General features: G+C 42.3%; 1 protein-coding gene and 1 long non-coding RNA gene across 20 annotated transcripts; one reads left to right on the forward strand and one right to left on the reverse strand.

Moving 5' to 3' along the window:
- Window positions 1–748: 748 nt before the first annotated feature.
- Window positions 749–232353, reverse strand: DTNA (dystrobrevin alpha). Of its 19 annotated transcripts, none has more exons than XM_054815372.1 (24): window positions 232138–232353; window positions 221623–221680; window positions 101485–101552; window positions 96850–96930; window positions 73554–73767; window positions 65639–65724; window positions 63946–64100; window positions 59404–59509; window positions 56718–56884; window positions 54112–54236; window positions 48753–48833; window positions 46863–46952; window positions 41104–41181; window positions 40358–40450; window positions 33354–33441; window positions 30431–30528; window positions 28960–29073; window positions 25564–25660; window positions 24090–24107; window positions 19290–19449; window positions 16375–16464; window positions 15654–15822; window positions 14807–14939; window positions 749–4196 (listed from the first exon to the last, which is right to left on the reverse strand). In XM_054815372.1, the coding sequence occupies exons 3-24, from the start codon at window positions 101549–101551 to the stop codon at window positions 4041–4043; spliced, it is 2466 nt and encodes an 821-aa protein (XP_054671347.1). In that variant the 5' UTR covers window position 101552; window positions 221623–221680; window positions 232138–232353; the 3' UTR covers window positions 749–4040. The 19 variants fall into 19 exon arrangements, with proteins under 19 accessions (XP_054671347.1, XP_054671348.1, XP_054671349.1 ...); XM_054815373.1 differs by lacking the exons at window positions 221623–221680; window positions 232138–232353 and adding exons at window positions 174762–174835; window positions 186030–186206; XM_054815379.1 differs by lacking the exons at window positions 221623–221680; window positions 232138–232353 and adding exons at window positions 11528–11576; window positions 186030–186232 and having other exon boundaries at window positions 4059–4196.
- Window positions 117901–123672, forward strand: LOC129202501 (uncharacterized). Its single transcript, XR_008575727.1, has 3 exons — window positions 117901–118034; window positions 119006–119238; window positions 123285–123672. It is a non-coding gene; the product is annotated as an uncharacterized LOC129202501 (long non-coding RNA).
- Window positions 232354–288358: the final 56005 nt, after the last annotated feature.

A 288358-nucleotide genomic window follows, 5' to 3' on the forward strand; every position in this document is an offset into this window, starting at 1 on the left:
ACGGGCACAAAAAGCACGGCCGGGTACTGCCGCCCGACTGTCTTTGCCATGCTTGGAGGTACTTCATCAGGACACAGACTTGTTGCTTTAAGTAAGAGCTCTTGCTTTGCAACTCTGTGCTCTTTTAGGTTAGCAAACAGTTGTAATTACCAACACCCGATATGGAAAGACATCTTAAAAGTGTAATTGGAAAACCAAAGACTTTATGTCCTTCTGCAATAAAAGATAACATGTAAAGCCATTACAATGCACCTCTTCCAAGGTTTTGCTCCTTCTACAGACAGACAGAGAGTGAAACACAGTGGGAAAGAAAAATTACGCTATGGCAGATGGTTTAGGTTCCCGAAGACCAGGGTCCCCTCATAGCTCTGTACCAGGCACCTTGTCAGGCCCCTGATGTCTCCACTTATGGTGATTTTTCATTGCTGTTAAGCGGAAGCAGGGGGAGATGTTTTACAGAGAGGGGAACTGCATTTTCAGGTTGTGAAAACGCTAAATATACAGAGAATTAAGAAGGGAAGAAAGAAGCAACTACTTGGGTCACTGAAAGCAGGCGCTGCTCGGTACCATGCTCAAAGCGTGCTTGCTGCTGCACCATGGGGACACATTTTCCTTCCCTACTGAAAAAAATGCTGCTTGGGCTGCATGGAACAGGATTTTCAAAATCAAAATAAGCCAAAACCATGATGCTCCATAAATTACTTTTAAAAATCTTTTTAATGAAGAAATAATTCCATTCCAAAATATAGACACACAATTAAATAGTTTAATCACTTCAAAATATAACATGTCCCCAGTAGGTTCCAACACACACACACAAAACAATACTTAACAGCAATACAAAAAACCCATACAATAGCAGTTCTGTTACAATACCAATGAATATTGTGACATCTTTAGTGTCTCTGTATCCGTCTCAAGTGGTGTCAAGTACAGTAGTTTTAAAAATGTCTTACAGTTAGTAGCCTCAAGATGTAACTCTTCGTACTTTTTTTTTTGGTTCAAAGGTAAAAATGCCCTTCTGTCTTCAGGACACAGTGGAGTGCTTGTTGTTCACAGCTCCGTCTGCTGAATTGAACCAACGCGATTACAGCAACCCGAGGTTGCAATATTTACAATGTCTATCTACAGTAATTGCCGAGAACCAATAAGGATGGGAGAAGATGACTGAAAGTAAAGGCGGACACACTTATGATAAATTATGATGCAACAATTTGGCTCATGCATATAAGAAAATACATATTATATCACAACAAAGGCCACACACCTTTTTATGCAGTTTAGTTAACATTACTACTTACAGACAACCCATTCTCCACCTTCGCTTTGGACATTCAAGGACCCTATACATCTTCACATCCCTGTCTCCTGATTCCAAACCACTGGTTTCCCTCCAGTGACAGTAAAACCACCCGGAGTTTTGACTGCTGTGGTGGGCCATCGGTAGTTAAGAAAAGGCCCTCACCAGGGACCTCTTCTGTAACTGTTTTAATGACCGCAAACCACAACCAAAATAATATTCAACAAGCAGACAAAGACCAGCTGGGCAAAAATGCAGCCAGCTTAACAGTTGGAAAATGCTTAAAATAGATATTTGGAGAGCCAAGTAAGAGGTGGTTCATCTCAGAGCTCCAGGGCGTAAAGGACCCAGAGCTCTGCTGGGGATCACCTTGTTGACACCTGCCTGCGAGAAGGGCGCTTGATCCGTCAACATTTTTTCCTTACTCCTAGTCCGGAAGCCCTTGCAAGGGATTTATTCTATTGCATCTATTTTAAGCATCGTGATAGTGAGCACGCAGACATTAAAGGTGATGGGAGGGATCTGTTAAACATGACATGGGTTGAATTAGTCAGCCACTGCATGTAGCTGTGTTCTAGCTTGTTTTATCTCTGTTCAGGAAATGCTTGCCTGGAATCCTGAGCTGACAGCAACATCTACAGCTTCACTGGAGTAGCTTTAAAAGTGGAGTGCTAGGCACTAGTGGAGGCTCACCCATTCCTGAGAGGAGGTTGGAGGAGGGGGCATCGGAGGATACGGTGCCTGCCTTGCCAGGACGGCACATACCCCAGGAGCAAAGACCAGTGATTGCAAAAATGAAAAGCTCACATGAAGCTATCTGGACGCCTTAGTATGCATTTGGATGTCTGAGACCAAGCCCAGATATGCAAGGAGATGCGGACAAGGGATCTGCATACGCAATAATACAATATGAAAGTGAAAAATGGCAGCAGCTCTTTCATACAGATACTCATTCCCTAACACATAGCGCCCAGGGAAACAGCCACCAGCCTAGCGAGTGCATGCAAACAAGTGGACTCACTGGGTCGAGCTACACAACAATCTCACGTACATACGGCAGCACACATCCACGTCACCATGAAGCGAGGACAGACAAAGCATGTTAACCCGCTTTAGATGGGTATCTCATCACTTGCTGTAGGCAAACAGTGCTGGTGTGAAATATCTGTATGAAACGCTACTGTTTTCAGGGCTATTAGACAGTGTCACTTCAGGTCAGCCAGATACTGGAAGCCGCAGTATTGTATTAGGGCAGTAAAATGACATCAGCGCAGAGGTCGCCCCGAGCTAACACACTGCACTTCTCATGAGGGCTGTACGGCCGGGACGCAGTGTTGCACTGTGTTACTGCCCGGCTTCTGGTCTAGCTGTTCCTGGCCTGGCTCCGATTTCTCTGCACGGCAGCACTACCGGCCGTACAGGTGTCACCGTTATTTCCAAGCAACATGCTGTGGGGAGGACATTACAGCTAGTTTGTGTCAATCCCCGCTCAGGAGTACCTGCAGGTTTGTAGTCACAGCAGAGCAAACAATTTTTAGCTAGCAGTCTCGCTGCCTAATCCCAAACGGCCAGGTAAGTCCTGAAATGCCTTTATACTCGAAAAATACTAAACCGGACAAAACTCCAATTCTGTAACTGTATGCCTGTCCTTCCAAAAAAATCCACCGCTTTTCTTGTGCTTTTCACTGATAACTATTTCTCCATCCAGCTCCGAAAGAGTCTCACTACACATTTCCAAGAGTGCATGCAGAACATCTGGTGGCTGGCTAAGGCAATACACATTTGGAAATAAAAAGAAAACAGTTGCAAGCGCACTTTAAGCCTGTACATTTAAAGCTGAAGGCCTCGAAAATAACATAACGGAGAGGGGGGGAGTAGGAGGGGCAGAGAGATGGAAAGAGCCGGTTTGTTGAACACATGCTTACTAAAGCTAAAACATCAATGAAACGATACCATGGAGGATTATACATAACATCAGTCAGTTCAGGGATCTTATGGCACCTGTGGTTTATAAACAGCTTTAGCAACGAGTATTTCAAAACATAGTTCACAGTTTTAAGAAGATCTGTGCTGATTTAAAAACTAGATTCTATATCATTTGAATGTCACCTTTTGTATATGATATCTATTTGGAAAAAAAATATTTACACTAACTTCTATGGCTGATTTGTTAGATTATTTTGAAAGAAACATTCCTAAGTTACACATTAGCCCTAAATTAGAGAGGTTTTTTATTAATATTATTAATTATATTATTATTATTTTAGTACATTTTGTATAAGTCTTAATTTAAAGACTTGCAATCAAATTGCAGATATAGTCTGGTATTTTGGTTTTTTTTGGGCTACTAGATATATACACTCAGGAGTATAATCATTCAGTGTTAAATGCGTAATTGTAGCTTTTAATTTCTTCTGTGGAAAAAATGTACAGTGTATAGTAAACCGATCTACTAAAATCTCAAAGTATTCAGAAATCAAATTTCTATCTATAAACAGCATTGTCATTGTAAACTGAACAGGTTCAATATCATGTGCAAAGGGTTTATGTGAGTTATTAATACCGCCATCCTTTGTAACAGCAGTACGTACGTCAGTCTGTTTTCTTCACCGGTAATGAGCCATGTTATAGAAGATGTAGCTAATATAAGTTAGCTTTAAACAAAAGTCTTGTTGTCAAAAACACACATCTACGAACTACAACTCTTAGAACAAAAGTACTGTGCTACAGTCCTCAGAACTTAGTTATGTGATTTTTTTGTCAAGAGACGTTGCACCTCTTGGTTCCACTCTTCTGTGAAGTTTGCAGCCGAGTTGTCTTCATCGTCTGTCCGAAAGCAGCTCTCCTCATCGTCAGTTCTTACATAGCTTTCGTTGTCTGTCTGACTGCAGCTTGCCTGTTGAGAAATGTTTTGGGAAGGTTTTTAAAAGGAGTGCTGGTTTAAGAGGCTGCACCCACACAGGCAGAGCAAGTAAAGCCTCTGCCTGCTGCTTTATCGAGAGAAAACAGGAGAAGCTGGCCAATTCCCATGGTTATCTCTGAAAAAGTTAAAAAAGTGAACAAGCCATTCGACCAAGGTGAGCCATAGGTATTTGAGCTGTAAACAGAAACTTAAAGGGCACTTGGGAAGCTGGAACCTCTTCTTACAATGGGTGAGAAGACTGTTGCCTGCTCTGCTGTGGGACCTTGGGGTAACGGGGTCTGCACTGACATAGATTTGCACATGTACCCATTTTCCCTTCCATTTTACCTGCCAGGTTGCTCTATAAATAGATTATTGGTATCAAAACTACAGATTATTCCCCTCATGCACAGTGTTCAGCCACCTAATTAAGAGTTACCATCAGGAGCGCCCCCCTCCCGCTGTAAACGTCTCACCTTTAATTTACATGCTCAAGTATATTTCCCTATGTCTAAAAAGAAATGCAGTTACTTAGAAGGATGAACTATAGCTCGTAAACAGCCTAATCTGCAGGTGTACCAGTTTCTCCTTGGTGCTTCTCCGTATCCTGAAGCACCAATAAGTATCTTAAATTCCCTTATCAGAAGCATCAAAGTTTTAGTTGTTAATGGAAAATGCTTGATAGACAACTGCTGCTTTTTTTCAGAACTACGCCAGGATCTACAGTCAGGTAATACTGCAAACTTCTGCTTTCGGCATATTTATCATAAAGGCACTGTTTACACACTTGACCTTTCAGAGTTAAGGAGCTCATCCTTTTTCTCTTGAACTACCTGAGACAGAAAACCAATTTGCATTGCATGAGATCTGAAATTAAGGGCACAAAAGACCAAATCCTACTGACATGAATCCTTTTCTACTCCTTTCAGGCATAAAGCTGGTCTACAAGATGAGAGATGAAATGCAAATTACTTCAACCCAAAAGAGTTAAATTAAAGCCAATGAATGACACCAGGTGCTCACCAAGCTGCTTGATCACTCCCCTCCTCAGCTGGAGAGGGAGGGGAGAAAATTAAGATGGAAAAAACCTCGTGGGTCAAGATAAAGGCAGTTTAATAAAGCAAAAGGCTGTGCACGGAAGCAAAGGAAAACCAAAAGATTTATTCTTTACTTCCCATCAGCAGGTGATGTCCAGCTACTTCCCAGGAAACAGGGTTTCAGTACACACAGCAGCTGCTCCAGAAGACAAACGTTGTAATAATGAATACCCTCCCTTCCTCCTCCTTTCTCCTAGCTGTTATTGCTGATCAGACGTCATATGGTATGGAACAACCCTTGGTGAGTTGGGGTCAGCTGTCCCGGCTGTGTCCCCTCCCAAGATCTTGCCCAGGCCCCGCGTGCTGCTGAGGGGGAATGTTGGAGAGAGACAGCCTGGGTGCTGTGCCAGCACTGCTCAGCAGCAGCCACAACACCGGGGTGTTACCAACTCCTGGCTGGTACCGATACACAGCACAGCTCTGTGAGGGCTGCTCTGGGGAGAGCTAACTCCGTCCCAGCCAGACCCAATATGGTAAAGAAAGGTCTGGTAGTTAATTTGCTGCTTCTCCTCCCTGACACCATTTGATTGTATTAATTATTCGAGCACAAACACTTTCATCTGATTCCTTAATACCTAAGCATGCCAAATGGTATGACGATCTTAGTTTAGTATCATCTCAGTTGCAAAAGACCTAGCATTAACGTTTTGTTGATAAATGGAAAGGAAACCTGCACTGCCAGGCTAATGAGAGGTTCATAAAAAATTCCTGAGGTACATTTTAAACAAGTATTTTTTAAAAACCAAACATGCATCTGTACTGCTTAAGTCTGCAAACTCATTTGGAAATCTTAGTAAAGAAACATTTGCTCTGCACAATTCAGCCAAAAAATGCAAATGAAAGGCACGGAACAGGTCAGTTCTTGGCTGCCTGAGACTGATTTTTATTGAATCAATTTCAGGATTATGTAAATATAGGTACATCTCATATTTCTCAATCATTATAAACCATGAGAGCAAAGTAAGAGTGGCTTGTGAAACACTGGATGCATTAAGATGCATTGACAGTACTGCTAAGTGTTTGGGTTTGCTTTGAATTTTCTGGAAAAATTACTTCTCTCTGGTGGAGTGCAGAGAGGGTTATTCTAAATTCTCTCAAGGCTTCTCTCAGTTCCACAGCTAGCATTGGGATAGAGAGATTTTTCATACAAGAAATAATGTGTACTAATGAACCTCAGAGTTCTAAATTCATTGCAGCATTTTGGAAATGCCAGAATTAATTCCAAATTAAGACTCATATGATTTTTCATGTTATAAAACTGTTTCTTGACCTTTTGTGTAACTTAATCCGCAGGTTCTTTTCTGTTACTTATTGTTCAGTGATTTTCAAAACCTATCCCTATCGCTTGTGTAATTTTAGAATTAAATTCAAAAAATTAAAGCTGCTTCTTCCCAGTTAACTTGGTCACAGTTCTTCTACTGCTTTTTTATGCCTACATGCTAAGAAGAGGAGGACTTAAGGAGAAAAATAAAGACGAAAACCAAAATATAGCTGAGTGAATGTAGCAGACATTTTTGAAAATTACTGTGCTGTCAGCCTGCTGTTATTTTCAAATGGAATGGTCCACATACCGCTCTTTTTCATGTATTTGTTCAGAAAAAACCCCCAAAAGATACACTGAATCATTTGGTTGTGCTAGTAGAGTATGACTTACAGATGTGAGCAGTTCATCTAGTGCCTGTATCCTGCTGCTTCACCACTGCATCACTGACTTAGGAGGAAGAGGCAGAAGAAACTGGGCTTGCTGAGGCTGGGGCAGAGGTGGCAAGGGGCATCAGTTAGCAGCTATTTCAGGGGCAGTTACAAGGATAACAAAGCCAAAATCTTCTTGGCAGTGCTCAAGCACACAAAAAGGACAAATCACATTTTAGGAGGTTCAGGCTGGACATCAGGAAAAAATAAAACCCATGAGGAGGGTGGCACTGCATTGAGGGGGTATGCCCAGGGCGGTGGTGGAATTTCCATCTGTGGAGGTTTTAAAGTCTTTGCTAGAGAAAGCCATAGCTGACATGGGCTTGTGCTGGAGCTCGACCTGCATCAGGTGGGAGATCAGACCAAATGACCTCCCAAGGGTCCAACCAACCAGCGCACCTACACCTCTGTGATCTCCTGAGCTACTGGCATGAAGTTCACGAGAGGAATGAACCGTAGTGCGTGAGCTTTAAATGCATCCAGTCAGCTCTGCCCAGCAGTTTCTGGGGCCCTACAGGCGAAGAGAGGCCAGGGCACAGCTGGGAAATGTGACCTCAGGCAGTGGGCACAGCAAATCTGAAACCCACACATCCATTAACTGTGGGCTAGTAACCTGCCTTGGACCCTGGGCTACGGATCCTGTGTCCCATCTTTCCCAAACAGTAAATGGCCAGGTCCATGTCGCAAAGGGCTGAAAATGTCAGTGGCCTCACTAGCTCTAAAATCTTATTTCCTTCCCAGAAAAAGGTAGACCTGCAAGGCAGTTGTGTCTTCACTGCACTTAAACAAATCGTCAGTGCCTTTTGGCTTAACCAACAGCCCTTCTCACAGCGGCACACCGGGCAGACTGGACTGACCACACCATCCCCCTTGGCCCCTGGGTTTTATCACCTGACACTTGGCAGTATTCCTGGTGAACGTGAAAACAGAGCTTGGAGAAAAAGGAAAAAGATGAGAAAGACGTGAAAATGTTACTCAGTAGGACTTCTGTCCTGGAAAAACAGTCAAGTTGAATAAATAATAATTTTTTTAACAATGCATTCATATCAAAAAGTTGAAAGGATTTGGGGTTTTTGTGTTTGAAACATTTCCACCTGTTTCAATACAAACCATTCAGTCACTTTTGCAATGGAAAATGTCACCCATAACCCCAGACCTCAGAACAATTTATGTGACAAGGTTTTGAGTGAGTGAAAGTGTTTGGAGTGGGATTGGAATGGAGTCATTAATTGAAATTATTGCATGTTTTTGTCAAGGTAGAGAAAATGTAATCACAGTTAAAAAATCAAAAATGAAACCTCTAATAAAGACTCCTCCCTGTACTCCCTCTCAGTAGATGCTTTAGGTCTGGCTTTTATTAGCTTTTCACATCCCCTTTTCTGTTATAATAATGCATATAAATGAATTAGCCACGACCAACTAAAATGTTGCTATGCCAGCACTAAGAAAGCATTGCTTTAGAAAAATCTAGGAAATCGTAGGTCTTATGGGAACATGTCCACTGCACAATTTGACAGCTTTTAATTGAAAATGACAACTTTTTAACCGCTTTTAGAGATGAAGGCCTTCTGCTCCCATTGGCCATTCTTGGCAAAAAACCAACTGCTATCAGGGGGATAAAGGCAAAATAACGTCAAAGTTGCGCGTTCACCTAATTTCAAGACCTGCCTAGAGACTGCTGAAAACAAGCTCAAATTCACTTGGTTACTCTATTAAAAAAACCCCAAGTGGTACTGAAGTACATTTAACATAAAAAGCAAACTGAAAACATGATTAAATTATCTTTTATATATTAGTGGAACCACTTGCTGTCTTGGGAATTTGTTATACTAGATGTTATTTCAAAATCAATTCTAGTGAATTGTACACAGCATTTTTAAAAATGCAAATGCAAACAGAATGCAGAAAGCCTTAATCAAATGATATCAACATCACTTGTCCATGACTGATGAATGAGGAAATGAACAAAACTCTGTGGCTGGCCATCGGCAGCAATATCACTCATATGAAGCTACAATAAACTGATCTCCTTTTCACCACCTTTTTTTAAGTAAGCACAAGTGCAATACTGTTGCAAGATAAAAAAGTCCGTTGGCTTTCTACCTCATATGGCCATCTAGGAAATATAATACTGACTGTATTTGTATCATCATTCATTGGATATTATCTTAGAAGTAAAAGTCTTGATGCAGTTGCTAAGCTTCAGGCAAGAACCCAATGTAAACAGCAAAAGCACTTCAGGCATTGTGACTGGTATGAACTATTTTGGATTTAATTTTCCAAGGCTATGAAATATTAGTACCAAATAAAATACACAAGATAGGATTGTCTTCCATATACACATGAGAGTGAATCTTGAGAAGACTAAGCCACGCTTATCATGTGTAGACATATTTATCACAATGTACCATAATGCAGAGTTTGTTCTTGTGGATATAGGTGAAGTGCCAAGTTCAACCAGTTTTTGTTGCTAATTTCTATAGCACCAGGCTTTTACGACTGGTGGGAATGTTTCAGTCTTTGGTATGACTGGTGGGAATGTTTCAGTCTTTGGTACCGGCTGAAGGGCTCCTCTGGGAGCCAAAAAGAGTTTCACTATGGAATTAACTGGAGCATAGTGCTTTCAAAAATTTAGTTCTGACAGGGTTTCAAAAGGCTTCAGAAACATCCAGGAGAAGAGACAGAAAGCTAGGCTGTACGGCAGTATGCGCTTCCCCACGTCACTATGTTAACACTGCTTTGTAACAAGAAAGGAAACCTTAAATGGGATTGCCTGAGCTTTATAATTCTAATGAAAAGGATTTTTTTCTCCTTCATATTGTAAATCATTTGTCTGAAAGCTACTATCCTTTAAAGTCATAATTATCCATAACTGTAATTAAACTCATGTATATATAACAACATTTCCACTATATACATAGTTATAAACACATACATTGTTGTTCAAAGATCTGTTTTTCTTTTCAGGTGACCTGATCTATAACTAGCAATGGCAACAAAATGGAAGAAGAAAACTTATTTTTCTGGCTGTCAGTGTTTAGGAAACTCTACATGGCGCATGGTTTTACAAGGCTACTGAGAAAATGAATGTAACCTGAGGGGCAATGTTAGGAGAACTTTTATGAGCAGTTATCTGGTTTTTATAGTACTCTGGGTATTGTTTATTTGCTTTTCACATCCATTTATTCTGCTTTAGCTGCTAGAGACACTGAGACACATGCTTCAGAAATACATAACATCTTTTACCACTGAAGACTGGCAGCTGCTTTCACAAGGTCTGCACTTTAACAACCAAATTCTACCGTCATCAGAAGTTGCAAACCCCTTGAGTCGGGGTCAAATTTTGTCATAAAAATTGCCATATAAACAAGGAGGCTTTCAACCTTTACTGAAATGCTGGCACCTCGACATGACACACGGCATACAGAATGAATTCCTGCTAAAGCTGGCACAGGCTAGTTCACTGGTTTTGTTTATCTGAACGTGACCCTGCTCCCAACTTGAAGTGCCCATTTGATAGTTGACCCTTGGTTGTCTTTAGTTCTGGCTTTGAGGAAGAGACTCAGTTTGCAGACCAGAGTCAGACCCCTGTTTTGATTTCTCCTCCCTTTCTGGTCCTGTTACCCCATGGTTCAGTGTCAGAGTAGGATGGACAGCATCGTCTCACTGCCATCTTAACTGCAGGGCACTGCACTCTCCTAGGAAGTCAGAAATGCAGAGTCCGTGGCTTCAGATGAGGCAAGAAGGAAACGTGTGGTCTCCCAGTTCCTGGGCAAATGTTCAGAGTAACAGGCTACTTCATAAAAATAGCTGTTTTCTGTGTTTCTGAATAAAAACACAATTGTTGAACCGGGCATTAAACTCAGTGCTGCAACTGTGAGGTTGGCACGTGTAAGGAACATGACCTGAATATGGGCCAGCAGGGAATTTATTGACCTTCTTGCCTTATCTCTGAACTGCCAGACTCTGGCTAGTAGCTGAGTACCTTGCACTTTGGATTGGGGCATTTTAAGCTTCCATAACACATTTGAGGACATTTCTGTTGTTAAGCAGCTGGTGGATTGCTTTCTTTAATGTTTGCCTATCTCCTGTTTCACACACTAGAGTAGATGTTCTGGTCTCACCAGAAATGATTTATTTCAGTTATCCTAGAAAGACTAAAGCATCGTAAGGAATTGAACTCAGGTCTCCTGAAATGTAATCTGACCCCTCATCTTCTGGATAAGGTTCCTCTGTACTGGCTAATATATTTGTCAACACCCCCAGAGATGAAAAGCCCACGTTCTCACTCTCACGGTCAACAAAGAAAGAAGATAAGAAGGGTGGTGGCTTAACGGGAATCCTCAGGACTAGGACCACATTTCAAAAAGATTATTAGAAATGATTTAGAGAGATTCCTAGGCATCCTAACAGAGGTTAAAAGAAGAAAGAAACAGCATCATCACATACACTCAGGCAGCATAAGGTGCATTGCAACTGAAATACACATTATAAGGATGAATTCCAAACATTCCTCTAAATTACAATGATACTTACTTGAGAGGAGAGAGAGAGAAGGATATTGCACTCAACTTTGCAAACTGACCTGTAGATAACAAAGGACAGAAAACAAGAAGATGACAAATTAAGCCAGTGAGCAGCCAGGCAGTGTATTATTCTGAAGAAAGCCACGCACAAGCTGGAAATAAAGGGAGCAATTATGGACCCAGAAAATAAACCCAATGAAAAGTGTCTTACACAACACATCCAGCAAAAGACTGCAACAAGAACACAACTGGTAGCAGATGTGGGAGGATAAGCAGTTAGCATTTACACTTGTGCACTAAATGTGTTTTTTTCTGGTACAGATACTTGTTATTTACAACATGCTTCAAAAAAAGAGAGAGAAAGAAGCCTGTTTTGAGGTTCCCTGTCCCAGATTTCCTTCTGTATCTTGAGTTTTCTGCTCATATTTTAATACTAATTCTGAGTTTTGCTTGAAAATCTTGCTTGGAGACAAGGTGACACAAAATAACAAGTGTAGGTTCGGACCAACCATCTTCCATGCTACACTGCATCTACATGTTTTTCTAAATGTGCTGCTTTTACACCAAGTGAGACATTCAATAACACAAAAATGGTTACCATATTGTTACTGAGGTTACCACTCTGTAACATTAGTAGGAGTTCTTTGCGGATTTTTTCAGCTGACAATTGCATTATGATAGCTACAGCCACCAGCTTTTTTCTGGCTATCCAGATGAATGCAGTGTACATGGGAGTACAAATAGTAAAATAGCCTGTAATAAATTCCAGTGGTTTGATGCAAAATGAGAATAGTTGACCTGGTCACTGTTCAATAGGATACCCCAAATAGAAATTTCCCAATTTTCCTTTGTCTTTGCAAGTAGAAAGTTGTGCCTTTATCTTTAGAGACTACTCAGTGATGCTAGTAGAAAAAGGAACAGAACAGCAAAATACCACAAATTAACTGCAAAGTCCTGAGAACAAGCCAAAGCACACGTTTCAGGATCAATACATTACACTATCCAACCAACTCCCAATCATCCTAGTGGTCCCTCCTAACTTAGCATCTATTCTTGCCTGCTTTAAACCTGTTCCCTAATTGAAAGGGCATCAGCCATACTGGGAAGGATTTCTCACACGTGGCATGCTTTGGGTCTGTGGTTATCAACTAAAAATAGTTTTCTATTTACAAGTCACTACTGTCAAATCATTGCCTGACAGGAGCTGACAATCTCACAGACAGTAAAGTGCATAATGAAATTTCTTTGGAAAAATGCTATTAAACAGAACTTGTCTAGAATGAGGACCTTCTGTTCCCTTAGTGAACACATTTTAGAAAGAAAAAACCTTTATCTTCTTCTGATTCTGCCCCCCCCCCAGTGGAAACAAATTGTGTAAAACAATGGGGAACAAAGTTCACTTGGGCATAGTCTTGGCTGACCTAAATTGAAAAGTAGTTTTATTCTGACATGGGTAGGGAGATTTCCTCCTCTTCTTCTGGGAGTGTTGTTGGAAGAGAGTAGAAAAGCTCTATTTTGACTGAAGCAAGAGTAACACCCAGTTCTGTTGAGCAACACGTACAATTTCTACTACACAACGAATGCCTTTATTTTGCAGTGTACATGCATGCTCAATGTTGCTCATGTACAAAATCCCCTTGTAAATTGAGAAATTCATGTACCACTGCTGCCATATAATGCACTTCCATACTGTAATCAAAGTTGAGTCAAATAGGTCTATCATTCTTTCTAGAGAAAATGGAATTTTTACCAGCAATACTAACATTCATTATTTGATGCTTGACAGCTGTCACCATTGAGGTACTCCTTCTTTATAAGTGGGAATTACTTTCCATCACATTAGCAGCAGCTGCTCAACCTGTTCAGAAATTTAAAGGCTATGATTTTTGCCATTTCCTATCTTGGATAAAAAATTGTGACAAAACCCTCCAGTGTTACCCACTGTTGCCTTAGCAAATATTCTATAACAATTCTGCTCTTGTTGTCATGTCCTTAAAGACCTTTGCAATGAAATGACTTTTGGCAGGCTACCGCAGGCATGTGGCAGACCTAGGTAAACAACAATAAAAAAGCTCACATCAACCTCAAAACTACGTGCAATTTTGATAAGAGTCAATGAACTTTTACAAGGCTAACTTATCCTAGCAGCTTTACAGAAAAGAAGACCAAAAGAGCATGCCATTCAGATCATGAGCCTGTCAGTCCCAGATTCTTCTCTCCAAAGTGACCTGCAGTAGACACTAGAGAAAAACTACCAGAAAAAAAGGCTACATTTTGTTAGCTCCCAGCAATCAGTAGGTTAAAGAATTCCTGCCCAGAAGGTGCTTTTGAACCTCATTTCCATACACCTGATCTCTCAGTACCTGCTTAATCTTTTTTTTTAGCCCAATTATACTTTTTGGTCTCTTTTACGCGCTGTAGTGATGAGTTCCAAATTTTAATTGATCACCATGTGGGAAAACAGTTACTTTTGCTTGCTTCAGCTCTGCTCCCAAATAACTGAATTGGGTGTGCCCTCCTACTGACATTACTACCAACATTGTAAGAAGTAATGAATTTTATATAAGGATGATCTGAACCAGAATAACTTAAAAACTGGCGATAGTCCATTACACCAGCCAGAAGCGGAGACCACGCAGACAGGACAGGTGATCTACAGAATTTCAGCTCCCCCTGGCAAATTGGCTTTTCTCAGACTCTTAAACAAATGGCCTTTGAAAACTTCCTCAGGGGGTGTTCAGTGACAAATCCTCAGGCTTCTCTATACCAGATGCTTGTTGAATACTTGGTCCTCTGGGATACAATGCATTCCAGACCCTTTCCTTCCCTTCCAGATTCTGACAATGACACACAGATTCCACTTGAGTGGAGAAACCATAATGAATGTTTTTCACTACTGGAGAAAAGAAAAAAAAAATCAAAAGATAACAAGAGCACAGCTTAATACCACCAACCAGCCTCTATGGTATAGAGTAGTGAGGTCTAAGTGACTTGGTAGGCATGGGCAGAGAACAAGCTCAAAGGCAGCTCTGGACCACCTGATGTCCAAGAAAGCTTAAGGACTACAGTTCTGTGCCTCAGGCAGTGTGGTCTTCCTGGAGATGCACAAAGGCTAGATGCATGTACGTCTGCGGAAAAGAACAGTAGTTTTTGGAATGTGGCTGCTTAGCAACTGAGAAGAGATCATGCCCGAGGGCCCAGGATGGGTTAATAAGGGCACTGGGCAGCTGTGGTGCACTATAATTTCTCACTTATGGAGATGCATTGGCTGCTTGTGTCCTTCTCCCACCTGGTATGCCTCATCCTGCAGCTTCTGCTTCAGGTACTCCTCCATCTTCAGTTCATTCTCCAGCTGGCGGACAGAGTCATTCTCATAATTTTCATCATCTGCTCTGACATAGGGGTCTCCATCTTCTGTAACCCTAAAGACAATTATTAATAAATAGCCTCCTGAGATGAATGACATTCAGAGTCAATAAAACTTCCCTTTATTGTAAGCTATGAGGAGCGCAGGATGCTTTTAGTCCAACCACATGCTCCACTGGTTAGTATTTTCTGGCAGTGGAAAACATTTCTGCTATTTCCTCTCTCCAGTGGTCTGGTATTGATGAAGTAGACCAAAGGGCATATTCTGCTGGAGGCATTTTGGGGGTACAACCCTATGGAAATGAGTAACAAAAGGCCTCAATAACTTCTTTGAGAGTGATACAAAGACTAACAGGTTGAACTAAAAATAACTGGAAAGATTCCTATTGTCTTTGATAGGAAGATTCAGGTTCTAAAAATAAATTGGTTTGTTGATCAATTGAGTTGGTCAATTAAAAGCATGCTGTCTTTTCCAGTTAAAAACTTCTCCCTTTCCAGTGGGCTCCAACAGGCCCCTCAGCATGGCTAAGCAGGGAGTAGGACTGCAGGGTGTACAGGGAGCACAGTTGTCCCACAGCCTCCATGCCGCCCAAGTGTACCGGCCTGCATGTGAGACAGCAGAGCTCACTACTATCTAACCATGAAGCTGTCCTCACTTGGATTTAGGCCTTTTTTTGGTAATCAAAGAGTTGAGAAGGAGAGAAAATATTACATGCTGCATATTGTTTTCAACAGAAAATGCGATCAAGGTGAATTGAGCAGGTACCCACATGTCACTGCGGATGGAGCCGGTGGCAGCAGCGCTGTGGATGTACCCTGGCTTCCGGGCATGGATCTGCGCCAGGAAAGCCTTCTCGGACGTGGGGGACGGAACAAGGTCATCAAAATGAGTCCGTCCAAATTCAGAATCCACATTGCTTTCTGTCTCGCTGCCCACTTCTGTGAAGCAAAAGGTGACACATGGTTCCATTTAACTTACACAAAAGTATACTTGCCGATTTCTCTAAGTCTTTCCCTGCCTTTCCAACTTAGAATGCCACCTCCTCATAGCGAATAACAGTGTATTATTTTACATATATCTGCAGTGCTAGTAGTTTTCTTCTTGTGGTGGACAGAATAGTGAAGCTTTTGCTTATCTCAGTTATTAGGTAGGATATTTCTATAAGAACACTACAGACTGCATTTTACAATAGGTCCTATATGTTCCATACTGAACGACATTTCTGAAGAGAAATTCCACTCCATGTGGAATCACAAACAAACTTCTCACTGTTTTCACTGTATCCAGCTGCACCTCTATGCTCATGGCTTTCAGAACTGTTGTATTCCTAAAGCTGTTATTTAGGTTTGGTTTTTTTCTAAAAGTATAAAAAGCTTTGAAGATACATTGCACTGGTTTTTTGTTGGGTTTATATTTTCCTGCCTCCCAGTTTTTCAAATACACGTGAAATGTCAGTGTGGTGACTATCCGCCCTTGTCAGCCTCACTCACCAGAATTTAGTTCTTTTACCAAAGAAGACATGGTGTTGGTGATTGAATCTGCTGCCACCAGCAAATCGTTTCTTAAGTTTCGTCTTGCACCTGAAGCAAGTGACAGACAAAACACAATGTTAATATTCTTTTCAAGACATATGTTTTCCTGTTGAAAGCAGTTTTAACCCTGCTGAAAGCTGCCATTGTGGTAATTCAGGGTATCAAAGTCCTTATGAGGGACACGTGCAGAAGAGCTCTCTGCAGAATGGCCTTATTTACTTATGCTGTATGCAAGAGCAGGAGCCTGCCCTCATGCTTCATTTAATCACAATGCCAGATATATGGAGATTATTCATTGCCATCAAGCTTGCATTTGTGTGGTGACACCAGCAGACCAGGCCTGGAAGATTAAATCCAGCGTGAACTCATTTAAAATGTCGGTGGGGGAGGAGGGAAGCAATGAAGTGTTTTCTCTAAGTTCCCACCGCTCTGTTTAATGACACTGTTATTGCCAGGTATTTGCCAGATAATTATGGCAAATGTTGAAGAAACACACTTGACCTCATCAAGACTGATACGGATTTTTCTTCTCCACTCCCTCTCAGCCTCTCCTGTAGCTTAAGGACTTTCTTGTATATTCCATAATTTACTTTCTCTCTCTCTCTTTTTTTTTTAAATAAAGGAAGCACTATTGCCTCTCTAAACAGCCCCAGGCTGCTTTTAAACTCTTTCTAATCATGGATCTAGAAGTGCTTCCCTGCTGAACCTGGCAATATTCCCTTAACCATCAATCATGAAAGATTCTTGTGAGCTGCATGAAATACCCTTTCCCTAAGAGCAGGCTGTGGGCAATGTGTGCTTAACTCCCCCAAATCCCAAACATAGCTCCTATTGTAGCTGAATAATCAATATATCCCACAGAATCTCTAATCTTCCAGGCTGGATTATTCACAGGAATTGGCAGGATTTGACTGCTGTAGATTCTTTAAAACTAGCTGAATGTAAAACAATAAATTTTTAAAAAATTCCCCAAATCCTAAAGCGTTTTTTAAAATAACATATCCACTAGCAAACGGTTACTAGAATGTAAATTAGTTAATCTCTCTTACACACACACACACACACGCACACTCAGACAGCCATTCCCTTTCAAAAGTCTTCTCAATTTTGTATCTCTGAACTATTGCAAACACTATGAAAGAGAAAAAAAGAAACCCAAAAGAAACTATGCTTTAACCATGGCTTGTCTGCATTTTGCATATATAGGCAGATCTCTGTGCAGCACAGAATAGAGCTGTAAAAACTCAGCCCACCCCCCCGTCACAAAGTCGTATGTCAAGATGTGACAGAAGGGCTGGCTTCAAGTTCTTTGGGTTTGACCTTCCCATCTAGACAATATGGTAAATAATGACATAAAGATAGATATTTATCAAATGCAGCAGTTTTTAAATGTGATCGCTTACCTTCTTATATTGCTTTTTCGCTTGAACAGAACACATTTATATACTTAAGAAGCCTGAGGCAGCCTTAGTATTATTTATGGATATTTTATTGTGGCCACTACATTATTTCTCTTACTCTTAGCTTTGGAAGAAACTGTCCTATAACAGCATAGGGGTTAGTGGTCTACATTTTTGCCTGTCTCGATTTTTTTTCACAGGAGAAAGAAGAAAAATACGTCTTGCCTGTTTCTTTTGCCACAGAAAATGAGATATCCAGCAACATGTTATGTTGGGACTAGGAATTATGCCTTGGTAAAACCTGTTCAATATATGAATCGACACTTTAGTAGAAAGTTCTTGATCGCATTATAGATTCATCCTTGTTGTATGATACACACAGACACGATTGTCATGAAAGTCAAGGGGAAAGGTGCATGAGAAGGCTGAACTGGGCTCCTGGGAACAAACATGCTTGCACTGTATAGCAGAGGAACTCCAGAGCTCCACTTACATTTGATTTGTACTAGGGGAACAGGGAAAAATTGTATGCAAATAAAAGAACTGAAGTGATGTAAATATTTTAGAAGAGAGCAGATTAGAAAAAGAAGGAATATTTCTTCATTTAGATCACATAGACTATTTACTTTATTTACTATTCAACATAATCATTTAATCTGTGGCCTTAGAAATTCAAAACAGTTTAAAATTTATTGTTACTTGACAAAAGAGTGGAAAGAGGAGCGAGAAACACAGCGCAGCCTATGGCAGTTTTCTGGAAATGAAAGGAAATGTTCACCTAGACTTCCAGACTCGATTCCTGTCTAGTCTAGCTGTACACTTCTCAAGAGGCCCAAAGCAAAAGGCCAAGGGAAAAGAGTCACGAGTTGCATCAAGGGATGTTCCAATCAGATACAAGGACAAAAAATTTACACTGTAAGCATGGTCAAACACTGGAACAGAGGCTGTGGAAAATGCATGCCAGGAGCCATCCAGAACTCAACTAGTTAAGGTTGTGAATGCTCTGATCTCACCTTGAAACCCTTGTTCTTGGAGCAGGAGGACATGGTGACTTACAAGAGCCCTTTCCACCTGAACTAATTCTACGATTGTATCATCTATTCTTAGGAAAGTCTTTATTTAAAAACCCAACACACTGACAACGCCTTGCTGAGGTCAATAGCAATTCTTCTTCTGGTTAACAGAGCACTGGTAACTGGTCTGACCATCTTGCATCAAAATTCCCTCTTCCCACAAAATCCATTAGTTGGCACCATTGTCCAGTTTCTGCTTACCCGCTCACTTTGACAGCAAAGTCTGATGGCTGACAAAGCTGATTGTCAATGGCAAAACAGAGTTGTTGCAGATTTTTTTTTTGTTTTGTCTCATTGCGTGCAACTCATAAGCTCAAGTTCATTTAGTCATTAGCCACAAGAAATAATGATTCTTCAAACAGTCTCCGAGTACCTCAGACAAGCTATTAACAACACTTACTTTGTGCAAAGGCTTCCTGCACATCTCCTCCCACCCCGGTCAGAGAGTCCTGAGGTGCGTGGGTTGGGGTGGAGCAGGCAGAGGCAGACCTGATGGGCATTGGAATCGGTCGACTGATAGTGTGGCTGGGTGAGGAACGTGGGGAGCCTGCCCCTTGGGTCTGCAAAACAATCACAAGGGGTTAAACAGGTCTTTGCAAGAGCCCTCACCTGCTCTTCTTGTCACCCATCCCTCAGCTCAAAGGCATCATACTGTTTGTAGATCAGTTGGGTAATGTTAATTTTGCTAAAAGAAATATACTGAAGTCAGTGGTTAGTGGACAGCAATGCTTCCGTGTAGAAAAATAGTAAGTAGGAAAATATGAGTCAAGATCTGACTTCCTTTAAGCATGGGAAAATGTCAGGCAGCTAAATTAAAAAAAAAATCCAAGTTAATAAACACCAAAGTATAGACTTTCTCTCTGCCCTCTTCCCCCTCTCACTCCCCCAGCTCGCATGCATGCTTGATAAAACATAACCCATTCAGGCTGTGAGAAGGGGAAAGATGCTGGCACTGACGTGGCTTTCAGCCTGGGCAAGGGACTGAAGCAACCCCTTTCACCAGAGCGCTGCCGTGAGAGCCGATCACAGCCCTGCCCTCCGCCTCCCTGCCGCAGAGGTTCACCGCACATGCAACCTCTCCGTCACAAAAAGTCTGACAGTCGCAATAAATAATAGAGCTTTCTGCTTTTTATTCGGAGCTAGAGAACTATTTTAAGCCGCTATTAAATCATACACTATTAAATTGTTCGCTCTACAGGATATACTCAGGCAATCCCAAAACACTGTGGGGATAGGGCAATATAAATTCCTGCTATGGGTTCAGCTGCTGGAAGTGAAAATGTTTTAACACCAGCCATATAAAATGTCATGCTGTTAGCACCTCACAGTTAGTATCACTTAGCTGAAATTCAAGCAGACTTTATAAAATAGTCATTTTTACAAATGCAGCTGGGTGAGTGATACCAAGAGACACAGTGCCCTTCTCATCCACTGTTTCAAACCCCCTGGGAACGTGTATCCATGTAAGGAAAAACAAATTGGACCCTGCACCAAACTGCACACGGCTTTTGACTGAAAACCCGTGTTTGGTAGATGCCAAGGATAGAGGTGGCTTGAGTGCTGTTAAAAGGGAACAGCAACACATATCCCTGGTTGTTTACTGTGAAAAGTAACCTGAGGGCTGGTGTTTCCCTCACCCTGGGTTTATTTTCAGAATTCAGAAGGATTTCTTAACTCTTCCCATGCCGTTTCTTTTGACTCCTGTGGTGGCTGCCACTGCAGCCCTGATAAGGTTTGGCAAATATGTTCTAAAAAGACAATAGCAGCCCACTGCAGGAGGAGTGCAGCACTGCCCTTGAGATTTTTATAAATTCCTGCCCTGGACCATAAATAATGTATCAGAACACTAAGCTATTTGTTCTTTTCTCCTATCACCCCTTTCTAAGAGACATTATCACCAGAGAGACATCAAGGGCAAATTAGTTTTATGAGGAATAAGCACATTACTGATGGGAGAACGGAGGATTTAATACTTATAATTTCTTTAATGATCAGTTTTAGAACATTTAAATGATGGATGAAAGGGAAGTTGAATATAAAAGAGCCAGCTCTCCTGTTTCTGGAATCATCTGTAGCCACTGCAGTGGAAATGCAGATCTCCAGAGGCAGGGCACAGAGCAACCTGGAGATGCTCCAAGGTCCTTGGAGGTCACACCCCCTGCACATCAGGCAGAGGATCTGGGAGCTACAGCTATAGCCTTTCATGCACCGACAGGGAATGTTTCATCCTCTGTGAAACAAATTTGCAAAAGAATTTCTGATTCCCAGCTTCCTCTTTTGCCTGCCCTTTTTCCTCAGCTCCCCTTTGCCTTTGATCCCGGTTCTGGGGAACACCAACAACAGTGGGAACTTTCAGAGAAGATGAGAAAAAATGGGCAACATTTCCTTCCTATAGCCAAGTCACATTTCAGGAATGAACTTCAGAATAGGCATTTTATTTACTAAAAATAACAGATGCCTGCCAGTACTTTTTTTCTGGAATTTTCCCACAAGAGAAATGTAAAAGCTGCTGCACACCAGTGCTTACCCTTGTGTCTGTTTTGCAGCTATGACTGAGATCTTGTGTTTATGATAAACAGTGCGCTCTTATCTGTAGCTTTCAGTGTTGGAACAAACTGGGAAGCACAGGGAAATGAAACATTTGGAGTCCCCTGTCCAGTAAAAAAACCTCCTCTCTTTTTATACTATTTGGGCAGCATCAGACAGAACTGATGAACAGCAAGTTGAAGCAGGAGGATTTAAGGGAATGCCTGATTTCAGAGAGGTGAACACTTTAATCAGATTTTACTCATTGAGATCCACCTCAGCCCACGTTTGTGGGAATAGAGTGCTATTAGGATTGGATTCCTGCTTAGTGGTTATCAGGAGAAACGTGGTTTTCACGGCCTGAAATCTGCTATGACAATCAGTAGTGACTTCTTGGTGATCTCAGCAGAGAAATCAAGCACTGAATTGCTCCCAAACCTCAGCACCCCACCAGCTGAGGACTGAGCCATGCTGAAAGGGGAGCTACCAGAGCCACCACGGATATGTGGACGGCTTCAGCTTTTATGTTGTACTTGGTTGCACCTATCAATGTTCTTCTGCCTTCTAGGAAACTTTCCATCCCTAGTCAACCTGCTATGGATTTTAAGTTAACCCTTGCTAGACAGGGAAAGATTCCCCACTATCAAATGTCATGCATAATGTCCTGGTTTCAGCTGAGAGGGTTAATTTTCTTCATAGTAGCTAGTATGGGGCTATGTTTTGGATTTGTGCTGGAAATAGTGTTGATAATATAGAGATGTTTTTGTTATATGAACCTGTTGTTGTTGAGCAGTGCTTACACAGAGCCAAGGTCTTTGCTGCTTCTCACACCACCCTGCCAGTGGGATGGCTGGAGGTGCACAAGGAGTTGGGAGGGGACACAGCTGACCCCAGTCGGCCAAAGGGATATTCCACACCATATGACGTCATGCTCAGTTTATAAGGAGCTTGGGGAAGAGGAAGGGGTGGGGGGGGCGGTGGTATTCGGAGTGATGATGTTTGTCTTCCCAAGTAACCATTACAGGTGATGGAGCCCTGCTCTCCTGGAGATGGCTGAACACCTGCCTGCCCATGGGAAGTGGTGAATGAATTCCTTGCTTTGCTTTGCTTGTGTGCATGGTTTTTGCTTTACCTGTTAAACTGTTTTATCCCAACCCACGAGTTTTCTCATTTTAACTTTTCCAATTCTCTCCCCCATCCCGATGCGAGGCAGTGAGTGAGCAGCTGCATGGTGCTCAGATGCCGGCTGGGGTTAAACCATGACACATGCTTAGGAAAAAACACTTCAAATGAAAACGGGTTTTAGAGGAGCTGGCGCATTGCTCCCTCTGCCGGAACTGAGCGGGGATGACATATGGGGAAAGACCCTCTCGCAGCTTCATGAAACGACATGGATGTGAAGAACTCGTCCTTTCTCAAGGAAGGGCAGTAGAGAAGTAGAAAGTTCATAAGCATTAGATGAATTGCCAGGCTGCTCATTCCAACTGAATTCCTCCAGAAATTAATTTAATCCTATTTCTCTCAACAGATCATGAAATGGCATAGTGTAATGGGGATCATTTCATGGAAAATGTGAGAGTAATTCCTTAGTGTCACCACCTGGTATTCAGCGAGGCTATTACTCTCAGAAGAAAAAAATCATGTCTCATAATAGCCTGAAAATGTGCTTTCACTTACACTGTCCAGTGAACATTTTATATGGTAGGGAAACTCTCGTCACATTGGAAACTTCTCTTTTGCGAATGGAAGATCTTTTAATACTGTTACGCAGAATCAAAAAGACAGCCCATACACAGAGGTGATGTTTGGTCAGATATTTTTTTTGGTGCAACGGATTGACGCTCTACAAAAATGTTAGTTTTTATGAAGATGAGCATTACCTACAAACTGTGCATGCCCTACTGTAGGCAGAACACATCAGGCTTGTGACTGTGCTTCTGCTGATGAAAGCAAGAGGAAGTGTGTTTTGCTAGAATGAAACATTTTTTTATTGGACTCATAAATCAGACTGCTGTCTGAAAAGTGCTTTTTTTTAAGCCTAATATCTTTCTGAGATCCATTTCAACATGAAAAAGCTCCAAAAACAATTAAATCTTCTAAAATTTACTATTAGTAATATAAATACTTGCCCTTTTTAATCTAGCTTGTAGAAGCTATTTAGAAACGACGTTATTTTCCTGAAGACTCACAGAACTGTTAGTATCATGCCAACTGTAAAAGATATGCATACAATGCCCTGACTTTTTCTGGATAAATTGGGCTTTCAAACTTATTGTCCTGTTCTAATGTAAACTCAGTTATATTTTTCTTAAAGTTCCAAAATTCTCATTACATTTTCAGAATGTTATCTGGTGGGGGAAATATTCTTTAATTCATATTCTAGGTTGGTTTCACTACATTTGGGTGGTGGTTTCCACGTCTTACATGTTCTTATTTAGAGGAGTGAGAAAAAGATCAAGACTCCTTGTAGCCATGACTCATTTTCTAAAGAGCTAAGAGATTTAATTGTGAAAATTGCTCCAAGATACTTGAAAAAAATGTGTGAAAGAACTGCAAACTTAATTTTAGTCAGAAGAACACACACACATTTCAAGCAAAGGAAGTAAAATAAATCACAGGAACACAATCACATTTAGGAGTTAGTGAGGCCTCCAATAAGGAGGTAACTTACTACCTGTTTCAATTCTTCTTCCTAAAGAAAAAGAGGATCAGCACATGAGATTAGCCAGGATGTAAGTGAAGAACAGAAAACAAAGCCACATTTGGCATACAGGGTTCAAGCTATAGTCGAGATAGTTGAAGGTATGTGACCAGGTTATGGTCCCACCTCTGCTCACTTTGAAACACCAGAACAGTGCAAAGCGTGCAGAAAGCTACTATAACTTCCTACCCCAAATTCTCTTTGTCCAGGCAGTGCAATGACAGCAGGCAGTCCTGACTGCTAGTTGTAGCACTGCAGCACTTCATAGGTAGAGCGAAAAGTATCCTGTCTACTCCCAGCTCCCAGAAATCTGCTGGCTACTCGGTTGGCTCTGCTGCTCAGGTGCCACCAATTCCTGCATCATGGCGGCAGAAACCTGTGCCTAAGGAGATGCAAATAACTCATCCTTTGATGCAAATACATGTTGCTAAATGGATTTCAGTGAAATTCTTTCTGCTTTTATCAGAGCCATATTTGACCCAAGTTGCACTGAATTTCCATGCATTCATTTTATCTGGCACAGCCAACAACAAAACAGACAAGCTATTCAGAGCACTTTCTTCCAATGTGAATTTCTGGCATCATCTGTCCTAAGGCACGTCAGGTAAAACAGGGCTGGACTCTGCAAATACAGATACATTTTCTATCTGTCTTAAAAATGGACATGCTTTTTGACATCTTCATTTTTAACTGAGATCTTTTGTTGAGGCATGTTTCATCTGTTTAACAATGGCTTTTTTCTATATTTATGAAAAGGATCAACTGTTGCTGGGGAAGCACCTCTAAGAGCAGAGAGTTAGATGTGGTTGTGAAATGGCATGTGTGACAGAACTAGCAACTGAATGGGCAAGAAACTAGTAAAAACAATTCTGTACTGTCAGCTGGAGTAGGTAATAGTCTACAGTCCTGAGTTGTTTTTCTTACAGTTATTAGCTATCTCATTTTATGTGTTGTTTTGTTCCTTTTCTCATTCTTCTGTTTTGTATTTGATGTCCTCAACAGAGAAAACTCTAAAACCACCTGAAACTGGACCACAAAATATTTTGTGTTTGGACATTGTCGAATGGTTGATCTAGAGGTTGCTAGCCTGAAATCTGGAGATGCAGCCAAGTCCTCCTGCAAATGGCAAAGCAGGACTGTATTGCATCATGCTGCAATATTATTCAAAGGATTGTATTAATTCTTCAATAGTTTGGAGCTGTCTCTACTGTTCCATCCACTTATCAGTAGGTGACAATGATGGTGCAGTGTTATTGCAGGAACAACATTATTTGCAACCCCTGAATTGAAAGACCAAAGTAAAAAAATAGAAAGGGAAGGAAACAAAGCCAAGTTTTATGGGTGGAAATAGTCAAGTTCTGCAGAATTATGTGCTCATCTCTCCTCCCTCTCCTCTCTTGCTTCACTCTGCCTCTTCTCCTTGGTAGTATAAAGTGGAGCTCCTTACCTTCAGCAGTTTCATGAGGCCTTCTAGCTGAACCATAAGCTCCCTCCGGCTTTCCTGGAGAGCAGACATCCTCTGTTCCAGCTCATCCTTCCGCTGTCTGAGAAACAAGCAGATTGGATCAGAGCTTACCCCTCACAGCGTCAGCAGCTTTTAACTGCATTGTTTACCCAGCCCGATGATGTGGTATACACCTACAGACCACAGGAAAGCAAACGTACTGTGTGAATTCAGCATAGTGCTTAGAAATGGGGCTATGTGAAAGCTAGGGAGTTCCCTCATACTGAGAATATTCACGGGACTGAATACAGTGATTAGGAAAAAGACAGACACCCACGCAGACCCTTCTCCAAAGAACAAATGAGGTTCAGACTAATTTGTCTTATATTCCAATGTGGGAATGCCTGGCAGTTTTTGTCTTTGGATGTCTCTAGTGAATAACCTCACTAGCTGTCGGGAGAAATTAAAGCCATGCCCTGAAGGACAGGAAATTACAGCAGGGGCACTGAACAGAGCAAGATATGAGAGAAGCTAAGAGAGTTCAGAAATTCAGCCAGAAAACCACAGCAATCTGTTTCTATTTTTTTCTGAAGGCAAGAGTAAGACTGTCACATAGTGGAGATATAACTGCTTGAAAATAGCTCCTTGGACTTGGAGCCCAGTGCTCTCCCTATGACAGTGTGAATACTGGCCCGCTCCAAAGGTGACAGTCCTTATGTGGGGCAGTTTATGCCCACATAAATGGGAACAGCTTTGATTCTGCACAGCTCCACCGCACAGCATGGGGGTTCAGCACTTGCACGTGTTCAATCACTAAATTGTGTGAGAGGTCCCCATATAAATACAAAATAAAATTGTTGCCTCCTGGAAACTAACACCACTAACTAACAACATTACTGTTGAAAAATATACATATTAGGTATATTTTATACACTAATGTGTTGCAAATAACATAAAATCACTATGTTGTTAGCCTTCTACTACCTGTAAAATACGACAATGTAATCCTAAATGAAAAAGCACCAGAGTCAACAAGACTAAATACATTTCCTATTTTTAGGGAAATATGAAACCCTGATTTTGAGCCTTCTCTGTAAGTGAGCAGTTACTGATACAAACAATGCTGATTTCTACAGGATTGCTCATGTGTGCTGTCTCTCACCTATATAATAGGATCATACAGTAGTACTGCCAGGTTGTATTTACACTTCTGGAGGCTTAATCTATTTTCTGCTACAAATTGCCTGTGCTGGCTTTTCTTTTCCAGGCATGTAATGGCTGAAAATGCTATGAACTGTACAAAGGCAACTGAGTTTAAGAAAACTGCAAATAAAAGTAAGATACCCTGTCCATGTAATTCAACGTGGCAGGTCCTAGCACTGACCTCTGCTGGGTTTTAGATTAATTTTACGGGGAGAGAGGACCTAAGCAGTGTGCAATGTACAGACCGCTCCTCTGACTTGTTTCTCCAGCTATGCTCCAGAGCAAGTTCTGGGAAGTAATGGGCTTTCCAACCTGTCTCTAAGACAGCACTGGTAATGTGAAAGAGTATTGTGTTTAGAACCTCATTTCAGTGAGTCTGCAACACTACAGCAGCTGGGGAAAGATGCTGGGACAGGCACCCACAACATAATTTACAGATTCCAGCATTTAATATTATATGAACTAAATTTGCCCTGCTGCCCTAATTGCTTCAAGTCCCAAGAATCTGTGGGGTAACACATGTAAATCAGTGCTGCTCTTCTGAGTTTTACACATGGTAAGAACAGCTTCGTGAAATCTTAAGTGTATAGGAATTTCAGGTGGTGTTGAAATTCCATAGTAAATCAAAAGCCAATCTTTTGGCTTTCAAATGGTGAACATTTTAGAAGGTATGCAAAGCAGTACAGGCCCACAGATTAACAGTTATTTGCTGACTCTGACACTGCATATTAAATCAGAAAAGATATCATAATTGAGGAACTTAGCATCACTGCCCTAGGGACATCCCGTGTCAGGAAATTCAAATACGGTTATTATTCTTTTAATATGTGTAGCAAAACTGAAAGAGGGAAAAAATAAGTAGTTAGTCTGCTAACACTGCACAATCATTTGATGTTTTTTTAAGGATAATGAATTTTATTTGTCAACTACATAGAAAGCTAATCTCCTAAACCTGCTTAAAATAGACTTTAGGCTTGACGCACAGGAACTATGTTATTGGTATATTTTATGCCGTGTATGCATTTTCACCACAGTTTTATATGTCTCACAGAATGTCACTTGCCCGTATATATCTAGAAGTAATTACATACTAAAATCATTCATAGAAATTTGTCTTCAGATTCGACAGCAAACATAATTATTTGTGAAACAGAAAAATATTTTAGTGTGGAATACTCAATAATAAAACTATACAATATTTGTAAAGAAAAAAATTAGCACCATTTCTTACAGTAATTTCCTTTGGCTATGTATTAGACCACTAAAATATTACTTGTGTGAGGAGTGGCTAAGTGGCCAAAAATCTTCTTTAGTCTTCTCATGACAGAACTGCTCTATGAGGGGGGATAAACTTTAATCTAGCATTGTTTCACTGGAAAGAAAGTGTTTACACTCTATTCTGTATTCACATGAAGTGTTTTGATTAGTACTTATTGGATTCTCCACCTGGCTCTCATAATATGAACTTCAGGACTAGCAGGGAGCCTGCGGATCTGGGAAAATGACAATTGTTCTTCTTCAATGTGATATACATGGCTATTAGTAAATCCATCTAGAGTATCCTAATTAACATGCAGACACATTCATATCAATGTTATTAGCTTGGTGGGATAATTGGAGAAATGATCCTCTAAATCTTCAGCTGCTGCAGATGACATTATTCCTCACTTCCCACGTGACAAGGAGTATCATTCTGCTGCCTGGTTTTGCACCGTGAAGAGAACTGACCTCTCCTTAGAGTTCAACACATGGGGAATTTTCCAAAAATTAACGTCTAATTCTGGCTGTATTTTCATGTAGCTCTGTATTTACTTTAGCATAAATGCGAAGTCTTTGTAGAAGCATTTGTTCTGACAGGACGACATTTTTTCCCATATAATTAATGGCATTTGGACAAGGCTGTGGGGACCTATTCCAAATGACCTAAGGGCCTAACTCTGCAAAGGCTAATGCACATGCTTAATTTAATGTAGATGAGTAATATGTGAGATTCCTTATGCATGCTGTTTAAAGCATAAGCTTAATTACTTTTAGGACTACAGCCTGCACCAAAAATGGAGATAAAATAAACATTGTGCTATTTACTTAAAAAAAGCCCTCAAAACTGTAAGCCAGCCTTATCTCTTATTTCTTCTTTTATTGAGAATGACTGGCTGGCCCCAGTCATTGCCGGAGGTTTTACTGCTGTGGACTTACCTCAGGAGCCGGAGCTCTGCAAGGAGGGTGGGATTTTGTTGTGCCTTCTCTGGCGTGGGTTGAGATGCTTGCTCATGTTCAAGTCGCAGCCTCTGGATCTCCTGTAGGATTTCTCTTGGGGAGGGGAATAAGCAGAAGACTACAAGTCAATAATTTTCCACAAAACCATCTCACTGGACATCACAAGAGGAGAAGATAGTGTGACCGTATGTAGCTCTTCATCAGTGTGAATATAATGACCGGGCTCCAACCAACAAAAGAAGCCCTTGGCACTGGGCAGGTCTCTGGAGATTTTTTTAAATAAACTTTTAGGATTTCACCATAAAGGGAAATATTTCTTCAAGACCCCCAAAATTCAGATATGAAATAGCAGTATGCTTAATTAAATTGCTCCCTTCTTCTTCCCCATGAACATTTCAAGCATCACATGAACTTCACAAAAATTAAAATAATATCTGGCCCCTCTCGAGTATCAGAGAAAATATTTCGCACTTAAAAAAATACTTTTAGTGTAAGTAGAGTTCTGAAAGCGGTCAACAACTCATGGAGAAGCCCTTCAGGAGGACTTGTTATGACTGGCTTGCCACCCCTGAAGCACTGTCAAAAGGCTAACAGAAAGCTTCGCAGCAGAAGGTTGAAACCTTTGTGGACTTCTTCTCTTCTTCACAATGTGCTGGATAGCAGACGGTCAGGAGGCAGCCTCGAACTATGAAAGACAAATTGAGACTGGAGCTGGTGGCTCATTACGTGGTGACAGAAGGCAGTGCAGAGTTTGGAAGAGGAAACCATCTGGTCTGGGCTGGCCTCTGTTTTACAGTCCAGAGCTGTGCTGCCATACATTTCATGGCACCAGGCTGTCTGATACCCAGGGAGGGCCAGATCCTCTGCTCCTAATAAACGGGCATGACTCCTTTTTGGGGCTGGCTGGCTTATTTCTCCTGGATACTCTCTCTCAGTCTTGGTCACATCCATACCTAGTGTCTCATTTCATCAAAAGTCTAACTTGCTGCTAACCTTTCTGCAAACCTTTCCCAGGCAGACTGTCTTCTGGAGAGCTTTAATCATCTTTTTCACAAATAAAAGCAGGGGAACATAACATTACCAGTGTGACTGATTCTTTTATCATTTTGTGTTATAGTGCTACAGAGGATCCAACTCAAAGTTAATCTCGTCTTGAAACAGGACAGGCTTTTTTTTTTTTTAAACTCTTAACAAACAACAGCTGCAAACAGTAAATTATCAATGATTATATCAAGCCATTGAACGGTACACTCATTATACGCAGGGTGATTATGGATTTCAAAGCCTTTGTCATACACTGTGGACATTTTTGTGCCCTGTGCTTTTTGTAGGGGGAGGTGTACGTGCATGTATAAGCACATTGCACAGAAGTAAGTGGTAAAAAATGTCAGGAACCAAACATACACAATATATGGGACTGAATAAAATCACGTACTTTGTGGATGCTTACCGGTTTTTATTTTCAAGCTCTGCAATCAGCTGCCTTTGTTGCTTGTTTGCATCAATGGTGAAGGAGATATCTGATGCTCCTCTCTGCTGCCCCTGCTGCTGTTGTAAAAAAGAGAAGGCTGCATTGAAGGAATAGCCAACATGCACCCATGAGTTCAACACAGATCCGTTCTATCAAATCTGCTTACAGAAAATGCAGTACCAGGCTTGCCTACACTAAAAAAAGAGCATCCATGTTGTGCTCATACCAGTATGGCTCCACTGCTAGTAAAAGCAAGGTAAGTGCTAGAGTAAATAAGACTCAGTGTTTGCCATCCTGTCATTGCTTCCTCAAGGAGCTTCCTCTGAACCAATTGTAAAAGGCAATGGCACTGCTGCAGGCAGTTGCTGTAATATGGCTTCTAATTTTGATACTACAGACAAGAGGAATACTCTGAAGCAAAAACCAGTGTCTCTCTCCAAAAAGAAGGGCATGTGTTTCCAGTCCAGTGATGCTTCCTTCTCTTGAAAGTACGGTTTTACTTTCAGTTTGAAAGCTGTACTCAATTTTCAGTCCGGCTGGGTGGCCCATTTGGCCAAGTCTTCCTATACACTCTGATGATACTTCAGGAAGTCTCTTTCCCCAGTCCTTCAGGTACAGCAGAACCTTTTTCCCCCAATAAAATGAAGCAGGAATTAAACTATTTCTTACCAAACCAGGCAGTGCTCACTACAGCTTCATTGGACTATGCTCTTCTTTCATGCTTATCAGCAATAACCAAATATTGTTGTCCTTGTTCACATCCCTGTATTTCAGTACTGTATCAATGACTATACAGAGCAAGACATTTAAAGTTTCACAGCTATTAAAGATAGCCATTTATTTCTAACTCTAACCTGAAAGAATCAGACATTAAAAAATACTCTGCTGAGTTACTGCTGTGATTCGAGTGTTTCTAACTGTAAGAGCCCTGTGAAGTGTAACTATACGGCCCAATTTTATGTGATGCCAGGCACCTCCTCCTCCAGGAGGTGGCATCTTGCAGGAATGGACCCTCAGAAGGGATGAAGATGCATCTCAGTGCTAACCTTTGTTAGCACTGTCTGTGGGGAAAGGACAGTATCATAGAACCACAGAATGGTTTGGGTTGGAAGGGACCTTAAAGATCATCTAGTTCCAACCCCCCTGCCATGGGCAGGGACACCCTCCACTAGACCAGGTTGCCCAAAGCCCCATCCAACCTGGCCTTGAACACTTCCAGGGATGGGGCATTCACAGCTTCTCTGGGCAACCTGTTCCAGTGCCTCACCACCCTCACCGTAAAAAAATTCTTCCTAATATCTAATCTAAATCTACCCTCTACATGCCCTTGTAAACAGTCCCTCTCCAGTTTTCGAGTACATTACGCCTGTAACCATTTACTGTTTTCTCTGCTGCGGGTACATTTTCCCATTAACAGTCCAACCATAGGGAAGCAGAGCAGTGCATGAAAAAGAACTGATACACACTGATGGATGTCACGACTGATACAGAGGGAACCAGGATCTTTATCCTGAATGCCCAGTGTTATTAATATATTTCATTCTTTAAAAACCAGAATAACCATCAGCAAAGCTTTAGAAACTTCCACTGTGTTCCTAATGTAGTGCCACTCTTGTTCTCAGATTATACAGAAAGATTTCTTTATACAGAAACCTTGTCTTTTCCTTCCATCTCTTTTGTTCAAAGAGCACAGATGGATGGCAACGAGAAATTCAGTATTTTCCTTCAAACCAGCTCTATTTAAAAACTACTTAAGTATTGTTTCCTAAATCTTCCCCCTTATCACAGACACATGTTATCTGCAACTGATTTCTACCAGTTGCTTTGCAGAGACATTATTACTGAGAAATCTTGTTCCCATAAAGAATTACCGCCCTTCAGAAACAGGACCATCACCTATAGGTTGCCTTAAATTTGAAACACTATGTCACACCTCTGGAAGGGATTGATTTGGTGAGGCCAGCAGACCAGGAGCACCCCTGCATCCCTCTCTCCCTGCCGGCAGCTGCAGGTGGTGCGAAATCTTCCACGGCAGATGGCTGCACGGGGCGGCAGATTCGTCTTCACTGCCTGCACTGGGGGCGAACGTGTCGCGGTGGTTTTACACGAAGCGGTTTTACACGAAGCACGGTGCCTGATTTCGCCCTTTCACTTGACCCCGCAGCGTAAATCTTAGTGTGAAAATATGCTTCCTGGCACTCTGGACCGGCTGCTTTTCACTTAACCATCATTTATGGTCCCTTGTTCTATCAAATGTGCTGAGATAGGAAAAAAGTAACTAGGCTGACCTTATTTGTGCCATTTAAGATGTTACATACTTCGATTAGGTTCCTGCTTCATTCTCTCTTATTCCTGAATACAGTTAGTGAAGTTTTAGCCTGTCATCACCTTCTAACTTGGGATACATAGAGCAGAATAATCATTGTTCTGAAATGAAAATGGGAGCCAGGGCTAATGCAGGGGGTCATTACAGTCATCCTGCTGAAGATCATTCTTTAAAATCCTCAGCACTTAAGGCCCCAGTGGCCGTGATATTTGAACTAAAGAGTAAAATGGATTCACTGCCCCATTTTTCCACTGCAGTAAATCATTAACCTTTAACCAGAGCTAGTCCAGACAATATTTTCTAGTCTTTCCTGAGTTCAAGATGTCAGATTCCCTTTGCTGTAATTGTTTAAATACCATTGCATTAGTATATAGATTATATGCATTAGTATGTGGATTCTTCAGTTTAAATGGACTGCATAAAAGTCTTATTACTAAAGCATAACAGCGTCTGATCAAAAGGATAGGGAAAAATACTCCATTAATCATTAACACTGTCAGATGTAATTTCCTTGATCTTGCCAAGCCCCTGGAACATGACAGAAAGAAAGTACCTTCCTTTAATTAAAACACTTACTGATGAAGAAGTTTCTGCTGCCAGCCTTGCTGCATACCTGGCGATCAGCTTATGCTCTTCATCCAGGCGACTTGCGCTGTCGAGCACGCTGCTCAGGATTGGAAGGAAAGGAGGGAAGACATGTTAATACACGGTAAAAAAGGCCATTGTTCTGTCACACTGTCCACTCACACACCCTCATTACAGAATTTAGAAGCAACATGTCACCAAATTAACAACTGCAGATGTTAATTGAGCAAAGGGGAGAAGTGGAAGGGTAATTTCCCTGGAAGGATCAGCTCTCGGGGCCAGGCAGCACCTTCCCTTAGGGGGAAACAGCAGTGGTCTGCAAGTCCTGGCCAAGGTCATGCAAGATGCAACTCGCAGACTACTCTGTCCAAAGAGGGGTGGGAGGTGGATAGGACCACCAGTCACCATTTGTTTTTACTTCACAGCTTTGTCATATCACCTGGAAGAGCGATTATTTTTTGGACAATGGATTAGTGGGAACCTCAGTGTTGACTGAGGTCAATTTCAGAAGCTTTGTCAGATTTGCAAAAGAAAACACTACTTAGGACAGTTTTGCAGGGCACTTACCAAGGCCTCGTGGACCACAGTTTGGAACCACTGATCTAGGAATTTATAATTAGACTCTTTTACTCTTGGTTTCTTGATATTTGGGAGTAAGATTTTAAAGAATCCCATAATGGTGCACCACCGATCCCAGACCTGGACTGACTTTAACCTGGAGCCAACTCCTGCTGCCAGGATGCAGGAGGCTACTAGCACCGACTATGAGGAGCATCTGCTTTGGTCATGTGGGCAGAATCTCCCTAACAATTACTCAGAAAGCGTAAGAACTTACTGCAAATATGCTGAATTCCTTTAAATTTTTGCAATTTATTACCTTCTTTTTTTTCCTAACAATATCAAATATTTCTCTCAGGTTAATCCCTTGCTGGCTGTCCTTATTTTAAATGGAGGCTATTATTTAGTCAGATGAGCAGGAAAAAGGCAATATAGTGAGAACCTTTACTATTTCTAAATATCTAGAAGTTTGCAGAGAACCACCAAAACTAATAAATCGACAAAAAATGATATATGAAGAGGACTTAGTTGACCTTGGATAATCCTGGGATTTAGAATCCTATATTGCATTACCCATAGCATACACAAGAGAAAAAAACTGAAGCCCCTAAGAAGAGGTGAGAAGAATGCTTTGCTGTGTGGAATATAAGACAGCCTGCAGACTATCCCAGACAGAGGTAAGTCTGACCTCTTTTCTCACGCCTTGGTAACTGCCGGGTGTTTTGGCTGAAGGGACACAGGCACAAGCCTCCCAACCCACGGGCTCTTCAGGGCATGCAACTGGTCACTGGAAAATGAGCTTCACGTTTCAAAAGAGTGCGCAAAACAAGGGTTATTTTGAGCATGGGCATCTTATTCTGATTTTTGCCAGAAATGGTATCTTGAACTTGAAAAGCCTTTCAGATGAAAACAGCACTCGTGCAAGAAGTTCTGCTTTTGAAGAATCGGCATCTTTAAAAGAAAAAGGAAATATTTCTCCAGAATTTCTCTGTGAGTTCATATACCCAGGTACCTCAGGGAACTGCAATGTGCCTCTTTCAGTTGGCTTGATTAAGTCCACTGGGATTTAGAAGTTATGTTTGAAAGATGAGTAGTGGTTGATATTCATTGATCATTAAACTAAAGCTGGGAGTCATGTGGATTTGTTATAGCTTGCTGAAGTAAGGGAGAAGAGACAAACATAATCCTTTTCTCATTCTGACAATAACCTGTGAGACCACAAACATCAAGTTTGGAAAAACATTAAAGCTACGAAAAGTCAGACCCAGAGGGGTTCTGTGGAAGCTAAGCTTGTGCAGCAGACTGCACATAAGACTTCTGGTGGTAGATGAACACTGACTTTTTGGTTTTGTTTATGTTCAATTTATTTTGTGACATATATAGCTTAATTCTATGCTTACTCAGACTTTTGTGGAATAACCGATTTGCTTTCTGAAAAGACCCAAGCTAAAGGTATTTTTCTAAATTTATACAGTTCTGCTTCTTACATACTCATGCTTACTGTCCTGATATGTCATCCAGACAAAGAAAGGGGCAAGCAGCTCTTGCAGACACATAAAATTATGCAATCCAGGTAATAATGGTTACTTTCTTGACAGTATAATTCATTTTTAATTTCTCCATCACGACCACAACATCACATCCTAACAGATGGCTGTGAAAACAGCAAACATTCAGCATCAATTCTCCTTTTTACAGCAATGTGCAACCATATTATCCATCCTGGAAAAAGAATGGATTATGGTTCCACTTGTTGGCATTACACAATCTGCAACATAGTTCTGAGGTGTGAATTAACCCCTGAGACAATGACTTTACTGAGTGAACCAAGCCACTGCAGCTTTTTGATTCTTACTTGCTATTTAATGTCTTTGCTATATATTTATATGTAGGTGGATGTCATAAAATAGATGTAGCAGGGTGTCAAATTTGGTCTATGAATGCCACAAATTATTGGCCCCAAAGCTTTGTAAATTAAATTTCAATGTCTGAGATAAATTTCATTCTGGAATATACCTATTCTATGTGATCATTAAGCACAGAGGTATGCACAGCAGCATTAGCCTCGAATGCCAAGACTTTTATGTCTCAGAGTTCTGGTTTGCCATAATTCACTTCCGTTCTACTTCAGCAACTTCACGGACAATGATACAGTGAAATACACACAAGCTTTAAAATATTATGAAGATGCGTGCAGAATTTAGGACCCTCAAGAGAATGATTCAGGCATCCTTTCGAAAGAAATTGAATGTTTCGCATACAAATACCCTGCTGATGATCCTTCTTTTCTAAAAAAGTTAAACAATGCTTTAACACTGCTTCTCCATTAGTGACCACTTCTTTAAAGACTTTATTAGCAATAATTGGTCAGGCAGAACTACTATCATTCAGATGTAGACTGAATATCCAATATTATCATCTGTACAACAGGACTTCTTTTAGGCTTTAGCTGATCTGTGCAATATTCTACGGTCTAAAGGAGATCCATAAGAAAAGGATCTCAAAACTGCAGGCAAAGGATGAAAAATATGACAGCCTGTGAACACAGGAGTGACACTGGAGGATCTGGAGGCTATTTCTCAGGCTTTAGAGGTGTCAAATCAGCCTGTTCTGCAGTAGGCACCCTGCAATAGGTAATATGGATGTCCCCTGACGGTCTTAAAATTATGTCACCGCTGGTTACAAAAGTCTCAGAAATCCCAGTCTCTCGTGAAAATTTTGCAGTACAGGTATCAGTGTGGACTTCATGACATGCTCTTATTCTACAAACCTTCACTTAATAAATAATTCACTATAGAAACTACCAACAAATTAAAGGGTATGTTTCTAAGCCTCAGGGCTATATGAACAATATATCCTAACAGCAACCCACCAAATGTATTCTGAGGATTGTTTATCTGTGACACTTTGAAAATTGTCCTGGTTTTAAGGCACTTTAAACTGAGACGCAGCATCTGAGCCCTCTGCTATTGTTAATTTGCCATTTACTTTACAATCACCAAGATTTTACCATCAAAAGATCAACAACGCTCAGGTATGTGAGTATACTCATAAAAACTAATTCCGTTCAAGGGAGCCAAGTGTCTATACATTTCCTCTGTAATCAGGGGGTCTCTGAATGTTTTTCCTCTTTCAAGGGAAGATTCAACCAGCCTTCCCAGCTAGACTTAGCTGTTGTGCACACCCCCTTAATAAACATTTTTAAAAATACTATAGAACAGCACAGCACTTTTATAGTACAGAAAGATGACTTACCACAGTACTACACAGTATAACGTAAAAAAATCAGAAAGTAGCTTCCTATGGAACAAAAATAACCTCCTACTTATAGTATATTTTATCTTATTTTCTTCTGCACCTGAAAAGACTGAAATATGTGGAATTAATATTCAAAGCTAGGTAATGTCTCTAACTTACATGAACAAAAAGGAAAACCATTTGCAGTTAAAAGTTGTTTTTCAGAATCAGACACTAAAGATGAACTAAAGTAAACATCAAGTATTGGTTTTACATGCTAAAACACACTTTACTATTAAACTAAGCAAGACATCTGGCTAAGGGATACTTTTTCTACCCATACAGTTACTATAAACAATAAATTAAGTCTTTGTCTTGTTTCTTAATTTGCCCTGGAGTACTGGATTCTAAAAAAACCACTCAGGTAGCTTATTAGCCTATGAGGGATGGAAAGGAAAACTTGTACTTCTAGTTGTGGTATCAAATAACTGCAGATGAAAAATAAAGATAAGCAGTGAAAATTAATTAAAACCCCCCAAAATATAAATACTAGCTACTTAAAACTGAAGGTATACTGGGTTGTATTGGGCTGAACATTTGCTACTATAAGTTAGCCTGACTCAATACCTAAAAAAACCCCTCATCTTGTTTTGAAATGCTACTTTATAGCTCTTAAGATAATTTTATGTATGATGCTCACAAGTATTTCTGTAGGTTTTTCTTGCAGATGAAGGTCCAGCTACAAGCATTCATTCCTCTTTTCATCTTTGGCCACCAGTAGCACTTGAAAATATGTGATGGCACGTATGGGTACATACACGGGGTATTTTGCAGGCAGACACAACAGCTGAGCTGGCTAGCTGCAGCCTCCCCTAAATCAGAACCTACCTGATCATGGCTAACTACATGCTTTACTCAGGTTACCAAATCTTGTTAAGCTGCAGGGTGAAATAACTTGAACCCAGCACCATCCTAACACAGCTGTGTGGGCTTTGAGCAAGCTGCATCCAGCCACTTCGGGGCATGGGCAGGAGGGGTTCACATTTCTTGAAGATGCCCACCCAGGCTATGAGAGATGCAGCAGCTGAGCCTCCCTCAGAGGAGGGAGGACCTACCTCTCCTGGAAATTGGCTTCACACAGGAGTTTTTGGGATGGCAATGTTCTGTTTGTTCTTCTTCTCTTTCCCAAAATACAACCATTCACTTTCTCTACTACCAGTCTCATTGCCGCAAAGCAGAAAATGGCAATGCAGCATGGTTTGATGCATGACTAAGACTGCTGTCCCTCTCGGTTACGTTTCTGTCAAAATCTAATTGGTATCTTATATAAATAACTGAGATTGTTCCTCATTGAAGATGCTGTGACTGCAGTGATTTAATGTCAGTAATCAGATGTTATGTATTATGCTCTGCATCGGTTATTTAAACAATTAAGGCCATTATCAGTCACCCTCCATTCATCCCTCAAAATTAAATTTGAAGGATGTTATGGCACGTAATTTCTATGTGCATTTTAGGATACAAATGTACTATGACTTGGTGAGGTTGGCCTAAAAGCTTGAAGGAACAGCTTGAAATATACTGGATAAAATTTAGAGGACGAAGATGGTAGAGGTGAGGCTAAGTGCTCACAGCGGGATCTAACTGGTGGTCCCCACCGAAGCTAAATGTATCACAGACATGGCATCCAAAATGCCATGCCTGAAAAACCAGCCTAGCACCAAAAATTACTCTAAACCATGTCCAGTCTTTGCTGGCCTCTTGAACAGCTGTATCAAGCAAGTCACTTGTGGTAGGCAGGGCCACAGTTCCTTCTCCTTGTAATACGAGGTAGTGTACTCTTGTCCTCAATCATGGCTGGGCGATGACTGGTCCGCCACATGCCCCCAACAGCTTGTTTTCACAGCCACGGTGTAAATATTGCTCAGTAAGCCTGTTTTCTGGAAGTGCTTCTCCAGGAATGAAATTCCCCTTCAAAATGTTTTTGTTTTGAAGAAATGTTTTTCATTTTTCTCACTAAAAACTAGTTTGCCTTTTTTTTTTCCCCACTGGCACATTCCAGTGGGCTACAGAGTAGAGAAGCAGGTCCAGAACAATGAAGGCAAACTTTTTTTTCTACTGGGCATGGCAAATGACCCCCATTTTCAGTTGGAGCTGCACACAGAAGCGAATTTTGTAAGACTGTAGAGAACCATTGCATTCACCCTCCCAAACGAAGTTGCTTATTGCCTTCCCTACATATGAGAGTAAATGGAAAGTTTCTCCTAACCTGAGAAATATTCTGCAATAGCAGGATGGGAAACCGAGGGGTTCGTTATGAGAACAAAAACCCCTCATGAGTGTAGTTTTGTTAGAAACACTGTACAGCTTTCTGTTCAGCATCACCTTTTCTAGGGCCATACACTACACTGCTCACCACCTTGCTGGTACAGGGCTGCAAAGTTGAGTTTTGTGGTACTTGGAGAGGCGAGCCAGAGCCAACGTTGCCACTCCTGGAGTAGCCTGGTGCGATGCCAACATCCGCAAGTGCTACGACAGCAGGTGGGTTTAGCAGGCAAAGCTCCGTATTCACTCCAGTAGAAATGATGAACTGTCTTCAAGACACCCATTTAGAAATCTGTCATACTTGAGTCTGAATGAGCTAAGGGCAAATTTATATCCAAGATTCAAACAACGCAGAAACTGGGCAGATTTAAAAACAATGCCTGATGCATGTTCAATTGAAATGAACTCTTTCCTTCACTAGGTTAATAAGCAAATTCCTATTATTACTATTATCATTACTTACATGCTATTACCATTCCTTACTTTCAAGGCAAGGTGAAGCTACAAATTATATATCACCCCCAAAATTATTACCTTGAAAACGTGGACTCGTTAGTCATCGTTGTATGGAGATTTCTGTACTATCACCAAGTCCTGCACTGACTAAAGCATGGCGTTCCAAATCAATTTGTATAGCCATTCTCAGCTAAGCAGTTATTTGCAATACCTTGCTACTTAACATCACTAGAGAGAATAACAGCAATTGCCACAATCCACCAACTTTGGGAGGACGTACCCCGTGTTCATACGCATTCCCTTTAGGTTAGCGCTCATAAAAAGCTGCTTCAGCCTGCAGCCAGGAGGAAACAGTGGGAGCATTTGTCCGACCAACATCCCTTTCCTGGGTTCCCCAAAGGTGCCAAACCTGCACTAACCGTGCGGGGTTGCTCTGCAGCATGTTGACATACAACCCGATGAGTACATGTTCATCGGCCAGCCTGTCTGCAACATCGAGGCTGTACTGTAACCTGAAACGGGGTCGGGGGGAGAGAGGGTGCGGTCCGGACAGACAGAGGGAAATAAACAGAGAAAGCAGGAGCAAGTGAGATTGTGAAATGGGAATTTAGGAACGAATAGTTAAGTGTTCTTAGAAAAAAAAACAAACCAACAAAAAAAAAAAAACCCAAACAAACAAACAAGTGCAGAAATTATTTTGTTATTATTGTAATTTATATGTTAAGTATTTAATGGCTCAGGATAGTAGAATCCCACTCAGTTACAGAGCCAGGCTTGGAAATCAGTGAGATGCCAGATCTGGCCAGGGACCGGAGCTGTACAGTTCCATTTATTTCAAGATACAGCAGATTGTGAGGTCAGCACTCTTTGTTTTAATATACTATGTATTGTATGTATACATTGAATACACATATGTTACACACATGATTAACATACTGAAATCACAAGTTGGATTTCCTTGGAAGTGTCTGATCAAGACCTCATGCATCCAGGTGTACATGAATATATTTAAACATGCCCTACTTAGCTCACTGGGTTAATTGGTTATCACAATTTTCTCAGGAAAGATGTTTATAGAATACATTAAAAGCAGGAGGAATAGAGGAAAAGGTTTTGATTTAGCGGAGTTAGTGCAAGCTACGAACATACTCTCTCTTTAACTTACCCTTTGCCTTTCAAGAAAGCTGGAGCAGCCCTAGCCAGCAGTTTGCTCTGCTCTACTTCAGTATTCTTGGAAGGAGAGCTAGTTAATAAGACAGGAAAACTAAGAAGAGGGTGAACAGCGATGTCTGAAATTCATTAGAGAACTGAGTTTGGAGAAACTATTTGAGTCCCCTGGACTGAATAAAAGTAAAAATAGAAGCTTTAAAGGAATTTTAGAAAACTTCAGGGAATGTCAAGCCAGGAATTAACAGTTTTCCCTCCTGTTCTCCAAAAGCAAACTATAAAGCCTTCACTACAGAAAAGACAAACAGAATGTGCTTCTCTCACAAATGCAGAGCTGACGGCTTGTGTAGTTTACAGGTGGAGACCGAGATAAACATCACCTTAAATGCAGCTTTAAAACTGGCAAAGCTTCACCATAACAGCTAAATTGCTTTTCTCCACATTTGCCATAAGACAGTTTCAATAATCTAGGGAAATGTGCTTATTTAGAGCCAGTGATGGGATACATCAGTTTAATTTTCAGAAGTACTGTTCTTCTGTTGATTTAAAAAAATATGTAGTTCATCAAACCCACTTTTTTCCCCTCCTAATTACCGTGTTTAATGGATTGCAGTAACTGCACCTTTCCCAATGCTAAAATAGCCATGTTAATAAGATAATACTGACTAGAAATGGAAAGATTGAAATGTTAGTTTTTCTTTCATGCTGCAGCATTTTTGGTTTAAAAAACAACAAAGCAAAACAAAAATATATTTTACTTTCTTCTTTATAAAAATTATTCACCTTTATATTTTGGTTTGGCTACTGATACTGTAAATGTCTTTGATCAAAAGACCGGTGCGTGAGCATGCACGTACCCGTGCATCCGGGGGGTGTCTGTGTGTGGTATATAGGCAGATGATGTTGCACAAATGTGATGCTCGATAAATCCGCACAGATGTGGTTCCAATGGACTGAAGATCAAAAATGTTACTACTAGGACAAAGAAGGAATTCAGTAAGACGAGGTGCGTGCCATTCCCTCCTTTTGGGAGGTCAGGGTTGGCAGCGGGGTTCTGAAAAGGATGGTACCAAAGGGTGTCCTGAGAACGCAAGCCCTGTCCAGTTATAATAAATCTGGAAGATAGCTGAATGAAATGCAGTGCTGCACAGCAAGAAAAAATGCTTGCTTCACATTTCTATGCCCATCAGCATGCTACTTATGTGCATTGCGCTTCCGCTGAAGCGATATCCACGCAGATAAACATGCTCCATGCCATCTAGAAAGATACGTTTTCTACCCATGTTTTCTTCCCAGTCACAGAAGGAAAATGCATTCAAGGGGTAACGCAGTGTGCCATTTCAGCCAAAAATGCAGCGTTCGGTTCTTAAATCACAATGGGATACTAAAGACACCAGGGCAGATTTTGTGCTTTGCTTTCTAATGGTGCAGTGTGATCTACCAACCATAAGTTCTCCTCTCCTGTGCTCCAGAAGTAACATCATTAGGGTGGTGGGACAGGCAAGCAAACGTTACTCATTGAGCAATTGATATAATGTCTATCAATGTCCTCTTCCTTCTTAGCTGATTAAGCAAACTTACATCTTCCAACCTCTTCTTATGAGTTGTTTTCTAAGTTTTTCTGATGTTTGTGTGTCTCCTCTGGACTCTGTCATACTGTTTAGCATATTTGTCCTGTGCTGTGGCCCTACACTGGGTGCAAACCTCCAGGCAGATGTCTCCTCCTCCAGGGAATGAGCTTTAATGGCTTTCCACATGATGCCCCAGGGTCAGATACAATCTAACAATCATATTGCTGACTTCGATTAGTTTGTGGTTCACTGCAACTGCTAGGTCCTCTGTTAAAATATTTCTGTCCATCCAATTATGCTCCATTTTTTATTTGATTATTTGCTTCCTTGCTACAGCACTTTTCACTTATAATTACTGAGTTTCCACTAACTGATTTCAGATCATTGGACATCAATTACTACCATTGCAACTGAGCTCATTTTTTAATTTAGAAACTGCTCTCCAAGCACTCCTTCCCATAACTATTTCAACCTTTGTACCATCTACAAATTGCATACACTCACTCTATTGCTCCCACTAGGTCATTACAAGAAATAGTGCACAGTGCCTGACTTAGGATAGCCTTCAAGAATCCCAGCTGATATGTCCTCCTCCTAGAATGACAGCAAACTTTTGAAAATGTAATTACTGGTTTTCAGTGTTGCTCTCATACTAATTTCCCCCAGTCCATATTTCCTTTGGGTACTTCTGTGTCATCTGGGACTATGCCAAAAGTCCTTTTAAGGTCAACCTGTATCATATCTGGTGCTTCTTTTTTACCCACTGGACCAGTTATCCTGTCAATGAAATAAATTAGTCTGGTTTGACATAATTTGTTCTTGACAAATCCATGCTGGTTATTTCTCATTGGTTTATTATCTTCCAGGTGCTTACTAATTCTTTCATAATTTCAGTATCTTTGGATACCAAGGTTAGGCTGTCTCTTGTATAATCCCTTCAATCTTTGTCCCTGTTCCTGCCTTCCACTTTCCTTCATTTGGAAGGGCTGACATTTGTCCTTCTTGTTCTCCCACATCCTCCTACATCCTCCGCATATTCCCCAAAATACGGCTAATACCTCAGAGCTTGTTTTGGCCACAGTGAGTTTCTCTGGGTCCTACCAATTGGAACATATATTTTAAAGATATATCCCTGTTAAAATGGAACATTTTGTAAGATGCTAAAGAATGCTTCCCCATCCAAATTAAGCGAAAAAACCTCCAACTCTGAGCAGATGTCTAACAAAGATGTAGACCTAACAATACTGGTGTAAATGTTATACCCGCCATAGTGTCTACCTGGCTACTACTACTACTACTACTACTGGGCAACTTGGTCTAGTGGAGGATGTCCCTGCCCATGGCAGGGGGGTTGGAAGTAGATGATCTTTGAGGTCCCTTCCAATCCAAACCAGTCTGTGATTCTATGATTCTAAAGAATCAGGCATAGAAACCTTTCCTTCAGCAGGTAGAATATTACCAATGAAATAAGGATTCTCATCTTGTTCTGAAAACAACATACAAAGGCAACATGCATCTCAAGTCTACCACACTCCTTAGAGACGGAAACATAGACAACCACAGCAACCAGTATGTTTTGCTCTAAAGTTAGCTGTTGCCCAGAAATTTGGCCTAATCTCCCACTATGCCCAGCACAACAACCAATTCTTTTTAGCTTTTATGTGGAATTAAAAAAGGCACCAGCTACTCTGACTCAGCATTGAATAAGACTCAATTTCTCCTTGGCTACAGGCATTTGATACCATACTGCATTCTTTCTGCCTACCACAAAATTGCCAAGTAATTTCAACTTCATCAGAATGTGCTCCATCACTCCATTTATTCCAGTTTATTGCATCTTTAGAAGAACGAAATGTATTAGCTGTGAGGAGGGGCTGAGAAAAAAGCAAGAAAAAACATTCTGTTTCATCTTATCCCACCATAGCCCTACAATTCAATAGCTTAAAGAAGACATTTATTAAGAAAGAGGAAGAGATTGTATCCATTACTATGGTAGCCCCGTACTTTAAGGCAGCACTGACAGACTGCAGCTGGGGAACAAAAGAATCCAAATAAAGAAGAAAACATTAATTCAGGGTATAGAGTTACTCCTCTTGACTGGACAGAAGTTTCTACAATGCTCTCAATTGACCTGTTTTGACATAACATATCCAATTCATTGGGTTTGCAAGGGCACTACCTACTCTGCAGCAATATTCCCTTGTTCTGCTGCCCTCTAGGTAATGAGAGATCACAAAAACAAATGTGAGAGTAAAACCTGAATATTAGCTATAGTAAAAAATTACAGGACTCGTGGTTTTAATCACATATTAGCTGTCATCGCAGCAAATGACTGTGATTTGGTGTTTGGGAGAAGATCACATATTAGAAAAGAAGAAGCAAAAAAAATCTAGGTGCTTTAAAGATGTTCTTGAGGTGTACAGAGCATATTGCTGATGTCAATTTGCATGCTGTATATATTTAGAAGCAAGGTGCTTGTAATTTTTGTACCTCCTCATGAAAGCTCTCTTATGGACATGTGGCTCAAACTAAGCAAAGCAAAGCAGAGAAATTTTAAAGGGATTTTGATTCTGAAGTGGTTTGAAGAAACTAAGTACCTCAGGGAAAGCCTGAATCTGACCTCCTTTGAGCTTTGGAATAATTGGGTACCCACCCAAAATCAGTGCTTCGGACTCAATTAAATTACAAAAAACATACAATGTTCTCACTTCACAGCTGTTCCTCACAGTTTGTCATTGTATTTACTAGTTATCAAAGATCTTTCCTCCAGTAAAACCCTTCTTCTTCCCAGTTAATTTCCCTTTTTCACCTATGAACCCAGAAATGAAGATGATATTTTGCTGAACTTATGATACCATATCCATTTCCAGTAGCAGAATGACTTGGTGTGCTGAATTCAGCATTTCCTGCTACAGGGAGAAACCAGTTGCGAATGGTAATGTTTTTACGTGAACACAACTAGCTGAAATAAATACCATAGGAATGCTACAAATGACAGTCTGTGCCAATTCTCCTTTGCATAAACATTCTAATTACATAAAAACTTTCTTTAAAGCTATCTGAAACCTCTGGACTGGATTGCAACACAAATTTAAGGAACCATAAGTTGTCTGTAGTGAAAACACAGCTAGCAGAGCTTTTAGCATTGATTGCATTCAGCTAAAAATTTCACCCTGAGTTTGTACAATTTTTGTTATAATATGAATCACGGAGCATTTCATATAAAATCAGCACAATTGCAAACAGAGCTGTCAAAGTCTGTTTTCCTGATGTATGGGAGCATGAGCTTCCACTAATGAGGCCTGATTTTCCCAGTGCAATAATAATAGTAAAACCTAAAAGAATGAATGAAGATACTGTTATTAGTCTAATACAGATTGAAGAACTTGGTATTTAGCAGAAAAGTACCTTGGTCTCAGTACTTGCTTACTAAATTATAGCTAATGCTCATGGATTAATCAAAAAAGAAAAAAGAAAGATCGTTACACTCCACAGTAAAAAAAAATGGGGAAGTTGTTCTTATCCAAGTGAAAATTTCTTTTACGCAGAGTGAAATAGGCTCTTCCTTAAGGTCACTAAGATGAGAGGTAATGCTGGAAAAAGGGTGCAGCAACCAAATCCAACGCTCACTAAGTAAATGGGAAGTCTTCATCAGCTTTAGATCCGCCTTTTCTGTGGCCATTTTGAAAAGCAAAGCAAAGGGGTCTGGGGAAGGTTATTGGCAAGCAGCGCTAACTGCAGAACAGTAACTACCAGCAGCGAGAGCTGTGGAAGAGGGAGAGGAGGCTGGCTGCGAAACCTGGATTCGTTTCCAGGCTCTCACGCGAGCCTCTTCCACTCCTTGGTCAAGAATGCAACAGGCAAGTCATACACTGATGATGAAACCATAAAGGTGTATTTTTTTAGTTTGCAAAAACAATGTTTCCAACTTCTTCTAGATACGTTAATATTAATCCTACATGAAAGGGTGAAGTGAAAGATTTGTGCTGTGCAGAAGCAAGAGAAGTTGGCAAAGCCCACAGCCAGCAGGAAGTCTATTCAAAAGACTAATTAGAGCTGCAGAAACCCTGTAGCCCACCAGAGCCTTCTTTGAAGAGTATCTTTAGTAGTTTAGCAGAATCGCTAATGATTTAGTGCATGAGCTACAGAGCTACGGCGATTAGTGAGTTAGTGCTCTCATACTGACCGTGAATTGATGTGAAGCTGATTTACATACAGCTTTATAAGAGAATGCTCATCAGCCACAGGACTGGCTACATTTATACCCTCAAGTAACCTGAATGATTCAAACAATGAAACCTTGTTAATACCTCAAAAAACATTCACAAAGAGCAGCGTGTTCAGAGCGGGTTCATTACAATAAATGCAATTTGCAACCATTTAGAAAGGATACTGACTTGACAGTTTGTAGGGTGCTTTTTCTTTTGAATAAAAAGATGCAAATTAAATTTATAAGAGATGATAATAAAAATATTGAGAAGAAGCTGTCAAACACTTAAAATCTTGCTAGGTCAATAAAACAAAAGTTAGAAAACTTTTAGTATACAAGCTATATAATTGCTTTGCGTAACAGGGTACTGTTAACTCTAAAAAAGAGCCAGAACTGACTGCTGCATCATGGACGTGTTCTAATTTTAATGGCTCAGCAATCAGGTACGTTTAAACCTGATAGTTAAAGACAGTCAGCTGAATTATTAAAGATCACAAAAGTAAAATAATCAGGAATTTGTCACATGTAAAGAAAAACAGGCAGCACAGTAGATAGTGCTGTGATTGTTACTGAAGATCCCCGGCCTAAATGGCAAAGCATACTTTTGTTGAAGGAGCACAGGGACTTCTTGGGGATAAACAGAAGCAACAGCTACAGTCTTAAAGAGCATTGCTCTTAATTACCTATTCTGGAGAGACCACGAAGAGATTATCCTGCTTTGCCCTGGCACATACAATTCCATATACTCCAACAACAGGAATGAATTTGCATTTGCATTCTTGCTGTCTGTATAGGCAGCATATCTGGTCTTGGGGGCTGCTTTGGGACTGGCTGCCAAAAAGCATCTAAGTCACACCCAGCAGCTACCCAGATAACACCCAGAGTTTGCAGTTTATAGCTCCCGGTAACAAAAGCTCATAAATCAAAGCAGTAGTTAATACCTCTTTACTTTGACATTGCAGTGTGGTACGCCCCAGGTTTGGTTTTGGTGTTAAAAAACGTAGCCATGCATACCTAGAGATTGTGTTTGGTTATTTGGGAATGCTGAAGCACTGACATGTACAGCAGGAACCAAACAATTAATTGCACCCAAGGAAGACATATCACTTGTCTTCCCATATACAGCAGAAAGTTATTTTTCTGCCAACTCCTCATCTATGTGTAAATCTAGGTTTACATATATTGGATGAAAGAGCTAGAAAATGTTACACACATATTTTGGCACTATGAGCGAAAACACTAAGCCAAAATGCACACACTCAGCCGCAAGCACCTTTTCTTTGGGATTAATGTTTCTGACCACTCTTCTTTAGTTTGTTTGCTGAAGGGTCACCATATGCCGAGACTACTCCTTCTCTCTTGTAGCCTTTAATGAAAATCTGAATGGTTTAACAGGAGTAAGGATGTCTTTGCTATATTTCACAAGTATGAACACGTTTTCTCTTTGTTCATATCCTATCTTGCGGTATGATGCAGGTATTCCCAGTAGGCAATGGCATGCCCCAGTTTCTATTCCCACAGTGCTGCTACAAAATGGCTTCTCACCAACAGCCCATTGCCAGCCCCTGAGGGAGGCTGCCTAGGTTGCATGTGAGCATGTTTAGTGGGATGTAACGGGACAAATGAGAACTGAAGTTCTGTGCTCTGTTGTGAGGAGTCTGGGGTACCCAGCACCAGCTCTCCATCTAGGTATCTTGGTGTCAGTCCAAAATAACCAAGGCATTTTCTGCTCATGTCTGTTAATTTTATTTTGGTTTTGGTTGTGTGGGTTTGTTTTGTTTTTTTTCTTTCTCAGGGAGGAATTGAAAATCGAAACCTCCACCACCCTCATACAGTGGTTTAAATTAAATTAGAGTAAGAACTCACCTTCTGTTTGCAAACGGACTTCCTGAGGGAACAGAGTGGGAGAAGAGTGTGTCGTTCATGCTGGTTACAGGTCGGGGGGGCCTAGAAGAAGGCAAAATACCCAGTTGCATTAATTTTGCACAAAAGGAAATTCATCAGCAACAGTATTTACAGATAATTAAATGAGCTTCTTGTCTAAAGTAACATTACTACTGGAATCTTCTGCTTTAAGTAGCAATAGTTCCAAATTAAAGATGCTGTGTTTTAAGCAGAAGTTAATAAAACCAGTTACTTAGGCCTGGAAGGAAATAATGCTTTTGTGTGCTCTGAGGTGAGTTTAAGCAACTTGTGTGATTTTTCCCCCCCCAGCTTTAGCGAAATAACCACTATCCCATTTTTTCTTTCCAGACCTATAGTCCAGGGTGCAGTCGCTGCTTCCAACCAGGCTGAGCACTGGTAGCAGGTTTGCTGTGGCAGCATGGAGCTCTGCAGGGGGTTACTGCTAATAAATTACACAGCTTTTCACGAGTTTATCCCTGGCGCTAAGCTCCATGCTACGATAACTGCATAGTGACCACAACGTACCCCTAGACTTCAGTGTCCCATAAAATACATGTAGTATTAAACTGGTTTAATTGCAAAGCTTTTCAGCTGGTATATCAAACCCTCAAATCAAAATTTAAAATAAGTATATAGTTTAAGAGAACTCATTAATAACGATGGTTTTATTATTACATTCTTTATTTCCTGCTTTTACTAAAAATGAAATGAGAAGGAATATTTCCCCTGCTTTCTTTTATTGTCTACTCTTAAAAAATATTTTGTGCATAAATTTTTCTTCTGTATCCATTAAGGAGAAATTTCCCCTTCTTAATGGACTTCTTATGCAACATTGGGCAAAAGACATAGACACTCTGGAAAAACTAAAAAAAAACCCCTAAAAAAAAAAAGTTACTAAAATCACAGGGTTTTAAATCAGATTTGAGCAGAACCTGAAGCCATATATAATTCAGACTTCAAATTGCTTCAATTTAAGTTGTTTAATACCTCCTTTAAGCTCTGTGGAAGATCTGTCTTGCTTTCTGAATTCTGCAGATGTGCAAATCAAGATATAGCACCCATCTGCAAAATATTCACTGGGCTGTAAATGTGCAAGACAACCGGTCATCCAAACCATTTGCAAGAAATGAAGAAAGCCAGTTCTGCACAGAAGTGAACTATTAATATATATTTTCTTTCTTATTTTGTAACTGTTAGAAAACAAGCATAAATGTGGTCTTTGACAAGTCCAAATGGATTTCTCAGCATGAAAACACCACAATGATGTTAAGAAGTTTAAAACTTGGGAATAGAAATATGTAAGATTTGGCATGTTACTTATTCGTATGAAAATATAGTTTTAGCCTAACCCTGCACCTGCAGACCCACATGAAAAACTCCAGTTCTGGTCAGTCATGAATTTGAGAAGCAGCACTTTATGCTCTAGATAGTTATGGAGAAGTGTCTAATATTATTTTTCATGGTCTCCTTCATCAGAGGTAGGAAGAGCTTAGATGAGGCCATGATCAGAGCCAATCCACTGGAAACGTCATTGTGGTATGAGTCTTGAAATACAGAGATTTGAAAATAAACTTCAAGAGAATACTTAGAAATTATTTTATTTAATGGATAAGCAACTGGTATTTTGTTGCCTGGGAACTGTAGGCTGGTAATTGATGTAGGAGAAATAGTTCACACCAACTACAAGCGACTACCGTGTTTTTCCTTTTCTCAATGCAATCACTGGCCAGCGAACACATTCAAAAACTAATTTGGCACAGTCCAGGGTTTCTGAAAGATGGGTCCAACCCTGGGCTGTGGAGTCCTAAACAGCAGAGGAGAAGGGATGAGAGGCTGGTTCTCAACGCTGTCCCAGGGAAGGAGGCGGGAGCAGTGCTCCCAACGGCAGAGCTTGGGCTCTGCTTGGCCTTGCACCCCATCCACCTCTGCCATGGCCTTCAGCAGATCACCACATGCACACTTCAGCTTGATGTCTTCTCTAAGCTTTATCTCAAAATAGGGGTGCAAGGGAAAGTTTCTAACCCCCAAAAGAGCTCTCCCCTTTCACTGTCTCTATATTCAAAGACAATTATTTATTTGGTTCCGGACTCTGATAAAAAGTTAAGGATTCGTAATAATGAGATTATTGTTTTTTTCCCAAGTTCCTTCATCCAATGAGTGTACTAAGGAAGAAAAATACTCACCAAGTATCTCTTTTGCAGCCAAAATGAAACAGAAAAAAGAACATTAATTAAATTGTCAGTTTAAAATGTGTATGGTCTAAGTAGTGCATTGGACATACTCCATTCTTATGATCCCGATTCGGCAAAAAGCGTGAGAGCCTCTACGTATAAAAAGTCATTGATCTGTTTACATATGCAGAGTTACTCTCGTGTACAAATATCTATAAACTCCAAGGCATTGCTAAAGTTTTGTGATTCGCATTAGCTTGTCAATTCTTATATGAAGAAATCTGTATTGAACTAATCTGAGCTTTCCCAAGGCAAGTTTCTTAAAGGCTGATGCCCACTATCACATTCCTCAGGTTCAGCTTGAATATCAAATGGATGTTCAAACATACATATACAATTGTGTGATGTGGTAAGACAAGAACAGCAGACTTTTTATGGTAAAGCAAAGGAAAACTCAGCTATTGAATATAAATGTCTATCTCTCTGAGGTTATTTCTAAACTTTCTAAGCTTTCTGATAAAAGTGAGCTAATGATACTCAATCAACTTTCCTCAAGGAGGCAGAAAACACTTAATACTATTGAGATATGCTACACGATAAATACATGTTATGGCATAACACACACCCACAGTAATAAACCGGATTAAATAAGAGAAATTTTCCAAAATGCTCCATGCTGGTCTAACCTCTTCACACTGATATCAAAAATAATGCTCCCACAGGCTTAGATAGAAACAAAGTCAGGCCAGTGCAGAATGCATTTGAAAAATCCCTCCACAATGCACTGGCCGTGCCATTTGTCATGTCTGCAATCTGATGCTTCTTTCTGGCTGCCAATCTTATGTATAGAAAGGAAAAATGACCCCTCCATCGGTGGGGGGAGTTCCTCCATCAGGTTAATGACACCTTGATAACTACTTCTCTAGGTAAGCCTTAGATGTGTGTCTTGCTTAACTGAAAATTTTGTGTGGCACCAGTAAAACAAAAAAAAACAACGCAGCCATTCTGTCTGCTGCCACTCAAAGGTGGAAGAACGATGAAAAGGAAAGGCTATATAGTAATGCAGAGCGTACTTGTTCCCATTTAAGCTAGAAGCTAAGAAAAGGATACTATTTTGATGCCAAAATTCGTCCATTAAATGCACATATAAACCTCTTTTTGCCTGGATTCCTGCCCAGAGCCGTTTCTCTCAACTTCCATTATGTTTAAAAATAAAAATTACATCAGCGAGAAGATATTCTCAATGAGGTACTGTAGCACATCTCTCCCCTCAGTTAATTTATGTGAATTATGCTGTAGATCATGCTACCTCCACAACTTACAGGTTTTTCACTCATGTACCATTATAGCCAATATATATTGCCAAGTTATATTGCCTTCAATCTATGAATAAAGAGAAACTGTATCATAAAACAAAATAGATGGTGGTTTGTTCTCACATCCAATCACTCTAAATTACGTCTGTATAGTTAGGAAGAAGGGAAGGTGTTAATTTCACAGCAAAGATTTGGAACCGATCCTACTCAATTATGGTACCTTCCCCTTGCCTTGCCTAAATGCATTTAATCCGTTCACGGTAGCCCAGATTTCACTACCCGTTATCTTCTGACACACCCCCAGGCCTTCGGGGGCCTTCAGCCAACAGGGAACAGAGGCTTCTCTTTCCATTTCACGCTCTCTGTCTCTTTCCGTTTCTCATAACGATGGCCAAAATCTGCCCCGTGAAATGATCACTGGCTCACCAGCAGGGCCAGGCTTTTGTACCACGCACAGCACTGGGGTAGCTCAGCAGATCCATCTCTGGATGATTTCTTCCAAAGAACAACATCCTCCCATTACACCTCCACAAAGAGGTACACGGGATTTAGCTGGCAGTCGAGTGTAACAGGGATTTGGCACTCTGAATATGCCAGAGGCACCTCGTGTTTGAAGAGCAGAGCACACCTTCATGCCTTGAAAAAGTTCTGCTGTGACCACACGAGGAGGACCATCAGCATGATTTATCCGTAAAATGTCAGGTAGGTTAGATGAACTTGCCCGGTGCCACACAGCCCACATTGGCCAGCATGCACTTGCCCTTAAAGATGCGACGTACACATGTTCGGTACTGACAAAAGTAAATATGTGTAATAATTACAGACCGGAATGGTTTCAGCAGCCATTAACACAGATATGCAGCATGCAAATACAATTTTAATGGCTGCTGCCTAAAATACTTCAGTTAGGGCCTCTGGGAAGGTGCTTAAGAAACCTCTTAAGACATATATCAGAACAAGAGAAATACTTTAAAGACAGTATCTTTGGAATTATTTTTCCAAGTTAATTTGCAACTTTCTTCCAACCAGTGTCTTGATTTTTCCTGGAAAAACTTAACTTTTTTTTTTTTAAGGACGCAGGAAGCAAACGTAAAACAAACTGATCAATGAGAATATCTGAGCAATTGCCACTATGGACGGTGGACATGCTTTAGAACAAAGTGACGATTTCCCCACCCTGCACAAATACATTTTCTCTCCGCTTTGACTTTCTTGATTTCTGCAGAGAAAAAGTAACGACACAAACTACTATATAAAAAAATAATTTTGCTTTCCCAAAGTCTCAAACTGTGAAGATAACAGACCCTCTTCAAGTGACTTGGCAATTAAAGACACAATTCTTATGCAGAATCACGTAGCTAGTCTTCAGGGCTGGGTGAAGCTGCAGCTCCACTAGTCAGAAAGAACTCTGACACTGATTTCAACAAAACTCGTAGAACTTCACTTTCCTCTGGTGCCTTGTGTCAAGACATACCTGTCATACACTGAAGTTGAGTCTCTAGATGACAAAGCTAACGTTCTCGGCATGAATACATCCCAAAGTGCTGAAACTCTATGAAACTGAATGGATATCTCTTGGGGAGAATGGGGACATACCAACATTGTGTGTCCCAGTATTTGGTTATATGTACATATCCCACTGACTTTTCAAGTGAAGTCACACCGGAAGAACATTTTTATACTAAATACCCCTATCAGTGAATTTGCACTTGTGATGCATTGAGCTCGATACGCCACAGTTGCCTCCCGTTTTGTTCAGAGCTATACTATCTACACTCAGTGTAAGCAATTCCCACAAAAAGCTTACTTTCTCTACAGCACACAGATACTTACACAATATGAGCCAGGTTTAGAGGTTTTTCAGGCTGGTCAGGGAACATTGGGTGCAAAGGTTCACGGCTGGAAGCACAGCTTAAAGACTTGCTAAGTGCATTAGTTAGCTTCTTAGCAGGTGATTTCTGGGAGGAACAAGGAAGGTAGAGGTAATCTGGACAAGTAAGGTGCATACTGTTTCTGCTATAGGAAGCACAAAACAACAGGAAGCTCTACGGCTTACATACTTATTGACTGACATCCCCCTTACCCCCCTCCCACCCCGAGAGTCTGGTAAGGCAAAGACCACTCAGTTTGGAGGAAAGATTACTCTTACCTTCAGGGGCCTTTAGGGTAGGCTTAGGGGGTATATCTACACAGACAGATGCAGTTGCCAGGGTATATCTATATGGACAGATGCACTTCCCATGGCTTCTTTGCAGTGCTGCACTCAGGTAGTATTGAATGAAGGACAGAACAAAGTTAGTGTCGCCTGGACTGGAGCTAGCTTGTACTTCACCAGCTTGGAGTGCAAGCAGAACACATCTGTGTGTGCCTGTCCATATAGATGCACCGTACGGGACATTGTTTCCTTCCTAAGTTGTGGGCCAGGCACCAGGATGATATATTCTTTCTCCTCGGTAGTATTTCCCTCCTAAGCTCCAGCACCCTGTACTGTTTAGCTGCTGTTCTAAAGCTCCTCTTACACCTCCTGTGGCTGCTGCAGCCCTTGCCACAGCGGGGAACAGGAAATTCCAGGGAATTGCCCCATCATGGCGACAGTGTGCCAGAAGAGGCTGACGTACTGTCACTGTCACCAAAAGACGGGGAGGCTCTGTGCAAGAAGCATGCTTTTCACCCTGAAATCCCATCAGCAAGTCTAAAAAAAATTTAAAAAATCATTATTTTCTGCTTTCTGGTTTTGTTTGGACACTTTGCATTTGAACACTTTTCTAAGGAAGGGCTCGGAGATCTAGGGTGTCTTCTAGGCTGTGTGAGAGATTCCCAGGGAATCCAGCCCACCTCTCTGTGATTCAGTTTCTCTGCCAGTAAAACAGGGGTAGTGATCCTTACACTGCCTCCTCCCCCTGAAACACAGCTCTATACACTGAAATTCAAAAACGTTTTTGGAACAGGAATAATATTGTATATGTGCACATGCATCAAGTTATGACTGTAATCAAGACAATAGTGAAATATTTCTATTACAGAATTCCAACCTAAATGTGTAAAGTTCAGCCTTTTTCTCTTTCATTATAAATGTGATTTCACTCTGAACTCAGATCAGTTGAGTTCCACTGTACCCACGAACACCTTTAATCTGCACGTGGAGCTCGATATGGATGCAGTATGGAGAATGCTAATCTGGTTTGAACAAATGCTAATGAACAGTACAGAAAGGCAATTTCAAACTTGAAGCAAAACATTTGTTTCTGACAAGGAAACATTTGAAACCACTAGGCATGTAGTCACGTTTTTACCTTCTGCTGAGCAGAAATCTTAAGTTTTCCAATTACTTCCTACCTATAATTACAGCTCCCTGGCTACAGCAAAAAAATATTTTATAGCACAAATTGCTATTAGGAAGGGAGTCCGAACTACATAGCGGGCACTCTCCTATTCAGAGACTAAACTCAAGCCATTGTGTCCATGCAACAAGCAGCAATTAGGACCCACAAAAACCAATTACAAACCCAGATCTGCTGGGAGGCAGCACAGGGCCTGTGTGACTGGCACACAGAACAAACCACGTCAAATTTAACCCTTGCCTGCTCCATCAACAGAAAAACAGGTATTTTAAAAGTGTTAAGCGTCAGAATTTTGTTAAAAAATACACACAAAGTGCTGTACAAATGTGAGTCGTTGCTATATGCATAATTTTCTTTTTTTTAATAATAATATGCTTTTGTAATATTTGAGATTAGTTAGGATTTTTTTGCCGGTCTCTGGATTTGAATGGATGGGGGGTGCTCCATGACCAGGAGCTTCTGTTGGGGCTTTGCTCCAGTCCGTGGAGAGCTTAGCCCCCAGGTCTGATGCCCTTCAGAAGGTTAATGTAGCTGTTGATATTTCTCTTTCAGTTTAGAAAAAGCATTGAATTATTTTGTTTAACAGCAAAAAGACTGACGTGTGTTTTTCTCTACAGTAAACACTACTGTGGATCTAAGCCCGTGACCACAGTCAAATCTACAGTGTCAGGACCATTTCAAATGCTACGCATATGCTGCAGCCACTTGGCTGATTGATGAATGAGCGTTAAGTATTCATCATTTCATTTACACGTAGTCAAACAGAGCAAGCCCATGGCGATTTTACCGTGAGTCCTGTGGGATCAGGAGAAGCCGCCACGAGCCTGGTGCCCTGCTGCCAGCCCCTCCTGCGCTGCCCTCCCCGCAGCACACACCATCACAGGCGCCCCGGGTCCTCACCCAGAAAAGACCATTCCCACCTCTGCGCTCTCCCGATGGCTCCCAAGGCAGGAGCCTCCCTGACGGGGTCACCAATCCAAACCTGCAGCCCGGCTCCCAGCCTCCCTGTGCCGGATGGCTGCCCGGAGCTGCGGCCGGGGGCTTCTCTGCTGGCTGGAGGGCAAAGCAGTCTGCAGCGAGGCGCGAGCCTTCCCTTACCCATGACGTGTACTCTTTCATTTGGTGCTGGTTGCTGTGGGAACCGCTGGCATGGCCCCTCCAGAAGCAGTCCTGACAGAGCTGGTAATTGTGACACTGCTGGCAGCGGTAGCGAAAACCCATCATGCTTTCGCTGTGGCAGTAGGAACATTCGACGGGGTGGAAGACTGCGCAGGAGAGAGAAACACTGAGCCATAAAGCAAAGCAGAGAAACCCCCAGCAAAAGTTCACGGACAAAGCCCTGAACTGAAGGGTGAATCCCTTCTTTGTTTCTAGCAATCTGCAGCGTTGGATGCTGCCTGCAGCTCTGACCCGTGAAAACTCGAGTAGCCGCCCAGCAACCTGTGCTGAGCCACGGGCAATGCTTCCTACACTGGGCACCAAATTCTTATCGCTTCTGAGCTGACGCCTGCACCTCCTGCTCGCAGCAGCGAAAAACGTGTTCAGCGTCTAACAGAATACATGATAGAGAAAATTCGTACATGGTAAAACCCACTGCACCCTTCAGCTGCGTTACTGGGGGAAGCTGAATGTTTTGCTGTGCTGTGAGGAGCTAACGCGATGCACCTCAGAGGAAAAGTCAAACTCGGCTGTCTGATTACTGAAAGCACAAAAATGTACTTAGGCATGTCGTTGTCTCTTAATTACTGCTGTCGCATCTGTACAACTGGTGTTATTTAGATACCTACATGCGCAGTTGAACACTCAGCTTTGGATGCCCAGATTTGGAAAGCTGGCCATTGAAGGAACCCGTGTGGATCTGTTCTCTGTCCCACTCAGAAGCAGACAGTAACGAGGATTCAAGTCACTGGGCATGCTAAGGCACCAATCATGACAGTTGGAAGCCCCTTCCCAGCAATGCTGCTATTTCTGTTCCTCTCTCCTCACTACAGCATGTACCCAATTTACCATGGGGTACTGTACGTCTCCTTGTTCCCAGACACCTTCTGCTCTTCTCTTGTAAGGTTCAGTCTGGGAGGATTTGGATCAGTGCTGAGTATGTGTCAAGGTTTTAATTCCTTGCCAGAATTTCCCAGCAGGAAGGGTTCGTGCTCTAGGCTGGGAAGCTGCTGAGGGACAGGGACGGATGACAAGAGCTTGAGGAAGGTGGGGTAAATAGGTGGCTCCGTAACCAAGAAGGACTTAGGAACATCGCCTTACCCACCTTGGTGCCTTTCAGTGGAAGTGGCATTTATTTAGTATAACAACACGTACAACTTCCTCCTTCTCCTTATATCACCAAAAATGGCTACACACCTTCCCTTCCACCAGCCCCATTTTCTTGTTGGAAATATGGTATAAATACTTTTATTGCCCACAGGATGAGTATATACAATCTTTTCTTCTTCCTGTGCCCCCCTGCCTGCCCCATTCTTTTTCCCTGCAATGTCTCAAAGCTTCAGTTATGCTGGAGGTAAACCTTCAAGGGAGCAACAACACAGCAATATTCAACAAGCCCCTTACACAACAACCTCTGAGGCAAAATACTGGGCTGGAAAATTGTTTAAAAAAATCTATTTATCTTGCTAAATTAGTATTTTAAAATTTTAGTATAAACTCCCTCCCTTGAAGATTTTTCAATCTTCCTTATTCTAGATTTAAATTGTTGGAATAATGACTGTCAGCATCATTGCCTCCTGATGATCATGAGCAAGAAATGCCACATCAGGAACAAGTACACCCAGATAAACAAGACAGTAAATAGTCTTTTATTGTCTCATGTTTTTTTTCTATTTAATATTGGCAGTGCTGGTCCTTCTGGACAGCAGAAGCCGGCTGCACTGAAGCCAGGGAACTCCTCCAGAACTACATGAGGGACTGTACCGCGTTTGTGGGCTGCAGTTTGGTGGTGCACAGAGTGAGATGAGATGCACAAGCTTTCTAGCTCTGCCCCTGCACTTTCAGTGTGGCAGCACCTTCTACAGAAACATATGTATATGACGGGTTTGGCTGGAGGACTACATCTGTGAGTCTGTGAACTGTTCCCCAGGTGCTCAAGAAGTTGGAAGGCTGAGTAAGACGTTACTGTCCAAGGACATGCAACATGCACTGTGCAGTAATCAACTGAGTTGATCTTCATTGTCCCTTCCTGTCTTAAAATCTGTGATCTACTCATTTTGAGGAAAGACAACCCTTGAGGACAAAGAGGCGTCTCACGGTTAAATTGTCATCTTCCCCACAAGCAAAGGATAAGGATGAATCTGGAACCTCCTTTTCAGAGTTTATTGTCTGGCAGCATAGGCTTAGGAGGAGATCCTTCATAAGGACCTTTTGGCTGGTATTTTGCGCTGCACCGGACATCTCCTGCCAAGAATACTGCATGATCGGAAACTGCCGAGCTGTTCCTTCTGAGCTGCCATATGTCATAGCTGATAAAAGTTGCGGCCTTGATAGTTTACCAGATATAAGTGTGTGAATGGATCGAGTCTTGTCGCTCTTTGCTTATCCAGAGCACATGAGGAGAGGACATGATCAGGATAATTTCCTGAATACAGCAAAAATTAAGCCATGTTCCTGGTTGAATGACCAACAGGGTTCTTTAAATATTTTACCAGTGACTGTAAAAATAGCACATATAGTCAATGAACCCAGTACAGTAGCTCCTACAAACCATCTACAGAGTGAGAAAAATCATCACACAAAAGTTTACTCTTGTAACTGTTTTTTGGCAGCAGCTCTTACTTACCATTTTCAACATTCGCCAGTCGATGCAGAAGTGGTAACCACACTAGACACTGTGGCGGGGGATCAGACATGAGAGTATCCAAGAAAGTGTTTAATGTGACTTTTTTCTGCTCAAACAAGCAAAAAACATGCACAAAGAATCAGCAATTAGATATATCCAAATGATTTTATCTTGTCCCTACAGAAACACTTGGGAACAAGTTTCAGACACTGTTTACTTGTAGCCCTGGTTAACTAAAAAAACCCAAGTGATAGTAGCAGAGATTTTCTAGACTACTTTTAGTAGTTACAATGCACAGTACTCATGACTAGCAGTCCTTTTCACAAGGCTGGGTTGGAGACACCTAGCTCCCATTCACTTCAAGACTCTCCTCTAAAGCCACTGCCTGCAGATGCTTTGTGAATAAGGTTGGCATTCAACTCTTCCTGTTCTCGTGTGTTTTGAGCACCCCGTAACGAGTACAAGCGCATGTAGGGCATCACTTTGTATTACCAATTTTCACATGAAAAGCCACTGCAGAAAATGACTGATGGCACTCCCAACAAAGAAAATGAAAGAAAATAATGACAAGGGAGTATAATTTCAAAACAAATATAGGGTAAGGACAGACCATCACAGGCAGTTGTGTAACTGTAATTTAAGACACTATGCTTGTCTGTTGAGTGATTGCAACTAGTTACGGGTGAGCTCCGACTGTGGGATGTTGTATTTGCATACACTCAGGGATTGCAACTGTTCCTAAACTCTCCACACCTGTAAGCGCTTGAAGGCCTATGCCCCTTCATCTTTTAAAGAGATTTAAACTCTAAAAATATCCCTGTTGATTTAAAAAATGTAACCTAGGGCCTTAAGTTTCTTAGGCATCTGGAAAAAGTCAGCACAAATCTTAGTTAATTTGTTTTTTTCAGACCTAGAGGTGATTTTTCAGCCTGAGATATCTCCACCATAAATACTTGCTCTTTCCTACCTAATATACTGGCTACATAAGTGTGTACTAAAGTACACAGCTATGGGGTGGTCAAGGACAGAGAGTCCTTAAGAAATCAGCAACTGATCCTTCCTTTAAAATAAAATTAAGATGCAAAAATATCGAGCCCTGTTGAGAATGTGTGCAGATATAATTTATAGACATACATATTTAAGTAGCATCCCCATATCCAAAGGGATTGCTAAATTTTCATATCTGATTGCATACGCTACTGCTTTAACTTGCTAAAGAACTGTGGTTAGCCCATGAGGAAGCAAAACAGCAGCTATGCAATGACATGTATCATCTCCATGTGTTGTGGAGTGCTTTTAAGAGCTGAGATTTCCAGATAGAGTGTCTGTGCTGCATTTATATACAATTGCCACCAGATGTAAAGAAAATCATTATTTCTCTAATACACTAAGTGATCAGTAGACAACATCTCACTCTGTAACAGTCTTAGGGCTGAAATATTGCCAGATATTGGGAAAAATATAAAGGTATTTGTCCCTAAAAGAAGAGAAAATACATCAGGCTAGCTGTGAAAATGGTCTTATTCTTACAGAAACAGCCACAATATGAGCTTTAAATCTCATTGAAATACTACCTTTACCCAAAATACCTGCAGTATGAATGCCCAAACAAACAGCTACCACCTCCTTGTTGTATGAATGATCTTCCCACCCATGGAGAGTGGATAACCACTTCCCAAATAGGCATCCTACACTATAAGCATCAGCTCACAGGAAAGGATCTTTCCCCTGGAGATCTGCTGTGGATGTTTGGCATGGCTTCACTGACCAACGCCACCAGCAAATGTCTGTGCTGTCTGCAGCAGAACTGAGAACAGGAGGAGAAAAAGCAGAACAAAGTCTAGGAAAAGAAGGGTCCTCCAGTGCCCCATACTGCAGATCTGAGTAGCCTTAAGTCTTCCCTCTGCTCTTGAAGGCAGATAAGTTGGCGGCAAACACACAACTAGTCTAAACAAGCAAATAGATGGGGAGACAATAACAGCTCTTCCACAATGGAATAGGCTTTTGAATGCAGCTATAATTTAAAACCTGATTTGCACCAAATAAAGCAACTTAGCTTCACTGACAGCTTTATGGCTGAACTCCTCTCGTGGTCACTGATTTTATGCATTCGAGAGAGCAGTGTCCCTTAAATGGACACTAGCAGAGCAATTTCCATACATTTTAAAAGGCATATTTTCCTCCTGCAGTTTTTTTTTTTTCAGCTGCTGGGAAAGTTGAAACTGAAAGCTGTTTTCTAAATATATGCTACGTGCAGATGGAGTCTAGGTTTGTGGAATAACACTTAGCCAAGTGCTAAGAAAATGAAGTTAGTGTCTATCTTTTAGTTTGGGATAAGAAAAAGAGAAATAAAAAGTGTTTTTTATAATAATAACAACATTTTTAAATACAATTACAGTGTAACATCACATTACCTCTGAGGGAAAGTGGTGGTGATAAAACTCCTTTTTGAGCCACAGGTTTGTATTCCGAAACATTAAGTTACTTAGTCTGGCATTTCTGTTCCATAAATTTGCTGATGAGGAAGCACTGTTGCTTCTGTTTTGAACAGCCATTCAATCTAGCAGTGGTTCACAGATGGAGGAAACTACATGGTTTGATCAAGTAAGCCAGTACAATGGGGAATAATAAAATAGGCAAAATCCTTTCAGTTGCAAACTGAAATGGATTTGACACTGTGAGCAGAACGTTATTGCCAGATTTTTTTCTTTCCCTGAAACTGTGGAATCTATGTATCAGGGGGCTGAAAGGCTCCTGGTAAGCAAAAGTGATCCATACTGAGAACAAGAAGAGAGAGTGCCAAACTTATCGCAAGGTATAAACTTTTGATAACACTAAGTGCAATATCAGAGAGTGAAAAAAAGACCTATGGTGTGACTAAGACTGGGTATCATTTATCACAGTCTCATGGGGATACGTTGTTTTGAGTCTCACTTCAAAACTCTGGTTCATCCCTACTGAAGATCTAATGAGAATTACATAAAGTGAATTTAGATGAAATATTGGACTAGATTTACAAGAACACTTAGTTGCCCATGGATGCAAACCAGCAGCTTTCTAAATATGCTGTGTGCCTACATCAGTCAGAGACCTAACTCTTGTTAGCTTTAAGTGGAGACTGTGAACTAAACCATCTAACACCTGTTTGGAGACTTCGTTTCTTAAGGTACCCTAGTACATCTGGTCCACTCATTTGGGTGCAATGTCAATCAAAGTGCCATTTCTGACGGCTGCTTAGATAGAAAATGAGGCCTGAATGACATTTTTTCAAGAAAAGAAACTGCTTTTTTAATCTTTAATAATACCACGTCCAACATGCAAAGCTTGAACGCCCTGTTGCCATGCAAGAGCACTCTTTTATTATTTTAATACAAAACTACCAAAAGTCACTTCACTGTGTAAACTCTTCAACATAAGATGAAGTGCTGTCTTAAGTCTCCCTCTGTGAAACAAGATGAGTTTCACATATGCAAGCACTATCATTTAAAATTATTTGGGAGATGATTCAATAAATGAATTTCAACAATGCCTTTCAGTTGACTGGAGTGCCTATTGATTAGTGATGAAACTGAGGGAAAACAAAAAATAAGACTCTATTTTGCACGAAAATGACACTATTTCTGCTCTATTCAACTTATTTGTTCAACAGCATTCAGTTAGCAAATGGAAGGATAAAGACAAGGAAAATACCGCTTTATTTCTAACATTTTCCCAGTTTCAGATTCTTCCCTTAATTTATATTTATGGAATTATACGGTGTGATGTGTGGCAAGAGCCAAAGGAATTCTCTCTTTCTCTGTTGGAGAAATGAACAACCAGGCCCAATTATGGGATCTTTTGAAGTGATAGATATTAGCTGCAGCCAACATACTGTATTCAGTGCACCTACAGAGTCTGGCAAGTTGTGGAAAAATCTCATATTTTCCTCAGGATAAATTCATTGCTTTCCTGAACCTATCTCATTGATGTTATCTGTAAGAGAGTAGAGATTTTCTAATACCTACTGACTCCCATTTTCAGTAAAGGTTTAAGACAATTTTCTACTCATTTGTAAACTTCTTGTGTGTGTACGCCATCACTTGAAAAACACGTAGTTAGATTTTTTTGGTGGAATTGAGCTTTGTGTGGAGAAGTAAAGTTTCACGTCTCTCCCGTGTTGTAGCAACAACAACAAACCACAGCAGAGGACTGCATGTCTTGGGTATTTATATCACCTAAATGTATCTAACTTAGGTGCTTCAGTTAGGAAGTTAGTCTCCTCAGGCTCCCTAATTTAGGAACATGTAGGGTAAGATCCTGCTCTGAATCACTTTTTGACTAAGCCTCTCTCTCCTCCATGGTTATATGGGGAACCTATAGAGACTAGCTTCCTATTGAAGGCACCAAACCTACATGCCAGAAATTAGGAAAGCGGACCTCCCCTCCACTCAGCCATGCGTTTCCTGAGCAAATATGCACATATGTGTAAGAAAGGAAGAAAGTCTCAGCCTGCTCAGAGATGTGATTGGGATCCCGTGCCTAGGATGCTCACTGTTCATTTACCTGTTGTGAGAAACAGGATTTTGCCGATTGCTCAGTATAACCAAATGAAGGCCCTTCGAAAACAGCCGTGGGCAGCTTGAGAACCTCTCGTAGGAACATGTCATATCTGCCATAAACCATCACTCCACTGGAGTCAGAAATCATGGAGAAAATATCTGAGGGGGGAAAAGACAAGAAAAGGACACAGCAGCTTCAGTGAGAGCTACAGATTTGCTCTGAATTCAGTACCATCTGATTTGAACCAGAAGTGCTAAACAACACGTTCCACTTACAGAAACCTCCACTGTTACTGCATCTTTAATTATAGCTCCTCTCAACAGAAAACAAAGAGAATCATTTACATATAAAAACTTAGCTGATTTTGATATTAAAATATTCCTACTTTTTTTTGTGTGTGGTCATTTTTTAAAGCAAAGTGTGATGCATGGCATGAGTCAGTAATTCAATCAGATAAGAAGGATCTAATTTAACAAGATACGCAACATCAGCTTTTTGCCTACTGCCAGCTTACCATGTCAAATCTAAATCTTGACAATGAGTTCATTAAGTCAGTTATTATTGTTTTGGACACACAAGGCACTGAAGATCTTTCAAATGCATTACTTTTTGCTCTTCTCCATTTTTTTTTCTCACGTATAAAAATATCACAGTTCTATTATTCCAGAGATGCATGTTTCTCAGTCTTTACTTCTCTCTTTATTTAAAATTATCCTAAGCCTAGCAGAGGATCATAGACTAAGGAAGGAACATTTATCATTTTTCAGGCTGTCATGTCAGCTGCTTCACTTCCAGGAACGTGGAAGGGAAATTCTGACAACAGGACACTTGGACTGCTGGCTGGAAAAATCAGTATCGTACTCCAGCCTTCCACTGGGTGGACCCTGCTCCTACTCTTAAAGCGGCCTAGGGAACAAACGTGTTCAATTTATAATTTATAATTTATAATTAAGTTCAGTCTGTATTTGAGTTTCTACATAGAATTAATATATTAAAAAGTGGCACCAAATCTGGAAGACTAAATTAGCACCTGGGATTTCTACTTGTCTACTCTAATCAACAACAATTTGTAAACTCAGTTTTCTTTGGCTATGGTAGAATGCTCAGAGGGAACGGAAGGTTGACATTAATCTTTTGGTCAAAAAGTCTGGAAAATGGTGTTCTGGACCTGAGCTACAGACATCATGGCACTAAACAGAAAGTCTTTCATTGCAACTACAAGTAAACTATGCCTTGGCTACTGGGGAACTAGGAATAAATCCTGTGAAATGAGAATCTGTTATCCAAATTAGATGGAATTAGTCTGTGCCCTATGGGAAGAAATATAAATAGTGCATAAATATATTGTACTTCTAAGTGTGAAATGAGAGAGATGTTATTAAAAAAGTGTCTGAAGAAATTGCTAAGTGATGCTTCATGATGATGAACATTTGAGGCACCTACCTGTACTCTGAATTCAATCATCCCAAAGGAAAAAAAAATAAATCCACCGATCAGAACCTTGATAAATGCATTTTGGCTTAAAAAAAATGAAGTCTGGTGTGAAGTTCAGTCAAACATTTAGTGGGATTTACTTGCAGATACATATAGTGCAAATCACAAACCCAGCCATGAAACTGTAATTTATCCTAATTCCCTCTTTTCCTACCCGTACAACAATGATTAACAAGTAAAAAATGTCACCCAAAAGACGTACATCTTAATTTGTCCATGATCTTTCCTCCACAAAGAGTTGCCAAGGCCATTTTGACAGCAAAAACGGAAATTTTACCATGTCCTTCCCTGTTCAAAAGTAGAAAGTAGACATATTTTATAATATGGACCACTTTCCATTTCCAAAATGTATATCATTGACACGACATATTGTAATGCACACTATATGTGGATTCACATACAAAGCAATATGACCTTTAAAATCAAAGTTTGTTTTGTGGGAATGCACATCAGTACATCGTTCTGTAAAGATCTCGGAACAGATTTATTATGTATATGAAGCTCAGTATTAAACTGTTTATCTCATTATACACGAAGGTGATGATTATAACTCCTATTTGTGCTACAGTAGGACTGGAAGGCACCTGTCACACTGATGGCCTCCCTATCCTAAGTGCACTGTGTATCTTCTGTCCCTAGAAGGTTGCAAATAAGTGCAAAAATCAACACTGGGAGCAAAGGTGAAAAAGCAGAAAGGGCTCACGTGATTGCACAAGCTGCATATTGTACCTGTTGGTAAGTCCTGACAATTGCCTTTTAAATGATACACTGGACCCCCATGAACCTTTAAGAAGGACTTTGCTGAAAAATGGGGAATAAAACTGCATCCAGAATGAACAAAGGACATTTGTTGCGATATGTAGAAGAGTCTTGTCCCTGTTCAAGTTGAGGCTGTGCCTGGTTCTCTATTTTCAATTTAAAATGCATAATGCCTTTAAATCCCAAATGCACACAGGAGTATGCCTTGGGGCAAAAAGATGTAGGTTTTTTCTGTAAGCGCAGTCACTTTCAGGTAAAAAGAAAAGATTTGTTTTTTTCTTCCTGGAAGGATCAGACCATATATCACACTCTTAGGGATGCTGCGTTCACCTTTAGCACCTTGCCAAATCTTCAGCTGTCTTGAAGCATGCAATGGCTTAACTTCATTGCTTCTCTTGCTATCCTCATCCTCCCTCCCAGTCCTGACGGTCCCCAGTAATTACCTGCCATTATACAAACCTTGCTATATTCAAGATGCATGAGTAATACACGACTCCACACACTGCGAGGCACTCCTAAAAGACCCATCCCCACCCAGTTTAGGTGAAACTAAGTCCAGAGTGTTGACAGGAACGGCAGAACAAAAATGCTGCAATGTTCAGTCCCTTTCTAAAGATGAGAATGAACTCTTAAGTTCATCTGCTTTTTAATGTTCATCTTTTTGGCATCCAAATGTTGGAACATGTGGGTTTTCGTGGAATTTTTAGTCTTACTATAAGGCAGGTAGAATCCACAGTTGCACTGGAACAATTTTTATTTGTCATCCAAACTCCTTAGCATTACTTAATAGCTTCCTATATGTCTGTTTAATGACATCAGTGAGAACACATTGTCATCATGCTTTAAAAAAGAGACAATGCCAGCCAATATTTGTGAGCTTTACAAAATGGCACCCGTCTCCTTCTAAATTCTACTGATAGGGCTAATGCTGGGACCAGATAATAAAGTTTTGTGTAATTTTTTGGAAGTGGAGGTTCTGTGACCTTCAGTCTTTACTCTGTCAGGGAATAGTATGTTTATAAGGGATTTCCTGTTAAAATACGTATAATTATGTCTTACATAAGATAGCCTAACTGCAGCGGCAATAGGAATATACAGAAATTTAGCTCTCCCTATCAATATTTATGAAATTACTCTGTTGATTGTCACTCATAATTCTAATGAAGAAAATTGTGTCTGATCAGAACTAAAAGATAAACTGATTCTGGAAGGACACAGAGCTCGTGACTGTGTTTCTCTCTAGTATGTATACATATGTACATACATATATATATACACACATACATGAATGGTATACTCACATGCTACATGCTTCACTGCTATGTTCATGAAGTCATTCAGACTTTAGAAAATGAGTCAGTTCCCTAAGCTCGGCTAGCTAATAATTTTTACAGTTTGGTGAACTGGATTTAGTTCTAGCTCAGTGTAAGCCATGATTCTAAGTATTAATTCTAAATATTCTTTACACGCATTTAAATTCTGCTTTTTGTCAGAAAATCAACCAGAGATGTAGACAAAAAGAATTAAATTCACTACTTCAGTATTTAAGAAATAAACCTTTACTGTGTTAACACTGGCTTTTGTGCGCATTTTCTTTTCCATTGCATTGTCTTCTTTTTGACTGGCTTTATAAGATTAAAATTACACTATAGGAATTTCAGAACATCATCCAGTCTTCTCTATTTCCATCCTTGGTTGGCTGGATTCTACTTTGTTTAAACCAGGACCTAGCACTGCTGCAGCTATGGCTTAGAATTTGGCCATTTTGTGCATGCTACCCTTTAGACTTTTGGGGATTTTCCTGCACTGTTTAAAGAGTTGTTATACTTAAGGAAAATAAATGCTAAGTGGAAATAATGGCACTATTAAGAAGCAGTGGAAGAACTAGAGGAAAAACTAACGCCCATGTGGAAGTGCTTCAGATTTAGACTACTTTTCCAGCAGGTTTAGTTAAATTTACTAAAAGGATTATATTCTTGAATGGCAGACACATATCAACTCGGCTTTCAGCTTTCCAGCCCAGAGCTTTTCCCATACTCAAATGGTTATGGAACAGAGGAACAGAAAAAGAAAAGATTTCATTTATCTTTTCAATCTCTCTGCTTGAGTTGATTAGTTTTGACACTGTATTTTGTATTGGTCATTTGTATTCATAAAAGCATCACTAGAGCCAGTATAAATTCAATTTGCCCTTCAAATATATACGTGTGTGTGTGTGTGTATGCATACATATACACACATGCATATATAAATGTATTTGACTGATGAACGGACAGGATAATGGGGCCTAAGAACTGCCAATATCACTTGGATCCAGAAGTGCCCCAAGCTATGTCTAAGCACTACAGATGCCCTTGACTGGCAGCACCGGGGCCTCGCAGTGTTGGCTGCGTAAAAGCAAATGCTGAGGCAGTGGCTCACAGCAGCGTGCAGATCTCTATTGAAGTCAGCGCTCCCTGAAAGAAGCTTTAGGCTGGCTAATGCAAAGAGATGATAGAAATTTTACTAGTGGAAATAGGAGAGGACAGAAAATATTTTGATTTTACACAGCACCTCTCTTAATGAGGTTACTTTTCAGATCCCTACAGAAAAGCACCATGAACGATGGCAAAGGCAAACATTGAAGCTGATGTGCACTTAGCAACAACACAGGATGGAGTACTTAGGAAAGGGAATGATGGCCAGGGCTTAAGGTTATCTTCTGCTGGTTGGGGAAAAAAAGGGAAAAAAAAAATACATGCTTTTAGACACCAGAGCAGAGCAAAAGGTTTCCCCTTTAAATGCATGGCTGCAGAGAGAGACAGCCTCTCCCCAGAGCACGGAAGCCCCGCAGACTGCCTGGTAAAATCCATGCACCATACAAGGCCAAGTCCAACTCCAGGGCCTGAATTTGCCTTTTGGGTCAGCAAGGAGAGCGGTACCAAATGGATGACACTGACATTTGTCAGGATCTCTAGCAATACTCATACTGAGACAGCCATACGGTGGGGAAAGCTGTAAAGAAATAACACCACAACCTTAGAAACAGCAAATGTGTCCCATGAAATGGACATTGAGAAAATATGATTCTTCTCATTAACCAGGCATGAAGCGGTACTCCTCCAACACTTTTAAGTTATGTTTTCCAAAAGTAACAAAATTTCTTCAGTTACTTGTAGGCCTCCTACTGCCCACCTTAATCAGGGCAGCCAATCCTGAAATGTCAGAGGCTGTAATTAAAAATTCCCATTCTCACAAACAGGTTTCGGAGAGGAAATTTTATTCAAATCAAGCAAAATTCTTTCATTTAGGAAAGCAAAATGCATAATGACCAAATCTCTGAAATGCATTTTTTTGCTGGACGTCCTTGGTAAAAGCTAGCTGGCCTGAATAACTTTCAATGATTAGCAAAGGCGGAAAAGAAAAGGAATTAAATACTTCACACCTCTGAATAGATGGATGAGCAAGGAGTTATGCTTCCAAAACAGACAATGAACACCTTTATGTATTGAACTCAATATGATTCAAATTTGCATTTGATTAAATGAAGGCATGAATATTTCATCTTTTCTTTGTAGAAGTCAAGCCCTTCCAGCCAGATTGGGTCTGTTCCATAGCCCAGAGCTCACAGCTCCATTTGTGGGACAGGTAAATCAAAGGACAGAAAAAAATCAGCTATAATCCTGTCAGTTAAACTTCACTGCAGGAATAGCTGTATTGCAATACTGAGTCAGTGCTGAAGATGATCTAGCACAGAATACTTTACAGTTCATTTAAAAGGAGTCTTTTTGGGAATGGCTCGATGGAATGAGGCTAACATTCCACCTAGCCGTCTGTGCAGGTTTTGACACCGGCCTGGGATGAATTTTTCAGAGAGGTTTGAACTAGTCATCTTTTTATATAGCACTTGTGTGCCAGCAAAGGAAGTACGCTATTATTTCATGAACCCAGTTAATCGCCTTAGACCTTGAAGCAAAAGCTATTGCCCAATTTTAACATCCAGTTAGAAACATGAATCAGGCATGTTTTTGTCCAGATTTTTTAAGTCTGACCACCTCATTGTGCTCACTGGGTTTGGTCTGTCTGGGTCCTCTACCACATGATGCTGGCTTTCACACACTATCAGCAAATTAATTGGAGCAGCATTTCTGTTTGTGAATTTTGATTTTGTTGACTTGCAGTTTTATAAGGTTGCACTTTGGTTTTGGCTTAGCATGAAGAGCACTGAAGTCAGTGTCATGTGAAATCTTATACACTATAATTTTTTTCCCACTTTTTCCTCCCTTCAGGGTTGAGCAGCAGGGAAATATAATTATTGCTAGGCCTAACAAATCCCCAAGGCCATGAAAAATCATTAAAAAATTGGAATGAAAGTTCAGCACAGGCAGTGGGCAAGCTGGCCCGCATGCCACGGTGTTGCATTGTGGTTCCTCTTAAGTTTTACTAGCCAGGTCCTAGCTCTTGAGAAGACATCTGTATTGCAGGCCTGCCAGAGGGCAGAGAAACCTGCCAGGTTTTGAGTAGGCTATAGACAAAGGAAGAAGCTCTGTTTAAAGCTTGGAGGAACTTCAGCCAAGCGTAGTATACGTGGGGCTAGAACTAAATAAATGAGACAGTGGTAGGCTTATTAGATTTTAAATCACACATGAACTTGTCCCTTGTGGTCCTTTCATATATGTTAAGTGGCAGACTCCATTTCTCCTCTCTCTGTCTTTCTTTGCATTTCACACAGCACATGAGAAACTGCACAACCTTTTCTGGACCTGCCCACAGTACAGCAGGAGCAGCCTTCGCTCTGCGTAGCCACAAACACCAAAACCATCCATGATCACTTAGAACAGCCTTTCCAGTTATACTGAAGAGCTATTTGGTCTTGGTGCACTGTTCTGGTCCTAGAAAGCTGTTCTGGGTTTTTTAGGGTTATTTGGTTTCTTTTGTTGTTGTCTGTATTCATAGAATCAAATGTGATCATCTTCCCTGCTCATGGTAGGGGGGGTGGAACTAGATGGTCTTTAAAGGTCCCTTCCAACCCAAACCATTCTATGATTCTATGATATTAACATTTATTAATAAACATGAAAAATAATTCCTCAGTAGCCACCTAGAAATTTGGGTAGCATTTCTTCAGGCCAACTGTTTCCTTAAAATACAAGGCTAAGAAACAGAGGAGTCAACTCAGATCAAAGATAACAGGATTATTTTGGGGGTGAGTGTTCTGATTTCAGTATGATTCATGCACCTAGTAAAGCCTCCCTCTTCATCAGAGAAGACTGCAGGCAATTTAGTTTAGCTGTCCAGTTTCTATAAATGGGGGAGAATAAGAAAAAGACGTCATCCTGCCTCACAGTTCCACTCCTGTTCCCTCTATATGCAATGCATTGCTTCCCTCTGAGCATGGGACCACAAGAAAAGATCTTGTTCCTCCTTCTACTTGTTGAAGGACCTTTCTGCTGCACTGCAGAGGAAGGGAGGGAAAGGAGCCACATGGGAAGCAGAGACCTCAGCTCTAGTTAGACCCAGCAGCTCTCACGCTGTCCCTCTAGCATGTAGAGCCACCTCCCTCCCTCTGTTTCCCAGAAATGTAAATTTGGACCATCAGTGGTCACTAAACCAACACCTGACCCAAAATTTCAATAATCTGAGCCATACTAAACAGTGGGGCACATTAGATGCTTAACTTACGCTTCTACACCTGTGATAGGTGTCCAGACTCTCATTAAAGAGAAATCTACCTGACACTGATCTCCATGAAGCCTGACCTTTGATATCTCAGATTGCACCTGACCCTCATCCCAGATGTTTGGCGCACTTAAAATGGGGTGACAGGCAGCCATTCCCCGTCTCAGACCCCAGAGCTGGGAGCCTCTTCCTGGGGGTCCTTCGCGTGTCTCTGTCCTTCTAGGAAGTGCATCTTGTGCACCCCGCTCGAGGTAGCATGACAGTCTGAGCTGCTGCTTGGCGAATAGAGTGAGGGTCACAGCCTCCTCAACCCCAGGAGGTCCTTACGGGAGCCCAGAAATAGGTCATGACCCACAGCACATGGGATGTTTTCAGGGAAAGCAAAACCTTGTCCCTTTAAGCACATTCTCTGTTTCCCTACAGGAGAGTAAAATCCTCCTCTCTGCAAGTAGCCTTGACGTCTAGCTGAGACCTCTACCCGTTACAGCGAGCTACAAAACAAGCACGTTATTGCAGGTCTTGCTTCCAAGATCCTGGGTCTTTCCTTGTGTTTACCAGCCGGGAAGCAGTTTGCTTGCGGCATGCACTAATGTATGCGTCCAGCCATTTTCGTTGTCCTTTTAGTGCTCTTGTCACAGCCACAATGGTATAAATTAAAATGCCTGTTCCTTCTTTTACTGCCCTTGAGGGGAGAAAAATATTCCTGAAGGCTATGGTTTCACAACGGATTGTCTTGTATTTTTTTCCCCTTGGAGGGGCCAGAGGAGAGGTTGGGTGCAGCCTTGTCATGTGGAACATCTACTTTTTCTCACTGTTGCCATGGCGACTGAGCTGCCGGCCGGTCTGGCTCCGAAAGGTGCTCGATGGTACCCAGCATCCAGCACCTGGGCTCTCAAGTGAGAGGATGGGTAAGAGGGAGGGGGGAGAGGGGCAGCATATTTATTTTAATGCGTCATGGGCAATGCTTTCAGCTGGCGAATTTTCAAAATGTAAGCCATAAAGAGGCAATAGGTCATCTGCATCTGACAGATTTAACCACTGTTCTCCAATAACTCAGTTTTGAGAACTGCAAATATTGCAGTATAGGTTGATGACTATGGATTCAGAAATGTTAATATGTATACACCGTGTACTCATTAAAGTGAGTGGCTTGCTCTGTCTCAAAGTTGTCCCTTCTGTAATATGGGTCCCATGCAGTAATAAACAACATGAATTTCAGCATCACCACTAGGTTTTTATCCTATTTTTATCATGGTCTCAAAATCATGCTGCACTGGCATGAGCTGGAAAAAAAATTACTTACAGCTGCAAGAACTTGCAGGAAAATGAGCTCTTTCAAAATAATGAGCTATTAACCCATGTCACTGCTGCAGAGGCATTGCAGTGGTGTCAGCCACTGGTGTGTCAATAAATAACAAGGCAAATTAGAAGTGGATGTAAATTTGTTTCTGTAGATAATTCTTCTTTGATATAAACTGGAAGAAGTCTGAGTAACTGGATGAAAACACAGTTGTGCTGAATTTGGCTTGACAGAAAGGAAAGCAGAGGTCCTTAATTTAGGTTCTCTCCCTAGTTAGCACTATTAACATGCTCATTATTTGGGTCAGAATTGAGCTTGTTCAATTGTTTTCCAAAGACATTTCTGGAGCAAGTAAAATCCTTTCACCAGCCGGGAGAGGACGGAAGAAAGGCAGACTTACGGATCAAAGGCTGCTAGCAAGAAGTTGAGCAGCAAGCTGATGGATTGCTCCACGTTGATCTGGTGGGTCGTTGGCATCCGTTTGTTGAGCTGGTAGAAGATAGTTGAAATCACAGCTTCCAGGCGAGCCACGTTCAGTTCGATGTTGGGATCCAGGTTGTTCAGTGCATTTTCCCGCAAGGCTTCTATCACGTTCCAGATGTCCACCAGGTGCACTAGGGAACAGGAGAGGAAGAGTCAGCAGGGACATGCGCTCCCAAAAGCAACTGAGAAAAAAAAGTCACCTCATCCCACAGGGTGGGGAATAACACAGTCACACAGGACATGCTTCATGAATAATTAAATGAATGAATGTATTTTCCATCACTGAGAATTGAACTTGGAATAAGAAAGAGCAAATACAATGCAAATCCATTAATAAGCAAACAATATATTGATATTATTAGTTGTAATGAGTACAACTTCAGCTCGGGAAATCATTCCTCATTGTATAAAGTATTCAAGTAAAAGTCAGTAAAAGAAATCACTGGAAGGTAAACATAAGCTAATTGTTTTTCTGAACCATGCCTCTATGAATCCCCATTCAGAAATTACTCTTAGATATTAATTTGCATAGCAGATGGGCTTTTCAGAAGATCCTACGAATACTAAGTGCTTAACATGCACTGACATTTTGAAAATTCTTTTCAGCAATTTGTATGGAAAGCAAAATATTTTACAGAAACAGAACTGTAATTGAGTCAGGGTAGACAAGCTACATTTAAACAAAGAACACGTAATGAAGTGATCCCAAAGTCGTATTTCGTGTCTTCTAAATATATTTGCCAAACGATTTGTTAAATCTCTCTCTTTGATAAAGTCCCAGTCTATGCTGAATTTCATGGGGACTGTTTTTACCTACAAGGACAGCTTAAAGGACAATCTCTGCTCACCCTTCATATTGTACCCAAACAGAAATCTTGTTTGCCTAGCACTGCTATTGTGGCAGTGTGGTCGGCTTGCTGCAGATTGGCATTTCCAGAAGTGGTGGACTATGCCAAAAATAAAAAACCCCACACTCATTCAAAATTTGGATTTAGTTCAAACCTGAACTCAAATAATCATCCCTTTTCTTTATCTTAAGTATTATCTACTGTCCTACTAAACTGTCAATAAGAAACAAATCATGAGGTTCAGGCTGCAGATTCTCTTTTTTTAACCAGAGAAACTACTGTCTTATGACATATCAAGAGCCATCTATATGTGGAAGGAGATGCAATTTTTTTGTGGATAGAGAAATTTAATTCTAATCCTCATCATTATATTTTTACTTGCTTGGTTTGCAGGTGCTGTCTCAGACTGCAATGTGACATGATGGTCTGATGGCAGGGAAACGTAAGGCGATACTAGATAGATAATGAAACCAGATACAGTTGTTTTACTTAGTCTAGAATTTTTCCCTATGACTGGGTTTCTTTTCTTCTACCTCGGGGAAAAAAAAAAATCTCTAACACCCTGCTACTGCATGTGTAAGCCCAAGGAGGAAGGTACACCATACAAGTCAGCAGTGACAGCAGCAGCAACTACTTCCTTTGGGCACTAGACAAGGCACTTTTCCACTTCTTCCCGCTGTTCCCTAGCAAATAATTGGGAAAACCTGAAAGATGCAGTTCCATCATGACACCTAAATATTTATTTGGCCTTTGTATTGAAAAGAAACTTCTATAGGTGACCTTGTATGCTGGCAGGTTGTCTTCAGAGCATCGGCCTGAATTGAGCCGAGTGGATGGAGCATACAACCTCTCTCAACTCTTCCTTTTTGTCTTCTAGCTGGGGGAAAAGCACCTTCCCCATGAAAAATCTGGCATAGGTCTCAGATCGTTTTAATGCAGCCATTCCCATTCAACCAGTTTTCAGTGTCAAGGTGCTACAGAGGTAAATGGGAGATGAATGACCTCCAGGAAGACAGCCTGCACATAATAACTGACCCTTTCTGGGCAGCTTCTCCACGTGGCTCAGAGGCCGGACTAGGCAGAGAATGGAAGTCACCAGAAAGCAGAACATCGTCTGGTCCAGGAGAGAAGGGTTAATGAGCATGTCCCACTCTGGGTCATCACTGTAAGGCAGCCAAGGAAGAAATACAGAGCAATATGCCAAAAGATGCAGCAACAGGCTGGAACATGTGCATTTATTTTGTGGCCTTAATAAGAGGGGAAGGGCAGGTAGAAATCAGAAGGTTAAGCATGATGTTTCCCTCAAGGTCTAGCTGTCGCTGGCCATGAGGACTGCCTCTGGTAATTCAGACCAAGCAGATGAAGAAGGTGCTTCCAGCAGCAGTTTCACCAGGCTGGCTTCTGGGTGCGAGGGTATGTGTGCAAACTGTCAAACCTGAACTGCAGCTACACTAACAAGACAACAACGTGAGAAATTACCAGGCATGACAAATAGAAAAAAGGCACTAATGCATATGCAGGTGGCTAACCTGGACTTGAGGCTACACTAACAAGATAGCAACCCGAGAAACAGCACAAACAGGGGTACTAGCTTAACAGCACTGCTGACCAAGGCAGAAATTACTAGGGCAACCCTATCATAAATACTGAATAAGGATGTAAAATCAGCAACACTGGAGCTGGGAAAAGAATAAACAGGGATAGGCAGTTTATCTGGGAGTGCACGAGCGTGGTAGAGGAAAAAAGCACGGTACTGGAAAAGGGGAATTTAAAGGGTAACAAATCATGCCATCAGAGCTGCTTGGGGCACCTTTCAAGCAGCTCTGCACCTGAGCAGTGTGGAGGAACGAACATAGCAATAACCCCGTTGCTTTGACCGTGCTTGCTTACTTCTGCAGTGGTGGGGAACTGAGATGGTTTCCCTAGCACTGATAAAAGGACATCCAGGGAGCATAAACCAGACACCCAGACTCCCTAACAGTGAGAATTTCATGCAGCAATTTAACTTTGATTGCTATAGCCTAGTAGTGGAAAGCTCTTAAATAAGAGAGCATGGAGGAAAACAGCTGGTGTAAGGAATGAGGCTGAAATGGGACTTGGTGTCTTTATTCTACACATGATCTAGTACTGATACTATGTGGCTGTCAGATTTTCACATTTTTGGTTGTGGTTTTTTTCCCACTGATATTATATTTTTCATAACACAGTCATATCCAGAGTTGGTTTTGATGATGGTGCTGCTAAGGGAAATATCCAGAGGCTAGCAGACGTGGGACTAATAATATCAGTACACTAACACATCTGAGGGAAAAATATTGGTTTTAGTGTTAACTCTAACCTGAAAGCCTCATAAGCTATCTTGATATTCACTGGTATGCCAGAAAGGTAGGGCACAAGAATAAGAAAATGACTTACTGGAAATTACACAGCAGTAAAACTCCCCCACCCACCATAAAATATTAGTCTCAAGGAACTGCTGTGCATTTGTACTATAAATAATTTTACTCAGGCTTTTTTTCAGAAACACTTAAGTTCCACTTGAAGCTGAATAAACAGCAATCCTACTGCACCATTTTATTTTACATTTTATTCATGAATTTCAAATCTTTGTACCAAGGCTGGAGAGTAGTACTTCCTGGAGGAGGAAATGAAAGATGGACAAGAGCCAGACTTTTTAACAAGATCTGCTAATTTGGAAAATATCTGTTGAAATGTCTCGCTCATAATCACAAGGAGAGTTTGTTAGACTGCTGTGCTGAAGTCTCTGGCCTTTACTCAGTCAGTTCCTGTGGACAAGAATTCACCCACCTAAATTTAAATGTCAAAAATTAGGTGTCTACTGTCAACTGGTGATCAAGGCTCCCTCTAATGTCAGTGAAAGAAAAAGGCACCTTAAAGCAGCTGTTTGGAGATGGATGGGATGAACAGCGCTTTGAAGGTGCCCATATTTCTTCATTGACTACAGACAAAGCCTAAAGCGACAAGTTTACATGAGACATGTAACCTCAGAGCTGGTAAAGCTAACTGAGATGAATCCCACACCTTGCTCTTTAAACATTAAGAAAAGATGACTTTTCTGTTATACTACATAGCCTACAATAATTCAGGTTTTATATAAAATATGAACAATAAATACTTTCATCTGTATGAACAGCTACCAGATCCTGTCATAGTCACAGTCTCTTACACTGCATCGCTTAACCTTGCACAGATACATCTGGGTGTAGTGCCCTACTGATCACTTAAAATCCTATTTTTTTTAAGTTTACTCACATAGTAAGCAGACTCTCACATATTATATCATGCTGCCAAGTCAACATATTAACTCTGGGAAAACGCAGAGTAAAACACAGGCCTCTGCAAGCTCCACTCTATTCATTTGCACTGTTAGAAATTTATGCCTACAGCTAATATGGTATCTGTAGTCTTTTCAACGCAATAACAGAATGTCAGCCTTGCAAACTTTGCATAAGCTTACATTCCTCTCATTTTCATGTTCATCCTCTCTGCTACCCATTTTCTATAATACGTGCTATGTCCATTTATTTCTTTATCTATCTATCTATCCATCCATCCCCGAGATTGTTTTAATCTCACTGAAGAAGGCATATCTCCTTCCTTGATTTGCACAACCTGTAGTGCAATAAAACCTGAATCTGATTTCTATGTAGTACTATGATGCTAGCAAGAGTTTGCAGCGTAACAAACTAGCTTACAGATGCAAGAGAGCTTTCTCTCTCCTAAAATCTGCCTTACATTCCCTCAACAAAGTAAAACTCCACAAGTTTGTTTTAACTTCTCATTGTTGTGGCTGCTTTTGTTGCCTTAACCACATTTTCCCCGAAAAGGGAATTACCCCTCAGTATGAGAAAGATACCCTTTCTGACATGGATCTGCCAAGCTATAGAGATGTGTCAGTTGTTTCTTCAGTGTCAGCAGATGATCACTAGGCAGTAGGAGTAAATGCTGCTTTTATCTAGCATCCCTGTGGGATAAAGCAATCCAAAATTGTGCAGCCCAGCCAATCTTCACGGACCCTTCGGAAAGGCATCGCACTCTTTAAATAGCACAGCTATCCAGGTATAGAAGATTTCCTTCATTTGCCTGATGTCTGAAAAAATGTAATGATTTCCATGAGCAATTGCTAAACTATACATTTCCCCTTAGATTTTCTGTTAAGTGATTTCTAAAGTCACAGGTAAGATAACCATCTGCATTATTAGATATTCTATGGCAAACATGGTCTGCTAATTTAACTTTTATGAGATTAAGTAATATTTAAACACTGTCACAGAGGGTTTCATATATGAGCATGTTCCGTGACAGATAATGATTAGTCAATGTAAATAAAGTTCAGTACCCGGACAGAAGTGGGTCGATGCAGATGAGCAGCATTACGGGTGGCTGCTGTTCACTCCACAGCAATCGTTACCAACAAACACATACTCTGAGGAGACCCTGGCTGAACTGCAGAGAATTAAGATAAATGCCTGAAAATAACAAATGTTATTTCCTTCACCTGTTAAAACAACATTTGGAGAGTGCCTGTTGCCAGCACATTGTAACTGAATTGATCACTGCAGGATGTAAGGGTGAATGAAAGACGGCTGGCTCACTTTGAAAGGAATTCTCTATTTTCCTCAAAGTAAAAAGTTTTCAGACACCCCTGACTTTTTCATCCTGCCCTTCTGCCTTTACCTGTGTTCAGAATGTCTTTTCCTATTGCCTTTTACTACTTTGATGATGAAAAGGAACAATTAGTAGTTACAGTGCAGAATTCCATCACCTACAACTCTGTCAACAGGTTCATTTGTGGAAGAGGTATACTCTGGATACATTTGGAGAAAACAGAATTTAGGACAAAATTATGTTGCTTACTATAAATGCATGTGTCAATTTTATTGATCTGGATCCCCCTCTTTTCTTCAAGGATTTTTTAGTTTCTTCATTAGCAGGAAACCAATGTGTTTTTCATTCATTGTAACTACTAACTTTAATTTACTTGCAACTAGTAATTTTCTGTTTGGTAGATAAAGGTATCTTAATAGCCAAAATGTGAGAGAAGAGATGGACAACACATTTTTTTTCAGCTCAAAGCAAAGGAATTAAAATTTATTTATGCAGTGAAAAAAAGAAGTCTTTCTATCCTGCAATTTATTTAGAATTATGGAAAGGCTGTGAGATATAGATAATCTTGGATATATCACTAATCTCAAAGGAAGCAGATTACTTCAAACATCACTTGCCAAGAAATGATGTTGCCCTAAGCAAGCATAAAAAAATCTGTAGTGGCAGTTTATCTTCTGAGTAGTAAAAAAAATAATAATTAAAACCAATCTGTGCTTAAGCTTTCTTATCATTAAATGGATCTACTTATGCAAAAATCCTCATCTATTCTACTGTATTTTTTCTATTCCACCTGAACCACGAACTCTACAATGTTATCTTTCTATTCATTACTAAATGAACATGGAAGAGGAGATTACATTTAGTCAAACAAGGAAAGTGACTAAATTAGGCCTTTAATAATCAATGCAAATTTACTTAACATACAGTAGGTCTAACTAAATCCAGGTTAAACATGCCCATTTGATAGTTAGGGCAAAATTCCTCCTTGATAGATTTTCCTTTGTTGGTAAATACAGGCAAAACTTTTAAAGAAGTATTAATTTAAATTATTTCCAAAATTCTAATATATATTTCATTTTAGTCCAGCAAAGCTCTTACAGACATGCTTGAGTTCAAACATACTAGTACTGTCATTTGAAATCAATGGCACTTGAATGTATGTCAGGTATTTCAGGCGGATTTCATTAAAAGGGAAAGATTTATGCTTCCTTGTCTAACAATCCTAAAAATATTATAAAATATGTCAGACAATTCTTCTTTTTTTGATTAGAATCTATGAACCCATCACAAATCAGGGTATTGGAGCCATTTGTCATCGTCATTGCTATGAAGCCCTGGGAAGCCACTCACTCCTTCTCTTTGGCTCCCTCTCTCCTGCTGCCAGGAGGGTAATGGAGGACTGAGCCAGGCGTGTTTTCTCTCTAAATTACACCTGTTTGTGGCCAAGCTGCCCCTCAAATCAGCCACCTGTAACATGACCACCAAAAGCTTTATCTGCACATCCCACCACCATGCAGATCGCCGTGCCAGCTATAACGGCTTGCAATCTTTTCCGCTCTCTGGTGCCAAAATACATGAAAAAGAAACTGTACCAGGGTGTTGCTTCTGCTCAGGGCTAAAAATGAGGTACCCAGTGCTTTGGCTGGGTACGTCCGGTGACAGCTGTCACCCTACACGGCCTGGCACACCTAGGCTACTCATTGCCCAAATATCTGAACCTGCGCTCGATCTGTACCTGGAAATGTCCTATACGTTCCTATTCCTGCTCCCATGTCTCTCCGGCTCCTCGTCTACCTCCCTTGCCGACCTCTGCTGCCAGACACAGTTCATACAGCCCAGTGATTTCCAGCATAGCTGGGCACCCGATCTAACGAGCTTGGTGTGTGTTGGGCCACTTCTGAATGCTCTGCATGCCATCAACAGCTCTTGGGCCGGTCACCGCTGTTTTCCAAAAGCAAGACTGGTGGACTTACAGCTTGTCAGCACATATTTGAATGTGTTAATGTCAAAATGTATTTCACTGCATCTTCTTGCTATTTCACTTAATTTCTGGGTTTTGTAGATGCAGTGATTGGTGAGTAAATACTACAACCGTAAAGAAGAATTTAACAAAATATTCACAATATTTACTGCCATGTTATTCTGATCTCAAAATGCTTTAATTTTTAGAGATGTGTGTATTAGACCTGTACAATAGCATGTAAAGTTGTAAGAGGATGATATATTGATAACCAAGAGTAACCACAGACAAGATTTACTTCTTTCTTCACAAAAATCAAAGTCTTTTTAAAGACTCCCCACCTGGAATTGAATTTGGCAAGGCTTACTTGTAAGCTTTGTCTTCAAGACGAAGGCCCCTGCAACAAGTGGGACAGTTGAGCAAGGAAGACAACCTTGGTGGAGGAGGATCCAGTTAGGGGATGTTTAAACAGACTGGCATAATCAAGTCCGTAGGACCTGATGGGGAGTGCACCCACGAGGGCTGAGGGAGCTGGCTGATGTCAGTGCAAGGCCACCGGACTGTCTTTGAATGCTTGTGGCAACCAAGGGAGATTCCTGAGGGCTGTGAGAAAGCCACTGTCGCTCCTATTTCCAAGAAGAGCAAGAAGAAGGATCCAGTGAACTAAAACCTCATTTCAGTCCCTGGAAAGGCGAAGGAGTGAATCATCCTGGAATTTCCAAGCATATTAAGAACATGAAGGTGATCTGGAGCAGTCAGCATGGATTTATCACAGGAACATCATGCTTGATCAACCTCTTTGCCTTCCACAATGAAATGACTAGCTCACGGAACAAGGCCAGTCACTAGTGGTATACCCCCAGGCTTGATACTGGGGCCAAAACTGTATAACACCTCCATTAATGACTTGGATGATGGGACACAGTGTACCCTCAGCAAGTTTGCAGCCAATACAAAACTTGGGAAGAGTGACTGATGCACCAGAGGGCTGGGCTGCCATTCAGAGGGACCTCAACAAGCTGGAGAAATAGGCTGATGGGAACCTCATGAAGTGCAACAAATGGAAATATAAAGTCCTAAATGTGAAAATTAATAACCCCATGTACCAGTACAGGCTGGGTGCCAACCAGCAATAGGCCTTTTCAGCAAAAAAGGCCAGCGTACTCCTGGGCTGCATTGGGTACTGTGTTGCAAGCGGGTGGAGGGAGATGATCCTTCCCTTCTACTCAGCACTGATGACACATCTGGAGCACTGGGTCCAAAGTCCAGCAAAGGGTCATGAAGATGATGAAGGGATGACTGGAGAAACTGCCATATAGGGAGAGGCTGAGAGAGCCGGGACTGTTCAGCCTGGAGGACAGAAGGCTCAGGGGGACTTTGTAAATGTGTATAAACATCTGGTGCAAGGGAGTAAAGAAGATGGAGCCAAACTCTTCTCAGGGAAAGGATAGTGAAAAGACAGAAGGAAATGGGCACAAATCAAAATACAGGAAAGCATTTAAACATAAGAAATTTTTTTTCCCTGTGAGGGTTGTCAAACACTGTGACAGGTTGCCCAGAGAGGCCGTGGAGTTTCCATCCTTGAAGATACTCAAACCCAAACTGGACACAGCCCTGAGGAACCTGTTCTAGCTGACCCTGCTCTCTCCTGAGGTCCCTGCCAGCCTCAGTGATTCTGTGATGTCCTTGTCGAGTCATTAACTTTTACTGCAAAAATAGTTGCTCCCTTGCTGGAGAGGAATCAGTGTTGCCCCACTGATTTTTCTCTAAAAACATTTGCTCAAGTAAGCTGTGCTCCAAGTCCCTTTTTTGGACTCACACAATAAACAAAAAACCACAGAACGTGCCCTGAGGCCCCTCGAATGCTTGGGGAAGAGTCCTCCATATCCTCAAGAGATTTTGTGTGAGGTGTACGAGGGTGTTCACAGCACTCTGCATACTGAAACATTCCCTCAAGCTTTCCTTTGAATGCCAAGGGATCTCAGAGCAAGGTCATGGTTTCATTTAGTCCCGTCAGCTCCATGCGCTCCTCTTCCTCCTTACCTCTTTGCCTGTGCTGTGAGAGTGCACAGGTGTGTGGTATGCACACCTGGCCCAGCGAGAAGCTGGAGGAAGGCTATCAGTCTGCACAGGCCATGTCCCACCCAGCAGGAGCTTGGCTCTCTGTGCACGTGCAGGCCAGCTGCATGCTGCATGCACAGGAGACATTTCTGAGTGGCTGCCAAACCCGGCTGCTGGGCATCTGGAAATCTGCAGGACGTGATGTATACAACTAAGGCACTGAAAATTTTGGGGAAAAGTTTCAAAGGTTCTCTTGTCCACATAGCTGGGCTCACATCCTTGTATCCTCACCTACTATTCTGCCCAGAAGGAAAAATGAGTTATTCTAAAACATTCCAAGACTCTGATCTCTACAGCACATTAAACAAACGTGGCCTGTTGGAAGTGTCTGTCAACTTGGCCAAGTGCTACTAATGAGGAATAACCATTAGGATAACAATACACTGAAATGTGGCCTTTTTACTTTTAATGTGGTACCTGACAAATCCACCAAGGTGTAAGAGTATGTGAAGATCTCCAGTAAAACTCCTCTCTTTTACATTAATTTTCAGTAAAAGTTCCTTCTCTCCCTGCTGTCATTTCCTGCCTATTTTGCCTCACCTATATTTAAGCGAAGCCTGAAGGGCTCTTTGTGGGTGGCAGAGGAGGCCATCATTCTCCCCAAGGACCAGCACCTAATGACAGTCGATTCCGCAAAAGGGAGCGGTGGGCGATACACCCCGCAGTGCTGGGCTGGGAAACTACTGTCATCTACTTGTCACCCAGATGCTGGAAAAGCATTTCCTTTTTTTTAAACACACTTTGAAATAATTTATTCGAAATGCTGAATGAAGTATGACATATATAAAATAAAATAATAAAAAAAAATCTAACTCTAAGCGTCTTAGTATTTTGACGACAACCAGGAAAGACCACTCAAAAATCTGCACTGTCACTAAGAAGTCGCAGAAGTGCTAATAAATCATTGATTATACATAATTTTTCTGTTTTAAGACTTAAAAATATTTATGAATTAAAGACCAACATGTAAATAGCAGATCTGTTGCTACTCGTATTCCATAGCCAGAAACTATAAATCCCCTCCCCAACCAGACAATGGTATTCCTAGATTAGGTATCTCTATTATTCTTGCTATCTCGCCACAATACTATTTTAATGAGAAAGGCTTTATTTAAGCCATTGCACGATCAGGCCTCAGTCTGACTAAGTAGTTCCTTCACACGGGTTTTGCAAATGGCGGCTTTAAATTAGCCAAAGAATTCATGGGGATGGACGTAACAAAACTTGGTCGGTAAATACAGATGATACACAAGAGCTTTCTCATTTCTCTTAAAAGAAGGTCAATTTGCCTTAGATCTGAGTTCATATTTCAATTAGTAAAATTACAGCATTTCAAATTTTTAATTAACAGAACTATTCTGTACTATATTACAGCAAACAATCTATTAGGAAAAAGCTTCTGCACTCCCAAAAGGTGGCAAAAAAAATCTCTAGGGCCAGGTGATACTGTATCTGGAGTTGATTTGCAAAGTATCATCTCTGTTTAAGATCTGGTGACAGAAACCGAACTATGGAGACTTTCAAAAAAAGGTTTCCAGAGGAAAAAAACCCCACCACATTCCAGCCCTCCTATTTAGCAGATTAAACTAGACGTTCAGAAATGACTGAACATATGAGAACAAAACCGTAATTCAAAGCCTGGCACAACTCAGATTGTGTGTAACAACCCCAGACAGAACAGCTTTTAGAGAACAGGCGGGACAGGGTGTACAAGCTTTCTGGAAGCTGCAGTCCTGACCACAGGATGGCACTACTGGGTGTATTTTAGTAAATGCAGCACACATTTGCTGTAACATTTTAACTCTCTACTGGCACAGTGTCAAGAGAGCTAACACAAATCAAAGGCTGCGCATCCCCACCGCTCTCTCCAGACAACGGCCTTGTCTATGTATTTGGTTGAATAAAGGTGATGTGCTTGGAGATCTGGCGGTGTGGATGTCCCATACAGGCGGTCACATGTGAGAGGCAAATGATACCAAAGCCGTGAGATGGAATGTTCTTCATGTTGAATGTTCTTACTACAGTGATAAAATCTTCTCCAGAAGTATGTTTCTTCAAGTGCCAAGTCTGACTAATACTACATCTTTCTTAAACAACTTCAGGTTTTTTCCTTTGATACAACTGCTACCAGCTCCCTCTATCCCCCCAAAAAACTTCCCCAAGCCACCAGAAGACTACAGCTTGCTTTGGCACTGTTGAAAGCAAAAAGCAAGTGTAAAGCAAATGCAAATGTTAACAAATTGGGTTATTTATATTTTTCATTAATTTTGAAGTAGTAAGTGTTACCAGCTCTAAGGATATAGGATATTATCCCCAATCTCTTTAAAAAGTAGCTTGTGGTGACAAGAGAATACACAATTTAACAGTACTTCAGAACAATTTCTTCCCTCATGGCTATGGAAAACAAGCTGAGATTACATTTTCAACCTTTAAGGTTCAGTCCTATCACAAAGGTCAACAAAAAAGAATGAGCACATATTGTATATTTAGAACTGCTCGAAGACAAAAACTCTCCTTGGCCAATCTCCTGTTTTTCAGAGTTTGATCCATGGTTATTTTGTCTTCTGTAATTTTTTTTTAAATGATTTAGCATTTGCAAGACCATAAACAGCAACACAACGTACAGAATCCTAATGAAACATGAATCGTGTATTTCCTTGAATTTAAAAGATGTAATATTTCACATATATGCATATTCTTAAGTTGATCCTTATTTTATTAATTTAAATAATTTCTTATGTGATGTGGACTGAATTTGGCCTGTAACTTTTTAATCTATTAAAAATAAGTAGAGAAATACTTAATGCTGAACTTAATGCTTGGGTAATGCCTGATACCAGAATCGCATTTTTCACCCCCAGAACAGAAGAGACATGCTAGAGTGATGGCACATGCTTCTCTCTCCTGAAGAGTTTGGGTCAATTCAGAGGGCTTCTGGGACAAAATCCCAATATCAATCTCAGCTGTTGGGGAGTGAGAGTATTCCTATGAAATAGGACATTCATGTGACATGCAGGACTTTGGTGAAAAGGCATCATTTGGTCATAAGGACAGTTCAGACTCTTATTTAACCTTTTGCTGAGATTGGTAATGGAGGTGCTAATTACTGCCATAGGTTGAAGCTTTCATAGGTATTTAAAGATCTGTTACACTGAAAACAACAAGATTTATTTACCCCAAAATCTTTCAGGATCTGAGCTATAATCAGCTTTGAGTTAGGGAGAGATGGATCCTGGTATCTAGAAGAGCCTTTTATTTTTTTGGTATCAAATTCATTTGAGTAGATATTGTCTCATTCAGACAAACTGTAGAGAATATTTGACTAAACTCTGGCTTTATGTTCCCACCATCTTTCCATATTTGTTGTCCTGCCATTACTCATGTTCAAAGCAATGTCTTCTGCAAGAGCCGCACCGTGCTCTGGTTCCTCGGCTGATTTGCTCAGTAACCAGAACGCCAGTACCAGGAGGCAACTGCAGCGGCTCCCATTGCAGCAATTTGCAATATCATGCACTAAAACTTCACATCTCTTAAGGAAACAGGTATGAGGAATAGGTCAAGAAAAAGAGAAAAGCTCCAGTTGACACAAACTTAGCTCAACAATCAGCAACAATGAGAAAGACTGTGGAATGCACAATGACAGACGAATGGGACTGAGGTGCAGTCCCACACACCTATCCTTCCTTCTCTGTGTGACAGAAGCTCTTTAATGATGTTGTCAGGGCCCCTAGATGGAGTAAGAGTCTCAATGTACGTGGTGACTTATCTGTCATCCTTTATTTTACACATGCAATCCTTAAAGATATCCTGCAAATCCAAGACAAAACAAGAGTTTCAAGGCAAAATATAGATGAATGAAATGTGGAAAATTAAACTTGGGGAAGATCAGCACCTTTACAAGAGATGCAGTATGATACTAGTGTCAGCTTCATTTATCAGAAATTGAGTTCAACCTCCTCAAACAATATACACCGAGAGACCGATTCCTTCCGTTGTGCCATAGTAATGTCAGTGAGTTCAGCAGAGTTACTTTCCATTTACTTTCTGTCAGGAAAGGAGACAGGCATCTATTCATCCACATGGACCAAAGGAAAGGCTGAGCATACACACAACTTCTCCTGGAATTACCCCACACTTTGCACAGTATAGGGCCAAACACTGCTCACAAATACCCTGCTAGAAATCCATTGCAGCCAACAACAATATCACAGACATAATTCAGTCTGAATTCAGCCTAGAAATACCTTAATTAAGCACAAGGAAATCCATAAAACCACTGTATATCACAAACATTAACACCAGGAAGCTGAACGTTCATTGTGTAGAGTCCCAGAACTGTATTAATGCACACTGAGGACATCATATTGTGCAGTCTCTTCACACTTATAAAAGCAGGAAATTATTTTTATGGCCAACATTTTCTGTTCTCACAATTTATCCTAGTACACCAGATACATGCTGTATGAAATCTTCCACCAAGACTTATAGAAAATAATCCTAGGTGCAGCTGGGGGGGGGGGGTAAAAATACGAGGTAACAGTTAAGCTAAACTTCTCTTTGAATATTCTGGGTCTTATGAAGTTGATCTGTATTGCTAGAGGTACACAGACTGACTTTTAATGTAACTCTGAAAACAAATGAACACGTTAAAAAACACTCTGGGAATTACAGGAGAGAACTATACTAACCATTATGACAGCCTGACTGTCCTACTGTGGACTATTTGCTGTCTTCACCCTGAAGAAGCCCATAATTTGCTGAGAATAAATCTGAAGTTTTATTTGTAAAATTTACTGGAGTCTGACACTGAAAGGGAACAAGGAAACGCTGGAGGCAGTTTGGACCATCTACGGGAGACTGCAACAGAGATCACTGTTCAGGCAGGAAGATGGTGCAGACTGTGGTTAAGGTGGAGGAAAGCTGCGAGGTGCCTACTCATTCTCCAGAGCATCAAAATCAGGAAAAGACAAAAGCTCCTCAGCAAAAATCCCAGCTCAGCAGATGCAATGAAGAAGGACACTTTGAATGCAATGCTACAACACACAGTGCAAAACGCTGTGGCTTATCTTCTTATGAAAACTATTTTCTGCAAGGACATCAAACAGTCCTTTACTGTCTACAGAAAGCACCTATGGACTGAGCTCATGTATGACTTGTCAAGACTTACTGCTTTCAGTCCAGAATGGAGGCAGGGCTGGTTCAAGATGACGGACTGAAGCTCCATAGGAACAAAGGACCGTGATCACCAAACTCACTGATACCTGCTCCAAGGAAGACTTCTTCCTTTTTTTCCCCTTTTTCACATAAATATGGCAAAAACCAAACAGAATGACCAACATGTGACAGGCATTAAGTCACACTGCTTAATACACTCTGGCATGTTATGGAGATGCTCGTGTGACAACAGGCCAGGCCCAGCAAAATACCCAAACGGGACAGCCCAGAACAGCCCAGGGAAAGGGAACAAAGGCTGAAGTGTAAGAGAGGCTTTGCCTGGAGAAAGGTGCTTAGAGCCAAGAGGATAACAGGAACGGAGAGAGCAGCCAAGAGAATGAGGGTTGCAGAGAAGTCAGAGATAAAGCAAATGCCACAGATAATGACATGACGCTGAAGAAGGGACAAGGAAATGATGAAGGAGGAGACAAAAACACAGTTACAGTTTGAGGGGAAAAACCAAGAGGGTGAAAGAAGAAAAAGCTCTCACGTGAAGACGCAGCATCCCTCAGAATATATGGCGATCCTGTTATCACCACGGTATCAGTTTGTTTGCATAAGACTGTATATGTGCATATATTTTGCAATTTTTAGACTATCTAGAAGAGTACTAAGCTAATAATCACTTATTTTCTTTTGTCTGAAGTGTTCATTAGGAGGACTGCTGTGAAATAAGATGCACAAACTTTCTGGTTTGGGGTTACTCATCACAAGCCTGCCAGACTAAAGGTGACTGGCGCCTGTTACCAACAGCAGATGTTCTGAGACATCAGTGGGGAACTGAACAGACTGTCCAACCTTAAACCTGCACCAGAAAAACCATCAGAAATAGCACAGTGAATGGCAGTTACAGCAGAGTTCAGGAAGTCGGTAAGAAATGATTTTCAGCTATGATCCAATTACAAAAGCTGTCTGCATCAAGGCAGGGCTGAGCCGCCCGTGTAGCAGAGGGCAGCGCGTAGGTATGCTTGGGACGTGGCCGAGTCTATGTGCCTGTCAACTTCTGACTCAAAGGAAGCCAATTCAGTCATTTTCCTCTGTAAAGGACAAAATAATACTAGCTGACAAACTTCTGCAACTCATTTTTTAACAGGAGCCACTTGGAATCATGGGTATGTTTGAAAAATCCATCTCTAAGTAAATGAAAATGGGAGAGTTTAAGATATATAGCCTTGTCTGGTTCACTCTTTTTGACATTTAAATGAATTCCAAATGTCCACTGATAGTTCTTGTATCAATCTTGTACCAGACAGACTTGCAGTGGTAGTCTTTATGAGCAAATACTCGGGGACATCTGAGATACCATAAACCCTTTAGGTAGCAACAGCCTACTTTGTGCTAACATTGAAGAAAAGTCTGAATAGTAGTCCCTCAGTGAACATGCCAAATATGCAGGTGACATGTCAGCTCTCTAACCGCTATTATGATCTGTCAAGTGTATTAATAAACTTTTACAGTTAAAAGGAAAAGAAAAGAAAATCTGAACCCATTTTCAGGATATTGTGCTGTGAGTGAACACTTACAGACTAAAATCCTTATGAAGGATTTGTCTGCAGGGAACATGCTAAATCAAGCCCTTTTGAACTTTTGATTAAATAATTGATGCATAATGCAGAATGTATAATATATGCGTCCTTTCCCCATAGTTGCCTGGAAACCCATATGGAACGGTACTAGCAGTTCCAGGAGCATTTAGTCTCTAAGTTGCTGGTAAAGACAAAGGAACAAAAAAGTTTTTAAAATCATTAACTCATCTTTCTTTCCATTATTCAAGTACTGCAACATACCCAAATTAGTAACTTACACAATGGTATCATGACTCTTGTAATATAGAGTGCTTTTTCTTTTGCTTTTTTTAAAAGCTATTTCTCTTGGAGTCATATGAATGACTATGGGTCTCAGCTTCTGTTAAAATAGAAAACAAAGAACAGAACTAAAATTTTCAGCCTTTATATTTTAATAATACTAATAATACTACTAATAATAATGAATATTCAAGGTGGTCAGAGAAGAATAAAACTAAGAACTGAAAATGTGTTTTTCCCCCCCAAATTACAGGATTTTAAAGCAAATCTCATTAGAAGACTGATCACTGAGGGTTTGGAAGAATATGAGAATGCCATGATCACAAATTCAAGAGGCAGATTGTTTTCCCAGGAAATAAATGTTTCAAATTGCAGCCAAGCAGACCTTTTGCACTTCTTGAGTAGGCAACATTGCTTGTCATTCAATTTGATTGCTCTGTGACCCAGCCTGAATCTATCTTGTACTTTACGGCTTCCAAAATGGAAGGAAAATCATGACACAAACCAAAGAGAACACTACCCATGGAAACCTACAGTGATGAAGGATTAAGTTATTTAATCTAAACAATTCTGTAATCATGATAATTTGCTGGCTCTGTTTCTGATGGTCATTCTGAGAAAAAAAGGATGAGGGGCAAGCACAAAATTGCACAGGCTATATACAGTCCTTGAGAAGGAAAAGGCAGGATATTGAGAATGAATGCCCTGTGCCACGGCAGGGATCCTCATGAGATTCTTGCACAATGAGGATACCACCATTGAGCATTTCTTGTACACGCCATTCCACTTTAGAGAAAATAAATACTTGCTGAGTCAAAGAAAGAATGGCTTTATACTATGGTGGCAAGAGGTCTCATTTAAGTAAAGAGAAGTAGTTGTCAGTTCCTAAATCAATTAGCATCTAGATTCAGTGGTTAAGCATCAACAGGACAGATTGGAACACTTCTGAATATCCTCTAGCTTGGTGTTTAGGGAACTTTTTTGGATATGTAAGATCAGTGCATATTTTGTCATGCAGAAGAGAAAGTTGAACCTGGATGTCTTGTTGACTTCCTCAGCCAGTGGATAACACAAAGGTCATGGCATCATTTCCAGTGTGGAATCAAGACTTTCATATCCTTTCCTTTTACTACAAGTACCAGACACTGTGATTTTTCATTTTGTGGAGAATGGCATGTTGAATGGGATAAGATAAAATGATACTTTAAGTGTCAGTCCAGTATAGGAAAAAAAACCCCCTAACCAAAACACCCAAATCCAAACCCTAGTAATTTTATTTAGGTTTAATCAAATAATTTTTAAAAAGTGCTTGCCATCCTGACGGGGGGCCCATAGCTGTCACAGGTTGATCTCATAATTTGATACCCAAATTGTCAGTTTCTAGGACAAAACCAGTTTCAGCAGCTTGCTGTAGCATTACAGGAGGTATAAGAGTACAGACGGGGAAAAAGCTTTAAGAAAAACATCTAAAAATAGTGTGTTTACAATAACTGTCATTCATTTTCAGTGGGAAATTATTATTTTTTAGAAGGGTGAGAAATTATTCTAACTTAAAACAAATGTAAAAAGGCAGATCAGATCAGAGAGGCACCCAAGAGCATGTATGGAAATTAAGCTGACATGCCTACATGCCTCAGCTGTGACTACTTAAGCCCAGAGGAGGCTGGAGAAAGAGGAGGGGAGGAAGAGGAGCGTGGAGGTGGAAGAGATTGCCCTGGACATTCACATTCATGGCAGTTGTGCTCCCTATGTGGAAACAGCTCTATCACAATTTGGATAAAACAAAACAATGAAAAAAAAAATCACTCACACAGAATAATATTGAAGGGAGAAACAAAGACACTGAAAACCTAAGGTGCTGGGATTAAACTGCCAGAGAAACAAGCTCCCTTTTTGTCTGCTTTAATTAAGCCACATATTACTATCACCAGCACGGCTTTAAATTCAAGCTTTTAACTGCCAATGATTTATTCTGATCTAGGGAAACCAACAAAATCTGCTTTTTGCAGCCAGTCATAGAATAGTCTCACAACACATTCAGAAAAGTTCATCAAGGATAGCAGCAGTTTTCCAGCTGTACAGTTCTGTATTACTGAGTGATGTTTAATTGTATAATGGTTTTGATTACGGTATGTTGTTATGTTCTACTCCTGCTGCCACCATAGCCCAGAGGGAATCTGCATGTGAACACAATATTTCATCTCAGCTTGTTTTTCTGTATAAACAATTGGGTTTTAATAAATTCACCGAAAACCAAATATTAAAATAAACCAGCTGCACAATGATCACTGGGGACAACTATAAATTGTGCTTTTTGGTGGTTCCCGAATACAGGTGAGTTGAGAGATACATGTAACTGCTGACATTGGTCTTTCATGCCTTGTTTTAGGAAAGCCTGTTACGCTTCTGCGTCTGAATGCTATGGGTGAACAGCTGTAAATCAACCCTGTCAAGATGGCATTTTCCTGGCAGTAAGGGGAGCTGAGCAGGAGTCTGTATGGTGAGAATGTATATTGGCTGCTCCAAAACCCGTTCTGATGCACTGGAGGTGAAGTGAAGGACAATACCCTAATGTGACTTTGTCAGAGCAACACCGGTCCATAGGGTTTTCAAGTTCTGCGGCTGCTGCAGACCTCATGGTGCTCACCTGTAGTTTTTCCATCTCTCTCCTCAACTTCTGCAGTGTGAACTATTTAGGGCCACCTTTAAAACACATCCAGAAAATTTAGATGAGGAAGAAGTCAGCTATTCGCATTTTGTACATTTTGTACAGTGCAGACCGGAATAAACATGTAGCACGTTTGATCAGGTTTCTGTACCTGCTTCCTATCTGCTTTTATTATCCCGAATAATGAAATTGAACCTCAAATGATTAGGGTGCTGCTATTTCCGAGACAATATCCAATACCATGATCCAGCAGAGCAGCCCCAGTCAGCTCGCACACTTGTGCTTTACATTCTGAGCTCTGCAGATGGCGTAACCACCAGCAGTCTTTTCTCTGAGGTCCTTCTGTAGAAGACTCTTGGCATTCATTAGGAATTATTCACGCCCAAATCTCAAGATCTTCCCAAGACTTCTTTAGTATTTCTTTGGTTTTTTTCTTTTTTTTTTTACAGAAAAGGTATCTACCTCTTGCGTTAGTATTTATGACTATTGCTATTGCAACAGGTCTATTGCTACAGGAGTTCTGCAAAGTAATAAGCAAATAGCCTGCAATCACCTCGTTCTACAACCACCACATCTTCAAAGGTACCGCATTACCTACAGAGTTTCTCTTTTCATTACTTCCAATTTTAGAAATTGTCAGCAGAAATAGAGAAGCATAAAATGAGTTTAGATTCATGGTGCACTAACAAAGCTTCCCAACTTTCAGGATTCCTGCATGTAGAATTTTGTGGGTGTCTAGCTTCTGGGATTATTGTCACATATTGCATCCCACATTTGGCCGCTTAGCAGATTCAGAGGTGTGCCAACAATAATTTGTAAATGTTATTGTTTTTTATTTGTAGCGTTAACATAGGCAAAGGGGAATGTTTAAATTTGAAGGAATTTTTCTTTGAAAGATAACAAAGTTATTAAGAGGAGTTCCTAAGAAGAATTTCTTGCTTCTCTGAAGGATGAGGCTGGACTGGATTCAATTCTATCCTGTTTGACAAATAATTGCCATGACTGATATTGATTTTTCTCTCTTTGCTGATTTTATTTAAACTGCCTGTTGGTTTAAGTGCTCAGAGAGATTTTTATAAAAGAAATACTTTTCATATGCTTAGTAGTTTTCCTAAAGTTTTATAGAATTATCAGAAAGACATATATTTCCAACTTTGAAGCCTGCTAAATATCTTTAAAGTAGTCTTCCTCTTGTGAAAATGAAATAATTCCATGGAGCAATTAATTTGATCGATGGTGTTAGTACTCAAAGTGCAACATACGTAGTAGTATTTTGGTACACGGTGGTAAACTGTCACCTGCTCTATAATTTTTGGCCAGATAGTTTAACTAGTTTAAGAGAAATGCTGCAAAAGCAAATGGCTCTTAGAACGCGAAGGCACCTTTGCCCATTGAACACTGCCTACTTCACCAGTAGAAGCCAGCCGGGTGCTGAAGGTTACAGCCAAGCACCCTTTTGTACTGAGACGAATTCACAAAGGGAGGTGAGGAGACAAACTCTTGTCTGTGCCTGCATTAAAGACAGCAGAAACAAACAGTGCGTTGTTTGTGATAAACATAGCTGCCTCTTATATGATATCCCGTGACTGTCTACGCTAATGAGCACCTTCGGGTAAAAAAGATGGTGTTAATAAAACCCACGCTCTGCTTTCCGTGGAACAGCCACTTCTGGCACTCAAAGCAGCTCTCTGCTTCCATCCTCACACACCTTCAGCCTGTAGCCAAGAGCAGCTCCCTGCAATTTATTAAATTAGCTCTTTAATAGAACCCCATAAATATACTCTTTCCAAGCAATTTTTTCCAAGTAAGTCTGGGCCGGTGTGCCAAGGGCAGGGCAGGAGAGCACAGCTGAAAGAAGACAAGGATGGCTTGAGTGACAGGAGGTGCTATGCACTGGGAGTGGAGCAGAACTGCCTTTGAGCTTTTGCTTCTTCTATTCTCCCCTAAATGAAATAGCTCGGATGCAGCAGAAAGGTTTTTTTCCCATGTCCCTTTCCACCCCGCCCCCCCCACCCCGAACTTACTGTTGGGTAGTGCATAATGGTAACTTCTGTAGGGGGCAAAAAAAAGAGAGTAGCTGACATGAGCCAGAGGTCTGATATTAACCATTTCAGGGCAGTGCTTGGTTCAGTGGCTCTATGCTTGGAAGCTCTGCCTTGGACAGCCATTGCTTGAAATCAGATCAGGTGGATAAATGACTTCTTTTCCCACTAATAAGAGAAAGCCATCTGAGAGAGCAGCAGTCTACCAGAAACAACCAGAAGAAAACTGTACTTGACAGTGAAAAGACACACACTATTCAGCCCATTCCAGAGCAACAACCATTATTCCATAAGTTGCACAGATCCTGATTCTTAGGACTACATTTATGTTTAAGTTCCTTCCCTTTTTTTTTTTTTTTCATCAGAAGAGGTTGATATAGTATAACTCTTGATATACGATCAGCAAATCACTTCTTCAAGGTTATCAATGGCCACCAGAAGGCAAGACTTGGCACAAGCTGGCAAACTGAAGGGCATGTGCATTGGTTCTCTATGAAGAGAAGCAAAAGTTCCACAAAAGCAAATCACAGCTGATGAATAAGAGGAACAAAGTTAAGATTAACAAGCAATATTTTTAGCCAGCCAGCCACTCCCAAGAAGGCTATTGCATGTTTAGGTTTTTTCATTTGCTTTGTATACAGTTATCAAAGCAATTAGCGTTATGACTTTGCTATCACTGTCAACTTAGTTGGATACTTCCGTCACCTCAGACTATTGCATTCAGTTACTATGAAAAAAATGAAGTGAACATTTTAGCCTCTTAAACATAAAATAAAAAAAAATAAACTGAATGCAACATAATAGTGTCTTGCAACATATTTCCTTCTGAATGGTAGAAGTCAGATGCTGGGCAGGTACTAAACCCCTCCTGGGTTTTGTGTCTGGCAGCCTGCTTATGGTGTGATACCAACCCATCAGTTCATACTTCACATATTAAAAACATGAGAAATGTGCTGCAGAAGTGATTGAAAGACTAGCTCCGTAGCTAATAACCCAATAAATACTCTCCAAAGTCTTTTCCGCCACAACTTGGCCTCTCCTGTATGTTTGGACAGCATAAGCTAAACATTTCTGTAACGCAGATACATGTAGCCTCAAAACTAGGAACTCCCTCCTGGATGGTTAATCTCTATTTGCAGTGAGCATTTCTTAATGTATTTACCACTGTGCGTAGCACAAGCGTAGCCAGGCTGTCATTCTAGTTTAGATATGAAGACTAAAAACCTTGTTTTCTCTGCATTAGTCCTTTCCCTACTGCCTCTGCTGGCAAGAGTTCCCCTGGTTAGGATTTATTTTTTTTTAAACTTAGTGTGGAAAGGTCTGGTAAAACACATAGAACAACCCCTACCATTCTAAGTATTTTGGATGGAGAAGAAAGGATACAATCCATTACAGATTTTGTATGTATTTCCCTTTTAAATTTCACAGCTTTTCTCTGGACTGTGCTAACAGAAACTGCAGCTGTAAAGGAAGAAAGACTGAATCTCGAAAGAAATGTTAAAAAAAAATCACTAATCAAGTGGGAAACATCTCAAGAATGAAGCCTAGACGGAAGAAGACAGACATGCAGAGATTACAAGCAGGGTCACCCTCTTAGAAGAGATGTCTCTAGCTGACCTTCTGGAACAAAGAGGGCTGACTGACATTGTGCTTACTTTGCTGCACCCCAAATAGCCGAGGCCTGGAACCACCATTTCTTCTCCATGGAGTTGCTACAAAAGCATTTAATTTGCAGGATCTGGCACCCCCAAATGTTATTATATGAGAAAACTGGAGAATGTAGTTAACATTTTTATTAATTAAAGCTGTGGCCTGCATCACAACCCACCCTTCTATGACTGAATCACTGGCATGTTTGAGACAGACCGGGAAGCGCAGGGCAAAGCTAGTAACAATGCGACACGAAAGAAGCTCCAACATACTTACAGTTGCATTTCTTCTGAACAAATCTAAGCTTGCATGCTGTTCGGTAGGTGGACAAACGAATGCGATCCAGATCTTGAGCCCCTAGTGGAAGAGAATAACAGCGGCATTTAGATGGAATATGACCTATGCGTGTCTTTGCTGGCAGGGAAGCCAGAGAAGAAAGACGACACATGAGCTGACTCTGCTTAATAATTTTCAAGGCTCTCTCCTTCGCCGGGAGAGTTAGAGAGGGGTGAGGAGGAAGAAGGGGAATGGCAGGAGCTACAGTGTTAAAAGACTTTTATAAAGGAAGGCAAGGAATAGTCAGCCCACTGTGTCTGTCACTTTGAAGAACAATCTGGTCAAGCTGCAGGCTAAAAGACACGCTGGCCAGGCTCCAACAGCAGGGAGAACCTTCATCTAATTTTAATATTTAACAACAAAGCTCGTAACAAGTATCTTTGGCTGACATGCCAGATCAGAACAAGGTATTGTCAGCAAACCAAATTAGAAACAATATCATGCTGTAATGAAAAGACTGATAGCAGCCTGCAGAAGGGGGCAAAAATAATGTAAAGCGTGTGAGGTCTTTCTCCACTTTGCGGAGCTATGTTCTCTGCAACGGAGACCTCAAAGGGTCAGCTCTCTCCTTCACACATAGCTTGGCCCTGGCTGCTCCAACTTAAAGATCTGGCAACATTTCCAAAGCAGCTGCCCAGGAGATGGGTATGAACCGACTGGCAGGTCCTTCCCACGCAAGCGCAGCAGAGAGGGACCAGGATGGCGGCAGAACCTGGCACAGACTCTCTAGGCCTCGGGCTGCTGTGCACCCCTCATAACACTTCCCAAAACCCTCAAAAAGTAGATGAGGAGATTGTGATTTAAGCCCTTCTCCTTCTTGGCTGGCAAGTCTTACACAAAGAAGTGTTGCCTCAAAGCTACAATATGGCCTGTGAAATACAAGACTGCTTATTAATTGTACCACGTATTTCATGGAAACACATTCAATTAAATTTCTGCGTATTTGCTTTTTCACTACGGTTGGCCCTCTAACGGAAGTAAAACCTGTTTTATTCAGTTGAGCAAGGTACCAAGTTAGAAAACCCAGAGTTTCTTAAGGAACTGTCTGCATGAAACACACCCAAACAAGGTGCAGTTGGGCTGTAAGAGAAGGGGGGTGGAATATGGCCCTATTCTGCTTTTACACATGCTTCCCAAATGCTTTCTTTAAGATTCATCTTGACATTATTAGACTGGCCGCTCAGCTGCACTGGTGTACATGTGGCCACGTCGGCATTGTTCACCCCCACTTTCTTAAACAATCTGCCGTCCTTTGGACCCAAATTTTTCAGATGTGCTCTGACCTGCAAGATGCAAATGCGAACGATATTCTCCCCTCTCCCCAGACTCTGCTCTTCTCCTCTCTGGATTCTCCCACACCATCTTCCCAGGGCTCCCAGCTACTCCCTTTTGCCAGTTGGCTGTCTTAACACCATCTGTTCCTGGGAGAAGTCACCCCTAACTACTTAACATCAGGTCTGGAAAGTTTTTTTCTAATTTTTTTCATCAGATGCTTTATTGTTAAATTACAGAGGTCTTCCTCTTCTCCATTAGCATCTCATTGACAGCTTTTGGAAGACCTCTTTACTAGTAAAGGGGAAGACAATGCTCGTAACACTAAGTCCTTCCTTTTTTAATAGGACCGATGAGTAAAATGAATTTAACTTTTCCCTTCTTAACTTCAGTAAAAGCTACTAATAAAAGCTTCCAGAGCTCCTTTATAAAACTTCAGCCTTTTAACAAGATGTAAAGATTCAAAGCAAAGTGAGACTCAAGCTTCCTAGGTTGCAGTATTAATCCTAAATAAACAAATTTATAGGCAATAATGTCGTTTTTTCCTTTACTATTTACACACACAGTGGGAGTAGGTGTTTTTGCTGGTAAATCCCTGAAAGAGACAATTCAATTTAATCATGATTCATGTTTTGCTGCAGTCAGAGATCTATTTGTTCAAATTACTTCTGTAGCAAAGTGACTTCACTTAGATGGAGAGTCCTGAAAAAGAAGTGGAAAGATGTGCGGGACTGAGCACGGCAAATGAGAGTGTGAATTTGTAACTTGCCTGCAGGATTGCCAGTGGCCTCTCCTTCCTTCTGCCCGCTGGCAGTGTTTCACTCTGTTGCCTTTGAATATGCTCATCTCATGTAACACTGCGGGCAGTTTGCAAAAATAATAAAGGGATACATTGCAAGCTTTGGTTGCTGTTTTCTTGCTGGATAATACGTGCTGGCAGCACAATAGTGATGTACATTTTGAACTCTCTTCATCAGTCTGGATATACCTGAGCATGTCAGGTAAGACTAAGGGTAGTGATTTGACATCCAGTGGTGTATTCTGAGATATAAGACACAATCTAAACTTTAACCACTGGACTCTAGAGAAGATGATATTGATTATGATACTAATTCACATAAGTTTGTAACTTGGAACTAGAAAAATCCCTCTTCTGAAAAAAAGGAAATGAAAAAGTCAAACTAAATTTCTTTAAATGCAGGGAAAATAACAGAGTTGCCCAAATCTAAAGTGAGAGTCAAATCCATCTATTTCTTGTTCAGGACAAATTTCCTACTTAAAAAGGCACGAAAAGTTGGATTTTATTTTTTTTTCTCTCTTGTGTAGTCTGGAACATGCATGTGTAGTAGTAGTAGTAGGGAGGGTGGCAGGCAAATAGAAAAGGAAAGCACACGTGAGATAAACCAGACTCAAGTAACTATGTCAAAATATTAAAATGTGAAAGAAAAAATAGTAGACAACAACTATTTGTGTACAGGATGGGAAAATAGTCCCTCCTCCGCCTCCAACTGCTGATTGTACATTTTCCCAACACCTCCTTAACTCCTCCAAAACAACCCAACAGCCAAACAGCCTTCAAAACTGTGGGAACGAACCATAAATCCTCACAGCAAAGTCTTAAGCAGTTATCTTCCATTTTAGGAATATTTCAAACTAGCTGAAGTTAATGGAAGTTGTGCTACTGACTTTAGCTGATACAAGCTCAAGTCCTTTCTGTAATCCCAATTAGAAGTATAGTATATTCTGATAATGGACAAATGTATCATCCTTTTTTCTTTTCTTTTTTTTTTTTCTTCTTCTGGCCAAAGAACAACCCCTCCCTCTACCCATCCAAGATGTTGTACACGAGGGACAAGAGAAATATCCGAGTTAAACAGCAAGCCTTGTGTGATACTGAAATAATTACAGGGCACAACAGAGCTAGTGGACACAGTGGAACGGGCCAAGATTGCTCTCAGTAGGCCATCTGAATGAGAAGTCCTTAATCTGTAGAGCTCAGGAGCGCAGATGTAGAGTATTTGGTCACCCCTGGGCTCACCCCTGGAGAACAGTCCTGAGGACATCTAACTCATCAGCGCAGACCTGGCCTTTCAGTGTGCACAGTTGCTCAAGTCCCAGTGATGCTCATCTTAGTCTCCCCCAGAAGATGGGGGAGATGTTCTGTCATTTTTTTACTATGTTGCAGGGGACAAGTAATGGGAAGCTTGGTAATTACAGACAGAACTTAGGTAAATCTAGTAACAGAGTGACAGTCTCAAACTTCATACATAACATAATTTCCTTGAGAAATGGTAGATTGTTTGTAAGAGAAATAAGAGATGACTGTCAAGAGAACTGCAGGAACATTGTTAGGACAGTACATCCCTGACACACTATTCTGCAGGAAACACAAAGCTTCACTAGAAACTATAAAAAATGTGCTGAAGTAGGGTACTGTGTCTGGCTGGGATGGAGTTAACTTTCTTTATAGCAGCCTCTGTGGTGCTGTGTTTTAGATTTGTAGCTAAAAAAAAGTGTTGGTAGCACACCGATGTTTCAGCTATTGCTGAACAGTCCTTGCACAACACCCAGGCCTTTCTGTTTCCTACTCTGTCCCCTCCCAGAGCCAGCAGGGGGTGGGCAGGAGGTTGGGAGGGGACACAGATGACAGATAACCCCACCTGGCTAAAAGGATAGTCCACACCACATAACCTCATGCTCCGCAATAAAACTGGGGTAGGGAAAGAAGCGGGTGGGGAGTTTTGTCTTCCAAGGTGGACATTGCTAGGAGACTGGCTGGGCATCGGTCTGCTTTTAGGAGGTGGCAGGTTACTACCTTGGTATCACTTGTTTTTTGTTATTTTTTCCCCTCTCTTTCCATCACTTAATCAACTGTCTTTATCTCAATACATGAGTTTTCTTGCTTTTGCTCTCCCTATATTCTCTCCCATCCCGCTGGGGGCTGGTTGGAGATTAAGCAAGTGGTTGTGTGGGTGCTTAGTAGTTGGCTAGGGTCAACCCACTACAGATACCCCTCCTAAAAGATGCAGTCTTTTGGAGACCTTTATCCCTCTTCATTGCTACCCGTGTATTGCAGCATATTGCAGCAATCAAGAAGCTATTGATTAAAATAATACAATCACAAAATCTGATGTAGAAAATCCTTCTCTCCTGCTATTTGGTCAAATCAGCCCATTTTCCTGCAGTTTTGGTCTCACAACATTAAACCATCTGTGAAATGGAGGTATCAATTACTTGAGGTGGAAAGCTTGCATTATATCTGGCTTGGTCTATCACAGAGAAACACTTCTAGGAAGTACTTACGCATTTCTGCAAACAGCTGCCTTCTCTCTGCCATGGTATTTCCTCTTTTCCCACAATCTTCAATCATTCTGGAAGACAAAATCATGTGAAAATATTGAGTATTATTCTCAGACTAAACATACGTATGTAAGCATCCATAATCTATCCCAGAGAACTTTTGAGGTTGACTGCTGCCCCACATGTACCCAATGCCTTTTGCCAGCCTCTCTGTGGCATGGTTAGCGGAGAAGCCGGTCCCCAAATTGTCCTCCATTCCCTAGACTCTGCTTTCAAGCATTTGTTTTCCCTGTCTCTGTCTTTCTCCCAAAGGCAATGTTCAGTTTTTCTGTTTGATGTAACTAACTGACTTACATAACACAAGCTCTGAAATTCATTTTAGGTTTTCTTAAATAAGGAATCTTCAGTTTAAATTATGTAAGAGAGAAGAAATCATAAAAGATTCGGGTATTATTTTGTAGTTTAGAAAATGCCTTTCGAGCCAATTCTGGGTGGAGGAGACAAAAACCAATACAACAGCAACTAAATCTCTACTCCACAACATAATACCCTCTGTTTACTCAAGCAAATACACTCCAAATATTCATTCAAATTCAAGACAGTGTGGCTCTGATTAAATGAGTGCCAGTAAAAGGCTCAGAAGTAAGAATATATTTTCCTTCAGTTTTCAGATATAAAAATCTTCAGAATGTTTCAAAGAGCGCTACTGCTGGATAGAGCAAAGAAACAGCTTCCTTCACAGCCAGCATTCAAACCATGGAAGACTAAAGCCTTCAGAGTGAAGATAAACATCTTTAGCAGCATTCAAAAAATGAAGCCAATGTCAGCATCACCACTTCCTATGGGTAATTACTCTAGCAAACCAACATCCTTTCCTCCCTGCCAAGTCTGGTTAGGGCTTCTGACCTGCATTGTAATCTACGTCCTTACCTCAACTAGACTGTGTAAAATAACATTGGACCACCTGGAATATAAAGGAGATGCTCCATAGAGGCCTACAATCCAAAATATTCCACCGTATCCCATAGCAAACCCACATACGTACATAACAGGCAGGATAAAGGTATTGGATGCTGAAGTCTACCATCACCAAAGGACTCAGGACAGAAAACCAGTTTCCTTTTATTTCTCAGAGAAAGAAAGGCAATCACATAAACGGTGTTTTGTTGTTGTGGTGTTTTTTTTTTCCCTTCCAAAATGAACTGTTCAAATGAAGTGGTGGTACATTGTAACTGCCTTTTCCAAATAGCCTATTCAATCCTCAGAGTACTGATAAAGGCTCTGCTAAAGCTCTGCCTACGGTGGAGAATTTGCGATGTGAGCAGCTGTCCCACTAGGAAGTGGACAAAGGGTACGGCTGCAGCCTGTTTGCAGGGATATTCAAGTTCACCCTTATGCTCTAATTTGGCTGGGAGTGACACAGACGTGTGTAGCACGGCATTAAGCCTGCGCTAATATATCCTGCCTTTCTGCAGAGATAAAAGCTTGCAGTATAGTGCCTTGCAGAAGTGGCCACCCGGCCTCTGATCTGGAGGTAGTTGGTGTCTTGCTAGCTTAGAGGTGCCAAGGAAGACTCACACCTACTTGCAAAACGAGATCTACCTCAAAATACACCAGATCCAACCTGCATCCTAATTAGACAGCAAGTAGTAATCTCTTTGTACCTGGATCAGCCTTAAATCTCTGCCCATAAAAGATGAAAACCGATGTAATCCCACTAACCCCAGCTGGAGTTCCCCACTCCTTTCTTTTTCTAATCGAACTCATAGTCGGAGACAAATTTGCCATGGTAAATGACCAGATCTCATAGGACAGCTGGGTTAATAAGAAATAAAGACCTTTGAAAAGATAGCATCTTTTACCAGGCAGGGCAGTTGAGTGAATACTTCAGAGCAAATACAATTTTAGATTAACTTTTATTATTTGTAGAGTGGGTCACAGGCCATCATAATTTTCTCTGACTTCTCCTGTATTCAGAATTATTCTACAAACAACACGCAACTGGTTTTCAGACTACATACTGTTCATATTAATTGACTGAGATTGGGTTATTTTGATTTTGGCACAAGGATTACATCTTCTTTCAGTTTCTTGATACAATTTTACACTTGTAAATCTTATAGATTTTTCTCCATTAATTAATGGAGAATTTCTCCATTTATTAATGCTCTCTTTCCACCAATGTTCTCTAACATTTGTGAAAAAATCACTGGTCTCACAGCGATTGACTTTATTGAAAACAAAAGAGGTGTAACTTTATTCTCCCTTCCCTCATACTGCCTCTCGGATAAAAATATTCCTTAGCTATTGCTTTCAAGTATCTACAGTGCATCCACTGGAACGTGGCTCATCTGTGACCTTATTCACCACGTGGAAGAATTTTCCCAGTCAAAATTAAGTAAAAAAAGGTATTTTTCAAATAATGCAAATTGTATAGCAAGTTCTCCACTTCCTTCAGAGAGCCCACTCCTGAAGTGTCCTTTTAGTGGGGTAAAAATCATTAACTGGTTTTCCCTTTTGTGCAATTCATCCTCCCCTTACTTTTATTGATGTTTTTATCTCCTTATATAACATGTTCCCCGGACCCGATCATCATTTTTCAGAATGTCCCGTTACCTACTGAAACTGAATCGCCCCTTTCGCAGCTGGGGATTATTGCCAGGCCTGACAGACAACTTTATATTTATACACACACAACTCAGGCTTCCTTGGAGAGGGAAGAAACTTTGTATTTATATTTCTGAGACTCTCACTGCACTAGATATTTTGCAGATTTTAAAAGAGACAATCCAAAAATCCTCTGCAACGGGTGTTGGGCATCCCCTTTTCAGCCTTGTTCACCTTGATCCAGCTCACAGGTACACAGCTCGGCTCTTTAACTCAGATTACAGAGACTCGCGCTTTGAGCCCGGGATGTGCTCAGCTCAGTCCCTGGGGCTGGCCGTCAGCATAATTGACTACAGTCACATTCCAATAGTTCTCATTTTGCTTATAACACATGTCAAGTCACAGAAAAAAGAAAAAAAAAGTACAATTTGTTCTACAGGGGAAAGGAGCAAATGGCAAAGTGAAGTTTAATGTACTTTACAAAACAGAATAAATTATCAAAGACATAATTTTGAAAAATATTAATTAATGTACACTCTTCCCATAGTAGGGATTAGATTATATTTGTCTTCTATTGATCCCTTCCACTATCTTTTTCCCTTGACTTTTCTCCCCAGGAAATAGCTCCTCCGCTGCAGGTAGGGAGAACACCTACTGTGCGTCTAATTAAAATTCTTGTCACGGGCTAATTAGTAAGGTACCAATTAGCAAGGTATTAACGCTTCAATATATTACAGACATTCCAGAGCAGAAATCATTCCATGCATAAGGTTTCCAGCCTCTGAAAAAGATACCGTGAATGTTTCATTTCTACCAGTGTTTCAAGCTGAAAACTTTTATGACATTTGTAGCGCTTGAAGGTAAATAATAAATAAAGAAATAATTTAGTTTGATTTGAACTTTTTCGATTACAATTTCATCTTCATGCTTATCATGTATCAGAAGCATATTTTTTAATATGCTTTATTTGTTCATTAAATCTGGGAGGGAATATCATATAGTATAGGTAAGGTGAGAACTAAATGCCTCATTTTTCTTTCCTTTGCTGTTGTGCTGCTTTGATTTATGAGTACTGTAATAATCTCTCTCACACATAAGTGCTTTTTGTGTTTTAGTATTTATAGGGTAAATAGTGTATTTTATTATATTTCCATTTCTTGAGCTATCTCTATGCACGGTAAAAGCAATGCCGGCCACAATTAAATCATTAGCTGTAAAAAACCCATCAATGAAGTAATTGTCTGTATACCTGGAGAAGTAGCTCCGCTCTGGAGAGTTCCATACACTTCCCAGGAGACTGTCAAAAATTCCCGACCTGACACACACGTACACTTTGATGGCTTTCAGGAAAGTCACCCCATTAACACTTCCACAAATCCCCATCCCGTTCGTCTGTGACAGATGAAGTGCCCCCGGGGAGGCGGGAAGCACGCCAGTGAGGAAAATCGCCTGCTGAAATTGATTAATTGTGGCATGAAAAGTCCCATGTGACCCCTTTGACGCAGCCGCGCGTTTGACAAAAGAGGCTCCGAATCCTGACCGGTGACATTCCTGACGGTCTTTCAGGCTGGATAAATGTTGGTTTTTCCATCGCGGCAGGCACAGAGGGAAAAGAGAAACACTTGTTTCTGCCTCAGTCTTGTCCAGTTGTGCTCGCTGCGGCTCTGAAGCGCTTGGGAGCCTTCTGGGATGCAACTTCTAGCTGGAGGTTTTGCTCCAGAAGACTGGTAAAACCAACAGTGAGTATCTCAAGATCACTTTTGGAAAGAGTACCATCATTTGGTAGAAAATATCAATGAGGTTCAAGCATCCTTTATCTGAGCAGTCTGTAGTTCCCCAGTGAGGAAATCTTGAACTCCTGATACAAACAGCTATTTTTTTTTCTTCCATGAAATGTCAAAAGTTAGATATTCGCTTTGGTGTGTCTGGGAATTGGAAGCATTAGGATGCAAAGAAATGTGCTGGTTTCTCAGTGGCTATTTTTCATGCTGTCGACAAATCTGATGCTATTTTCTATGCAGCTGGTCAATATTTAAACCCAGCTTTGAGCAGACAACAGTAACATTTTTCAGCAGTACAGGCTTCTTGTCTGCCATTGCTCGGGACAGTTTTATCAAAATGACCTCCATACATAAAAACCTGCTATTTCTTTTCAGGATTTACCAGCATCAGAAATTTTGATTTATGAAAATGAAAGAGCTTGCTAGAGTCTAGCTTACGGTGACTTTATGAGGAACTTGAAAGCTGTAGTCGACAGCTGGGTTTGGAGTGCTGCTCATGCAGGATTCATAGCAGTAAGAGAGAGAAGATTTTTCCATAGATTTTTCCTCTTCTCCCACTTTCTCCAAATTCAGCCCTGGTAGGTGAATGCTGCTCAGCTAACTAGAGTATGGCTGCTTACTTCAAACTGAATTTGGACTGGAGGACAGAGGGTTAAAAGGGACAGTGGGTGCTAGCTAAAACCGTATTTGCAAAGTCACCAACCTCAGCAATCCTTGAAGTTAATAACAAGAATGGTGAAAGGCCATTTCAGAGCCCTCTTCCCTTAATGGATTTATTGGTGCTTTATGAATGTCTTGTTCCACATCTTTTAATGAAGCAGGTCTCTAATAGGTGTCTCTCAGCTTTACATTCCAGTACTAATCTTTGGCACTGTAATAAAATCGTTCAATGCTCTTTCCTGAGGCTACGTATAATTGCGTTGCACTTAGAGCGCTTGTTTGTATTTTATCTAGATGAGCTTTTTACAGTGGAGGAGGAAAATAAAAGCTGTTGCTAAGCCCATCCCCAACATGAGCCTCAGCAAGTCTGCCTCTTCTTATTTTGGTCATATTTTGCAATTTTAATATCACCAAAAAAACCCTGAAATTCTCTCTTGATTTATTTCTTTAGTGAAATGTGTCTTTTGTTTTTAAGAAAGAATTTTCCAACAGACTTTTCATCAGTTCCCCTTTTGGGAGCTTCAGATCCTTAGTAGAAAACTGTCAAAAATGCCTAATAAGGCATCCACTGCAACTCATTTTTGTAACACTCAGTCTTCAAGGAAGTCTGAATGATATGCAAATCTTATCTGTGAGGTCTAAAAAACAAATTGTGAAGAGGTTCATCACTAAAGAAAAAAAGGGCAATTTGAAGATAGAAAACATGAGAGTCAAAATAGACTAATTTAATATTTAATATGGTACAGAACTTTTAACAGAGGACACCGCGACTGTTTGGCCTTGGGGAACAAAGGAACTACCAGCTATTCTCCATGTCCACTAGGCATTATCAAATTCAGGAATTCAAAATGTTATTAACTAGGCCAAAATATATCCCCAAATCATTGTTTGTCTGCTTTTTATGAGTGCTTGTAGAGTATAATTTTCAGCTTTTCTCTGCAACACAAAGAAGGACTTCTCTTGTATAACAAAATCTTACTACTCCATATTTGGAAGACATTTAAGAAAACCCATACTTGAGATTTACAATATATATGTGAAACTTTACAAAACTATCTAACAAGATTTTCTTAGATATATTTTTCCAGCCATGCTCTTTCAGAGTCAGCCTTCCTGGCACTACAAGAAACTACTCTACTGGATGAAACACGGAAAGAAAACTAATGTTCAGTGCTTCAAATATGTTTTCACCCTCTGAGACTATAAAATTATCCAATAAAATAATTTTTATCAGCTCCAAAAAACTGCCATCACTTCTGATAAACAGTTTTGATAAACAGTAGGGATTGATTTTAGCTAACTGGTACAGGTTTAAATACACCTTTTCAAAGTTCTATTCAAATGCTATTTTAAAATTATACTTTGTCTTAAGTTTTATTAAATATTTTAAAACAAATAAAGTGGATATTGATTTCCTTTACATTCATATATGACATTTCAGAGGCTTAGTTCAGCTGAGGGGTAGTTAGAAATAACCTCTGCTAACATTTATTTCTTTTTTGTTACACTCAAAACACACCCCACAAAAAGAAGAAAACCCTAAAACTCAGACACAAAAATTGACGGTATACAATGCCAAATCTGCTTGCCTGATGTGTTAATCTTTTAATGCAGTTTTGCCATGCCCTCATCATGGACCTGGATTTCACCCAAACTGTAGTTTTTTCCTTCAACATGTGCTTTTTAAAAATTATTTTTCTAAAACCCAAGATCAATAAAGTATCGATCACCTTTAAACACTGAAATTTGCAATTCTACTTCTTTCAGTTGGTTAGGCAAGGAATAATTCATAAGGAAAACTGTCATAAAACTCAAGAGATAAAAAGTTATAAGGACTTTATCATAGGAAGCATGTAATTGACACTCCGATACTTTGGTACTCTGGTCTTCTCTCAGGTCTTTTTATTTGCCGTCGTAGAGACACAAAGGAGGTTGCAGGATTTCACATATAATTAAACTCCTACTTAGTCAAAGGGATCTTTCAGTTCTTCTTGTGCTGCCATAATTAAACCCAAATTCATTTGAGTAAGCTGTCAGTGATACAATTGTGTTGGAAAGCATTTCCTGGCTTCTGCCAATTTTAATAATACAAGTTGTCAGGTTTTGTAAATAGGGATTTGATGATTATTTGCTGTAGGACAGTAGGTACTTTCATCTCCTTAGAATTATAAAAACATCTAAATAAACCAAATGGTAGCTGTGGGAGAAGATATATTCCTAGGCAGTTGAAATTATTGAGCTCCTTTGTGTGTACTGTGAAAATCTTTCACTAATATAAAGCATTGTTGGGTAGTCAAACAAATTAGTTAATAGAGAGGCGGTTGTCTTTTGCCACCTTACCTAATCAAAAGTTTCGGCATCCAAACAATTAATTGAATAGCCATTGATTCAGAGAAGTTGAAAAAAACCTTATCAGCTGAGAAGAATTTTCCACTATTCAACTGAGAACCAAGAAGAATTCAAACCCTTTCATCTTTGTGCCTGAAATAGACCCCTTTGGCCCTTTTTTCACTTTCTAATTTTCTGAAATAATATAACAAATAGATTAATGAAAAAGTAGTCTGAATTCTATCTAAACAACACAGCTAAAAAAAAGAATCTTCAAAAACATTCCCATAGAAATCCAAGTCTCTCCAGATCTAAATGGGGGAAAAGCGGAAAATAAATTACAAATAAAACAATGATGAGGCACTGATGAAATTGTTCATGTATATTCTTTCATAGTGGTAGCTGTTAATTTGTCTTGAAGTTCAGTGAGAGCAGGCACTAGCACAGAAGAACAGCACTAGGATGGGAATTAATGAACTTATGAGCGTATTCGGGTTAAGTATACCTTCTGAGACAAAAAAAGCTTTGATTACTGAGTCTGTATGAATCTCATGCAGAGAGAAATCAGATCCTTAATGCAAGTAAGAGCAGCCTACAGGCTGATCTAATTAATATCTGAAGAAGGCATTTTTAGCAATTAGCTATTGTCAGGAAATAAGGAAATGGGAGATTTTCTCTTTTTTACCTGGCCATATCTCTTCTGTGAGTGACCTGATGGCTTGGTTAAAAGTGACACAACTTGATCATTTCGGTGGCTGCATTCAGCTGAAGATTCTTTTAAAGCAGATGCCAATTTGTTCTTTTTAATTCTGTTTTCATGTACCAGATCACATTGAAGGACATGCGTCTAAGTCTCTAAGCTTGTGGTGGGAAAACAAGTTCCATGTGCATTATTAAAACTATTCCACTTGGTAGCCTTAGCTGTAATAGTTCAGTCCTCAAGATGTTCAGTGAAGATACTAACTATCCCAAAGTCAGAATTATTAAAACCCAGTATCCGTACATTCTCGTTCCATAACTGCCTGCCTGCATACCCATGAATAATCACCTAAGCAGTACAGCAACACAATCATTATATCCTACAGAAAGAGAAGAGGTAGGCTGGCAGTACCACGTGATAACAGAAGAAACAGCAGGAAAAAATCCAGGCAATGAGATGTCTAAATTTGTGAAAATATAAGTGACAAGAAATTAGAGGCCAATACAAACATTTCTAATAGTGAATGCATAGGAAAGGCAAACTCAGATGGGCTCCAGTTCAACAAAAGCTTTCTTTAATCTGTCCTTATTCTGCAAAGCCTTTACACACACACTGGACTCAAAGCATATGCTTGAATTCCATTGTGCTGACCGAGTACTTAGCTGAAGAAGAATGGACTGCTAAACCAGGCTCAAAGGTTTTTCTATTTAGTCCGTAATGAATGTCTAACAAAAAGGACAGCCTACAAATGTACTTGGAAATGGTACTTCAAGGAGGAGTCAGAGTATCTCCCAATGCAAGATAAGCTGTAGTCACGGGCAGAGATGTATCTAACAGAGAACATACCTCCTCCGCCTGTGATGTGGAAGTTTACAGAGTACTGAGGGATTAGAGAATTAAAGAGAAGGGTGTAAGAAGCAGAAGAATCTTTCCATCCTTCTCTTCATTATTTGGATGTATGTTAAGGTGCTATTCAGGACACTCTTATAAAAGTGAACTGTGAAGAGAACTACATTTTACGTCAGTTCACACATCACTGGTTATTCCTTAAGTATCCCATCACAGAAGGTTAGCATAAGCTTTTCTGTTACACAACTGCCTTTGATGTAAATGTATTCTGTCTTTGCCTCCCAGCAAATTTAGGCCTCCTGTTGCTGGACTACTTTCATATAACATTACCATACCCTTTCGCATTAGTCTAGTTAATTCATTTCAGTGATTAATGAGGTGCAGCTATTTATTAGGAGCAGGAATTTTTGCAAAACTATCCAAATAGGAAGTCAGGCATCTTACGTCCTCACTACAACATCAATATGTTAGATGTAAGGCTGTGAAGGGCTGTAATAACTTAAAACGATTCAAGAAAAACCCCACCCTTGTTTCAACAGGTAAAGGACAACAGGAAATGAAAGCAAATGCAAACAAAAAAAATGGACAGCTTGATATGCACTATTGGCTAGTTCATTTTCTCAAATAAAAAACCTAATATACCAAAATACTTTTAACCTAATTAAAATCTGACATTATTTTATTACGTGATATCATTATTACAATAGTGTACAGAAGAAAATGAAATACAATATAATTATGTAGCAAATAGTCTCGTACACTAAGCCAGAACAGAAATCTAATGCTTGAAATATTGAAAGCAAAGATAATGGCTAGTGATGCTTGTAAATGGACACAGCAGAAACAGGCCACCACGTATGACTCACTGATCCTGTTCTTTCCTCTCAGATAGGCACATTACCTCTAACACTGGTCGGACCCTGCTAAACTTTGCAAATATTGTGGTATACGCAAAATATGCTTGAAGGGGAACATTTTTAATAAAACAGTATTAATTATGTTGTGAAAGAATATATTAGGTTATAAAAATTCCTCCAATGCAGCATAAACATTTCAGCTGGTAGAAATATACTTGTAAACAGACTTTCGTCAGGAGAAATTTCAGTGTCCTGAATTTACCTTTCCCATGGCAAGGAGGGAATGTGAAGAAAGCCAACAGGAGCACAGGAAAGCCCAAAAGAAGCTTAGCTAATCAAACTGGCAGCTATGGCTGCAAAGATTCCTGGTGTGCTTTGAAATACCCAAACTGTTGTTAAAAGAGATTTTTCTTCATGTAAAATCAAGTAGATGGCTTCTTAGAAACACTCATCTAAAGGTAGTCAAGACAGAAGACATGCTCCTATGCAAAGATTGCTCTAGGATGCACAGAATACATCAACTTGTGTGGAAAAATTACTTTTGTAACATTAATGACAGGTTACAAGAGGTGCCAAAACAGTCAAGACACGGTCACACAGCACTTTACATCTGTACGTGCTTCTGTTGTGTTCCACCAAAGACTAAACTTCCTCAAACTAACTTTTCAATACCTCCTTCCTTTGCAAAGATCTCATTTTCCCTCTATTTCTGCTGAGGTCTATTATTCTACATACATTTAGTACAAACCCAACGGTTCACATTTACATGCACACATAAAGCCATAACGTAAGATGAATGCTTGACATGCTGTATGTCTCCCATTGCCAGGAGGAATTACTGGTCTCAAGCCAACATCTTCCCCTGTGCAGGGTAGTTTTCTACCCTGGAAGAACTGCTATGGACTTCGATGAGGCTATTCAATGAATGAGTAAGGACTTTTCCTGTCCTTGTGTCACAGTTGCATTCAGTAGAAGTTTTTTTCAAAGACCACACAACACAGCAGTTCTAGGAGAACCACCTCAAGAACCGCTCCATGGAGCAACCCCAGCCACCGAACTCCCAGTTGTAAAGATGTTTCCGAGATCCACCACACTTACACAGGTATTTCACAAAGATCGGTCACCAAAAAATCTGTGGCCATCAACTATGAGAAAGCCTCACAGCTGGCAGAAGAACGGGAACGGATGGTCAGTGTGAAAACAGAGACACCCTACAGAAAAGCATGGGGCATTAAGGGCTCCAGCAGCTTGCAAGGCATGATATATTCTGGGGGAGAGAGTACCAAGGCAAACTGCTACAAGCTAATTTTTATGTGAATTGCTTTGGTTCTGAGCAGATAAAACATTGTACGGATGTGTTCAGCATCAGGTATTGACCACTTCTAACCATGCAGAGCTGCTGCAGGGGCACTGCAAATTGGGCCACAAGAGCGAGAGTATTACATGAACCCTCTCAGAGAGCAGTAACCTTTCTAGGCTTGGATTTTGACAAGAAAATGTACTTGAATTGACTGTCACAGGTGAGAGGCACACTTGCCCGGGTGATTAGGACCAGGAGGTAGCTACGGACCACTTCCACCCTCAGAGGCACTGTGTACAACCAGCCCTCCGCTGAGCCAGCAGCCAGCTCACCAGTGTGATGCTCTGGCCGCACGCCGAACGACCGCTTTCAAAGTGGTGACCAATTTACTTCAGAGAACAATAGAATCCAAAACTGAGAAGTCTGTGTTAGTTAGAAGTGCCACAGCACCGCCTTGACAAAACCATGTCCAATTTGAATCCTGCTGGTAAATGGAGCTGATCCTTAAATTGGTCCAGAGGCATCTACATTGAAGTCGTTTAAGTTGGTAATAAGCAGATTTGAGCTAAGCTTCTTGATGATATTTGCAAACAAGAATAAGTGCATTCACACCTCAGGTGCCATTTGCTTCATTCTGAGACCATGTCTAATATTTTTCTGAGTATTCTGGCAAAAAGAGCAGCAGTGTATTTTTGGCCTGCCTTATCAAATGCATCGCATCAGAGCAGGAAGCAAGAGACCTTCTCCCTCTGGCTCCGGTTCAACCACACTCAACTATTACATTCTGGTTTAGGCACCAAGTAGTCTGGAAGCCATTGACAGCATGGAAGGAGCGAGGAGGAGAGATGGGGAAATACTCAGAGGGTGGAGACCAGAGGGTCTGATTTCTGGGAAGAGAGTAACATCAAATCTATACAGTTCTGTTAAATGTTGATGAGTTGGGAATAAAATAGCTGTTCATGTTGAGGAGAGAATTATTAGGTACGACACACAGTGTTTAATTAGGAATAAAAGGAATCATATTTAAACACAGAAAATGCCTGATCTTGACAGGGGAACTGTGAAGTGAAAGATGTCTGTGGACAGTCTCTCAAGAGATGTGGTGCATGCCCTACAGCCTGTGGATTTTAAAACTATCCCAATAAATCCTGGAAATATATATTGTAGGCCCAACACCATATTTTCAATGAGGTGAAATGGAGATTCCGGAAGTGTTTCTGGGCGAGACTCTCACTGGTATAAAATAGCATGTAGTAGTAGAGTTTTATCAGCAGAGGCTCATCTTCTATTCCCCAGTTGTATATATGTTTTTTCCTCTTACATATTTAATAAATTAGTTTCTTAAACATACAGCCTTCAAAATAGCCTAGCTCAGCAGCCACATCCTATTCCCCCATTGCTCTTTCTGCCTTTGCTATTACCTTTCGTTTGTCCGTTCTCTCCCAAACCATCCATTTGCCTCTACTGACTTCCGATTTCTCAGCCTTCCCCTGTGTTATATGACGGAGTTGTGATGTCCTACAGCTGATGGCTCAGTGACAGCTAACCACTTCGCTTCTTGCCTTACCCTCCAGTGTAAATAGAGAGCAAAGGAAGGGAGCAAACCGCACAGCTGGATTTTGGGCACCAAAGGAAGGAAGAATATAACAAGCCCAGACGTAGGGGCAGAAATGGTCAGAGATGGGGCTCCGCATCAGGAGACCAGGTGCGTCCTGTGCAGCAGGATCCCAGGCGAGAGCAAGACAGAGCTGCAGCAAAGTCAGTGGGAGGAGCAAAACTTTTTGGCAGAGGAGAACCAGGACTATGCCCCTTTTCTAAGGGGCAGGACTAACAGGTGAGATGAATTAACACAGAATAATACACTGAGCAGCCAAGAAAACTGGTGGGATTATCTGATATACCTTCTGGTGGGGTCAGTGGCCAACCTCTAGCTCCTCACGACCTATGTCTGGCCTGCAGGGGACTGTTCTACCAAGGAGAGACTGAATACAACCCATTGCAGGGCTGAGGGTCTTGGAGAGGCTGTCTGAGCTGACCAGGGCTTTTCCTTGTCCCCTGACCAAGACACCTCCAGGAAGACAGTGTCCTTCATGCTCCAGTTGTAGGCCCAGCCGTGCAGGCTGTCACTATGTGCTGCTGCTGATTTCCCACAGAAGAGCTTGCCTTTCCTCTTCTCCTCTCCCACTGCTGCAGGGGGTGGTGGCATCTCCCCGCACCCATTGCCTTTCTCTAGGAGATCCAACCTGGGAAGGGCTGGAGCTGACCTGGAGGGCGCAGGAAGCCTGACAACTGGCACTGAAAATACTTGTCGAGTATCATCTGAATGACCTCAAATACCCCGGTCCAACTCGGCTTTTCAGCTCAAAAATTTCCATTTCTAAACCCTGGAGAGACAAAAGATCATTCTGCCTTCTTAATCCATTGCTTATTGACTCAGGTTATCAGTTACCTCAACTTGATTTCAGCTCTTTTAATACCTGCATTTCACTAAGATGCCCAGAGGGAAAGGGTACTTAGGAATCAGAGGTGTGAATTCATTTCCAGAGGCACTGAAACAGATTTAACAAAATCTACTGGGTAAATATTTGGCTGCAGGCTTGGTTCTAAACAAGCCTGTGGAAGTGTGGCTTTACAACACAAATGAGTTGAAAAGTGGACCTGAAAGAGTCAGGCTTTTTTTTCCCCAGTTGCTTATAATTTTTACTTTTTTATTTCATTTACAATTTTGCCACTCAATCCTATTTGTAGAGCAGCTAGAGAGGACAAATACCTTTGCTTGGAACAGACTTACATGTTGTAAAGTGTGGAAATATTTGGCAAAGAAAGGCCTTTGGGTGGTGTTCCTTGCATACACCTCATTTTTCTGCAGCTGAGGAGAAACAGTGAAAGGATTTCCACTGGCAATCTCCAACGCCAGAAGATTCGTTTGTATCAAGTGCCAGTCATTCCTCATGATATCACCAACAGGTTATTTAAGGTTGTATCAGCTAATGCACAACATCATGGAGATTTGGGTGAGGTAGAAAAATACTACAGGGTAGCACTTCCAGAGATAGCATTTCTACATCAGTCATATGAGCTGGCTACATCAGCAGGGCTTCCCACAGCAGGAGCCCCAAAGGGGCTGTGAGAAGCCAGGGTGGAGCAGATCCTGGTCCATGAGAAGCCCAGGTGGAGCAGATCCTGGTCCATGAGAAGGCCAGGTGGAACAGATCCTACTCCAAAGGAGCAGCAAACCTGGAAGTCTTTCAAATACGCAGTTTCTGATAGAGTCAGTCTGCCTGCGAAGGTTTTAACATAGCAGTCACGGAGCTATAAATAACCTGCAGCATTAATAAGGTCAAAATAATGAGGGCAAGAAAATCATAACAGGATCCCTTCAAACTTTATTTTCATCTAAGATCTTGCATTAGGAAGAAAACCAATGCACATTTTTGATAATCATGTTAGCTATGTAAGAAAAATACTCAAGGTTGAGACACAAAGAGCTAAATTTCAGCAGGTCATTTTTGGAATGATCTGCTGAAATTGTACTGACTGAAATGGTGTCACTGTCTTGAGGGGGAGACTAGAAATCATTAAAAAGCTTTAGAATTTTGTAAGATTATACATTTATAAAACTGTAAAACTACATACACATAAAAATGATAAACTAATGCACTTAAAAAAGAAAGACTTGGAGAATCAACATTTTTAAGCCCCTGGAAGTTGCTGCATCTGCCAACAACAATTCATGACATCAGCTGAATTCTTGAACAGTGCCAAAAACTCAGATCCTGGAACAGTTTTACATGAGCTACTCTGAAGAGGAAGAATACTGAGCACCAAAGCCAATGCTTCATATGTGAATGCTTTCTGTTTACCTCTAAAATTTCAACAGAAAAGCTAGGTACAAACATTTGAAATAAAAAAGCACCTTATCAGGCTTGAATAATGTATTTGCTTGGATCAAAAAGACACATCACATAATCTTTGTTCTGACTGCTCAGTTTTCGGTATGGCAAAGGATTAGAAGAAAACCAAACACAGTACTCCCTCAAATGCCCAAAGAAAAGATGTTCCTATTCTCCTCATGCACAGCAAACAAACAGAGATCACATCTGCACACATTTGGTTACATCAGGATAAAGGCGAGTTTGTTTTATACTCGTTTCCCTCGTATTGCAAACACTGACTGCAAAACAGGCAACACCTTAATGTATATGGGATAGAAAACCTTTTAAAATTAAGCTTTTTAAGCTTGCCACAGGCAACATCTACTCAGAATGATGTTTTCTGCTATATCCATGAAAAAGATTTCTACACAGATTTCCTGTCCTTCCAGGCAAGATACAGCATCTGGACCCTCTCTGTCCTGGTACAAAGGTGTTTTACTCGTTCTTGAAGTCATGGATCTATCTGCAACAAACGCAAACTTTGGTATATGCATCAGTTTATGCTGACATTTGTAGGGAAAAAATACAGATTTGGAAAGAAAGGGACTTCAGCGTACACTTCTCATCCTTTTTACGGCGTGACTTTAAAAAAGAAAAATGTCTTTTTCTTGGTAAACAGGTCTCTTGTATTCCAGGCAGGTAATCCTGTGGGAAAGTAAATGTTTGTTCTTTAAAATAAAGGGTTTAGTTTTTTTCAGTGGCTGGGCCAAAGTTTTGCCCTGAATGATAAAGAGCAGACACTTAGGGAGATTTGCGTTTGAGGGCTCCTGGCCAGAGTTACCATGAGTACTGGAGCAAAATATTGTGGCAGATTTCTCGTGGCTGGAACAAACACTGCAAATTTTATTTTGAAAACATGGCATCCTGATACAACCCCTGCTTCTCCCTTAAGGACGTCCACTGTAAAATGCAATAGTACTTGCTCTGTTGCTTGCAGGCCCTCAGGATCAACACCTGGAACAAGACAGACCTGACGCTGGTCCCTGCTCCTCAGATTCCTGCCACACAGAGAAAGGGAAAAACTAACATCTGTCCCTGGAAACAAACACTTTTAAAAGTCAGAAACCATTTCCTCCGAGTATTGCTATGACTTAGCTAGCTGCAGACTTACTCCCTGGAGTCGATATCCAATACGTTGTTTTAAGTTGCCACGACAATATACTTTCGCAAAGGCAGCCTGCACACCGTGCAGTTACGGAGAACGGAGAGCGTTACGGAGAACATCTTGCACTGACCTCGAAAGCCTCAGTAAATACATCTGAAATATCTCGTTTTATCACCGGGAGTTGAAGCCCGTTGAAATCTACCCGGAGTTCTTTGCTGCAGCTCTGTCAAGTGAAATACCCTCTCGTCTGGGAGCTAGAGGCACTGGCTGACGCACGCAGCCGCGCTTGGCCTGCACCGACTAACGCTTCTCCGCTGCTGGCATGTCATGTTTCCTAAAGGTTGTGAACTTGTAAGTGCCTCTTCTCCAGCACAGTACATTCAGAGCAGAAAAGGGAATAGAAAGGGTGCACATGTCTGCATGTGAAAAAGGTAAGAGCTCTTAATCTTCTCTATAAAATACAGAGTTGAATCCCAGTTCCACTTAAATCAGTGGGAAGGCTTTCATTGACTTCAGTGACAAGGAAGTCAATTTTGCCAGGACTTTACTTATGTTTAATTTTAGCCATAATGGCTTGTGTTTTCAACAGTAACCTGTGATTTAGGTTGCCTCTATTTCTGGACATATTGTAAGATGTCCATTAGGTGTCTGCATTTCACAAAGGAAGAATTCTCATTCTCCCCTCAAAAATCAAGCTGGGCAATGAAAATAAACATCATCTTTTGAAAACAGAGTCTAGTCTGTAGGTTTGTCTATTTTGTAGTGTTGCAGTGTTAAAATTAGAATGCTGCAAGGTTAAATTGTAATGTGAACAGATTCACAATCAAGGGGGAGCCAAGACAACAGCAGAGCAACGTCAGAAATAACAATTGATAAGCAATGAATGACGGCAACGTCTGGATCAACAGTCACTTCTGTTCTTTAATTACCGTTAAGATTCTCAATGAAAAAGGCAGCATTTGTTATAAACGACACAATCTTGTTCATCCTTAAGAGGCAGATGTGAAATACTCACTGCTAGGAGATTTTATGCATCATTATATCAGCTCATTTTTTCCACATCTTTATCCACTTTAGATAATTTTGGATTTAAAATTATATGCTGTTTTACAAAGATAGGAAATTAACCTAATGACCTTGATGTAATAATTTCAGTCACTGATTCCAATGAAAGTAATATATGCCTTAGCTGTCCAGAATTTTGATAGGAAAAGTGTAACTACCAAACAGTGATTATAGAAAAGAGAGGATGAAAAGGCACAGAGATTGCATGGGACACTCCCAGAAGAGAGAGGTTTAAAATATTGGCTATTTTTATGCAATAAATCATAGGGGAGGGGGGGGAAGAAAGTTATTTTAAAATGCAAGCATAACCACTTAAACTCTTCTTCCTGGCCTGCAGGTGTTTTCACATACCAATTTTTCATCTGATACAACAGGAATTTAAAGGGATGGGACTCTAATTAGCAGTAGCTCACGCGGTCCTGCCCTTTGCCAGGAGCTGCAAAAGGCAGATGGAATATGCTGCAGACAGGCAGAGTCACGGTCTGTTCCACCTCCAGCACACCAGCGGGACCTTTCTGTTCGCATCTCACCAGCCGTAGTGGAAGGGAAGATGGATTAGCATTTTCCCAGGTAAAATGCACTTACAGCCCTGGGATTACTTCCCTAAAAGATCAGAGTTTCAGAAACTGGAATAGGACTTCAGATTTTTACTATCCCCTTCCGACAGCTACAATTGCACAATATTAATGTCCTGGGTTGACAGTTAACTCAAGATCAGAAATATCATTATGAAGACATATTTTCTCACAGTAAAACTCAATTTAAAATACATTGTGTGGAGTATTTAGTTTCTATTAGAAATTACAATTTACGCATCAAACTTTGGTTTTATGGACAAAGGCAGGACATTTCAGGTAAACAGAAACGTTAATTATTTTTTTTTACAAACTGTTGAGATCATTGCAATGTTGTCCTTATTCTATTTACAACTTTGTATTACCCTGGCTTTCGGTCAGAATTCAAAATATAGAGATGTGAGCTTAGTAAAAGGGGGTTCTGCTCCTTGTCTCACTATTTTCAGATCCATAGCTGTTCTCTACATTGCCAAGTCACATCCCAAACTGAGGAAAATTTTCTGAGCTAATACTAATTGCACTGGTGGACTGCTGATTAAACTTCTTATTTCCTAGGCTTTAGAGAGACAAATGGCTAAATTCTGAGGTGACTTTCTGGAAGGATTTCTCTGAACTTCACCCAAAACTTAAGGGCCTGGGATGTTCTGCTATTCAAAACCTATTTCTGAACTGCAAGATCTATTTCTGCACCTACTCGATACATTCTCTGCCTTACAAAAAAAAAAGACTCCTACAATTCCAGTAGTTTTAAATCACTTCTCTCTCTTCATGCAGCTCAGTTAAATGTGCTGAGATGTGCCCCTTGTTTAACTGAGAGGGAGCAGAGAGCAGGCTGGAAAAAAAGCCCCGCAAAAACATGCTTCAGTATTGGTCATACACAGTCCAAGTGCATTGTGTCACAATTTCTCCTGCAAGGAAGATCCCCCTCCTTGAGCTTTTGACTTAGAACTCTTATTCCTGTTGTAAAACATGGTGGTTTAGGGTATATTCATCATAAAGCCAGGCATTTAAAGAAAATGGAGGTGAATAATCTTTTTTCCCCTGAGAGGTAGAAGGCTGTTACACTTACCCAAGCCTGCAGCCACCCAGACCCAGTGCAAGTCTAAGCTGGTGATGCTCTGGTTCATGGGACTCTGCCTCACCACTTTGCCCAGCCCAGCGTGCTCACTGGTTTGAAGGCACAAGGTTTCCCGTTGCAGCCAGCTCGGTTTGCTTTAAAACCATTAGAAGGTCCCTTGTGCCAGAATAATTACACTTAGGCTCTTAGAAATCAAAACCTAACTCAAAATGAATAATTATTTCATTCCGCTTATAGTCTTTTAGGTTATTTATGTGATTTACGGATTTTTACATCGCCAACTGGGAGGAAAAAACCCTACTAATGGCTAGCTTAAAACATCGTCCTCCTTCAGCTTCTAATCATGGCTCAGGATTACTCCATTTTCCTGCTTTTAATATATCCCTGTAATAAAATCACTCTGAAAAGGAGACTCAGCAGTGAGGTGCAGCAACAACATGAAAAAGAAGGCACGGCAGGAGCTGGTTTCATACCCTGACACGTGGTGTAAGAGGTTTCTTCTTCCACAAGCAGGCAGTCTCCCGTCTCTGTGCTCACAATCCCCCACCATCACCTTCTCTCATCACCCACAGATTTTCCTTTCTGAAGATCATTGTTCAAGGTGCAGAAATGGCACTTGTTTCCCTATTTCACATTATCTCAGCAGTTAAGGAAGGAGTTTCTAAGCCTCTAGTACACAAGCACATAGGGGTACTTCAGAAATAAGTCTGATCTATTTTTAGAGCATGCCTCTACCACCTTTGACAGCCTTCCTGAGGCTGCCCTACAGACCAGACCTGGTGCCACAGGCCTCAGCACCTCCAAAGGTCACCTTCCAGATCGAGATGGAAGGCCAATGATGCTGATGATAGCTCAAAACTCGCTTGGTACCCCGGTGGAACACCTGGAGAAGCTGTTACCCCTGGCAGCCGGTGGTGCACACCAGGCAATCACGTAAACTAGAGGCAGGTGGATCAAGGCGCACACTTTGCTCACACAGAACTTTGTTCACACTTTCTTCTCCTGAGAACAGCTACTCTTCAGGAGTGACATGGGCTTCATTATGGGAAAAGTCTACCAGAGGGAAAGCTCCTCAGTTTCTGTGCTTTTCCCCAAACAGATAAGTAAGTGCTGGGCTCTGGCAATGCCTCATTTCAATCAGATGCACAGGACACCAAATAGGTTGTTTTATCAGGCACAAAGCAACAATATGAAAGAGTGTGGGTGAAGACAATTGCTATCTCTGAATAACATCAGCAATTGACCCTATATGAAGTGTAAACATAACTGCAGCTGATAACAATCAACATTCACCAAGAATCATACAGGTAACCAGAGCTTCATGAACATAGGAAAAACTTGCCACCAAAGACAGGGCAAACAGAAGACACGACATACGGAAACAATTAAAGGCAATGAAAAGGAGCAAGGATTATCAGCGATGAGAGCTAGAAAAAGAGATTCCTTGCATATATGTTAAAGGACAGATTTGAAGGAAGAGCATCTGGCCGTTAGAAAATGTGAGCCTGCTCCAAGGAACAGCACAACAGAGGCAAAAAAGAGCATATACGTAGTGACGGCGGAGGAGGAATAGGACAGATGGGAGAGAAGAGAGACGTAATGCAGAGAAGGGAAGGCAGCGCAAATACCAGAGGAGAAGGGAAGTACAATGAAGGTACGGCCTGGGAGCTAAGAGGTACCTATCAGTGCCCTTCACACTAAGGTGCTGGAAGTATTTTCAAAGCCCACTGAGGACACTGAATGGTACCTTTGCATACAGAGTTTTCAGAGGTCAACAGTTATGTCTCAATGTGGAACAAAGATGCGAGGCTCACGGAGTAAAACCCAAACAGCAGGTATTTTTGGTCTGCCTACTCATGAACAATGCATCAGTCTGAAGCAGTGCACCAGAGAAGCATCTGGGCACCTCGCACCTGCTGGGTGACTGTTGATGTGGGAGTCGCGTGAGCACGGCACGAGGAAAACAATGGACGGCTGACAAAAGATTATCAAAATCAAACAGTAATTCTTTTGATCAGAGGCCTAAGGACTACACTTTGTTTCTCAAGCCACACGAGGTAGCGCATTTAAGTTGCTCCGAACTGACGCAGTTAGTTATAGGGTGGGATAACACTCTTTGAAGAGAGCTACGGCCACGCTTGCAGCAAAACAGGAGGCACCCTGACATTTGCATCCACCTCACTGCCCAAGAATACTTACTGTCTCCTCTCCTGCAGTGCCGCTAAGATGCATAAACCCACAAAATCATTTTGGGGGATAAAAGCAACCTTCCCACTTGTCACAAACTGGTGGTTTTGGTACGATACTGACCCAGCATATCCATCTGTATAACTCAGGCAGACGCTATGACGGGCAAAATACCTAGTAAAATCTAAAGAGAGGTTTGAATGCCATAAAGCCAATGAAGTCTAACTGGTTACTTGCTAAAGATTAAAAATTACCGTATTTTCAAGACCTCAGTGCTTAAGTGTATTCCCTAAAGCCTGATGATGGAAAGCCCGTCAGAAAACTAATACAGGGGATAAAACAGAATTTAAAATAGTCCATCTATTAGATATTGAAAAAAAATAAAATCCATTTGTGTTGCTATTTAGGGCCATAACATTTCTTTGAATAGGAAATTAGACAATAATATTTGTATTAAGCTTAGATGTTTTCAAACATAAACTTCTTTAAAATAATCCAATTAAAGCACATTTTTCATGTTTAAACACATTCCAAATAACATGTGTTACTCCTTATTTTGGAACATACTGCAAGCACTTGCTCTGTCTAAAAAAACCATTTGTGTTCATGTAGATGTAATCTGATTAGTTTAATTTTGGTGTAACTATTAGTGTTGAATTTGCTCCCTAGACTGGGAATACAGTTCTTACAAAGGAAAAAAAAAAATCTTCATTTGATTGTGCTGTCAGATTAGGCACCCTAGAAAAACCACCTAACTGAAATCTGGTTTCTTCCAGGAAAGCCAGAACGAATCACTGTTTCCTTTTCCTGCCACCTGACCCCTCTCCAATTAGGGGAAAGAAAAAGCAGACAGATTTCTCTAACAACTCTTCCTCACAAGGATATTGCTGGTCAGTCTCAAAAAGTCCACAAAGAAGACAAAAGAATCATATATTTGGTCATCTTCTGTCAGGCAGAAGACCTTACCAGCGTTTCCTGGCCCAAGTATTTGTACAACGTAATCTCTTGCTCTTGACACCTTTGAAGACTTCAGTGTGCTCATAAATCCTATAGAAATATAAACTGGTGCCTGACAGAAAACCATAAAAAAAAATTGACCTTTGGCTACAGAAACCTCCCTTGTTTTGGAAATATACTCTTACAGACTAGTGGTTTTAAGGGTTATTAGTGGCTATTTACCTTTTGAATACAAGTACATTTACTTTTGTGTGTGTGGAAACACGTACAACTTTTTTTGCCTTAATTCTGTAAATATTCAATTAAGCTAATAAACATTTTAACTGAAACAAATTAACTGTGCCAGTGCAATATTTCAGTTTCAATTAACCTTTTAATTTAAATGTTCATCTGCCTACATTCAATATAATTTAAAGCTGGTAAAAATCCAAGAAATCCTCAATATAAATGAAAGATAGCCTGACTGGAATGAAAATAAATTCTTAGGTGAGATGTCAGCAGTGATTTCCCGAGCAAATTGACAATAAGGAAGCGTGATGCATTTATGAAGCCTAGGGGTTATGAAAAGGAAAAAAACAACTTTTTTTTCCTGCTTTGCTCTGCTAACTTCAGCAGAATTAACAATCCAGTATTAGCATTCCTCAGTGCATCCTCAGTTTTGCTGCCGTTGTCATAGGGTGCTTGAAAGCCTGATCTGCCACTTTTCATTCTAAGCAGCACTCCACACAAAAATACCCGTAACTGAAGGCAGCTAACAGGCTTTTAGTCTTCACCTCGTGACATAAATGCGTGAGAAATAACATTCTTAATTACAGTTAGTAGGTAGGTGGCACTTTGCCTCTCAGCCCTGCAAATCCAGTTGCTTTCAGTCCAGCGTTTGGTTGCAGGTCGCAGTGAGGGTGGGCTGGTCAGCTTCAGAGGCACCCAGAGTTACTTCAGCGTCGCAGAAGATCAGCACGCAGCTTGGCACAATGAATAGGCTACCTGCTCAGTAAAACGAAGGGGAGACTTGCAGTTTGTGCCTGTTTTACTCTCCTTGACCCAATGTAATAGTGCTTCTTAGGTCACTTATCTTTAATGAAAGAGCTCGTGGTATTTAATCTTTTCTTCAGTCATTTTTCTTTGTGGAAAACATGAAAACTAAACCCAAACGCAACAATTTGTGTCTAATGAGATGCATGACTCTCTTTACGTGTGTCTGTGTGTGCATCTGTGTGTAAATGCGCACAGAAAAGCATGTATATGAGGGTTAGGTTACATGGGACCAGCAGGGAGAAGGAGTCTTGTCGTAGATTAATTAATTAGTATAGCCTGAAGCTGATGGAGGAGGTAGTAGAATCACAGAGAGGAGCCTTTCCTTATCACAGAATCTGGATATGAGCTTTAGTCTTTGATGTTCAGAGCCAGAGACTATCTCAGCACAGGTTTATTGGGGGACAAATCCGTAGGAAGAAGCTCTGCTCCCTTTCCACTCCAAGACCTAACATCTCCAAGAGCCACCAGATGCCCTGAGCTGTTAGTTAAAGAAGTTGTTTTCTCCTTCTTTCACAGGAAGTTAATTCCTCACTGAAAGTAATCACCTGCACAAATTCCCAAATGAGCCTCTGAGTTTTAGGATCTCTGCACTATATGCCCACCTTGTCCACCTCAGAGAGCTTTTCTTTTGGCTGTACCTCTACTGCTCCATCAGGAAAAGAGGATCTCTCCTCAGGGTGTCACAGCATTTGGCATTTTTTCCTTAAGAGACTGTACTACTGGAAACAGGAGGCTGAACAAACTCTTTTGCTCTGCAGTGAACTTATAAGTTCTCCACGGTTCACGGCTGCAGAAAAGAACAAGCAACGAGCCAGAAAGTACAGTAACTCTAACATCTCATGACTGTTCTGTAGCATAAACTCGTGATCTGAGAGCACTTGGGACTTGGCAATATTGAAGGCAAGTTCCTCAATGGAAGAATTATAGGAAGTTTGATCATGGGCAAATGTGGCCAGGTGGCAGCTTTACATCTCTCCCTGAGGCATTCATACACAAGCCTCCCTGCCTTGCTCAGTGGCCAGGGCAGTCTGGGAGCCAGAGCCTCATTTTCCACAAGTTGTTGTGTGTGTTTGACCTGTTTCAGCACACCCTTAAAGCTGAAATGGGTATTGGAGCTAGCCCTACAGACATCCAAGATAAACATCCTGATGCCATGAGCTCTTGTGCTCTGTGAAGAACTGAATCAAATTCTCCTGGGATGATTTCATAGCGGAATTCCTTCCAAAGAGAACAGATTTCTTTAATTCTCCATGTTGAATGCTTTAAGTGGCTGGACCTTTTGGAAATAACTGGCCCTGACAGCACAGTTCCTGCATGTGAAGAAGACACCCTGGACTGCTGTCAATACACCCACTCTTGATCTGAGATGTGGCCCTGGAGATGTTAGCCCTCCCTTTGGAAAGGCTTTTGCCCATTTTGATTCGAGCCAGATGAACATTTGGATGTGGAGCCCAAGCTCCTAGAGTTAGCATCTGCTACTGTAATCATCCTTGTATATATTTATCCCTAGAAAAATATCTCGGCCATCTGACGGCTGAGTGAGGGACCGGCCTGCTCCTCCTGGTGCACATATTCCTACATCAATTAGTCACTGCAAGTTGTTCCGCATTGGAATTTTGCCTACGTTATTATTTGCATACAAGGCATATACACACCATATTACGTAGCCTTAAAATTTTATGTCTGTTTTGATTCCTAGTAATCAAGATCCCAGATTTCTTTCTTCTCAGAGGCTGACACACAGTCACATCAGTCCAATGGATTCTTTTCTTTCCAGTGGAGTCAGTTTGGCTTTTCCGGTTCTCCATGAAGCCAAAAACTAGTAAAAAGTTTACTATATTAATAAATAGTCTGATTTTAATCTGTATGACTGGCCAGATGAGATCTCTCTCATAAATTTGTTGACACTCTTAGTGAGTTATAGTTTTAATGCTGAGTAAAATCTGAACAGCAAAATCGTGCAGTGAAATTATTCTGATGGTACAGTAGCACATTTTAGCAGTCTTCCATGACTTTCTCAGCTGGTTCATGTACAAGAGGCACCCATATCTTATAAGGAATTATTACTTGTTTTACTGCACCTTTCAGAGGTTTCAGTTAGCACTGGCTATTAATACATTATGCAGTCTATAGACATATAAGACATTGTTCCTTGTTTTGAAGATTTTATAGAAGATTCAGTGGGATGAATTGAAAGGAAGTGGAACAAAAGTCCAAGGGGGGAGGGTTCATATGTTCTCATAGATCCTTAAAAGCGGACAAAATGTGGAACTTGAAAATACAGTATTCTTCACCAAATCATGACCAGGATTGTCATCTTTAAGAACATTCGTAGAGTCTAATATGATCCTAGAAAATCCAGGCAAGAAACACCCTTTGGTGAAGGAAACTACCTTTTGCTGTCAGTGCTCATGTTCCTTCTGTTCACCAGGCTTCACTGAGAATAGGATTTTCCATACCCGTATTCCATAATCTCTTTACCTTTTTGCTACTCTAGCCAAGATGACTAGCTAGACACTCTTTTCTATCTTGTTTTGCTGTTGTTGCTTAGTAATGAAGCCCCTAATTGAGACTCTCACTTCCTTTTCTCCCTTTCTTGCGATAAACTATCACAGCTGTGATTCCAAAGACAAATGAAACTCACGGAGAGGGAAGTACTTATTAGAGGGCGCTTTGTCTCCTTTTATCTAGGTTCCTTAATTTTTTAATTCCCTGGACAAATTCACCCCTAGTGCATCTCCATGACAGTCAGTTAGATAGCCCGTTAGTGATACTATGCTATGAATCACTTGCATCCCTGGTGCCTTATGCTTTGGGCCACAATAGATGTGCTGTATTAGTGATAAGGGGCTCTTGGGTGTTTGAATTAGATTCCTCATTCACCCAATTGAACAAGGTCCCTGAATCTAGATAAATTAAGCTTCTTTGATTGCTTGGATAATTCAGTCTGGATTTTCCTTGCTCTGCTTGAACTGGTGGAATCAGAACGAAATCACAGTCCTACTTTGCTTGAGTTTTACCTTGTACAGCTAATCTTCCCCTTCCAAGATTTCCACCCTTTCCAAATCCTCATTTTCAAGAATCCCAACTCAGCTCCTTCCAAACCTGTCTCATGGTAGGATCATTAAAGGGCTGCTCGTTTTTATATTTCTTTATTTCACAAATTCTCTCCTGAGAGCTGACGGGCAAGACAGCTGCTTCTTTCTTCACCTCCATTAAAGTTGCCTCATTACAGCCAGAGAAGCCTCATTTAAACCTGAGCTCTGACCACGCAGTCCCTACAGCATCGCATAAAGCACACTTGCTCTTTGCTTGTGGCAAAGTGGCTTACCCCTCCGACTCAGTTTAGTTATACCGTAACTCAGGCTGGCGCTTGCCACTAAAAGGGGTGAGTGAGGGGAAGGCTGACCTTCACACCAGCCCTCCGTTTCCACAGTAATGCTTCCAATTTGCCTACAGTGGCAACGAGGGCTTTTAAACACTGGATCACCAGGGATATAAATATATCTTGAGAAACAGAAAGGTTGCTTGAAATCTTTTACTTAGAGCAGTGGAGAAAGACTGCACATTCGCATACCCTTGCTATGCCCTACGTAGAAGTAGTGGGCCAGGGCACTTTTTCCTTATATCTGTCTACCATGAAACACACTGGAGCCTTTCCCATGGACTGGCTTCGCACACACATCCATACCATGTGTCCTGTGCTTTCGGATGGAACCAGGGACTGGATGAGTCCATAGCCTCACCACTGTTCCTAAATTGGCATGAAAAGCCCGTGGATTTCTGCCTCTGATTCTTATCTGTGTAAGCAGAATCATCTATGGAGCAAAAGCTTGAGGGTCTTAACCACCTCCTATACTGTCAGGAGAGAAAAGCAACTATTTGGTGAAAAGAACAGGAGCCCAGTGGTAAGGCAGAAATACGTTCTAAGTTGCAGATAACAGAAAGTATTCAAAATGTTGGAAATGCCTCATGGGAAGCAGGAAAAGTACTGAACCATCTAACTTGAATTTCAGGCATGTTCTTGACCCTCTCCACTACTATTTTGGTCCTTCAGTTTTTCCCTTTCTGAAGTACTGTTGTCTTCCTCCACCTAATGGATGCTGCCTGAAAGCCCACCACATTTAACCTAGTGATGCGTAAAAGCAAAAAAAAGGTGCATACAGAACACAGGAGAGTAAATAGTTTTTTGAGTTTGATATGGGCCTGAATAAACATATACATTCAGTACTGACATTAATTATTTCTATTTACCTGCATGTGGGTGAAAGGCTAACAGGTTAAAAACCATAATATCCTGTAGCAATGTTTCCACTTTCACATCTTTACAGGTGCACTGAAGTTTGGTTAACTGCATTAACAAAACTGCCAGACTTAAGAAGGCAGCATAAAATCTGAAGGAGGAAATTACATGAAAATTAATTTGCAAGAAGACTCAGGCACCCTGATGCAGCTGATGGGGAGGGAGGAAGAAATGTTAATAAATTATAAAGACAGCAGATCGTTAAAAAGTACTGCTAATAAAAATCACTAAGTAGGTAAAGCCCTGGATTTTGGCTGACAAGAGAGAGATTCTGAACCACTGTGCAGATACTAACAAAACCAAAACTTGTTCAACGCCTTGAAGTAAAGCTGAAACAACAGCAAAAATCTACATACACTTTTGCATTGATTTAAGGGCAATCACCTCCTAATCTGTCAGGTTGGTCTCTCTGTACTAAGAGAGTCTCTGTAACAGTTTAAACCACTGTCCATGTATCCACATTGTCACATGAACAAAGTAACTTTAAAAAAAAACCCTCTTGGAAAAAGTAAGAGAAAACTTTCCGGGAAGTTCTGCTGCCACACCGAGGAGGGTAAGATCTCAGGTTAATCGATGCAGTTGTACCTTACCTGGTTCTGCAGTTTAATACTGCCACGCGCCCCTATTCCCTTCCGCTGAGCACAACGTGTGCTGGGAACTGGAGCGTTTGACCTTCCCCAGCTCTCTGGCAGAAACTCCAGCGTAACCTTTACCTTCAGCAAGGAGCTGTGCTCATTTTCCCCCTCGTGCTCCGCGCAGAGCAATCTAATACACCTCATCATGTGGTGTGTTGCCATAGCAGCAATGAATCCAGCTGCTGCAACACAAAAGACTGACAAAAAGTTGGGGTTTTTTTTTCCCCCTGTCCACCCACTGAGTAAAAGTCAGGGTTGTTTTCTTGTGCAGCAAATCTAATCCAGATAGAACCATGCCACCTGTGAGAGCAAAGTTGTGGCAAAGTCTAAAAAGAAAGACATAATTAAACTATACATTTTGCTTTGGGGGACTTGGGGTTTATTTTTAAGAAAATAAATGAGTTAATAGTATGAAATCACCAGTGATCCCTCAAACAGCTGATCAGTATTTTTCTGCTCCTGCCATTCACTAGTTTCAAAATTTAGGTTCCTATCTCCATAGGAATTGCAATCACATAATCACGCTCAGCAGACAGAAATACAATGGTATAGCTGCAGAGCCAGTAAAGGTGACAAACACCAGATTTACATCTTCAGAAACAAAACAGCCATGCACTTACAATTGCAAAATTGTTTGCTTGTGGAACAGAACAGTGTTTATCTGGAAAATGCTAAACAATCATTATTAACACTGCCCTACTGCATTAAACATGAGTGCTAACCATAGCAGAGCCTTTTGAGTTAAACATTGATGCTTTACAGCTTCAAATGAATTCTTGCACTGCTGAGACATCTTAGTAATACCATTCAAACACTGCCTTGGGAAGTGTACTAGACTACATGAATTACCACCTCTAAGGTCCCAGTCTTGGAACTGCATCTTTGAGAACAAATTCTTCCTGTGAAGCAGGGCCATAGTCTTCCTCCAGCAGCTTTGGCAGACAGAAAAGGACTGAACATGCAATGGAGCCAGGCCTTTCACCCATAAGAAGTTTCTTCAAGAGCAGAGACTGAACTGGCAGCAACCTGATACGTGCCATACAAACTGTGTCATGCTTTTCTGAAGTGGTCCTAATGGGATTTTCCCAGCAACCAGTCTTCCCCAAAACATGCCAGGCATTTTTGAGTTGGAATCACTGCTTCTCATTCCCAAGATAAAAAGTCTGTTCAAGGTGTGAAAGATCCTATCACTCCAGGAGCATCCTAAGTAAGAACACAGTCCTACAACTATATCATCAAAAGGTCAACTTTTCTACTTGGTTCTCCATTTGTCTGAATGTGATGGAAGATGCAGAAAGAACAGCCACTATTGTCAAGGATCTCAACCCACCTTGTTAGAGAGTCCAAAATAAAAAATAAAAATAAAATGATAACTACTAATCCATTCTCTCTTACTGCTTTACGAGTAGAGTCAAACTCTGTCCAAGTTAATTCATAATATTTTTACCCTATTTTCAGACAGGACCTGCCAAAGCTGTTTGTGGAATCTGTATCTTACTGCCAGCAAAGGCTGGCTTTGGTGTTCACAGATTCCCAATTTTGTAGATGTTCAGAGCTGCAGCTGTTCTAAGAGACCTCTGCAGATGAAAAACAGCAATGCAGTCTCCTGGAAGAATCACCTTATTTTGCCTTGAAGTAGGTTTTTATTTATTTATTCACTTTAAAATTCTATCTGGTATTTTGGATACAGGGAAAACACACGGTGCAAGGATTCTCCTCAGAACAATCCCTACAATTACTCAATGTGTATCCTCTTAATTGTTACCACATGGTGAATTTTCTTCCCCAAATACTATCAGGTGAACAGATAGGCCATAAAGCACATCCCAAAGCTGTATAATGTGATTTGAGTTTCAGTCGTTGCACAGTCATTTGCAAACTCTGTGATAAGTACTTTACACACAAACAATTGCAAAAAGCCCCAAAAGCTGAGGGCAAGCAAACCTTCCATGCACATCTATTAATGTCACTGTCTGTCATGTATACTTTTGGTGACTTCACTCTAACTGCATACAGAGTAAACAAGAAAGAAAGAAAGAAAACCTATTGAGAGAGCCTAATGGACTATTAAAGGAGGTCACCTGTTTAAAAAAAACAACAAACGCAGGCTCTTGAAGAGCAATACGATCTGGGTCATGCAGCTGAAGCTGAAGGCTGGAGCCCCAGCAGAAGCTTCCCCGCTCCCTGACCAGAGGGCTTTCCCACTCAACAGGACTGGCGGCCGTACAGCACCTGCTCACTGTTTATAGAAGGGCTGACAACACAAAGATTAACAGAGCCATAATTTCAATAATTCATGTCTGCTCAGGTGTCCCAAGGCTATAAGCAGACTCCTGTGTCACTCACAATTTCATGCCTTCAACAGTCATTATGTTTTTTGCTGTCCTCTCCACCCCACCCCAAACCCAGTTCTCCTTCACTCACAGGGGTTTGTAGTGAACTTCAGGGGACCTACAGGAAAAGCAAGCCAGTTTTAGAAATTGTGCTTGTCAGTAATGGGGGACAGCCCCAACTCTTTACTATTTTTAACACAGGTAGGCAGGCACCTGGAACGTGCTCCTAAGGAAGGTGGGAACCAGCTGCCAGGTGGCACTTGCTTTTGTACAGAAAGGGTTGGGCATGACTTGAAGCATCGTTGCGTGCTTACTGTTCTGGAACAGAGGCAGTTAATACAGTACCTGGAAAATGCAACACAAAGATCGAGCCAATGTCAAATGTACTCAAAAGAAGGTTAGTGTGCCTTTCCTTAAACACCTGTTGGCCAGGGGTGGCCTTACACAGCACATTTGGATTTGTAAGACGAGTGGCTGCTTTTCCATCAAAATATTTTCTCATCAGAAATGCTACTGAGCCTTCTAGAGGGCTCTCTTCCTGCTGCCATGGGATTACTGCTCCTCTCAGGCAATACTCAAGCCACGCAAAACAGAGGTAAAGCCTGGCTCCTGTGAGAACTGACTCCCTCTGGACGAACTTGGTCTGTGGCAGCTGTCAAGAGTTGACTTTCCCTTTAAAATGCGGTGTGAGCACAAGAGACGGACTAGTGGCATTGCTCCAGCACTGCTCCAGCACTTCCAAAGCCGAGCAGGAACAGAAGGAATCACATCTCTTCTCGCCATCCCCACTTGCCTGACAGACAGCGTGACTTCCTCTGCGCTGCCTTCGCAGCACCTCTGCCCTGTGCGCCGGGCAGCTGCTCGGGTCGATGAGTAGAAAAGGCCTCCCTAGCGCTGCCCGAATGGCCGAAGGTTGCGCTGCAGACCCCAGGAGATTGCAATATATTAAAAGCTAACACCTGTGGTTGGGTCTGTTCGCTGTCTGATTTCTGAGCCACAGATGATCAGTTTTAGGCTTTGCTTTACATAGAGGACAGAGCTCCCTCTTTTTTCCTCATTTAATTGCTTTCACAAGGAGCCAGAACTATTAAGCACCATCGACCCAAGCTGCATCCCGGCTGAGCCAGCCTCTGTGTCTTGGCAGGGCTGGTGAGCACGGTGCAGGGGCACCCAGCTGGCTCCTAGGGGGTCGGCAAGATGCTGTGCCACCTCTGGCTCCTGGCATACAATCATAGAATGGTTTGGGTTGGAAGGGACCTCAAAGATCATCTAGTTCCAAGCCCCCCTGCCATGGGCAGGGATACCCTCCACTAGACCACGTTGCCCAAAGCCTCATCCAACCTGGCCTTGAACACTTCCAGGGATGGGGCATCCACAACCTCTCTGGGCAACCTGTTCCAGTGCCTCACCACCCTCACAGTTAAGAATTTAATCGTAATACCTAATCTAAATCTACCCTTTCTTAGTTTACCCTCTTTATTTTAGGCATGCTGTGTTGGACCCAGGCAAGTCCACATACAACACTTGGACGTCACCGCCAGGTACTCCTCAGAGATCCGGGTCCTGAAAGCCACAACAACATGGGTTCAGCATGACTTTGGAGAACCCATGAGCTCCCCCGCAAGCTGGAGCCTGGGAGGGCAGAGGCAGCCAGAGGGCTCTGCAGAGCCCAGCCTCCGCCTGGCTCGGCTGCGGCTGTACCGGTGCTAACAAGCCAGTCTGGACTCAAGCTGACTCGGGTGCCCTTCTGAAATTAATAATGCTTTGGGCTGGAGTGGTGGAACATCTCCACAGCTGAGCCACTTCATGGCACCGCAAATATTTTGTTCCAGCAGTGCTGGGGAGGCAGCGTGCAGAGACAGGAGCAAGCAGCCATGGGGTTGGCATGGGGGGAGACCTTGCACTGAGGCAGGTGGTCAGAGAGTTTGTGTTAGAAAACTGTGGCCTTAATCTCCTAATAGCTGCAAAGGGTTGTGACAAATGAAGTTTTTACAGCTCCTTCTTCCACCTAGTCCCCCTCCCTGAAGATCTCAGTATCCTGTAGCCGGCAGTGCATGCTGCTGGCAGCCAAAAGCCCAGGCAAGCCTGATGATGTGAGAACCCACGGTGTGAGAACCCACAGTGCCCTGAAAAATTATTTCAATTATTTGATGAGTGGGATTTCTTGCTTGGTGCGTGCCTCTGGTTGCAATTAAACTCTGAATGCAAAATAAAGTTCTTTCACCAAAACAGGTCAGAACAAACAAACACTCTGCCATCTGGAGACTGGGCTCAGCCTTGCGTTTCACCTACCAGTGATGAGCCCGCGGGGTGGCCGGGAGGACAGGCATGCCACCCAGGTACGCCCTCACACCCAGCCAAATGAGGAACCGTACCTTGACAAACAGCAAGTACAGCAACTCTGCCTGCATGCACCTCTGCAGCTGCATGTGGGAAGAGAAAAAGAGCAACGAAGAAAGCAAGCAAACAAGCAAGAAGGATATACATAATTTCCAGCCTCTTTCCCATCATTCCTACCTCTTCCCAAGGTGAATGCACTGGCTGCGAATGACCTAGGATCTGGGAGGTTTGACCTGTATTCCCTGTGCTGCCACAAGTATCTTTTTCCACACAGGACTGGTTTGTGCAATCCCTTGTTAAATACGGGTGAGCTGCTCATAATTTTTTGCTCACTATTTTGAATTGCTTATATGCTTCTCCTTTCGTTAAGAACTCACTGCCTGCCACAAAGCGTTGTCAAGTATTTGCCATCCATGTCAAGACTTTGTCAGGTCTGGCTTCACGTTTTTTTTCTCTCTCTCGCGCTTGACATGTTCCTCACCTTGTCCTGCTACCCTTCCAGGGAACGGTTACTATGGCAGTGAACACAAGGCCAGCCATCGCCGCATGAAGCAGCACTACAACACTGGGGAGAACAAATGTTTGAAGACTGGACCACGACTACGCAGCAGAGTGACAGCTCGAGCACTTCTAAAGCACGGGAACAAACATGCAAGCACAAGGGGCCAGGGAGTGGTTTGATATAACAGCCTTTTTCTACTGATTCTCAAAAGAACACATTTTTAAAAAATCACCAAATAAATTAGCAATTAGGTTCCCTACCACTACGGTCACTTCTACACTCCCGCAGAGAGGGTTTTATTCAAAACACATTTCTTCATTTATATTTTAACATGTTTCTACAAAGGCAATAGCTCAAACCGCCTCAAAAACCATCTGGGCTAAACCAGCCCAACCACCATCCTCTCACGACTCCTCCGAAAGCAACTTGGCTGCTGCCGGTCCTGCTCAGCAGCATCCTGCTCTCTTGCTCCCCCTGCCACTGGCTACTCGGCAATCCTGCTGCACCACCTCCCAGGCAACTCAGGCGTGAAGCGCGTGCTGGGGGCACGCGTGCTGTAATGGGCACGCACTCATCATCTCATGTAGATGCTTTATTTTTTACATCGGGCAGGCAATTTTAAAAGAGTGCAAGGTTTCTTTCCGTGGCTCAATGATAAATCACATTTAAGATATAAATAGATGTAAGCAATGGACTAGGTGAAGAGAGCAGACGATCTGAATTTGCATATCTTCTATTTTAAGCATCTAATATGAATGACCTGAACTGCCCGCATATAGACACCTGCCTCTCTACAATGAAGTTACAGGGAATTGCTGTTCCTAACGCCGTCCTCTGAATTGCATCCAAGTTGGATGCTTAAAGCAGATGGTATCAGTACATCTCCTAAGGCTCTGCTTTGAGGAGACAAACCCTAACCTCTTTAAAAATGAACAAAATCAGTTACAGGAGTACAGACCTAAATCCAGGCAATTTGGGGGCTGGAGAGACCCTCTGCAGAATCCCCTTACGCCGGAGTGGTCCAAACAGCTGCTGACAGAAGAGCGATGGATGAGGGCTTCTGCCAAAAGCTCTAGGTTACTTCATCCATTTATTTCCCCTTACCTCAGCTAACCAGCATAAAGAGGGTCAAGCCAGTACAGAAAAACATACTTCAGGGGGAAAATGGAGGCTGGAGGAGGAGGAGGGTGGAAGTCAGGAGGTGGCACCCTTCCCTCTGAGTCGGTGCCTGCGGTGGTGCCGGGCCAGATGGTGCGTGCCAGTGGATGTTCTCCAAACCAGGGCTTTTAGGCAAGAAACTGAACAGTATTTCCGATCACCTGTCATTATGGACCATGCAGTTCTTCTCCACAGTATTTCGGCCTGCAGCAGTGGCCAGATTATGCTGTCAGGAGGTAATTCTGGTTACTACAGTTTCCCTGGCAGTTTCAGTCGGACACAGCAGTCTTCCTTGCTTTCTGGCCCTAGATCCAGGTTCCTCTGATAGGAATGGGTATTAAGATTCCTGTAAATACAAAGTTATATAGAATCTCCCAGAATGTTTAATCCCTGTGATTATTAGAGATATATTTACATATCATCGTTATCAAATTTTGTCCGGTTTTGTTATCGTTTTGGGGTTTTTTTTGGCTACATCTGTCACAAAATATAAAAATTCTGCCTTGTAAGAGATCTAAGGATTTTCTGTCCTTAGCTTACCATAAGCTATACATGGTGACGTTTGCCTCTGTAGATATGTGGTAGGAATCCTGTCAGCATTTATGTATGCCTCCCTAGATACTTATTCCATGCTTTAATTAACCCTAGGATTTGAGTCTTTCATGAGAAAATTATCAAGTAGGGCCACTGTAGTGTGATTTAACCACTCAGCCAGAGGGAGACAAGGATATTTTATTTTCAAAATTACAAAGGATATGCCAACAGCCTTTCAACTACAGTGGTTCGCTGACAGTAATGGCACCATGATAAAACCAAAGTCACTGAAAATAGTACCATGACATTAGCAGTTGAAAAGCTAAAATTGATATGCATGTCTGGTCCATTTTGTTGCAGTTAGTTTAAGGATATCAAGGGAAGTGTGCCATATGTATCAGACAGAGTGCTTTTATAACCAGAACCTGGCATTTCATATTCACAGCTTGGCACAAACTACAAGGGAAACTGATGTGGAGAGCTCATCTCAGCCCTTATCTGAGATAATCATTAAACTGCCAGAAATTTTAGAACAGCTAAGCATGTCTAGCTGAGAGCAATTATGCAGGCTGGCAGGTAGAGTGGGACTGGAGCAAAGAGGCCACCAGCTAGGTCAGACCCCAGGACCACCCCACCCCACCCCCCCCGATCTCCCCCAACCCCTCTTCCCACCAACCTGCAGGAGGTGACAATCTCCTGACGGTGTGGAGCAGCTCCACGGCCTCTCCCCAGCCCTGGGGACAGAGGAAGCAGGAGTGGCACCACCATCCCTGGCACCCATGAGGACCAAGCAGGGAGCAGCACCCATCTCTGTGGGGCTCCTGCTGCTAACCCGGGGCTGCCAGCCCCAGCGCCCGGCCAACGCTGCGCTTAGGCAGGGTTTAGGCTGCCTGGAGCACCACTGAACAGCTAATGCACGCATCACTGTCTGGAGTTTTCCTCCTCAACCACAAATGACAGCAATCTTAGTTAAAAAACCCCAAAACGACCCATAATGAAATTTTTGTCCATATGCTACTGGGACCTGACTGCCTATCTGGGCCTCAACATGGCTACAGGTTAGGGCTGCGCGTTTCCAGAAGAGAGGGAAAGAACCAGACTCGGCTGATAGGTGGAAGTAAACAGTGTCCAAACACCATGGCAACGAGAACAAATTCCGACCTATCCACTTTTCTACGTGTCCTCTCAAGCTTGCTGTCGTGTTACCCTGCTGCCAGGCAGCATGTGTATTCCGCTATGGGGTTGCAACAGCATGCCTCCCTCAGTGCTATCAAAGTTATTTTGCCCTCAAGCAACAGTAATCTGCACAGGGCTTTGTCTGACTAGGCTCCTCACTATAAAGAACCCCACTATTTATATAAACAGTCCTTAAAAGATACAATCAATCTTTTTTAAAAAAAATCACTTCTCTGACTTTCAATTATGCTATTATTATGCAATACTTAAAACGACTTCAAACAAAATGATTCTATAAATAAATACTTTTCTATATCTGTTGTTTGCTTTATGATTTGAACGACACTTTGTACTTCTGTTTGTGCAGCTTTGCAGTATAATAGCAGAGGAGAGAGAAAGTAGTAATAGAATAAAAGTAATCTTGAAATAAAAATATGGCTGAGAGATTAAGGGGAGTGCACTAAGTGAAACTATTTTTAACTCTTACTTTAATATTTGATTATACTTCATGGCCCATCTACATTTTTGAAGGGAGAAAAAGATTTTGCTGCAATTTTATGTATTGCATTATTATCTTACCCCAAATGTTTTTATTTACAGTGCTTTGCCAATAGCCGTCTTCTGTCCTTTTTAGCAACTTACCTTAACAAACTTGGAAAACCAATCAAATAGGAGTCAGTAACATGCCTGAGATGATAGATAGATACTTCCATCTCCTCACCGCTTTTGCAGAGCCAACCGTTTCCCTGTATGTTTTCACCCTAACATGGGGAGAAGAACCCCGCTGACTACAAGGCTCACAGAACCTTGTTGCTCCCAGCATTATGGAGTGGATCCAGACCCACGCTCAGGCGTGGACTTTAGACAAACACATCTAACAAAGCCCGTATCACTGAACAGACACACTGCCGGAGGTCGCCGTGCCCCCGCGCAGGGGAAGCCAAAGCTGGTGATGTGAACACAAGTGAGCACTAGCAGAGGCTGCCCAGAGAGGCTGTGGAGTCTCCTGCTCTGGAGATATTCAAAACCCGCCTGGATGCCATCCTGTGTAACCTGCTCTGGGTGATCCTGCTTTAGCAGGGGGGTTGGACTAGATGATCTGCAGAGGTCCCTTCCAACCCCTACCGTTCTGTGATTCTGTGATTCTGAGGCTCACAGGATGTGCTGAAACTTAGCCAGCTCCTGCGCCCCTGCTCCGCAGTGTGGAAGAAACCCTGCTTTGGAATCCAATTAAGTACATTCAGAAGCCTTGGGAGGATGGGAAAACAATAAATCTTGCATTGACAGAAATGCGACTTTTAAACAAAAACAACTCTTGATTTTCATTTATGGCCCATTTGCATTTTTTTTTTAATTCATGCACTGGGATGTGGTGGTTTCCCTCTCCCTAAATCTCTTTGAAAGCATGTTAATGTGTCCTTTGTTTTTAATTTAACAAAAGTAAAACTGGACAAATTCAGCAAATCTAATACTACTCAGAAAGAAGTGACATTAACTAAATAAGGCACCATCAGCAACAATTACAATAATGTGTAAGTATAACTGCATCTGTCTGCTATTAGCATGAAAGCTAAGTATGCGGAATAGCACCGTGATGAATGTAAAAGCCTTCTTAGAGAAACCTTTAAGGAAAATGTGATTACAAATAGTGTGTAAACCACAGTGCTGGTTTTTACATGACCTTAACCAAAGTGAGCCTGACTTTCCTGTTGGGAGTATGGTAAAGTACATAGTTACATAGGGAACAAAAGGAAAGATGGAAGAAGACAGAACGGAAGACGGAATGATACATGCCATCTGATTGTTAACTATTGCAAACTAATTATCACGTTTCAGTGGACTTTGTCATTGTGCACTGCATGAAGCACTCTCCAGTGTCCGGCTGAGGGCACTGCAATAGGACATCTGAATCCCTCCATCTGGCCCTAGGATTAATTACTACACATACCAATGTCCTCAAAGCTCCAAGTTTGCAAGTTGGGACCTCATTCATATTATCCACGACTTCTCTCGCGTAGAAATGTTGCGCGGGAAATGGAAGTGCATCCTGGCTAAAATTAGCTCAGATGGTTGAACGGGCTCCCAGCTTCCTCAGGGAACCAGTTTGTTGCAGTCTTCAGATATGAAGCTTGAAACAGACTTCAGAATTACTGCAGCAACCCAATTCCAAATCTAAAACGGGCAAGCAGTTTCACACGTGTTTCTTCAACCTGTATGCGGTGGGCACACCTGGAAGACCCTCTCCTGCGCCCACCCTCATTCCCTGTGTGTGGCTCTGCAGGGCAGGGAGGTCCCTGGAAAGGCTCAGCTGCCTCCTTATCAGTGCACGGAGAGACTGCCAACCCCAGCTAATAGCAACTGGAAAGCAGACGGGGAAGAGCATGAGAGAGAATGGGAACTGAAGTCCCCAGGAGAGGTATCACCCCTGAACTGGGTTGCTGGGGAATTCATCTGGGTTTGTAAGATGGAGCCAAGGCTGAAGCCAGCCGTCTGGTTTGCCGTCTGACATTTATCCAACTGATTTCCCTTAAAACCATCCCATGAGGAGTTTTGGCATAAGAGGTTCTGGCAGGAAAGTCTGCAAAGAGTTAATACATTTGTTTTCCAGCTCCGGCAGGCTGGATTCATTTCCTACTTGTATCGCAAATGAAAATAAATCCAATCTTCTCCCTGTGCTTTTCCACAAAAAAGAAGTTCCCACTCCATTTGAGTAGATTAGCAGCCGTTTTCCTCTGGAGAGGCCAATGCTGGAAAGTGAAGGAGTGATGTTGATTAAAAAAAAGATGCAAAACAGTCCCTGCCTTCCTGAGGAGACCTGCACAATTCTTACAAGAACCATACCGAGACAGCCTGGTGCTTCAGACAGAAGTGACTCCTAGGTGACAATCCTTTGGATTGTGTCCCTGATCATTTAAATATACAGCATCAACCCAAACCGCATTTGTGCTAAGAAGTGAAACAGTAGTTTTAACTAATTTTCACTGAACAAGGACATTTCTTCAATAAATTCTAAAGGAGATACTCAAATAATTTTTAGCAATTTCACTGTTGTTAATTTAAGCTCTACTTTTAAAATCAGCTGGAAAGTTGAAAAGCATTCTCTTAAAATCAGTTTACCATCTTTGTTTTGGCAATGTTTTCTTTCTTTTGTTTTTACCTAAATTTAACTACAGCTGTTCTTCTTTCAATAGCAATATTTGGTATTTGTACCAGACAATCACCATAGCAAAGAGGTATCTGTAACTGTGAACCCAACGGAACTGAGTGTTATCAAAATAGTTCTAGAAACAATGTTTGACAACTTATAAAATGCCACATATGGCAATACTTAGGCACACGCTTCTCCCCAAAACCAAAAAGAATTGAAAACTAATTTCTGGCGTAAGTTATGGATAAGGTTCAAAACTTAACTGACCAATTCCCCTCACCTCTTCCCCCAAGACCCCCCAACCAAGCTAAAACTCAGCATTCAAATGGGAATGTGTTCCCTCAGCCTTCACATTTTGAGCTGAGAACCATATACAGGACTGCCATCCGCAGTACAAGGGTGAAACAGGACAAAAATGATAAAATAGGTTTTTGATTTGACTGCTTATGAAAGATGAGCCGAGACACCTGGCAAGCCAGGTCTCCCGGTGCTATGACACGTTTCACCAATAGCTGTCCTAAAACCTATCACCGTATGCTACCATCTTCTTTCACTGACTGTCAGTCGTCTGGTAAATGAGCTATATCTAACCACGTCTCACTTCATCTGCATCCTCACATTTCCTACTCCAGTTCTACCAAAAGATGTATGCCGGTGTGAACCTGAACCTGTGGGAAAGACAAGAACTCCACAATATTGCAGGCACTACCAAACCCCATGAAAATTCTCCCTTTTGCCTCTGCTCTGAAAAATCACCTTTTATTTCATGTGCACCTTGCATGTGAGAAGAGAGGCCAGCACCCTGGTACTCACTTCCTCACACCTGAGAGACACTGCAAGTCCCTGACTGTGCATGGGAGCTTGAGGACACGCTGACCTATTCCAGATCCAGCCTTTTCTGAAGACAGCAGAGCTTCCAGTCCCCAGGCCAGTGCCATGAAAACCAGCACCTTGACTCTTGCTTCCCTGGCACACAGACGCACGAGGCATAGTGGCATTTCTGCCCACAGGGCATTGATGCATGCTGAAATTCCTCCCCCTGTTCATTCAAGAACAATCTCGCCTTTCTTCTGGATGTAAACCAACAAAACATCAAGACATGACAGGAACGCTTTCTCTCTGCTACTACTAACCTGCAATGGAAGCTCTAAAGTGCCCCTAAAATACCCTCTAAAGCCCATACTTATCCTGAGCTCTGTGGGATCCATTTCTCTTTATCCAGCTTTGAACATCTTAAAAGCAGTGTCTGTCCTCATCCCACTGTGGAACCGCACCTCATTCTTCTCCCTAAAGCACCTCTCTAGCAATTTTGGACAAAAGAAAACCTGCATCACTGGATGTTTGTATGAGGGGGAGAGGATGTTCATGATGCACAAGAATCCTGTTGTATTTTGACCTGCAAGCGGAAAGGACTGGAAAGGACGGAGCCTTTCAGGTGACTAACAGCTACCCATTCTCAGAGATGAGTCTCCACATTGAGCACTGCAGTAGAAAACCCTCTGTGACCTGGTGAATGAAGTGCACTGTAGCCCAGGAGACAGAGGTGACTCTGCGCTCTTAGTATTCAAGCGCATATAAATGACTGATGAATTACACGGTGGACCTCCAAATAGATAATCTTGACATTATCCTTATCTATCTTTACAGATACTATTAATATATCTAAAGAGAAATGCTGGGGAAAGATCGCCAGGAATTTGCATTCAAAGCAATCAAGTTGAATACAGCTGCAGCTGATTAAAACAGTTTTAATTTAACTAGTACTGAGACAGTCAGTCAGCACTTGGGAGCAAGAATGTAAATAAAGTGTTTCCTTGTCCTGTAAGACTGAGAGCTGGGACTCCTGGGCATTCCGGGTCTCCTGGGCATCCCGGGTCTCCTGGCTGTCCCACCGGTGCAGCCAGGGCAGCAGTCACTGCAGAAGTGGCAGCCTGGCTGAAATGCATGCAGATCACAAAGCAACCACAGCTAACAGCAATGAGACACGTCATTCAACTGCGGTGAAAAGATGTGTAGGGAAACAGATACGGACTCGCGCACTGTAGAATGAAAGCTTTCTGGGGTGGGGGAAGCCATGCCCAAAATGCAGATCACATACAGCAATATATTTATCTCATTATACTGTAGGAGAGGGGACCAATATAAAGGGCACCAAGCGGCTCTTACCCCACAGTGTTAGTAGTGTCAACCTACATCTGTCCAGACTGTCCTCAGGTAGCATCGGCCCAACTTTGCCTGCGATGGGTTCTTACTATGACAAACTATGACAAACTTTTCAGAGACGCAATAATTTAAAATTAGTTTTCAAAGGGTCTGTGTGTGAGCAGAGTCCACATTTACCTTGAAAATACCATATTCACCTAATTAGTTAAAAATCAAAGCTACTGATGTTCAGGAAAAGCTGTAGATTTCTCTTTCTTACTTTCTCTTTTCAACACTCTCCTCCTGAACTTGCCCCACCTGACACCATGCCTGTTGTTCGTCTTCAGTTTAATAGCAACGAGGTTGGTCTCAGTAAGGGAATTATTTTAATAGTAAAACATACTGCACCCTTTGCGTAAATACTTCAAAATGAAATGTGGCTTTTACATTAAAGCCAATTATTATTTATATTTTAATATCACTGAAAACATTTTATTTTAAAAACTGTTCCAGAGCGGGATGAGAGGCTAGCTGTAAAGTCTTAAGGAATACAATAAAAGCAACATCATTCATAACTGGGTACATTACTTTTGGCTTACAGCAGGAAATTGGTTTTAGAAAAAAAAATTGCAAAAGGACACTTACGTTAGAAATCACTTGTATTCACCAGTCCTTGCAATAAATACTTAAAACTAGTAGCTGATTGTGGAGGGAACTTTGCAGTTCTGATTCTTTATTTGTGCTGGCCTACAATTTTACCAGATAAACAGGGGGATTCTGGGCTCAAATTCTCTTGGGCCTGGAGGAATGAGTGGGGAGGTACACCTAGGACTTGTTTCCAGCCTCCTGATTCTCACCACAGAGACCCATAATAAGGACAAGTTTCAGAGAATATGCCAGGCACCTGGGTACCTTACCTAGTCTGCAGAGATTAAATGCCTCACAGATGTAGGTCTGATTTTCTAAATGGGAAACTCTACTAGGAGTTCTTCTGTTTGGTCCACCTTTCTTGCTTAGTATAGTTGGGACGAAGGAGAATGAATCAAATGAGAGAAGGGGAACCAGGGTTACTCTCTCTCTTGCACAGTTAGCCCACTCCTGGCACTATTTGGAGCTCAGTACTGCAACCTTTGTTCCCCCTGAGAGCATCTCAAAATCTTTGTTCAGTTCCTGATTTATTCTCCTGTGAGGTCAGAGTTTAAAGCTCTATTCTCCCCAGCATTGATTAGCTTCACTTATTTGCTACAGATAAATCCAGTACTGGTACCTTAAATAAATGTTGGTCTTTTTTTTTTTTTAATGACACTGAGCTGAAAACAAATAGAATGCAATCAAATGAAAGATAATTGAAATCAACTTATCTGCTCAGACACTGCAGCAAGCATTACTAATGAAGTTCAGAACTTGCACACGAAAGATGAGAACATTTCTTATCATACAGTGTGAAAAGCCAAGCTGGCTGGGACTTTTTCCAACAGGAATTCGTAAGAAGCAAATGCTGATTTATCAAACACAACACCCATCATCTACATACCCTAGTTTTGATAACAGTTTTGTTGGCAAGGTTTCTCAGGTCTAAGGTCTAAGGTCTTTTTTTCATTCAAAGCCCTGAAGAGGCCCCTGCACGCCCCGTAGTTAGGACTCCATTGATGACTGAGAAGACAGATGCTTGCATCCCTAGCTCTGTCACTGTAGCTCAGGAGCCCTGAAACTAGAATGCCACTCTCCTAACTTCTGGGATATTACGATGTATGTGTGTAGGAACCCATCTCTGTATGATATTTTGAAAATAACTTAGCTTTAAACCAATGATTAATGAAAACATGAGCCAGCAGTGTGCCCAAGTGGCCAAGAAACCAACAGCATCCTGGCTTGTATCAGAAACAGTGTGGCCAGCAGGACCAGGGAAGTGATTGTCCCCCTGTTCTTGGCACTGGTGAGGCCGCACCTCGAGTACTGTGTTCAGTTTTGGGCCCCTCACTACAAGAAAGACACTGAGGGGCTGGAGCGTGTCCAGAGAAGGGCAATGAAGCTGGGGAAGGGTCTGGAGCACAAGTGTTATGAGGAGCAGCTGAGGGAACTGGGGTGGTTTAGCCTGGAGAAAAGGAGGCTGAGGGGAGAGATCATCGCTCTCTACAACTCCCTGAAAGGAGGTTGTAGCCAGGTGGGTGTTGGTCTCTTCTCCCAAGTAACAAGCGATGGGACAAGACGAAATGGCCTCAAGTTGCACCAGAGGAGGTTTAGATTGGATATTAGGAAAAATTTCTTCACCGGAAGGGTTGTCAATCATTGGAACAGGCTGCCCAGGGAAGTGGTGGAGTCACCATCCCTGGAGGTATTTAAAAGACGTGTAGATGTGGTGCTCAGGGACATGGTTTAGTGGTGGGCTTGGCAGTGCTAGGTTGACAGTTGGACTCACTGATATTAAGGGTCTTTTCTAACCAAAATGATTCTATGAAAAAAAAGACTCACTATCAACACTGACAGATTTCAACATGAAGAGGACAAGACTGTGTACACTTCTAATAACAACATAATTCCCAAACTCCTTCCTTCCTCCTGCTATAGTCACTCTCTCCAAACCTGAACAGCCTTGTAACTATGCTGGTTCCCTCCACTTTTCACATTCTTTTGCCACCGTGCCTAAAAAACATGTCCAGGCAAATTGAAACAAAGCACATATTCATAAAGATGGCATTATTGTACTAATTTATAATCCAGGAAAGCCTGGCTTAATTCCCTATTCATTCTGATTTCAGTCCCCCATCTATAAAACAGGATTAACAGCACATCCCACCTCACAGCATTCCTCTGGGGACACAGACATTTATGAGCCTGATGTGATAAGAGCATCATAGAAATATCCAAGACAGACCTTTGCCAGACCACTTCTGCTAGCGCTCTCTGGACTACAAGCGAACAGGCTCAGCACCGGGCTGATATTGAAAAGAAGGACTACCTACCTCCCTGTCCCTGTGAGCCCCAGGTCAGTGCTCCTTACACCAGGGAGGAGAGCGAGCAAGCCAGACCAGACAGCGGCAGCCAGGACAAAGGGGGGCTCCCGGGCAGGAGGGTGGCATGGGAAGCCAGAAGAGACTGGGGAGGAGAAGGAGGAGGAGGGAAGAAGAGGGCAGAGTAACAGGTAAAGACTTGATGAAAGACAGGATCAGAGCAGGAGAGAGGAGACACAGCAGAGGCAAATGATGGTGAAAATAGAGGGGAAGGTATAAGCAACTGTAAAGGAAACATTGCTCAAGGCATGTGTGTCTCATCTATGAATCATAAAAGGATTAACTATCATTAATTCATGCTCCTATGAACCTATCAGCAGTTTCTGGAGCTGCTCAGGAAACCCAGCCGGAGTCAATTCAGGTTCAGGTTTTAATGTAGGTTTTCTCAGAAGTTTCAGTTCATACGCTCCTTGTGTCTTGTAACAACATCTGCAGCGTCAGCTCTGAGCAGCCTGAGTACGTCACATTTCTCACTCCATGCAAACACGCAAAAGGAGAATTAACTTATCCCACAGAACACACAAGAGTAGCTCCATAGTGTCAAATACCTTTCCTTCTTAACCAAAGGCATCACTCTCTCCACCAGGATCAACATAAAGATTAGTTGTGAAGAGTGTAAGTGAGGGAAACCGATTGATTTTCACCCACCACTCACATGATACATATCCAGAACACTCAGCCCTTAATATTTCATCAGTTACATGCCTGTTAGCCCCTCTCTAAACTACCATATAAATAATGAGATAAGAAAATAGCAACCAGTATTGCAACATGCCTCAGATTTCACTGCTCATTGTGAAAACATAAATGACCGCAAATAAAGGCCGAGCTGGAGACGAGGGCACCTTCTTTCTCTCCCTAATTCACTCAGACAGTATAAAAGCTTTCAAACATTTCTTCCCTGGACATGAAAAGGAAAAAGCAGCTGCCTACACAGGCTGTTATTCGTGAGGCTGTTAATAGAAATCAGGCAGAAACGTATAGCTTTCCCTGCCTCTCACACGCCATTGTTAGGATGCAGTCTAATAATTGAGCAATAAATCAAGTGAGCCAAAAGTCTAAACATCCCTCCGGCTCCCTAAAGCAACTGCACCAGCTTTCAGCCTTCTGGTTAATAGCGCTTAACCCTCACCCAAGTGACATGGAAGGCATCATCTTCTGAGGAAGGCAAGGATTTCCCAAGGAATTCACTCAGGTATGCGCTACGGCCACTAGTTACAGACACAATGTGTGTGGGGGGAACCTCTTCCTCGGTTATTTTGGCAGATTGAAAATTTATTTACTAGAACAAGAAATACAGCTCTGACACTGCTGTGTAGGACCTTTAAACAGCACAGGATTTTGTAGTGATTTCCAGCATCTTACTGCAATTTCCAATCCACCCACCTCAAGAATGAAATGGTAAGACATGAATCGACAGCCCGTTTCACCGATCAGAGTCCTTCAGATACCATTTCTACACCGAGTAGCTGCAAAAGCCCTTGGAAAAATCTTTGCTTACTGTCAATAGTTTGATTTGGTTCTTCATGGATGCTGTATTTTTCACTAGCTATTGAATACCTCAGTACTTCAAACGTACAGCAAGTAGCACTCAACGATGTTTTTACAGACTGGGCTTCCCCTTGCCCTAGCCCCCAGAGTTTCAAAGAAATACTGTTCAGAGACCTGTTATTATGTTCTTGTTATTTCCACTAAGGCCTTAAAATTACACTAATCTCTGGCCAGAGAGTGAAATCAAAACTATGATTCTTCTCCAGAACTCAAAGGGCACTTGGCTGCAGGACCCGGCTCTATTCACAGCAGTGCAAACGCGGTGATTTTACTGATTTTGCTGCTGGATGTTTCTGGACCAGCAGGACTGAGCCAACTGGCTGCTAACTTCTGAAGTGAGGTTTTTCTCAACATAGAGTAAGTCAGATTAAAAATGTCTACGCTTTTTAGAATGGACAATTAACTTTTTGGGGGAAACCTCTTATAAATGAGGGATGGAGGTAAACAACCACTGATACACTGTAAATTTGTGTACCATCAAGACGGCAGCACTGAGACACACTGAATTATGCGTAATGCTGAAGATAAGATTCTTACATCAGAGTGAAAAAATCTTTAAATGGAGGTCACGCACTTCTGTGCTGGTTGTAAGACCCAGAACAAGATGAAGGGAAAGCTTTTCACTTTGGTGAGGTTTTTTTCCCCCTGAAGTCCATTTGATATTCCTGTTGTATGTACACACAGTGCTCAAAGCCACTCCACTCCCGAGCTGAAGCTAGGATGCAATCACCATTAAAGCAGCCTGTGACCAACAGGCCGCTCAGCAGCACAAACCTGACCTGCAGCAGAGACCATCACACAAGCACATTGGTGTCAAATCCACCTCAGCATACAACGCGCAGCTTATGTTGGCTTGACACCATGCACGGGAGGTCGCCCCATCAGCGCTTTTTGAGCAGCTCTGAGTCTGCAGAGCAGGGATCAGTGTTTTGCCACCTCCTCCCCTGGTGCTAGGTGTTAGGTGCCCCGAGGCTGGCTCTGGGACCTGAAAGCCTGATGTGCTGTGCTGTCAAACAGCAGCTGGGGAGAAGGTAGCCAATACCTGCAGAAGGATGCCCCCGATGCTGCTTGTTTTCTTTGGCACACTACAGCTGTGGCTTTTGGCTTTTTACTCTTGATCCAATACATGTTTCTGGACAACAGAAATTGTCTGTGGCCAGTAGTGGGAGGAGGCTTTTCTGTTACTGATTTCCTGATCACTGGCAGAGGACAAATCTCTGTGATGGAGGTGCTCCCTCCCATGTCAATGTTTGCATGGCTGCAGCCTGCTCTGGTGCCATTGGCTATAGCCTAGGCAACCTTATGTGTACAGATACATCCACCATGCATTTTAAGGTCCAACTTTGCTCAGCCAGGCCTAGGTAGTCCTGGGTGCAGCATGAATATAAGGTAGATATCAAACTCCAGCAGTGTCTTTTCATTTTGATGGGGAGAGAAAATGGAGAGAAAAAGCGCTACCTACAACACAGACCAGCAGGTCTGGCTCAGGGCATGAAGCCTGGGGACATGTACACCACCACCTGACCATACCCCAGTGCTGTTAAACATGGAGACCTCACCTCTGGCTCAGAAAGTCCTCAAGTCACAGATGTCTCTGTGCTGGGAAAATATTTTGGGTGACCATCAGTGTTTTTTCCCTACCTCTGGCACCCCTGATGGATACAGATGTGACACACCAGGGCTGTTTGCAAGCTCTTACATCTGCAAAGAACATAGCTGCACATTGCTGCTCCTCTGGCACCAGATCTGGTGTGGGAGCGTCCTGGGAGCCAGATGGATAAAGGAGCCGACACAGCTATGAGGATGGTGACCCCAGCATGAAGAGGAGGGACGAGGAGCGTGGGATGGAGAAGGGATCTGCCACCGACGGTGCAGTAACACGGACCCATAGCCTCCAAAGCTGTGCTGCCAGCTTTTCTCCCTGCTTACCAAATGGAGAATGTGACACCTGTCTTGGGATGCTCCCTCAGCCATTAGCGACCATCACACACCCCGAGCAGATGCTTCAGGCTGTGCAGCCTGACAAATTTCCCCATGGACTAGAAAAACAAACCCCTTCTTTCCTCCCTGCCAAGCAACTTCTTGTTTTCTTTGTTTTAAAAGAAAAAAAGGAATTCTTGTTCTTCTGCTGAATAAGACACCTGCCATTCAGCAGCAACTTGTTTGTTCTGGGGGAAGTGGAAAGGGCTTGGGATAAGCTTACTATGTTTCAGCACAATTCAAAATACAAAGGATGCCTTTTCAAAAGCTGTGTAGAACCTCTCTTAGAGTGGAGCCAATGCTTTTACATATTACTGCGTGTTTTCCAGGGAGGCTGTGTCTATTGTGGCTGCTAGGAGGTCCATCAGCTAAGGTATGAAACCAGGATTATTTTTAGAAAAATACAGGCTGGTAGAGGAGGCAGCATGCGAGCAGAGATGCAAAAGCCTTTCTTGGCAATGGATCTTGTCTCCTCGGGGCTTAAAGGATATGGCTGTAACAAGACCATTTTGTGCACAAAAACAGAAAAATCTGGCTCAGTCTACTGCCTTATTTTCCATGGCACTCTTCTCCTTCTATGGTCCAGCTTGATACTCTGCTCGGTAAGCAGCTAATACATGGCTCCTTTGGTTTCAGAAGCAAAGACTCAAGCAATATTAATTTTAAAAAGTAATTTGCATTTTTTTAGGCACCAGTTGGTAGGCATCCTAGCATTCTACCTTGGATGGTCTCAAAATAGCTTTCTCAAAAGGAACAAGTTCTCATCTGTCCTTTGATAGAAAAATCTTCCTTACCTATTATTAAAAGCTGCATGCTGAGAGGGTCTCTGCTGTGTGATCCTAATCACACAAACAGGAAAAAACTAGAATAAGCTAATAAATCCATTAGCTAAAATTATGCACTGCCAGTAAAAGCTCACAGTCCCCTGGAAAGTCATTCTGAAAGTCCCTGCCATTCATTCAGGAGAAGACAAGCCTGTAAGAAGCAGGCTTCTGCTGTACAGCGGGTTAACATTTAACTTGAAAACAATGCATCAAAAATGAGCCCCTGCTTCTTGTATAAAGCTAAATGAATTATAAACCGTGTGGTTTGTGAGCTCATTTCAGGCACTAAAAGATTGAATTTTCTCACTGTCAGAAAAAATGCATATTTGCATTTGCACAGACAACTGAGCTTTCAGGAGTAGCTCAGGAGGCTAATTTGCACCAAATTGCTGTTATAAGCTTGGTTCGAGCAAACAGTTTAGACATGGCCCACCCAACTAGCTCCTAAGCCTTCCCAAATCTGAACCTCTACAGTGGCCACATTTAAAAAGATTTGGTCACTGCCTGTCCACCATAGCTTGGAGACCATTTAGATTTCCGTTCCTAGCTATGCCAATGGTTAAGGCAACAAAACCTCTTTTTTTTTTTTCAGGCACAAATGCTCTTTTCAAAGCTGAACTTGAACATCTCAGCTAGATGACATACAACCAACCCAGCAACTTCAAGCACCCCTCTTGACAGTTTGGGATGCTACACCATTCAGATGTCCTGAAGAGTAACAGACTCAGCCTTCCTCATTGCAAAGGGGCTACGGGTTTGACAACAGGTCCCATGGCACATTATTATCACAGGGAGAAAGGCGAACCCCAAAGAAAACGCAGCCCAAACAGAAACTTGCAGGTTAAAATGCAGTACTGAATTGCAAAAAGAAACAAGCTGGAAAATGTTGCAAAGTCAATATAATGTGCTTGCTGTTTCTCTCAAATAGGTTTTTCTGCAGTAGCTGAAGTTTTGCTGGCCATATATGACCATATGGCGACTACACATAAAGGCAGAGTAATACACTGATACATGCTAGCCAAACCCCATTTAGGCTTAAAGCTCCTCCAAGTATCAGAAGGAGCTGAAGTCAGAGTGCTTTATCTGTCAGAGGCTTTTTAAGTAGGTAAGTTAGAAAGTGGGCAAACAACAAAATTGTTATCCTTGACTATGCAAAATCAAGAGTAACTTTTACTTCTACAGGCAGAAGTAAAAGTGGTAATTCAGGTACATAAAATATTCACCTGACTTCAACAAATCCAAGAGACTGCACTTTAAGAAGGATCCAGGGGAAACATCTTAGTATAAATTACAGTGTTCTCCTTTCTGGCAACACCTGAAAATAGATCTCTGAGGGGGAGTGAAAACCGGGGTGTCTCATGAAGATGTTGCCTCCAGACTTTTGTTAGATACATCTTTCATTCTGGTCTTAACCTACAGAGTACTAGGTTTAATCTAACTGTGTTTTCCAATCCCATATCTAAAATTAAAACTGCTGTTACCTAACCATATGTACGATTTTTGTGCACTGCATGGAAGTTTTTAAGAAAAGCCTATCATGCATCCATTATATGGTCTCTGATCTCACAAAAACTTTCCATGAAATGTCATTTGGGACACCAGTAACTGCTATATTCATTTAGTTTAATAAGGATAGCAAGAAGAAAAGAATCACTAACAGCATTTCACTACCTCTGGTCCCCACGATCAAAATGGTAGCAAGTGTGGGGCAAGTCCCGTGTTGGGTTTGTTCTGCTTCCTTCACAAGCTGGGCCCTGGCAAGGGTCCTGGACATGCAGAGTGCCTGTGAAGTTTGGTACACATATGTGGGCAGTGGGAATACAAAGTGCTCAGGTAATTCCCCACAAGTGGGGAACACCTGAACGTGTCAGGTCACCCAGTACAGCGTAGCCTAAACCTAGGGCCAAGAAGAAGATTGGTACATTCAGGTACTGACAATGGTTTTAGCCCACCTGTTAAGCCAAGCCTCCATAATTCCTCCATAACAAATCTCAATCAGTGTTTTAGATGGTAGTTTTTTCCTGCCTGCATGAAGAAAGACACACAACAGTATACAGCAAGCATTAAATCAAGAGGTTTCCTTGCTTTTGGCCCTTGTGTGTTCTTTGAGTTGTTTGTAGAGCTCTACTCACTTGTCCTTGCTTTGTTTATGACCTTGAGAAACAATTTGGTTTACCATGGAACAGCGCAAGGAGTTGGTAAGTTGCCACTTTACCGTTAACTTATGATTTTGTGAAGGTTACTTTTGATTCCCATCGTTCCTGAATACGGAGAGCCTCTCACTTTATCTGAAGAGCCGCGTCCCTCCTGCCTGTTCCTTTGCTTTGCCCTTTGGCAGGGAAGACACCCTAAAATAATCTGACGGATGGAAACACAATTGCTTTTACAAGCACAATACTTCATTATATATTTGTGTTGAAAACAGTTTCCAGAGCCTAGAGTATGTCAGCAAAAGCCAAAGAAGAGAGTGTTGATGTTGTTATAAGGTCAGCTCTTCAGAGACAGTAGGCAGCAATGTTGGCACGCTGTCAAATTATCACCATGGCAAAGATGGCAGCTCACAGGCAGTGATTCAGCTGCTTTGACAATACCAAGGCTCCAGCTAAATGTGAAGATAAGTTACTCATACTCCCTCGCACGCACACACACACACTCGCATGCACTCTACCTTGGGAGATTCTTAATGCCTTTTTTTTAAAAAAATGAAGTCATAGTGTTTAAGAGGGAATAGATGCAAGTGCTTAAGGCTGACAGATCACAGTGAAAGCTCCTTCTCACACACATACGTTGCACGCATACATACGCATACCTTCCTATAGACAGTCTATTATTATAAACAAGTTTTTCCTTAAGTAGTTGAAACAGTGAAACCTGATTCTCAAAAGACTTCCTTCCTTTGTATCTCATTCCAGCTTCCTCTCTCGTTAATGTAATGACTCTTTCGGTTGTGGGGAGAGAGGCTGCGACAGCCTCCCCAGGCAGGAGCCAGCAGACGCGGTGGCTTGTCAGGGGCTACTCACACGCAGACGGTTCAGCTCCCACGGCCAACAACATGTAGCTGCTCGGTCCTGCTCCCCTTTTGCTCTCTGCAGCATGTATTTTGGTTTCTCCCCTCTGCTCACTTGCCAACATTTTTATGACAGTAATAGGAGTTTAATAATTCTGGAAATCTCTTTTACACATACTTTGCCCTCTTGCTCGTATAAAACGAACGTCTGCATCTGTAATGTTAACAGTTCCATTTACTATACCTCGAATATATCCCTGTACTCCAGACAACGTCAGAAAACTCTTATAGAGGGAGGGAGATGCTTAAGGACTATGCATAAATTGCAAGTCCTCTTAAAACTACAATGACTGGCAGGCTTTTGGGAGCTGCTCTGTAAAAATGTACAAAATTCACTTGAGTTTTTTTATTGGGATGTTTCGTTATGAAGTCACTGCTTTTGTTTAATTTTGAGGGTCTGGGAGGACAATTTAAAATAAGCAGGAATGAAAAACAGCTTGAGATAAACTACCCCCAGTAAACATTGCAGGGTTGTTAGGAGACAATGCCAGCACTATTTGCTCTGAAAAGTCTTTTTACAGGCTGAAGCAAGCTATAAACTTCTCTTTGCTATACAAGGTGCTTTGTTCTTAGTTTTGATATTAAAAAAAAAAAAAGCTTTTGTATCTGTGTGTGCCCTGCAGTCATGTCCTCACTCCATGTTAGGGCAAGAACGGGTGTGCATCAGCTGCCTCCTCTCTCTGCCTTGGCCTGTACCCAGTAACTTGTAGCTTTTCCAGAGGACAAGAAACCCAGCGTGGGCAGGTCCTGTGCACTCTCACCAGGCCCCAGCTGGGACCAGGTGGGGAGGACTCAAGCCTTGATTTACCATCCAAGATGTGGCTCCTGCGGGCAAAATAATTCAGCATTTCTGTGTGAGCAGGTTTTTCCCCAGGAAAAGTAAAGGGGTGGCTGCTCACCTGTACAGTGGCGTACGCTCAAGGGCCAGGACGAGGACAGCCCTGCAATTAGCAGGGTGATGGACAAGCCCACACCAAGCAGAGAGGGTGCGGTGGAGGCTGTGCTGCTTCCTTGCCCAGAGGAGCCTACCCAAGGAAGGATTTTTGTCTTTGAAGCAGTCATGACCCAACTGATCAGCCCCTGGGGGAGTGCAGGTCCCCCCTGCTCTCTCCCCACTGTGGCCCTTAGACTCTGTAGTGGGTACAGAGCGTGAAGCAGGAGGATGCAGACACCTGGCTGCTTATGAAACAGCAGCATTAATAGGGTTTTCCTAGCAGTCGCTAATTCCAGGAAGTCTCCTCATTTTCCTAAGAAGAGCTGTTAAGAGGGGAACATCACTCAGTCTTTTGAAACATAAGGATTTCTTTCTAGAAGTACTGGGGTCTTCGAATGCTTCAGAGCTCTCGGGAACAAATCACTGTCTAATGATCATAAGCATCTCCCTGTGCTTATCCAACTGACAGGACATGGAAAGCTGAAATTTGGCACCAAGTCCTGCTGCACCAACACTTTTGTGTGGCTCGCTGCAAGTCCCCATCCTTTGCAATCGGAGGTCGTGCAGCCATTCACTTGCTGCCTTATTGCTTCTTTATCCTTTGGTGGTTTTGGCGCTTGTGAACAGAACAGGCCACAGACAAGCACATCGTACCTGAGTGCTGTGCCGGTCTGCCTACCCTCTCCCCCTCCTCCTTGGGATGCCTTTCCAGCCAGACCTGCACCTCTCTGGACTGATGAGTGTGGGTTGCAGCACGGTCTCTGTTTGCTTCGGCACAAGAAACACGGGAGGGGAGGCAAGAAGCCAAGTCTGCTTCCACACATGGCTGTTTTTTCCAAAGGAGAGATTATCACTTTTTTTTCCCTTTCAAAAAGACACTCGTCAAGGGAATATTAGTGGAAAATGAAAGACAGAAGCTGTGTTCCTGCGTGTGTGATCAGGTATCATTACAGAGAGGAAAGATAAATGTACTTTCAGCGAGTACAAGGGCCACTGTCAGAGCTACAGGAAAGGGGAAAGGCGTTCGCCCATTAGGGGACTACATAAAAGGCAGGAGAGAAAAGAAGTAAGCCAGGCAGTGTTTTCAAAATGAGAACGTACATATGGATGCAGGAGTCTAATTTTAATCATCCACGTATGAAATGTTTGGCCCAGCTCCCAATCTCTTCTGAGCGGGAGCAGTTGTTTAGGATTCCCTTTCCTGGCAGGTGTGTAGGCTGCTCCCTCTCCTCCGCGGCGGGGTCCAAATAAACACTCCTGGTTCTTCTCAAGAGGAAAGGAGACGCACAAAGGAGAAGCTTGCCATGCAGCAGAGCGGTGTTGGTTCCCCTCCGGCAGTGAAAACAGACATCAATCAACACTCTCGGCTCGCTGGCGGGTGGATTTCCCTCCCACTGCCATCGCTGCTCCTCAAGCAGGTGGCCAGGTCTGGAGGAAGCCTTATTTCCCGTCACCCACACGCACACCGCTCGGCACAGGGATGCCAGTAATTTTCTTTTATGAGGGTGGGAAGCAATTACTAACTCCTTAAGCTAGGGAAGAGTCTCCTGAGAGGCATGACTTCTTCCTTGCTAGCATTGCCATATGCTGCCTTTTACTTCAGCAAACTGTAAACGCACACAAAAAAAGGCCGTTCCTTTTTTTTTTTTTTTTTACCCCAATACCTATTTATCCCAGCCACGCTGCTCAACATGCACTGTTCAGAAACAACATTAGGCCTCTGTTATTATTCTTACAGGTCTTAGGCCTTAAAATAAAAACAGCCCATGCCATAATGAGGGGAAAAGATACTACAAGTAACTGGATATTACATTGCCCGGATGCAGAGCTGCTCCTTTTGTTATCATTAAGCATCAGTCTGAAGATCGGTAGAAATGTGTTTGCTAAAAATTGATAATCACTGACTTCCTGTTTTACTCTTAATACATACTTTGCAGATCATCTTACCCGTTCAGGAAGATGATAGCTCTCATTTCATTGCTGCTGACACTGGTCTGCTACCTCACAGGAAAGAAAAGCAAGGAAAATAGAGAGCAGCCTCACAAGGAGGTTAAAGATGCATCGGAGATGTTTGTTTGTTGACCCAAGAGCGCTGGATGAGAGGTGCCAGTATTGACCAGCAACATCTTGCAACCTCATTCATTACCCAACTGCTGGAAAATGAAGTATCATAAATATTTCATTGATTTTAAAAGGAACCTAAATAATGAGCCATGGTACTGAAATTCAGAGATCAGGGAGGAGGGTAGAGGGAAATGCGAGAGAGGTTTTTTTCAGCATGAACTATAAACGAGTAGCTCATCCCATCTCTGCTTAGAGATTTAAGGCCCAGTCACAGCAATACCATTAAAACCCTGGATGAAAATATTCCTTTAGAAAAATGTAAGTAAACAAACTGCATATAAATTAACGGGAGCCAAAATCAAAGCAAATAGCAACAAAAGCAACTCTGCAATAAAAATCTGAAAATGCTTATGACTTCCTGAAAGCAAAACGCACCCGACTATATACTGCAAATCACAAATCACTGCCAGCAGCAGAAAGTATTTTAACACTCTACTGATTTTGGAGTTTGGAATCAGTTCTGCTTAAAATTTGTAGGGGAAAAACAATTTCTGTAATTCTCCTTTGTAAAAATAAATTTTCACAGGCAGGCAAGTCTTGCTTAACTAGCTCCAAGGCTGCAGATCCTGCCTCAGTGAGAACATTTTCAGGGATGAGATATAAAGGAACATTAAATAACTCTTCCCTTGCAAGCTAAAAATAAAACACGTGAATTCCTGCTTCCTTTCAAGATGCTAAAACAAGCCTTCAAACAGTTACTTGAGACAGTGTTTCACTGATTCGTGCTACAACTCATCCTTCCCTCCAATTTATTTTCTGTCTGTCCTTGGCAATTGTTACAGAAAGTTCAAAAAAGGACTAGCCTGCGTATTGGTTCCCTGTGGAAAATATGATCCCTCTCAACTCAACAAATAACTCTCGCTACCCTTGTTATATTACTGGGCACAGAAAGGACAACCCAGCTCCCGGTCTTGGGCACACACTTTGCCGGTGCCCCGGCATCTTACGCAGGCAAGGCTTCCCTCCCTCCACACCATGCCCACCCTGCTCTCCATGCACATCCAGGACGGGAGCTGTTACATGAGCCAACACACCCCTCATCCAAAAAGGTAGGCGGCAGGTCCCCACAATACATTTTGCAGTGTCCAGAGCTGGATACTGCCCTATGTGACCAGCCCCGGCAACTCAGTACCACAATCAGACTACACCAGATATGTCTTTCCCCACCAGCAAAGCCTTATTTGTGTGCAAAATGGTGTTTTAAAGCTGTTTCCAGCCTGGTGATGTAGCTGAGGGTGGATTCTTTGTGCTGAAATACAGCAGGGGGGTCTCCTATCGCTTGCATCGATTCAAGGAGCATCTGCCTGCCTGCCTGCCTGCATGGCCCGGGGCGGTGAGAAGAGCTGCAGTCAGCTGTGGGTTTGCCCTGGCTTATCGCTGCCAAACGAGCAGGATCCGGCCTGAAAGGAAGTGAATAAACCAGGCCGGGATCAAAGCATTTTGAAATCTCAGCTAGGAGATCTCCACCGTTCACGGCAGGAGGGGAGGACAGGGTCAAGGTGAGATAAGAGCTGCAGCGTGTCTACCCAGGACCGGACAGAGGGACAGCCACGCCAGCGCGCAGCCCTGCCAGCCCCACGGGGACGGATCCAGCTCGCAGGGTGCTCGGGGAGCTGAGCTACTGGGCAGCAGATTTATGAGGAGGTAGAGGCAGGGCCATGTGTATGCTCTGAGGAGATAAACTCCGGTACCCTCCCAATTCATAGGCAAGGGAGTAAGAAGCATTCCAGGGCTGAATGTGGGTCAGAGATGACTTTCCTTAATCGCTTGTCTTTAAAAAGTACTCTGTTAAGAGAAAAGGCTGAATTACAAAAAACCCTTACCTGTGTTTTTCAAAGATGTCAGATTATTTATGGACCTGCTTAATTTAGCTTTTCACTGAATATGCAACCACGTTCACTCCATCCCTAAGACCACTTAAGCACATATAAGGCTGTGCTAGAGCCCCAAACCCAAAGTTTGGGTACTAGCCTATAAAAATACGTTTAAGTTGACATTAAAAATGAACAAATAAGTTAATTTCATTTCCAACTAGTTAAGAATTAAAGAAAATGTATCTGACCTTGATGCTAAGCTTCGCTGCATAACAGTAATAACAACAACAATAATAATAAACAACAACAAAAATTAAACCTTTGGGCTTACTTGCCATAACTTGAAGGCTACTTGCAAATATTTGGAAAACTAAACTGTACTAAGAGTCAAAATCATGACAGGAGGCACAGAATATCCACCTCTCCTGTATTCTCAGTAATTACTTACTTTGTAGCCAACCTTCAGCTTTTTTTCTGGTGCATTTGAACAACTACGAATTTAATCACCTGTAAAAGTAGTTTTCTACCAAATCTTCTCGTTAATAACTTCTGTTAAATGAAAATGATAGTTCTAGCATTCTTATATTTAGTTATTGTGCACCAAATCTTTCCATTGAGAAATAGTGAAGAATGGGATCTGTGGATGAATACTTTTGATCAACTGCTTGCAAGATGTATAATGGAACATGTACTCAGGCATTAGTGAATGAGGGTATATCTAATAAATATCTTCTAATTCAAGGAATCTGAGGAGGAAACATGATGTTTAGGAAATGCTACAGAACACTTCTTTGCTAGGCAGAGTAAAGCACATGCCTACACGTTTACAAGACCATTGGTGAGAAGAAGAGAAAAATTAAATACTAACCTACGACATGATGGGTATCCTCGGTGTTACAGAAGAACTAAGTAATGGTTGGACAAAATGAAGAACTACGTTGCCATTTTCAAGGACTACACAGACAAATTTTACCACTTTTTTTTTAAAAAAAAAAAACCTCCCCCCTCCCTCCTTTTTTTGCCCTGCTTGTTTTCTGGAGTGTCTCACAGTCTTCACAGTAAACTAGGTCTCTCTCCAAAGTATTTATCTGTTACTAATGTAGTATGTTCAGTGGTGTCCAGTCTGGGGCTAAAGGTACACCAGGAAAAGAATGAAATTATGAGAGAAGTAGTCTAAGATTAAATTAGATCCATCTAAGTTCCATTAGGTTTCACAAAAATCCTAAGTGTAGTGCATTCCCACAAATCATTTACTCTTCAAGGGTTAATTAACTACTTTCTTAAAGAGGAAGATTAAGTTTCATATAAAAAAATTACATTCTCACATCTCCCAAACAATTTACTTGGGGAATTCTGTTGGAGATAGCAGCAGAAAGAACACATTTTCTTTTTCTTTCTTTCTTTCTTTCTTTCTTTCTTTCTTTCTTTCTTTCTTTCTTTCTTTCTTTCTTTCTTTCTTTCTTTCTCTTTCTATCTATATCTCAATCATAAAAATGTACACCATTTTTCCAGTCTGAGCTCTTCCTCTCTGGGAGGTGGGTGGGTGTCCCCCTCACATTTGGCCTTACTAGCAATTAGGCAGACTGGGTAATGACCCCAATGCTGTTGCAAATAAAATGCTGAGCACACCAATAGGGCTAGGTGATCAGTAATTCCACGACATGAGACAATAGCAGAAAGCAACTACAATGGTTAAACACATGATTAATGGTGGTCAGAGATCACCCACATGAAATTACGGAAGAGTTTCTTACTATCTGGGAAGGTCTGGCAATTCTCTGGAGGTAATTCAGCCCTCCAGAAAAAAAGCAGCTTGTGTAATTACCTGGTGACTCTCAGGTGACTCCCTGGAGCAGAACAGAACGGGGGAGACCTGGTGAGCTGGTTACCAGCTCTGGTCATCAGAGGAAAGACTAAGCAAGCGAATCCTTCCTATTGAAGGGCATTGGGTGAAACAGAGAAACCAGACTCTTCCCTCTAGATCTTCCATTTAAAACAAACAAATAAGGGCCAGAAATAACATTCAGAGGGAATGCCTTTTTTTTTTTTTCGTTCTGAACTATATTTTTATAGAAAGTAGAAAGCACTGCTTCATTTCCTAGGACCCACAGAACTTTTCCTAGAGGTAATATTACTTGTTAAAACCAGTGAGGTGGGCTGTTGTGTAATGTCCAGATCTCCCACTACCAGCTAACCCATGCAGCCACACACCGTGGTCAGAGAATGCAGATCTAAGGCTTCCTTAGGAGACAACACCACCATGCATGTCTGAAGTGGCACCGATGGGAGATTTTGATTTTTAATCACCTTCCTTGGCAATTATAAACAATGGAAAAATGAGTAGTCTGATTCTGGTGGTTAACATCCATGTTCAGGTGGCTGCTCTCACAGGAACGGGAACAGCCTCGTGGAGACAGCAACTGAACTTGTTGCCGACTGACAGAGCAGTTGGGGGTTGGAAGGGACCTCTGGAGGTCAACTGCTCCAACCCCTGCTCAAGCAGGGCCACCCGGAGCCGCCTGCCCAGGACTACAGATGTCCTACCCAGGATCTGCTCAACTCCCTCTAGCATGACAGTATTACATTTACAAAATCATTCTCAGGGTAAACTTTAAAAGTGGGGAATTTGTAAATGCTGGGACAAATAGTAACATTAAAAAAGAGTGACACTCATCTTCAAAGTTTCATTTTTCAGTAAAACAGCCCTTTCACAGTGCCACTGTTCTGCTGTATGGCTCTGCATAGATATAGCAAAAAGCTGAAACACTAATTCTCTGTTTTGAAAAAAATTTTGTTATTGAAGTTAAATAACAGTTGAACCACAGAGAACCCAGGAAATGGGACAGTCTATTTAGAGCATTAACTACATTTTGTTTACTGCTTAGGATGAATTCATCACGCAAATGGTCCAAAGTGAGATTCTGGCAGGCTCCGAACGTGCTCAGAGAGGCTGAGGCCAGAGACATTCTACATCCATATTAGGCTGTGGATCAAGTCCTGAGCTGGATTCAACAGTTCTGCTTTGCCTGAGACTTCAAAAACCCAGTGATGGCACTTGACACGCAGAATTGCCACTATCAGAACACCTTACAATGCATTCGATCACACTATGGGAGTACTACCTATAGAAACATGAAACTATGAACACTGATCTGAAAATGAAAGCTCCTATATTAAAAGACTCAAGGAGGATGAGCGGAAGGACTCTTGTCCCTAAGGAAAATGAAAATATTTGCAAATTAAACTGGAAACTTTAGCCTGAAGCATGAATCTAATATACATGTCAAATCAAATTTTTGATTTATACTAAGGAAACTACAGAACTAGCCTGCTTACTCAGCACAGAATTTATTTCTAAGAAAAGAAATAAATCTACCTCCCTAAAAATGTCACCATGTTTATTATTATTATTAAACTGCAGAGTGCTCAGCAGTTTCAGCTGGCCTGCACAGAACTGGTTTTTTTCCTCATGCCTTTGGTATTGTGGATAACACCAATGAATCAGGTAGAAACAGAATGATGGGCCATTCAACTACATTTAAGCTTTCCCATCATGTCCATTATTACGGTATTTGAATACAGCTACTTCAACAAGTTGGGCAACCAGCAAACAGATCTTCACATAACAGTTAGAAATGGATACAGACTTTATGCGCTTAATTTTAAGAGTTTGTGTGGAATGACTAGTCTGCTCAGTACTGTGCACATGAACAAATGTTTCCTTTATAGCCATGACTGAGAAAACTCTCCTCTGAAAAGGAATCAGAGCTGTGCAGTAGCGCTCCTTTAATTCACCTCCTGATTGTGATTCCCCTCACACCTACGCACAAGCACATCCCAACACAATTTGGATCAATTTGGACTGAAGCTGACAATCCCTGAGAGCCTGGCATCATTCTGAAACCAAATTTTCCCATCCAGACTGTTTAGCTATTTGCACACATGCACCAGTAATATCTGGCATCTCTGGGACAGCAGAGCTACATGTTGCTACTTAAACCACAGTAACATCACCATGACATGTGCATTGAGGTACCAATAAAAGGTACCAATACAAATATTTCTTTGTAAACAGCAGAAAACACAATGCCAGATGCAGAGGAATTTGGAAAAAAAATAATGCCAGAAATTAGGGCATCAGTGATTTACTGCTGCACATTCACTACAGTGCTGGGCCCAGGAGACAAACTTTTTTGTATTCAATGGCAAGATTTCCCCACAAATATTTTCCTTGCTTTTGAAAGCAAATGTGTAATCTCTCTTGAAAAACTCTGCTGATAGCAAGTTCCTGCCCAGCAAAAGGCAAGCAGTCAAGCTGGGCTCTGGCGTTTCCCAGGGCAGATTTGTTCCAACTTAACTTGGGGGCCATTAGGGAGGCAGCATGCCTGGAGTTATTGAATAATCTGTTACAGCGTGCAACGGGGTTCATAACCAACATCTTGCAACATGATGGCGAGTGACGGCAACCAAATCACTGCTTCTTCTTTATTTGGTTCTACCTCCCTGATAAGACTATGACTATATTAGTAAGTGAAACTGGGCATGGGAACGCTCCTGGGAGCTGGAGCTGTTGCCTATGCCGCTACAGCATTACAGCAGTCCCTGGCACGGTTTTGGCCCTAAACAGCCCTCCTTCCTCCAAAGGGCTCCTGGGCACAGTTTGGGAGTTTGCAGGGGCCAGAGACATTTCCAGCAGGCTGCTTGCTCGTGCCCACCCTGCTCTGGAGACTGAGTTCAGTGGTATGGACATGTGCTGTGCTGTGCTAGTTTGTCTCGGTGCCAGAGGCATCTCTGCGGCGTGTTTACTAGAATAGACGTAGCCTCAGCGTCTCAGTCAGTGAGCTATTTAGTATGTTGATGTCTCTGCCTCTTCAGCTAGATGTATAAATCCGGATGCCAGAGCTCTTTCCAAAATGATGTAGAACTGACATATTGCTTAGAAAAGCTCATGTTTCAACATCAGCCTTTTCCCTTTAAAATAATAATAATGGCAATAACAATTAATTCAAAATCAGCTGATTTATCTGAAAGAATTGCCACTTTCCTTGCAGTCTTGAATACATACCCTCCACAGCCATAAGAAAGAATTTGGACAGAGGTTGCTCAAACCTAAAACTACTTTGATAAAGCTCATATCCTTTACGCTTACAGTTTCTGTGCTACTTTTTTTAAAATGAAATGCACACTAAGGTCCTCTCAGCAGCCAGAATCTGTCTCAATTAAGGCAAACTCTGGCCTTCTTGTCTACCAATGACCATATGCTAGGAGCAAAAAATAAAGACAAAACCCATCCCTGTCCCAGAATTTGCCATGTTATGGGTTATGTACAAACAAACCCTTTTGGCAAGCCTAGACTAGACAATGCGTAAACAGAACTCATAAAAAGCTGCTGTGCCTCCTAAAAGGTGCTTTGGTTTTAATAGTTTCTCTAAGAATTAATATTTTACATTCAAGTATCCTTAATTCCAAATAGAGGTTATTAAATTAATAGAGGTGGTACTAAGGTAGGAAAAATCCTAGGAGAGTATGAACACAAAGATGCTCTCAAAAATAGTAGCTTTTTTTCCTGAGTGTAGAAGGACTGACAGTTCCACATCCTTCTAGCTAGAAAGAAAAACCTCAAACACCACAGTATTTTTCAAAGTAGTAGTTTTGGTATATGTTGCACTGCCTATTAACCAATGACATTAGCAACGGTGCTTCTCATGAATGACCCCTATCTATTTCTTCGTGCAGTGCCTACAATGTTTTTTCTATTCTGCTGTGTAAGGTGCAAATTCCTGGAATGAGAAGCATATCTCATGGTATCATGTATCCTGTGAACTACGTATTTTATCTGAGAGCAGGAATTTTACTTCCTTTAGCATGCAGCCAGAGGCAAAGTTTTGTCTCCAAAGCTATGTTTAATGTCAGTAGAGTGAGCCCACTTGAGGTGACATCCTAAATCCACTCCCCAGCTGATCATCTGAACGATCTTCCTGTTTCAAGGCTGCTTGATTCATTTGATTGGAGAGGAACTGTCACAGATTTTACTTACAATTACACAGCCAAGGTTTTAAATCTTTTTGGAATCTAGCAGGTTTTTCTTTTTTTCTTTTCTTTTAACCCCATTTCTACACAGAAACCTGAATTTTGTTTGCAAACAAAATGCTGCGGTAAGGGCTTTGGTCAGAGCACCTGGTACGTGGCAGGACAGCAATAGCAAAATCACGCTTGTGCTCTGCACTCCCATTCCCCTCTCCAGCCTCCAGCAAACACGGTGCCTTCCTTGCCCATCTGTTACTTCTCATCATGGGCACAGAGGGATTCATATCTCTGCTGCGCTTTTTGTAAAGAAGTCACCTATATGTTGTATTATATTTCAGACATCAAAGCGATCATTGCTAGTCTAGGCTTATGCCAACAGCCACGTCAGTTTTGGGGTAAGCGCTGGCAACCTCAGCACCATACAAGCAGAGAAGATGACTTTGGCACCCAGCCTGGCCTGCACAGCAGTTATTTCTGTACACACAAAACCACTTGCAACAGCAATATAAGCTCACAGTTGCTTGTATCTGCACATCAGCTCGTTCAGTTCAGCATCCTTCCTTTTTTGTAACATGAAGTTCACGATTTCCATGCATTACCTAAAACCTGGGAAATACATTTGTCCATGGAACTTACCGGTTACTCTCCTGTCTTAATTAAAGTATTCTTGTCTGAGCAGCTGGTAATCCATTTATTCAGGTAGTAAAGCCCAGAGCGTATTTAAACAATGACTGAGTTCAGAATAGCTTTCTGAACCCCTTAATATGTCGCTATACCAAGGCCTGTGGTTTAACACACAAATTACAGTACATGAAATGGACTGTTTCCCTGAAGAAGTCAGGAAGGTAACCTTTGTCTGGAGTAAATTGCTGGGATGTGGGATTTCTTCTTTTTATTTACTCCCAAACATGTATTTCCCCATAGGGAGAAAATCTGCCTTGCATTAATAAAAGGCTATGCCTTTAATAAACCACTTAACTATGGGTTTTATTTCTTTTTTTAGTTGTCCAGTTGATGAATTATTTCGTACCTTTGGAAACTGTTTGTAGAGGTAGAGTCACTGAGATGTATTCATACCCTCTCCACGTTCTTTATGCCTTGGCCAGAATATTTCTCATTGAGCAGTCAAGAAACATGAGGTCCAGTGAAGTGAAGTCAGGAGAAGCAAGCACAGAAAATCTTGTGAAAGAGATCAGAAAAAATCCCAAAGTCTTTTTATTATACATAACTGAGGGGGGAAGACTTAGTGATTTGTGTATCCCTTTAAGATGCCACCACTCCCATTTGCTAGAATTTTGTTCGTGTTTTCAACAAGTACAAGTTGGCTTTGTAAAAAGCACTATTTCTTGCAAACTTTGCCTATTATTTATCCTTAAACCATTACTACCAGAGAGGAAACTGGAGCAGGGGCTGTGAGTCTGAAAGCAAGAAAGGACTATATAAATAACACCTTTTGAGGGGAAAGTGATCTCACAGCGTTATAAATTGCAAAATTATTTTCCATGATAAAGAATTTATTTAGGCAGACATAAGAGGATTGGGGGATCAATAGAGAAATGTATCCAAAAGTGTTATGTAGCTCAGTAAAAAATAGTAACTTTTTGCTCCCCCCATCATGCAACGTTCAGATTGTTCTCAAGCAAACCTATTCATGTGGATAAATACACTAAGCACGGGGCATGTAGTAAGTGGGAAATAACCTTCATCTGACCACGCTGAACAAAACAGAAATTGAATCAAAAGGCTCTTCCTGAAGAAAAGGGAGATTGCTAAAAGAGAACAGCAACAATAAAAAAATGCAGAGCCGAAGAGAGGTGTAATCCTAACGTCAGACACACTGATGACAGCAGGATTATTTTCTACTCAATACTGGCCAATGCTCCATGACCAAGGTTTCAAACTGTTCATGTATTTATTTTCCTTCTGTTTGGTTTTTTCCTTCTCAGATCTATTTAGCTAAGGGTTGGGTGTAGGGTAGAAACCTGGAAGTTTTGAAAAGCACTTCTTCCTAAACCAAAATGGAAATGAACTTTGAACGTAAGGCACTTTCTTTCCCTTGAGATGGTGCTGCCCAGGGTGCCACCCGCTCTCTCTCCCTGCCTGTCCTGCCAGAAGTGTATATACACTACGTGTAACTCACATGGGCAATATGTGGAAGCCCCAAAGTACTTTGGGATCCTCGATCAAGGCTATTTTGAATGCTAAGCAGTATAACTACTAGGAAAGCAGCGTAACTACTACAAAGCACTGGAGGTTCTGTCACCTTGACTCAACAAAGTGAGGAGCAATGCCACGTTATATGCAGAATTATTGCAGAGCAATTAGGCAACAAGAATGTTATGTGTTTGTTTGCGTTAGCAGCCTCAGCATTTAAGAGACAGGAGATGCCAAAGTTCAGGCTGCCCATGAAAATGCAGCATTGCCGTCGCTGTGTGTAAGAAAGACTTATGGGTACAGCCTTTGACTCCTCGGTACACATTTCTTTTCATAACCGTTTCCTTACTCAGTGCACCGCTCCGTTGTAAACCAGAGGCTGGAGCTCCGTATTCTCCTAAAGCCATGTGAAGACAAATATAGCAGAAATCTTGCCGGGTGCTCCAGGACTAAGGAATGACTCAGGTGCCAGGAGCAGGCATGGAGGCTTTTCGGCATGTGCAGAGGGGCTGGATCCATCACAGATCTTCACCGGCAGCCAGTTCTCAGCATGATTAAGCTGCTCTGGATTTATCTTCCCCTGAGGGCTACGGTATAGGCCAAACGTGGGCAGATTTGCACAGGGACAAATAACAGAAGTGTTCCTCATGCAAAGGTCATGTGCTCTGCTGAAGTTTACATCCTTGCTCCAAAGTACGAGAATATTAAAGCATACTAAAGAAAATACCTGAGATTTTCTTTTAAGGTGAAGAAAAATACCTTATTTTTATGCTAGTCTTGTCCTCAGTCTTACTGAATCACTTGAGCTGACATATACCAAAAATATTCAGGCTGAGGAAAACAGCTGGCCTGAAAAATTTCAGCTCAAACATTAAAAGTTTCACAAATACCCTGAAAAGCAGGGTACTATAACAGGAGCTGCAGGGCAACTCTCCTAATTGGCGGTGCTACCAACCCATTACATAGTCAGGACTTCACATTTTTTTTATTGCAGACTACATTATCAACTACTCTCTGGTAGTTTTCATTACCTGAAAATAAGCAGAAAAATAAAGAGAGAAGGGAAGCATGAAGGAGGCAGAGCTGCCAGCTGAACTTGGGGGAGCCCCAAAATACTGTTCTGTGGTCAGTCTGGGCAGCAAGAGACAGTTTCTTCTGTCTGCCATGGCTGTACAAAGCTATATCAGACACATGCACATCACTCAGATACAGAAGTTTTTCGCATGAATAGTCTCTACCTCTCCCAAGGTTATGTGCCTGCACAGTCAGTCAGGCTGCCGCTTAAATGCGAGTGGAGCCGTACAGGCTGTTGAGATAAAATTATCACAGTCATATTTCAAAAAGAAACCTGAGATGGGGGCTCAGATTGCATGCAAGAAAGAGGATACCTGGACAAGCAACAGGCAATTCTATTTGTGTGCAGAAAGGAAAACTGGAGCAGGTTTCACACAGACCGACTTTTAGAAAAAGAGGAGCAAAACAATTCCTTCCTCCGAAGCAGTAAACGAGCACTTCCAGCACCACGTGATGACAGTGTGATCAGGATTGTACCTCAGATCTATCTATGGGACTACAAGGAGCTCTTGGCACTGAAGTCTCCTTTCCTAATTCACCGGATGAATTTAAAATGTTTCTGCAATCACACATGTAGGGCACAACAGATCACGTCTAGAAGCCAATCTCCAAACGTATGGTTTGCAGTTCTCAGAACAACTCCAATAAAGCAAAAACCGGTGGGGGTTTAACAGCTTGACTTTTTATTTTCTGCTAACTTTAAAATTAAAAATGACAAACAAGTAGCTCGGAACATGTTCTTAGCCACTTCAATGTGGTTGTGTGTGTGTCAGCTACAAAGAAAAGTCAAAGTTTTAGACTGTTTAAGTGTCCATTGTGTAAATAGTGGGTATTATAAAAATTTTAGTATCTTCAGGCAGGGAAAGACTATATTTAGAATTGCAATAATATATATAATTTCCCAGGGTCATAACGTTAAGCTATAACGTTCTCGCGCCAGGTCAAGAGAACTCCTGGCACACCAGAAACTCTGTACTTCACGATAAATTAGAGATAGAGCTGTCATCTAGAAGATTGTAATACCAATGTCCTACTGAATAATCATACTTCTACAGGATGTTGCTTTTAAATTTGTAAGTAAGTGGGCTTTTGCACCTCTTTAGTAACGTGTGATCCTATCTTTGGACTGCCTGTTACACTAATATGAAGTGACACTTCTTTACCAAGGGTTCATATTTTAGTTGACCTTCCATTCTGCCCTGGACAGGTGAATGAATCGGACTGTCAATTTTGTAATAACTAGTTGAATTTTACTTTTAATAAGATTTCCAGTGGAAATTATTTTCCAAGCAGTTCTACCCATCAATTTTGTGTAGGGTCAGAAGAACTGTTGTTCTGGATCATGAATTGCATATGACAGCATAAAACAAGGATAAATTACAAGTAGAACATTTCATAAATAGGAGACAAAAGATAAGGAGTTCATTTTTTAATAAACAGTTGGATTGCAAGTACTAAGGTCTGGCGTTGAAAGTAAAACACGAGAAACTTGGTAAAGAGAGCTACACTTTAATAGTGTGATTCCCATGTACACTTTCCATGGACTTCATTCAGAGCTACAGCTGCTCAGCATCTCTCAAAATCAGACACAAATAGTAGTATTTCATTTAAAGCTATGGAAAGTATATGTGTGCAATGCATGGTCCACCATTACCCATATTTATAGAGCATGAAACAGTTATTTTAGGAATGAAAAATGAATGAATTTATGAATGAATGGATGTCCTTTCCCAAAAAGGCCATTAGAGCAGAAGAATGTCAGGTGAGGGTTTCTTTTCCTAACCCTCAGACAGTCTGATCTCCTTTGGGGTTTGACCCCATGAGGAAGGCTAAAGCACAAAGCGGTCCTGGGTTACCTTCACTTTGGTCTCCATCAAAGACCGTCTCCCCTCCCTGCCCCACAACCACACACATCCCGTTTATTCAAGATTGCTGCCGGGCAGGTGAAAAGAATCCCATTCCTCTCATCACTCCTCCATCAGAGAGGCTGTGAAGGGCACATATGTGCAGCACCTTAGTCTACAGAGTGGTCATGGAAAAGGAAGAAACAGAAGAATCACTGCAGATCAATCTCAAGCACAGAGCATGAGCCACCTGTTTTTTTCATGACAACGGGGCTCAGGATTGCATCAGAGCCAAAAAAGACTTGGTTTAAATTGTAAAGCTCTCATGGTATCATCCTGCTGGTCTGACAGTTTTAGCAAAGTTTCACTAGACAAACTCAGATTTAAATATGCCTGTCATTTTAAATACTGCTTCAGGAATCACAATTGCTGTATCTTCCAGTATGAAGAGTGGAAGGGATTTAGGTGGGAATCAACTGTTCATTACACAGACTTTTCTTCCTACGAGAACTGTGATCTCTTTTAACCAAACTTTAGTGCTTAAAAAAGAAGATAATTTACAAGCGTTAAACCTGTTCTCTCCTGCTGCTTTTGCCACTTCCTGCAATATTTGGAAAATCCTGCTCTTTACTTAAAAGCGAAGTTATCAGGTGTGGCTATTAATTCCCCAAACCACCTCTCCTTTCCGATTTGTTGCCTGCATCAACAAGGGAATTTAAAGTGATCCAAACTGTACCTCCATTCTACTGGTGTGGTGCAAAGTTGCTTCAAAACAACTGCAGTTCTGCAGCAGGTCCTCTCCCTTGCCCAGTTATCACCCCAAAGCAAGGGGTGAGGGAGAGATGCCCAGGGAAGCAGAACGGTGCTCTGCATGATGCCCAGTGGTGAGAGCCCTCTTAATAATAATACTACCGTTCCAAAAGCAAGAGTCAGACCAGACCCTGCTAGCCTCAAATTGCAAGAAGTGCTTCAAAGGTCTCCTGCCCTGCCACCTCCACTGCGAACAAGCACCATCCAGGGAACATCTCCATGGGCCACCATGGACAGACCCCAACTCCTCTGCTTCCTCCCTGAGCTGTCCAGGTACCAAGCAGCTCTAAGCTGTTTCCAGCTTCAGCAGTTGCTAATATGCTGTTGTCCTGGTTTCAGCTGAGAGGGTTAATTTTCTTCATAGTAGCTAGTATGGGGCTATGTTTTGGATTTGTGCTGGAGACAGTGTTGATAATATAGAGATGTTTTTGTTATATGGACCTGTTGCTGCTGAACAGTGCTTACACAGAGCCAAGGCCTTTGCTGCCTCTCACACCGCCCTGCCAGCGGGATGGCTGGGGGTGCACAAGGAGTTGGGAGGGGACACAGACAGGACAGGTGACCCAAACTGACCAAAGGGATATTCCATACCATATGATGTCATGCTCAGTTTATAAGGAGCTTGGGGAAGAGGGAGCGGGGGGCAGCGGCGGCATTTGGAGTGATGACGTTTGTCTTCCCAAGTCACCTTCACGCATGACAGAGCCCTGCTCTCCTGGAGATGGCTGAACACCTGCCTGCCCATGGGACATGGTGAATGAATCCCTTGTCTTGCTTTGCTTGTGTGCATGGCTTTTGCTTTACCTATTAAACTGTCTTTATCTCAACCCATGAGTTTTCTCCCTTTAACTTTTCCAATTCTCTCCCCCATCCCACCAAGGGGGAGTGGGCGAGCGCCCGCGTGGGGCTCAGCTGCTGGCTGGGTAAAACCACGACAGCTGTGCATCATTGCTGAGCACAGGGTGGTGCTACGGGAGCTCTGCAGCTCGTCACGGGTGTTGGAGCACATCCCACCAGCCTGGGGAAGGGACAGAGGGGAGCTCGTGTTGCCGTCTGCAGACACATGTCCTGCATCCAAATGGGGAGTGGGGACACTACACCTTCACACAGGCAATTCAGAACAAGATTGCTTGAAGCTTTCTTCATTCCTTTCCCCTTCCCTTCCTTTTTCTGTTATCAGTGACATTTACAAATATGCAAGTCTGAAGCCAAACAGGGATAAAGCCTTGTGAAGAAATGATAACTCAGCTGGCTTTATCTGAGTTTCATTCGAGAAATCAGCTTACAATGACCATAGATCCTGCCCGTGAAAGTGTCTAAGCAGGCAAAACACTTGCCCAGGAGGAGTTCTGTTGAAATGAAGAAGCACCAAGCACACTGTGGACTTCCCTTACAAACAAAAGCTTGTAGAAATAGGCCCAAAATATACACTCCCATATGTGTACACATACATATATGTACATATGTGTATATGCACATGCATACATATATACTTACACTCTAGAGGCACCTTAACCTAGAGTCACCCAAACTAGTATATTTGAGCTTTTCCTTTTCAAATCTGTGACAAGAGTGTGATGATGGAAACTTATGAAAGTTTCAAAAGCCCACAAACATCTTCAGTGAAAAGGCTTTTCACATCATCTTTGTACTCAATGTACAGTATTAAAAAAAATCATTTTAATAGCTGACTCCTTATAAATCATTAATGTATTATATTGCACATAAGTGCTCTCCTGTTTCTAGGAACATCTAGTTGGGTAATATTCTCATTTGTGATTCATATGCATGTTCTTTTATAATTACAGTGAAATAACAGTTTCTGTGAAAGTCGTTTTTAAAAGTATGTTGGGTGCTACAGGAGAAGATCAAAGTATAATAAAACTTACACGGAAGCAAAAATCGTGCATGAATAACGGCACCAGCTTTAACAATGGACTGAATAAACACATGTGATTCTGAACAGGATGGGCTGAATTTTTCATCCTAGCAATTAATCGCAGAAGGCTACATTCAAATGAACAAGCTGAGGAGATAAGCTTGCACGTACCACCATAACCATTTGCTTCAAAAATATATACATATACGTGCCTGGGTTCCCACTGGCAGGGAAACTCTCACTACAAGATGTCAACACAGATCTTTACACATAGTGTTTGGGATCCTATAAACAGAGTAAACACGTGTAAAAGCAGCCTCAGCAAATAGTAATGACTAAACCAGGCAGTCTTTTATTTCAGTGAGCAGAGGGGCGGCCAGAGCAGCTGGAATGACCTCAAGTTCATATCCCGGCATTATCAAGAAGCAGAAAACAACTGCAAAATGGGCCAGATATGGCACATCAGGATCTAGTCACCTGTTGTTTTGCTTTAGTGAGGGAAAACAGTGAGGCAGTGGCTTGGAATGACATTTTGCTTGCCTGTGTGAAATAAAAGGAAATACTTTCTGTAAGCATGTGATAAGCAGAGCGTTGAACAACTCTAACAGCAGCTCACCCCCAAGTTCAAGCAAAATTCCTCACAGCGACTGCAGCAGTTGTACTACTGCCCGTGCAACCCTGGTGGGGACTCTGAATCTCACCTGTCAGCGCTAAAAACTACAAAATAAATGGGTTTCCAGCTTAGCCATCTGCATTCAGAACCAAATTGTTCAGCTATGGGGCTTTGGCATTTATCTTAGTAAAAGTAAATTGCAAGTGCAGTGATCAGCTGTTGAGCAGTGGTCTTTGTGGAATTACTTGGTCATCCAGACTGATCATAGAACACACAGGTTAGCTTATTGCTTCCCAAATATCAAATAAAAATAAAAACTGAAGAGGATAGCCTAAGTCTGACTTGAACAATAGAGGCAATGAGCACAGAACAAAACATGTCAGAAGTAAAGGGCTTTTTTCCCAGAAAATTATACAGCTAGAATAAAAATTATAGAGTTGTTCAGAATAAAAGAAATGCAGCAAATAATATATTTTACCCATACAAAGTTTATTTTTGCATTGAAATGCAGTGTTTTGAAGGCAATATCCAAATATCACAACGCTCCTTTAATCCAGAGCTATATGAATCTTATTTTGCCAAAATATGCTAGAGAACAGAGAAATCTTTGCGGCTTAAATTGCTCTGAGATTTCTGTATAGCCTCTTTGCAGAAAAACTAACCTGCAATGTAATGTGAGAAAAGAAAAGTAGCAACTAAGGAGATTCAGACTGAATGTCTATCTTTATTCCCAGGTGAACAGAAAGCTCCATGACTTGTGTCCAAATATTTCGAAAGCATCAGTGCAAGGGAGTGACAGGTATTAAAGACACCCCCTACCTTCCCCAATTACATGAACTATCAGAGTGAAGAAAACTTTTTTTTCCCCTCTGCTACAATTTTTATTTTTGTTCCCCTCAACTGCAATCTAGTCTTCTATGGGATGTAACAGCACTTTAAAATCTGAAGTGTGAAGGTCATGAACTGAATTAACTCAAAGGCTAAAAATAATTTTAAAAATCTAGTACCAATATTAATACAGCCGTTAAAATGAACTCTGTGTAACTGTTTGTGTATATGAAGGGTTTCGGGGGATGGAAAACGTGAAAGATTTTCTCTGATGCCGACTGTAGTATAATTTGAAGTGCCTTGTAATCCCTGGATGTCCTGCAAGGTTCTGCCCGTGCACTCGGAAACGTTATTCTGTCACTGGGAGAGATAGGCAGGTGAGACTCTCCAGCTAGGTCTCAGCTGCGGATGCCAGGAGCCCTGCCGGGTCCCTGTGTGCGTGCCCAGCTGCCACCCGATGGCAGGACCAGGAGGGACCGTCCTCACACCCTGCCCTTGGGCTGCACTGGGGGAAAAGCCCAAAACGCCAGCAAAAAGAGAAGCAAGAGAAGCACGGTGCATTCAACAGGCTCCCCGGTCTGAACAGCTGAGGGACCGGGATTGTTGGCAGCACCGCAAAAGTACCTGCCGTGCTGCTTGTACCCAGGCTGGGAGATGCGGGGCCTGTTCTCACCACTGCTGTGGGACTGCACGTAAAGGGGGGCATGTTCCTATATTTCCGCCTGTCCTCTCTGATGTCTGCTCTCACCCATCCTGAGTGCAGTCAGCAGGATCACTTTCTCACCGTGTCTGCACGCTGTGTGCCTCCAGTGTTGCCTGGGCTTTCATGCTCTACTGTTCACAGCAAAAACAGTGAAGGTTTTCTGCTGAGACAACAGTCAGTACAAAGCACTACCAGAAAACCCCCAAGCAAAAGCCACCCTCAACAACAAAAGAGAATTCAGGGTGCACAAAACAAGCCTATGCTATTAACAGCATTGTGTGAATAACTTTTCTACCTCTACCCTCTGTACAGTAATACCAAAAGGTTTTAAGAAGCACTCCAAATGCCTGAGCCTGACCCTGAGAGGCTAAAAATCTTAACAGAAATTGCACGTGGAATTCCTTTTCTTTCATAAGCTTCAGAAACACTTTCTTTGAAATCCCTAGTGCTCTTCCATCAAACAATGCGGAGGTGAATAAATGTAGCGAAGAGCAAAGGTATTGAGGCAGATTCTTCTCTGCCATTCATTGCACTGTACAGCCGCTTGCATCTGCACCACAAGTTCAAAGTTTGAATAGAAACTCCATCGTTGTCTGACAAAGACTTTACACTCCGTATCAAAAAGCACCCATTCACATTCTCAACACTATTTTTTTTCTCTCCAAGAAGAAAGTTTTCAAACATAAATCATATTTCTCAAAGCCACTGCCAGCACCCAAGCGCTCCCCACGAAGACAGTTAACTGCACCCTACCCGTAGAAATGATGCTCCTCCGATCGCTTGCTCTGTTCCCTGCTTCTTCTGCCTCAGAGTGCTCAGATCAGATCCTGCCCCAGAGAAAAAGCAGAGTCAAAGGCTTGGGATACTCAGAGTCGAGTCCTGGAGTCAGGCTGCAGGAGGATCAAGGAGTACTGGGCTGAAGCAGCATGGAAGGGAGACATATCAAAGTGTGCTATTGCTCAACCATCACGCACAGGTAATTGAGAGCATCTTAATTTGAAACTGCTGGTCACCATCTGGTGATAAAATAAGGAGACACCGAGTGAGGTAAAGCAAGCTTGGGCATACCAGGGTATTTTACTTACACTACATAATGAAACCCATTGTCACCTCCATTCATACTGTCGGGTCTTTCCCAGTTTAGCAGTTTAATAGTTTGTGTTAGCTTTGTCTCTCCTTTGCTTCAATTAAAAGCTGATTTCATCTTTCCAACAGACTGCATCGCACACATGTGCACGTAACCTTCCAATTTGACACTTCTAATATGGAAGGAAATTTAGTGGAAAAGAGATCAGCTGACACCTACAAAGTTGTGCGACTCCTAAAAACAGGCACAGAAGACAGCCATTGGGATGAGTATGTTAAACAAGGTAGAATTAAAGGGTTAAAAAAAGACAGGACTCTGGCTCTCTCCGTACTTCACAACTCTTATGTGTGTATTTATGAATCCTGGGACAGTGGCAAAATTAGGCCTAGCTGACCTTTAAAATAATGAATAATTTCCTAACATTGCGAGATGTTTTAAATATCCATAACAGCTTTAAACACCCACAGTGCTTTGCTTCTAATTATTTTTGCTACATATGAAATATTTGAGGAAAATGTATATGATATCTTTAATTTGTTAATTACCAGCTGGCTCCTGCCGTGCATTATTAAGCTACTATGGCAGTGACTAATGCCTCTGACAATACTAAATTACCAACAATACCTTGTGGATGAATGTGACTTGAGCAGCCTAGGAAGGACTAGCTGCAGGTGTTTATTTTCAGATAAAGATGGTTTATGAACCCAGGCATAAGACAACAAACATTAAATAGCACATGCACAAGTCCTGAGGAGAAAGGCTGCACCCCAAGCGCTGTGTGTTGCCTACCCCGTGGGACTGCCATGCTCCGTGGCCGGAGTAACCCGGGTGTTTGCGTCCCATGGTGTTTGCTCGCAGGACAGATGTGGAGAAGCAAGACTACCCAGGATTTCTCTCCAGCGGTATTTTAGGCACAGTGGGCACCCTGCAGCTGTGGCCCCCTGCTCGGTGACTTCGGTAGGGGTGCTGGATGTGCAGAGGCAGTGCCGTACCACGCACCAATGTTCAGGACTCCTCCACTTCCAACCCGGCGGTCCCAAAGGCTCCCGCCGTTTCAGAGGCTCGGTGTCAGTGTGAGTTTGTGCACCTCAGTAGAGCCAGGCCCTACGCCATCCCTTCAGGCATATCAGTAATTCTCTGATGTGAAGCACGCGAGGGAACTCCCGCCAAAGTGAAGGCAGGCTGCAGCCGTTCCCTTCAGCATGCGAAAGGCAGGGCTGCTCAGCTGCGAAGGACGTCAGGCAGGGGGCCTGGGGGTCTGGGGCATGGCAGGCACTTTGCATTGGGGAAGATGAAGGAAACATGACTGCTCATAAAAGGTCCCTCTGCACAGTTGCAGTCCAGGCACAGCCCTTTTCCTCTCACCTCTGAATACAAGTCTTCTTTTTTCCTTTTTTTTTTTTCAGTCAAAGCACTTTCTGCCAAATTGACTAGATTAATAACACTATAGCTTGGACAGAAACTTACACGTATTAGTACTAAGTGTGTTAAATAACGTTACTCTTCTTTCCAAATCCTCCTGGAGTGGTTAAGAAAGCCAGTCTTCTCTTGTGCGGTTGCATTATAAAATTGCTGAACAAACCTATTCTGCTGTAACGTGAAGGGACACATTTTCTTCCCTGCTGTAAGTAGGTCAATGAAAACACGATGTTGTGAGGATGAAACTGTTTCTCTCCATCTCTTCCCCCTAATGGCAGTTTCAAATCATTCCGATTTAATTATGTTTCTAGTGTTAGCTATAATAACGTTGCATGGTTATTAACAACTGATATATTGGTGGTCCTAAAGTTTGGGGTTTGTGCTTATTCTAGCCTCAGGTATTCGCATGCAATTCCTACACAGGGCACGTCATTGCACAGTTTAGAAAAGCCTGCAGAGAAATCTGGATGTGAAATGCAACAATGCACTACGAGGCACAAAATTTTAACTCTCAGCTCTGAGATTCACACTGAGCTTTTACATCGATGAGATCTCTTTTTGAGGATGAAATTCTGATCACTCTAAATCTAAAGTAGCTACACTGTGAACAGTGAACTTGCTCTGAATTAATACTGGCATAAACAAAGCCAGAGTATTTTCAGTGGAACTATTCCAATTCATAGCACCTGGAGACCTCTCTGCATGCACTTCATCAGGAGGGATTAACCAGTAGCTGGAGAAACATTTAACTTGCAGTTATAGGTATCTGAATACTAAATACAATTAAAGGCCACCGGCAATAAAAAATACATTTTGGGGGAGAACTGCCCTCCCCAGAACAGAAAAAGGAAAAAAGTTACATTACACTAAAGAGAATATAGAATGCCTAAAGCCTAACCAAATTAAATTTTAGAAAACAAAATAGGTGTTGCTTTTATACTGACTGCCTCTATTTTAGAACAGATGGTGTAAATTAGTTTTGTTGACATTATCTGAAAAAAGGAAAAAGTAATTAATTCACCTCATGTAATGCCTGTTGTAAACTCTCACTCACCCACACAGGCACTCCAAAGGCCCTTTCTGCAAGCAAATGTTTGCCATAGCAAAGGTTACACGCTCTTACAGCCCACTCCTTACATCCTTGTCCCGCAAACAAGAGGCCTGCCTAGGACAGTAAAGCTGGGCACATACAAGTGGACACCACTCTGTCCTCAGTGTGAAATTTTTACCCTATAAAAACCCATGACTTCAAAGGGGACTCGGATTTCATCCTAAGAATCCAATTACGTGCTTCAAATTTAGGATGGGCTGTCAAGTGCCAGCTGACAGAGTGATGTTCCCAAGTATTTCAGGACAATGATATCTGAGCTGAAGTGCAAAGCCAGCTGTTTATGCCTCAACCACTTACCTAAGGAACATTTCAAAATGAGGAAATTATATGATGATGAAGTGCCTCTGCACCTCAGCAAAACGCATCCCACTCTGCAGAGAGATCTTTCCAACCAGAATTTAGAAAACATGTCTTTCATTAAGAAAATAATTCCATGTGCAGTATTATCACCAGTATCACCAAATCATAAGGATGGTAGAAAAGATATGTAACCCACCTCCCACTGTGAGATAAAGTCAGATACACTTCACTCATGTTTGTTAAAGCCATTCCTAACGCCTCCAGTGATGGAGACTCCACGAGATCCACTAGCAGTGTATTTCAGGGATAACATTTTCCTAGGGTTTACCTCATCTTTCTTGTTTCACTCTAGACCCGTTTGTCTACAGCACAGAAAATAGATTTCTGGCCTCCTCTTTGCAACAGCCTGTTCTGTGCTATCTGTGCTTGAAAAACTGCCTGTCTCCTACTTGCTCCCCAGCAGGCTGCTCTTGTTTAGGCACAGCAAATGTAAACCTTTCAGGGTTTTCCCCTGGGACATGCCCTCTGGATCTCTGGTCATTTTTACTGCCCTCCTCTCCCACTTCCAAATTCATGCCAATTCATGTTCAACTGGAGATCCACAGTAACCCCCATCCCTTCCTGAAGAGCTGCTGTCTCACCAGTTGTTCCCCCGACTGGGCTGGTCTCAAGAGCTACCAGCAGGCAGCTCAGTGAACACCACCACTGCTCGCCTTGCACGCCTGGTGAGCCAAGCATGCCCTCACGAAAGGCATCGAGTTGTGTGTAGTTCTTAATGAGCACACAGTGAAAAATACTGCAAATCCAGCAAGGACCAGGGCCAATATTTGCATAACCTTCTCCTCTTTTTATTTGCCTGCTCTATCTGCCAGGGGCAGGGTGGAAAAATGATTAGGATCATTTCTTCCAAGGCTGAGATACCCAATTTTACTTCCTTGCTCTATATCAAGTCTGTCAGTATATGCAGTCATGCCTAATACAAGCCCAACAAGTCATCTAGGATGGTATACAACAGAAAAAGGATAGGACTAAATGACCTGTGAAATAGGTATAGCCATACCTGGCTAGTCTGAGGTTGCTTTCTGGCAAAGCTTGGTTTCTCTTGGACATAACACAGTGATGACTTATTTACTACTTTACATGCACAGTTACAAAATCTGAGGACTTGTGCACAAGGAAATTATTTCCACTTTCAGGAAAAGTGAGTCTATCCACTTACTTGAGGCCTTTTTCATACAGAGAACACTCTTTTAATGTGGGTGCGTATTAAACAGTGTAACAGCAAAGACTAAGCCCATTTAGTCCAAGTTACCACTGAGTTCTGAGTAACTGTGCGTGAGTCTCAGCAGACACCTATTCACCTTTCAGTGAAAATGCACCATCCTGCGAAGCGTTCACCTAAGCCTGGAAACTTTTTTTTAAAAAAGGGCTTTCAACTCTAGCACTTTTAATACTATTCAGGAATATATCATCGGATTTAAGGTAGATGAAGAACTTACATTTGCTTGGATTCTTCTCAACCATCAGATACTTGATTTATTTATTTAGCTGTACGATTTCTGAAATTGTATTTACTGTCTCCCAGACTCACATAATTGCTTCTTGTCATCATCATTTTAGCAAGTTTCCTCTGCTTACATCCACTTCCTACTATAAAACTTCTTTCAGTTGCTCTTCTAAATTTTATGCTTGACCTGAAATTTTACATACCAGGTATGAGAGTCAAGCTGAATGTATTACTTATACATTTTCAGCAATTTTCAAAGCTAAAGTTACTGAAAAGAAATAGTTTTACCTGTGCTAAAAAAAAATCCTTTATAAATCCTTTGCTGAGAAGCATTCATTCCTCCATGCTTTCACACAAAAACTTGAAGTCTGCCAGGCAGGTACAACTGTTATCTTTCTGCCTCTATCAGCAAACAGCCATTGAATTTATTAACAAAAGGCGTATTTCATCTACCTCCAAGGATGGTTCACGGGGAACTTTCGAGCTTACAAGTGCAAGTGATTGCTTTACCAGCTGAAGGTCTGACCCTGGCTGATGACTTCTGTTTTGAACTGACATGGGTCTGTGTGAGACATGCTCAGGGGGCTTCTTGCAAGCCACATGCAACTTTTTGTATTTGAAAATGTGTCTTCTCCAGAAATTTTCTCCCTAACTGAGACTCAGAGGAGATGGAGCAAGGACTTTCGCTGAATTACCACTTCTGGATATGCTGCCAGCCTGCCCTGGTTCCTGTTACTACGTGTCCAATGTGTCAGCCAAAAATTCATCCAACTCTGCGAAGTGCATTACCAATTGCCTGGCAGGTGGCAGACAGAGGTGGGAAGCCAGGATGCAGAACAGGTTGTAGGGGAAGTAACATGATAGCTGGCATTTTCAGAAGTTTTTGGTGGTTTTTTTTAAAGAAAATCATGACCTGCTTATAGAATAGCCTGGCAAAGTACCTGGCTTGACTCTCAGCTCCGTTAAGCTCTGCTTGCATTCCTGTACAGCATAATATAATTTGTACCTGCATTAAATTGCTGTGATTTATTTTCCCTAATAAGACATACAAATTGATCAAACTTTTAAGGACAAAAATAAAACTATAAAACACTTTGCGTTTTGTTTGATCTGTTTGGAAACATTTTGTTTGTGGATATTCAAAGAAAAGTGAAACATTTGTAATTGTAATAGCAATTTAAAATACACATCAAATACCAAGATAAATGCTTTCCAACTTGGATCTATGATGTGCCTTTTTTCCTGTGTCTTAGCCTGCAAAAGACTGGCCAGGTCTCCTAGATTAAATTTAATTTCTCAAGTAGGTGAGGAAGCTTTCAGTTACACCAATTAGTTCGGACTCCATGCTAAAAGAGTGACAAGGTTGCAGAATTATCAACTCAAAAGTTAGAAAATGTTTAAATTGATGTGTTGCCTTTGTAATCTAATGCATTTTTTTACAGGTAAAGTTAGTCATTCTGAAGTCAATTTATAGGAAAAAAAGACTGGTCTAAAAGCAAGTAATGGATTATATTTCCATATCACACAAATGATACAGTAGCTCTCTTGATCCAATAAAAATGAGTTGTGAATAAAAAAAGGGGGGGGGGGGAGACACACAACAGAAACACGATAGCCAAACTACCATTGCTTTATAAATCTGAAAGAATCAAAAGTGTTTCCTGATATTGTTCCAATGTCACATTAAGAATGAACATGGACTGAAAAGGTAGTAATTACTAGAAAACATATACTCTCATTAAACTGTATATTTAAAAAAATGTAGCAGGAACAGATAAGATTACTAACTAGTTCTATCTGCAGCTGTTATTTGGTAATGAGTACTCAAGGACAACTTCACTCCAAGCATGTTCTTCTGGGCTTTGCCTGTGCTTACTTTCATGGTGCTAAAAGAACTAGTCACTAGCTGTCAATAAATTGTTTTTAAAGCATACATGCTCAGAAAGTTCTCTGTCCCTGCTTCATTTTTCTTATTTTTTTTTCCCTGAGGTTCCACTGAGAACAAATGTTCTTACAAATATACAAGGAGATATTTTATACCTGAGTAGTCTTATCCTTACAAAAGATATAGAAGAAAATAAGAATGCAGTACTTAGATACCACTTTTCATCCCTTGATCTCAGAGCACTTCAGAGAACTGGGCAAATATTACACTCTCAGAAAAGGATACGTCAAGCCCCCTACGTGACTTGTCAAAGATCACAGGCACAGAAGCCGATTTGTTCCCTCCACTGCCCTAGGGAGGGTTATGTTCAGCAAACAGCTACCATCATGCCAACAAATAAATTAATAAATAAAGATTCATTATTTCCACTGCTTTTCTATCTCTTCTGTATTATTTTATTACTCAGCGTACACTCCCCAGTTCAGGTTTGAGAGTCAAACGCAGCCAGAGGCCATACAATTGGTTCAGACACAGGAAAGACACAGTGAAACTTGGTTTCCTGTAATACCCCCCTGCCAGTTTTCTCGAGACTATTAGGTACTGGGCATTCTCTCAACTACCACAGCTGCAATTAGATGCATTTTTAAGCATCCTATTAGTGGGAAGTATCACTGTGTTTCCAGGTAAAGTCACTTCATACAGTAATAATTAGCTCAGGAAATACTTTGTTCCTTCATACACCAGAAGCCAGAATCAATAGTAAGTACAGGAGGTCTGACACTGCTCAGACTGGCGACTTCCCTGGATCTCCGCTTGTAGACTCAGGTGATAACATGGCTGCATAGGATGTCATAATTTCATTAGTTTTGGTTGGGGGTGTTTTGGGGTTTTTTTTACAGAACTACAAAAATTACAGAATTGAGGTTTTCTACAGCGTGGTGCATTGTATAAGCCATTGCCTGTCACACTCTGCCAAAACAAATTAGCTGCTGTCGCTGGGAGCGGATTCATTAGGACCCAAAGGGAATTATATCACTGTGAGTTCATTCTAGGTACTTTTGAGCTCAGAAAAATGCCAACATATTCTCAGGGAACCTTTGGGAAACAGTCCTTAAGCTCTTTACCAAGTGGCTCCTGATGACACCCTTATTTTCTTATTTTTGGCAGAATAATAACTGCAAAAAGCTTTAAGTTGAGGCTAGAAAGAAAATTTACAAAGGGAAAAAAAAGATCATGACAGAAAGAAAGAAAATGGGAACCATATACAATACTGTGAAGTCTAGCAAGGAAGGATTTTAACACCCATATGTGTATCCCTGCCACTGGTTTTATGGGGGTTTACAAAGAAAGAAGTGTAGGATTTATTAAAGGAAAAAATGTTGCAAACCCATTGTCACCTCAGAAAGCATGATTTTTCTGAACTCTTTGTGACAGAGTCACTTACAACTTAATGGTAACAGAAAGGGAGGGACCGTGATCTGCCTGCTCCGAGAGCAGACGTGTCACTAACCATGACAAAGCAGAGCTTGTCCCTACGCGACACCGAACAACCAGCTCCTCGGAGCTGGGAAGTGTGGCACACACTAGTGGTGAACACCGTACCAGCATCAGAGTAGCATCTCAGCCACTCACACAGTATCCAAAACCAGGAGGAACCAATGCTTCAGCTGCAGGCCTGTGCTCCCCTCATCAATGATCTGTCCCCTGCTTGATCTCCCTGAAGACCAGGGCCTCCGTGAACTCTCCTCTCTCTGCAGTAGCAAGAGGCAGATGCTGGGGGCAGGCCCCCTTTCACCCTCCCATCCCCTCTGTCCCAGCAGCACTTCTCCATCTCCCCCTGTGAGGGGTTAGTGGGGGTCCTGGGAAAGAGGAGGGAGGGAGGAAAGGCTGCAGTGAGGCAAGAAGTCCGGGAGATCAAGGAGAAGAGAGTGTCACCACCCCCAGCAACACCTTGTTACAAAAGCCTTTGAGAAAAAGATGTCTTCCTCTCTCTCCTTCCTCTCTCCTCACTTCCCAACAAATCCCAGTTGCCTGAGGAGCATAGGGCTAGTGGGGGAGAAGGGGACAGGGAGAGGAGAGAGAGGAGAGAGAGGAGAGAGAGAGGTCCTAGCCCCTATGTCCTGCCCCAATAAAGCTACCACACCCTTACCCAAAAGCCTCAGCAGTATTGCGCTGTTGTGTGGTACCATCATCACAGAATACACATGGTAGCATATTCACCCTAACCGCGCAAAATTCACCCTAACAGCTGGCCAAGGATTTTCTGTTTCAGAAAATACACCAACATTATAATAATATATAAACTATATCAAATGCAGCAACATTTTCTATGGGAAAATCAGTTTATTGAAGATTTTCCATTTACTGCTAGGACAATTAGAAGATGTTATTTCAAACGGATCAGATACACCAGAATATATTTTTTAAAGTCAATCCAATACTGCGCTGTCGTTCCTTACCCTAGGAACTCCCTGTTCCTGGGTCAGATGCTCTTTGCCTTCCAGGAATGAGGTTCCTCAGGCTGCTTCACTTCCCAGAATACAAAGCAGGTTCCCTACTGACAAAGCTCTCCAGTGCCCCTTGGACATTTCATTATGGGAGAAGGGTCTCAGATAACGAAATGGGAACATCACGGTCCTGAACTATAACTTCTGAAAAGCAATACACTGTGGTAGGGAAATGCAATTTCATTTTGAACTGACTCAGGAATTTCCCATGGAACATTAATTCTATTTTCTGCTCACCTCTGAATGTCAGTGTATTCTTCTCTTGCAGTTTAGGAAGCTTATAAAAGGTGCAGCGAACCTCTACTTTCAAATCTGTGGATTCCTCCTCCCGCCTGCCTTTTGCCATAGCCCTGGGGAGGGTGTGCGTCATCTGAAAACAGAAGCCTATTGTGCCAAGCCTTATCAGAGGCAATGCCTAGCCCGAGGACCAGCTATCTAGATACCTAACACAGGAAAGTCATAAAGGTATTTCCACCCCCTTCAGGTCTGCAGAGGCTCTGAGAGCTCACAGGACTTGCCCGAAGCTGCAGAGGATCCTGTGCAAGAGCCAGAAACTAAACACAGCTTTACGAAGCCCCACTGCAAGTTTTTACTCATCTTGACACATTTTGTCTCAAAGTTCTTCCACTTCAACACCAAAACAAATATTACAGTGATACCTTAATGTAAGTAACTGTTGGCCTGGAAATTTAACACGGGATTGAAGTGTTTAGCTAGTCTGCGCTAGCTAAAAGAACACCCAACTAGTACAAACTGTAACAGAACTGGCTTGAACATCATTTCTCACCCCTGCAGTTGTTTTTTTTTTCCAGATTTACCTTAAAAGTTATATATTTCCTTGTCCGTCCCCTACGTTTAACCATGCAGAAAACACTTCACAGCAGATTTGCTCACCCAAATAAACCCAGATGTTTTGCAAAATTTGGGTAAGCTGATCAACAGGGATGAACTTGATCAAATGGAAGAAAGATAACAAAACATACCAGATACATCATCTTTCCTTCAAACAGAGGATACATTTCTATTTTAGTTCACCCGGTTCCATGTATTTTGCAAGGCACAGACTGACATTACATGAGTCTCTTCAGCACTGATATCTATAACCAAAAATGTTAGGCGTTTCAGTTATCCGCAGACAGCACCTACTTCCTACAGTTATTATGGGCAGTACTAACACGTCAGGAATGCTGAGTATGTTTGGGTGAAATGCCACCAAATCCAAAGTTAGGACCTCCTCTACTATGAGTGTAAAACACGCGTGCCCAGAATAAAAGGTAAAAATGATGCTGGCATTTAGGTGACTCTCATTCAAAGCACAGACTCAGATGAAACTCTAAGAATACAAGTTCTTACTATATGACAAATACTACATATAACTTTCCACTCAGTTTCTGATTTCAAAACCCTTTTGGTCATAGGAACACCACAACTTCACCACAAATATTTAAGAAAGAGTCTGAAAATACTGTTGATCAATGAAGTGATGTATCCACTAGATACTGAAATTGCTTCTGATAAGTTGTAGAAAGAACACAACAGCCTCAATCTTTTTTTTACTCACAATTCACTATTTAAAAGTGAAAACTATGAGGGGAATGTGCATGTTTTTTAATTACTGATAGAAGGACTTTGTTCAGAGAAAACAAAAGGGTCAAAAGGTTAAAAAAAAATCAAAACTGAATGCCATGTAAAGGCATTATTTGGGAACAAACAAACAGGAAGGTTAAATTTAATTAACCCTGTGTTGTGATCAAATTCACACATTAGGAAATAGCAGATAAGTGAAACCACAGCCAAACAAGCATGCAAAAACATTCATTACATCCTCTCTAACATGGAAAACAACTCGCTTTTCAACTTTGTAATAATAAGCAGCATTTCAAACACCATATCCCACTGATGAAGAGCAAAGGTACATTACAAAATGCAGCTGCTAGTAAAACAGCACTCAAAACTGTAATGGTAAGATTATTAAAGCTGAAGACTCCCTAGGTACACCAAAACGAGTAACCTTGTGAGTTAACACTTCACTGAGGAATAAAGTTCAAATAATCCGTGTGGGTAAAACGGGGGAATAAATCACACGGGGAAAGCCCTATGCGAATATCTACCTCACCCTACAGACTGCGGAGTGCTCTGAGAGCAGAAGCAAAGCCCAGAGGAACCACCCTAATAAACGTATGCAAAGGCAAGCTTCCTACTTACCCTATGGTCTGCACCATGATCTCTTTTGCCACTTTAGTAATTCCAACGAAGCCAGAATTATGTTATTTTTAAGGGAATATTAGAGTCGTTAGAGGAGGCAGAGGCAAGCTGACAAGCAGAGCTTTGCAAGAAGCCAGGCGGAGAGGGATGAATTTAAACCCTGGCTCAAGATGCTGTGTATTCTGCGTCTATCTTTAACTTGTAAATGATTTGGTTTCACATTCCTCTGAAGTCCTGCTGGCAGATGCCTTTGCGGAGCTTTACCAATCGCAGGCACCCGGGCCCCCTCCCCTCTTCTCTCCCTCCCTCCCTCCCTCTCCTCCTCCCTTCCCTCCCTCCCTCTCCCCCAAGCCTGCCACTCCACCCCCATCTCCCCCATCCCCTCCTCTCCTCTCTGCCACACACACACACACACACAGCGGGTTTGGCAGGCAGGATTTCACTGACTTCCAACCGCGGCTGCCCGCAGCAGGGAAGCTGCCAGCGCCGCCCCGCCAGCCTGCCGCAGCGCCGGAGCCGCCGCCGGGCACCAGCGCCCGCACGCCGGCTCCCCGGGAGCCCTCCGCTCCCCGCCACCAGCCCTGCCGGCAGCTCCGCACGGTGCCTTCGAAACTCTGCTGTGCCTCGGCCTGCTTCTGTCCGGCGCGGAGCTACCTGCAATTACTGCTTGTGCCCGATGAGGCAAACTCTTTGGGTTTGAATCCTGCAGTCACCGATTAAATCGCAGTGGGAAATAGGATGGGAAGAAAGGCTGTTCCGAACGCAACCGGCCTGAGGGGCGCGAGGGCTGGGGCTCGGAAGGTACGAAGAAGCATTTCACCCTCCTTCATATCAAGCTTCCACAGACTCGTATTTGGATGTTTAGAGCACTTCTGCTTGTGCAGATGACTTCGTTGAGGATCGGCATATAAAAAAAAAAAAAATATATATATATATATAAAATTACCAGATCCTAAACACAAAGTTTCTAAACACCCACTCTTAGAAAAATTGTGGCTCCTTACAATAACAATGCATTGCAATGTTTTTCAGAAGTCAGACTTTGAAATAACTAGACTACTGATTAATGGCAGCATTCAAGGTGATTGAAGTGGGGAAAAAGTCCTTTCAGATAACCCACACAGTCAGTATCACTACCAGAGACTTCAGGAGTCAATGTAGACACAACCCCCTGGCTCTTAATATCAGCCTTTCGAAGCAGCCCTGGTTTTAGTTTGTAAATGTGCATTCAGTTGAATACTGCTTGCCATCAAGGCTGCCTTATCTCAGACATAGGAGGGAATGAATTATTGAACACTTTCAGCTGAAACTGGAAAATACCAATTGACGATCACACCAATTCAAACAGAATCACATGGCAAACGTCTCTGATCTACAGTCTTTGGCCTTTGTCTGGGCTGCTGCCGACAGGTTCATAGCCAGGGATGCAGCCAAGCAAGCAGCAGGCACAGGCCGGGGCAGGAGGGGCAAGGTCAAGCTGTGCCCGGAATCACGTAGCTAAAAAACATGGCTTATAAATGCCTTGCCAATGCCCTGTTTGTTGAGGCATTACACTTTTTAGAGCACCAGTGTTGAGAAGCTGGACTGATTTAGTAGTAAAAGTAATCAAGCATTTACTTCAGCCTAACAAAGGAAACAGCTCAAACTTGGAAAGGCCTAAAGAGGGGGGTAAAAGAATCATCCAAAGGGCTGTATCTCAGTGCCCATCAATCACAGAATCACAGAATCATTTGGTTAGAAAAGACCCTTAATATCAGTGAGTCCAACTGTCAACCTAGCACTGCCAAGCCCACCACTAAACCATGTCCCTGAGCACCATGTCTACACATCTTTTAAATACCTCCAGGGATGGTGACTCCACCACTTCCCTGGGCAGCCTGTTCCAATGATTGACAACCCTTTCAGTGAAGAAGTTTTTCCTAATATCCAATCTAAGCCTCCCCTGGCACAACTTGAGGCCATTTTGTCTTGTTCTATTACTTGTTACTTGGGAGAAGAGACCAACACCCACCTGGCTACAACCTCCTTTCAGGGAGTTGTAGAGAACAATAAGGTCTCCCTTCAGCCTCCTCTTCTCCAGGCTAAACCACCCCAGTTCCCTCAGCTGCTCCTCATCAGACTTGTTCTCTAGACCCTTCCCCAGCTTCGTTGCCCTTCTCTGGACACGCTCCAGCCCCTCAGTGTCTTTCTGGCCCAAAACTGAACACAGTACTCGAGGTGCGGCCTCACCAGTGCCAAGAACAGGGGGACAATCACTTCCCTGGTCCTGCTGGCCACACTGTTTCTGATACAAGCCAGGATGCTGTTGGCCCCCTTGGCCACCTGGGCACACTGCTGGCTCATATTCAGCCAGCTATTGACCAATACCCTCAGGTCCTTTTCCACCAGGCAGCTTTCCAGCCACTCTTCCCCAAGCCTGTAGCATTGCATGGGGTTGTTGTGACCCAAGTGCAGGACCCAGCACTGAGCCTTGTTGAACCTCATACAATTGGCCTCGGCCCATTGATCCAGCCTGTCCAGATCCCTCTGTAGAGCCTTCCTCCTACCCTCAAGCTGATCAACGCTCCTGTCCAACTTGGTGTCATCTGCAAACTGACTGAGGGTGCACTTGATCCCCTCGTCCAGATCATTGATAAAGCTATTAAAGAGAACTGGCCCCAGTACTGAGCCCTGGGGAACACCACTTGTGACCGGCCACCAACTCGATTTAACTCCATTCACCACAACTCTTTGGGCCCAGCCATCCAGCCAGCTTTTCACCCAGCGAAGCGTAAGCCTGTCCAAGCCATGAGCAGCCAGTTTCTCCAGGAGAATGCTGTGGGAAACGGTCTCAAAGGCTTTACTAATGTCTAGGTAGACAACATCCACAGCCTTTCCCTCACCCACTAAGGAGGAACAAAGTAAGCCTGCACTTCATCTCCTGCCAGCTACTCTTCATGATGCTGTTTGATACCATACATATAAATATGTGTTTGGTAACACACACATATAATATGTAAACTTAGACAAAAAGAGTAACTCCATAGCCATTTTCATGGTCAGTCCCACAGGCAGGAAGGCAAGAGCTCCTCTTAACCTGGAGTCAGCTCAGGTTCATGGGCCTGGAAAAGTTGTCAGAAACATACAAATACTAAAGATGACTCCTGAAAATTCAAAATATTTGTTTTGAATCACTAACCTTGGTTACTATTAGCAAAGCCAGACCTCAGTATGTTTAATGCCTGCCTTCCAGAGCACTTAAAAAACTCCAGCAAGAGAAAAACATGCCATGGACTTCCTGCCAGACAAGGAGGAAGTCACTTTGCTTCTCCTTTGCCTCAGGTCCTAAAACTCTCAATTGCTGATACAACGGTTTAGGGAATGTGTCTATTATTCAGTTTTAGGAGCTGCAGTGAATTGCAGGAAGGCTGCCTGGCACCGCTTTCCGATAGAGCCACCTCTAACACTGCTGGTCTACAGATCTCTCTGAGCAAAGAAAGTCACTGAGCCACAGCGTCTCCCATTCAAATGGAGCAACTTCATAGAATGCAGTGAGAATATCATACCTCAAATCAGGGGTTTTTTCAATTGTTTTGTAAGGATGTCAGACTTGAAGGGCAGATAATCACTAGAAGCGGAGACCAAATGTTAACCTTAGGTCTTTAAAAGCACAGTGCTTCAGATACTCAGAGAGACAAAAGAGAAAGAACAAAGAAAAGTCATGCTTTTGTGGCTGAGGGCTCCTTTTTAATTAGGGCAACAAGGAAGGAAGGAAGAAGCTCCCCATGGAAGAAGGTGTGATGGACAAATGTGGTGATTCAGAAGTGCAGTCATGAACAGGAAGGATTAAGACTGAACTGTTTCTAGGACTGCAGTATACCTCTAGAGAGTGCTTAACTGTGGGGAAAAACAAAGGCAGGGAAATCCAAAGAAGCACGTCCACACTTTTATCTAAACTTGTGTACTTCCCTTACTAGATATGGGGAAAAAGAGATTGGGTTTTGGATTCTCTAAAAGAACACTTAAAGTGTTTGCTTCCCATGTCTCTTAAGAGGTTATTTATAAACTTAAGAGTATGTGGGGGGTGGAGCTTTGGAAAACAGGATGCTGGAAATTACTGGGAAACCTTCAATGTCAACATAGGCAGCATGATCCCATTCCCATGAATGGGACAGTCAGGTCATATGTCCAAAAACTGTATCACGTCAGCCAAAAGAGAAGACAGGTGTCCAGTTTCCTCAGATGAAGAGATGTGCAATAATGCCAGTGTCTAATGTCCAACACAAAGTATACAGCTGGGAGAGATTTACCACAGCTGTGAAAGGGAATACTACTCTTTCTCTCTCAGCAGGGTCTGTTGCTTAAAACCATCAGCAAATGTAATAGATCAGGGACCTCTGTGGCATTAGATTTGTGATATATGAATACATATTAATAGCAAGTTCTTGTGCAGGAGCGGGAGCTGGAGCTGGCATGGGAGCAGAGAGGAGGGGAGAGTAATTTGGTACCAGTGACAAGTGTAAATAGATAACATATTTGGAGCCATGTGACTTCCTACCCATTCCCGATTTAGCCCAGTGCCTAAGAGGCATGGTCTGTCCCTTCACGTTTAGCTATTTTTAATGTGCACAAAATTTGCTCTTTGTCTTCCCTTGTCTGTCAGGGTCTTGAATTCATTTGTCTTGGCAGTCTTAACATTTGGGCTTACTGGGACAAGCGACGTCTTCTACCCCATGGGCTCAGTCCTTCTAGGTCTTACTCAGAGTATTTCCTGCTCTTAGGAATGATCCCGTTAACCTCTGCAGATGATTTCAGCACAGGTTAGTTTGAGAGTAAGAGCTTTGAGTGGGGGACTACCATTGCATTGACAGGAACGCAGTTCCTGCCTGTCATGGTGGATCCAGCACACCGACTTTATTCCATATTACTCGATCTACACACCCGTCACCCCCCGAGCCTACTCAGCTACGTGTTTATACCACAAGCCCTCTCCAACATGTTCCAACAGACAGGGTTTGGCCAAGCATTGACCCATGAGTTGCTTCTCTCCCACCTATCACTATTTTACTGGAAGAGATGGGGAACACTGAAGCTGGTGGGGGGCTCTCGGTAGCCCCCCACCCCCCCCAGCACCCACTGCCGTGCTGTCACCACGACGCGGCGTCTGGCATGACAGGGTATGTTTGCTCTGGAAGGCAACCCAGGTCACTGAGATGGGCTCACACAGGGCAAAGCACTGCCCTGATCCCCCAACGCAGAGTCTGACTGCTCCAAAGAAATTTATTCCAACACCTTCCTCGCCAAGTCTAATCCTCCTGCTGTTTTCAGGAGGGTGACTGGATAACAAGAGGAAGCTCAGTCACTAAAAATATTCAGATGGGTTAGCTCCGCTATGTGCAAAACATATTCAGATTGCTTGAATTCTTTGTAAGCATTAATAAAGTAAATGGGGGATACACTCAGTACATACTCCATGAGCAGTTTTGCAGCAACGGAGGATCTTCTGTCCTGGCTTTTCTGTTCTTGATTTCTACGTTTCTGTGATTCAAGCTATGTGGGAAGAAGGGAGATCGTCCATGGTCATATATGTAAGCTTTGGGAAGAAATCATATTTTCAGTCAATCCATTTTACTGAATAAAGGAAAAAATCCATTATTTCCTTTTGAACATTTCTTTCCTTTTTCCTACATCTTGTATTTATAGTTTCGTAGAGGTTTTTGGACAAACCCATGGTTTAAACCAGTGTTTATCATCCTATATAAGCACATCACATTTACAATAGCCAGGATATAAAGGCTTTGGCTTTATTTTTGTACACAAGAACAAAGTATGAGCATTAATTATTAAGAATTAAGCAACTTATGAAAAACTCTGTCCACTTGCCTTGTTCACTGCAAAATCAAACCATTATTTACCAGATGCATTTTCAAGTTTACTTGAAAAACACCTAAGAGGAGAACTAGAACAATTCTGCTGCCATTTATGTTCAATCCAAACACTAAATACAGGAGAAAGACTACTCTTTTTGTTAGATGTCCAAACTGATCAGCAAAATGAAGATCTCTGAGATATAATAAAAGAGAACTTTATAAAAAATTAGGTTTTGTAGGTAAATGGTTTAATTTTACACACTGAAAGGAAAAATATTTTTCTAAAAATAAGAAAACCTAATCCCACACAGTGCTGAGCCCTGGAAAAGTCTTTCCTGGCCTGACGGTGCTCATGGATAAATAAAAAAGCTGCATCATCCATTATTGGTCCTCTACCTGAAAACACTGAACTTGAAAGGTTTGAAGTGACAGCTATAGTTCATTAAAGTTGCTTGGTGAGCAGTACATCTAATGAAGATTGTTTTCCTAAGGATTTATGATCCTTTGTTATTGACTGCTCCCAACAACAGTAATCCCCGTTTCCTCTAAACTCTCATGACCACTCCTGCCCCTCAGGACATGAGCGTTGCCCACTTGCACTTTCAGCTTCCCTTAATGTACCGTGCAACCAACCTGTGCCACCATCTCCACAATAATCCTTTTCATTTCCCCAGGTCATGCAGCTGGTTCAGACCCGTACGTACTCAGCCAGCACACGTGGGAGCTGTTTCAAAAGGGGAATTTTGCCTGTCCTGTCCTGTCCTGTCCTGTCCTGTCCTTACTGGGGTGCTACCTTGAATCCTACTTTACGAGAGTCAAGGAGAATCACAGCATGGCTGAGATTTCTTGCCTTGTGTTAAATTCAGCAGAAGGTGTCTAATGAGGTCAAAACTACTGGCTGTGGCCAGAAGCCTCAGACAAACAAACATAGCATGATTGTGTTCCCTCTGAAAGCCAAACTCAGAAGGAAAATAAACACACACATCCCACATGCCAGCTATAAAGATTCATAACACAGCCTTCGCTCCAGCATGATACTGTCTTTGTCTCCTCAGTGGTAAGAACCCTCTACTGCTTTGAAGGCTTCATGTCTGCTCTAACTGAGTATACAAAAGGTAGTGAAGACTGCTAATTAAGAGAGCTCATTGCAGCCTGCTCCTGAAAAGAATAAAAGAAACATTTGCGAAAGTAAAGATCGCAACACCAAAATTTGTCTTGTCACAACTTTCTTTTGAAATTAATGTCCTTATTCCTGAAATTATGAAATTAATTGAGTATTTTTGTTATGGAAATGGCTCTGTTATCCTGTCTCACTCCAGCACCTTGGTTTCATTGCAGTGCTATATTCTGCACTGAAAAAGGTTTCCAGTAAGTTATTTCATAAAAATGCCACAAACGTTATGTATTTATATTTGCCTGGACAGACAACCACAGGCCTTTCGTGGAAATTTGGCCAATGCCTAACGTGTGCGTGCAGGCAGACATGCATGTGGATGGAGTGACACACACGCTTTTTTCAGAACTGGAAGAGGATAATCTATGAAACAGATTCTCTGTTCAGTTGAGCCAAAGGTAGGAACAATCCCCTTTCATTCATCTCACATACCACCAAAAAACCCTCCTGCTCTAAAATAAAACTCACTTTATTCCACTCTCCAGATTAAAAACTTGGGAAAAAGAGGAAATTACTTCTCTTTTTTTAAGAAAAAAATTACATAACAAGAACACAGAAGAAAGCCTGGAAATCTCAGAAACTGCTATATATTAATGCTCTCGCTGGTGCATTAATATATAGGCCAACACCAGGAATCCCATCAGATCAGTTATGTAAAAGCAAGCAGCATCTGACTTGCTCTCTGAAATGCATCAGAGCTTTGCAGGGGCTGGGGGGGGTCCCTGCCACACAGCCCTCTCCTTCCCCCTCCTTCCCTCTCCATCCTGGCGCTAAGGCACGCACAGACCCCTCAGGCTTGGGGGGTCTCTGTGCTGCTGGGGCAGGTACAGGTACGGACAGATGGGGAGGTTAGATCAGCCGGAGGGGCTGGGGCGAGAGCACGCAGGGTGAGACGGCGTGGGAGAAGCTTGTCCTACTGCTCCCTCTGCTGTACCCATCCTGTGGAGAAATCCCAAACGTCAGCGCGAGAAGCTGGGATAAGGGGTGGCAGCTCTCAGCAAGCGATCTGCAGGTAGCACAGACCCAGACAGACTTGGGAAAGGGATAAAGTCACGGCTGATGAGGACGAAATCACCACCACACTCAGGAGATGGCACAACATGGACCTTTGCGCATTTAACTTATCACATCTTTTTTGGTCTGTACTTGCCAGTGTTATCCTTATGCTTCCAGAACAGCACAGGAAAATAATGCCTCTCCTTGGGCACGATCGTCTCGGATGGATGTCAGGATTGGCTGCAGAGAAAGGCCCACGAAGCTCCCCAACCAGGGTTACCGGCAGCAGCCCAGCGCCACGTTAGGCAATGCAGGCAGCGAACACCTCCCGCACCCTGGTGCACCACAGGCAGCAACCGGGAAAAACACCCCACCTGTGAGTCACATTAGTGTTGCACTCAATTTAAACAACATGAAGCATAGGTAAAATAGGGAAAAGGGGAAAAATGACTTATGGAGTTAATTCATCATGTGGGAATTACCAATCTGACTGTCAGAGAGAACGGGGATTTTTTTAACCCACGACCACCTGAACACAACTCCAGTCAATAATCCCACCCTGTATGCTGTTGCTGAGGGCTGAGAAATTGGCAGCACGGTGCAGCACCTGTAAAAGACATTTGCAGCTGCCCTGAAAGTCTTTCTTTGAACATAGTGAAAACTTGTACCCCAAGAAAAATACATATTTTCAAATGCTCAAACATTGCAATGTGCGTTTTGCAATCTTCAGAACAATTTTTCAGTTACTCTACGATTTCCTTTTAGCACTGATTTATGGAAATTCAAACTAGAGTAGAAACCATCTCCAAGGAAGAAATCCCTCTCAAGCACTTTTCCCTGAGAAGGTGCACACTCATCAGAATAGGGAGGAATAATGAGAAGCATCAGCACCTTCAGGAAAAGCAGACAGTTTCCATAAGAAAAGAAGTGATGAAACACTGAAAGGCTGGAATGCAACGTCTAGGACTTGGTGACTTTGAAAGACCCATCATACACTCATCTTAAACCTTCTAGAGAATTTCAGGAACTTTACACAACTTTTACTAGAAACAAACCAAAAAACCCCTCATAATACCAATATGAAATTTTAAAAAATCAATCAGCGAATTTCCAGAAAGGCAATGTTAACAGATTAACTGCATTCCCTTTTCCTACATGCCCTAAGTATTACTTCCTTTTATATTATAGAACATCTACCAGCTAATGAAAATACTGGAAAGCGGACTTGATGATATAACATGGTGATAAAGTGAATTACATTTAAATGTCAATGGGATCTATGGAACAGAGCAAAGTTGGAAGAAACTCATTCAGTAATTTTAAAGTTGTGAATTAGCATGGCATTTTCAAATGCACTTGGTCATGACCTAATTCTGCTCTAAATTCTTCAATTTTAGTTTTTGCAAAGCTATACGAGCCATGCAATACTACAGTAGTATGAGAACGAGCGCTGCAGAAGTATTGAGTCCTGCTGAAAAATCCCACCCCTAAATGAGTGGCTCCAGCAAAGGAATGAGACATGACAATTTAGGGCAGAATCCAGCCCATTCTTTTCAAAGGCAGTACTCCAAATTTACATAAATGCAAACAAATGCAGTTTAGCCTCAGGTCTGACTCAGTGTACCTAATTCACACTTGCCCAGTTTAAATGGAAGAAGCTGGAATGGAGCTGAAAATATAAACTACTAACTTCCACAGGAAAATTGAGATACTGAAAAGCATTTAATCTGTAGTAATCCAGGAATAATTACAAATTGACATTGTCCTGTGAAGTGTCATGACAAACAGCCCACAAATATACAACGTGTATGGTGCAGAGACCGAGCACAGGTCTGGACATAACCTACTCTCCATCTGTTATCACAAAGCTGCTTTGAATAAACTTGCTCCTTATTATAGCACCTCCTCCCATCTCTCTGAGTTCATCACGTTTATCCCCAAATAAAAGAAAAAAATTTTTTGCTTTGTTCAGAGTAGCACAGGCTTTATCTAAGAGCCTCAGACATTACAGCATAAATTATTTGTACTTCTTGCTACAAAAAGTCTTGCTCCAGGACTTTGTGACTGAACACTGACTACCTGAGGGAAATCAAATTAACAGCAGCTGAGACAGAACTATTAAAGGCATGTTTTCCCCTATGTACAGTACTCTGGTAACGTATCCACAGGCACCAAGAGGGTGAGGATAAAGCAAGGACATTTCTCTGAACCATCACTATCTTTCACATTACTGTCTATTTTTGTGAGGGAGCCATGGACGTTGTGATATTGATAGGCACTGGGGTTCCTCAAGCCTCAACTCAAGCATGCAGATTTTACAGCCACGCACACTATGAAGACACTAGCTTCCAAAATAAATCAAGCAAGCTTTTTGCTTAAGACTACAGAGGTAATGGCAAGGTTGTTTCTGGTTGTAAGCGTAATAATGCAAGGAAGTGGTGCACCAAAAGCCTGTTTCCCCTGCGCTCTCTCCCCCTGCCCCGGAGCTCATGTCCCTCAGGAGGCACCATCCAGCCTCCAGGGAAAGGGAAGGGTTTGGGGTGGCACCCGGCCTCCTTCTGCACAACCTGCCAGGGCAAGATGCTCACAAAGGAGCTGTACTCGCCCCCTGCATTAACTCCTGTGCAGTGAGGGAGATGACACCTCTGCTGTTTTCAGAGGAGGGCAAAGACACATTGTCAAAATGTTCAGGATGATGGGGATGGCTTTTGTAATTGGGAATACTGCTCTGAGCTGCAGGCAGTCATGGGGTACTTGTGTCATGGAGACCACCACGCCATGCTCATGCTGCTCAGGCATTACCCGAGAGGTGAATATGGCAGAGGCAGCATGGGCTCACAGTTAAACACCATGCTAGCAGTGGTAGGAGACCTCATCAGGTCTCAGTTCTGCCACAGATTTGTTCGGTGAATTTGGGAATTTACAAATTTACTTCATCCCTCCCACTTTTTATCTGTTTTGTCTACCTAGCCTTCAGTGGTTTTATGATGGGTGTCATGTCACAAGGTGCTTTGAGCAACTAAAACTTTGAGCTGGGACCTCCTAGCACTACTATGACTACAATATTGAAAATTGTTTAGGGAGCATTTTTATTCCATTTAGTAAATGGAAAAACTAACTAAGTAAAAGAAGAAAAAACACAGCTTCCTTCAAAAGCCTCTTTAATCAACCCCAGAATCTGAATCAATGCTGAGCGCAAAGATTTAAATTTGGCTTAATGAAAACTGAATAGATGAAAAAACAACAAAAGAAGTCTCTTTGCAAAAGGTATGGATTCAACCTATCCAGTAAATAATTAAAGCTCCTCTCTGTTCCCTTCCACTTTCTATTTTAAGGCTTTTCATTATATGGGATCAAAGTCAGCTTGAGTTGGAGTGAGTTAGACAAATCCATCACGGAGACAGAATGAATGTATGATCTCATCCCCTGTGACAGCAGCCCGACGGTACCACCTGTTTGAACTCCCGCTCGTACCACTTCTGATGACACTGGCAATGTCAAGCATACTGCTCGAAATTCAAGGGGGTGTGCGGAAACTCTCTCCACCCAAGCAAGCAAAATGAAACGACTGTAAATCTGGCATCAGGGATGCTACAGGCAGTGCTAGCAATGGGGCTGCAAGAAGAGCAGCCACAGAAAGGGTTCAGACCCTGGGAACATAAATCACCAGGCGTCTCAGGAAATCAGCTGTATGAAGAAAGACTGATTTTTGTTTGGAGAGGAGGCAAATGAGGAGAGAGATGATGAATGTAGGATAGCTGTATAAAAATTATAAATATTAAAAAGAAGGGAAATGAAACATTCTTATTTATTTTCTCATAACAGAAGAAAAAGAATGCGCTACAGCCAAAAGACAAAATAATTAACGAGATACGGAAGAAAAGTTAAACAGGGAGTTTAAAACTGACATGCAAATTTAAAAGAGATTAAGGAAAATTCTCTTCTACCTTTTTAAACTTAAAGCATAGTTTACCCTGTGGAGTTGTCTGCAGCATAATATAATTGGGACCAAAAAGGACTATAAAAAATATTCATTAGATTGTTAATGAATTCCTGCATGTTCCCATTAGAAACTCATTTGTTTTAAAAAGAAAGAATATAATCCTTAATGAACCTTGCTTTTTTTAAGCAATAGAAGACAAACATTTATACTTCCTGACACAAGCAATGATTAAATGTCAGGGATTAAGACATTCCCCTTAAGGGGAATCCCCAAGGATTAAGAAAATTCCCCTTTTGTCACATTCCACAACTGTGGACTGGCCAGTTCCTGAGCTCTGGCAGGAGCAATGTACTCAGTCAGATCCAACACACACCAATGTTTGGTTAACACTAAAGCTCAATCAAGAGATTTCTGTCTGAAACTTTTGTTTAAGAAAAAAGACTACAGCCTTGGGAGTGCACCATAAAACTTTGCTTTCTAAGCCGTTTTTTGCTTTGACTGCCAGTAGCTAGCAGCACTCGAAGGCAGCAAGCATACATCAACTCGACTTGCTTTGGTGTGTAAAAACACTATGGCCTAGATTCGGGCCAAGATACATCATTTCACTTCTTTGAGCTGCTTGACATGTTCAATGCAAACTTGACTTCTGGTCTGCCAGTGCATTGAGAGTACTTGCAGTCCTAGGAGTTGCAGGGTCTTCTGGCTGATGAAACTTGCTGCTACACTGTGGTATGAGTCAAATTGTAAAATTATTACAGACATAAAAAAAAAAAATCTCACTGCTGTGAAATTTATGCAATTCATTTCTCAGAGTCTACTAAGATGAAAACAAAGAAGCAGTTTAGCACACTACTAGCTGAAAGAGCTATTTCAAATCATGCTCTAGATTAAGACTGCATAGCAGGACCTTTTCCCAGTGAGAAAATGCACCCTGGGGATGAGTAGAAGACCCAAACAGCAATGTTCTCCTGGGTGACCTCATTAGCATCTGATGTGTGGGAACATCTCCTTTAAATGTGTGATTCTCCTGTTTACTTTGAGATGGTTCTTTAATCAAATTCATGAAATTACTTCCATTTGGTACCAGACAGATAAATAAATCCACATTATTCAGACCCAACAGCTCTTCAAATGGGAAAAAAAAAGCCTGCAATAAAAAATTAGATTGGAAGGCTTTTGATGCTTTATGTGGGAGTTAGCTGTATGCAGAATTGAACTGTATTTTCTTGGTTTAGCTGAACTAAGCTGTACTGACAAGAGCATGCTGAATTAGATCCGGTTGTAACCTGAGGTGAACCTGCAGGATAAACCTTACGTCATTGTATTGCTGCAGTTCTTTCTCTTTTCCATGAGCAAACGTGGCTCACTTCCCTCAGTCTCTGAAATGCCATATCGGGTGTGCTGGCCGTGGGGTAGGATTCTAAATAAAGCATGTTTGGATTTATTCATTTCAGGCCTCTGGAAATGGAACTGAACTACTAGGAGAGACTGAAGTAAGAATACAAAGGCATGAAGGAGGCAAAAGTGAAGATCTTTTAAAGGTAACAGGGGATATTAAATGTACCGTGTTGAAAGACATTCACCCACATTTCTGATTTGGACTTTTGGATTTTTGCCTATCCAGGGCAAAACCAGCTCCATGTTTGCCCCCACCCCAGGCATGTAGGGACATCTTGCCTTGTATCGCAAGGTAACTGAAACTAACTGGTGACGATGCCAAGCCCTTTGTTGCTACAGTATGTTAAAAATACTTAATTTCTATAGCACCGTTCACACAACTTTGTAGGATAAGATACAACTCTTTTCCAAGAGACTGAGGATTCCTCAGCATGAAGGACAATGAGGACATAAGGTACTTGGCATGGCAATCCCCTCTGCCAAATTTCCAGGACTGTGTCATCGCTTCAGAGACGTAACCGAGCAGGTAATACTGCTTCTTACATTCTACCTTATGGCCAGACCTACAAAACATGCTCTGTGTTTTGCCTTCAGACATGTTTCTGAGTACAAATCTACTTTCTCTTCGTGAGAGTCAGCCGGAAGCCTCAGTGGCATAAGGTAAATGGGCACAGGACCCTGTATCATCTCAGTACCTGAAGGGTCCTTTCTCTGTTAGGATTATCACTGACTTTCTGTGGCATGGCTGACCACACAGGGCTCCTCCCTAGAATAATCTGTATACCTACAAGAAAAGCAAGTCTATTTGTAGCTGCACTAGCTAGGTAATAGATAGACCCCTGCTCCATTGTACAAGGTCTTTGCCCACAGAGCCATGGACGGAGTCCTCTCCCTGCTCCGTTGTAATGGTAGGACCCTATAAAATTGATTCAGTACCTAGGCTTGGAAAGGAGAGGAAGACAATCGTTCCGTGTATGCTGCTGCTGACTGCAAAACCTGGATTGCAATCCATGGGCTGATACACTTTCCGCCTTCATCATAAAACAAGTCGGCTGGTGCAGCAAGGACAGGGGATGCAGCCGGTCGCTTTACTCAAAAACCGTTTTTCCTTTCCTCTACACTGGCAGTGGACAACACAGAGTATGCTCTGAGGACCTTCCACACTGTCAGGAATTACCTTGCTACTATATATTTCTCCTTCCCAAGAGCTATGGTGCTAAACGTTATTTTCCAACCCAGTATAATCATTTTTTTAAAAGAAATTCAGGTACATAACCTTGATAATGATTTTTCTCATGTATATTCAAGCTCATACACAATGGAGATGTTCTGGAGACACCATCATTTTGTTTAATAAAAATATAAATCTCCATATAATTTCCTCACTTCAGGCCTTGAATAACTGGAAATCCTCCTCCTACGTAATTTGTCATGATTTCCTCTGTAAGAGTTCAATGTAAGAAGTGCAGAGCTAAATTATGCAGGACTATAAACTTAGATATCTGTTTGTAAGACAGAAGAACATAAAAATTAAAGCAGCTTTAATAGTTAGGACTATAGAGAAGTCCAATACAGAGCTGAGGGAAAGATGATTTATAATTTGTCCTTTAGGTGGACAGGTTTACTAGTATTTAATTAGTATAAATAGAAGTAAATCTGAGAATATACTGTCATTCCTTAAGACACATGGAAACCAAGAGCTGGCAGAACTAATTATGAACAAACAAACATAATATGTAGAAAGGTCAATTTACATTAAGACATCATCTATCTCTTGCCTTAGTTTCCCCTCTTGGAATCGCAGTGGATGTACCCACATGGCTCACTCATACCACTTGCATGCAATCTGGAGTATTAGGCATCCACAGCAAGCATACGTAATTTCTTTCATTGCTTACCAGGAGGTTCATCAATAGCCCACCCTTTCTGCCTCTTGGCAGTTTGCATTCTCCTCCTTCTCTTGGAGTATACTCTCACATTACCCATGCCACCTTCTCCTACTCTCAATGCAAAATCAGAAGGGAAATAAAATCCATCAATCTTCTACTTGGCTTATTAAATCTCTCTCACACTGTTCATCATTCCCTGTGGCCGTGCAACTCGAGCTCTTAGCTCTCTACTTGCAGGGCTCTTTAATCCTTTAGCTTTCTGTCTGGATGGCTAGGGCAGATTGTACCACAATTTGCCCAGCTCCTGGTATCTTTTCCTAGTCCCTGATAAGAATCTTTGCTCTCACTTGTGGTCTCTCCTACCTCTGCTGAAACAGCAAAAAGCCTTTTACAAGGTCACTTATATACCTTTAGTCAGGCGTTCTTTGACTTACAATGAAAACCACGGAATAGCACAAATGAACCTAGGGTTCATGATGTAAGGCACTGTTGTTATAAATTATAATCAGATACAACCAGAAATGGGGATGAAAGTGGGTTCATTAGCAAATGGCAGCCTTTCAGCATACTCCAAGCATGTGCATTTGGAAATTCTTGTTGCTGTACCTCATGCGAATTACAGTTTGTAGCTCCCTTGCACTGTTCTCCCATTAGGTGTGTGAATGAAGCATAGAAACAATTTGTTTTATCGCCTCCACTCTCACAAAAGAATTAAATTAAAAATAGCAATAAGGCATCACATTTAACAGGGCAGTAAAATAGAACTGTAATGACCGCAAGCTCACTCCTTCCCTCTATAGCAAATCCTGCAATGGGAGGGAGGCTGCAGCTCTGCTTGGGATCCTCAGATTTTGCCCTGAGAAAAGGTTTATTAAGAGGGAAATCACTGTGGGATAAGTGCCAAAACCCACGCCTGTCCTCTCAGTCCTCAGGCCATTTGGTTGGAGGAGCTGATAATCTGCTTTGCTGTTCCATCTTGCTGGCAGCCCTTTTCCATGGTGATGCTCTTTGAGAGACACTTGCCAGCCAAGCATCATGGACGTCCATTTTGTTGAGAAGGCTCCTCAATTTATAGGAGCTTTACTGTAAACCTAATACAGGTTGTTATTTTTTTAATTTTGACTCCTCCATGGGTGGACAGTTGTACTAATAGCCACAGATTGCCCACTCCTTTCCTACTGTACAAGACGCTGCAAGTCTGCACCTCAGGGCACTGAGGGACTAGCAAAATAGCAGGATATGTCTTGTACTGCTGACGTCCATTTGATACAACTGAATGTTTTCAAAACCAATGGGCATGAATAAGGTCCTTGCAAAACTGCAAACATTAATCTGTGTTTTAAAACCCAAGGGACTAAAGATGCCACACTAACACCTCTATGCAACAATTCCTTTTAAGCAAATATTGCAGTAATACTAGCAGAAGGAAAAAAATTGTCTGTGGTATGCAAGTAATACTCAGCTAACAAGACTCCCCAGTTGGTCCCTAAGATGCATGAACCTATGCTCACTGTTGGATTTCCAAAATGCTCAAAAATACTTATCTGCATATCTTAAATCACTGTCAGATCTAAGGTGCAGGCAACTGGGGATAAAAAAAAGGGATGGTGACAATCTGGATAGGAATTTGGTATTTTGGCTTATTTAATTTGAACGCTGTATACTTAAGAATATATTCAGCTCCTAGTATTTAAGGGTTTTCTCTATAGAACACTCATATAACACTGACAGTAAATCCTACAAGAAATGCATGTGTGCCATTTCCATCAGTGTTACCGGATTTATAGGTGAGGTGAGGTTCACCCCTGGTTCACAACTCCAGCACAAAGGCCCTTTGCTTCACAGAAGAAAATTAATGTGTGAAGGAGTATCAAGGACAGAGGACCTACCCAGGGGGACCTCCACAGTCTTTCAGGCAGTGCTCAGAAGAGATGTTTGCCAGCTGCAAAGAGGCTGTCATATAGGAAGATTTAGGAGCAGGCTAGGGGAAGGGATCATGGGACCCAGCGGTTCACATGTCCTGAGCACACAGCATTCACAACAGTGGCTGACTCCAACCCTGAAAAGCAGTGGTGGGAGAGCCACCTCAAAGAGTTAAATCTCTTCCTTGGAGAGCGATCTGCTTGGTCTTACTATGCACACATTTATCACACAGGAGTGGTGACCCTCTCTGAAAACTTCATGCTAAGGGTAGGAAAAACAGTTAACACACTTCCTATAGTTTTATGCACAAATGCCTAGAGCTTTTCCATCTACAAAAAACATGAAACAATACAAGTTTTCCTAATGCTTCTGCCACATGCAGAGTAAGCACTGTTGTGAGGGCTGTGTGCTCAGGATGTGTTAATTGCCAGGTCCCAGGAGCATTCCCCTTAGCATACTCCACGTCTTCCTGTATGACAGCCTTTACTGTAGTGTGATGAGAGTCACTGACCAGTATTTTGAAAGCAGATTATGGCAGTTTAAGTTTATAACATAATCATTAAGTATAAGGTCATTTCTTAAAAAAACTCTGCTGTGGCTTACTACGATTCTGCACCAGTAATAAATATTTACTTACCCTTAAATTACTCTGGAAATACTTTTTATATGATTAAACCAGGTCCTTTTCACTAGAACACAAGTATTTTGCACTTGAAAGATAATGAAGATGGCAATTAGAGATTTATCTGCATCCTATATCTTAAAACCTTCTTAGCTGCCATTTGAAAAAATACTTTGAACAAGCCAAAGAACACTGCAAATCCAGCCCTTTAGTGCTCTGTTTTATTTCTCTGTTGGACAAACAGTATCAGGACATGAAAGCCATTAACCTCTTTTGTTAAGGGTCACTGCATTTATGACATGACAGAAGTACCAACAGAAGGAGTCACATACACTTAATTGTATAGGCTATTTGCACATAAAATAACCAAATGGTCAAACTAAAATAACTTGCCAAACTCTGTATCTGTAGTCTATACGCTGCCACACAGCTGTCAAGAAATTGCATGTTAACTTGCTAGTAAGAGTTCAGAATAGTTTTCAAACTCATAGAACTTTAGAAAAGGCAGATGAGTAGGTAACAAAATTGGTTTTTCTATCTGAAAACGTGACACTTCATTAGTATGTGACAGAATGAATTTCTCCCTTTGCTAAAAACAGCTTGCTTTTCTGTATACGCTAAGGCTGGCAATTGCTTTTATTGTTCCACTAAGCTGTTCTACAATATCTTAAGAAAAATTTTCCCAGGGCAAACTAAGAGAGCAAATTATAAGCAATTTTTCCTTTTGCGCTTCAGACTGTAGACAAACATACCTTCACAACTGCTGTTCTCAGCTTGAACCTTTCCTTTACACCTCCAGTGATGCCATTGTCCTGTATCTTAATTTCTTACTGCTGTGAGGTCACAAATTTTTTATCACCTGACTTCACCACAAGATCTACCTGAGGATCAAGACGTGACATCAGAACATGATAGCTATGTTCTCTGATAAGAAATCTCAGCTCTGTACACTCTTACATATTTCTGCTGCCTTTGTTGACTTTTTGCTGTTTCCTCTGAGCTATTAAATCATTCATCTGCCAACATAAATGTAGAGTTCATCAAATAAACCTGCAAAGTCACCATTTTCAGAGCATACATTCAAAGGCAAATTCATATAAAGGCTTTATATAGATAATTAAACCTGCATAGCAAAATACACAATATACCACAAGGGTATATGGTAGGACTTACGTTGAAAGTAAATGCTGAGTAGCACAGTATTCCAGCCTACTCTCTGTTAGGTTACATTTTAATGTAAGGCTTCCATTTTGATTTGCGAAACCAATTCCTGCTTCTTGTCTCAGTTGATACAATTCCAAAAGTGAGGTTCATCTCAACAAATGTATCTATTATAGTGCCTTAGAAAACTTACTTTCTCTGTACTAATCTTTGCTTTCCATGCAGAGCAGCTACTCCATACTTGGCGTTTTCAAAGGCATTTAACCTGGACCTACGTCTTGGCAAGAAGTCTACAGATCTGAGTGAGACCACCTTTAAGTATAACTAAATACTCCCAAAACACCCAATGAGTATTTTTACCTTTTCAGCATGGATCCTGTTAAGACTGTTAAATATATGGAATTTCCATATGTTCTGCTCACCCAGACTTCAATGAGAATAAAGGGGACAAAAGACTAATTTGTCAGGGTTTAATTTACTACATGAATTTTATGCATGGTCAGTTATACTACACAAAAAAACCCTAATGCTGTTTCATGCATTTTGCACAGTCAGCTTTATAAGATAAAGTCTGAAGATCCAATTAAAATTTAAAAAGAATAATTACCTTTTAAAAAACAGTTTGAGTTAACAAAAGTGACAGTCTGATCATTCAGTGACAGTAAGATCATATTCTAGGTAAAGACAGTCTGAGCATCTAAGCTATGGAAAAGCCTGTTCAAACACTCCACATTTGATTGTAGCTCTTGCAATATATTCACAGTAACCTTAGCAATGCCAATTAGAGTAAATATTGGAAGACAACCCAAAAGACCGATTCAGTTTTGATTTTCATTTTATTCCATTTTACAGAATAAAACAGCACACTGGCTCCTGAAAAGGAGCTAAGATCTGTTATCTCAGAAGACAGTGTCTCCCTTCCATCACCCAGCTTTTGCGAGTAACCTGGCAAAGACTGAAGTTAGGATGCCCAGTTTTTCTTAACTGTATGATCTTCTTTTGTCTTGTTGCCCTCATATGGCTTCCCTGGATATTTAGACAGGAACACTAAACACACCACAACAGGAGATATCATTTGCAGTCTTCTCATTGACTTCAAAGGACTGATAAGCTGGCCATTTAAGATTCAAATATTTCAAGAAGTAGTGATACTGTTGAGCAAAGGGCAAAGTCATGTTTGTCATCTTATTCTCTGCATTGCAGGTATTTATTTCGTCCTCTATAAACCAGATGCTGTGACTACAGAACATATTGTGTAAAATCAAGTTTTATTTATGCTCTTGCCCACATTAAGTCTCAGTCAGAGAATTTCCTTTTCAAAATCCTGGAGTTCTACTGTAAGCGTTTCCTAGGGAAATACTATCATATAAAACATAGTTACTTCCCAGGAAAAGAATGACAGCTCCTTAATAAAACTGATGGACTCTAAAGCTTTTAGCACAAGGTCGCTATTCTAACCTGCTATACCAGCTTGCAACCAGGGTAAGACATCATGGCTGAATCTTTGTCCAAAGCAGACGAGGGAGTGCTGTAAATTGGAATTATATAGGAAATTCAGCAGAAAGAAGGCTGGCATTTAGGATAAGGTCAGTATAACACAGACTTGTCCAAGACCAGGAGAGAGAGAAAACAGATGGGTGCTAGAAGCATGCAAGCCATCTGAAAGTTGTTCATTCAACTGATACCCACTAAAAATAGCTTCTGGGGAAGCTACCCGGGACATGGAATCACTGCTTGGAAACAGACTGGGCATTGGTTGTTTTTTTCCCTTCCGCATGTGGTGAGCAATTGCATTTGTGCACCACTTGTATTATATTATTATTATTACTGTTATTATTAGTAGTAGTGTTATTCTCTTCCTTTGTTATCCTATTAAACTGTCTTTATCTCAACCCACGAGTTTTTTCCATTCTCCTCCCCATCCCCCTGGGAAAGGAGGGGTGAGCGAGTGGCCATGTGGTGCTCAGTTACTGGCTGGGTCTAAACCACAACAAAAGTGTAGTCAGGTGAGTGAGTGTCTGATGAATTTTGACTTATCTTGTGCTAAGCTACTGTCACTTATATGAGATAACAAAGATCATCTGAATACAAAACAGAAAGGTGTTTCTTAAACTCGCTACTATGATGAGTAGCAAGTGCTTTTCATCCATTTCAGGGCAGAAATAACAGGTAGCATAAGCCAATACTGAATTTGGTTTAAAGTAAATTTGCACTGGCACAGCCTAGGGAAGCTCACATGGGAGTGTACCTCCATTGGGAAGCTGTAAATTCTTCAGCTGTCTGAAATATCCTACCAATCCTCCAGATAAACTAGACAAACCAAAATCAATGGCTACACAAGGTTTTACCTTCATCTAACTCTGCCTGCTTATTCAGATAGTGCAACCACCCTTTGTAAAAAGTGGCCTAGGAAATCAGCTTTCAGCTCACATGACGTTTTTAGCTATTGTTTGTAATTACTTCTGGAGCTTTTGCAAAGATGTGTTGCTCTAAAATGAACCAATTAATTTTAGCAGTTTTATTGCCTTACTCCTATTAAACACAGGCCAAATTTATAAGCCTGTAGAGGCTAATTTTTAGCCCTTCATATGCACATGTAGTAGCTGAAAATAAACAAGGCACATTTGCAGGGTGCAAAGCCTAAGTTTCAAAGTGAGATCATGGGAAAATGCACAGAAGACAGGAGTTGGCACAATGAAATGAAGTTAATAAAGGAAAAATGAATATCAGGAAATTAGTATATTTCTTGACAGTAGATCTATTATGCTCTGGAACATTTTCCTGAGAGAAGCAGTGGGAGCTCCATTACTTTGATAATTTAAAATTAGACCAACAAAAAAGTAGTAAATGTACGGGACAATGTAGAATAATTCTATATAGGAAGGGCAATGAAGCAGATGACTAATAAGTCTTTCTTTCTAACAGCTATGAATCATACAAGCACAGTTGTGGCTTGACATTGGAGTTTCTATGCATGGATGGTAATGCAGACAGGCTCTCACACGGTACTAGTTGGTAATGGTTGGAGGAACCAATTCTACATATGCAATAAACCATAAATAAACGTGGTGTTAGAGGGTCTGCCTAAACTCTACAGAGGCTTCGTGTAACAATGCTTTACTTACAATCCGCTGTCCCCCAAACAATCAAAGCAATGCCGGTTTCATTATTGCATGCACACTCATTTTGCTGGGACAGAACTTCCTTAGTTGAAAGGATATATTGGAGCTAATTGATGAACTGAGTGTTTTATGTGTAACCAGAGGTAAGAATTTTTGGTCACAGGTTACACCATGTTTTACTTGAGTTTAATTCATTCTATATTCAAAGGCTTATTTAAGACAAACATTTGATCTTTTGAGTACGAGTTCAATATTTTCACATAGAAGTTCGTGGAAATAAAGCAGCACAGGCTTTTTATTTGATTCTTCCATTTTCCAATATTTTCTCTAGTACCATTGACAGGTAAGTGTTACTTGAACTAATCTGTCCAGGCCGAGCTGTTTGACCCAAGCACTTTGCTGCAGCTATGTGACAGTCAGCCATTAGAACAGTTGTGCCATAACAGTGACATGCTGCTCAGAGTACAGACCAGGGGTTAAACATTGACCACTACAGCAGTAGTTTGCAAATCAAAAAAGGGGAGAAGTAACAGTTTAAACTATATATAGGATGGTATCTCAGATAAATCCGAACATCATGTGACTTAATTTTGTTGAAAAGCAAGATTGGCCAAAACAAAGGCACTTTTTATGAAGGATCATAGAAAGTGAAACACTGTGGTGCATATTTTGCTTTTTTAGAAAATAATCACCTCCAACTACAAATGTGCAAACAACGTATCAAAGAACAAAGGTAGTAATTTTCCTCAAACTGTCTAGGAATTAGGAGAGTAGGATGATATATTCAAATATTTTTAAGTCTTGCATTTCACCATTTTTGGAAAAAGTATGCTCATGGAAAAAAAAGACCTCCCATGCTTCTTCAAAGATACTGTCATTGGAGTAGGCTGAGGATTGTCCATCATACCTGATGTCTTCATAGAAAGTAGCTTAACACTCAGGAGAAGAGGAGCAACAAGTGCTGCTTGTTGCACTTTGGAAACAATCGGTTTCCTTTGCAGGCACATTATTTTGTCTTTCAAGTTCCTTCCCAAAGAGTCTAAGCTCTCCATGGGGTATTATTCTTCCACCACCTTGACTGGCTATGTCTGGGTTGTCTCTGTTCAAACAGTTGCATGATCAGAAAATGATACGTTCAAGTCTGGTACTGAATTCAGCTTGATAGTGATGCACAGACATTGCTGTGTATGCAATATATGATAAACCACAAAATTTTGGTTTTCTTTCTCACAGGAAAACACATACCAGCATATAGCAACTAAATAATAGTCTTTTCCTTTTGTGCTCTCACAGTAGCACAAGAAAACTGAAATAACATGACAATCGCCACTACACTAAGGATATTTACCCATATTTTCTTTCTCAAGGCTTTGGTGCAAATCTACCTCAATGCACATGGGGATAGTTTGGCCAGGTAGGTCTGAAAAAGTAATTCACCTTGATATGGATCCCATCTGGCTCTTTTTTTTAAATAGTTGGGGTTTGTCTATTTTTTTTTAATCAATCCATACTGCCACCAGGAAAGCAAAAAGAAAATAGAATGGCTATTGACTTATTTTGAGATTAACAGATAACAGACACATCATTACAGTTAGGACAGCACTGTCATAGGACTGCATTTATATGTCTCAAAAAATTTAAGTTTCTTAAAAATTATATATAAAATCCATTAGAGAACCTTCAAACCATTTTGGTCAGCGGACACAGATCCATAATTCAAACACTTCCAGTCCCAGAACACAGTGACTTTTCACTTAGGGTGCTGGCTAAAGTGGATCTGGTTCTTTCATCTAATTTAAACAAAAAGTCATGGCATAGAGAATTCAGGTTTGATGCAACTACCTACTTTGGGAGATAATCAGGTGAAGGACCATTTTTAACATGGGTGCATAGCACAGTCAATGAAGCTATAAATATTACTAGTCTCTGAAAATACTTTTATTTTCAGTGAAAACTGTATGAACTGTTCCTATTTTTTCCAGTTTTCAAAATGTTTGCCTTCAAAACATACTTGTGTTTTTTCTCTTTAACTACTGTGACTGCATAAGGAGTAGAGTTAAAATAAAGGAAGGCAGCAGACAAAAAAAAGGGAAAAAAGTCTGGAAAGACACGAATCAGAAAAACCAAACTCATTTCTTAATGTCTTCTCCCCTCAAGCAGGGACTGCTAAACTCTCAGAAAAACCTTCATCACAGAAGAAATGCTATGGCTGACTGGCAGTAACTGCTGAGGAGTGTTTTGTTGTTTTCCTGCAGCACAGGGAGCCAGGGCCCTGGGATGCTGGGCCAGTGACCAAATCCACAGGGTAGTCCTGAAGGGGGGCGTGAGGGGGAAGGCAGGGTGTGGTAGGATGGGTGAAAAAGAGGGTGAGGATGAGGAGGTAGGATTATTAGAGGCTTTCATACCAGTCGGTCAGTCCTTAAAGGCCCACCTTCAATTGAGCTGTGGACTTCTGCTGCACAAACAAGCTTATCAGGACAACTTTACCCGTGCAAGATAGATACCGAGTACCTCTACAAGACCTAAACACCCATTTAATTCCTCTGCTGTAGCAGGACCTGAAGATGTCTCAGCATTTCCTAATAGTGTCTTTGATTTCTGATCATGCTAAAGAAGATAAGGAAATGTCACATACATCAACAATGTTGCTTAAAAAAATCAGGCCTGCACAAAGCAGAGAGAAAGTACAGAATGGGTGAAAATGAGTGACATTTCAGCCTGACCTAAGTGGCATAACCCACTGACTTCAGCCAGCCACACAAGCTGGTCACAAAAGTGGCAAAACAATTTTTAGTGATTAACACCACAAACTGTATTACTTCTACATTATCAACCTTGCATATTTTTCTACTGTGAGCTGGAAAGCACAGGGAAACTCTTAGTGTCACGAGCACTGGTACCTTTTTGATACTTGCATTTCTGATTTTGATTATCTGATCATAGCTTTTTCCTACATGAACAGCTTCCAAGGTACTGATTCCAGGACCACTCAAACTCGCTTCTTTTTATCGACATGAGTAATCCCATGATGTTCAGCACAGTTACTTACATTAAGAAGGACACACACCTCTTAAGTGATTGTAGGATCAGGGTCTTGGGGTTGTGAATAGTCATTGGCTTCTCTGCCATTAACAGGTCATTGATAAACTGCAGTTTCCTTCCCATTTGACAGAGGGCTACTAAGGTATACATATATCACTGTCATTTTTCTGTTACAACTCTTTAAAATGCAGAATCAGATTTACAGGGCAATCAATAGCAATCCAGTTGCAAGTACGTCTAATGAAGCACAGCAGAAACAATTTGGTATTAGATTTTCACCTAAAAGGTCTCAGAAAAAACATTTCTCAGTGCCACTTCATCTGCCCAAAAATAAGGTCGAGGTGTTTATCCCAGGCTCTGAGCCAGGGAGGATATACACATACAGTGAACCTCACACACAGCAAGAAACTTCACTGGGTTGCGTAGCACAGCTCTTTGCATAAAGTTATTGCTGCAATAGATTGTTTATCCCACTCACATCTATTCTTCAAGCACATATTTCTACTATTTTAATTATAATTAATTATAGTTGAAAGGACAATGATAACTATCAATTCTTAAAAGTATTTCCAAAAGGAATTAAAAAAACATTTTTAAAAATTAAAAGCCTCTGCTAGGATAGCCTGTCAATATATCTGCTGTATTTTTAACTCATGTTTGTGAATAATAATAGATTGGTAGCAGTGACATGGGTCAAGTTTAGTGCAAATTTTTCCACACCACTCTGACCATGCACAGCAGCTCTCCCTGGTCCCTGACTCCTAAACCATCCTCCGCAAAGTCTGGAAGTCACAGTAGATTCATATTTTGTCAAGTATTGAAGAATGTCATTAATTAGAAATACTCTTCCTCCTGCTGTGGGAGCTAAGGACAAAGGCAGAATGAAACCTAGAACATCAGTTGACTGAGCCTGTTTTCAGCTTTTCTTTCTTGAATAAATTTTCCAAACACACTTCTGTCATAATTCATTGCAATGCAAACCATCCTATTCACAACACAACTCCCAAGGAAGAGTTAGCAGTGATTTTCACTTGCCTTCTAAAATATGATTATTACTTTTTGGGTTTAGATGCTCAGTGAACATCCAATGATCCTTGAAAACCAATGTGATTACCATTTTCAGATACACAAGCTAGAAGAGGAGGAAGGAATAAAATCACACAATAATTTCAACAAAAGTATGAAAAATACCAATAAGCGTACGCTGATGTAAATTGTCTCATATCTCCTACACCCCAAATGAAAATCCATTATCTTTGCTCATAAAGCAGATTCATGCACTTCATTTTCACTTCCTAGAATCAATTAATTCAGATCAAGGGATACTGCTACATATACAACTCTAATCCAAACTGTTATTCCTAACTGGTAAAAATTACTTTATTAAGCCCTAGACTTCAAATAGGTCTGTGGTATACCAGTACTGAAATGCTCCAGATGAGCTACTTGTTTGATGCCTGATCTAATTCCAGATAAAAAATGTTTGATACTAATTTTATTTTCAAAAGAAAACAGAGAATATGAACACAAATCACCCTGAAATCACAGTACTCGCTCAAAAATTGTGTTTTCCAATTTTTATGGGTTTTTTTAATATACTTTATTTCCAAGGGTTTCTGTAATACCATAAAGGATAACATTGTTTTAGTCGAAAACCTTGTACCATCTAGAAGCTGTATGTTAAAAAAGGTTCAGTATTCAGAGGGTTGGTAGTGTTGCAACAGGGCCTGAGAACTCCAACTCCCTTGTGGAGAAGCCAGCAAGAGACTAACGCCCAAAGTTTCTGAATTCATACCCCAAAATCACCACTAAAACTTTCACAGAAACTGTTTATTTACATGGCAGCAATGCAGCAAAGGGCCATTTTATTCCTGCTGGTCTTCCTAGACCCTGAAAAGCTTCACAATCACTCCCAAACCACATCTCAGTAGGCTGGGAACTGTTACCAGCACTGCCACAGAGCCTCTTTCCTTGATTTTAAGGTCAAAGGCTTTTGGATCCAGCCATTCAAGAGCACAGCCTTCACTTATACCCCTCCAGCACTAGAAATATCAAGTCAGGTGTGTGGTTGCTCTCGCGTTCTGAACATTCCTCTGAGATGATAGTCTAGGACCAAGAGCCAGTGAAAGTCCTTCTTCAAAGTGCACAAAGCAGAATGTTTTCTTACAACTGACACTGAGAATGAAAAGGGGAACAGAGCCATGCGTAAAAGCAACCCATCTGCTTGGCGATGCTTGTGTTGGAATCAGGACCACCAGTCTTCGTACAACTTAAGACCAGCAACTGGATTCACAGAAACTGTAAAATGGAAGGAATTACTGTAAGTAAGAAAGGCTTGCTAAAGCCTGCAAACACAACAAATTAGTTTTGTCAAAAAACAAATGCTTTTCCAAATATGCAGTAGCAGACTGAGAAACTCTGAGAAGCATCTGTCAGGTCAAGTATCCACAAGAAGAACCATGGAGAGGCAACTCTTGGAAAGGTTTGCATACCTCCCTTTCAAACAGATGAGTAGCTTGTAGCAGTGGGGGAGTGGGAGCAATCAGACAGGAAGCTCTTACTCTGGCTCTACTGCAAGACAGCACAGGGCTTAAAAAGACAGCAGCACTCATGAATAGGTTTCCAAATGGGAAGTGCCAGGATTCTTATGAAAATGACTTATTTTTAATACATGGGCTCGCACTGGCCCAGAAGAAGACAAAACAGTGGCAAATCATTTAAGCAAAATACAAAGGAGAAAGAAGAATAATAGATCTCAATTCAAAATGAAAAATCCATTAAATATATATTTAATGAAAACACTGAAAGAACTCACGTACATATGGCAAATCTTTCAAATTTATTTTGCAGATCACAGTCAGGAGCAAAAGAAATGCCATTCCTCAAAATGTTCTTTAGAATGAAAACAGAAACTCAGTTGTAGTAAACCGACAGTTAAAAGCGAAAGCCAAAATGAAATGAGCTGCCCTTCTATATATTTTGCAGCCATCAAAAGCTTTCAATATATTTATCAGTCTTTTCTTCTTCAGCTGAAATTTCACTTTTCAGCTTTCTTTAATCCGAGCTTTCCACACGCCCTTTCTTGGATCTTAATTGCGCTCATCCCACTTTCAACTCACATTTTGCATTGCCCTGGAAGAAACATTGCTTGCTTAACAAGAAGAGCCACAAAAGGATTTTTAGCCTATTCTAAAACAACACTGCACTATTTCTACCTTTTTGTTTTCATGAATTGCCTTTACAAAGGTCATTAAAAAATATACGATGTCCTATGTCAAAGGAAAGCTAGTCCATCAAAGAAAATGCTAATAGGTATATAGCAAGAATATTAAGATTGCAGAAATTACCACATTCTCTGTGGTTTACATTTATTTGCATGCGTTCACTCATTCAGCACGATTCTCTGCTGCAGCTTCATGACTTCAAGGTAAATTCAGTGCTACAATGATTACGGGGGTTGGGAGATTTCATCGCACAGGGGGTTAGGCCAAGGGAAGGATGTGGGTGGGTCACATCACGCATGGGGCAGGGAACAGGTTTTTTTCCTGGAACTCTGCACAGGCTCCTTAGCTAGAAGGTGGGGGCCAGGTTTGAAAGCCTGTCAGAGACCATCAGCTCCAGGGAGTACTGATGAGATGTTCTTGGCATCTGGGGGAGGTCTGTAGCTCATTCTGCCTTGCAGAAAGGTTCAGCAGCTGTGGTGTAGGTAGGGTCATTAGTAATGCTGCATTCATGACTCATCTGTGGGCTATTGCCTTAAATACACACACAGAGGCAGGAATTTTTGTTTCTCTGGGCTCCAAGTTGGTCAGGACCTCCAACAGAAATGTATCAGTCTGCAAGAAAATTTATCATCTGACCTTGACATGTTTCTTCCACTTTGAAAAAGAGCACCAGTTCCATAGTTCCCTACTTGTAACAACAGGGAATGCATCTCAGAAGAAAGGAAGCCATCACATTAAGGATATTTCCCAGTTACAACCCATGCAAATGAAGAATAAGAGAATCTCAGAAGAGAGCTGGTCAGCAGAACAAAACTGAACAGCGGGTGTTTTCGCACGGAAGTGCTTTAACTTGAGCTGAAAACTGAAATCTTCCATCAGCAAAATCCAAATGAAGTACTTCATTAAAAGCCAAGTTTAATTCATGCAGAAAAAAAATGTATCACTTTCAAAGCAGACTGAGTGTTTTGTTTTGGGACTAAGCTGAGTCTCTTTGGGCTGCTGGAGTACCTCACTGGACTTCTAATTTTGGCGCCTTGTGGACTGGACTATGTGGCTGCTATTGGGCAAAGCATCATCTCAGCAGTAAATACAACCTCCCCATGGGACACAGAAGCTGCATACCGGTGACACACCATGAAAGATGTATCTCTGGGCTGGACAGCCTGACTTAATGGGAGACATGGGGGAAGGGATGAACTGCTGCAGTAGCTCAGGAAGAGCTGAGGTAAAAGTGTGGTGGATTGACCCTGGCTGGAGGCCAGGTGCCCACCAAAGCTGCTCTAGCACTCCCCTCCTCAGCTGGACAGGGGAGAGAAAATAGAGCAAAAGGCTCATGGATTGAGAAAGGGACAGGGAGAGATCACTCACCAATTACCATCACAGGCAAAACAGACTCAACTTCGGAAAATTAATTTATTACCAATCAAATCAGAGTAGGATAATGAGAAATAAAAACAAAATCTTAAAACACTTCCCCTCACCCCTCCCTTCTTCCTGGGCTCAGCTTCACTCCCAAATTCTCTCCCTTCTCCCCGCCCCCAAGCAGCACAGGGGGACATGGAATGGGGGTTGGGGTCAGTTCATCACATGTTGTCTCTGCTGCTCCTTCCTTCTCAGGGGGAGGAATCCTCACACTCTGCCCCTGCTCCAGCATGGGGTCCCTCCCTCGGGAGACAGTCCTCCACCAACTTCTCCAACATGGCTCCTTCCCATGGGCTGCAGCTCTTCACGAACTGCTCCAGCGTCGGGCCCTTCCACGGGGTGCAGACCTTCAGGAACAGACTGCTCCAGCATGGGTCCCCCACAGGGTCACAAGTCCTGCCAGCAAACCTGCTCTGGCGTGGGCTCCTCTTTCCATGGGGCCACAGGTCCTGCCAGGAGCCTGCTCCAGTGTGGGCTTCCCACAGGGTCACACACTCCTTCGGGTGCCTCCACCTGCTCCGGCGTGGGGTCCTCCATGGGCTGCAGGTGGATATCTGCTCCACCATGGACCTCCATGGGCTGCAGGGGGACAGCCTGCCTTACCATGGTCTTCTCCATGAGCTGCAGGGGAATCTCTGCTCCAGCGCCTGGAGCACCTCCTGCTCCTCCTTCTTCACTGACCTGGGTGTCTGCAGAGTTCTTCCTCTCACATCTTCTCACTCCTCTCTGGCTGAAATTGCTCTTGGTTTTTGGGGTTTTCTTTCCCCCCCCCCCCTTCTTAAATACATTACCCCAGGGGTGCTGCCACCATCACTGATGGGCTCGGCCTTGGCCAGCGGCAGGTCCATCTTGGAGCCGGCTGGCATTGGCTCTGTTGCACGTGGGGGAAGCTTCTGGCAGCTTCTCACAGAAGCCACCCCTGTAGCTCCCCCACTACCAAAACCTTGACACGCGAACCCAATACAGAAAGAAAACAATTAATTTGGAGATATCAAAATGTTTCATTTCGATCACAAATTTTTAAATGAAATGTTATGAAATATCTAAATGGGAAGTTTCAGTTTCAGCTACAGTTTTTGGTCGGTCATTTGTTTCCACAGAAAGCAAATACTTTTTGCAAAACATTACACAGCACTAAAAATTTTTTTTCATTATTTCAGTCATGCCAATTTCCTACTTTTTTAATCAAATTCTAAATAAAATATGCTACGATAAAGAGAAGCACAAAGTCCATCCTCATATTCAATGTTATGACAGTAAAATTTAGACTGATCGGTTCTGATGCTTCTTATACTTAAAAAGCAGTGTGTTTATTTCAGTGTCAATATTACATGCCTAAAATTCAGTAGTACTGAATATATGGGCATGTCTTTTTACAACAGGGAAAAATTCCCTGGTTTATTCTCTATGAAACCCCACAAAAGTAAGAAATGCAAGTCAGGACTGAATTCAAATCATACATTCTTAAACTTAAAAGTGTCACTGATAATTGTCTAAAATATGAATAGTACCTCAAAAAATATAAATGATCTATTTCTGCTCTTTTTCAAAGATAACACACGGCAAATTGTTGTTTTTTTCCTACCCTAACAATGTGGGTTTGGTTCTTTAAAGCTCTGTGTTTTGTATGTGTGAGTTTTTCTTCCTCTCTTTTCATAACAGCTGCTTTTTTCTTTGCCTTGCTTTTGAGAACAGGCTATGCAATTTTTAGAAAATAAGCACTGCAAATGAATCATCAAATGATAGTAGTTAAGCTCCAGCCATTGTGGATGCTCCTACTGAGGAGGAGCACAAGGGTTTACTCAGGCGCTCATACCGTATGGGTGGGTGACCTTTGGTACAGGGTGTACACACTCAGGAGGTGCCTCTGCTACAGTTACTGCAAGTTAAGAGCATCGTGCTGAAGAGCGCAAATCGCAGGTGAACACCGCTTACTGACTTCACGTACTTTTGGTCAACACAAGCTTCGGCAGAGCAATCAAAACCAAAATACCTGCAGGGAAAAAGACACTGCCGTCTGGAAGAGGCATAACGAAGCTACCCCCGGCTTCTCAGGAGCCTTGCAGGAGTGTGAACAGCAAGGTCACTGTTACTTTAGTTAGCACTGCATGAAAACACTACGCAATGGGTTCCTTTCAACCCCACTAATATGTTCTTATGGAAAGGGGATTGTAGAGACTTTCTGCAGACACAAACCTCTCTTTGTATATTTTACAACCAAATCCTGTATCTGGATTTAGCTCAGCATAAGCTAATATAATCTTGAAGTCCTGGTGTATGCCGCAAAGCAAAAAAATCTTATTATGGCAGTAAAATCATGGCTGAGGTAAATATATTCAGCATCTCTACTTTCAGACATTTGTAACCTACTGAAAAATACTGTCCTTTGGTCTAAGGATTTCATGTCTTGTCAGTTCAAAAGACTACTTAGAAACAAACAAGCAAAAAATGTTTGCCAGTTATTTTTGATCATCTGAAGTGCTCAGGAAAATAAAAGAGGATATAAGTGTACGAAACATGGAAGGTCATAACTTATTATCATTCAGCCTTGAGAAGCCTTCCCTCTGCAACCAGGGGCTAACTCGGCACTTGCATCATGCTAAACCAGCTGGGATTGCGTACAGAGATTTCCATAGGAAGCCAGCTCTAGTATCATCTCCCAAAGTTTTTATGATGTCGTTTTTTCCTACTTATGTTGAAAAAGTGATAAAGGAGGTGTATTGACAGAAACAGAGACACTTGTTACTTCACAGTGTGAACAGATCTAAATCTGACAAAATCAAATCATTACTTTTAGCAGTGGCCAGTGTTACCAGGGATGCAGTAGTTAAATACCAAAGCAGACAAATTCACTTGACTGGTAAATAAAACAGTGGATGAACTCCCACCTGTTTGGGACTTGACGTCCTACAGTGAGAAATGGGCTGATTTAATATTACTCCAATGACAAGTGGGAAATGTGTTCATCCTCAGTCAGGTCACTGAGAAGAACAGAACAATTCTTGGTGTTCACAATATTCCCTCTTCCTGAAACAAGTCACTTTGGGATTAATGCAGGCATGCACTCCGTGCCACTTGAAAGGGCCTCTGATCATTTCAATCCATGTTCTCAGGACTTTGACCTTTTCTTTTTTGTTGTGTTTTTGTGATACACTGTACAAATAATTCAAAAAAGCTTCCTGGATGTTGATTCCTTCGATTTTCTTTTTTTTTTTTTTCCATTATTATTGTCTCCTTCTATCCCTCCCCCCACCCCCCAATATGCTAAGAAATCCAGTCACCCCACTTTTGCAGACCTACATGTATGTATAGATTCAGGCATTTATTTCCCTTCTCTAATGTAGTTTGATCCTGCCCCAGTATATGTGCTGGGTGCCACACCATTAATAGCTTCACAGGGAAAACACTCAGAGTCAGGCCAGATCCCTTCAGTACAGCTATATGAATTTGTGGAGTTAAGAATCTACTGCCTAGATTGCGTGCTACACACTCCTTTCGTACAAGAAGGCACAGATTAGCTGTACTGGTTTGTATTTTGCTGTAAAGACTTCTGGACTGGATTAGGTTTTTTGATGCATTTCTGGGTAACTGTTCCATGTATTTTCTTTTTAAAAGGGAGATTTAAAAATAGAATATTAAAAAACCCAATGGTAACAGTATAGTTACCAGTTACAAATGCTGCAGTTTTCGAAGCAACTGCTGTAGATACTTCTGCTGAGAATATTTGCCAAGTAGAAAAACACAATAGTTAAGAAGCCAGTTAATACAGATGCACAGACAACATGGAACAGAGCCTTGTATATCAAAATCGAGTGAAACACCTTAATATCTAATGACATTGATGATTCACGAATAGCAAGCAAGTGGGTGCTACCACTTTCCAAAACAAAGTCACATCAAAACCTCAGCTCTTGCAAGGTAGGAGAGGATTGTCTTATTTAAAAGGAAAAAAAAAAAAGAAATAAACTGTGAAAAATAAGCTGTAAAAAAAATAGTAGAGGCCCTCTCAAGGTCTGAGCTTCCAGCCTAACTGCTCACATAACATACACTAACAAATGTTTCGATACTCAAGGACTGTGCATGAGTGTATGCCACAGCTTCAATTTAAAAGCGTTAACAACATTTCATAATATTTCATAAATTATGTTCCAATTGCTGGTATGTTCTACCCAAACACAAGAAGAAGTATGAAGTAAAGCATAAAGAGCAAAAATATTCTTAAGGAATTTTTAACCCCTTGTTAACAAAAGATTCACTGGACTTAGCCAAGCAGACAGCAAGAGGTGAGGGAGGTTTCACTGCTGTGAGGCTGCCAAAGATAAGGAAGTGATAAGAGAACCCTCTCCTTTTGGTTTGGGGCTTTGCAAACAAAGCAATAAATTGTTCTTAATTACTGCATTTTAAGACTGCTAGAAAAATGTAGATTGGCCCAGTATCTTGTAGTCCTTAAGTGAAAATAGATTCATGAAGAGCTAACCACAACAACATGCAAGCTTCGCTGTCGTTTCAGTGGAAAGAAGTTGATAAAAAGAAAAGCAAGGAAAGGAAAAAGACCAGCAGGAAAATCCAAACGCCCTTCTCATACGTCCCAAAGCCCTATGAGAGCCATCCAACTGGATGCTGGTAATTTTGGATAACTGGATTTGATGAAACAAGTTTGTTTGTAGGTTAGCAAAAGTAAGTGTGTTGGTATCAACCGATTGGGATGTAAATCATAATACCAATGGGACAACCATGGCTCTTTTCTCTCTGTTAGGCAGGACCATAGAGAGTCCCCTGGAAAAAACAGTAACAAATTCAAGCGCTCTGGACGTGGTTGGTTTCAGAATAGCTAACACAGAAGTGCTAAAATCAGGTCCTATTTCCCCACTCTCCTCCTTTGCATTCTGAGCAAGGCAGCGTGCCATAGGACCCACTGTGCCAGTCGATACCTTCCCCTTTCAGTTATTGCTGCTTGAGAAAAAGCATTTTGGGCAAACAAAATGGAAGGAAAGGGCCAGCCCGCCTGCTGATGTCAAAGGAACGATACACCTGCATCCTGCCCTCTGCGGTAAATCTGCATTTTCCCACCTGGCCAAAGGGGCAGCCACCCATGCGGTGCTGACTACCTGCCCGCACACCACAGCTCCCCGGTTTCAATCTGCAGTACCGTAGTGCATGAAATTAAAGCTTCTGGTCAGCTCTGGGTAACCGTGACCATCTAGTAGATTTGGCAGCAGTTTTCAGCTTTCCTTCCATTGTGCAATTTCAAGGTCTTGCAAAACACATGTCAGTGCATGTAAGGGAAATCTGGGTTTCAAGGACAAATCTTCTCAACAGCCAAGTAGTTAAGATGAGTTTGACTGACAGGCATAAAGTCTGCTGTGAAAGACAACTTCGTTTTTCAATATTTTTCCTCAGTTTTGAGCAGCAAATGGCATAAGGATATGGGACTACTAAGGTTTCTGCTAGTGTTATTTTGTTTCCTTTTTTTTTTCTCCAAACTTCTGTATTTTCCTAAGCCATGTCCTTAACTGGATGTTCAGACTAATGTGAGATGTATTAAAAAAACCATAAAAAGTAGGATCATCAGAGTATATGCAAAATGGTAGATTGTAGAAATACTCCCTGCTAAAATTTCAACTGTTAAATGTGTTTTGGTAGGCAAAGACGACTCTGGAGCTTTTTTAAACATGAGGAAATCCAAAGGTTTACATCAAATCATGTTACAGACACTGACAGATACAGACTTTCAAGCAAAACAGCTGTCATTAAAGCTCCTGTGACTGCTTAGAATACATTGCTGCAGTCTCCTAAAAAACACAACCGCGGGGAAAAAAAAAGAGTACCTTTAATCTATACTTTAGCTTCAGAACAGCGATTGCAGCTCCATGTTTCTTCCTTTTCCTACAAATAAACAAAAGCAACATGAACCATTTCTATGCCTATGGTCATCAGCAAGGGCCAAAAAGCCACAATATGGCCTCCAACAAGCATACCCCTCTTAGCAGTGACTGCAATCTCACACATACTTCCCTAGGACTTCACTTACTGCAGTGCCCATATTTACTTTATTTAACATTAAGGTGTTCCAGATACAACATAACTTCCTACCTTACAAACATTCGCACTACTTGAAATGAAGACTGCGAGCACTGGGTAAGAAGCCTGAAGCAGCATCCAGTATCAATACAGCTGCTAAAATGCTGTTGTGTCATTCCTTTCCTCGGGCGCTCATAAAAGCTGTTCCTGCATGTCTCCTGCAACAACAGCAGCCTGCCACAGCCACCAAAGTTTGTGTTGTTCGTGTGACAACTAGTGCAAATTATTTACTGAGATAATTTGCATGCTTGTGTGCCATCCCTGGTCAATGTGCAGCAGTGGCTGAGGTAAGACAGAGCTGCTTAAATCCCTATGTTAGAAGAACAAGGTTGCCAAGTTGCACAGTTCCCAATTTTATTTATGGCATAATACTTGCACAGAAATACTGACAAATATACATTAATGCCTTTAAAAGCAGTTTTCACAGGAAATGAATGACAGATCTAGCTGTACACGTCTTAAACCTTCCCTGTTCGTATCCTGCCCAGAAAATCATAGTCATTTATTGGGAAGCACATGACTTCTCACTCTGCCCCTCCAAGGTCAGTATTCTCAAAGCCTTTCTTCTAGTCCTTCCATCTGGCTACTTGGTGAACTCCAGAGGCATTTGCATTGATGGCGCAGGACTTAGTACTAGATCTGTCATATATGGTTAAGCTGCTGCTGGGCTAAGCTCCCTTTTTTATCCTGAGTGCTATTTTCTCTTTGAACTTTAGGAATTTATACAGTGTTTTATCCTTTCAAGTATCTCTACAAATTCTTCATAGGATCTACAGCACAGGCAGGGCCTTTTTATGACAGAAAGACACAGTAGGTTTCCATGCTTTGCAGTCACTGTAATATAGCCCACTGCTTCCCTAAGCCCACTAACATTACATTAATTATTTGGAACAGAGCTTATGGTAAAGAAGCTGTGGTCATTTGTTCTGATAGTCAAGCACACCATCAAAAGTCTGATTGCCTACAACAAATCAAGAGTTTTATAATGCCCTACTACGTGCTTTCATGTGATGAAAGAAAAAAAGAACAAAAAAAAGCCAAATTGCACAGGAATAATTATCTTTCTGCCAGCTTGTTTTCAAAAGTAAGATGGCAACATTTAAGTGCAAATGCAAATAGCAATAACAATATGGGGCTCCTAGAGTATCAGAAACGTGGAAATACAGAAGAGCATTACAATGGGACAAATGAAACATACACTTCCCTAAAATGTGAAGGTATTCTACCTACTCTTCTACCTAAGAATGATGACTGGCTAATCCATGGTGCAGAGAAATGTACTAAGTAGCTGCATTTTAAGCTACTAATCTTGTACAACAGTTATTGTTTACCTCTTCTGTGCAAACAAGTTTCATGCAGTTGTCCATAATAATGTTGGTTTTAACATGACTAGACTAAACAGGGGTCAGGAAGGAAAAAATGAGTAAAGTGCCTTTTAGGCTTGACTTATGTTCACAAACACTGTTTGCTTTTAAATCTTCTGTATCTGTCTAAAGAAACAGGGACTACAAAAGTAATACCTCTAATATTACAGTATTCGACAGTATGTATCACCTTTCTTTGCAGAAGGTTATACAGAGCACAACATGATACAGTTCAACTTCCAATGTGCCTGTCTGCAGGCTTAAAACATACAGCAACTTTCCTCTTTTCAGTGCCAGCACTTAGTTGAGAACAAATATATTCCTGCCTCAGCACACTCAGTATTAAAAAGGAAATCATTGTCCTGTCTGTGGGCATAAACAGATATGGCTTGACCCTGCTACTGCTAATGTTGGTCTTCTCATTTTCCTCCATCCCACCTTCCCCTTTTAACAACCATCCTCCCTCCATGCTGGTTTTCTTTCACTTTGCCCTCTCCTAGTCCTCTGGAGGACTGCACCTGTGTTTTTCTAATAGTCCCACCAGAAGCAGCTGAATGCAGGTGATAAGAAAACTGATAAAAAATACTTGAGACTTAAAGGCTATGTTCCCCCTAGCCTGCACAAAGAGCAATGGTAGATGCGGGCTAAAGAGACCGGGATTAAATGAGTCGAAACTTGCAGAATTCCCACATAGAAATTTAAATTTCTGTAGTTCCCATTAACTAGTGTACACCACCATCAAACTGCTTATTCTGGTTATTATTTAGGAAGGGGAAAATGAGCAGTCACATGGTAGACATGTCTGAAAGACTAAACAAAGAAGAAAGAGAGAAGCGTGTGCACCTCAGACATCGTACTTGGACCAGAACACATCCTTCCATTCGATATTCAGAATGCACCAAGCACACTCTTGTCATTTGCACTATGGGAGCAAATACTTGCCTCTGAAATCTACAGGAGTTTTTAATCATCTTTTGAAGTCTGGGCCCTAAGAAACTACCTCATTATTCCTCCTCTTCACAACAGTCCCTTCATCGTACTCATTTTGGATGTCTTGCCAGGATGGCCAGCCCCCCCCCAAAAGCCTGGTCCCATCCTTTAAGCCAAAACATACTCCCTAGGCCTGCTAGCCCATTTAGTGCTGGCTTGCAAAATTTGTCTGTGCGCTGTGTGTGCTCTAGAAGCCGGCGATTACAGTACTTGATTTAGGAGTCACACAGACAGCTGCCATGTCTTCAGGTTAAGCATAAAGGGATTAAATTAGATCTGGTAAATACAATTTATTTCCAGGAGTTGAGAAAAGATTTTTCTTACCCCAACAATTCCTCGTAATCTGACTTAAGGGTCATAGAAATATAAAGCTGAAACTCTACTTTACACTGAGGGTATCCAGAGTTCATTACAGATTTTGCCAAAAATCACAGATCCTCGGTTTGCCCTATCAGCTGAAGGAAAACCGTGTCCACAGATCTTCCAGAATTTTAAGAGGAGCCCAAAGCAATTTCCAGCTGGATGTGCAGTGCTATTCATCCTGCAATCCACTAGTGCTCTCTCCTAGTAAGGAGAGACAGACCTTCAAGGAAGATATCTATGTGCCCTGAGACAGCAAGGCCAGGCAATTCTCCAGCATCACCTTGATAAAATTAGGGAAATGGGCTCAAGGGAAATGGGCTTCTGCAATCAAATCCCTATGCAGACAAGTCCAAGTCACCTAGACAAGTTCAAGTCACCTAGCTTTTCTATGTCACTTCTGTAGAGATACAACTAATGTTTAGGTCTTCAGAAGACTTACAAGTGTTTAATTATCAATTATTACATGGCCTGCATGCGTTAGCTGACTGCCGTCCGCGGATGGGGCTTAGCATTTACTCGCTAACTACACACAAAGATTTTAGAAGCTATGACCTACAGAGAAAGTTTTGTTACATTCTGTACTGGTAACTGATTTTCATGCAACTCTTGCTCTTGCTCAGTGAAGTATTTCATACTTCAAAATGTAATTCAAAACAAAAAGCAAGGCATGCACAGATTTCCACTGATCTTAAGCTGTACTAGTAAACGTGTTGGTAGAATCTGAGCCGGTATCAAGCTTCAAGTGGTTTGTAAGGGGATTCACTGCAGTAAAGTGTCATTTTCCACATTCTCAGTTGTAGCAACAAGAGTGCCTGGATTCAAAAGACTAAATAGCCTCCTTTGTTTATTACCTAATTTGCAAAACTGCAAGCAGAGAACAACAAGGAAAGCACAGATCCCTCCTGTGAGCACTCTGACATGCCCTCTCCCCAAAAGAAGACTCATTGCTTTTAGTGCTCAGCCTTTTGCTTTGGCAACTTTTTTCAAATTGCAAGGATCCCTATTTATTGTGGCCATACATACAGTTATCTACATCTACACGTATGTATGTGTTTTGCTGGCTGCCCACATTGAGGCCCATCTGTTAGGCTGGCACACGGCCCACCAAGAAGTTGGTCGGTCCATTTCACTAAAGCGTAACTGTCAAGCCGTGATGGGCTTTGGTGGGCAGCCAAGAGCCCTTCTTTCTCCAGGGAAGCAAGCCTCCCAGGGCATCTCAAGTTTGTGTTGCACACCACATGACCATGCTCATTGACACGCATGCCAAAGCAAAGAAGACTTCAAAGAGGAAAGAAAAGAGGAGAGCTGACTGGTACTTCAGACCATGATCAAGACCTGCTTTATGGCAGTGATTACCGTGGACAATGCTTCTGTGGCTAAGCACAGGCCAACCATCATTTAACTTTAACTCTGGCACCAATCAAGTACAACAAGGCAATTGTGAGGAAACTCAATAGATGTAAATAGCCTCTATACAGGGCAATTCTGCGAGGCATAAGGGCACATACAAATGCCCTACAAAAGGCAGCTCCTTTCACAGTGTGCAGATTTAGTGAGTAACTACAGTTGCCCAGGAACCAGGGGTCGAGATCAGAACAACATGCATCAGATCTTCAATCAGCTCAAATCTTTCTAGGAAGATCATACTACCATCTTGGGCACACTGCTCCCTCTTACATTGCTGATTAAATCTGATCTTTACTTTTCTACTCGCACTATGTTTCATCTTTATCACTTGAAGACAGAGGTGGGTTGTGGTTTACTGTTGGGTTTTAATCTTTTAATGGTAATAATTACATTCCAGAAAATGTTGCATTATCTTCTACTTTTCCTCTAGTCACCTGTGAACTCAGGCACTGGGAAGCTGCTTTGGGACCACTCAACGTGGCTCTTCCTCCTGGATGGAACCAGCTCACCCATCCTGCCTGGTGCCAAGCATGGTGCAAACACAGTTCCACCTTCCTGCACAAGCCAAGATAAACAGTTCAACGTGGTCTAACTGCTCAATGGATCTATTCACCCATAAGCATGACAAGCAAATTCTGGTGCTAAACCATCAGCTCCTCTGTTCCTCAGGAAGGCCCAAGGGCAAAATTATATCAGGCTTTTATTTAAACCAACATGGTTAAACTTCACCAGTTTTACCAGTTAAAGGAGCCTCCACTTGCACCCACTGTGCAAGGAGTTGGCAATCAGGGGGAAGTTCTTGCTGAACTTTTTGAAAAGCTGCAGATAACGCTGAAAGATTTCCTATCCCCTGTTAATTTTCGTCATGTCAGAAAAATCTTACGTTACGATTCTTTACATCACAAAACAGTTTATAGAAGTCACTGTCACATCACATTTTAATTGCTGTTACCTCTTTAGACAACAAAGCCAAGGCAGAGCTTGTCAGCGCCAAGAGAAAAGAAAATCAAGTATGCTTCTGAAGTTTGAATTTCATTTTAAGCAAAATAAGCAGAGGCATCCAGACCATTACATGAGGAAATTTCACATGAATCTTCTACTTCATTTTTGTAGATCTCCACCCCTAGCTCTTCTGACATCTCTTCCAGCTAAGAAGATTAAAAAAGCCCAAATCATTTGAGATACTGCATTGCTTCTTGGCATCAATCTGGTAGAGGATTTAACTGAAAAGAGCCTTTATTTTTGTACTTTGTACATTATAGGATGGATTTCTGTTAAGTTGTAATCTCTTTTGAACAATTATAAAAATCTCTGTATTTCCCTTTACAGGCTGTTCTGGTTATACAGAGCATCCTTATACAAATGCAGCCTCTGTACAATAAAAGATACAGCTCAAGATTTCCCTCTGGGTCCTTGTGGCATACGCACAGGTATGTGAACTGTCAGTGGTCCTTATCCCATAATCAGTATAAACGTAGTGGTTACAGGAGGAGAAGATGACGTCACACATTTAACGGTAAAGGTTTTGCACAGCATACAGGAACAGCATAAAATAATTATATTCCCTAGCAGCAGTTGTGGATATGCTGTGGACAGGTAGTACAGTTGCGATCTCTTTCTCTCTTCACTTCGAGGAAGAAAATACACTAGGACTGGATTTATGCCATCATAAATGAGAGAAGGATTTAGCCCCATACATTTCAGTCTTGGCTATCTTAAGTAGCAGGGCAAAACCTTGGCTCTACTGAAGTCAATAGCAAAACACTATTGATTTCCAGGGGGCATGATATTACTTTGCGACTTCATGGTGTTCCATTTCTATGGTAACCAAATCCAAACAAGAGGTATTTGAAGGCTTTTCTTAGATCTCCATCTCTCTAGAGTTGAGATGGATTTCTCTGGAGATTTCCAGTTCTGGTATGACTTTCTTCATCAGTGCAACTAGTCTCAGGTTTCTTGATCTCCACACCAGGACACAAAGACTACCAAAACTTCCAAGTTCTTGCAAGTGGCTTGGCACTTCATCTCAGTTGCCAAGACTGCTAAACCCTCCCTGTGTTGATTTCTCCACATGTGACATTCTAGATGTCTATACATCTAGAGAATACAATAGGTGTATCTAACTTAAAAACAAATAAAGCATTTAAGCTTTAATTGGAATTGGTATGCTTTAGACCTAAATTGGCACATCTTTCCTGTGTGTTTTCTAATGTGTCTTCATTGTAACTGTTTCCCAATTTAAGGCAATGCGAGAAGACAGAAGCTTTTTTTGCAAGACTGTTAAAACACACACACACCACCCCAAACCCAGTGCAAACATCTGTGATGATCACAAAACAGTGACCAGTTACATTCACAAGATTTAAAAAAATACACAGATCAATAATGCACTGCTATGAGTTTCAGCTAAAACCCTTTTTTTTTTTTTTTCAAACACAGTCCCTCTTGTAGCTTTTGTAATGAAGTAGGAGAGGGAGCTGTTGCATTACACTCTTCCAGGCCATTCCAATTGCTTTACGCACAATTGCCCACCATTGCCCCCTCCTTATTTTCAGCAAAAGCGTCATTCTTGTGCTGTTTGTGTAACTGGACAGAATTTCGAGCATCTCCTCCCAAATGATTATAAATCAAGGAACTTTCATGCTCTGTTAGCTTGAGAAGATGGTGTTATTAATGATTGCTATTCAAGGAAGTTCAGAGTAAGTGTCTAAGTGAAAACATCTCTGATGTAAGGCTTTGTTTTGTTTCTGAAAACAGCTGAGTGAGCAGTCTTCACTCTCACTGTTTAACATATTTCTGAGGCTACCACCTCTAAGAAATTTCAATTATTTTCATTAGCTTAGCAATAACAGCAGCTTCCTCTGGAATCAGAAACAATACTGCCATTCCACAGCAGCACTCATAAAAGTCATTTAGCTTAGACAAATATTGGAGCCTATGAAGATGCAACACTGCTCTTACTCCTCTACTCTTTATCCAGTTTCAGAAATCTGAAAAAGCTAGTGCAAATCTACAATGCAAAAAGTGAAAACGTAAGCATTAGGTCATACTACTATTGGATTTGAAACAACGTAAGAAATGAATACATATGGCCTGGCATACACCGTGATTTCCCACATGATCCTAGCCAACAGCCTTTCATTTCAATAGAAGCAGGACCAACTCTGCAAAGAAAAGGCATCTCATAGTCAGAGAACTAATTAAATGAGTTTTTCACCTGCTAGTTACTGGCCTAGGTGCACAATGAATGCAATGCACCCCGTGCATGAATACCACCGAATACCAAATTTAAAGATAAGAGGTCTGACTCATCACTCCATTGCACCACTTTTGTGCCTACGGGGCTCCATGTTCTTCCATGGTGACTCAGTCCCAAGACTCCCCTCTCTCCAGGAAAAACATGACAAGTCACACAGTACATGTCAGACTTAACCATCAACAACAATCCCCGTTTGCATGGCAAAACTAATTGGAATGTAACATTCCACACCACTTACATTTTGCTGTTATGCCTTGCGATAGGAACATACATAATTAATGTAAAGAGCAGCAGTTTAAAACATAGTCGTTAGAATTAACCCTGTGACACCTGGCAATACACTTAAGGAGCCCTGTTTAAGAAAAGTCCTTGCCAAATGTTAATAGTGTGGATATGTGCATGCTGAGATTAACAGCACAGAATTAAGTAGAAGGAGATTAGTCACTGGAACAAGAAGTTTCTCTAGAACAATTCTCATTCCAAGATTGCTGCCTTCACTTTCCTAACCCAAACCTGCTGAAACAGAAGAAACTTTTTGGACAACTGTAAGATAGGCATTGACTATTTCTTCTGAAAGGACACAGTGTGTTTATGACAGCTATTTTTGGCTTTCAGCTATACAAATATAAAACACCACGAGGCCGATTTTCTTCTCAGTTTCATGTCAGTATATATTCATTGATTTCAGTGCAATTATATCTGATTATTTGCCTGGAATGGAAGTTACACAGATCAGTGCTGACCCTTATAGGCAATTCTGAATAGACCGGGCAAAACAGATAGGAGGAGATAATCTATTCTACAGTCCCGACAGCGTACAACTGTAGAAATCAAGGAAATCATTAACGTTCAAAAGCTAAACACAAAACAAAACAAAACAAAAAAATCTATCCTTCACCTTCCTCTAAACATTAATAGATTGCTATCCGGCAGCTTAGCATAATGTAGTTTGTGCTCTTTTCTGTTGTTTAGCTGTGGGACTGGTAGGTTACCCTAGCGCATGGAGATCACACGTTTGTTTTCAGGACTGGGTCCTGAAGTACTTCCCAGGGAGAGCTAAATCTACCATGGTCAAGCCTGCACAGTTTAGCCAACCTCGGCATCGGTGCACACAAACAGTAACACATCAAAAACTGCTTGTGGAAATGATTACACACCATTGGGGAGCCACATATACTGAATATTACGTGCATGACTTACCCACTTGCCTGTGATCACAGTGTGCACACGTATGTAATTTTGTATTTACTACCACCACTGCAAGACTACAGCACCTCATTCTGATTACAGTTATATCTCATTGAGAGGTCAAGTCAGGAGCTGATATTTTATGTGTGACTTTTTATAGGAAGGGAAGATTTATTTTTAGGCATTCAGTTCTTTGAATTTAACTTTGTCTTGTGATAAAGAAAAAATAAAATGCACATAAAACCACAAAAACGTCTAATGCATTAAATACCAACTTTGAATAAATAGAGGAACTTGACTGCTGACTGCAACAGAAGGGTGAAACCCAAAAATGTGTCAGTAGGATCATTCTCTTTTGAGGAGCAATATAAAGACATGAACTTAAAATAGATATGGCATTGGCTTTTATCTCATGCTCACTTACCCTTTGACAGCCAGAAACCAGCACGACTATAAAAATCTAGCACTCACTACACTCTAGTTGCCATCATTTAATTAGTGAATAGGTGTCCAGTTGCGTGCATGTTCCTAAGTGTGGCAGACAACCTGGCGTTGAAGTAAAAGTTACTGAAACAGCTCCATAGCTATGATAGGGTTAAACCACAGAATCCATGCCTTTACTCCCCATTATTATTAAACTACTTCTATATCCCAACAACAAGGGGAAAAGCAGAAGTACAGCATTCAGAAGCAAACAGTAAGTTACAAAACTTCAAACACAACATGATATATTGAAAGTCTACAAGCACCAGGTTTGTGATGCTGCTTCTTACTTGGTGAACCTCTCATTTTGACATCATCTGGGCCACCAGTAACTATCGAGGATTATCAGACAACATTGATTCCCACCAATGCTGAGAGTAATACCTAAAACACTGCCCATGCTGGGAAGCGGATCCAGTGAATAAGCACTAGATTCAGCTGACCACCGTGGTCGCCAGCAATATTTAATTTTAGGTGGCAGCTACTGTTCAGCATCGAGTGCAATACAAACTAGTTTGGCTGCAATGACTAAGATTTTCACCGCCAATTACCAAAGTTTACCAATGAGTCAGTGAACGCACAGGTAAAGGCAGTGCTGCTGCGTTATGGGGTGCCGTCCTTTCATCCCTTTTACCTCAGACATTCGTAAGACGTGACAGCAGCTGAGCAGGGACAACCGGGAGCACGCCGGGGTCCCTCTCCCCGTGCCGAAGGACTCAAGGACCCGCTGAATAGAGCGGCTGGGTGGGTCACTAGGAGATAGCCCGGTCGTGCTGCATGCCTGTGCACACTTGCACACTCGCACACACCTGACAGGGCCGGGAGCGCCTCAGCAAGCAGCGAACCCGCTCTAAGAACAAGCGGGAGCGCGGTACGACCCCACCGGGGTGGGGAGGGCGGAGAAGGGGAGGACCCGGGACGGCGGCCGCCGTCCCGGGCCCCCCCCCCCCCCCCCGATGCTGCCCCCACCCCGCCGAGGCCGTCCCCCACACCCGGACACAGGCGTCTCCGTGGCGCTGAGGGGGGGAAACCCCGGTCGCCCCCCGCCCGCTGCCCCACACAGGTAAACGGCAACAGGCGGCGCCCCCCGCCCGGCACCACGGACCCGCTGCCCCAGCCGGGATCGCTACCTCAGGAAAGCTCTGTAGGCTCCCGCCGCCGCCTGCTCCCGCCGCTGCCGCCGCCGGGGCGGATCAGCTGATATTTACCTGTGAGGTAATGCACGCTCCGTAAGGTCACCGTGCACCCGCCGGCACACGGTGCCAAGCAGGAGGGACGCCGGGAGCGGGAGTTGTTCCTTCGCCACCACCGCCGCCGCGCACGGCGCCGGAGCGGGGCGGCCGCGCCGCGCAGAGGCAGAGGCGGCCGCTGCCGCTGCAGCTCCTGGCACATGCTGCAGGTGTCAGCGCAGGAGCTGCCCCGCCGCCCGCCCGCCGCGCCCGCCCCCCCCCGTTGCGCATGCGCGTCCGCCCCACCGCGCCGGCGCGATGCTACTGCGCCGGCGCCCTGCGGTGGTTGAAGCCGCCGCGAAGCCGTTGCCCGGCTCCGACGCTCCCCTCGGGGGACGCTTCTCCGCCAGCACCGCCGCGCGCGCGGGGGGGAGGGGGCGGCAGGAGGGATGACGTAGTGGGGTGTGGGGTAGGGGCGAGGCCAAGCGGCGAGCCGGGGCCGCGGCAATACCCCCCGGAAACCGTCCGGTGGGGCGAGGCTCCGTGACGGGGGTGCGGGCACGACCCCCTCCTCCCTCTCGGGGTGGCGGGCGGGCCGGGGGAGCGGCGCGGCGAGCTGGTAGGGAGGGATGATGTCATCCTCTTCTCCCGGGGAGGGGCGGGGCGGGGACGGGGCTTCTCCCGGGGCGGGGCGCGGCGCGACGCGGAGCCCCCCCGGGGCTGGGAGGGGGGAGCGGGCACGTTTTAAACCTCCGGCAGTGTAAAACCCGCACGCTTCGGAACGCGCTGCCCCGGGCGGGGTGGGCGCCGCGCCCCGGGGAAGGGAGAGGGTCAGGATCGATCGCTCCGGCCGTGGCGCAGCAGCGGGGCGCAGCAGCGGGGCGCGGCGGGGCTGGGCAGCCGCCGGGAGAAAGCACCCTAAACACGGGGGGTGCTCTCCCGAGCGGTGTTCCCGTAAGCGAAGGGAGCCATCGGCGGTCGGGCCCCGCCAGCCCGGCGCGTAAGCGCCAGGACGCAGAGCAGACCGCAACTTTCGCACCGTCACATACAGCGCGGTGACGTATTGGGGAAAGAACGCTTTATTTAAGCCTTTCTTCTGGATTTGGATTCTGCAGGTGTAAGTGGCTGTGTACATGCTCGGCTTTAACATGGCTCGCTGCTGAAGAGCAGAGGTGAGCGTGCGGGTGCGTAGGAGCCTTCCGTGCGCAGCTGGGAGCCCGCCGATAGTGACGAACAAAAGCTTCTGCTGATCCTGCGGTTCTCAAAACTAGCACACTTAGGTTTGGTGAGGGAATTGAATTGTCTCTAGTGCTAAAGTTCTGTGACCCACTTTTTTTTTTTCCCCAGCTCTGGTCAGATAAACCACAGGGATTAACCATGTAGGCTTAATGCACAGGTACCTCAGAAGAAAATTCAGCATGCTTCAGAGAAGCAGCCTCATGTTTCCTTTCATCCATCGTGTATTACCTGAAAATAAGACACTTTTTTATTATTTTCATTTGAAATGCAATCCGCAGTCTTTAAAACAACACAATTTGGCAGTTGAATGTTGAGGGTTTGGGGTGGTTTTCTTTTTCCTTTCAGCTTTCATGGATTTTCCCCATACGCTTATGAAAGCAATTAATGGTATGTATAACTTTAGCTACAATACTTCACCGTGAGTTTGGATAACACTTAAGGGTCTGGATCCTGCTCATCACATGGTTTTAGGAGGGCTGAAGGCTTTTGAGGTGCTGCTACATTGGTCCTGTGTCAGGGCTGATGCTTTGACTAACCTGAAAACAACATGAGGAGACCCCAGCTCTGACTGGAAAAAAGCGGAAAAGTGAAAAGGAGGGAGATTTGATCATGCTGGAGGCTCAGATATGCCTCGTTAGATAGCTAGGGCGTTACCCTATCCAACTGCATGCAGATATTTAAAAATCTAATAATCCTCATTTAAAAAGCAGTCTGATGGGTTGAGCACAGGAGAAAGGCATGGCACAGACAACGCTGGATTCTCACAGCGATGCCCTGATACACCACTTTGCAGTTACTGCTCTCCTCACGCTGCTGAAGCTGTGGGAAGGAGAGGTGAGGAGAGGACAAGAATGCGATTCAGGCATAGTCGATACCACAGAGAGTGGCCTGATGTTACCTTCTGCCTTGGTAAGATGTACCGGGAACGTGGGAGGGATGGAGTGCGTAAGGGGTGACACAACAGCTGAAGTAAGGTGTGAGGTCATGGAGGACACGGAGGTTGAGATGGGAGCTTGAAATGAGGTGCAGAATGTGATGGAGAGCTAGCAGGGAAGTCTGCAGATGATATTGGTTATGGAAGTTGATTATTATTACCAGAGTGTAGTAGAAAAATGCGGGGAAAAGGCAGTGCGGATGAGGATGAGTGAGCCTGCAACACAGAGGAGGAGATGAGTGAGCCTGCAACAAGGGATTCTGTCACTGTAATGACGAGGTAAGGGAAGACTTGGCATTTCAGTAGGGATGTTGAAGTGACAGTAACCTTACTGAAGAGGAAGAATGACACATAGAGGAGATCAGACCACAGGAGAACCTGTCCTTAAAACCTCTGTTTCCAGCTCCCAAGAGAATGTACCAGGAGACCTTGATGCTCAGTAGGGATCCGGTAAGATGTTAATGGGGCTGAGAATGTTCGTAGCTCTCTGGGCTGCTAACCTGGAAGGCTGCTATACATTGTAGCTTCTGAGGCTTTGTCAGGTAGTGTTGCTTTATTTCTTGAAATTATGGGCTAAATTCATCACTATTTTAACACAGCACTTAATTATTTGCACTTACAGGCAGTTTCACCACAATAAACCATAATCTTTCATTCTCTAGAACATGCCCTTCCAAGGCTAAGTAGCCAAAGGACTCCCCACTCTATGAGTGACAGACCTGGCTGTGACAATCTTTGCGTGGCAGGAGAGGTAATGTTTTCAAGGGGGACTGAGACTACAGCTAGCAGGCTGCTTTTCAACAAACTGTCTTCACATAGAAGGTGGCAGAATTCCCGTAGAAGAGTGCTTTGATTCCTGGCAGAGCACTGCAGGGACAGGACGTCAGGGCTTTATGCTGCTCTAGATGTTGTTAGCAGTCCTGGGACAGACAAGCGTGCCCGCCTGACAGAGCTGCTGCCACATTAGGAAGGTTATTTTGTTTAGGGTACACCGTACATCAGCGTATTCTAAGCGAAGCTTTCCTCAAATGTTCAGTTTGCAGGAAAACAGTGTGTTCCTTGGGCTTGCTTGACATGGATGAAAACTAAATGAAAGCCAAACCAAAAGTGGAAGCCTCTGCTAAGTGAAAATCCCACTTTTGGGCCAGTCCTGTGGAGATGCTCATGGTACAAATTGATATGCAACGTTGTTATGGGGCTGTATGAGTGTTGCCTGTGACTGTGTATTTCAGACATCTGTTCCTTGCAGGAGAGGCATTGACCTGTGTCTACCAGAGCGGGCTTCTTTCTGCAATCAAACACCTGAAAACTCTTGCCCCTTCATGAATTCTTGTACCTGCAAAGCAACACACTCCATTTGCTGATCCTTTATACATATCTTGGGGAGCAGTTCCTCCAGAAGCTGCCTCTTCATGTCCCTTAATGTGAATGCATTTGGATTGTCTTACAAGATAGAAAATACTCTGAAGTTTTTTAGCTTCACCTGGGCTTGTCATCAACACTAGTCAAGTACGAACATTAATCAAATTAAAGGCTCATTCCAGGCAGGCGTAAGGTCAAGCTCCTAATTACAAGGCTGGAAAACGAGAATGACCGGGAGTCATTGAAACTTAAAATGTAATTCTGGGGCAAACTTAACAACAGGTTCTTCCTTAGCTGCCCTATTATCTTTCACCTTGAGCTTTTAAGATGTTTCATCCATAAAAGGAACCCGAGTCTAATTTGCACCTGTACAGTGTGGCTTGTCTTGTTCCCTTCCAGCACAAGGGAAGCGTCTCAGGTGTGGCCAGCTGTGGTTTTGTTTGAAGTTCAAAGTAGTTCCTGCACTGCTGACCCTTCTTTCTGTCACACTTTCTAAGCAAACTGTCCTATCACACGTTGACCAGCTCTTCTTTCCAGCCAGCAATTCATGAAGCAGTTTACAAACCCTTTACTGGCTTTCCTACATTCTACATTTAATTACATTAAAAACCATGAGCTCTATAACAGTCTTCTCAAGTTTTCCATACATAGCCAATTTCCTCTTGGGTAACATAAATGGTGCTTTAACAATGAAGATGGCAGACATGATAATGACACATTTTGACCAAGCTGCCCTCCCACCATTTGGTGTCAGCTTCTGGGGTTCCTAATTTGACATCCCCCCCTGCCACCCCCCTCCGGTTGCTGAAGAATGAGAGAAGATCACACCTCCTACATCTAAGGGAGTGTGAGGAGAGCAGGAATTGCGCTAGACAGTGCCAATCTTAATGTCACCGTTAACAAATCTAATCTCTCCCTGGTTCATCTATCACTGTGCCAACTAGGCATCGTTTTGTATGATTAAGTGCCTGTGAAATCAAATAATAAACTGAATTTGTTCCATTTGGGTACATTATCCAAACTGGACTTTTGGATACATCATCATTACTATGATCTTTAGCTTGTCGGAAATGCCAGAATACAGATAATAACAGTAAAAATACTGATGCTCTGTGTTAGTGGTTTCCTTGACTCATTACAGAGCAGAGAATAAACTCCATACTTCATTCTGGAAAAATGCAGTGCTTAACACTGAGATGTCACAGAAAGAAATAGGGTTTCTGCTACATAGAAAGAAAAGGTTTTAGTGGATAATGTGCTGGCAGAGAACTACAAAACACTTTGTACGCTGTGTTATTGTAATTTTTTCATTAATTTATTCTCTCCGTAGAAGGAAAGTGTTGACTGTTTAGCACCAGATTACATGTGTAACTCTGGGCTTTCTTAATGACCTGGAAGTTAGAATTGTGATTAAGTCTGTTACTAAATCAGTAGCTTTGTGGTAGCTGCATGAGTTTTATTCAGAATACGATGGCAGTCCCAGAGAGGTCACACTGTATCAGGAATACATTGCAACAGACGTTTATTTGCTTGCAAAATGAGAGGACTATTCACTTCTAACACTTCTACAGCGTCATCTGAGAGCATTACTTGTTCTACTCCAAGAGGAGTTTAAAACCTTTTTTGTGGTGAGTGTTACTAGCCATTACTCATAACTGGTGGAACCAGGAGATGTCTGCCTTCGCTCGGTTTAATGCTTCTCAGCAGAGCTCCAGCAGGCTCCCACCCTCACCGTACGAGCCCAGCCTGTCTACCAGAGAAAATTATGGGCTTGAAGGGAATCTGAGAGGAGCACAGCTGGTTTAGAGAGAGAGATGGACAAGTGCATACCACAGGAGGTTGTGAGGAAGCAAAGTGGTTTTTCACCAAACAATACTCTTTCAAACAATCGGATTTCAGGTTGTCTGAGAGGATGAAACCATAAAGGTCGCCAGTTACAATAGTAAAAGATTTAATTGCCTTTTAGTTTTTATCTTCAATAAATAATACATTCTAGCATGGCAGTAATCTTTTGAGAGAGTGAAAACATTGTGCTACACAATTATTGTCAGGTGATACATGCCAGTTTATGACTGTTATTTGCGTTAATGTAGTGTAGGGTGTATTACTGTGCTGTTGTGCTCTGCATCTTGCGAATGCAAAAGCTGTAAAGAATTTGGAAGCTGGATATTGTAATGATACTTTGGAGCAACACAGGGCTTTACAGGGACTATAATTTCATTAGCACATTGCTGCTGTCTGTGCCAAACAGCTAAATAGTATGCAGCATTTTAAAATGGAAAGTGAAGTTAAACGTGTGTATCATCGAGACCTCTACGCATACTGAGGGACATCAGTGCTTCATCTGTGGAGATAATGTGATGCTGTGGCAAGAATGCGGGATGGGAATTGGGCAACTCGGTTTCACTTCCTAACCCAGCCAGAGCTGAGTGTTGCCCTTGGGCCAGTTCTTTCCTTTCTGTATCTCCGTTCCTCCACCTGCAAAAGGAAAGAGTGGGGTCCCTTGAACATGCTTTAAGATCTGCAAAGGAAAAATGGGAGTTACCCTTATGGTAACTAGGTGTATCCGTACCCAGCATTTAAAATAGTTACAAGGAATGATCTTTACGGGAGCAGACACTTGAAACAACGGTGGCCTGCACTTGCAGGACATGATTATGAAGCTGTATGATCTTGAGAGGATAACACATCCGTGAATTAATCTAATATTGGCTCTAAAGAAGCATAAGCTGCTTTGTCAGTTGTGTATATGCTACATTGTGTGACAAGGAACTCCTGTGTGACTGCACAGCCTCCTTTCTGTCCTCGTGACTGCAACGAGCCCTGGCAACATGGAGAGACCCTACTGCATTGCCAGGTTCACCCTATAAAGTAAATAACACTGGGATCACACAAAAGCAACTGTGGAGAGAGGGATACAGGGACAAAGGGTGCCTGAATAGGAAGGACACAGAAAGGCTAAGGCACAAAATGAGTCACAAGGGACATATTGTAATGACGGGTTTGAAAGGATGTTAGGAATGGAGGAAGGCTGAAGGAAGATCTGCTGCTTAGTGGGGAATGAGAAGAAAAGCGGGTGACACCGAGGCTGACATATTCAATGGTTTGTAGTCACAATCGAGGTGCTGGTACCTAGGAACTTAGCATGCCTCATTTTAACAGATATATAGAAAAGTCCAAAATCAAGTACATTTCAAATGTTTAAGAAGTGGAGATGATACATTGAAATCAGTCAGGCCTGCTGAGCTCTGTGTTGGCAAATTTAAAGCACTGGAGCAGTCTTGGAAGCACTAACAATAATCTTTGACAGCTGCTAGAAGAAAAATCCCGGTGGATAAACATAGTACCTGTCATTAAAAAGGAGAAAATAAAATAGGGACTTTCAGAGGAGTCAGGCTAAGACTGTCACTGAGAAACAGTTTAAAATAAACTAATGCAGTTTGTTCCTAAACATGCAGAATAGAGTCAGGCAACAAAGACTTTTGAAGAACAAATCCTATTAAATGGATCTAATCTCTTCTTTAGGACAAACAGCCTAGTGCCATAGGCACCTACCTCTATTTCTGCTGGTGACGGGATGCCTCTGGGAGGCACGCAGGAGCTCCTTTGCTTTCCCCTTCTGTTATGGAAACTTTGCACCCACAAAACCCTTCATGTCTGCAAAAGCCCGTCCCTTTCTGTGGGTGCTGGATTTACTGGGCAAGCGCTACAAAGATCCTGCATACAGGTGAATGCCCCCTACCCTCTGACCGTGTCTGGGGGAAGGTGGTCAGCTGAAGCCCTGCTGCCGTGTTGTTAGGACAAGGTCATTTGCTGCCTCCATAGGTAAGGCAGATGCCTGGCAGTTGGCTAGGGGCTACACGAACTAACTTGAAGGATACAGTCCATAAGCTGTGTACATTGAGCATCCCTGACCTAGCCGGTATATGGTAAGCATCAGATGTGAGTATGGCTTTTTAAACGCTCATGATGTAGTCCCACATGATGTTGTTACATGCTGAACTTAAAAAAAAAAAGCCAGGCTGAAATCACTCTGCAGTCTGGTAGGTGCACAAGTGGTTGAAATACCACTTGTCCAGAGTAATTATCAATGATTCACTGTCAAACCAGGGGAACGTTGTAAGTGAGGTCCCACAAGGGTCTGTCTGGGGTCAGTTTTACTCAATGCTTTCATTAATGACTTGGATGAGAGTAATGATTTGTATAGAGAGTAAAATTTGTGGATGGCATCAAGATGGAAGGGTTTGTGAGCACTTTGGCGAACAGGATTAGAATTTAAAATAATCTCGCTACACTGGTGAAATGCTCTGAAATCAATAAGATCAAATTCAATAAAGAATGCAAAGGACTCCTCTTAGGCGAGGAGAAGTCAAATGCAGAGGTGCAAAGTGGAGAATAGCTGGCTAGGCAGCAGTGCTGGAGGCAAGGCTCTGGGTACTACAGTCAGTCATGGGGAGAGGATGAGTCAACGGTATAACACTGCTAAAAAAACATTTGCCCCCACAATGACTTTACTGCCTCATAAACCAAGCAAATGTAATTCTGGTGAATACAAGGATAACTACTGTGCACTACTCAGCACTAATTACTAGGATTGTGTGCCCAGTTTGGAGTACTATAAGAAAAAATAAAGCAAGAATGACCTGAGAAGGGGAAAAGGAATGATGAGATTTATTTGATCTAGAAAAAAAGGAAACTGAGCAATGACCTGGTAGCATTCTTCACCTCTGTAAAAGACTTGCAGAGAAAATCAAGTCTTCTTCACGCCAACAAAAAGTAAGATGAGGATTGATTTGCAGCAAGAGAGATATGTTAGAGGATTCTTTTCACAGTATATCTCAGCATTTAGAGAGGTTCCTTAAAGAATTCCCATCGTCAAAGTTTTAGAAGAACAAGACAGACAAACTTCTTTTTCAGAGATATTCTGCACAGAGTTAATTCTTTCTCAAAGGAGATAGGACTTTTATATTTCTCCCAACTTTATGTGTCTGTGATTTTTGTCTAACAGTTTAAATCATAAGAGATAACATAATTCTTAATAATATAATTCTGCAGTTCAGTATTAAAGTGTGTACTCAATACCAGTCAATTAATTTTGAGGTCTTGAAAGACAGTGGTGTACAGAACCGAGAAGCTAATATACCATAATATTTTGCTATGGCACAGTTTCTTCTAATAAAGGGCTCAGTCCTAAGAATCTTCACAAATGTCTTTGTACAATTATGTTACCGTCACTCATGCAAAAAAAAAAGCTACTCAGGTCTGTATAAAATTGAAGGATTTGGCTTCTTTATGTATTACCAGTGTGCACCGCGCAAAAACATTTATCAACCTGGTGATACATGTCATTGGCTTGTTTCCTCTGGTATTTGTGGACTGAGTCCATCTAAAACTAAATATTGATTTAATTCCATGTGTGAAAATAAATACTACAAACACTTGCTTTTGCACTTGTATAATTCGTGCTGGTTGCTGCCGTGCAGAGCGGCACCGTGCCGACTGCGTGCAAGACGTGTAGACCAGCTGGGCAGCCAGCCCCGGTCTGCGCAGCTCTGCCGGATACAGGACTCGCTCAGGTTGCAGCAGCTGAGGATCTGGCCCGCAGCATCTCTAGAGTACTGTTTTGCAGCTCTGACAATAGCATCATGAAAGGATGCAATTTATTTTTGCCATGTACACTCCGTTCTAGCATTTTGCCTCCTTCTCTTCTGTTCCCAGAATCCTTGACTTCAGAGTAGAAGAAATGCTGTAAAATCAAGCAAGCTGCAATGGGATGCTGCTTATTCATTCACTGGTTGGTTTCTCCTTTTTCTCTTACCAGCTGTTTGGTTTTGGAGACCAGGTAAGTGTACCAAGAGACATTTGAGGTCTCTGGACACCTCTGCAGAGATTTGAGATTTCCAGTCAGTTATGCAGTGTATTGTGCTAGGGACAAGTCTGGAGGATCTGCACTGAAATGCAGATGAAACCTTGTTTTTATCCTAAGTTTAATTTTTACTTTTTCTTCTCTCCCGAGGAAGTTTCAGATGGAAAAGAGCTGGGAAGCTTTGCCTGAGGGTACGTATAGGGAATGAGAAAGGCTTTAATTTAGGGACAGAAACTGAGAGCTGCAGAACCAATTCTCCTTTGAGGCAGTCTGGGCCAAGGCTAGGCACTTGGCTGAAGGGTCATTCTAGGGTTAGGGTTAGGGTTTTAGGTTCCAGGTTCAGGTAGAGAAAAGCACAGAACTACCCACTGCTGTGGGGGGAGCTGGGCAGGGGCTGTGACACTTAGGGTTAGAGTTCAGGTTAGGCTAAGGGAAGAAGAGGAGGAGCAGAGTGATAGTTGAGTTGGGACTGGCGGGCAGCTGCCAAGGGAAGCTGAGGGCTGCAGAAAGAGCTCTCCACTGAGGAATTTATTGTCTGGGGCACAGCTAATCCTAACCTTAGAGTGCTCTGGGAGGGCTGGAGCTCACCTTTGGGGGAGGACGCGTAGCAGAACTCCCCTTCTTGGAACAAAGCTGACTGGGAAGAAGTAGTAACGTGAGGGTGGCTGGAAAGAGCCCACAGCTCAGGCTTGAGTTTCTCCTAGCCTTGTGGAGTGGGGCTTGGGGTTGGGGTGGGGTGGCCACAGGGGCTCTGAGAAGGAGAAACGACCAGTCCCTTCTGAGCAGAAGCCTGCAGTTAGTTTCACAGGTTACTCAAAATCCTGCAGGAACCTGGGCTCTGCCCTGCACCCTTTCTCTAATCCTGACAAGAGAGGCTGGCAGAGCGAGCTGTGCAGACATGAACGAAAAGGGCAGACAAGGTGCTGGCCCTTTTGAAGCCCAGGTCTCATCTTAGCTTCCTCTTCTCATGTCTCTCCTCCTACCCCCATAGCAAACCTCCACCCCAATCCATTTTGCAGTCTGGGGCTTGGTCACCTTGGGCCTACCTTCAACCCTGCCTCTGCCTCCTGAACCTTCTGCTTCCCCTCCTTAATCCTGACCTTCTTGCTTACTGTAGTCTTGAAAGTCGAGTCTGGCTAAGTGCAGGTGGTAAGTGCTGCTGTAGATCTACTTATCCAGTCTTCTGACCAACCCTGATGTCCATTACAGTCATATAGGACTTAAGAGAAAAGTCATGTGAACTTCAACTCTGAAACTGTAGAAGAAAGAGAACAGCAGCAAGACATCGGAGTCTAGTACCAACATCTATTTGGCTTTGGAGAGCAGTTGGCGCAGTGACTGAACAAAGTGGATTTAATTTCATGGAGATTGCTTTTGACGGAGACACAGAAACGTTCACTGGGGGAAAGATTGTATAGTTATATCTGCTCTGAGACATGGTTAGAGTATTCCTTATCCAGTGCTGGTGCCAGGTGTGCAGAACAGGTAGGTAGTGGAAAGAAGGCTCTATTTTCTCTGACAAATTGCATTAAGATTACAAGAGAACGGGGTGAACAGCGCAAGGATACATTTGGTATCTCACAAAGTTAAGGTCAGCTGAAGTGCACAGCATTTTATATTTCCTCTTGTGAAAACAGAAGAAACAGATACAGATAAACGGAGCTCCAGGGGCTAGGTATTGTTAGTGTCTGACAGGAAAAGCAAGGAGGTTAACAGCTAATCACACAGGAGCTGGTTAATGTTATTACCCCAGCGAATGCCTCCCCCTGCCCACTACAGCTTTGGCTGACAGCGGCGATCCCAGCCTCTCCTGTTTTATGCGATGTGACACCGAGTGCACACCTTCTTGGCTATAGAAGAGAACTAGTCTTTGGGCTAGTCTCAGAGAGGAACATTTTCATGGATGATACTGTTGACTTTAGTCATAACTCTCAGACAAATAGAGACTCCATCACCTGACTGTACACAGAAGAAAAGTAATAGAATTGCTTCACTTTCCTGACTTATGGAGGAAACGGGAAAACCCTGATTTATTAAAACAAAGTAAGTATTTCTCCAAAACAAAGAACTGTAGAACTTCACTCAGCCAAGCATTTCTCAAGCTACAAGAAGACAAAGAAGTAGGAAGAGACTATGAATCAAATAAATTATTTTTTATATCCCTCTGTAGCTCTATCTGTGCCTTCCATCTGCAAGAAGCTCGCTCTTGTTCAGCTGTTCAGTTTGTGGAACAGAAACATTTGAGAAGCTGACTAAATTGAAGAATGTTAGACTTCTGTTTAAAAAATGCCTATAATATCCCCATTTTTTTTAATTACCCAGCAACTAGTTCAAATACTTTGTATACAGTGCATTTATTTTGTTGAACTCTGTATCAGTCCAGTGACAAATTATGGTGAATATTGTTCTCTTTTTTTCATTCTGTGGGGAAGAATTTTCTCCAAAGGCAGAATTTGCTCAAATTTTAATTTAGGCCAGAAAGTTGTGTAACATTCAACTACCAGTCATCGGCTACTTTTCCGAGAATTGAACAGAAATGACAAAGTACAAAATAAATAATAATTACACTGTAAGGAACTAGCAACAACAAATCAAATACGATATTTGATAGCAGGGTAGCAGGATGAGAAGCAAAGGCACAAAATGTTTCTTCCTTGACAGCAGCACTTTAACCTTTTCACAGCTTCTGGCAGGCAGAGAAGAACTAAGATTGATAGGAGAAGAGAGGGCCCTATGCACTCTTCTCACACTTTCCCCTTCGTATTTTTTACAGGTCAACAGATCTACTTCCATTCCCCTTTTTTCTTTTCCTTTCAAATGATATTTTTTTCTTCAGTGAAATCACACCTGAAATTTTGGACTTTCACTATTATCCAATGACTCCCTGAAATGTTGCACCTTGAACCTCATTTACTGCCACCTCTCAACTCTCTCTTGCTAGATTACCCAATTTTCCAAGTCCTGTCTTCCAAGATCCCTCCTTTCTTTCTTTGCTCTTCTTGTAGAGTTCATTAGCGGAAAAGTAGGGCTAAATATACACATGATTAGATTGCATCCAGAGCCAGCTTCTCTCTAGAATGGCTATAGTCATGTTTATGCAGTGCTGGGGCCAAGCAAAGAAGCTGTGCTAGAATCTAGCTGCATCTTCTGCAGCCACTCAAGTGTTTGTGCATCACTCTGCCAGCTGCTGTGGGGCTCACTGGCTCTGGTGGAGGCCTGTGCAAGGATGGTTATCCTTCTTCTAGAGCTGAACTGGCTTCATTAATTTGCCCTGCTATGGGAGCTAATACATTTCTCTAGAAAAAGGAGGAACAGGGGAGGTGTTGCCTAGACAGCTGAGCTGGACCTCTTTTAGTGAGGGTTGAATCTGGAAGCAGCAGTATTATCTCTAGTGTTATTAGCCAAAGGTGTAGGGGTTGGATTCTTCCATTTTCTGAAGTTTCCTAGCCCCACAATACCTGGGCAATGAAAAGTTGGCAGCATACATGTAGATGTCAGAGGTTTATGTGTAGCATCAATAGCGTTTAGATTGTTAAAGGTCTTACGCTGTGGCATCCATGCTGCTGAGGTGGTGTCATCTGCTGGGTGTTTGTGCAGCAGTGAGCTCACTTACAGGAAAATCTTCCCTGGACTTGTCCTAGCACCTCTCCTGGCCATGTACTGGTGTTAAAAGCAGGCCCCAAAGTACAATCAGCAAATAAGGTCAACAAAAAACCTGGGAAATTGCAACAGTAGAAAGAAAAAACATATATGTGAAAAATTGTCCACCAACCTGTGTGTATTTCTGAGACAATAAAAATGCATTTAGTTTCAGCCCTCAGGTGTTCACAGGACATTAAATTAGAACCATAATTATTCTGTGCATTGGTTAGAGTGGAGAGAAGTAAAGAGAGAACCCCATTTAGTACTAACGGAGGAGGTAGCTGTGAGTAAGCTGTGCTGACAGCCTTCCAGCTGGATCGGGGTTCATTTTTTAAACAGTTTTGGGACAGGTAAAATAGGTGAGGCTGCCACCGAGTCTGGAGTACTGCCACTTGTCTGGAGAAGACACCATGGACACTTAACACCATGCAACAGGAGAAAGAGGTCTTTAGATATTGATATAATTATGTGTTCCCAACCTCCAGATATGTTGGTTCCCCAACCCATCAGTTCAAACATGACTGGTAACGAGTTTTATAGCAATGCTGTGATGTCTGGTGTGTCAGCTAGAAAACAATGTCACCAAAGAGATACCTGCTGTTACCAGTCCCAGTGATAACATTAAAGTAAGACCCATTTTTTTAGTTAATGTTTAAACCTATTTGCTAAAACTTACAAAACAACCCCTGATATTTTCATGTCTCACAGACATAGCGCTTGAGATACTAGACCTGTGGCACATGGTTTTGCTTCTACTGGGAGAACATTATCACCACCAGCAGCGGCCTTATGTTATTTACAAAGCCCTGCTTCTCTGCAAACTCCTGTATTGTTCACACATCCACGGCAGCCAGGGTCAGGTCCAGCAGCAGTGAGTTGGGGAGGACACAGATCTTGTATTTCATAGCAGGAGCGTGGATAACCTGCTGCTGGGCAGCCTCCCTGGTGCGTCAGCTGAATTACTCTCAAGGAGAGAGATTATATGCAACAGGAGGAGACTTAAGAGTTTATCAGTTTAATAGTAAAGCAGATGGATTTAAAAGAATTGAGGACTAATTGTCTTAAGTTGTGGTTCCAAGAGAAATCACGCGAGGCTTTAGGTACCTAGCAATGGGGAATTAAAGTGCCGCAGCTGGATGATGAAAAGCACTGAAGTAGTGCAACTCATTCGACTGCTTCAGATTTGTTCTAGAAATTTTGAAGGGATAACTTTGTTTGCACAGACTGTATGCCAGATCAGGTATTTACTGTCCTCTTAGCACTGGTACTGGATGAGGAATAACTCAGAGAAGCAGTATAAAGTGTCGTCAGTGTGAGTCATGTTTTGGGTGCTCCAGCTAACTGGGCAGAAATGTAATTTCCTCCCTGATCCTGATCAGCTTTCTTTTCCCCAGTGCTGTAGTGCTCCAGTATTAATAACACGGAAACAGAGTCTTACAGACAGTAAATAAATTGGGTGAACTTAACAAAGGAGTACAGAACAACCCACCAGAAAGCACAACAGAATTTGGGTACAGTAGTTTCAATACTCCGATGTGGTAAAATAGGGCTGTGACTGTTTGTGTCAGCTGATCAATTGACACAAATGATATAAATGATTTCAGCTTCATTTAGCCTTTTCACCGTTACCACTTCTAGAACCCCAGGGATAATTGTATTTCAAGAAAACAAGTAAACCTTTCCAATGTTTGACAAAGTGAGGTCTCTTTTGAAAAGACAGTCCTTTTCAAAAGCAATCACAGCTCTAAACATGAGGTGGTGGCTCATAACATTCTTACAAAAAGCCTTTTAAAATTGACTGGCAGATTCAGCCCCACCTCGTTCAATTACAAGAAAGCAAATGGGCTGCAAAGAAAACCTACTTAAAAAGTCTCCCAGCAGGCACTCTGGTTACTACCCTGTGTGAGTTACAAATTAGGTAATAGGAAAAGCAAAGAAATAACAGGCTTTAATAATGTTAGGCCGAAGCTAGTATTAGTCCATTTCTTATTAGAAACATATTAACACAAAAACAAAACCTTAACATGGCTTACTTGAATAAGCAGAGTTACATGGGAATGTAGACTTCAGAACATTGTCACCAAGCTCTGTGATTTCTCTATAAAAAAACCCATAACTGTCAGAGTCTTCAGTACGCTAACGTGAGTAAGGTACTTTTTAAAGCATGAGAACTCAAACCGACTAACAAAACTCATTTAAAGACTGACCTGCTTAAATATGAATGTTAATTCTTGAGTACAGGTAGATTGTATTTAGCATTCATGCAAAACATACCCTTCCTCACCCCCTCCAGCGCTTTTATAATTGAATAAACACTACTGAGTTAAATCATGAATAATCAAGAGCAACAGACTTGGCAGAAAAGGCAGACCTCGCAGAAAGCTGTGAGAATCTTCTTGTGCACGCACAGTTCTTCAAGGATTTGTCCGGTTCGTGCATTAATGCAATACATTGATTTGGTCATGCTTGCTTGCTCCTGAACACCTTTCTTACCTAAATGAAGGCAGTGCACTACTGCTGCGTCTTTCGGAGGCCACAGGATTTGCAGGCAGGGCTGAGCCACACTTTCTTTGCAGATGGCTGTCTTCACCAAGACAGCACTACTCCCGTGCTGGAGGTTTCCACCTGAGAGCAAAGCTAGCAAAGGGGCTCCTCAGATTCACCCGTGCAAAGGTGTCTGTGTGCAGCTGGTTTGAAGCTGGGCTGTGCTAACCTTGGTGATTTCACACCAAAGCGGACTGAGAATTGCTCATGCATTTGCCTGCGCCTGGTGACGAGCTGGATGGGACCATCGTGAGGGTGGGTGGTTACACGTAGGGAACCACAGTAACGTCTTCAAAGCTAGGAGCAGAAGAGTGCTACTGTCGGTGCTTGCAGCCTAAAGGTAGTCACACCGTGTCTATGCACTCATCTACTGTGTAAAGATACATGCTTAAATCAATTTTGGTTTCCTGTTCTTCAGCTATCTGAGCCTTCCTATCAGCTATTACTTTAAACAACTGTAAGCGCAGTAAACAGCTGGCAAAAGGTTATTTGGGTTTGTACCACATTCATCAGATTAACTACTTTTAAACTGTTTTGCTTACAGTAAAGCAGCAGCTACTATATTGCCTTGTGGATTTAAGGCAGCAAAATCAAGCCTGTGGGTAAATAAGGGAGTTTTAGTGCTTTCAGGTACAGGCAGCAATATCTGCTGGTTTGCTGAGTTGGCATTATTGGCATGTATATATATAATCATGTCACCTGATGGACATGAACACAGCAGTATGGAGGTGAGTAACTTTAGCCACGTGCTCTGGGTTTATAACAGAGCAGCTCAGATAATGCCAGCAGAGAGATGGACTCTGGCTTGGATTCCACAAGTTCTTCCTCCATGTATCCTGCTTTCCTATCCCAAAACAGCTTCCTGGGACAATACTGGAGATGCTTTTGAGTACTCTGGAGTGATTAATCCCACCAAATGTTGACTGTCTGACCCATTAACCCAGCAAAGATTTTAGCAAAGGGGTTCCATTTTAATGAAGAACAAAATGTAGTTATCAACCACAAGATCGACTGAGATATGAGGATGAATAGCAAGACCATTAATCACTTCCATTTACACAGAAGAATATTTAGAAATTCCCCCAAAGTAATTTGATGGCTATTTTGTAGCCTATCCCCTTTTTCTGCAGTGTGATCTGTCTGTCTGTCTTTGAAGTCTGGATTAGATTTGCCATCCTGGATAAAAACCTCTGCCTCATGTCTTCCTAAAATACAAGTTCAGTACAACATAAACCTTGGCTTTGTACAGTCCTGGCACCTATGTAGGGGATATCTTTTCTAATGTGGATCTCTAGTTGCCTCTCCAATATTATACTGACTGTATGATGATAATAAAAGCAATTAGATGGCCTTAAGCCTCATGGGGGTCTATCTGACAAGGGATAATTTTAGAATTAAAAAAACCCACAGGTTAATTTCATGCTCAGAACTTCTCCACATGAGAGGATTTCCACTGAAATGAGATGTTTCTCTGTAACTGCTTCACATTATCTGCTCTGGAATAGGTAGAGATAAAGAAGCAGTGGGCTTTTATCTTGCTGTAAGTCATTGTTTCATTGTGGTGGTGATTTCTTTCAAAGTACTCCCTCAGTGCTGCGAACTACAATTTTGTGCTCCTTGGGGCTGATGGGGGGGACAGTGCATTTTGGGATTGTGCCACTGGAATTAGAAGCATATTTTGTTGATGGTCACTGTAAATCTTTATTTTCCATTTCCTCTCACATAAGTGCAAAAATGCCATGGTTTGTCTTTTGCCGACAGACTTTGTTGTTGTCTGACTGAATTTGTGGCTCAGGACAAAGTAGTGATCCATGTGAATATAGATACAGAACATACTTCTCCTAGGTACCCTGTTCCTGAGCAGTCAGAAGGCTGCAGCAGCATCTCCTAGCTTATCCGCAGTGGAGCTTACCAAATCAAAGGTCTGGAAGGGACCTCAAAGTTCATCCGAGCTCCCCTTCTGTCCCCAGGTTCAACTGTCCTATTTCAGACTTGACTCAAGCCTTCTAGAGACCTGCACTGGTGAAGAATCCATAGCAGAAGAATTAGAAAGCAAATGGCAACAAGATTTAGAAGTGTAACTTATCTCTGAAAAACTTCATGCTGAATATGGCTCTTTCCAGGATCAAGGAATGTAAAAACAGAAGCACTTCTGTGGTAGGCCAGGGCAAAGGTTTGGCTAGCTCAATACGGTGTATCTAAAATGTTGAAATAGGGCACACACATTGAAAAAGGCCTTCTAAGGAATTTCTCCTCTGATGAAGGTTGTTTTCAGACTATCTTGCTGTATTGTGTCTGGCTGGGACGGAGTTAATTCTCCCCAGAGCAGCCCTCACAGAGCTGTGCTGTGTATCGGTACCAGCCAGGAGTTGGTAACACCCCGGTGTTGTGGCTGCTGCTGAGCAGTGCTGGCACAGCACCCAGGCTGTCTCTCTCCAACATTCCCCCTCAGCAGCAGGCTGGGCCTGGGCAAGATCTTGGGAGGGGACACAGCCGGGACAGCTGACCCCAACTCACCAAGGGTTGTTCCATACCATACAACATCATGCTCAGCAATAAGAAACTGAGAGATAGGGGGAGGAACAGGGCAGGGGCATTAATTTTTTTTACAACATTTGTCTTCCGGAGTAACCAGTACGTGTACTGAAGCCCTGCTTCCCAGGAAGTGGACGGACATCACCTGCTGATGGGAAGCAGAGAATAATCTTTTGCTTTTTGCTTTACTTCCACAAGCAGCCTTTTGCTTTTGCTACATTAAACTGCCTTTGTCTTAACCCACTAATTTGGGGTTGGTTTTTTCCATCTTAATTTTCTCCCCTCCCTGCCTTGCTGAGGAGGGGAGCGATAGAGCGGCATGGTGGACACCTGGCATCCAGCTGAGGTTAAACCACCACACTTGCTTAATAACAGCAAGAGGTCTATTTTTCATTAACTTTATAATTCCTTTTTAAAACTGTTTATGCTTCTAACCTGCACAATATCCTGTGCTATTAAGGTTCATCACTCAACTCTGAGCTACATGGAAAAAAACCCTTCATTTTATTTGAAATTAGAGCCCTGAAGCCCTTTGGCTATTGAATTGTGAAAAATTGTGAAAGACTGTTCTCTGCTCACCTTTCACAAACCATTTGGAAACTGAAAATTCCCACAGTATTTAGTCTGCCATCATATGGGAGCCACTCTATGCATTTATTTTTCTGACACCTTTCCTTCTTTCCTGTGCTCTTTGTGAAAGCCAGTGATCAGAAATATCTGCTGTATTCAAGATGGGCATGCATGATAGATTTTTACAGCGGCATAATCATTTTTACTGTTATTTTCCTCTGCTCCTTTTCTAACAATGCTAATTTGCAATTCACTTTTTTTTGACTACCAAAAATTGCTCCAGGTCCACTTTCCTGAGTGGTAATAGCTAATTTATGTCCAATCACTCTCTATGCATAGTTCGTATTATGTTTCCCACGTGTGTTACATTGTATATATTGGCATTGAATTTCATCTGCTGTTTTGTCACCAGTTAATAAAATACAGCAAGAATCCTTTTTGCACATCTTTGCAGTCAGCTTTACTCTGAACATCTGTGCCATCTGCAGACACTGCAACTTCATTCTGTTATCTTTTGCTACGTAACTTGTAAACATCTGGTACAGCACAAGCCCTAGCATAGATTTCCATAGTAGTATCTGGTAACCAACCTCTGCTGCAAAACCTGGCCATTTATTCCTGTTATTTCCCACCTTTTAACTGAGGGTTGTGTGTGACAGTTTATTAGGACACCTCCTCTCTTCTGGAGAGGCTTAGCTTCTTTGAGAAGCTTGTTGAATCTTTGGCAATCAAAGCATACTATATCAAATAAATTGCTCTTATTTACATGCTTATTGACTTCAAAAAAGACCCTAATAAGCTGGTAATGCAAAAATTCCATTTATAATAAGCGTCTCAACCTTTTCCCAGTGTGTCATATTTTGGCTTTGTCTGTTAAATGTATTCATTATCTTAGTTTCTACTAATTTACCTTGTACAGGCAGAAGTGGAGATTGGTTGGAGGGGATTTTGATGCAGAATTGGGATGACGAGTGATGGCTGAATGACTTCAGACTGTCAAAGGGTATTTTCCTGGAAATAAGCACATGGGAAACTCACAATGTCTAGTTGCTTCTAATTAATTACAAGGAGATTGGCACCAAATGAACTACTGTGGCTGTGTTGGCATGCTGTCACGAAGAGGTATCTTCTCTGCCTATCATAAGGGTTGTTCAGCCACAGGAAGTGAGAGACAGCCCTGCAAAAATGCTGTTCCCTGTTTTCAGCACATACTATTTGCCTCCATACCAACCGACTGAGTTCAGAAACAAAAGGAATATTTCTCTGCTAACTCTTATGCCTGATAGCAACAGCAATGGGAATCTGTTTGGGAAAGACTGAGTCAATATTCACAAACTGTCATCTATTTTCCCTAATGAAAACTAAAAAAAAACCCAAACAAACCAACCAAAAAACCAAAACCCCAAAGCAAAAAGTTTTCCAACATGGTTAGTAGTCTGAAGATGAATGCTATTAGCATTTGTCTTCTTATCCCTCTATAATCACAGCTAAGGAAACCTTTCCTTGGACAGAAAAAAATAACCCCTATGTCACCTTTATTGAAGCATCTGCAACATGACAGTAGGTTTTCTCTTTAGGAATTATAATCGAGTGCTTGCCCTGCATAACACTGAGACCAAAGGTTAGAGCTCAAGGTTGCTCGACAGAGGTTTGAAGACTTTCGGGACAGGCTGAACAACCCACAGCTGCCCTACTGAACAACAGCTGCCAGCAGCATGCAACCTGAAATGCCCGGCGCACCTGCTCCAAAGAGGGAACACCTTGGGTTTGAAATACTGCTTGGAAATTTTAAGTCACGAAGCATTCCTTTTGTGTGCTCTGCGTGTCCGTGTGAGTGTTAAGACGGAATAGTGCACGCCAACTCACCAGGTGCGAGGGGCTCTGTGTGATGGATCAGAGGGATCATTTTTCAGCCTGCGTGTCCTTTCATGAATGTTGATCGTTGTTTACCTGTAGTGCAGCATGGATGATCTATGTGAGAGTCTTCACTGACGGGCCTAGAAAGGTTTTCTGTGCATTGTCCAGATTTTTTCCCTCAGTAAGATTTTACTCTTTTATTTCAAACTGCATACTTGGTGCGAATGCTTTGCCTTTCAGAATTAGCAGCTTCGTTATCTATATGGATTTATTGTGAATTTTAGAAAGAGCTAATGAGAAAAAAGTAGAGGATGCTTAATCAGTAAACAAGTTGTGGCTTCACTAAGTAAATAAAATAAGACTGTTGTCCTTGACGTGCATCAAAACAAATATCACCAGAGGTGCATACATACATTTTTGAGACCATTTTGAACTATGCAGAGAGGGAAATGAAGGGGGTCAGTGGTAGGAATATAGTGTTGTAGCTAAGGGTGAGTTAAATTTCATATAAGAACTTTTTGTGGAAAGGCTTAGGGTCTTGGTGAACAATCTTTCCTATTGGGGATCACCCACACATTGAGGGTCCGTATCTGATTCATAACATCTGTAGGAGCAGTTTGGCCTCTGTCAGACTGAGCTATGTTGTGGCTGGGGTAGCCGAGTGCCGAATGCCTTTTCCTGGTAGAATAAGTACTAGGGACTGGTAGGATCTGGGCTTGCAAAGTTTTGTGATATATCTCAAAGTTTTGAGATGCCAGAGGTTTGGGGAGGCAAAGGGATGGCAGCTTTGAGTGAATATTCTTTACCGTAGTAATAATGACCTATTGATAATGCCCCTGTGCTGCCACACTATCTCCATAGCCACCGGCTGCCCCCTCTGTTCTGGCCAGACTGTGCTGTGCTGTCTTGAGGCTGTTTTCTGGCAGCTGCCAGGTCAGACTGAAACCCTCTTTCTTTCTCTAGCACTTCTATACATTTCTTTCTTTGCTCTTAACCTTTTCACTTCCACTTCTGCTTCACTTTCTCTAGTCTGAGAAACTCTCTGTGTATCACAGAGCTGCAGACTCCCTTAAGATCCCTGAATTTTGTTTCACTTTTTACTTCTCAGTTCACTTTAAGCTATGTGATGGTTAAGCCTGATGCCTTTAAGGAATATTACAGTTGCTGAATTGGCAAAACTAAAAATTCATGGGGTTTGGGTGGGTTCGGTTTGATTCTTTTTTTTCATAGAATCATAGAACAGTTTGGGTTGGAAAGGACCTTAAACATCATCTAGTTCCAACCCCCCTGCCATGGGCAGGGACACCCTCCACTAGACCAGGTTGCCCAAAGCCTCATCCAACCTGGTCTTAAACACTTCCAGGGAGGGGGCATCCACAGCTTCTCTGGGCAACCTGTTCCAGTGCCTCACCACCCTCACAGTAAAGAATTTCTTTCTAACATCTAATCTAGATCGACCCTCCTGCAGCTTAAGACCATTAATGCTTGTCTTATCACTACTTGCCTTTGTAACCAGTCCCACTCCAGCTTTCCTGTAGGCCCCTTCAGGTACTGGAAGGCTGCTATAAGGTCTCCCTGGAGCCTTCCCTTCTCCAGGCTGAACAAGCCCAACTCTCTCAGCCTGTCCTCATAGGAGAGGTGCTCCAGCCCTCCAATCAGCTTCATGGCCCTCCTCTGGACTCGCTGCAACAGCTCCATGTCTTTCTTGTACTGAGGCCCCCAGAGCTGGACACAGTACTCCAGGTGGGGTCTCATGAGAGCGGAGTGGAGGGGGAGAATCTCCTCCCTTGACCTGCTGGTCACACTTCTTTTGATGCAGCCCAGGATACGGTTGGATTTCTGGGCTGCAAGTGCGCATTGCCAGGTCATGTTGAGCTTCTCGTCCACCAACACCCCCAAGTCCTTCTCCTCAGGGCTGCTTTCTATCCATTCTCCACCCATCCGATAGTTGTGCTTGGGATTGCACCGACCCACGTGCAGGACCTTGCACTTCATGCGGTTTGCACGGGCCCACCTCTCCAGCCTGTCAAGGTCCCTCTGGATGACATCGCTTCCCTCCAGCATGTCAACCACACCACACAGCTTGGTGTCATCGGCAAACTTGCTGAGGGTGCACTCGATCCCGCTGTCCATGTCACCGACAAAGATGTTAAACAGCACCAGTCCCAACACCAACCCCTGAGGAATGCCACTCATCACTGTTCTCCACTTGGACATTGAGCCGTTGACCACAACTCTCTGAGTGTGACCATCCAGCCAATTCCTTATCCACTGAGTGGTCCATCCATCAAATCCATGTCTCTCCAATTTAGAGACAAGGATTTCATGTGGGACAGTGTCAAATGCTTTGCACAAGTCCAGGCAGATGGCATCTGCCACTCTTCCCTTATCCACCAACACTGTAACCCCATCGTAGAAGGCTACCAAATTTGCCAGGCACAATTTGCCCTTAGTGAAGCCGTGTTGGCTGTCACCAATCATCTCCTTATTTTCCATGTGCCTGAGCATAGTTTCCAGGAGGGTCTGCTCCATGATCTTGCCAGGCACAGAGGTGAGACTGACTGGCCTGTAGTTTCTTGGGTCTTCCTTTTTTCCCTTTTTAAAAACGAGGTTATGTTTCCCCTCTTCCAGTCAGTGGGAACTTCACCAGACTGCCATGACTTCTCAAATATGATGGATAGTGGCTTAGCAATGTTTTTTCATCCCATAGTTTTCATTGACCTGTGGTGCTGCTTGAAATCTTTGGAAATTCTGGAGGTATGTTGTTCTCCAGATTCTCTCTGAGATTTCTTAACACAGATATTATTCTCTGACCCATGAAACTACTGAGGTGTGTGCTAGGTCATTGGTATGGGAACAGGGAAAAGATGACCCTACCTTACGGTGAGGAACTTTGCTGCAGGACTTGTCCTTTGCTGTGCCACTCTGGCTGTTTTGCTCTTGGGAATGATCATGGGAGGTTTGTGCTTTGCACTTCTGCAGTGTATTTCTTGTTTCTATTTTGGATGTGACTACCATACAAATCTCTAAAATGCACTGGTGAAGGCTTGGCTACTGCAGAAACCACCAGTAGCTGCTTAAGATTCCTGTTCATCTAAGAAGGGAAAAGGAAGAAAAAAATTAATTTTGGCTGTTCTCAAATAAAAGAACAAAACAATTTTAAACAAAATAAAATCATAAATTTGGTACAAGGAAGAAATCTGGTAAAAAAATTGACTTGGACACTGACATCACTGAACTAATGGGTGCAAAAGAAAGAAAATTAATGATGCTAAAAGGAAGATAGATTTCTGTTGCTATAATATTGCTCCCAAAACATTACTCAAAATTAACATGATGATGTAAGAAGCCAGCACTAATTTTTGGTATTAATAACCTCCTCATCAAATCATGCATAGGATAATCATACATAGGTTGTTCTTGATAAACTTTAGTTAAGGAACCTAGAAAATAATTGATATGATGAGGACCAGAATAAGTGGCATGGGGGACTGAGATCGAGGACAGCCTTCACTGTTGAAAAAGAGAAGCCAGCTGAGTGGTAAATACATATGTGATGGGACATGGACTGCGGCTTATTTGGCCAGGGAAATAGGAGCAAGTGGGGGATTGTCCTGACTGTGGTCACAAAACATTTTAAAGACTCAGAGGGTAGCAGTAACGTGAGGATGGCAAGGAGCCGAGGAGGAACAAAACTCACAGCTGGGGTGTTGGTGACCTGAATGCTCAGGCAGCAGAGATGCAGGGCTGAGTGCCCAGATTGGTCACTGTTCTGGGAGACAGAATTCCTGTATGTGCTCTTGGAAGGCGTCACAGCCTCCTTGATGTCCTAAACTCTTGCCATGTCACTGCCAGAGTAGCATGTCGGGAAACTATCTCTGTAGCCTGGCCAGGTGCCCTGAGAATTGCTGGACTTGTCTGTGCTGTTTCCGGAGGACTTCAAATCCAATGACTTCATACAGCCCTGTAAATCATCCTTCTCGTGCAATGTACAGCTTCAAAATTATTCTCTATCTTCTACACCATCTTTTCCCATAAGTCAAGGGTGTTCAAGTCTGGAAGATGTGTCCCATCAGAAAGAGGGTCTAGAGGTAGGGTAAGCAAAACACACTGGTGGGATAGCAAGGCAATGATTCAAGGATTTAGGAGTGCACAAAGGGAGAACAGATGAGCATAAATAGAAGACACATCTAAATGCTGACACGTTAGAGCAGGTTAAACAGAGAAGCCAGAAAGCAGGGAGCATCAAAAGAGTCTGGTCACACTGTCTTTGCTCTCTCTGTGCATGTGCCTCAATTGCTCGTTGGCTATAAAGATCTCTAAAATAAGTACTACACAAACCCATTCAAACAAATAGAAAGGTAAACACAACCTGGGCAACCCTACTGTATATTTTGTGTAGAGGGAATTAATTCCTGATGCATATACCTATTTGTTTTTACATTATTGAAATGAAAGACAATCTAGTATTAAGCAACCAACCAAGTAAAGCATTTAGACAGTGACAGTCCTGAGATGATTTCTTGAAGTCAGTAACAGTGGCTAAGCAGCAAAGAGCCCACCCCTCTGCTGCTGTAGACTGGCATAGCTCCACTGAAGCTAATGTTGTTAGGTAAGCATCAATTTTTGCAAGACAAAAGAAAAAAAAAGTAGTGAAAGACTCAGGATGAAGAGACTTCTTAGGGTTTGGTTTATTCATGTCAGTAGCCTCAGTGCTAACATAGTTGATATATGTCTGCTTAGTCCGCTAGGATGCACATACGAGCTTTAAGTGTATGCTTAATATGCAGAATAATAATACCTGCAATATTTGCAGGCGGCATTAACAGTTCACTGGATTAATACACAACAGCAATTACTCATATTGTTCCAAGAAGTTTGCAGTGTTTTAAGCCCCCTTTTCACTGACTCAGGTATTGCCAGGAATTAATGGGCAAGTAAAGGTATAGCAGCAGTGGTACACTAGGTTACACCACAGATTCTGAGTTAGTATCACTTATTTAATATAGGAAATGGGAATTTACAGTACTGATGACAAAAGGTTGAGGCATCCAGTGCCAATATAAACTATCCTGGCTTTTACTGACAGCTCCTTTTCTTCATTTCCAGAGAAGCATTTCCAAGACACAAGATTTGTATCTCATTGCTACATGCTTTCTACACACAGTGCTTAAGGGATAATCCCCAATGCACTGTAGTATACGAAGCAATAAATGGCTGCTGAGATTAATAGACTGAGCAAAGCTGAAGCATTTAATCAATCTCCAAAAAGTACTCATTGCCAGAATATTACAGACAAGAGAATTCATTCCTCATGTACAGCAAACCTTAACAGGGAACAGCAAATTTTCCATTCATCAGCAAGAACTGAAACTGCGGAGCTGTCCTCTTTCTTAACAGGACACCTCAGTGTGGGGTGGAGATGAGGCGACTGGCTGCAGTCATAACCAAGCAGGGAGCATGTACAGCAGGCTTAGGCCTGACTGGATAAATATGCTGTGGGTAAGGGTTTCCACGCTACATGTGGAAGTGATAATATCCTATTTCTCTGTGCCATGATATCTTTATTAAACACAGAAGAATAACAGCAAGTATTAGAGCCTCTTACTGGTGTAAGAAAGAGCAGAATATGAGGAGACTTTCGATCTTATTGATCCAGCCCAACTTAGATGCAATTTACAGCAGCTGCCAGACTGCTGCAATTTACAGCATTGCTTTAAAGTTCTGAACTGTGCATCAGCAGGGATTACTGAAATGAGGTTTACTCTGATAGACCTTGATGGACACCTTACAGCATCTAGATGGTAGAACACTAACAAGAGTAAGGAGCTCCTGTCCAACAGGGAGCTCTTGTACCAACACATGACCTACGTATGCCTTACCAGCACAGAGGTCAGTAGTGAGGCTTTCTGACTTCAAAAGTCGTCTGTAAGTTCCCAGTTTCCCATAGAAACACATTCAGTGACCTGCCTCAGAGGGCATCACGCTCCTCTTCCTGGCCTGAGCCACCAAAATAATCCACAGGGTTCAGCAAGTCTCTCAAGAGAAACTCATATTTCATGATAATGATTATTGTAAAGATATGAGCCCCGAGGGGGCAGAAGGAACACGGGAATACCTTTCCCTATAACTCCCCTCTTCACTCACACACTCCTCCTTACATTATGCTTATTTGTACTTTATCAATATCTGATCAACAGGAGAGTTGGAATTTTTACTATGAAACCACTTACTTGTTATTTAACCTGGTCTGAGAAATGCTGGTGGATGGGTTGGATGCTCTGAGAAGTGCTGGTACTACATGCCGTCTCACGTTGGACACTTAACTCACCTCTGTTTGCACGTCTTCTCCAGATGCCATACATTTTCCTCCTCTCCTTCTCAAGACTGTTGTTGCTGGATGTCCCAGATGTATGTGTCCCCTACCACAGTCTCTCCCAGCCTTCCTTTATAATTTTCAGAAGGTTGGTGCTAAAAACTTCCAGAAAACTTGTACATGTTAAAGGAAATATATAATTAGTGGTCATTGAGAATCTTCTCCTTCATGACCAGTTGATGCTCACTAAAGAGAGATGTGTGAGAATGCAGATGAAGAAGTTTCCCTGCTTCAAGCTCAGGTGTTTCAAAAAGCAGCTCGATAGATTGGATCGGATCTGAATCAGGTTTCTAATACTAATCTTTTCTGTTCAACTTCATGGAGAGGGGAAAACTGTAAAAGCACAATACAGAAGATAATTGCTGTTCATTTGTAAGGATTTTGAAAACAAACAAACAATAAGCAAAACCAGATTTAGCTTGCCATAAATCCGAGGTAATCTGCTTTTCTCTAGTATCTTTGTAACGAATTCTCATTAGTTTATGGATGGGGTAGTGGCACTTAAGTGCATAATGTTACATGCCATCATTTATCGTTCTTCACTCATCTGATGGATGCCTACGGTGTCCCTAGGATGGTCTTACTTTTGAACTCCACACGACTGAAATATGTATTAACTTTCAGTCTTTGATATAATTTTGTAAAGTCATGATGATTTTTAATGAGCCCAATTAAGAAATGTTATTTGAACAATACACTGATTAATCTGAACTGAAGGTTAATAGAGAATTGTCCTAGTCAGTTAGACAGGAGGAAGGACTTACTTGTGGCTTTACTCCAGGTTTCCTTTAGACAGGCTCTATGCTGCAGAGATTCTCCAGGATTTTATTTACATCAGCATAAACTTGGAGTAAGTGCAGTATCAGGTACTTTATGCTTCCATCTATAGAATATGCTCTTCAGAAACTTTTCCAGAGCAGAAGGAATTCTAGATATACTTATCTTTCACAAATGTAGCACAGTAGGAATAGTCAAGAGTTTTATTTTTTTCCCATGAGAAACATATGAAAGCCTTTAGGAGTTTTCTGGAGCCAATTAAGTTCATCAATCCTTATCACTCCCAGTTCCAAGCCTTAAGGGACAAGTTAGAGCAATTGGCATTGCTAACTTAAAGACAATGGCCTAACATTACATTTTTTATTTTCTATTTCTGATAAATAGTTTAAGACTGTATCCACATTTCAGACCTGTTCAGATGTGTATTTAACAGGTTTTCTGAAAAACTCTGTCATCAAAATTTACATATGTTCCTGTGAGAACTTAAGGGATGGAAAATGTCATGCTAATATAAAGAAACTGATTTTGACTGTGACAATCCATAACTAATTTGAAGGAATATTACCAATTAGTTTGAACTTGAAGCTTGACCTGTCTTAAAAATATTTTGCTATGACAAGAAATGTGTTTTTCATCTTAAAATCACATTTTAACCTTTTTCTTTTTTCTTTTTTTTTTTAAAGAACATCCACTACCTTCGCTCTGAAAAATCGAATGAGCTCTAATAGAATAACCATTTAAATGCATGATATTTGAAGTGCTGTTGCAAAGAGAAGAGCTATCCATGTGGAGAAAACAAATTAATAAATGGGAATCCAGTCCAATTCTGTATTGCATTGATGAGTAAAGATATTTAGATGAGACTGTACATCCTATTTCCAGAGTACTGTTGACTTTACTGATTACCTTGCAGATACTAGTGAAAAAACCCCCAAAGTAAAGCACATTATATGCTTTTGGCATATGATCCATACAAAGTGTAGAAGGGGGAAAATATTATTCCTGTTGACTTCACTGGGAAGAGGAATTAGGTACTTGAAAGAATAGATAACAGTGTCAGAACTGAGGTCACTCAGTCCTTTCCCACATATTTAAAGCAGAGCCTTGCCTTTTGACAAAGACATCATTTTTTTCTGATTTCGTTAAACTGTACTTAAATATCTACAGCAAGAGAAGCGGATTTGATATTGCCATATGCAGAAATTTACAACATAGTAAAATGAGTGTGAAGCTCACTGCAGTCAGAATAATGGTATTTTATTCTGACCGCATACTAGCATTTTATGCCTACTTTGCAAAAGATGTAATATAGTGGGTACGGGGTGACACAGGCACCAGAGATATTTCCCAATTAGTTGTTTTTATTAATTCAGTGAACCAAGAGCAAGTCCTATTCTGTGCTAGTGCAGCCCATTTTCAACGGGGGTTTGTTCTAACATAGTAATGGAAACTTTTTAAAAATTGAAACACATCTTTCCCAACTTTTCTTTGGTACGTATATGACCATCTAGTTGCTCCATGACAAGCTTTTTGTGATCTAAGCTTTCCTGTTCTTAGCTTGAGGCCCTTTCTTCTTGGCCTGTTATTTTCTGAGACTAAATAATTCCCTTCTTTCATTTATGCTGTTGGCTTGATAGTATTTATAAACCCTGCTGTTTCTCCCTTGAGTTTTCACTAGGCTAGACAATACAAAATTTACCTTATACATACACAACTTATTCTCCAGGTCTAAAATAATTCTTGTTGCCCTGGACCATATTTTTTGGGGTGTTCTTTTTTGTGGGTGCACAGATTTTTACACTGTGTAAACTGGAACCGCTCATAGGTTCAGGTGTGGCTGCTACCTAAGCTAAGCATAATCATCTTAACTCAGGATTTACATATAATCCTCTCTGATATATAACCATGAATACCTTTGAACTTTGTGGTAATGGAGCTACACTGCAAATTTTATTTGGTTTCTTACTATTCAGGAAAGTCTTAATCCAGCCCCAAAGAAGACTTGATATTAAAGCTACTTAGCTGATTAGGAGGAAACAGGAGAACTGAACTGTGCTATAGCCAAAATAACATAGAAGAGCCAAAAAAGAAGGGAAACAAAATGCAGGGAAAGTACGTAGAAGCAAAGTTAGAGGAATTTAAGGTGATTCCATTAAATCATAGAAGCACAGAATGGTTTGGGTTGGAAGGGACCTCAAAGATCATCTAGTTCCAACCCCCCTGCCATGGGCAGGGACACCCTCCACTAGACCAGGTTGCCCAAAGCCCCATGTTACCAGGCGAATGGGATCCTTCCTTACAGAGCAAACTCAAGGTTTCCCAGCAGGACAGGCCAAGCTGAATTTACCACCTCAGGGCTGGGAGACCACGGTCTGCCTTGGCCAGCACTCTCCTTGAAGAGAGAGGGGGTGAGGGTTGTCATTGAAATGCAGTGCATGGGGTAGGGGGCAAGACAGAGCAGCTTGTGGGTTCATCCTCTCCCCTTCCTTTATTCCCCAAGCAGTAGCTACTGCCTCAGGCATCCTTCCACCTCCCCTGGTAGCACCTACACCAGGTCCGAAGCTTGTGGTTTGCAGGTATTTTACCATCACTAGTTTACTAGCAACAGCTCCCTTTGCCTAGAGCTGGCCATGCTTCTTCATACATGACAGCTCAGAATGGCAGTACAGGCTCTTTCATGTCTGAACCTTCAGAAACACACACTGGGGAGATTTTTCAGGTTGCTCTTTGCCTGCCTGCTTCCTCTGCTTGAGCTTGAGACATCAGTTTGAGTAAGCCATACTTGAGCAGTGAACCTCCAGCCAAATGCCCTTTCTACACATCGGGTTGGTTTGGTTTGTGCAGCATACATAACCTTTAGCAGAAGAACAAGAGGAAAATAAAATCGAAAATAATAGGAAATAAAGTACTGCCAGCAATTTCTATAACTCAATGGAGTTTCATATGCAGAAGAAATAGAGAGTGAGCTTGAGTGCGTGGCTGAGAGTCATTCTGCTATTTCATTCTGTGAAAAACACAAACTGAAAGAGGATCATCTTTGACTGGCGTATATGCAACGTATGCACTTTTTCTAACTTCTCCATCTTTGGTATTTTCTGCAAAGCTTGCACTGAGATCCAGGCCTTACCCAAACTGGAGGGCAGTGGCTACTTCTCCATTTACCCTGTTGGCAATGGAACAGCAGACATCTGCGGAGGACAAAACAGGCTTTCCTGAAAAAAGTATTTCTAATGAGCATGACTGGAAAGCACGTGAAAAGTGTCTTAACGTCTGCACACCACATTATAAAGGATATAATTCAGCCACCAATTAAAAAGGATCTTATCAGGCCTTTTAAGAGAGATGCATGTTTTACAGACTGCAGAGATTTCTCCCCAAAAGACAGCAGGGAAAAAATGCTCTAGGTACCGATATAGGAAAATTCTAATAAATATGTTTCCTACACTATAACCATCAAGGGTATTACTCTGAGTAATTAGTTTTTGTTGGAAGGCATTATAGCTTCTTGCATATTTTCAAACTATAGAAACATGAAGCAACGTAAGATATTTCACCGCTGGCTCATCAAGAGATCGATCTGTTCCCCTCGGCCACTGAGCAATGTTTCTGTAAGAGCCTTTACATCTGTGTCACTGCAGCTCTTTCCGTTTAACCCCTTCTGGAAGCTCATTTAGAAGCTGCTGCTTGCAGGGCAGGTAGAAGTGCACTTACCTATCTCAACAGACCTCCAGTGTTTCTGGCTCTCCAGTAGCTGTTTAATCTTCAGGTCCTCAGGAGACAGGAATCTAGCTGTTTTGGAGCAGAGTCCCCAAATTGCCTCCGGTAATCTTACTATTATGTGATAAGGTCCACCGATCTTTTGCAGCTCAGGCAGAGATTTCTGAGCACGCAGCAGCTCAGTGCCCTCCGTGGGGCAGAGATACAGGCAACAGAAATACACAGCAAACTACCGATATTTGTTACTTGGTATCGTGTTTGTAAGGTTGCTCTCTCTGTACAGGCTGCTACTGGCACAGACCACATCAGGCATTATTAGCTTCTTCAGTCTAGAGAAGGAGTGACACCACCAGTCAGTTTTTCTAACTCACCAGGGCAAAAGGGTGCATACTAAATCTGTTTCTACCCAGGGATGGATTTCAGTACCTTACAGTCTGTCACAGGAAACATTGCAGCCCTGTTGGCGGTGATGTTAAAGGTTTCCCCCTAAACTGAGGGGAGGGAGAGCTGCAGTTACAAACAGCAGCTCAGGCAATCAGTTCCAATTAAAGAGTAATTCAGTGACAAATAAAACTCCAGGCATTACTGAGTTCCTATTTTGGTGGAAGAAGAAAAAAAAGAAAGACTTCCAAATATATCAGATCTACTTACATTATTTCATTATTATTAATTAGGATACTCAGGCAAAGCACACCAAGCCTTTATTAGCTGAAGCAGCAGTTTGTCAGCGACTGGAGTTTTATTTCTCATTGATTAAGCAATAGATACAAGCTGAACCAGTAACCTCATGTGAAGGGTGTTGGAGCTGGATGCCTAGCAGATTTGTGTGAAGTCTTATGGCCACAGGACAGATACATATATACATATATATGTTGTCCAGGGTAAAACTGCATGAATGACTCTGAAAGGAGAAGGCTGCTGCAACGCATCATGGCAAATAATTGTTAATTCAACTTAGTGTGAAATCTTTTTACACCTCATGCAAAATAAGCCACTTTTGTGGGAGGGTTGATGCAAGAATATTCCCTTTCAGTGCATTGATGGAGCTAAGTGCTGCCTTTTGTGTGGAAAAGATGGCAGTTGTTCAGTGGACTTCAGAGGAAAACCTGCCCTTCCTTTGCTAATCGCCTCTCTGCCAGAAATACTGAGCAGGTACCTGGAGAAACATCCTGCCGTGGATGATGACACCCTGTCCTGCACCCACTGGCTGCACAGCACCTCCAGAGAAGCTCTGGCAAATCCAGTCCTGTCATCCCCAGATATCAGCCTTGCCCCAGAGCCTAGAAATAACACTTCTGCAGAGGAGCTGGAAGAAGAAAACATTTGTTTGTGGTCTGGTACAAATATAGTGGTTTAAACCTCTGATGAAGATGAATTTACAGTGATATGTCTGCTCTGGCATTGCAGCAGCTGAGGTGCAAACATTTTATTGCTGATACTGCTGTGAGAGAACTAATCTGCAAAATAGAGCATCCTAAGCCACAGCAGCTCTTCGCCTCAGGGAATGTTGAGTCAGGGTGCTTAGATTGCACTGGTTTCTATTAATTGCCTACTTAACTCCAAAGAGCCAGACATGGCTATCTCATTTAAACTTACGTTTTTACAAACTTAAAATAGAATAAAATGCAGGTAGCAAGAGTTGCCTAAAAATTCATTAGGCTTCTTTTCCCTGTGTTGTAATGTGATGTGAGAATGAAGTGATGGCAGATGCAGAGCCACATGTATAAGAGAGCCTCTCGAACATTCCCTTTGCCCAACATTCAGGCCTTACATTTGACATGAATGTCACGGTGTCCTGGTTCTGGCGAGGATAGAGTTAATTTTCACAAGGAGCCAGGACAGGTGAGCCAAGCTGGCCAGGGAGCTATTCCATACCATGTGACGTCATGCTCCCATAAAAGGGGCTAGTCGGGCAGGGGCGGGTTCGGAAGGCTGAGCGTGCAGTCAGTTGGTCGTGGGATCGGTAAATTGCTTTCTGTTATCACCCGTTGTGTATATTCCATTATCAGTACTGCTGTTGACTGTTTCCCTGTCCCTTTGCTGCCCCAGTAACCGGTCCGTACCCCAACCCACAAGGCTTTGCCTTTGTCTGCCTGTTCTCCTCCCCATCCCACTGGGGAGGGTGAGCGAGCGGCCGCGGGGTGCTCAGCTGGGGCTGAACCACGTCACACGGTCTTCACAGAACAGATCCTGCCCAAAAGGTTCAAGCTCTGTTTTGCATAAGCATAAAAAATAAATGATAGCTAACACTTCACAAACTAGTAAGCTTTCACTGTGTCCTGCTTCATTCTCCTAAAAAGCCAGGAATGCCAATACCCATCTAGATGTAAAGAGGGTTTGAAATGGCTACGGGAGAGATTCCCTGGGCAAACAGAGGCATGCTTTTTATTCGTGGTTGGTGAATTTTTCTTTCGTATAAACCCCATAGCTGGGGCCAGCTATAGCAGAAAACAGTTATTAAAATCTGCTTTGTATTTCAGAGAATCTTGGTCAGTTACACTTGGGACTTTCTTTTATTGTGTGCTGCAAAAGCAGCCTGGGATGCAAGCAGACTGTTGAGGCAGAAAGCAGATATTTACTCTATATTTGATTTATTGGTTGTTGCATGGCAATTAGTAGATCCCATTTTGCCTTATGATTTCCAAGTGAAATTCTCCTTGACTGGAGCCTAATCTGTGCAAACACAGGCCGAATTTCACACTGCAAATAAGAGCCTCCCGTGAGCTGTTAAGAGATGCGGTGGTTGAAAACAAACACTGGAAGCAATTTTTGAATGCCTGAAGATGCTTTATTCGAACTTTAAAAGCCCCACTTCACTGCAGTGTGGTATAGTCACTGACTGTTGCAGTGCTGTGCGAGAATGCAGAACATTTCACTGCAAAAATCCAATCTCCTGGGCTGAACAGAAGCTCCCCGGTGCACTTGTTTTACAGCGACTGGGGGACTGAGCCCGACAGCAGCACGAGGTCTGCAGGCAGAGACTGAAGCAATATTAGAAGCAAACTGCACTGGCCTGTAGGAAACTCAGTGTTGCTTTTTTTTTTTTTTTCCCTTCCCACTGCCTGCCAAAGCCCCTGACGGTCCAACTTTACCCCAACAGGGAGACGGAGGAAGGAGAGGGAGATGTAATGGCAGATGGCAACCCACAAGGAGGCGAGAACTGCATACTGCACTTTGGCACTCAGTGACAAGGACAACTTTACAGTAACCTAGTTTGCTTATAAATTGGATGAGGATTATTTGCCACTTTTTTTTTCCCTCCACATTCAATCAGATCATTGCAAGGCACGCTCAAAAAATTTAATTAATTAATTGACTTCACTCTGGGAAGCTATATTTCTAATGCCGACAAGACATAAGAGAACTGATTTTAATATAGTTAAGCCAGACATTGTTGTGTTATTATATGTGTAGATGAGCTGGGGGACAAATTTCCTTATCCAGTAAAGCACCAATGAGTTGCTCAGTCATCACTGTTACCTGGCCCGAATGTTCCAGAAATCTGCAGAAATTCAGCAGAGGTTTTGCTGTGCTTTCTGCATGTCTTTGCCTTCAACAAAAGTGTGTTCAATGAAGGTAGACAACAGGTAAGGGGAAAGGAAATTTGACTTTCTCATAGTTTTCCTAAAAATGGTTCTTCTGTCTGCTTCTATCCATTAAAATTAACTTGCTATCTAAATGGATCTTGTCTAGATTAATTGGTCTGTCTCTGTGTAGTGTTTCCCCAAGGAATGCACTGAAATACTGTTATGTCTTTGCCTGTTCTTGGCTGATTGAGATATTAATTAATTATATGAATAAGCCTAGGAAAATCAAAGTAGGTTTCTGTCTTAAGTCACATGAATAATGGGGGCTAATGCCTCATACATGGAGCTTGCCAGTGGTCACTTTGCTGTGTGGCCCCGTCCACTACTCCTCGGTGCCCTAGTTGGTCAGGGCAGATGCAAAGCAGGAAACCATGTTGTGCAGAGAAGGGAGGCACGTGCGTGGTGTGGGGCATGGCAGCCGGCTCCCGGCGAGCGCTGTACAGGGACCGGTGCTGCGGTAAGCACAGGTACCCTCTCAGGTCCTGGCTGCTGGGTCACTTTCTTCGTGCAGTACTGCTCTGGGGTTAATTCAGCCTGGTTTGGAAGAGCCAATTAGACTGGGCTTAGTGCACTGATGCTGCTACCTCCCTGTCTGCTCAGGGCTTGCTCATTAGGCGATCGTTCGGGACGTCTGCCCTGCCCTGCCTGATGTAGCTACGTCCTGCGCACGCTGGAGCCTGGCAGAAAGCCTTTGGACAAACAGGGAGCCTTGGAGTCAAAATTGTTGGTTTTTTGAAACTCCTGGACAAAGAGGACCCCTTTTCTGATCCAGCAAATGGAAATGTGAACGCTCTGCAGCGCTAACATATTCTTTATGATTGAGATGGACACAGAAGATTTGTTTTCTCCTTGGTTGGTTGTTGTTTGCTCATTTTACAAGGCCTCTCTGGGATTTTTAGCTACAGAAAGACCTTCCTTATTGACACTCCTATTCTTCCCGTGGTGTGGAAAGCAAACACCTGAATCATATAAGCTTACCTTGGCTCTAAGCTGAGGGGAAGGTAAATGTACAGTTTCTCTGCCACTAGCTTACTTAGAACATTACATATCTGCATATAAAATCATACATATTTAGTTGGAACAAGAAATGAGTACTTAGTATTGTTTAAGAATGCTGAAATTGAAAACTTAATAGTTGCAATGGCATTTTATGCTGCTCACCAGTTGTGGTGGGTTGACCCTGGCTGGAGGCCAGGTGCCCACCAGAGCCGCTCTCTCACTCCCCTCATTCACTAAACAGGGGAGAAAAGGTATAACGAAATGCTTGTGGGTCGAGATAAGGACAGGGAGAGATCACTCACTAATTGTCGTCACGAGCAAAACAGACCGAACTTAGAGAGGGAATTCATCTGATTGATTACTAGGCAAAACAGAGTAGAGGAATGAGAAATGAAATCAACTCTTAAAACACTTCCCCCCACCCCTCCCATCTTCCCGGGCTCAACTTCACTCCCGGCTTCAACCTTCCCCACCTCAGCGGCACAGGGGGACGGGGAGTGGGGGTTACGGTCAGTTCACCTCACGGTGTTTCTGCCGCTTCTTCATCCTCAGGGGGAGGACTCCTCTCATCGTTCCCCTGCTCCAGCATGGAGTCCCTCTCACGGGGTGCAGACCTTCAGGAGCAAACTGCTCCAGCGTGGGGTCCCCCACGAGGTCACAAGTCCTGCCAGCAAACCTGCCCTGGTGTGGGCTCCCCTCTGCACGGGTCCACCGGTCCGGCCTGGAACTTGCTCCAGCGTGGGCTTCCCACAGGCCGCAGCCTCCTTCAGGTGCCTCCACCTGCTCCGGTGTGGGGTCCTCCACGGGCTGCAGGTGGAATCTCTACACCCCCTCATCCTTCCTCCATGGGCTGCAGGGGGACAGCCTGCTTCACCATGGCCTTCACCACGGGCTGCAGGGGGATCTCTGCTCGGGCGCCTGGAGCACCTCCTCCCCCTCCATCTGCACTGACCTTGGTGTCTGCAGAGTTTCTTACATCTTCTCACTCCTCTCTCCGGCTGCAAAAGCTCTCTCTCTCTAAGTGTTTTTCTTCTTCTTAAATATGTTATCACAGAGGCGCTGATGGGCTTGGCCTTGGCCAGCGGCGGGTCTGTCTTAGAGCCGGCTGGCATTGGCTCTGTCAGACACAGGGGGAGCTTCTAGCAGCTTCTCACGGAAGCCACCCCTGTAGCCCCCCCGCTACCAAAACCTTGCCACGCAAACCCAACACACCAGTGAACACTTTATGGTCCTGCAGTATGCCTATTTCCAGTGTGTCTATTATAAAAAAAGAAAAAGGATTTAAACATTTGGAAAACAGAACTTTGTAATTTAGCTATGACCAGTAACATTTACATTTCAAGACTCAGACTTGATTTGAAAATAACCATATTCCAGGAAAGTGGGTGTTAAAATTGCTTCTATGTTTGGTGTAAAACTTTCTCTGTCTGTATGCTCTACAAGTTTGTGTAATTCACATTCAGATGAATACACTGAGAAGGGTTCAGGTGTTTGCTTCCCACAACACGAGAAATTCTTTCAGATGCAGTTGGGATTTACCCAAGTCCCAAGTCGGTTTCGCATCGCAGGGGTGGTGGAGCCCAGAGCCCACGGGAGGGAAGCAGCACTGTTTGTAACACCTGAACGTCTCAGAAATGCTCGGGCTCTGCTGTCCCCTGAACAACTGTTCTCTGCTGGTGACTCCTCTGAATTAAATGCAGAGCATTGACTTTGATGCTGCTGCCTTGCATTGCCCCGATGGACTGAGAGCACGACTTGGTTCTGTGTAACCGTCACCTTGCTGATTCTGCACAATCCTTTTGTTGGAAACAGTGAATAATGCTTGCGTAGTGTTAATTCCCTGAGGGCTGTAGCAGATGCTATCATCAACTCTGCCAGTGGTATTGAGTCATCTGGGAAATTCTTTTATTTTCATACTTTATGCTTTAAGAACTTTTACACTTGATTGCAAAGGAATTTGCTTTAAGAGACTGCAAATTTCAGAAGCTATCACACAGATAGCACTGAAGTTTTCTCAGACAATTAAGAATAAAGACTGAAGAGATTGATGAACAGGAAGGATATTCTCCCGTCTGTAGTCTACACAAGGAAAAAACAGATTTAACTCAGCATTAGCATTCAATATCTATTTTTCATATGCCATCTATTGACCATGGCAGGGAGATCCTACCTTTGAATGAAATACCCCACATCCCTCAAGCAGGTCTTATTTTTGTGAAGAGCAAATGCATATTTAAGCCCTGACAACCCTGAAACTTTGCTTAGGAGTGCTGTAATTCAAGCTTGTGTCTCTTTACTTTGAATTTCAACTCTGCTTAGCAAACCTGGAGGCTTGGCTCTAAAACCAGCATTCGTGTTAAGATGCTGTGCTAGTTACACTCTAGATTTGTCAAAACAATCTAACCAACTCTGATAGGAAACCAGAAACAAGAAGGAAAAAATTGGCCAAATTCCTATATCCAAATATTTTTACAGCATGAGAAATTGAACTAATAACGCTTCTGTCTGGTTAACAGCTGTCAAAGGATGAAAAATAAGCTACTGGGAATGTAGTCAATCACTCACTCCTTTTAATGTGGTGTGAAATCCATAAAGGCATTTATACTGAATCCTAATGTGTTTTATGGAAAAATCACTGGTAGCTTTGTTGAAGAGATGCCAATTTTTAACAAGCAGTGTCTGGTGCTTTCCGGGCCACTCTACGCATCTGTGTTCTGTAGGGAAAGATGAGTTTGCACTCTGTTTGCCTCTGGGAATCTGTGTTTAGTAACATTCCCTCTCTTCCCCCTCTGCTTGAGGCAGGTCACCAGGACGTAACCTTCATTCACAAACACACATTGGAGCTTCATCCAGTTCCTCTCTGTTGGCGACCGCAGATTTTACCTGCGTGCAGCACGATGGCTCCTCTCCTGGCAAAGCTCACACGCTGCAGTCCTGACGCAGTGGCACCCGGGGATATAACCATGATAAGTCCTCCTGATTTTGGGAGACTTTTTCTAAGACAGCAAAGCAGGTGTATCATCATTTGCAAGGCTGTGGCCCGAAGTCGCGTGCTGTATTCTTTAACTGGTGGGTAATGCTAACGCTTCCCTGCATGACACAATGAGATATTAACGTACGTGAAGAGCTCAGTGTTGAACCACATGCACAGAACAGCCTATATATAGCCATAGATAGCAGCTTTTTAAATCAGGATGGCGATTTTTGTGACCGATGGCATTGGGAAATGAAGTGCTCAGCGACTGTGCATGGAGAATGCGTGGCTCAGGTTGTTGAAGGATTTGTGTTTCCCTGCGGCCCTGCTCTTCACTGGAGTTTGTTGGATGGATACAGCTGGATACAGCTGGATAGAGCTGTGATGGTCACGGTCCGCGGTATCTTCCTCATCCTGCCCCAGAGGAGATATATTGTATCAGGTGGTGCTAATGTATGGGCCAAAGCCCCCTTTGGTCACCCTCCTCCCCCTCAGCAGACCCATGGCAGGTTTGAGGCTGGTGAGTCCTGGGTGACTGCGGGGAAGCGCATCCTGCCCAAAAGCACTCATACATGAAAGGAGAGCCAGACCCAAGGCTTTCTGTCAGAAAGCACCATGTGAAACTTAACTCATGACACTCCATTTTTTCTATGTCCACCAGTTCATCCGACCATTGAAATCAGGCTAGCCATTAAGGGCCAGTCCCGATGGTAGTTTTACACTATATAAATCTACAGTCCTAGGGCCCTGAGTAGGTGACAGCTCATTTCCACACACTCACAACCACTTGAACCTCGCTCCCCTTTCTCAGATCATAGACTCATTTTACGGCCTGAGGCTCACCCGGTATGCTCAATCCAAGTGAAGTTTTTAATTAGTTTTATAAGGAGACAAGAACGGAAACAGGACAGTACCCCGCGTATAAACTGGCATATAACTTCCATGCATGAGAGTGGCAAAAAACCAGAAAAATACTGAGTAGAGTCTTGCTGTTTTCTGTTGCTTACCTTTACCTAGTGATCTGTAGAGCTGAGCAGTTACTATTCCTCAAATCAATCATTTACTCAGTTTCACGTGTGAGTTAAGGCTCCGGTCCTCACTTTCTCATAGTTCCACAGGACAAATTATACAAATTGAGGCAACAGAAATGCTTAGCGGTGGGATTGCACTCAGAATATCTTCCTGATTTCACATTGAAATCTCTTTTCAAAACTGGGAAGGTCATGGACGTAGTCATAACAGGTCAGTCCAAAATAGAAAGTAAGTGCCTCAGGATGGCTGTAGGGCTAACACTGGTGTCATGGTTCCTGTCCAGCCTGATGCCATCATATGCTGGTTTTGGCTGGGGTAGAGTTAATTTTCTTCACAGTAGCTGCTATGGGGCTGTGTTTTGGGTTTGTGCTGACAACAGTGTTGATAACACAGAGATGTTTTTGTTACTGGTGAGCAGTGCTCACACAGAGCCAAGGCCTTTTCTGCCCCTCACACCACCCCACCAGCGAGCAGGAGTTGGGGGAGGACACAGCTGGGACAGCTGACCCCAACTGACCAAAGGGGCATTCCATACCACATGATGTCATCCTCAGCATATAAGCTGGGGGAAAGTTGGCCAGGGGGGTGCTGCTTGATGACTGGCTGGGCATCAGTCAGTTGGTGGTGAGCAATTGTTTTTCATTTGCATTACTTGTCTTTCTTGGGTTTTATTTCTCTCTTTTTATTATTTCCATTTTCATTACAATTTATTATTATTACTATTATTATTATTATTTTATTTCAATTATTAAACTGTTCTTATCTCAGCCTGTGAGTTTTCTCACTTTTACCCTTCCGATTCTCTCTCCCATCCCACCAGGGGAGAGTAAGGGAGCAGCTGTGTGATGCTTAGCTGTCAGCTGGAGTTAAACCACAGCAGTCCTTTCTGGTGCCCAATGTGGGGCCTCTTCAGCACGTGTCACCTCCCCTTCTGGTGATATTCCGAAATTTTTGCCTTCTGGCCAGTCCATGATCACTTCCAAGATTCCTGGGCAACTGGGGTTTCCTGTTGGAGCCCGCTGTGTGATCAGTGTGACCCACTGACTCCACGTAGCATCAGTTGCATGGTGTGGAGAGGGGACCCTCCCTTTGAACATCCAGCAGCACTGGCAGTCAGGGTGCCAGGAGGAGCTGTGCTTCAGTACCCATCACTTCTGAAGCCGCTCAAACCCCTTCATACGCTGCCAATATCTCTTTGTCAGTTGGAGTGTAGCAGGCCTCAGATCCTTGGTATCCCCGACTCCAAAACCCCAGGGGTCGACCTCGAGTCTCCCCTGGTGCTTTCTACTCCAGGTAGGACCGTTCTCCCCGGCTGCGGTGTAGAGCACATTTTTTACACCTGGTCCTGCCCAGACTGGCCCAAGGGCTACTGCGTGAACTATTTCCCGTTTAATTTGTTCAAAGGCTTGCTGTTGCTCAGGGTCCCATTTGAAATCCTTCTTTTTCCGGGTCACCTGATAGAGAAGGTTTACAAGCAGACTGTAATTTAGAACATGCATTCGCCAGAAACCCACAACGCCTAAGAAAGCCTGTGTTTCCTTTTTGCTGGCTAGTGCAGACATGGCTGCTATTTTATTGATCACATCCATTAGGATCTGACGATGCCCATCTTGCCATTTTATTCCTAAAAAACTGGATCTCCTGTGCAGGTCCCTTGACCTTACTTCGTTTTATGGCAAAAACAGCTTTCAGAAGGATTTGGACTATTTTCTTGCCTTTCTCAGAGACAACTTCTGCTGTATTGCCCCATATGATGATGTCATCAATGTATGGCAGGTGCTCTGGAGCTTTACCTTGTTCCAGTGCAGTCTGGATCACTCCAAGGGAAATGGTGGGGCTGTGTTTCCACCTCTGAGGCAGTCAGTTCCAGGTGTACTGGATGCCCCTCCAGGTAAAATCAAACTGTGGCCTGCACTTTGCCGCCAAAGAGATTGAGAAAAATGCATTTGTCATATTAATTGTGGTGTACCACTTGGCTGCCTTTGACTCCAGTTCATACTGAAGTTCTAGAATGTCTGGCACAGCAGCACTCAGTGGTGGCGTGACTTTGTTCAGGCCTCAATAGTCTACTGTCGGTCTCCACTTTCCATTAGATTTTCGCACAATTATTACAGCAGGAAGCCCCTGAACCAATGGAGGACAAAGCCTTACAGGAAGCAGTGCAAGTGCAGCAGTGACCTAACCTGAGCTGGCATTGGTGCCCAGTAACTCCATACAACACACCAGCTCTCCTATCCTGAGTGACCACCATAACAGATGCAGTCCAAAGTCATGGGCTAATTAACTCAGAGGACATTTTCTGGACATTTGTGGACATTTTGCGCACATTTACAGGGCTGGTCCACAGACTAGGGGAATGATATCGACGTGTCATATCAAAGGATGGGAAGGGGGATGGCAGTTAATGAGGATGTATTGGATAGTGTGGGACCTGAGCATGACGTAAATGGTATGGAATAAGGGGTGGAGAATGTGCTGGGTTTGGCTGGGATAGAGTTAATTTTCTTCACAGTAGTTAGTATGAGGCTGTGTTTTGGGTTTGTGCTGACAACAGTGTTGATAACACAGGGATGTTTTCGTTACTGCTGAGCAGTGCTCACACAGAGCCAAGGCCTTCTCTGCTCCTCACCCCACCCCACCAGCGAGCAGGCTAGGGGTGCACAAGGAGCTGGGAGGGGACACAGCCGGGAGACCTGACCCCAACTGATCAAAGGGATATTCCATACCATGTGACATCATGCTCAGCATATAAGGCTGGGGGAAGAAGAAGGAAGGGGTGGGACACATTCGGAGTGATGACGTTTGTCTTCCCAAGTAACCGTTACGCGTGACGGAGCCCTGCTTTCCTGGAGATGGCTGAACACCTGCCTGCCCATGGGAAGTGGTGAATGAATTCCTTGGTTTGCTTTGCTTGTGTGTGCAGCTTTTGCTTTACCTATTAAACTGTCTTTATCTCAACCTGTGAGTTTTCTCACTTTTACTCTTCTGATTCTCTCCCCCATCCCACCGGGGAGGAGTGAGCGAGCGGCTGGGTGGTGCTTAATTGCCAGCTGGGGTTAAACCACAGCACATCAGTATAACAAAAGCTGTGGTTTCAGCTGAGTTCCTTACAGACATTAGTTCAGAGTGCAAAAGCTATCCAGCGGAAGCAGGCTCTGTGGAGGAAATGACCAGGGCTGAACAAGCATGATGGTTAACCCCATTCAAAAAGAAGGTCACCTGTAAGGCAAATACACATTATACAGCTGTCTGCAGCCTGCTAAGCCAGTGAACAAATAGGAGTGTTGGACTTCCAGTCCCTTAGCTCTCAGAAACATAACTTCCTGAATTGTTTCTGAATTTATGTACTGCATAACACGCAACTACTACAAAATATATCATACCAAACCAACATTCATGCTTTCTTTGCTCTGTTTATTCATTTTCCTCCTTTAACTTAGATCAGCTACCAGCCTCCAGAAATTGCATCTTATAATATTGTGTATTAGTGACATACAAAATTCAGAGGCTTTCCTAATATAACCTCTGTATTCCAGTGTGCCACATCGTATGGACTTGTGCTTCTTCCTTTCACTCATGTCAGAAAAGATACACCATTTGCTGTATTAAGATCATACCTTGTAAAATCCTATTTTTTTCCTAAGGGATGGCAAGCTCCTCAGCATCCACTGAATTCAGTAGTGACGGGGGATGCTTATGAGACTGAGCCTGAACTCTCAATTAACAGAAGCATTTGGGTTTTGTTTCAGTCTCACAGAAATCAGTAGGACATAAATATAATTTTAAAACCCCAGCACTTAAGTACTTTGCCAAATGCAAACCCCCATGTGGTGGGTTGACCCTGGCTGGAGACCAGGTGCCCTCCAAAGCTGGTCTATCACTCTACCTCCTCAAGTGGACAGAGAAGAGAAAATAGAACAAAAGGCTTATGGATCGAGATAAGGGCAGGGAGAGATCACTCACCAATTACCATCACGGGCAACACAGACTCAACTTGGGAAAATTAATTTATTACCAGTCAAATCAGTTGAGTAATGAGAAATAAAACAAAATCTTAAAACCCCTTCCCCCACCCCTGCCTTCTTCCTAGGTCAGTTCATCACATGTTGTCTCTGCTGCTCGTTTCTCCTCAGGAGGAGGACTCCTCACACTCTGCCCTTGCTCCAGCATCGGGTCCCTCCCTCGGGAGACAGTCCTCCACAAACTTCTCCAGTGTGAGTCCTTCCCATGGGCTGCAGCTTTTCATGAACTGCTCCAGTGTGGGTCCCTTCCATGGAGTGCAGACCTTCAGGAACAGACTGCTCCAGCGTGGGTCCACCATGGGGTCACGAGTCCTGCCAGCAAACCTGCTCCATGGGGCCACAGGTCCTGCCAGGAGCCTGCCCCAGCACAGGCTTCCCATGGTGTCACAGCCTCCTTTGGGTGCATCCACCTGCTCTGGCATGGGATCTTCCACAGGCTGCAGGTGGATATCTGCTCCACCATGGACCTCCATGGGCTGCAGGGGGACAGCCTGCCTTACCATGGTCTTCTCCACGGGCTGCAGGGGAATCTCTGCTCCAGCGCCTCCTTCCCTCCTTCTTCATTGACCTGGGTGTCTGCAGGGCTGTTCCTCTCACATCTTCTCACTCCTCTCTCTGGCTGAAATTGCTCCTGGATGGTTATTTTTCCCTTCTTAAATACGTTACCCCAGGGGTGCTACCACCGTTGCTGAAGGGCTCGGCCTTTGCCAGCAGCAGGTCCGTCTTGGAGCCGGCTGGCATTGGCTCTGTCAGACACAGGGGAAGCTTCTGGCAGCTTCTCACAGAAGCCACCCCTGTAGCCCCCCGCTACCAAAACCTTGCCATGCAAACCCAATACAGGTCTCAACAAGAAACTTTTCTATTTCTTACCATGATAACGTATTTTGACACACTGTTATGGTCAGTCATATCATCTTTAACACAGTGCAACCAAGAGAGAAGTCAGTCTGCTGTGCTGAAATTCATGAATAAGAATAATCTCTGAGTGGTATTTCTGAAAATCAGCTATACTCATTTTTATATTAAAAGTGCAATGCCCCTATTTCCTGAGATCTCTTTCACTTGTGTACCCCCCAAGGAAGCTCAGACTAGGAGACAGGCAGACAGTGAAGAGACAGGGCACACAGACTTCCAGACAGATGTTTTGCCCATGTGTGCAGAAGGCAGCACTACAGGTGAGAGGCCCACTAGGTGCCTGAGGACATGAGCATGCCTAAGAAGCACAGGGGCCCACTTACGCACCACAAAATCTCCTGAAGACCACTGAGGCATTGACCAGAAGTTTTATACAGCCAAGTGTATCTTCCTCCAAATACATCCTTCTAATGTTTGGTTGTAATGATTATTTTTAGTGTATGGTTCCTCTGTCATTTAACTTGAATCTTTGTATCCATTCCAGCACTACAGCTACAGTACCGAACATTTCCTTGTCGTTCCTGCAGTTACTTTTGTCTTCCCAGCTTTGATTAATTTTTGGCATTTATCTAAATTATTCCTTAGAGTGTTTGTGGTAATAAATCATTGGCTAGTTGCTAGTTTCCCCCCTCAAATTCAGATGCTAAAGCAGCAGGTGTTCTGGAAAGGACTGTGAATGTAATACTTGTGACAGCTACGTATAGATGGAATTGTGCTCCCAGTGATCAGCAGCATGAGCTTATTGCATGTAGGACAATTAAATTAATTCAACCAACCCCTGAGACACCCGAGAGCCTGGATGCAGACACCCAGACTGGCAAGGGTTCCCCAGCTCACGAGCCTCCCAAAGTCCTGTGAAAGCTTTATAAAGAGAGAGGAACCAGCAGCACACCCACCTATGCACGTTAAGTGTGAAATACAATTCTGCTACTAACTCTGATTAAGCTCCTTCATCAGACCACTGAGAATATCCCAGACAATAATTCTTGCTTCCCACTACCTCGGTGTGGATTCACAGCAACGATACAAACCCCTTTCAACGACACAACCCCCTTCCTCCTGCAGTGCCATCTCTCCCCCATCCCTCGGGAGCTCCCGCCGCCCGACACAGCTCAGTGCCGCAGCTTTGCAGAGATACCCGTTGAGCCTTAAGCCGAGCCCTCTCATCTCTGCTTCTGCTCACCTTCATCTTTCACCACGAAGCCTCGTACGAGGACGAAGGAGAGCAGAACCACCGCCCCCTCTCCGCCACCCCACCATGCCCCCCGCCTGCCCGCACCGCGGTCCCTCCGGGCTGCGCAGGCTGCTGCGGAGCGGCGGCGGGAGGAGCAGGGGCAGGGGGGCAGGGGAAGGGGAAGGGATTCCCTCCGCCGGTGCTTCGCCCTTTTTACCAGGAGAGGGAGCAGATATCTGCACATCCCCCGGAGCTTTTGTTCAGCCTCTCAACAGACTCGCAAAGCTCCACGTTTTCTTAACTGCAGAGTCAGATGAGCGTTTGGCTTAAGACTTTCTCACACGCACACACAAGTGGCTTTTAAGCAGTTCTGAAATTGCTGTACATGTTTGCACCTGTGAGTCATTAGACACAGTCCTGCCACCCTTACTCATAATCCTGAATTTCACAAAGAATTTCCATGGAACCTGGGTGCTTCCTTTTTCAAAAAGAAGAATTCCTGGAATTAAAGAAGACAGGAGTAGGCTGTTCAAAGTATGCAAAGGAGAAGTGTTACACATCTTCAGTTTCAGCAAGCAGAAGGTAATGCACTCAATTCAGGAATGAAGACAAAAAGAGAAATAGGAATGCATTTGAAAGATCATGGGAAAACAGCACCTGCAAGAGGAAATAAATAAGATTTTTCAATAAATATGTGACGACAACTGGGTTCAAATAGCAATGCGGCAACAAATGCCTGTGCTGCTGTTTGCAGTAGCAAGTACTATGTTGTATGACTCCAGTTAAACAGTTTTATGCAATGCACAATGTATTATTTTCCTTTCACATGTGAGGGATATAAAGCTTTTCTTGTTCTAGATTCTAAGTGTAATAAAATTGCACAGAAGACTCTGTCTCTGAAAGGGAGGCTATTATGGCTGGCAATGCTCCCACATGTGCAGGCAGGACAGTGGTCAGTCTGGTCAAGTGATTCCTTAGAGCACACTGCAAAGTAATATTGTCAAAGACACTAAAGATTGAACTTAGACAACTTCATGAGCCCCCAACAACTGCATTTAATTTTTATCTGCCCAGGCGAGTAAGTTTTCTCTATATTGCCTATGTGCCGTGTAAAAGCGTCCAGTCTGTGTTTACATGGTTACTGTTTCTTTTAGATTCATAATCAGTTCAATGTGCTGGAAGATGCTAGTGTTATCATGCATCTTTTATGTCTTGTGACAGAGACAATTTCACCTACAAGTATTACAGGGCAGACTATGACTAGGAGTCCAAGGAGGAGGCAGCTCTGCTCCCAGACCTTTTGTACTCTTGGCAAGTTCATGCCAATGCCCAGAAACTGCAGGAGCAGCTCCGGCACTGCTACATGGCCGCCCCTGCTCAGGAGTGTTGCATTCCCTAAACCAGCTGTTTTCCACAGCAAGCCATGAAGTGTGACTGCCTGATGCCCCAGGACACCTCAGGCAGGTTAGACAGCACTGCAAGGGTAGGGAACAGAGAGGCCTCCACCCCTCTGCCGGGATTTCCTATCCATATAACGCCAGTTTTTCCACAACTATTTTGTTATGTGTCTGCACCTGGACTTCCATCTTCAGAAATCTTGGCTGTGTAAGATCCGCCAGACCTAGGGACCGTGAGGATGTCTGCACAGCTTTTTGCAGGATGATGTGCTCTGAGCTGAATGCAAATGATATTATAGGTGCTGTACCTGTAGAAATTAAAGGAACCCAGAGACATGCCCTGAATCAATCCCAGTGCTTAGAAACTGGAGACAAACAGAAAGAAAAGCAACTGCTACTGAAATAGATGATGTAATGGTTGTTTGAGGAAAGGCTTTGGATTTTCTTCTTCATGGAGTCAAAACTGGAACTGAGCTCAAGTGGCGGTCCTCACCCTGCCCTTTCTGTCCACATCTGCATCCTCCGTCCGTCTGTCCGACTTCCCAGTTTCACAGAAAGTCATGCTCAGGGATGAGAGAAGGCAGCCCCTCGTGAGCACCAGCCACACTTTCCCAGGAAGCAGGAGACAAAGTTCCCCACACCAATGCCCAGCTCCTCAGTGTAGTGACCTTCTCCTCTGTGGAAGACAGGATGGCAAGGGCAGAGGCTGCAAACATCTTTCCTAAATCCAGCAGTTGCCCTAATTTCCTGTTTTAATGCTAATGTTAGAAAGGAAAATCAAAGCTGAGTATTAAAGAAGTGTCAGCAAGCAAATGGGTTAAATGGTGCCCTATGTCTGTGAACGCCGACGGGTGAGAGCAGAACCTGTTTATAAACTGCAGCAACTCTGCTGCCTGGAGATGACTTCATGCCTGAAAAAATCCTGTAACCTTTTCCAATTGACACCTTTCTTTTTCTCTCGCATAAATGTCATGTAAGGACATACACTACATCATATGAATGTCAGAGATAACTGCCCAGCAATTGTGCTTTCCTTTTACTTCCCTTTTCCCTCAAAAGCGAGTCCTTCCTTTTTGCTGCATGTGAACAAAAATGGGTTTTGATGACAAAATCTAATCCCCAATCAACTCCTTTACCAGTAAAATTTTCAGAAGAGATGATAAGCAGACACACAAGTGCAGCTCTTTGCTGTGATGATCACAGAGGAGTATAATGAAGATTAATCATCACTTTATCAAACTGTATCCATTTTTTTAAGCACCTTGATTAAACAAGAGCTTAAATTCTGTAGAAGTGGCCGAGCCAAAGATGTGCCATGGCAATGTGCTGGTGTCTTCTCTTCCCTGGAAGCCTGGGGCCAAATTCTTGCATGCTCTCTGCAGAGGAGCCAGAAGCAGTAGCAGAGCAGTTAGCTTCATTCCCACTTCTCTGCTAAGGGCGTCACTGCACTGGGAGTTACCCCCAATTAACTACCTTCAGTTAATTTCCTGAGCAGATGCTCTTATTTTGGAGCAAGCGCACCTACTTGTGAATTGTCATAACTCATTTTGTGCACAGGTATAAAATAGATATTCCTATGTAATATATGTGCAATGTCGTATCACTCACACACATCGTGTACGAGGGAGTGGGTTACAGATGGGACCAGGCGAACGATGAAATTAGGGCAGGCTGCTCAGGCTAGAGACTCTTAAGAATTTGAGGCTGGGCAGCATCTGCAGCTCCCTGTTACCCTCATTCCCACGTTATTTGTAAAATCGGCTGAATGTGGAGGAGGGGAAGCAGCTGGGTCCCAAGGGACCGCTTGCTCCGACACTGTTCGCTGCACCACATTATGGGTGCTCCAGACCCCGCGCCCCCCCAGCCTCCCCGCAGGCCTTATTTCACACAGTGGGCATCGTCCCGGGGCAAGGTGGGCTCCTGCTGCACTCCCGCACCCCAGCAGGGACTTGCTGCAGCACGAGCACCCAGCAGCTGACCCACCTCCCCCGCCAAGGAGTATCTCACAAAAAGGAATACATCTTGGAGCTATGAGCTAAAAAATTACCCTGGTTTAAGAAGATGGGTTGATTCCCAAGAGTGAAATTCCCAGGCCATAAAATCTTCAAAACACATGAGCATTTCTGCTCATTCTTCCAAACAGCCTTACCCAGGTGGGAAACACACAATTCTCTCACTTTCCCTGTAACTGCCTTGGCTGGCAGGCAATGCCTTAAGACCCGAGTTTTCAGGCCCTCAGCACAGCATCTATTTACCGTCACCATGACTAGTGAAGCACGTGTGTAAGCCTGTTGTTGGGATAAAGCCCCGAGGAGCTGGGCTACGGCATGGGCAGGCACACGCAGATGACCAGCACCTGAACAAGAACAGTCATTACGCTAAATCAAGTGCAGGCAAAAAAGAGCAAGCCCTTTTCCTGTAGCACCCCTAAGACTAACAGTCACATATAGGTTGACTACAGATGCCTTTTTTCTGGAAGCCTCGGTTTGCCAGTCCCTAAGGGAGCAGGAAGGCTCCCGCTGTGTTTGCCCCTTGCTGGTGTCCCTCCCCGAGCACCTGCTGGGAGCCCCGTCGGGGCAGGGACCAAGGGGAAGCCAGAGCGGCTGTCCCTGTGCTCTTCCCACCAAAGCCCATGAGATACCTTCCTGAAATATGTATCTTTCTACTAGTTGTGGGATATTTCAGTCTGCTTGCTTCTGCTTTGCTCTGAAAAAACTTCTCCAGCAAATGCTGACCCTAGAAGTATTTGGAGATTTGCCTGACTGAGAACTGACTAAAAAACTGCAGATTTTGGCCCTCACTTTTTACATCTAACAGATCATTTAACTCATTCATATTTCTGTGTCTCTCTCTGATCATATGCTACAATTGGACACTTGAAAATAAAAAAGCATAAGGTGCTCTGAGGGATTTCTCGGCCTCCTGATATGGCCATTTTCAAGATAATATTAGGAGACAATAGGAAGCATAATCATTAAATACCTGGTTGTGATGTCAGACCTTCTGTTCTCCTGGGTTAATGTATGATTTAATCACCACAAATGGAAGTCTTCAATATGTCCATTTACTGCGATTAAGATCTGGTTTCATTTTGACCATTAAGTCTTCAAACAAACACAGTGATCTATATGCATAATATGGTAATTATGATAACTTGAAATCGAGAAAGATATTGATAATTATATGTAGTGAAAATGGCTGATGTTGGCCACCTGATAGCATTGCACATTTCACTGATTAACAGCACTAGTTAATAAAACTCCTGCTGACTTAAATCTTACCTATGCCGTATATTAAGACACAGAGAGAAAGTAAAAATGAAGTAGATAATGTTTTATATCACAAATGTAACACAGCCGGCTGGCATTTTTGGCACGATGTATGTGCAGACACATCACAAAGCAGCCAAAATCAGCACAAAGCCCTGGGTTGCATGCATTGGAGACAAACAGTGAACCATCACTTTATGCTGTGACTCCAAGGTCCCTGAAAATTACTGTATTTTCTCCTACAGTTTCCTTTCTTTAGCTCACCCTTACTTAAAGTATACTCTACTAAATGGGCACTGATTTCTCTTATTAGCGGCACTCCAGAAAACAACGGGAAGGCTAAACCCTGTGCAAATTCGCTTTGCTTTACTGCTATTTTTCTTTATATCAAAAGGTAGCTCATGCCTGTGGAACTGGTGGTGCTGGAGCTCTGCAGCCAGTGAGCCTGCCCAGCCACTGCCCCACAAGCTGCCATGCCTCTGACCTCCCGGACCCCCATCACGGGCTGAGAAGGCAGCTCACTCCGGTCTATCATCTTCACTACTTTGGCTAATTGTGGTATAGATAGTTGTCAGCAGGACTTAAAGCAAAAGCATCAACTCATTTTCCTAGGTTAGTGATTTACAGGCAGATAACAAGTTCTGGTCACTTTTGACAAGGATCAGAGGTGAAGCAGTGACCCGGAGTCGAAAGGTAATGCATCCTATTAGCAATCCGCATCTGACTGCTGCCTTGCAAGCGTCCCCTGGCTCTCGCAGATGTCTTATTAGCTGCCATCCTTAAGTGGCTTTTGTCATCCTGTCAACCTTGAAATAACACAGGGCGGGGGGTGGGAACGAACAGTGGCCAAAAATGAGCTGCTAGACAGTTTACATAGAGCAAGGAAAGACACTGGTGTTTAGAAAAAGCAAAATGCAACAATGCACAGAAATATTCTTTCTAGCTTTGTGGACAATGAGGGAGTAAGACTTGCACCCAGTTATCACAAATCATTGTGATACTTAAAATGGGAGGTGCTTCTACTAAGGATGAACTAAAGAAAGCAAGCTGCAGAAAAATTTGGGGTAATGCTCAACACTCATACATTTACAAAATGTGTAGTTAGTGTAAAGGCTATCAGACAGGTAACCTACCCTCTCACCCAACATCTACTTTAATTGATGCTTTAGAAATGTGGATGCCTATACAGACTTCTCTCTTGGCTGCTTGAACGATATTCTTCATATCACTGAAAATCACTCTTTTGAACCAAGGGATTAATTTACTGGGGCTGAGATAAAACCTTTGATCCCTCTTTTCTGTCCATAGGAAGGCAGGCAGCTGAAGCAGAACCTGGCACCAAGCTTCTCTCAGGCTCTCCTGGTGCCATGTGTATTTCAAAGCTGAGGAGGATCAGACTCAGCTCATGGCAGAGCGCCAGGGCACAGCGAGGGCTGGTGGCTCCGTGATGGAGGACAAGCTGGGAGATGAGGGCAACCACAGCACGAGCCATGCCCTCAGCAATGGGGCGCAGGCCCGCAGGGTCCGGCCATAGCAGGTCTATTGACAGCCCCAGGCAGGGCAAGTGGAGAGCCAGGCCTAGAGTCCTGCCGTTGAGGCCTGGGCATCTGGTCTGGCATTTGCCAAATTTTTTCACCCACAGGAGATGTTATATTCATGCTGATGTGTATGAAAGAGCGGGTTCAGGGTTGTTGGGCCAGTTGTTCCTCTGGCTCCAGAGGTGGTGATGGCCGTACATGCTCTTGGAGGAAAAACTATCAGCAAGGAAGGAAATTAATGATGGAGTTGCTCTGGTATCAGACTTAACACTGCCCTTGTTCTGCTTTAGTGGTAGAAGTGCAAGGTGCGAGGTAAAGCAGGACACTGTTGACACCAGACTGGGAGGCACTGCCAACAGAGCGAGGGCTGGAATATCACGTGAAGCCATAATGCATAAGCGTGAGCAGCAGTGGGGCAGAAATGGAAATATATCTAACAACAAAGTAATAGTCTCCGTGTTTCGGGATTAATCATGGGAATTTCTTTGAGTTCATCAGCTGTGAATGACAGAGGAGGAGTAAGTCTTGTTTTTATTAGTCACAAGGTGACAATGAGCCACTGAGATGTGTTGGCTGTGAAGGGAAAAAAGGTGACCACAAAATCTATTAGGCAAAGCACTTCCTACAGAGAGCAAGACTTATTAATGCTATCAGAGAAATCTCTGGAGACATCTCATCCCCGCTGCTTTATACCAGCCAGTCTCTGTCAGGAAAGACATGGCCAGCCTGGAGCAGAGGCAAAGGTGATGTCTGGGGGCAGTCACTCTCCTGGGAGGGAATATGCACAAGAATAATTAGCTCAGCAAAAGACTGGAGAGCTTATATGATCGCTCTTCATAAGTAATTCAGAAGAGTTAGTAGCAGGAAGGGAAAAGGGCTATTTAAGTTAAGCTAAAGAGCAGTTTTGGCACAAGAGCGAGTGGTGTGAGAGGCTGCGGGGATCCCACCGTGCCAGCCAGGGAGCTGAAGGAAGTGAGAAACGCCATTAACCTTCCCGGCCATCCTTGGCTGTGGGCTGAGTAAACCGGCTCAGCAGCAGGGGAATTGGTGGGCTTTAAAAAGGGACTGGGAGGTTAATGACAAGTTCATTGGAAGAGGGAGCTCAGTTCTGTGTAGCTAGGGGCTTTGGGCTGGGGTAATTAGCAGATAATATAAGCTGATGTTTGCTTTTCTAATAGGAAAAATAGGTTCGCTTTTCTATTTTGAGATGCTGAAGAAGTTTGGGATATTGAAAAGGGTGAAGCTCAGTCTGGCCTGTGCTGAAGAGTGAGGTTGTAAAGCTGAGGTGGGAGTCGGCAGTAAGCACAAAACCTCCTTGTCTGGGTCTGGGCTCTTCCACCCCTGTGCCTTCTGAATCAATGCTGGAAAGGGTGGGGGAAATACAAATGATGAAATTAGTATATATGTTGAGAGCAAAGAAGAAAGGTACTTCATACACACTTTCATGTTTAGAGTTACTATAGCCAAAGTCCAGTTCAGCTATTGGTAACTTCAGGCATATATAGGTTTGAATTCTTTCATCTTCCCTGTCAGAAACTACCTGGCCAGACACTTTACTGCAAGAGCAGAAGCTCTCTTGCGCAGCAGCACAGAGGACAGCGTACACTCTGCAAATCTGTGCGCTATCTACAGCTGTGCACACTGCCAGCCTCCAGAAGAGCCATTACCTTTCCTTCTTATGCTGGCAAAGTCAGTGAAGAAGACTTCATTAGTACCAAGTTGAGGTGTGTTTGTGGTGGGGAGTCTTGCACCTGTCCATGCTGTGGTGATCTGAAACTGTGAAACTGTTAAAAGGTGAGCCCAGGTGTCCCTGCGCCCTTTTTGAGTGATACCGTAATACCTCTTGAATGTCTTCTTAACTGCTTTCGGAAGTGTCCAGGGCAATATCCGTACGTACAGAAGTGCCCTCCAGGCACGTGCCGCAGAACAAACACCAAATACATTAGTTTTTTCAAGCTCTCCACCACTACCCATGCAATACCCTTCAGGATTCTAAGGAGTGCTTGTCCAAAACCCTGTGGCAGAGGGAAGCCTGTTCTCCATGGCAGAATGAAGCCCATTCTCTCTACCAACAGCCCAGCCTCCGTGGTGCATTGCAAAGCTGGTTTTCAAAAGTTTGATGTTTGCTGCAGTGGAGGTGTTGTTAAGGTGTCAGACACAAGCAGACAACTTTTCTCTGTGTTAATGGAGAGGGGTTTTTTTGCCTTTGACTAATCTGGGAAAGTGCAGGTCCACTGACTGCGTCTGCTGTTCCCCATGACGGCTGCATTATGGTACATACAACTCGGTGTGGGAAGTAGAGATCGCAAGTAGTAAATGCTACCTCAGGGAAAAACAAATCAGACATTTCCTGGTAACTCTTTCTCTTCCCCCCCCCCGCCCCTTCATTTTTACAACAGAAAATCAAAAGTCAAAGAGCAAGGCCCAGTGTAAAACTGTTGCATTAAATCACAGGAAGGCAGTAACTATCCTGGCATCTCTGGCTGCCTTCTGAAAGCAAATACTTGCTCTCGCTTAATACTTGCTCTCTTGCTCTAGCTTGAATATAAGATGTCAGTATTGAAGATGAGCTTGGTATGTTGACACAGAAGATGTCCTAACATAGGAAGACAGGGTGGGAGAGCAACAGCAGGTGATCAAGGACAATCCACCCTAGCGAATGAGCATTAAAGGCTGACGGAGAAGCATGAACTTGATAGGTACGGGGGAGGAAGGAGTTTGAAGAAACACTGATTGAGGTCAAGAAGATTTCCCTTCTAAAAGGAGAGAGACAGAGGAACATTAAACAGGTAATGACAAAGTAAATGGAGGAAAGCTACTGCACAGTACAGCTGCATGATAATCAGGAGAGGTTATACATGTATTCAGTAGCTATTTGCACTGATCAGCCCAGGGACTTGGATCATGATGGTATCTGAGCATACAACAATAAAAGGAGATTTCCCAGGTGATTGTAGGCATGATCCAAAATGAACTACCTGCAGCTCTGTGGCCACGTTGTAATGCAATACTGCGGTATACCAAATAAAATACCCAGGCGTTCAAAGGCATACTCTGTACCCTGTCCACCTCCATTCCCTGGGAAGCCGAGGGAATGCATTTAAAGAGAATAATCATGTGAAAATCAGGTCCGTACAGCTCTCCTTCTTAGGGACAAATAACTCCCACTGAGATCAGTGGGACCTAGTCATAAGGGGTCTGAATTGAAATCTTTTAAAATAAGTGGGAGTCCATAGTCCTTCTATTTGCTTCAGCTATGCTTTGCTCTGTATTTTTCCTGAGTTAAGAATACAAGATCTCTGTTACTTCAGGTCTGGAGAGAAGTGATACTTGTATTACTATTAGTGTTAAAAATTGCATCCCTCTTTTAGTGTTAAAAAAAAACCCAAACAAACCTTGTCAGCTATACTCCATCAATACTAACTTTTGGACTAGGCAGGACTAAGACAGACTTGTTAATGCCATCGTTTGTAAAAGAACCCTTCCAGTTCTTCAACGTGAAAGTAGGCTGCCTTAGAATATATATCTGCATCCTCTCATCTGCACCATCGTACTACAGCAGAGCCTGGCAAATTTAATTACCACACAGCATTCTGTTTTCTCCCAAAGAGAAGAGAAATTTGTTTGCCTCTTGCCCTGGGCTTTCACATGTTGTTCAGAAAGCTCCCATGCACCAGCACGGTCTGGGTGAGAGCTCTGCGAACGCAGGCCAGCTGCCAGGAAAGCTGCCTCCAGCTCTGCTGCTCTCATTCCTGAGCTGTCAGCCCTGCGCTTCCAGGGGAGCAGAGCTGTCGGGGGCAGCCGGAGCTGCACCACTCTGCTGCCCTGTTGTAATTACAGCGCATCCAGCGTGCAGGCTGCTAGGAATACCTTTATTAAACGAGTGCTGCTGACGTGGCTTTCCCTGCTAATGTGCAACACTGCTCTCTGCTTT

Source organism: Grus americana, chromosome 2 (assembly GCF_028858705.1).
Source record: "Grus americana isolate bGruAme1 chromosome 2, bGruAme1.mat, whole genome shotgun sequence".
NCBI classification, from domain to species: Eukaryota; Metazoa; Chordata; class Aves; order Gruiformes; family Gruidae; genus Grus; species Grus americana.

Excerpts from the sequence above, each read along its gene's own strand:
- DTNA (XM_054815369.1), bottom strand. Across the intron at positions 64,101-65,638 it reads GATCATGGACAAATTAAGAT|ATATTTTCTCCATGATTTCT; the intron begins GTACGTCTTTTG and ends TTCCCCCCTCAG. Across the intron at positions 46,953-48,752 it reads AGTCCGTTTGCAAACAGAAG|GTTACTTGAGGGTATAAATG; the intron begins GTGAGTTCTTAC and ends TGAATCATTCAG.